This window comes from Pongo abelii, chromosome 10 (genome assembly GCF_028885655.2).
Source record: "Pongo abelii isolate AG06213 chromosome 10, NHGRI_mPonAbe1-v2.0_pri, whole genome shotgun sequence".
Classification (NCBI taxonomy): domain Eukaryota; kingdom Metazoa; phylum Chordata; class Mammalia; order Primates; family Hominidae; genus Pongo; species Pongo abelii.
In genome coordinates this window covers 46,663,915-46,941,520 of record NC_071995.2, presented here as the reverse complement: position 1 = coordinate 46,941,520, position 277,606 = coordinate 46,663,915, and the positions used below count along the sequence as shown (strand labels likewise).

Sequence of the window (277,606 nt, the reverse complement as noted above, 5' to 3'; positions counted from 1 at the left end):
TTTCTCTTGAATATGAAACCAACCTTGCATTCCTGGGATAAACCACAATTGCTTTATAGTTTAAAACAGGGGTTCTTAACTCAGGGCTCAGAAAAGCACAGGTACTTCATAGATAGTTCTCATGGTTTGGGAACTATCCTAAAGTTGTATGCAAAATTCTGTGTGAATATGTTCATGATAAATTGTCTCCAAAGATAGCTACTAACCATTACTAACCATTCCTCTCATCCCTGTAGGTACAGGCTACTTCTCCCATAGAGAGATGGAATCTATTCCCCTTTCCTTAAACCCTAGCTGGCTTGTGATGACTTTGACAAATAGAATGTGCAAAAGTGAAACTGTGCTAGACCCAGGTCAAGCACTTAAGAAGCCTGGCAGTTGTGTTGTTGTTTATATATATATATACACACACACACACACACACACACAGAGATAGGGTCTCACTATGTTAATCAGGCTGGTTTCAAACTCCTGGCCTCAAGTGATCCTCTGCCTCAGCCTCCCAAACTGCTGGGATTGCAGGAGTGAGCCATCATGCCCAGCCACCATTGAAGAAACTTGAGCTAGAGTAACAATGGATGAGAGACCACGTGAAGAGAAAGAGAGGTCGTGTGAAAAACCACCCCACCCCATCCAACAGCCAGCACAAAGGTCCCACATATGTGAGTGAAACTATCTTAGACACTCCAGACCCAGCTGGGCTCCCAGCTGAGCACACCTGCATGAGTGAACCAGATGACATACCACATGGAATCATGAGAAATAATAAATGACTGTTTTAAGTCAATCGTTTTTGAGTGGTTGGTTATATAGCAATACAGAACCAAAACAGGGCTTATAGGCACGGCTAAAGAGAGAATACTGTATACTGTTTTCTTTTTTTCTTCTTTTTTTTTGAGACAGAGTCTTGCTCTGTCGCCCAGGCTGGAGTGCAGTGGCTCTATCTCAGCTCATTGCAAGCTCCGCCTCCCAAGTTCACACCATTCTCCTGCCTCAGCCTCCCTGGTAGCTGGGACTACAGGCACCCGCCACCATGCCTGGCTAACTTTCTGTATTTTTTAGTAGAGGCGGGGTTTAACTGTGTTAGCCAGGATGGTCTTGATCTCCTGACCTCGTGATCTGCCTGCCTCGGCCTCCCAAAGTGCTGGGATTACAGGCATAAGCCACCACGCCTGGCCTACTGTATACTGTTTTCAAGAGATTATCCAAAACAATTATAACCACTAATCTAAATAAATGAAATAATAAAAATTCTTTAGGAAATCCCTCATAAATGTATTTGTTTCAATGTTTTTTTACATTTATTTTTTTAGAGTCAAGGTCTTGCTCTCTTGCCCAGGCTGGACTGCAGTGGCGCAATCATCGCTCAATGTAACTTCAAATTTGGGACTTAAGCAATGCTCTCACTTCAGCCCCCTGAGTAGCTAGGACTACAGGTGCACACACCCACACCTGGCTAATTAAAAAAAAAAAAAACTTTGTAGAGATGGGGTCCAGCTATATTGCTCAGGCTGGTCTCGAATTCCTGGGCTCAAGTGATCCTCCTGCCTTGGCCTCCCAAAGTGCAGGGATTATAGATGTGAGCCACTGTGCCTGGCCTCAGTGTGTTTTTGATAATTATCAGTACTATATTTAAGAGTATATGTAAATTAGCCCAGCACGGTGGTTCACGCCTGTAATCCCAGCACTTTGGCAGGCCAAATGTGGATCACAGGTGGATCATGAGGTCTGGAGTTCAAGACCAGCCTGGTCAAGACAGTGAAACCCTGTCTTTACTGAAAATACAAAAATTAGCTGGGTGTGGTGGCGCATGCCTGTAGTCCCAGCTACATGGAAGGCTGAGGCAAGAAAATCTCTTGAACTGGGGAGATGGAGGCTGCAGTGAGCCAAGATTGCACCACTGCGCTCCAGCCTGGGCAACAGAGCAACACTCTGTCTCAAAAAAAAAAATTTTAAAAAAGAATTATATGTAAATAGAGTGTAGCTTTGATTTGGCAATTGTGAAAGATTATATGCTTTATAGAAATATAATGGAAATGGATGCCTAAGATAAAAAATCGGATAACTTATTGGACCATCTTTCCACTGCTCTGAAGCAAGTAGGTAGTATTTGAGAGCTAGGCCAAAAGTTTTCACTTAAATATGTACATATGAACATGTGAAAATATATACACAAAAATTATATAAAGAAAAGTGAACAAAAGTGGATCCAAAGTTCTATATTTGGTCAAGATACAGTTTTGTACATGAACCAAGTGGACGGATTCACATACCATAAATGGTGCAGCCATTGTGGAAGTGAGTATGATTTGCAGCTGAGTTAGAACATACCTGGTAGAGTGGATCAAAATTGACTGAGGCGGCTGGGCGCGGTCGCTTATGCCTGTAGTCCCAGCACTTTGGGAGGCCAAGGCAGGTGGATCACCTGAGGGCGGGAGTTCAAGACCAGCCTGACCAACATGGAGAAACCCCGTCTCTACTAAAAATACAAAATTAGCCAGGCGTGGTGGCACATGCCTATAATCCCAGCTACTCAGGAGACTGAGGAAGGAGAATCACTTGAACCTGGGAGGCGGAGGTTGCGATGAGCCAAGATCACACCATTGCACTCCAGCCTGGGCAATAAGAGCAAAACTCAGTCTCAAAAAAAAAAATTGACTGAGGCTGGGTGCAGTGGCTCATGCCTGTAATCTCAGCACTTTGGGAGGCCTTGTCTCTAAAAAAAAAAAAAAAAAAACTTTTTGTTTTTCTTTTTGTTTGTTTTTTTAAGACAATCTGTCGCCAGGCTGGAGTGCAGTGGTGCAATCTCGACTCACAGCAACCTCCGCCTGCTGGGTTCAAGCGATTCTCCTGGTTCAGCCTCCCAAGTAGCTGGGACTACAGGCGCATGCCACCATGCCCAGCTAATTTTTGTATTTTTAGTAGAGACGGTGTTTCAGCATGTTGGCCAGGAGGGTCTCGATCTCTTGACCTCGTGATCCACCCACCTTAGTCTCCCAAAGTGCTGGGATTACAGGCATAAGCCACTGAGCCTGGCCTGTAATTTTATTTTAGTAGAAACAGGGTTTCACCATGTTGGCCAGGCTAGTCTCGAACTCCTGGCCTCAAGTGATTCACCTGCCTCGGCCTCTCAAAGTGCCGGTATTACAAGCATGAGCCAATGTGCCCGGTCAAAACAATTTTTTTTAATTAGCTGGGTGTGGTGGCGCAGCCCTGCAGTCCTAGCTACTTAGGTGGCCAAGGCAGGAGGATCCCTTGAGCTCAGGAGTGCAAGGCTGCAGTGAGCCATGATCATATCACTGCACTCCAGCCTAAACGACAGAGCAAGACCCTGTCTCAAAAAAAACCACAAAAAACAAAAACAAAAAAAAACCTGAGACATAGGGCAGGCTTCCATCTGGTAAATGGAGTAAGGAGGTAGGAAACAGCAGTAGAAAGAAAATGACACTTGCCGTGGACAGTAGCACATGCCCGTAATATCAACATTTTGGGAGGCTGAGGCAGGAGTATCACTTGAGGCCAGGAGTTTGAGACCAGCCTGCACAACATAACAAGACCCAGTCTCTCTTAAAAAAAAAGAAAAATTTAATTAGCTGTGTGCAGTGGCAATGCCTGTTGTCCCAGCCACTCAGGAAGCTGAGATAGGAAGATCTCTTGAGCCTGGGAGGTCAAGGTGCAGTGAACTATGATTGGCCACTGTATTCCAGCCTGGGCGACAGAGCAAGACTGTCTCAAAAAAAACAAAAAGAAAAAAAGAAAATGAGAATGACAGTAATATACCACCATTTCCAATCCAGCATCAGAAGTAATGAATCAAAACGTCCAGTATAAGGTTGGGCTCAGTGGCTCACACCTGTAATCCCAGCATTTTGGAAGGCTGAGGTGGGAGTATCACTTGGGGCAGGAGTTTGAGACAAGCCTGGGCAACATGGCAAGACCCTGTCTCTACAAAAAATAAATCAGCTGAGTGTGGTGGCCTACGTCTGTAGTCCCAGCTACTCAGGAGGCTGAGGCAGGAGGATCACTTGAGCCTAGGCGGTCAAGGCTGCAGTGAGCCATGATCACATCATTGCACTTCATCTTGGGTGACAGAGAGGAGACCCTATCTTTAAAAAAAATTAAATGAGGCCAGGCACAGTGGCTTACGCCTGTAATCCTAGCACTTTGGGAGGCCAAGGCGGGCAGATCACAAGGTCAGGAGATCGATACCATCCTGGCTAACATGGTGAAACCCTGTCTCTACTAAAATTACAAAAAATCAGCTGGGCGTTGTGGCACATGCCTGTAGTCCCAGCTACTCAGGAGACTGAGGCAGGAGAATAGCTTGAACCTGGGAGGCGGAGGTTGCAGTAAACTAAGATCGCACCACTGCACTCCAGCCTGGATGACAGAACAAAAATCCGTCTCAAAAAAAAAAAAATTAAATGAATAAAATAAAAATTAAAAGAAAGTCCAATGTAATAAGACGAAGAGGAGCTAACCCTAGAGAAAGGAGCTTAAAGAGATCAGGCCAGGTATCCAAGAAATAACACAAGGGGAAAACATCAGGGACCTGGGCGGAGGCCTGGTAGGCAGACTGACTGGCTCCCATGTTAGGGATTATTTAGGGAAACAACAGCTCAATGCACCTTTGGGTGTTGGGTGTCCAGGATATTGAAGGCCAGATATTTAAGGTCTTTTTGCTTGTTGGTCAGAAACCTCCCACAGTTCCCTGCCGCAAGAGCCTCTCCAAAGAGTAGCAGACAGCAAATGGCTTCCCTCAGGACAAGTGAGCAAGACAGCAAGAGAGAGCTGCCAAGATGAAAGTCACAGTCTTTTTGTAATGTAATATCAGAAGTAACATCTCATCACTTTTGCTGTTGCTAATAAGAAGTGAATCACGCACGGCCGGGTGCGGTGGCTCATGCCTATAATCTCAGCACTTTGGGAGGCCGAGGCAGGGGGATCACCTGAGGTCAGGAGTTCGAGACCAGTCTGGCCAACATAGCGAAACCCTGTCTCTACTAAAATTACAAAAATTAGCCAGGCATGATAGCACAGGCCTGTAATCCCAGCTACTCAGGAGTCTGAGGCAGGAGAATCACTTGAACCCGGGAGGCGGAGGTTGCAGTGAGCCAAGACTGCGCCATTGCACTCCAGCCTGGGCAACAAGAGTGAAACTCTGTCTCAAAAAATAATAATAACAATAATAATAATGATAATTTAACCAATAAGTACATATGATTACATAGATTCTCTAATTCTTAGAAAAATCACAGATCCTGGATCTAGTTTTCTCTTCTCAGGCTTGCAAATTATAAATAAATAAAAGAAGTGCCTCTAAGAGATTCATAACCAAACATAATGCCAAGTCTTGTTTTTCTACAATATATAGTATAAATCTATTTACATAAAATTATATATGTGTATATGCCTAGAGAGATGTCTAATAGGATCTTTACCAAATATTAAGAGTATTGGCCAGGCTTGGTGGCTCACGCCTGAATCCTAGCACTTTAGGATGCCAAAGCAGGTGGATCACTTGAGGCCAGGAGTTTGAGACCAGCCTGGGCAACATAGCGAAACCCTGACTCTATAAAAAATACAAAAATTAGCCAGGCGTGGTGACATGTGCCTGTAGCCCCAGCTACTAAGGAGGCTGAGGTGGGAGGATCTGTTGAGCCAGGAGGTGGAGGCTGTAGTGAGCTGTGATAGTGCCACTGCACTCCAGCTTAGGCAACAGAGAAAGATAAAAAACAAAAAAATTGGAGCTGTTTGCTTAAGAAGTTATTTTTCCCTGAAGTATTGGCATTTAAACAGGGAATTTTTAGAAACTAAAGATTCAACTTTTAAAGAAATCTCCAGGAAGAGAATTTCAAGCACCATCTGAGCAAAATGCTATTTTGGGTCGCTATTTTAAGTATCCTGAGCCGTTAAAATCAGTGCACAGTGATAGGCTAATAGTCACTCTTCCTACCTGAAGGCTAACTCAGTCCCTCACACTTTATCACTTGATTTTTCTTTTCCTAATATAACAGCTTTGTTGAAATATAATTCACATGCTGTCCAATTCACCCATTTAAAGTATACAATTCAAGGCCAGGCGAGGTGGCTCATGCCCGTAATCCTAGCACTTTGGGAGGCCGAGGTGGGTGGATCACCTGAGGTCAGGAGTTTGAGACCAGCCTGGCCAACATAGTGAAACCCCATCTCTACTAATAACACAAAAATTAGCAGGGCGTGGTGGCGCATGCCTGTAATCCCAGCTACTCGGGAAGCTGAGGTGGAAGAATCACTTGAATCCGGGAGGTGGAAGTTGCAGTGAGCCAAGATCACACCACTGCACTCCAGCCTGGGTGACAGAAACTCCATCTCAAAAAAATAAAAATAAAAATAAAAAAGTTAAAAAAATATTTTAAAAAAGTATACAATTCAATGGCTTTTAGTATATTCAGAGGTGTGTGATCACCACAATTTTAGAACATTTTCATCACCCCCCAAAAAAACTCTGTAACCTAGGCAACCACTATCTCCAGGCAACCACTAATCTAGTTTCTGTCTCTGTATATTTCCCTATTCTGGACATTTCATGTAGAAGGAAGCATACAATATGCAGGCATTCATAACTGGCTTCTTTCTTTCTTCTTTTCCTAATCCATTCAAGTACATCTATTTTGGAAATATTTCCATTTCAATTGATCCAAATTGTGATGAGGACCACCACCAGGGCATGAAATTTTAGAATATAGCAACCTCTTTGTATTATTAATTGATATACATGCCATATAATATACACACCACAAAATTCACCCTTTATAATTTTAAAGTTTCTAGTATATTCACCAGCTTGTGCAATATCTGCCCTTTTAAATTTTTATATTTGTCTTTTCACTAATTCCAGAATTTAATTTTGTCATTCATCACAAGCTCAAACTCTGCACTCATTAGCAGTCACTCTCCATTATCTCCTTCCTTGTACTAGCTCATGGCAAACACAGTAATCTACTTTCTGTCCCTATGAATTTGCCTATTCCGGACATTTTATACAAATAGAATCACGTAATATAGGGCTTCGTTATCTTAACACAAAGTTTTCTGGTTTTTTTTTTTTTTTGAGATGGAGTCTTGCTCTGTCACCCAGGCTGGAATGAAATTGCATGATCTCAGCTCACTGCAACCTCTGCCTCCCAGGTTCAAGCAATTCTCCAACCTCAGCCTTCCAAGTAGCTGGGATCACAGGCACGTGTTACCATGCCCTGCTAATTTTTGTATTTTTCGTAGAGATGGAGTTTCATCATGTTGGCCAGGCTGGTCTAGAACTCCTGACCTCAGGTGATCTGCCTACCTCGGCCTCCCATAGTGCTAGGATTATAGGGGCCACTGTGCCAGGCCGAGCACAATGTTTTCAAGGTTCATCTATGTTGTAGAATGTATCAGTATTTCATTTCTTTTTTGGGGGAGTGGGGTGTGGAACGGAGTCTTGCTCTGTCACCCAGGCTGGAGTGCAGTGGCGGAATCTTGGCTCACTGCAACCTCCGCCTCCTGGGTTCAAGCAATTCTTCTGCCTCAGCCACCTGAGTAGCTGGGACTACAGGCATGTGCCACCATACCAGGCTAACTTTTGTATTTTTAGTAGAGACTGGCTTTCACCATATTGGCCAGGCTGGTCTCAAACTCCTGACCTCATGATCCGCCCGCCTCTGCCTCCCAAAGTGTTAGGATTACAGATGTGAGCCACTGTGCCCAGCCAGTACTTCTTTTTATTGCCAAGTAATATTCTATTATAGGGATATACATTTTCTTTATTAATTGATGGGTTGTTTACATTTTTTGGCTATTATGAATAATACTGCCGTTAACTTTTGTGTACATGTTTTTGTGCAGTCATGTTTTCATTTCTCTTGAGGATACACCTAGAAGTGGAATTGCTGGGTCTTACTATAGCTCTGTTTAATATTTCATGGAACTGCCAAGATATTTTCCCAAGTGGTTATATCATTTACATTCCTACTAGTAGTGTAAGAAGGTCCAATTTTTCCACATCCTCACTAAGACTTGTTATTTTCTGTCTTCTTTTATTATAGCCATCTTAGTGGGTGTGAAGTGGTATCTCACTGGGGTTTTGATTTGCATTTTCTGATGGCTAAAGACTTGAGTACCTTCTCATGTGCTTATTGGCCATTTGGGTATCTTCTTTGGAGAAGTCTACATTTAGATCCTTTGCCCATTTAAAATTTTTATTTTATTTTTTAAATAGAGATGGGGTCTTGGCTAGGCGTGGTGGCTCATGTCTGTAATCCCAGCATTTCGAGAGCCCGAGGCGGGCAGATCACCTGAGGTCAGGAGTTCGAGACCAGCCTGGCCAATATGGTGAAACTCCAGTCTCTACTAAAATACAAAAATTAGCTGGGTGTGGCAGTGTGCACTAGTAATCCCAGCTACTCGGGAGGCTGAGGCACGAGAATTGCTTGAGCCCATGACAGGGAAGTTGCAGGTTGCAGTGAGCTGAGATTGCACCACTGCACTCCAGCCTGGGTGACAGAGTGAGACTCTGTCTCAAAAAAAAAAAAAGAAAAAAGAGATGGAGTTTCACTATGTTGCCCAGGATGGCCTCAAACTCCTGGGCTCAAGTGATCCTCCTGCCTCAGCCCCCCAAGTGCTAGGATTACAGACGTGAACCACTGCACCCAGCCTAAAATTTTATTATTTGTCTTTTTATTATTGAGTTGTAAGAGTTCTTTATATGTTCTAGATACAAGTATCTTATATATGTATAGAGAAAAATTCTCTTCAAACTGTTTTTCCTCTACTCTCAAACCACAACAATCATCAAACAGAAGACAACTTCTGTGACCAAATGTGTGGAGGATTTCTCCACACACCAAGCAGCAGATACCAGCTGGGTGTCCTCTAATTCAGTTCCTATATTATCACTCAGAGATAGTGTCAGATCCCACAGGTTGAGGGTTCAGTCCCCAAGACTGCCCCACCCCCCCACTCCAACCCCACACACACCAGTCATAAGTTCAGCCTCCGGAACTTCTGACCAACTGGTTTCAAGTTGAGGCTCCCATGACCCCTTCTTTGGGTTCGATTAGTTTGCTAGAGCAGCTCACAACACTCAGGGAGACACATTTACCAGTTTATTATAAAAGATATTGCAAAGGATACCGATGAAGAGAATAGGTAGGGTGAGGTATGGGGGAAGGGGTGTGGAGCTTCCATCCCCTCCCTGGGCGCACCAGCCTCCAGTAACCTCCATGTGTTCAGCTGTCTGGAAGCTCACTGAGCCCTGTCATCTTGGGTTTTTACAGAAGCTTAAAGACATCAGCATTCCTCCTCCCAGGTTATAGGGTGGGACACTCTTATGGGAGGGTATTAAGACCTACAATCAGAAAGGTCGGGAAAGATTAGGCTGGACTCAGTGGCTCACACCTGTAATCCCAACACTTTGGGAGACTGAGGTGGGCAGATCACCTGAGGCCAGGAGTTCGAGACCAGCCTGGCCAACACAGTGAAACCCCCATCTCTAATTAAAAAACACATACAAAATTAGCCAGGCGTGGTGGCGTGTGCCTGTAATCCCAGCTACTCGGGGGGCTAAGGCAGGAGAATTGCTTGAATCCAGGAGCCAGAAGTTGCAGTGAGCCGAGATCACAACACTGCACTCCAGCCTGGATGACAGAGTGAGACCCTACCTTAAAATAAAAAAGAAAGAAAGAAAGAAAAAAAGGTTGGGGAAGATTAGCATGAACAGAGGGCAGAAGGAGAACATTAGAGGCCTGCCCTGAGGCTCAACACATCCAACATTCTAACAAAAGACTGTAACGAGGGATATGGAGGTTATGAGCCAAGAACCATGGATGAAAACCAATATACAACACCACAGATACATGATTTGCAAATATTTTCTTCATTTTGTGGGTTGTCTTTTTACTTTCTTGATAGTGTGTCTTTTGAAGCAAAGAAGTTTTTAATTGTGATGAAGTCAAATGTATCTGTTTTTTCTTTTGTTACTTATGCTTTTGGTGTCATATCTAAGAAGTCTTTGCCTAACTCAGCGTCATTAAGATTTACTTCTAGGCTGGGCGTGGTGGCTCACGCCTGTAATCCCAGCACTTTGGGAGGCCAAGGCGGGCAGATCACTTGAGGTCAGGAGCTCGAGACCAGTCTGGACAATATGGTGAAACCTCATCACTACTAAAAATACAAAAATAGGCTGGGTGCAGTGGCTCACACCTGTATTGCCAGCACTTTGGGAGGCTGAGGTGGGCAGATCACAAGGTCAGGAATTCAAGACAAGCCTGGTCAACATAGTGAAACCCTGTCTCTACTAAAAATACAAAAATTAGCTGGGCATGGTGGTGCGTGCCTGTAGTCCCAGCTACTCAGGAGGCTGAGGCAGGAAAATCGCTTGAACCCAGGAGGTATAGGTTGCAGTGAGCCGAGATTGTGCCACTGCACTCCAGCTTGGGCAACAGAGTGAGACTTCGTCTCAAAAAAAAAAACTAAAAATATATACAAAAATAAGCCAGGCATGGTGGCATGCGCCTGTAATTCCAGTTACTCAGGAGGCTGAGGCAGGAGAATCGCTTGAACCCGGGAGGCAGAGGTTGCAGTGAGCTGGAGATCACGCCATTGTACTCCAACCTGGGCATCAAGAGCGAAACTCCAGTCTCAAAAAAAAAAAAAAAAAAAAAGGATCACTTTTAAAAAGAGACAGCAAGAATAGAACAGGGAAAGCAGTAAGAAGTAGATTATTTTAGTGTCTGAGAGAAAGATGGCAGACATTCACGTTATGTTTTGTTAAGTACAGCGGACAGGATTTGCTGATGTGTTAGATAATAAATATTAGAGCAGGAGAGTGAGAGAGAGAAGTCAAGGATAACTCAGAGGTCTTTGGGCTAAGCAACTGGGTGAATAAAGGTAACATTTACTCAGATGGAGAACCCTGGGAGAAGAAAGGAGTGGTTTGTATGTGAGTGTGTGGACTGGAGTGGAGTAGAATTCAAGAGTTCTGTGTTGGACATGATAAATTTAGGATGCCTATTAGGCATCCAATCAGAGATGTAGAGTAGGCATGTGGATATGTGTTTCAGAAAACAGGCCTGGGTAGAAGATACAAATTTGGGAGCTACCAGTATATAGATATTTAAAGTCATGAGACTAGATGAGTGTACATATTTTCTTTTTTTTTTTTTTTTGAGATCGAGTTTTGCTCTGTCGCCCAGGCTGGAGTGCAGTGGCACGATCTTGGCTCACTGCAAGCTCCGCCTCCTGGGTTCATGCCATTCTCCTGCCTCAGCCTCCCGAGTAGTTAGGACTACAGGCGTCCGCCACCACACCTGGCTTTTTTTTTTTTTTTTTGTATTTTTAATAGAGACGGGGGTTTCACTGTGTTAGCCAGGATGGTCTCGATCTCCCGACCTCGTGATCCACCCGCCTCGGCCTCCCATAGTGCTGGGATTACAGGTGTGAGCCACCGTGCCCAGCTGAGTGTACATATTTTCTTATTAAATTGGATTATGTGACCATTTCTCTTTTTTTTTTTTAGATGGAGTCTCACTCTGTGGCCCAAGCTGGAGTACACTGGCTCAACCTTGGCTCACTGCAACCTCTGCCTCCCAGGTTAAAGCAATTCTCCTGCCTCAGCCTCCCGAGTAGCTGGCATCTATAGGTGCCTGCCACCATGCCTGGCTAATTTTTGTACTTTTAGTAGAAACAGGTTTTCAGCATGTTGGCCAAGTTGGTCTCAAACTCCTGACCACAAGTGATTCACCCGCCTTGGCCTCCCAAAGTGCTCAGATTACAGGCATGAGCCACCATGTCCGGGCTATGTGACCATTTCTCTGTGTCAGTGTTCTTTATATTTTTGCTTATCACCTAAAAAAAAAATTAAACTATGTAACTCCAGTCATTTTTAAGTTGATATCTAAAATTCTTCAAGTTAAGTTTAAATAGGGTAAAAGCTGAGGCAGGAGGATCACTTGAGGCCAGGAGTTGAAGACCAGCTGAGACTACATCTCTACAAAATGTAAGAAAAAAAGTAGCTTTGCCTGTCTTCCCAGCTACTCAGAAGGCTGAGGTGGGAGGACCTCTTGAGCCCAGGATATATATGTGTATATATATATACACACATGTATATATATGTGTGGAGATATATACATATGTAGTGTAAAATAATGTAATTTTAAGCATATTGTGGCCAGGCATGGTGGCTCCCACCTGTAATCCCAGTACTTTGTGAGGCCAGGGTGGTAGGATTACTTGAGCCCAGGAGCCTGGGCAACATAGCAAGACCCCGTATCTACAAAAAAACTTAAAATTAGCTGGGCATGGTGGCATGCATCTGTAGTCCCAGCTACTCAGGAGACTGAGGTAGGAGGATTGCTTAAGCCCGGAAGGTCAAAACTGAAGTGAGCCATGATTGAATTACTGCACTCAAGCCTGGGCAACAGAGCAAGACCCTACCTCCCCCATCCCCCAAAAGAAGCATGTTGTAAATATTGATGTTTTACAGTAAAACTTACACCATTCTGTTACATCTAATGTAATCTAAACACATAGTAACTTGATGCTTACCATCATGTTTTTAAAAAATGACAGAATTCTGGGTTTTGAATAATATGGTGGGCCAGATATCTTGATATGCCTTCCAATAAAAATTAAAATTGCTGGATAAAATAATTTTCTTAAAAGCATAAAAAGGTGACAAGATAGTAAGGAACCTTTAAACCAGAAGGGAGTGGAACACTAATGCCATCTTCTCTACAACCTTATAGGTGCTGGGGTATTTTATTTGTTTGTTTGTTCATTTATTTATTTATTTTGAGACAGGGTCTCACTCTATCACCCAGGCTGGAGTGCAGTGGCACGATCACAGCTTACTACAGACTTGACCTCCTGTGTTAAAGTGACCCTCCTGCCTCAACCTCCCAAGTAGCTGAGCACCATCACAACTGGCTAATTTTTGTATTTTTTTTTGTAAAGACAGGGTCTCGTTATGTTGTCCAGGCTGGTCTCGAACTCTTGGGTTTAAGGGATCCTCCTGCCTCGGCCTCCTAAAGTGCTGGGATGACAGGTGTGAGCCACCACGCCCAGCCTAGGTGCTAGGTAAAGTCCAGGGTCCACCCCAAGTTATAAATATAATAAGAGGCCTGCCTCATCAAAAAGTTGAGGCTCCAACTAAACCTCACAGACTGGGCAAGGTGGCTCAGGTCTATAATCCCAGCACTTAGGGAGGCAAAGGAAGGATGATTAGTTGAGTGCAGGAGTTAGAGACCAGCCTGGGCAACATAGGGAGACTCTATCTCTACAAAAAATAATTAGCTTGGTGTGGTGGCACACACTTGTAGTCCCAGGTACTGAGGAGGGTCAGGCGAGAGGATCACTTGAGCCCAGGAATTTGAGGCTGTAGTGAGCTTTGTTCACCCCATTGCAATCCAGCCTGGGCCACAGATTGAGACAGTATCTCTAAAAAACAAACAAACAAAAAAGTAGAAAATGGAAAGGCTGGCTGGGTGCGGTGGCTCACGCCTGTAATCCCAGCACTTTGGGAAGGCCGCGGCAGGAGGATCATGAGGTCAGGAGATGGAGACCATCTTGGCTAACAAGGTGAAACTCCGTCTCTACTGAAAATACAAAAACAAAATTAGCCAGGTGTGGTGGCGGGCACCTGTAGTCCAAGCTACCTGGGAGGCTGAGGCAGGAGAATGGCGTGAACCCGGGAGGCGGAGCTTGCAGTGAGCTGAGATCGTGCCACTGCACTTCAGCCTGGGCAACAAAGCGAAACTCCATCTCAAAAAAAAAAGAATACGGAAAGGCTAGACATTAAAGAATTAAGTTTATATTGAATATTGACAATGAATAGGAAAAAATATACATAAAAAAGAACTAATACTCATTTAAGAGGTAAGAAAAAGAACAGTAAAATAAATAAAAAGTTAGGCTGGGCCTTGTGGCATGGTGGTGGCCACCTGTAATCCCAGCTACTCAGGAGGCTGAGGCAGGAGAATCGCTTGAACCCAGGAGGCAGAGGTTGCAGTGAGCTGCGATCACATCATTGCACTCCAGCCTGGGCGAAAAAGCGAGACTCCGTTTCCAAAAAAAAAAAAAAAAATTAGCTGGGCACGGTGGCGTGCCTATAATCTCAGCTACTCGGGAGGCTGAGGCAGGAGAACTGCTTGAACCCAGGAGGTGGAGGTTGCAGTGAGCCAAGATCACGACACTGCACTCCAGCCTGGGCAACAAGAGCTAAACTCCGTCTCAAAAAAAAAAGTCTGACTTACCACTTTTTTTCTTTTGTTGCTTGTGCTTTTGGTGTCATATCTAAGAAAGCATTACCTAATCAAAAGTAATAAAGATTTATCTCTGTTTTCTTCTTCTGAGTTTTATAGTTTTAGCTCTTATATTTAAGTCTTGGATCCATTTTAATTTTTGTGTATGGTGTGAGGTAGGAGTCTGTATTAGTTTCTTAGAGCTGCTTTTAAACCACAAACTGAGTGGCTTAAAACAAAAGAAATGTATTGCCTCATAGTTCTGTAGGCTAGAAGTTTGAAATCAAGGTGTTGGCAAATTTGGTTCCTACCAGAGGCTCTGAGGGAGAATCCGTCCCATGCCTCTCTTCTAGCTTCTGCTGGTGCTGACAATCCTTGGTATTCCTTACTTACCTTGTAGATGCCACTACAATTTCTGCCTGTGTTGCTACCGGGCATTCTTGCTATGTTTCTGTGTCTTCACATGGCCTTCTTATAAGGACAGTCATTAGATTTAGGGCCCACTCTAATCCAGTAATTCCCCATCTTAACTAACTACATTTGCGAAGATTCTATTTCTAAAGAGGGCCACATTCTGAGGTTGTAAGTGGACACTGAATGTTGGATAGGGGGACACTATTCACACAGCAGAGTCCAATTACATTCCTTTGCATGTGAATATCCAGTTGTCCCAGCACCATTTGTAGAAAAGACTATCCTTTGGAGCACCTTGTTACAGCCTAGCAAGGGTGGAAGTCTAGGCTCCCCACTCAGTCTTGGTGATATAGGTAGGGGTAGGGTCACAGTTCTTTCTGTAGCACTTGGCTGGAATAGAGGAGTTGTTATATAAAGTTTGCTGTCTTGCTAGATTGTCCCATTCCTGGTTCTTTGGCTACCGAGAGGTTTTCGTTTTTTGTCTCACCCTTTGGCATTTTTGGATTGTCAGCTTCTTCAGTTCCAAGGCTTCGAGATGTAAGGTAGAAAGAAAACCCAGGAAACTCATCACTGTGTTGTTCCTTGGACCCCCAAGATCCCTAGCTTGTCTGCTGCCTTCTCTCCATCTTTGTCTTTTTTTTTTTTTTTCTTTTTGAGACAGAGTCTCACTCTTTTGCCCAGGCTGGAGTGCAGTGGTGTGATCTTGGTAACCTCCACCTCCTGGGTTCAAGCAATTATTCTGCCTTAGCCTCCCGAGTAGCTGGAATTACAGGCACACGCCACCGTGTATGGCTAATTTTCTATTTTTAGTAGAGATGGGGTTTCATCATATTGGCCAGGCTAGTCTTTAACTACTGACCTCAAGAGATCCACCTGCCTCAGCCTTTCAAAGTGCTGGGATTACAGGTGTGAACCGTCATACCCGGCTTTTCTTTCAGTCTTCTTATGTTTGTTTTATATATAATGTCCAGGGTTTTTAGTTGTATTTAGTGGGAGGAATTTGGGAAGTATGTCTACTCCACCTTCCCAGTGCACTTAATTTATAGGGCAATTTAAATAGAATTAGCATCTTTGTAATCTGATACCTCCAAATAATACATGTGATATACCTCTCAGTACATTAATCATAATATCTTCATAATATCTCCCAATAAAGATACTATTTTCTTGCAGATGTCTTGTTCTTTTGTTGTTATTGTTGTTGGTGTTAGTGTTGAAAGAAAATAGAATCTTGGGACCCCAAACTCACCATGCCAAAGTGACGTTAAGCTTGAGAGCTGAATTACTGCATTCCTTTTGTTGCCAGATAGCTGTAATTTCACAATCCTGTATCACAGCCTCATTTCCTCTACTCCCTCTTTTCACATGTAAAATGTCAATTTACTGAGGCTAATCAGAGCCTCACAAGAATGTAACCATTTGCCTCGCTATCTACCCTACCTCCCGTTTTCCACCTCCTGCTTGCTCTTTCCCCTTTAAATAATGAAGTTCCCTCCCGGGTATGGTGGCTCACACCTGTAATCCCAGCACTTTGGGAAGCCAAGCTGGGCGGATCACCTGAGGTCAGGAGTCTGAGACCAGCCTGGCCAACGTGGTGAAACCCTGTCTAAAGGGGGTTTTGAGAACTCTTAAATTCTAATCGTTTATATGTAAATTTTGCGGACAATTTTTGCATACATGTCATGATGTTACCAGTGGAGGGTGTCCAGGTCCTTGGTGTCTTAAACAAAGATTTGGACAAAATGTACAAAGTAAGGAAAGAATGAAGCAACAAAAGCAGAGATTTGTTGAAAATGAAAGTACACTCCACAGGGTGGGAGCAGGCCGAACATAGGGGCTCAAGAGCTCAGTTACAGAATTTTCCTGGGTTTAGCGTGTGGTGGCACACGCCTGTAATCCCAGCACTTTGGGAGGCCAAGGCGGGCAGATCACCTGAGGTTGGGAATTCAAGGCCAGCCTCATCAACACAGAGAAACCCTGTCTCTACTAAAAAATACAAAAATTAGCCTCCAGGCATGGCCCGTGGTGGGCACCTGTAACCCCGGCTACTCAGGAGGCTGAGGCAGGAGAATCTCTTGAACCCAGGAGGCGGAGGGTGCAGTGAACTGAGATCGCACCATTGCACTCCAGCCTGGGCGTCAGAGTGAGACTCTGTCTCAAAAAAAAAAAAAAAAAAAAAAAAAAAAAGTACGCCCTAATGAAGAGGATATTTTTTGTCATGGCTGAAGTGTTTTCATTTTCATTTGATTTAGTTCTAGGAAGTCCTTAGGTTCCCTGCCTCTAGGCCCTATTCTCCTGCCTCAGTGAGTGGTGCAAGGTTAGAGATAAGCAGGTCCTTGCATGTTTGTGTCTTTACACAGTGTTAGGCTTTTATTGATGCTATTGCAATCACAAAAGCCAGGAGCTACATGGAGTTCCCAAGGAGGCAATCTCCTTAGTACTGTTACAGTAGGTAGGTAGACAGGCATGAGCAGAGCAGGAGAGGGCTCCCTGCACCCACCAGGAATGTCAGGTGACCAATGGTCAGGCAGTTGTCACACTACCTATCTAAAATAATTGGTCACAGCCAGTACCAGGGAGAGGCAGTTTCCCAACAGATAAACACCTGAAACTGGTAATCAGCAGCTTCCGTAAGATCTAAGGAACTGGGCAAGTGGGCTCGAGCATGCACATTAAGAGGCAAAATGGAGGCGTATGACCTTCCAGGGCATTCCACCAAAAAAGGGAAGAAAACCTCAGGTGAATATGTTTACAACTCCAGTAAACACACTGCGCATGCTCACCTGGCAGGCGCTAGTAGGCCACTGTGCATGTGGGCAGCTCACCCTAAGGGAAGAATGAAGGGAAAGGGGCACAAAACACCAGAAGTAGACCAGCCTATGAAATCCTAGGTCTGGACTGGGCCCAGTGGCTCATGCCTATAATCCCAGCACTTTGGGAGGCTGAGGAGGGTGGATCATTTGACGTGAGGAGTTCAAGACCAGCCTGGCCAATATGGTGAAGCCCTGTCTCTATTAAAAATACAAAAATTAGGGCTAGGCACGGTGGCTCACGCCTGTAATCCTAGCACTTTGGGAGGCTGAGGCGGGCAGATCACGAGGTCAGGAGACGGAGACCATCCTGGCTAACATGGTGAAACCCCGTCTCTACTAAAAATACAAAAAATTAGCCAGGCGTGGTGGCAGGTGCCTGTAGTCCCAGCTACTCAGGAGGCTGAGGCAGGAGAAGGGTGTGTACCCGGGAGATGGAGCTTGCAGTGAGCCAAGATGGCACCACTGCACTCCAGCCTGGGCGACAGAGCGAGACTCCATCTCAAAAAAAAAAAAAAAAAAAAAATTAGCCCGAGCACAGTGGCTCACACCTGTAATCCCAGCACTTTGTGAGGCCAAGGCAGGAGGATCACGAGGTCAGGAGATCGAGACCATCCTGGCTAACACGGTGAAACCTCATCTATACTAAAAATACAAAAAAAAATTAGCCAAGCGTGGTGGCGGGTGCCTGTACTCCCAGCTACTTGGGAGGCTGAGGCAGGAGAATGGCATGAACCCCGGAGGCAGAGCTTGCAGTGAGCCAAGATCGTGCCATTGTACTCCAGCCTGGGCAACAGAGCGAGACTCTGTCTCAAAAATAAATAAATAAATAAAATAAAAATACAAAAATTAGCTGGGTGGTAGTGGTGTGTGCCCCGTAATCCCAGCTACTTGCGACGCTGAGGCAGGAGAATCGCTTGAGCCTGGGAGGCAGTGGTTGCAGTGAGCTGAGATCGCTCCACTGCAGTCCAGTCTGGGCGACAGAGTGAGACCCTCTCTCATTAAATAAATAAATAAATAAATAATCCTAGGTCCAAGGTGAAATGGGGCACTTCTTCAAGTTGCCTACTTGGGTCTCTTCCAAGTGTTCTTTCCTTCCTTTTGTTCCCGGTGTAAAGCTTTTTAATAAACTTTTACTCCTGCTTTAAAACTTGCCTCAGTTTCTCCTTCTGCCTTATGCAGAATTCTTTCTTCTGAGGAGGCAAGAATTGAGGTTGCTTCAGGCCTTTATGGATTCACTGCCAATGATCTGCATACCTTCCACGGCTAACAGTACTTCCTGTTCACTCAGTAGTCAGAGCTGTGGGCAAGCAAGCCAGTCAATATTGTAAACCATACATAATAGTATAATTAAATCAATATATAAATGTTACAAGTTAAACATTCCATGACAAAGTTACATTTAACATCAAGAGGAGAAAGAAATAGGAGAAAGGGTTAAAGAACCGGTCCAGGCGGAGCAAAGAAAAAAGGAGTTCTGTTTTGGGCCAGTTGGTCTGTCAGTCTTGCAAGGAAGAGCCTTTGATGTGGCAGAGCCTTCAGAGGCAGATGGCAAGTTCTTATCACCAGTGACTGACTGCAAGACGGTGTCAGTTAAGATGACCATTTTGAGCTGCTGAAGGCCTCATCTTTTTTTTTTTTTTTTTTTGAGAAGGAGTTTTGCTCTTGTTGCCCAGGTTGGAGTGCAATGGCGCAATCTCGGCTCACTGCAACCTCTGCCTCCTGGGTTCAAGCGATTCTCTTGCCTCAGCCTCCCAAGTTGCTGGGATTACTGGCGCCCGCCATCACGCCCGGCTAATTTTTTGGATCTTGAGTAGAGACAGGGTTTCACCATGTTGGCCAGGCTGGTCTCGAACTCCTAACCTCAGGTGATCCACCCGCCTCAGCCTCCCAAAGTGTTGTGATTACAGGCATAAGCCACCGCACCCAGCCTTTTTTTTTTTTTGAGACGGATTTTTTTGAGATGGAGTCTCGCTCTGTTGCCAGGCTGGAGTGCAGCGGTGCAATCTCGACTCACTGCAACCTCTGCCTTCCTGGTTCAAGCGATTCTCCTGCCTCAGCTTCCTGAGTAGCTGGGATTACAGGCACTTGCCACTTCGCCCGCCAAATTTTTTGTATTTTTAGTAGAGATGGGGCTTCACCATGTTGGCCAGGCTGGTCTCAAACTACTGACCTCAGGTGATCCGCCCACCTTGGCCTCCCAAAGTGCTGGGATTACAGGCGTCAGCCACCGCGCCCAGCTGGCCTCATCTTTTTTTTTTTTTTTTTTTTTTGAGACGGAGTCTCGCTCTGTGGCCCAGGCTGGAGTGCGGTGGCACGATCTCGGCTCACTGCAAGCTCCGCCTCCCAGGTTCATGCCATTCTCCTGCCTCAGCCTCCGGAGTAGCTGAGACTACAGGCGCCCGCCACGACACCCGGCTAATTTTTTGTATTTTTAGTAGAGACGGGGTTTCACCGTGTTAGCCAGGATGGTCTCGATCTCCTGACCTCATGATCCACCCGCCTCCTCACGCCTGGCCGGCCTCATCTTTTATAGTCACAGAATCCTCTAGTGAGAACTGATAGTGGAAGAGCATGCTTGTGTCCTTAACTGGTTGGATGCATCTTTTAAAAAACTTTGTTTATTAAGCAAAGCATCTTATCCTTGTTGACAAAGTTCCCTATGAAATATAAAATGGAGGCTGGGCGCGGTGGCTCATGCCTATAATCCCAGCATTTTGGGAGGCTGAGGCGGGTGGATCACCTGAGGTCAGGAGTTTGAGACCAGCCAGGCCAAGATGGTGAAACCCCATCTCTACTAAAAATACAAAAAAAAGTTAGCCAGCCATCATGGCGGGCACCTATAATCCCAGCTACTCAGGAGGCTGAGGCAGGAGAATTGCTTGAACCCGGGAGGCGGAGGTTGCAGAGAGCTGAGATCGCGCCATTGCACTCCAGCCTGGGTGACAAGAGTGAAACTCTGTCTCAAAAAAATAAAAAATAAAAAATAAATGGCCAGGTGCAGTGGCTCATGCCTGTAATCCCAGCACTTTGGGAGGCCGAGGTGGGCAGATCACGAGGTCAGGAGTTTGAGACCAGCCTGACCAACATGGTGAAACCCCATCTCTACTAAAAATACAAAAATTAGCCAGGCATGGTGGCGCGCTGTAATCCCAGCTACTCAAGAGGCTAAGGCAGGAGAATTGCTTGAACCCAGGAGGTGGAGGTTGCAGTGAGCCAAGATCACGCCATTGCACTCCAGCCTGAGTGACAAGAGTGAAACTCCGTCTCAAAAAAATAAATAAATAAATAAAAATAAATGGCCAGGTACAGTGGCTCATGCCTGTGATCCCAGGACTTTGGGAGGCACAGGCGGGCAGATCACAAGGTCAGGAGTTCGAGACCGCCTGACCAACATGGTGAAACCCTATCTCTACTAAAAATACAAAAATTAGCCAGGCATGGTGGCGCGCTGTAATCCCAGCTACTCAAGAGGCTAAGGCAGGAGAATTGCTTGAACCTGAGAGGTGGAGGTTGCAGTGAGCTTAGATCATGCCATTGCACTCCAGCCTGGGCGACAGAGCAAGACTCCGTCTCAAAAAATATAAATAAATAAAAATAAAAATAAAAAAATAAATAAATATAAAATGGAGTCTTTTTCTAAGATTAAGTTAATTATGTCAAGGTTGTACTATACCATACATAACTATTCTGTAAGGTTTTTTTCTGACACCAAACACCAATTCTCCAATTCTCTAACACAAATTGGGTGTCAAACAATTAAATTCAATTCTCTTGGCTCAGTTCCCTAAAATTGCTCCCATTTTAAGTGCCAGTCACAAGTCCCTGTTTGCCACCGAACAGTTGTAAATTCGAGAATACCCGCCAATCTCCCTCAGGTTCAATAATTCGTTAGAATAATTCACAGAATATAGGAAAACACTTTACTTACATTTAGCAATGCATCGTAAAGGATACAACTCAGGAACAGCTAAGTGGAAGAGATGCACTGAGAAAAGTATGCCCTGGGTGGGGGTAGAAGGTGGAGGAAGATATGGAGTTTCCATGCCTTCTGGCTGGCACCCTCCTAACACCAATTTTTTCACCAACTATGAAGCTTTCTATACCCTATTATTTAGGGGGTTTCATGGAGTTTTCTTTTTTCTTTTTTTTTTGAGACGAAGTCTCGCTCTTGTCCCCCAGTCTGGGGGACAAGATCTCAGCTCACTGCAACCTCTGCTTCCCAGGTTCAAGCGATTCTCCTGCCTCAGCCTCCCGACTAGCTGGGATTACAGGCGCCTGCCACCACACCCGGCTAATTTTTGTATTTTTAGTAGAGACGGGGTTTCACCACGTTAGCCAGGCTGGTCTCGAACTCCTGACCTCAGGTGATCCATTGCCTTGGCCTCCCAAAGTGCTGGGACTACAGGTGTGAGCCACCGTGCCTGGCCGGAGTTTTCACTACATAAGCCTAATTAAGGCTTGACCTTTTGGTGATCAAACTCAATCTCCAGTCACCACTCCCTTCCCTGGAGGTCTTGGGGGATAGGGCTGAAAGTTCTAACCCTCTAATCCTGGCTTGGTCTTTTCATTCTGAAGCTACTTAGGCCCTCTCCCTCCATCTCAAGACCCTCAGAAGCCATCTCACGGTTGGGCATGATGGCTCACACCTGTAATCCCAGCACTTTGGGAGGCTGAGGCGGGCAGGTTACTTGAGGCCAGGAGTTTGAGACCAGCCTGTCCAACATGGGGAAACAGCATCTCTACTAAAAATACAAAAATTAGCCAGGCATGGTGGCACGCACCTATAGTCCCAACTACTCAGGAGGCTGTGAGGTACGATAATCGCTTGAATTGGGAAGCAGAGGTTGCAGTGAGCCAAGATCACTCCACTGCACTCCAGCCTGGGCAATGAGTTTCTTTAGGGATGATAAAAAATGTTCTGGAATTAGAGTGTGATGATGGTGGCACAACTCTATAAATGTGTTAAAAATCACGAACTTGGCTGGGCACGGTGGCTCACACTTGTAAACCCAGCACTTTGGGAGGCTGAGGTGGGAGGATTACGTGAGGTCAAGAGTTTGAAACCAGCCTGGCCAACATGGTGAAACTCCATCTCTACTAAAAATACAAAAATTAGCTGGGCATGGTGGCACATGCCTGTAATCCCAGCTACTTGGAGGCTGAGCCAGGAGATTCTCTTGAATCTGGGAGGTGGAGGTTGCTGTGAGCCAAGATTGCACCATTGCACTCCAGCCTGGGCAACAAGAGCGAGTTTCTGTCTCAAATAAACAAACAAAAAACAAAAAAACCACTGAACTTTAGCACTGTCCTGGGTTACAGAAAAAAATTTTAAAAAAACCAAAACAACACTCAACTGTACACTTTAAAGGGGTAAATTTTCTTTTTTTTCCCGAGACGAAGTCTTGCTCTGTCACTCAGGCTGGAATGCAGTGGTGCAATCATGGCTCACTGCAACCTCCGTCTCCTGGGTTCAAGCAATTCTCCTGCCTCAGCCTCCTGAGTAGCTGGGATTACAGGTATGTGCCACCAAACCCGGCTAATTTTTGTATTTTTAGTAGAGATGGGGTTTCACCATGTTTGGCCAGGCTGGTTTCAAACTCCTAACCTTGTGATCTGCCCACCTCGGCTTCCCAAAGTGCTGGGATTACAGGTGTGAGCCATCGCGTCCGGCCTAAAAGGGTAAATTTTATGGAATCTGAATTAAATCTCCATAAAGGTGTTTAAAAATAAAAACCAGTGAGCAAATGGCAAAAATGAATACTCCTATATCCTATATGAGTCTTAATTCACCATTTTACTTTAGATTGACTTTTTAAACATTAATTCTAATTATAAAAGTAATGCAAATAGATTTTAAAAAACTCTTGGCCAGGCACAATGCCTTATGCCTGTAATTCCAGCACTGTGGGAGACCAAGGCAGTAGCCTGAGGCCAGGAATTTGTGGCCAGCCTGGACAACACAGCAAGACCCCTAGCTCTACAAAAAAATAATAATAGTAATTCGGGCATGGTGATGCACACTTGTAGCCCCAGCTGCTCAGGAGGATCGCTTGAGTACAGGAGATCGAGGCTACAGTGAGCTATGGTCACACCACTGCACTCTAGCCTGGGGGACAGAGGGAGACCCTGTATTAAAAGAGAAGAAAGAGAGAGAGAGTGGGATGGGTGGTGGGGAGAGAAAGGAAAGAAAGAGAAAGAAAGAAAGGATGGCAGGAAGGGAGGGATAGAGGGGGAAGAAAAGTATTAAATATAAAAAAGTAGAGAGGGCCAGGTGCAGTGGTTCATGCCTATAATCCCAGCACTTTGGGAGGCTGAGGCAGCTGGATCACCTGAGATCAGGAGTTTCAGACCAGCCTGGCCAACATGGTGAAACCCTGTCTCTACTAAAAAATATAAAAATTAGCCAGGCATGGTGGTGCATGCCTGTAGTCCTGGCAACACGGAAGGCTGAGGCAGGAAAATTGCTTGAACCCAGGAGGTGGAGGTTGCAGTGAGCCAAGATCTCACCATTGCACTCCAGCCTGGGTGACAGAGCGAGACTCTGTCTCAAAAAACAAACAAACAAAAAACCCTTCTCCTTAATCATCTTTAGTTATTATTGACACTTTGTTTTCATTACTTTTTTTTTTTTTTGAGACAAGGTCTCGCTCTGACACCCAGGTTGGGGTATAGTGACCCGATCTTGGCTCACTGCAGACTTGACCTCATGGGCTGAAGTGATCCTCCTGCCTCAGCTTCCCAAAGTGCTGGGATTACAGGCATGAGCCACTATGTCCGGCTGTTTTAATTACTTTCAAAGTGCCTTTTCACCAGTTCTCATTTTATCCAAGGAAAATTGAGCCTTCCTTTCTTCTTTGTATAGAAATTTTAGATACTCAGGTCTCATCTAGAGACCTGAATATCTGTGCAACATGGTAGTTACTATATACATGTGGCTATTTAATTTGTTGTTGTTTTTTTTTTTTTGAGACGGAGTCCCGCTCTGTTGCCGGGCTGGAGTGCAGCGACATGATCTCGGCTCACTGCAACCTCCACCTCCCGGGTTCAAGCGGTTCCCTCACCTCAGCCTCCCAAGTAGCTGGGACTACAGGCGTGTACCACCATACCCGGCTAATTTTGTATATATTTTTATTATTTAATTTTAAATTAATTACAATCTAATAAAGTAAAATATTCAATTTCTTATTCACACTGGACACATCTTTTTTTTTTTTTTTTTTTGAGATGGTGCCTTGCCCTGTTGCCCACTGCACTCCATTCTGGATGACAAAGCAAGACCCTGTCTCAAAAACAAACAAAACAACAAAAAAAACTTCATTGCTAAAAAATGCTAATGATCATCTGAGCCTTCAACTAGTTATAATCTTTTTGCTGGTGGAGGATCTTGCCTTGATGTTAATGGCTGCTGACTGATCAGGGTAGTGATTGCTGAAGGTTAAGGTGTCTGGAGCAATTTCTTTTTTCTTTTTATTTTTTTTTGCAATGGAGTCTCGCTCTTGTCGCCCAGGCTGGAGTGCAATGGTGTAATCTCAGCTCACTGTAATCTCCGCCTCCCAGGTTCAAGCGATTCTCCTGCCTCAGCCTCCCAAGTAGCTGAAAGTGCTGGGATTATAGGTGTAAGCCACTGCACCCAGCCACAACTTCTTTTCTTTCTTTTTGAGATGGAATTTCATTCTTGTTGCCCAGGCTAGAATGCAATGGCGCAATCTCAGCTCATTGCAGCCTCTGCCTCCCAGGTTCAAGCGATTCTTCTGCCTCAGCCTCCCAAGTAGCTGGGATTACAGGCATGTGCTACCACTCCCGGCTAATTTTTTGTATTTAGTAGACATAGGGTTTCACCATGTTGGCCAGGCTGGTCTCGAACTCCTGACCTCAGATGATGCACCTGCCTTGGCCTCCCAAAGTGCTAGGATTACAGGCGTGAGCCACCGCACCTGGCCTGCAGTTTCTTAAAGACAACAGTGACGTCTACAGTGATTGACTTCCTTTCATGAAAGACTTCTCTGTAGCATGTGATGCTATTTGATAGCATTTTACCCACAGTAGAACTTCTTTCAAAATTGGAGTCAATCCTCTCAAACCCTGCTGTTGCTTTATCAACTAAGTTTATGAAATATTTAAAATCCTTTGTTGTCATTTCAATAATGTTCAAGCATCTTCACCGAGTACATTCCATCTCAAGAAACCACCGTGTGAGTGTGGTGGCTCACGCCTGTAATCCCAGCACTTTGGGAGGCCGAGGTGGGTGGATCACCTAAGGTCAGGAGTTTGAGACCAGCCTGGCCAACATAGCGAAACCCCGTCTCTGCTAAAAATACAAAAAATTAGCCGGTGCCTGTAATCCCAGCTACTTGGGAGCCTGAGGCAGAAGAATTGCTTGAACCCGGGAGACGGAGGTTGCAATGAGCCGAGATCGCACCATTGCACTCCAGCCTGGGAGGCAGAGCAAGACTCTGTCTCAGAAAAAAAATAAATAAATAAATAAAAATTACTCTTAGATCCATGTGCTACAGAATGGATGCTGTTAGCAATCATGAAAGTAACATTAATCTCCCTCCCTGTACATGTCACCAGAGCTCCTGGGTGACCAGGTGCATTGTCAATGAGCAGTAACATTTTGAAAGAATATTTCTGAACAGTACGTCTCAACAATGGGCTGAAAATACTCAGTAAACAATGTTGTAAATAGGTATGCTGTCATCCAGGTGTTGTTGTTCCATTTATAGAGCAGGGGCAGAGTAGACTTACCATGATACTTTAGGGTCCTGGGATTTTTGGAATGGTAAATGAGCATTGGCTTCAACTTAAAATCACCAGCTGCATTAGCCTCTGACAGATTGAGGCTGTTCTTTGAAGCTTTGAAGGTAGGAACTGACTTTTCCTTTCCAGCTATGAAAGTCACAGATGACATCTTCTTTCAATGTGAGGTTGTTTTGTCTACATTGAAAATCTTTTTTATTGCTCATTTTTTGTTGTTTTCTTTTGGAGACAGGGTCTTGTTCTGTTGCCCAGGCTGGAATGCAGTGGCATGACCACAGCTCACTGCAGCCTCAAAACCCTGAGCTCAGGAATCCACTCACTTCAGCCTGCCAGGTAGCTAGGACTACAGGAGCATGCCACCACACCTGGTTAATTTTTTTATTTTTGTAGAGATTAAAAAATTGCCTTGCTATGTTGCTCAGGCTGGCCTCAAGCAATGCTCTCACCTCAGCCTCCCAAAGTGCTGGGATTAGACATGAGGCACAGTGCCTGGCCAAAAATCTGTTGTTTAGTATAGCCATCTTCATCAATGATCTTAGCTAGATCTTCTGGATCACTTGCTGCAGCTTCTACATTAGCACTTATTGCTTTGCTTTGCACTTTTATGTTATGGAGACAGCTTCTTTCCTTAAACTTCACGAGCCAACCTCTGCTAGCTTCAAACTTTTCTTCTGCAGTTTCCTCACCTCTCTCAGCCTTCACAGAATTGAAGATAACCGAGGTCTTGCTCTGGATTAGGCTTTGGCTTAAGGGAATGTTGTGGCTGGTTTGATCTTCTATCCAGACTACTAAAACTTTCTCCCTATCAGCAGCAATAAGGCTGTTTTGCTTTTTTTTTTTTTTTTTTTTTTGAGACAGAGTCTCCCTCTGTTACCCAGGCTGGAGTGCAGTGGCACAATCTCAGCTCACTGCAAGTTCACCTCCGGGGTTCAAGTGATTCTCTTGCCTTAGCTTCCCGAGTGGCTGGGATTACAAGTGTGCGCCACCACACTCAGCTAATTTTTGTATTTTTAGTAGAGACAGGGTTTCATTATGTTGGTCAGGCTGGTCTTGAGCTCCTGACCTCAGGTGATCCACCCACCTCAGCCTCCCAAAGTGCTGGGATTACAGGCGTGAGCCACCATGCCCGGACTGTTTCACTTTCTTATCATTCATGTGTTTACTGGAGTAGCACTTTTAATTTCCTTTGAGAACTTTTCCTTTGCATTCACAATTTGGCTGTTTAGCACAAGAGGCTTAGCTGTTAGCCTCTCTCAGAGACCACTGTAGGGTTATTAAATGGTCTGATTTCAATGTTGTTGTGTCTAATTTAACAGGGAGGCATAAGAAGAGGGAGACGGGAAATGGCTGGTCAGTAGAACAATTACAACACATACATTTATATATTAAGGTCACTGTCATGTGATCTTATGTTTGTGGCACTCCAAAACCATTACAATAGTAACATCAAAGATTACTAATCACAGATCACCATAACAAATACAATAATACTAAAAAAGCTTTTTTTTTTTTTTTTGAGACATCGCTTTGTCTCCCAGGCTGGAGTGCAATGGCACGATCTTGGCTCACCGCAACCTCCGCCTTCCGGGGTTCAAGTGATTCTCCTGCCTCAGACTCCCGAGTAGCTGGGATTACAGGCGTGTGTCACCACACCCAGCTAATTTTGTATTTTTAGTAGAGACGGGGTTTCGCCATGTTGGCTAGGCTGGTCTTGAGCTCCTGACCTCAGGAGATCCGCCTGCCTTGGCCTCCCAAAGTGCTGGGATTACAGGTGTGAGCCACCACACCCAGCCTGTAATGAAAAATTTTTATATATTATGAAAATTACCAAAATGTGACACAGGGACATGAAGTGAGCAAATGCTGTTGGAAAAATGGTGCTAACAGACCCGCTTGATGCAGGGTTGCCATAAACCTTCAATACGTTTTAAAAAAAAAAAGAAAGAGAAAACTCTCATCATCTGTGAAGTTCAGTAAAGTGGGCCAGACACAGTGGCTCACACCTGTAATCCCAGCTACTTGGGAGGCTGAGGCAGGAGAATCCTTGAACCAGGGAGACAGAGGTTGCGGTGAGCCAAGATTGCGTCATTGCACTCCAGCCTAGGCAACGAGAGCGAAACTCTGTCTCAAAAAAAAAAAGGGCCGGGCGCGGTGGCTTAAGCCTGTAATTCCAGCACTTTGGGAGGCCGAGGCAGGCGGATCACTTGAGGTCAGGAGTTCGAGACCAGCCTGGCCAATGTGGTGAAACACCGTCTCTACCAAAAATACAAAAATTAGCCGGGCGTGGTGGCAAGTGCCTGTAGTCCCAGCTACTTGGGAGGCTGAGGTAGGAGAATAGATTGAACCCAGGAGGCAGAGGTTGCAGTGAGCCGAGATCACACCACTGTACTCCGGCCTGGGCAACAAGAGCGAAACTGTCTCAAAAGAAAAACAAAACAAAACAAAACAAGTTCAGTAAAGTGAAGTGCAATAAAGTAAGGTATGTCTGTGTATCTTTTTACCTCTTCAATGTTTGAACCATGGGAATTTTACCTATTCAAAAAATATGTGTAAAGTTTTTCTTTCAAGTCTACTGCTTTTATTAATTACATGTTTTTTGTTTGTTTATTTTTTGGAGACAGAGTCTCACTCTGTTGCCCAGGCTGGAATGCAGTGGCACGATCTTGGCTCACTGCAACCTCCGCCTCCCAGGTTCAAGCAATTCTCCTGTCTCAGCCTCCCAAGTAGCTGGGACTAAAGGTGCATGCCACTACGCCCAGCTGATTTTTTGTATTTCAGTAGAGATGGGGTTTCACCATGTTGCCCAGGCTGGTCTCAAACTCCTGAGCTCAGGCAATCCACCGCCTCAGTCTCCCAAAGTGCTAGGATTACAGGCGTGAGCCACCATGCCTGGCCAGCAATTACATGTTTGTATATATTTTTATTTATTTATTTACTTATTTATTTTTGAGACAGTCTCGCTCTGTCGCCCAGGCTGTTGTGCAGTGGAGTGATCCTGGCTCACTGCAAGCTCTGCCTCTCGGGTTCACGTCATTCTCCTGCCTCAGCCTCCCAAGTAGCTGGGACTTACAGGCACCCGCCACCACGCCCGGCTAATTTTTTTTTTTTTTTTTTTTTGTAGAGACGGGGTTTCACCACGTTGGCCAAGATGGTCTCGATCTCCTCACCTCGTGATCTGCCCGCCTCGGCCTCCCAAAGTGCTGGGATTACAGGCGTGAGCCACCGTGCCCGGCTACATGTTTTTATAAATCCATTCAGTCAACTGTCTTCTTAGTGACTCTACAGTATCTTCTTCTGTTTCACAAATGGTGACACAATAGCTTTAGCAAAATATAAATCCTGGTTAAACCCAATTCACTATCAGGTTTATACCTTCTCCTGAGCAGGTAAACCTGACTAGGGAAAAATACAACCCAGATGACTGATCTCATTTTATATTTACAACCACAGATGTCTGAATGACCTACTACATCTCCCTACTTAATTTACTCTACCATTCAGAGATAACTATTTCACACATTCTCTCTCCCCAAACTTCCCACATTGCACACATTCTCTCGCCACAAACCTCCCACACTCCTTCCCCAATCCTTACATTTAGCTAATGATCTCCCCGTCCCTGTTCACTGAAGAAGAAAAAAAAAAGCAAAGCATCAGAAGACAAAACTTACACAGTCCCACTACCACATCAGTTATGACTTACAATCAGCTGTAAATAACAGACACAAACACACACTCAACAAAAGAAAGAGAAAAATGGGAAAAAAGATCAGTGTGGCTTAAACAAATTGCTTCATTTTCTCCCATAATGAGACGTCCAGGGGGAGGCAATCCAGGGCTTGTTTGACAGCTCCATGTTGTTATCAGGCACCTAGACTCTATCTTCCTCCATCCTTAGCATATCATATGGCATAAGGTTGCTTTATTGTCATAAGAAGATTACTAGAACTCCATGGGACTCCGGCCATCTCGTCCATGTTTCAGGCAAAAAAAAAAAAAAAAAAAAGGGCCAATGATACATACTAGCTCAATCAATCTTATCAATCCTGTTTTAGAAACTTTATCAGCAGCACCAAACAACTTCCACTAACATTTCACCAGAACTTAGTCACATGGACCCCATCAGTTGGAACAGAAGCTGGGCACCCTGTTCCCAAAGAAATCAGAGTTCTGTTACTAAGGAAAAGAGGGAGAATTAGGAAAGATTACCTATTTTGTTCTTTTTTAAAGATGAGGTTTTGCGGCTGGGCATGGTAGCTCACATCTGTAATCCCAGCACTTTCGGATGCTGAGGCGGGCAGATCATGAGGTCGGGAGTTCGAGACCAGCCTGACCAACATGGAGAAACCCCGTCTCTACTAAAAATACAAAATTAGCCGGGCGTGGTGGCACATGCCTGTAATCCCAGCTACTCGGGAGGCTGAAGCAGGAGAATCACCTCAACCTGGGAGGTAGAGGTTTCAGTGAGCCGAGATCACGCCATTGCACTCCAGCCTAGGCGATAAGAGCGAAACTCCGTCTCAAAAAAAAAGGATGAGGTTTTGCTATGTTGCCCAGACTGGACTCAAACTCCTGGGCCCAAAGGATCCTCCTGCCTTAGCCTCCCGAGTAGCTGAAAGGCACCACTGTATGCCATCATCCCTGGCTGAAATTACTTATTTTCTGGTTCATTGCAGTGGAGGAGAAAAACAGAAATAATCAGAAGAGAAATTCCACAGATTCCACCACTAAATCTAACTGCCAACCAATTAATCCCTCCTCGAATTCTGGCTTCCTTCTGTGTGTCAGCAGATGAATACTGTGCTCCTTTCCAAGGTGAACCCCTCCATGGTGCACTGGGTGCCTTTCCATTTCACTACTCTAAAGCTTTGTTCCTTTTCCTCACAACATGGATTTTACCTTTTGGTTTTTTTTCTCATTAGCAAACAAATATTCTAAAATAGCTCCCACCTTAGAAACAAAAACAAAAACAAAACCCCTCCTTTTATTGAACATCCCTATCCAGCTCTCCTGGTTATTACTCTTCTTTCTAACCCCTTAAAGCAAAAATCCTCAAAAAAGGTTTTAAATTCTCCTTCCTCCACTTCCCTGTCATGAATTATCTCTTGAACTTACACCAATAAGGCCTTAATTCATCCCTATTGCTCCACTGAAGCCACTCTTGCCCAGGTCACCAGTGAAATCTAACAGCTGATTCTCAGACCCCATGTTACCCAGCCTCCCAGAAAGCACAGTTCAGAAAGCAGAGTTATCACCTGCTCCTGCTTGAAACACTTTCTTTATTTGGTTTCCAGAATACCAAACTCTTCATTATTTTCTTTCTTCTATTTTTTTGGAAACACGGTCTTGCTCTGTTACCCAGGCTGGAATGCAGTGGCGCGATCACGACTTACTGCAGCCTTCACCTCGTGGGCTCCTACGTCAGCCTCCCAAGTAATTGGTACTACAGGTGCACACCACCAAGCCTGGCTAATTTTTGTATTTGTTGTAAAGAAGGGATCTCCCTATGTTGCCAGAGCTGGTCTCTAATTCCTGGGCTCAAGCAATCCTCCCACCTTGGCCTCCCCAAGTGCTGGTATTATAGGTGTGAACCACCGCACCCAGGCCATTATCTTCCAACATCACTGTCTGCTCCTTTTACTTTACACTACTAGATCCTATTCCTAATTTTTATAAGCTAGAGTGCTCTAGGGTTCAGTCCTTGGACCGCTTCCTTTTTTTTTAGACAGTCTTGCTCTGTTGCCCAGGCTGGAGTGCAGTGGCACAATCTCAGCTCACCACAACCTCCGCCTCCCGGGTTCAAGCGATTCTCCTGCCTCAGCCTCTCAAGTCTCAAGTAGCTGGGACTATAGGCGCACACCACCATGCCCAGCTAAATTTTGTAATTTTAGTAGAGATGGGGTTTCACTGTTGGCCAGGCTTGTCTCGAACTCCTGACTTTGTGATCCGCCCGCCTGGTCTTCCCAAAGTGCTGGGATTACAGGCATGAGCCACCGCGCCTGGTTGGATCTCACCTGTTACCCAGGTGATCTTATCCACTTTCTATACCGATGACTTCTAAATTTATCTCCAACATGACCTGCCCTCTGCACTTTTTAACCAACTATTACTGCCTAATCAACATCTCTACTTATATTTAACCCACTGCATCTCAAACTTAACATGTCCAAAACTGAACTTTTGATTCTTTCCATTTCTCTACACCTGTTCTTCCTTTAGTATTCCCCAGTGTTGCTCAGACCAAAAATCTAGGGGTCATGACTGACTCCTCTCTTTCTTTCTCACAGCCAACTCATTAATAAATCCTGTCAGTTCTGTTTTCAAAATATACTCAGAGGGCTGGGCGTGGTGGCTCAAGCCCATAATCCTAGCACTTTGGGAGGCCAAGGCAGGAGGATCATGAGGGCAGGAGATCAAGACTATCCTGGCTAACACGGTGAAACCCCACATCTACTAAAAATACAAAAATAAAATAAAATAAAATAAATTTAGCCAGGTGTGGTGGCACACGCCTGTAGTCCCAGCTACTTGGGAGGCTGAGGCAGGAGAATCACTTGAACCCGGGAGGCAGAGATTGCAGTGAGCCGAGATCACACCACTGCACTCCAGCCTGGGTGACAGAGCAAGACTCCATCTCAAAAACAAAACAAAACAAAACAAAACAACTCACATTTCCACCACTTCTTACCACCTCAATAATATCACCCTGATTCAAGCCACTATCATCTCTTGTTTGCATTACTGCCCATTCCCTTCTAGTTCATCTTCCTTCTTCCACTCTTAACCTCCTGTGGTTTACTCTCACAAAAGCCAGAGCAATGCTCTTAAAATATAAAATAGAACATGTCACACCTTTGCTCAAAACTATCTAATAGCTTCTCATCATTTTTAGAATAAAACACAAAATCTCTCCATGCCTAATAACACTATTACATGAGCTAGACCCTGGCTACCTCTCCAATCTCATTTCATAACGCTCTCCCCCTCACTCACTACTCTGCTCTGGCCTCATTGACCTTCTTGTTACTGTTCTGAAAAGATACACACATCCAGTTTCCAGACCAGCATAAAAGAAGCTTGGAAGTCACCACTCCATGATAACAACAAGTAAAAGCTGAAAAACTAAAAAATCAACAGCTCCTTTTTTTTTTTTTTTTAACTGCTCCATGCAGAGCAGGGCTAAGTCATAGGCAGTGCATCTAGAGCTGCCAACAACTCTTTATAGACCTGTAGGAGAAACTAGGTCAAAAAAGTAAAGGAGGCTGGGCGCGGCGGCTCACGCCTGTAATCCCAGCACTTTGGGAGGCCGAGGCGGGTGGATCACAAGGTCAGGAGATCAAGACCATCCTGGCTAACACGGTGAAACCCCGTCTCTACTAAAAATACAAAAAAATTAGCCGGGCATGGTGGCGGGCACCTGTAGTCCCATCTACTTGGGAGGCTGAGGCAGGAGAATGGCGTGAACCCGGGAGGCAGAGCTTGCAGTGAGCTGAGATTGCGCCACTGCACTCCAGCCTGGGCAACAGAGCGAGACTCCATCTCAAAAAAAAAAAAAAAAAAAAAAAAAAGTAAAGGAGGCTGAGCATAGTGGTTCATGTCTATAATCCCAGGCCTTTGGGAGGCCAAAGTGGGAGGATGACTAGATGCTAAGAGTTCAAGCCCAACCTGGGCAACATGGCAAGACTTCATCTCTACAAAATTAAAATTAATTTTTTTTTTAAAGTGAAGGACCTGGGCAAGGTGGCACACCTATAGTTCCAGTTACTTTACAAGCTGAGTTAGGAGGATCCTTTGAGCCCAGGAGTTCAAGGCTGCAGTATATGATTATCACATCTGTGAATAGCCACTGCACGCCAATCTGGGCAACATAGTGAGGCTTCATCTCTACAAAAAAGTAATAAAAGGCTGGGTGTGGTGGCTCATGCCTGTAATCCCAGCACTTTGGTAGGCTGAGGCAGGTTGGATCACTTGAGGTCAGGAGTTCAGGACCAGCCTGGCCCACATGGTAAAACCGAATCTCTATCAAAAAATACAAAAATTAGCTGGGCATGGTGGCATATGCTGTAGTCCCAGTTACGCGGGAGGCTGAGGCAGAAGCGTTACTTGAACCTGGGAGGAGGAGGTTGCAGTGAGCCGAGATCACACCACTGCACTCCAGCCTGGGTGACAGAGCGAGACTCCGTCTCAAAAAAACAGAAAAAGAAATAAAAGAGAGGACATAATTACAGATTCCATGAACATTAAAGGGAAAATAAAGGAAAACTCTATGCGCACAGATTTGATAACCTAGATGAACTGGACAAATTCCTTGAAAGACACAATCTGCCAAATTCACATAAGAAGAAAGACAATTTGAACAGTTCTATATCTATTAAAGAACTGAATCGGCCAGGCGTGGTGGCTCATGCCTGTAATCCCAGCACTTTGGGAGGCTGAGGCGGGCAGATCACGAGGTCAGGAGATCGAGACCATCCTGGCTAACACGGTGAAACCCCGTCTCTACTAAATATACAAAAAATTAGCTGGGCATGGTGGCACGCGTCTGTAGTCCCAGCTACTTGGGTGGCTGAGGCAGGAGAATCGCTTGAACCCAGGAGGCAGAGGTTGCAGTGAGCTGAGATCGCGCCACTGCACTCCAGCCTGGGTGACAGAGCAAGACTCCGTCTCAAAAAAAAAAAAAGAATTGAATCAATAATTAATAACCTTCCCAAACAGAAAGCACCAGGCCCAGATGGGTTAACTGATGAATTCTACCAAACATTTATTTATTTATTTTGAGATGGAGTCTTGCTCTGTTCCCCAGCCCGGAGTGCAGTGGTGCAATCTTGGCTCACTGCAACCTCTGCCTTCTGGGTTCAAGTGATTCTCCTGCCTCAACCTCCCGAGTAGCTGGGATTACGGGTGTACGCCACCATGCCTAGCTAATTTGAATTCTACCAAACTTTTAGGGGAAACATTATCCCAATTTTATATCATCTCTTTAAGAAGAAAGAAGCAGAGGGATTATTCCCTAACTCATTCTATGAGATCAGTGTTACCGTAATACCAAAACCAGACAGATACTACAAAAAAAAACTACAGACCAATATTTGCATGGACGTAGATGCAAAAATCCTTAATTAAATATCAGAAAATCAAATCCAACACTGGATAAAAAGAATTATATACCAAGACCAAGTGGAATTTATCCCAGGTATACAAGGCTGGTTCAACATTTGAAAATGAATAAGGCCAGGAGCAGTGGCGCATGCCTGTAATCCCAGCACATTGGGAGGCTGAAGTGGGACGATCACTTCAGCTCAGGAGCTCAAGACCAGCCTGAGCAACATGGCAAGACCCCATCTCTACAAAAAATTTAAAAATTAGCAGGGTGTGGTGGCATACACTTGTGGTCCTAGCTACTCAGGAGGCTGAGGTGAGAGGATCGCTGAAGCTCAGGAGACCGAGACTGCAGTGAGCTATGTTCATGCCACTGCACTCTGGCCTGGGTGACAGAGCAAGACCCTGTCTCAAAAAAAAAAAAAAGAAAAAAAAGAAAAGATCAATTAATATAATACATCAGATCAGCAGTCTAAAGAAGAAAAAGGCCAGGTGCAGTGGCTCACACCTGCAATCCCAGGACTTTGGGAGGCCGAGGCAAGCAGATGGCTTAAGGTCAGGAGTTCAAGACCAGCCTCGCCAACAAGGTGAAACCCTGTATCTGCTAAAAATAAAAAAATTTGCCAGGTGTGGTGGCGTGCGTCTATAATCCCAGCTAATCCAGTGGCTGAGGCAAGAGAATTGTTTGAACCTGGGAGGCGGAGGTTGCAGTGAGCCGAGATGGTGCCGCTGCACTCCATTCTGAGCAACAGAGCAAAACTGTTTAAAAAAGAAAAAAGAAAGAAAAATCACATAATCATATCAACAGATGCAGAAGAAGCGTACGACAAAATCCAACATTCATTCATGATAAACTCTCTTGGTAAACTAAGATAGAGGGGAACTTTCTCGTCTTGATCAAGAATGTCTACTAAATCCCTACAGCTAACACTATACTTAAAAGTGAGAAATTAGAAGATTTCTCACTAAGATTAGGAACAGGCAAGCATGTCCCTTCTCACAACTCCAGCAAGACTTATTTTATTCACTGTTATATCAACCCAACACTTATATAATGAGTACCTGCCATGGTACACTCTCAATAAATACTTGTCCAATAAGTAAATAAATAAAAATAGACACCATACTGTTTTCTCTATATCTAATACAACGGACATTTTCTAGTCTTTACCCTATTTAACCTGCAGGATTTGACACTGCAGCATTTGACACTGTACTCGCTTGAAACTCTTTACTTGGATTGTAAAACCCCCAGTTCTTCCTCTTTGATCATTCTTTCTCAGACTCCTTTTATTTATTTGTTTGTTTATTTATTTTTGAGACAGAGTCTTGCTCAGCCGCCTAGGCTGGAGTGCAGTGGTGCGATCTCAGCTCACTGCAACCACCGTCTCCCGGGTTCAAGCGATTCTTCAGTCTCAGCCTCTTGAGTAGCTGGGATTACAGGCACCCGCCATCATGCCCGGCTTTAGTAGAGATGGGGTTTCAGCATGTTGGCCAGACTGGTCTTGAACTCCTGACCTCAGGTGATCCGCCTGCCTTGGCCTCCCAAAGTGCTAGGATTACTGCGCCCGGCCCAGACTCTGTCTCAAAAAAAAAAAAAAAGAGTCTCGCTCTGTTACCCAGGCTGGAGTGCAGTGGCACAATCTCGGCTCACCGCAACCTCCGCCTCCTGGGTTCAAGCAATTCTCCTGCCTCAGCCTCCTGAGTAGCAGGGACTACAAGGGCACGCCACCATGACTGGCTAATTTTTGTATTTTTTTAGTAGAGACGGGGTTTCACATGTTGGTCAGGATGGTCTTGATCTCCTGATCTTGTGATCCACCTGCCTCAGCCTTCCAAAGTGCTGGGATTACAGGCGTGAGCCACCATGCCCAGCCACTTATTTTTATTTATTTATTTTTTTTTGAGATGGAGTCTCACTGTTGTTGACCAGGCTGGAGTGCAATGGCGCAACCTCAGCCTCCTGGGTTCAAGTGCTTCTCCTGCTTCAGCCTCCCAAGTAGCTGGGATTACAAGCATGTGCCACCATGCCCGGCTAATTTTGTATTTTTAGTAGAGATGGGGTTTCTCCATGTTGCTCAGGCTGGTCTCGATCTCCTGACCTCAGATGATCCGCCTGCCTTGGGCTCCCAAAGTGCTGCGATTACAGGCGTGAGCCACCATGCCCAGCCCCAGACTCCTTTTATAAGCTCATTTTTTCCACTTTAAATGTGATCATTCTTTCAATTTCTTACTAAGGCCAGGTTCTCTATCTACTTCAGGGTTCTCTATTAAGACCACCACTTTCAGCCGGGCACGGTATCTCACGCCTGTAATCCCAGCACTTTGGGAGGCCGAGGCGGGTGGATCATTAGGTCAGGAGTTCAAGACCAGCCTGGCCAACATGGTGAAACCTCGTCTCCACTAAAAATTCAAAAATTAGCTGGGCACAATGGCAAGCACCCATAATCCCAGCTACTTGGGAGGCTGAGGCAGGAGAATTGCTTGAACCCAGGTGGCAGAGGTTGCAGTGAGCCGAGATTGTACCACTGCACTCCAGCCTGGGTGACAGAGTGAGACTCCGTATCAAAAAAAAAAAAAAAAAAAAAAAGAAAGAAAGAAAAACACCACTTTCCTAGCTCTACACATTCCCCCTGAGTGGTCTTATCCATTCCCATAGTTTAATTACCATTTTTATACTGAAGGTTCAAAATCTGTATCTCTCTCCCCTCTCCATATCTGCAAGTATGTCTGCCTAATGGACATCTCTAAGCATATGTACTACAGACACTTAAACCTCAAAATGTGTTGAAAACTGACCTTTTCTTACTTCCTGCCCACTTCTTTCTTCAATATTTTGATCTCAGTGAAAAGCACCACGATTCACGCAGTTATTTAAATGAGAAAACTTTGCTGGTCGCAGTGGTTCACATCAGTAATCCCAGCACTTTGGGAGGCGAAGGTAGGCGGATAGCTTCAAGTCAGGAGTTCGAGACCTGCCTGGCCAACATGGTGAAACCTGGTCTCTACTAAAAATACAAAAATTAACCAGGCGTGGTAGCACACATCTGTAATCCCAGCTACTTGGGAGGCTGAGGCAGGAGAATCGCTTGAACCCGGGAGGCAGAGGTTGCAGTGAGCCAAGATCGTTCCACTGCACTCCAGCCTGGGAAACAGAGTGAGACTCTGTCTCAAAAATAAATAAATAAATAGATAAATAGATAAATAAATAAATAAATGAGAAACCTACAAAATAACCTCCATTCCTTACTTTACCTCACATCCCATATCCAATAAATCACAAAGTTCAATATCCAACAAAAATTACATATTAAGCACCTACTATGTGCCAGGTATTGTTCTTGTCTCTAGGGATAAAGCCTGCTTGCATTGGCTTACATTATAAGGACATTTACTGTTTCCTTTATTCATTAATATTTATTTAGTTTCTTTAATTTATTATTTAATTAATAAATGTGGAGATAGGTTGGTTTTAAGGTTGGGTCGATAGCTTCACAATATCAGACCACTGCACTGAACTGGCATCTTTATGATTCTCTTTGCATTAGACCCTCAAGGACTTAAATTGGCTCTAGGCATCATATCTTCAAAGAACATTTCCAAAGGCAGAAAGCAAAGGGAGAGGAGTGAAACAAAAGGGACTTCCTCAACGGGGAAATCTCTTTTTATCAGAGAAGAAAACCATTCCCAGAAACTCCTCAGCTGACTTGCCTCTTTATGTCCCATTGGTCAGAATCGGGTCCAATCATGAAGGAAACTGAAAAAGCAAGTATCTGGCAAAGGGAAACAAGGTTGCATTGATTTGTCCCCAGGGACTGAGCACACAAATACCCTTTAAACAGTGGCAGGTAAAGGAGGTTGTCTCAGCAAGGAGGAATGGAAGAAGGTAGTTTTTGAAAGGGCAACCAAGACTGACTTCCACAAAAAGAGACATGGAGTTTACAGAAAAGAAGAAACTTTAAACAAGTAAATAAATGTACAAACAAGGTAATTTCAGATTCTGTAAGAGCTGTGAAATAAGAGTGGTGTGATAAAAAGTAGTGAGCATATTTTGAAAGTAAATTGCCAACATGAACTAATGGGACTGAATGCATGAGAAAAAGGTGATTCCAAGTTAATACTGATTCCCATTCATAAATGAAGCTTGAGAAAGATAATTAAGGGTCTAAGGTCATACCACTATTAACTGACAAAGCTAGAATTGAATCTAGTCCTATCTGACACCACCAAAGTCAATTTTCTATTTTTCCCCTTTTTCTTTTTCTTTTTTTTTTGTTTGTTTGAGATAGAGTCTCACTCTGTCACCCAGGCTGGAGTGCAGTAGCATGATCTCTGCTCACCGCAACCTTCACCTCCTGGGTTCAAGCGATTCTCGTGCCTCGGCTTCCCAAGTAGCTGGGATTATAGGCACGTGCCACCAGGGCCAACTAATTTTTGCATTTTTAGTAGATGGGGTTTCGCCATGTTGGCCAGGCTGATCTCTAACTACTGGCCTCAAGTGATCCACCTGCCTCGGCCTCCCAAAGTGCTGTGATTATAGGCCTGAGCCACTGCACCCAGCCCAAAGTCAATTTTCTTTCCCCAATACCATCTATCTGTGGAAAAGCAGATGTAAATTTATAATATTGGGATAAATAAGAATGAAGGTCAAATATTTATAAATAGTTAACCCTTGGTAAATTGTTGCCATTTGTTATTTTGTTTTTACTTGTAGAGCTAGTGAAATAAACAAAATATTTTGTAAACTTCTGTGTCTAAACCACAATATGGAAACTATCAAAAACAGTTACCCACTGCTTAGAACAGTAGCAAATGGCCATGATATTATGTAGCAAAAATGAGAGTAACTCTAATAGCATCACAGGGTTTCCCACTACACCAAAGACTCAAAGCAAACAGTTGCAGGCCTGAAAGAGTACAACAAAAGAAAGGCCTATATAATCAATTAAAACGTGCAAACAGACTGGGCACAGTGGCCTGTACTGCAATCTCAGCAGTTTGGGAGGCCAAGGTGGGAGGATCAATTGAGCCCAGGAGTTCAAGACCAGCCTGGGTAACAATGAGACTCCACCTCTACAAAAATAAAAAATTAACCAGGCACAGTGGTGCTTGCCTGTAGTCCCAGCTACTGAGGAGGCTGAGGTGAGAGGATCGCTTGAGCCTGGGAGGTGGAGGCTGCAGTGAGCCATGATCATGCCACTGTAATCCAGCCTAGGCGACACAGTGAGACCCTGTCTTAGGGGAGGAAAAAAAAAAATGTCAAGACAGTAAATACTGCTGTGTTTATGTTCCAGACATAGATAACTACTATTTACTCGTGTGTGTGTGTGTGTGTGTGTGTATAGGTATGTATAATAAATAGAGGCCGAGCATGGTGGCTCATGCCTATAATTAATCCCAGCACTTTGGGAGGCCAAGGCGGGTGGATCACTTGAGGTGAGGAGTTCGAGACCACCCTGGCCAACATCGTGAAACCCCATCTCTACTAAATTACAAAAATTAGCCAGGTGATGGTGGCGCATATCTGTAATTCCAGCTACTAAGGAGGCTGAGGTGGGAGAATCACTTGAACCTGGGAGGCGGAGGCTGCAGTGAGCTGAGATGGCACCACTGCACTCCAGCCTGGGCAATAGAGCAAGACTCTGTCTCAAAAAAAAAAAAAAAAAAAAAAGAGGCCGGGTGTGGTGGTTCACACCTGTACTCCCAGCACTTTGGGAGGCCAAGGCGGGCAGATCACAAGGTCAAGAGTTTGAGACCAGCCTGGCCAATATGGTGAAACCCTATCTCTACTAAAAATATTTTTTAAAAAAACAGGCTGGATGCAGTGGCTCATGCCTTTAATCCCAGCACTTTGGGAGGCTGAGGTGGGCAGATCACCTGAGGTCGGGAGTTCGGGACCAGCCTGACCAACATGGAGAAACCCTGTCTCCACTAAAAATAAAATACAAAAAATTAGCTGGGCATGGTGGCGCATGCCTGTAATCCCAGCTACTTGGGAGGCTGAGGCAGGAGAATCACTTGAACCCAGGAGGTGGAGGCTGCAGTGAGCTGAGATCACGCGCCATTGCACTCCAACCTGGGCAACAAGAGCAAAACCCCGTCTCAAAAAATAGATAGATAGATAGATAAATAGATAGATAGATGTAAAATTAGCTGGGCGCGGTGGCGTGTACCTGTTGTCCCAGTTACTCACTCAGGAGGCTGAGGCAGGAGAATCACTTAAACCTGGGAGGTGGAGGTTGCAGTGAGCCGAGATCATGCCACTGCACTCCAGCCTGGGAGACAGAGCGAGACTCTGTCTCAAACAATCAAAACAAATAGACCTGGCTGGGCGCAGTGGCTCACGCGTGTAATCCCAGCACTTTGGGAGGCCGAGGCGGGCAGATCACGAGGTCAGGAGATCGAGACCATCCTGGCTAACACAGTGAAACCCCGTCTCACTAAAAAAATACAAAAAATTAGCCGGGCATGGTGGCAGGTGCCTGTAGTCCCAGCTATTCGGGAGGCTGAGGCAGGAGAATGGTGTGAACCTGGGAGACAGAGGTTGCAGTGAGCCGAGATCATGCCACTGCACTCCAGCCTGGGCAACAGAGCGAGACTCCGTCTCAAAAAAAAAACAAAAAACAAAAAACAAATATACCTATGTAGGTTAAGTATGGATTTTTTAAAAAGTCAGACTTTCCTGTCACGTACTAAAGAGGAGACAGGCTGGGCATAGTGGCTCATGCCTGTAATCCTAGCACTTTGGGAGGCCGAGGCGGGCAAATCACTTGAGGCCACGAGTTCAAGACCAGCCGGGGCAACACGGCAAAACCCCGTCTCTGCTAAAAGTATAAAAAATAGCCAGGTGTCGTGGCACATGCCTGTAATCCCAGCTACTGGGGAGGCTGAGCCACAAGAAGTGCTTGAACTCACAAGGCAGAGGTTTCGGTGAACTGAGATCGTGCCACTGCACTCCAGCCTGTGCAACAAAGCAAGACCCTGTCTCAAAAAAAAAAAAGGAAAAGGAAAAAGAGGCAAAATACATTTATCATTATTCAATATTATTCTGGCATAAAAATGTGTTACAGTTGGGTGTGGTGGCTCATGCCTGTAATCCCAGCACTTTGGGAGGCCGAGGCAGGCGGATTACATGAGTCCAGGAGTTTGAGACCAGCCTGGGCAACATGGAAAAACCCCATCTCTACAAAAAAAAAAAAAAAAAAAAAAAAAAAATATATATATATATATATATACACTCTATATATATATAAAAATATATATTATATAAAATATATTTATATATATATATATATATATAACTACCCGCGTGTGGTGGCATGCCTATGGTCCCAGCCACTCGAGAGGCTGAGATGGGAAGATCCCTTAAGTTCGGGAGATAGAGGCTACAGTGAGTTCAGTTCCCACCAACACACTCACTCCAGCCTGGGCAACAGAGCAAGAGAGACTCTGCTTCAGACAAAAAAAAAGAAAAAAAGTTAGGGAAACAGAAGTATAGGGGAGCCAGGCCGGGCGTGGTGGCTCAGGCCTGTAATCCCAGCACTTTGGGAGGCCAAGGCAGGTGGATCACGAGCTCAGGAGATCAAGACCATCCTGGCTAACACGATGAAACCCCATCTCTACTAAAAATACAAAAAATTAGTCAGGCGTGGCAGCAGGCGCCTATATTCCCAGCTACTCGGGAGGCTGAGGCAGGAGAATGGCATAAACCCGCAAGGCGGAGCTTGCAGTGAGCTGAGATCGTGCCACTGCACTCCAGCCTGGGCAACAGAGCCAGACTCTGTCTCAAAAAAAAATTAATAATAATCAATTCCATCTTAAAACTAGCAAGGTACATTTCTTGCCAGTCATGATCCATGGTCATAAGATGTTCATAGGTAAGGAAGCAGCTTTTTTTTTTTTGAGACGGAGTTTCACTTTTGTCGCCCAGGCTGGAGTGCAATGGCGCTATCTCGGCTCACGGCAACCTCTGCCTCCAGGGCTCAATTGATTCTCCTGCCTCAGCCTCCCAAGTAGCTGGGATTACAGAAGCCCACCACCACATCGACTAATTACTGTATTTTTAGTAGAGACAGGGTTTCACCATGTTAGCCAGGCTGGTCTTGAACTCCTGACCTCAAGTGATCCACCTGCCTTGGCCTCCAAAGTGCTGGGATTACAGGTATGAGCCACCACGCCCGGCAGGAAGCAGCTTAATAATGCCTGCAAGGAGAGGTTGAGATCAACATGGGAAACATGGCTGTCCTCTACAAAAATACAAAAATTTGCTGGGCACCTGTAGTCCCAGCTACTTGGGAGGCTGAGGTAGGAGGATTGCTTCAGCCAGGAGGTCAAGGCTGCAGTGAGCCGTGATCATACCACTGCTCTCCATCTCCAACCTAGGCTACAGAGCAAGACAGTCTCAAAAAAAGAAAAAAAAAAAGTATAAAAGTAGAGTTTAGACAAGGCTCCGCAGTTCAGGCCTGTAACCTCAGCACTTTGGGAGGCCAAGGCAAGAGAATCGCTTGAGGCCAGGAGTTCAGAAAAGCCTGGCCAACATAGCAAGACCCCATCTGGAAAAAAAAAAAAACACAGAAAAAGGAAAAAAAAAGCACCCTCTGAGTATCAACTGGTTTTTCCTCTTCCTACGACCTTTGATCACTATCTTGTTATTACTAATCTTTTGCCCTTGCTTGTTTAACCTCTTGAAGTTTGTGTCTACTAGATTACAACAATCCAACGTAAAGAACATGCTGACACAAGGCTTCCATCCATACCATCTTCTGACCTAGGAAATAAAGACATCTTGCCTTTAGGCCCCTCAGATCAGGCATCCAAAGATTTTTACTCCTCCAATACTGGGCAAGGCTATGCCCATTGAATCATCAGAACATCGCCAGGTGTGGAGATCACAAGGTCAAGAGAACGAGATCATCTTGGCCAACACGGTGAAACCCCGTCTCTACTAAAAATACCAAAATTAGCTGGGCATGGTGGCACATGCCTACAGTCCCAGCTGCTTGGGAGGCTGAGGCAGGAGAATTGCTTGAACCCGGGAGGCAGAGGTTGCAATGAGCTGAGATTGTGCCACTGCACTCCAGCCTGGTGACAGAGCGAGACTCCGTCTCAAAAAAAAAAAAAAAAAAGAATCGGCTGGGTATGGTGGCTCACACCTGTAATCCTAGCCCTTTGGGAGCCCAAGGTGGGCGGATCACCCGAGGTCAGGAGTTGGAGACCAGCCTGACCAACACGGAGAAAGCCCGTCTCTACTAAAAATACAAAATTAGCTGGGTGTGGTGGCGCATGTCTGTAATCCCAGCTACTCGGGAGGCTGAGGCAGAAGAATCGCTTGAACTTGGGAGGCAGAGGTTGCAGTGAGTCAAAATTGTGCCATTGCACTCCAGCCTGGGCAACAAGAGCAAAACACTCTCTCTCAAAAAAAAAAAAAAAAAAAATCATCAGACAGAACATCATGCAAACATGGACCTCCCCTGGCTCCCTAGAAACCAACTGCAAATTCTTTTTTTTTTTTTTTTTTTTTGAGACGGAGTCTCGCTCTGTTGCCCGGGATGGAGTGCAGCGGCGCAATCTCGGCTCACTGCAAGCTCCGCCTCCCAGGCTCACACCATTCTCCTGCCTCAGCCTCCCGAGTAGCTGGGACTACAGGTGCCTACCACCACGCCTGGCTAATTTTTTGTATTTTTAGTAGAGATGGGGTTTCACCCTGTTAGCCAGGATGGTCTCGATCTCCTGACCTCATAATCCGCCTGCCTCAGCCTCCCAGAGAGCTGGGATTACAGGCGTGAGCCACCGCACCTGGCCCACCAACTGCAAATTCTTATAAGAGAATCCTGTCCCAAAGATCAATGTCCACTGTCAGCAGGAAGAAGTTACAAAAAATGACCTTCACCCTTCATCTCCCCTTAAGATTAGAGGAGTAGAGGAGAAGAGTAAAGGAGGTATTATGTTAGGGAAACAGGAACATAAGAGCTAGGGTAACACGGCCAGGTACGGTGGCTCACGCCTGTAATTCCAGCACTTTGGGAGGCCGAGGCGGGCGGATTACCTGAGGTCAGAAGTTCGAGACTAGTCTGGCCAACATTGTGAAACCCCTTCTCTACTAAAAATACAAAAATAATCTGGGCTTTGTGGCAGGTGCCTGTAATCTCTGCTACTTGGGAGGCTGAGACAGGAGAATCGCTTGAACCCGGGAGGCAGAGGTTGCAGTGCGCTGAGATCACGCCATTGCACCCCTGCCTGGGTGACAAAAACAAAACTGTGTCTCAAAAAAAGAAAAAAGGGCTAGGGTAACACAATTTCAAAATCAATTCCAAATTTAGACTAGCAAAGCATATTCCTTACCAGATACAACCCACGGTCATAAGATGTTTACAGCTAAGGAAGCAGTTTAATAATGCCGGCAAGGACAAACTCCTATGACAACAAAATGTTCAGATGTCCCAATATCGCATAACAATATACTCCCTTTTTTTTTTGGAGATGGAGTTTCAGTCAAAAAAATAAAATGAAATAAAAAAGAAGTTCTCTTTTAGTTTGATTACTCTGTGAAACCTGAGGTATTTATTATCAAGAACCTAAAAAAAAAGCCCTCAAATACTTCCTCATTCACAACAGGGGAATACACAGACAGATAAAAGCTAATAGTTTTAGGAAGGTATCTGGGGAGACATATAGGCCCACGGGAGCAAATCCCTGCAGTGGCAGCTCTGATAATCTGCAGAGAGCTAGAAGGGAGGTTCTCCCCTCCCCCAGAAAAATCTATCCCAAAACCATAAACTACATCGCCAATCCTTAGAAATACATAAGGTGGTTAGGGTTAAAGGGTGGCTTCAAAATGGTTCTAGCAGAAACCTATTACGGTTACTGAACTATTCAAAGTATTTGCCCAGAGATAGCTTTTCTGGATAAAATAGCTTTATTCAGAGCCGACAGCAAAATGGAGTTCAGCAGGGTGGTTCCCTAACATTCATTCTTCCCGTTAAAGCAAGCTAATTATTTTCAGATTCACTTTAGGAATAAGAGTGGGTACCCGATGGTAGTGGGTTATCAGAACTTATTAACATTAGTGTCACTAAAATTGATATGCAACCCCCCACTGCTCAAAATGACAGGCTTAATTTTTTTTTTTTTTTTAAGAATAAGAAGAGGGACAAAATAAGTGAGAACAATATTCAAATATATTCCTGCCTCCTCTATCCAGTTGGAAAAATGTATGCAAATTTGGATTTTGAATCAAATGCCTTTAACAAGACTACCAAAACTATCGGAAATAAACAAGAACCTCTTGGTTTGCAGGTCAGGTTCAGATGGGTGGAGACACACATATATAGATATACACATATATAACTCCTTACAAAATACACTTATTAACCATATAAATTTGTTATTTGTCTGAAATGAAGGATGAAGGCTGTACCAAATCTTAATAGGCTAATAACTGAATATGAACTATGAATTTTTAGTGTTTTAGGTTTAACCTTTTTCTTCCTCATATACTGGGCAGATATTCTGAATAGTAACATCAATATGTTTCTGCTAGGACCATTTTAAAGCCACATTTTAAACCTAACCACCTTCTGCATTTCCAAGGATTAGCAATGTGGTTTATGGTCTTTAAATAGATTTTCCAGGGGCGGGGCGGAGGGAGAACTAGTCTACTCCTATAACGTGGGCCTCCAAGCACTAAGGTATAACCAATTGATGTATCTTGACACAAGACCAAGCCGTCTTATTTACAAAACTCTTAAGTTGCACAAGGAATCCCTACTGCCTAACATCCTTCAGTGTCAAACAATTTATTTCCTCCCTATCCAAGTCCCTCCTCACTTCTTCAACTCAGCTACCACCTCTGCAATGTGTTTTTAAATCTCCTTTTCAAAAAGCCCCTAGGACTGTTCCATAAAGTTGATGGCTTAGATCTAAAATTGGGGCCTACTTTGCCCTTTTAACAGCTTCAATGTTAAATGCTTGGGCACTACTCTTCGAATGACTGAAATACTATTTGCCTCCAGCGTTTGGTACTCTTACTTTGGAGAACAAGTCATTACAGTAAACCATGTACACCTATTCGGTTTTCTAAAGCTCGCGTTTTTCACATTATCAGGTAAGTACCGAATGCACTGCCTTTAAAGGAACTGCGAAAATAAAAAGGCCAAACTCACTGACAAACTGTGGCAACATGAAATTAATCAGCTGAGCTATCCGAACCACAACTTTCTGCATTTCACGATGCTTCGTCTTTCAAATTGTATGGCTTTCTCAAGTCCTGGGTTTCCTCCGAATTAAGGCAAGCCTCGTCGCCCATTCCCTGGTCGGTGTCTTTCCGACTCGCGCCCGCCCCTCGCCAGGCCCTCGCAGCCATGCGCCGCGCACTGCAGTACTGGCGCGCGCGGCCCGCAGGCGCGGCAGACCCCACCCCGCGGCCGCGCGAGGGGAGGGGGCTCGGGGCTCGGAGCCCGCCTCTGCGGCGGCCAGGCCGGGCGCGGAGTGGGCGCGCGGGTCCGGAGGAGGGGCCAGCGGCCGCGGCACCGCCTGTGCCCGCCCGCCCCTCCGCAGCCGCTACTTAAGAGGCTCCAGCGCCGGCCTCGCCCCAGTGCGTTACTTACCTCGACTCTTAGCTTGTCGGGGACGGTAACCGGGACCCGGTGTCTGCTCCTATCGCCTTTGCCTCCTAATCCCTAGCCACTATGGTGAGTAAGCCGCGCGGCTCCCGGCTGCTTTCAAGGAAGCAGGGAAAAGCGAGCCGGCGGGGCGCGGGGGCCTTGTATACAGCCGGGGAGGGCTGGCCTCAGAGCCGTCCGTTTGGAGGGCGGAAAACGAGGCGAGAGGCCAGGGCGGGAGTGATGGGACCTCGGTGTGTGTAAATAGTGGGGGCCCGCAAAGGTCGAGGGGCGCCAGGATTTCTTCTCGGACTCTGGAAGGGATGGGGGGCTCGGGCTGCCCTCCGCCGTATCCGGAGCTCTCTTTTATCGCGTAACTCTGTCCTGGGTGCGGTCCCTCGAGTCCCCGCAGTCCTTTCCAGCGCATGCCCTTACCCCGCCTTGGGTGGACGCGCGCGCGGACTCTTGCAGCCCTCACTTCCTCTTGAGCGCGAAAAGCGGGGGTGGGAAGCAGCTGGAGACAAAAGCGCGCACGCGCGACCGTTACCTTCCCGCCGCTCTTGGGCGGGAAACCGCCACTGCGGTTTGCGCATGCGCTCTGGGTCGCGACACGACTAGGGCTACAGGGCGTGTCTCCTGTGAACTAACCTGAGTTTTCTTTTTTTGATGAAAGCAATAAGAGGACTGGGGAAGAGTTCCCTGTCAATGTACCGCTCTACACCAGTTGTATTAGGACAGTTCGTACACAATAGTCTGTAGAGGCCACCTGTCTCTCCCTGCTGCGTTAGGAATTCAGGGGAGCAGGTGGTGGCAGTAAGGGATTTTGAGGGAACGGAAATCGGATCTTGACCCAGATCTGGGCCGCCGATAATCCCCTACTGCGCTCAGACTGCTGTGGAGGTGTTAGGCTGAGCCCGATGCCGGGAGGCAAGGGAGGATGGGCGGCTTGGGCAGCGCCTTTGCAGACGTGGCCATTTCGTGCCTCTGCAGCGCCGCTGGGGGGCGCAAGAACGCGCTCCCGGAATTGCTCATTCATCCTGTGCCGCAGAGCCCCGCCCCTTGTCCCTGCGGACAGACATTTCTTCTGCGCTGGTCTGGCCACGTGCTTCCTGTGCTAGGAGCTGCCCGGAAATGTGGCCACCTAAAGTGGGATTCTGGGGCCTGAGCGCTGGATGGATGCCCACCTTCCTGTCTTGGTCCTCCAGAGGAGGAAGCTGTGACTGAGCTGTTCTGGTCTGGAAGGAGGCCTTCCCGGTTTAGGATGGGAAGGTAACATTCGTTAAAAGCAACGTAGACTATAGTGTAGCTGTTCTCAAAAGAGTAGTAAATCTTATGTTGCTTTAAAAAAGGAAATTCGATTTCAGGTTACGTGAGTAGCCTAACATCTCCACAAAAAAAATGAAAAAATTAGCCGGGCGTGGTGGCCTGTGCCTGTGGTCCCAGCTGCTCCGGAGGCTGAGGTGGGGGGATGACTGGAGCCCAGGAGGTTTAGGCTGCAATGAGCCTAGATGGCATCACTGCACTCAAGCCTGGGTGACAGACCTTATCTCTAAAAAAATAAAGATTGCATGAGTATTTTGTTCCACTTGACAGTCATCAATAGATTGGTTTAAATTGTGATATTTTTTTTCCTTCCCACAGCGTGAGTGCATCTCCATCCACGTTGGCCAGGCTGGTGTCCAGATTGGCAATGCCTGCTGGGAGCTCTACTGCCTGGAACACGGCATCCAGCCCGATGGCCAGATGCCAAGTGACAAGACCATTGGGGGAGGAGATGACTCCTTCAACACCTTCTTCAGTGAGACGGGCGCTGGCAAGCATGTGCCCCGGGCTGTGTTTGTAGACTTGGAACCCACAGTCATTGGTGAGTTGACCTCAGTAACCTAACTGAGATCCCAGGATGCTGGGACAGGAAGTCTGTCCAGTGGCTTCTCTTGTCACTCACCCATTCCCTCTGTCCTTCTCTCCCTCCTCCAGATGAAGTTCGCACTGGCACCTACCGCCAGCTCTTCCACCCTGAGCAACTCATCACAGGCAAGGAAGATGCTGCCAATAACTATGCCCGAGGGCACTACACCATTGGCAAGGAGATCATTGATCTTGTGTTGGACCGAATTCGCAAGCTGGTAAGCACCACATATAAATATGCATTTAATGCGGTGTGAAAGTTTAAATAGAAATTCTAAGATAATGTGTCCTGGCATTAAAATATTACATTTTTTTATTCCCCTACAGGCTGACCAGTGCACCGGTCTTCAGGGCTTCTTGGTTTTCCACAGCTTTGGTGGGGGAACTGGTTCTGGGTTCACCTCCCTGCTCATGGAACGTCTCTCAGTTGATTATGGCAAGAAGTCCAAGCTGGAGTTCTCCATTTACCCGGCGCCCCAGGTTTCCACAGCTGTAGTTGAGCCCTACAACTCCATCCTCACCACCCACACCACCCTGGAGCACTCTGATTGTGCCTTCATGGTAGACAATGAGGCCATCTATGACATTTGTCGTAGAAACCTCGATATCGAGCGCCCAACCTACACTAACCTTAACCGCCTTATTAGCCAGATTGTGTCCTCCATCACTGCTTCCCTGAGATTTGATGGAGCCCTGAATGTTGACCTGACAGAATTCCAGACCAACCTGGTGCCCTATCCCCGCATCCACTTCCCTCTGGCCACATATGCCCCTGTCATCTCTGCTGAGAAAGCCTACCATGAACAGCTTTCTGTAGCAGAGATCACCAATGCTTGCTTTGAGCCAGCCAACCAGATGGTGAAATGTGACCCTCGGCATGGTAAATACATGGCTTGCTGCCTGTTGTACCGTGGTGATGTGGTTCCCAAAGATGTCAATGCTGCCATTGCCACAATCAAGACCAAGCGCAGCATCCAGTTTGTAGATTGGTGCCCCACTGGCTTCAAGGTTGGCATTAATTACCAGCCTCCCACTGTGGTGCCTGGTGGAGACCTGGCCAAGGTACAGAGAGCTGTGTGCATGCTGAGCAACACCACAGCCATTGCTGAGGCCTGGGCTCGCCTGGACCACAAGTTTGACCTGATGTATGCCAAGCGTGCCTTTGTTCACTGGTACGTGGGTGAGGGAATGGAGGAAGGCGAGTTTTCAGAGGCCCGTGAAGATATGGCTGCCCTTGAGAAGGATTATGAGGAGGTTGGTGTGGATTCTGTTGAAGGAGAGGGTGAGGAAGAAGGAGAGGAATACTAATTATCCATTCCTTTTGGCCCTGCAGCATGTCATGCTCCCAGAATTTCAGCTTCAGCTTAGCTGACGTTAAAGCTTTCTGGTTAGATTGTTTTCACTTGGTGATTATGTCTTTTCCGTGTGTACCTATAATATTTTTCCATCATGTCTCAAAGTAAAGTCATTAACATCAAAAGCTTTGTTTCCTTGTGTTTTTTTCTAAAAGTGCATTGGTTTTTAGATTCATCTATACTTGGAGTATAGAGAGTCTGCAATATGCTGGTGTCAAGGATCCTACTTACTGTGCAGGCACCTCTAGGGAAAAGAGAGCTCAAGGAACTAGAGAGGCGGATCCCTAGATTCTCAGACTAATTTACCACCTCAACCCTTGCATAGAGGGTGGGGAAAGTCATTCTGCTAATCTAAAACTCTTCAGAGTATGACTGGGTAGTTACTAGTGAGTAATGTATAGGAAGTATAAGTTTCGAATATCCGTTAAGATGCTGTTTAAAGTGGCCTGCTAACCTTGTTAGTGTAATTAAGAAATTTCCAAGTGATCTTTGGCTGGTCATGGTGGCTCACACCTCTAATCCCAGCACGAGGACGAGGCAGGTAGATTACTTGAGCCCAGGCATTCAAGACCAGCCTGGGCGACATGATGAAACCCCGTCTACAAAAAAATGCAAAAATTTGGGTGTGGTGGCGTGCGCCTATAAGCCCAGCTACTTGAGAGGCTGACAAGATTGAGGCTGTGGTGAGCTGTGATTGTACCACTGTACTTCAGCCTTAGTGACAGATCCTGTCTTAAGAAAAAACAGTTGACCTGGGAAAACATCTGACTGTAGGAATATTTGAGGGTGGTGAGGTAAAGGCTATTTCCAGCTCTATTGTGATAGGAAAAAGTAGGACCAGAACTCCTGGTGGTCAATAAAAGTCATGCTAGGAAAGAAGGCTAAACAATAAGCCATATGCATTGGTGGGAGAGGACTGCATTACATGAGGATAAAGTGGCAACATTTGTAAAGGTGAGGATAAAAGTTTATAGTATTTGGCATGGTTTACATCCTTTGAAGTATTTTGGCTACATGTAACAGACTTGTAGGCACAGAGAATGTAAATAGAGGATTTAACCTAGGAGAAAATGTAGATTTCAAATCCGGAAAGCACAGGAAAATTATGGAAGCTGAAGACCTTGATGTCTTCTTGGTTCAAGACTGAAAGAATACATGAGGCATTTTTTAAAAAGAGGCCAGGCGCAGTGGCTCATGCCTGTAATCCCAACGCTTTGGGAGGCTCACTTGAGCCACCCTTTGGGTGGATCACTCGAGGTCAGGAGTTTGAGACCAGCCTGGCCAACATGGAGAAACTCCATCTCTACTAAAAATACAAAATTAGCCGGACGTGGTGGTGCATGCCTGTAATCCCAGCTACTCAGGAGGCTGAGGCAGAATTGCTTGAACCTGGCAGGTGGAGGTTGCAGTGAGCAGAGATTGCGCCATTGCACTCCAGCCTGGGCAACAAGAGCAAAACTTCATCTCAAAAAAAAAAAAGTAGGGAAGTCTACAATTTCCCCAGTTTTTTTTTTTTTAGCCCATAAATCCCATAAATTTACAAAATGTTGTCAGCCCTCCCTATCTGTGGGTTCCATATCTAGATTTGACTAACTGGATTGAAAATACTTGGAAGCCATAGTGGTTCATGCCTATAATACCAGCACTTTGGTCAAGGCGGGAGGATCACTTGAGCCCAGGAGTTTGAGACCAGCCTAGGCAACCTAGGGAGACTCTGTCATTACAAAAATAAAACAAAAACAGATTAGCCAGTGTAATTGTGTTGCTGCATTCCTGTCTGGGCGCCAGAGAAAAACCCTATCTCAAAATATGTATTTGGAAAAATGGATAGTTGTGTCTGAACTGAACATGTACTTGTCCCCTTTATTCACTAAATGATACAGTATAACAATTATTTACATAGCATTCACATTGTATTAGGTATTATAAGTAATTTGGAAATGACTTAAAGTATACAGGAAGATGTGTGCAGGTTACATGCAAACACCAGAGTTCTCTATATAAGGAACTTGAGCATTCATGGATTTTGGTGTCCTCCAGGGATACTAAGGGATGACTGCAACTCTCAGCTCCAAAGATAATCTGATTTGGCATGAACAATTCAGAGAAAAAGCTTTGGTGGGGAGCCTACAGGCCTAGCATAGCAACTGAAATGTAGCCATCGCAGGCTCCAAGGGAAAGCAGACATCTTTATTTATTTTTTATTTTATTATTTATTTATTTATTTATTTATTTATTTAGAGACGGAGTCTCACTCTGTCTCCCAGGCTGGAGTGCAGTGGTGCGGTCTTGGCTCACTGCAACCTCCGCCTCCCGGGTTCAAGTGATTCTCCTGCCTCAGCCTCCCGAGTAGCTGGGATTACAGGCACCTGCCACCACGCCTGGCTAATTTTTATATTTTTAGTAGAGATGGGGTTTCACCATGTTGGCCAGGCTGGTCTCGAACTCCTGACCTCGTGATCTTCCCGCCTTGGCCTCCCAAAGTGCTGGGATTACAGGCATGAGTCGCTGGGTGTGCCGAGCTGCAGACACCTTTAAAGAACTGAGAGGCCCGGGCACGTCAGCTCACACCTGTAATCCTATCACTTTGAGAGCCCAAAGTAGGTGGATCACCTGAGGTCAGGAGATTGAGACCAGCCAGGCCAACATGGCGAAACCCCAACTCTACTAAAAATACAAAATTAGTGGCCGGGCGTGGTGGCTCACGCTGAGATTATGCCACTGCACCCCAGCCTGGGTGACAGAGTGAAACTCTCAAAAATATACAATAAAACATTTTAAGCTGGGCACGGTAGTTCACTCCTGTAATCCCAGCACTTTGGGAGGCCAAGATGGGTGGATCACCTGAGGTCAGGAGTTCGAGACCAACCAGGCCAACATGGTGAAAACCCATCTCTACTAAAAATACAAAAATTAGCTGGGCGTGGTTGTGGGCACCTGTAATCCCAGCTACTTGGGAGGCTGAGACAGGAGAATTGCTTGAACCTGGGAGGCAGAGCTTGCAGTGAGCCGAGATCATGCCATTGCACTCCAGCCTTGGTGATAAGAGCGAACTCCATCTCAAAGGAAAAAAAAATTAAAAAATTGTTTTATACATCAAGATGACTACTATTTTTTTTTTTATCGAGATGGAGTCTCGCTCTATTGCCCAGGCTGGAGCGCAGTGGCTCAGTCTTGGCTCACTGCAACCTCTGCCTCCTGGGTTCAAGGGATTCTCCTGCGTCAGCCTCCCGAGTAGCTGGGATTACAGGATTGCACCACCATGCCCAGCTAATTTTTGTATTTTTAGTAGAGACGGGGTTTTGCCATGTTGGCCAGGCTGGTCTCAAACTCCTGACCTCAAGTGATCCTCCCTCCTTGGCTTCCCAAACTGCTGGGATTACAAGGGTGAGCCACCACACCAGGCCAAGATGAATACTAATAATTATAAGTTAATGCCTTGGGTTAAATGATATATTATGTGTGGGCCATGGGGGAGGGGATGGCTAGAATGAAATGGCACTGCAGTCGTCTTATCTATACCTCTGCCCGGGCAGCAAGTACAGTGCCTGGTAATGCCCACAGAATGCTTCTAGGGAGGCCAGGCACGGTGGCTCACGCCTGTAATCCCAGCACTTTGGGAGGCCGAGGCAGGCGAATCACGAGGTCAGGAGATGGAGACCATCCTGGCTAACATGGTGAAACCCCGTCTCCACTAAAAATACAAAAAATTAGCCGGGCCTGGTGGCGGGTGCCTTTAGTTCCAGCTACTTGGGAGGCTGAGGCAGGAGAATGGCGTGAACCCAGGAGGCGGAGCTTGCAGTGAGCCGAGATTGCACCACTGCACTCTAACCTGGGCGACAGAGTGAGGCTTTGTCTCAAAAAAAAAAAAAAAAAAAAAAAATGCTTCTAGGGAACCAAAAATAAATAATGGTAATTTCTCTCTTAGGCCAGATTCTTTTTCTTTTTCTTTTTTTTTTTTGAGACGGAGTCTCACTCTGTCACCTAGGCTGGAGTGCAGTGGCAGCATCTCGGCTCACTGCAAGCTCTCCCTCACGGGTTCAAGTCATTCTCCTGCCTCAGCCTCCCGAGTAGCTGGGACTACAGCTGGCCGCCACTACGCCTGGCTAGTTTTTTGTATTTTTAGTAGAGACGGGTTTTCACCGTGTTAGCCAAGATAGTCTCAATCTCCTGACCTTGTGATCCACCAGCCTTGGCCTCCCAAAGTGCTGGGATTACAGGCACGAGACACCCCGCCCAACCAGCCAGATTCTTTTTTTTTTTTTTTTTTTTTTTTTGAGACGGAGTCTCACTCTGTCGCCCAGGCTACAGTGCAGTGGCGCAATCTCGGCTCACTGCAAGCTCCGCCTCCCGGGCTCACGCAATTCTCCTGCCTCAGCCTCCCGAGTAGCTGGGACTACAGGCACCCGCCACCACACCCGGCTAATTTTTTGTATTTTTAGTAGAGACGAGGTTTCACCATGTTAGCCAGGATGGTCTTGATTTCCTAACCTCGTGATCCATGCGCCTCGGCAATCCGAAGTACTGGGATTACAGGCGTGAGCCACTGCGCCTAGCCCAGCCAGATTCTTAATTGTTCTACTCAATGTAAACTTTAAGCCCTAAGGTTTTGGAACACTCACTCTGTTTCAGGGCCCAGGCTTCTTTGTCAAGTCTCAGGGGAGGGGCCTTGGGAACAGAGACATTTGGTCAGCCTCTTGTTCTGTCACTAATCAGGACCCCTTAATCTTCTGGGACTATTTTCCCTTTTACACTGTAGATTTCCATTCTGCCTTTCTCAGAAGGGGTAGCAGGTAGGGCTTTGGAGTCTGGAAGGACCTGTAAACTTTTTTTTTTTTTTTTTTGAGATGGAGTTTCATTCTATTGCCCAGGCTGGAGTGCAGTGGCGCAATCTCGGCTCACTGCAAGCTCCGCCTCCCGGGTTCACGCCATTCTCCTGCCTCAGCCTCCCAAGTAGCTGGGACTACAGGCGCCCGCCACCGCGCCCGGTTAATTTTTTGTATTTTTAGTAGAGACGGGGTTTCACCGTGTTAGCCAGGATGGTCTCAATCTCCTGACCTCGTGATCCGCCCGTCTCGGCCTCCCAAAGGGCTGGGATTACAGGCGTGAACCACCGCGCCCGGCCTTGGACCTGTAAACTTAGAGATGTGCGTCCAAGTTGGAAGATGAGGGGCAGTGCATCCCAGGTCTTGACATGTCTGCTCAGCCATACTCCAGAGCTGCTACAGAATAGGCCATTTATTCAGAAAATAAGTATAACTTTTTTTTCTTCTTCTTTTTTTTGGAGATGAACTCTAACTCTGACATCCAGCCTGGAGTGCAGTGGTGCGATCTTGGCTCACTGCATCCTCCAACTCCCGGGTTCAAGTGATTCTCCTGCCTCAGCCTCCGGAGTAGCTGGGATTACAGGCACCCGCCACCACGCCCCGGCTAATTTTTTTGTCCGCCACCACGCCCCGGCTAATTTTTTTGTCTTTTTATTAGAGACAGGGTTTCACCACATTGGCCAGGCTGGTCTTGAATTCCTGACCTCAGGTGATCTGCCTGCCTCGGCCTCCCGAAGTGCTGGGATTACAGGGATGAGCCACCGTGCCCGGCCAATGAATATAATTTTTTTTTTTTTTTTTTTTTTAAGACGGAGTCTCGCTCTATCGCCCAGGCCAGACTGCAGTGGCGCAATCTCGGCTCACTGCAAGCTCCGCCTCCCGGGTTCAGGCCATTCTCCTGCCTCAGCCTCCCAAGTAGCTGGGACTACAGGCGCCTGCAACCACGCCCGGCTAATTTTTTGTATTTTTAGTAGAGACGGGGTTTCACTGTGTTAGCCAGGACGGTCTCGATCTCCTGACCTCGTGATCCGCCCGTCTCGGCCTCCCAAAGTGCTGGGATTACAGGCGTGAGCCACCGCGCCCGGCCGAATATAAATTTTTAAAAGCCCAAGAAGGGTTTACTTCGAGATGAAAAGGATGATGATAATAACAATGATAACTAACCTTAACTACATAGATACCTTCTTTTTTTAACAACAGAATGCTTAAATGCCTTCACAACCTACTGTTCATCCCCTCCTTGAGTTCACTGTTAAAATGAAAAGAGCCCAGTGCCTCATTTTAGAGATGACAAATTTAATTGGTAGGGAAGAAGGGGAGAGATACCACAGCCTTGTGTCCTGCCTTGTAGGACTAGAAGACTTAAATATTGCCCGCCACAAGATCAGAAAGACATGAGTCTTTCAGCCTTACCGAGGACCCAGGCTGTGATTTAGGGATGTGCTTAAACTAAGAGGCTTGAGCAAGGGAGGAGAGAAGAGCATTTTATCTGGAGATGCCATATTCCCCTCCCAATCCCATCAAACTCCTGGCAAATTCCTTAACGCCCTGCAGATGGCACCACTGACAAGGAGTTCTCCGTCCAGGAGAGCCAAGCTCAGATTTGTGAACTCTGCCCTTGTCATCTTGGACCTGTGCTGAAAAGATGACCAACAAACCGGAAGTGACTGACCTGCCATCCCTAGCATTCACACGCTTGTCACTTTTTCTTCTGTCCATGACTGGAGGCAGCTGGGCCTCATGCTAGGCCACTGTGAATCAGGAGGCTACAGAAAACACCACACCAAAGGAGTTTCTTGACCTGAGCTCCTTCCTCTAGGGTGCATCCCTGAGGTAGGATGTGTATAAAAACATGGCCTTGGCCAGGCATGGTGGCTCACGCTTGTAATCCCAGCACTTCGGGAGGCTGAGGCGGGCGGATCACCTGAAGTCAGGAGTTCAATACCAGCGTGGCCAATATGGTGAAACCCCGTCTCTACTAAAAATACGAAAATTAGCCAGGCATGTAATCCCAGCTACTCGGGAGGCTGAGACAGGAGAATCGCTTGAAAGTGGGAGGCGGAGGTTGCAGTGAACCCAGATCACGCCATTGCACTTCAGCCTGGGCAACAAAAGCGAAACTCCATCTCAAAAAAAAAAAAAAAAAAAAAAAAACATGGCCTTGGGCCAGGCGTGGTGGCTTACACCTGTAATCTCAGCACTTTGGGAGGCCAAGGAGGGTGGATCACTTGAAGTCAGAAGTTCGAGACCAGCCTGGCCAACATGATGAAACCCTGTCTCTACTAAAAATACAAAAATTAGCCAGGCATGGTGGCAGGCACCTGTAATCCCAGCTACTCAGGAGGCTAAGGCAGGAGAATTGCTTGAACCTGGGAGGTGAAGGTTGCAGTGAGCCAAGTTAGTGTTACTGCACTCCAGCCTGAGCAACAGAGTGAGACTCCGTCTCAAAAAAACAAAACAAAACAAAAAACGCCTTGGGATCAACATGTAGGAAGGGAGGAGCATGTTGTCACATTAATCTAAACTCAATGTTGATGCAAAGTCAATAACCACCTGACAATGTGGGCATCATCATGTAGACATTGATGTCATTGTGTTGCTAAGGCTAGCTTCCACCTCTCTGCTATCTAGTTCATAAGCCAAAACGATACCCAAATGCTCTACCCCACCCACTCCCAACTGACAGCCTGCTGTATGTTATCATGCCCAATTAGACAGAATCAAGCTCATCACCTCATTCATGCCTGAGCCTTTAAACATACTCTTTCCTCTGCCTGTGGTACCTTCTATTGCCATAAGAGCCCCCAACACCTTTGTCCAGTTAATGCATACTCTCCCTTCAAAGAAGAAAGCCCAAATGTCATTTCTTCAAGGACTTGGAGACTAGGTCAGAATAGGCCATATTTTCTACTATATATTTTCATAGAACCTCTACTTTTCTCACATTTGTAATATTTTGTAAATATAAATTTGTACGATTATTTAATTCATATATTTCTTCCCTACCAGAGTTTTTTTTCTGAAGACAGGGTCTAGTTCTTGTGTCCAGGCTGGATTGCAGTGATTCGATCTCAGCTCACTGCTGCCTTGACCTCCTGGACTCAAGGGATCCTCCCAGCTCAGCCTCTTGGGTAGCTGGGACTACAGGCACCGACCATCACCCCCGGCTAATTTTTAAATTTTTTATAGAGATGGAGTCTCACCCTGTTGTCCAGGCTGGTCTCAAAATTCTGAGCTCAAGCAATCCTTTCCTGCTTCGGCCTCTTTTTTTTTTTTTTGAGACAGAGTTTTGCTCTTGTTGCCCAGGCTAGAGTGCAATGGCGCGATCTCGGCTCACCATAACCTCCGCCTTCCGGGTTTAAGCAATTCTCCTGCCTCAGCCTCCTGAGTAGCTAGGATTACAGGCATGCGCCACCACGCCTGGCTAACTTTTGTTTGTTTTGTTTTGTTTTGTTTTTTGGAGACGGAGTCTCACCCTGTCGCCCAGGCTGGAGTGCAGTTGCGCGATCTTGGCTCACTGCAAGCTCCGCCTCCCAGGTTCACGCCATTTTCCTGCCTCAGCCTCCCTAGTAGCTGGGACTTCAGGCGACCGCCACCACGCTCGGCTAATTTTTTGTATTTTTAGTAGAGACGGGTTTCCCCGTGTTAGCCAGGATGGTCTCAATCTCCTGACCTCGTGATTCGCCTGTCTCGGCCTCCCAAAGTCTGGGATTACAGGCGTGAGCCACCATGCCCAGCCTCTACCAGATTAAAAAAAAAATCCAGGCCGGGCGCGGTGGCTCACGCCTGTAATTCCAGCACTTTGGGAGGCCGAGGCGGGTGGATCACGAGGTCAGGAGATCGAGACCATCCTGGCTAACACGGTGAAACCCCATCTCTACTAAAAAAAATACAAAAAATTAGCCGGGTGTGGTGGCGGGCGCAGGTAGTCCCAGCTACTCGGGAGGCTGAGGCAGGAGAATGACGTGAACCCGGGAGGCGGAGCTTGCAGTGAGCCAAGATCGTGTCACTGTACTCCAGCCTGGATGACAGAGCGAGACTCTGTCTCAAAAAAAAAAAAAAAAAAAAAAAAAAAAAATTCCATTAGATAAATGCTCCACAATTATTTGTTTGTTTTTGTTTTTTAAGATTAGTCAAATGGGCCAGGCACAATGGCTCAGACTTGTAGTACCAGCACTTTGGGAGGCCAAGGAGGGAAGATCACTTGAGACCAGGAGTTTGAGACCAACTTGGGCAACTAGTGGGACCCTGTCTCTAAAAAAAATTTTTAAATTAGCCTGGTGGTGGTACATGCCTTTGGTCCCAGCTGCCTGGGAGGCTGAGGTGGGAGGATCACTTGAGCCCAGGAGGTTGAGGATGCGGTGAGCTGAGATTGCTTCATTGCACTGCAGCCTAGGTGCCCGACCAAGACCCCAAGACCCTGTCTCAAAAAAAAAAAAAAAAAAAAACCAACCAAACAAAAAACAAACAAACAAACAAAACATTTTTAACTCTGAAAGCTCGAGATGACTATCCATCTACTTCCTCCCCACTTTCAGACTAAGCCCAGGGCCAAAGCTCTAAGGGGCCTCAGGCAGAGAGTAAAAGGTGGATAGAAACATCAAATGGAGGTGGATAGGAAGGCTTCTTCTGTGTTCTAAAGATTCTTCATCGTAGTGGCTCACGCCTGTAATCCCAACACTTTGGGAGGCTGAGGTGGGAGGATCATTTGAGGTCAGGAGTTCAAGACCAGCCTGGCCAACATGGTGAAACCCTGTTTCTACTGAAAATACAAAAATTAGCCAGGAGCGGAGGCATATGCCTGTAGTCCCAACTCCTCAGGAGTCTGAGCAGAAGAATTGCTTGAACCCAGGAGGTGGAGGCTGCAGTGAGCTGAGATCACACCACTGCACTCCAGCCTATGTGTGGAGTGAGACTCCATTTTAAAAAATAAATAAATAAAATGAAATAATAAAACTTCATCAAGAAGATGTCTCAAACCAAAAAAAGATCCCTCAGCCTCTCTGGCCCTCAGCATCTCATCATACTGGCATGTAGAAACTTCTGCTGCCTCACTATGACCAAATCAATGTGTGCCACGAGCAGGGTTGTGACCCAGCTGCCAGAAAAAGCTGTCACCCTAGATATTCCTTCTATATAACAGTGCTCAAAGCTAGGCAGGTGAGTATTCCCACCATCCTCTTCACTGCTCACCCGGTGTAATCTCTTTGTTGTTGTTGTTGATTTTTTTGTTATTGTCTTTTTTTTTTTTTTTTTTTTTTTGAGACAGAGTCTTGCACTGTTGCCCAGACTCCCAGGCTGGAATGCAGTAGCACAATCTCGGCTCACTGCAGCCTCCACCCTCTGGGTTCAATCGCTCCTCCCAACTCAGTCTCCCACCTCAGTCTCCCGAGTAGCTGGGACTACAGGCATGCTACAATGTCCAGCTAATTTTTGTATTTTTTGTAGAGACAGGGTTTTGCCATGTTGCCCAGGCTGGTCTCCAACTCCTGAGCTCAGGCAATCCACCCACTTTGGCTTCCCAAAGTGCTGAGATTACGGGTATAAGCCACTGCATCTGGCCTCTGTAATATCTTATCCAGTCTGGGTTTTAAGAGGAACATAGACAATGGAGTTTTCTCCAAGGGGTGAGGAGAGTAGTAAGGAGTACTAGGCAGAGTATCTCAGAGAACTGAGGATGTTTAGCTTAGAAAAGAGAAACCCAATGAGGGGCTGCATTCTAGAAATGGCAGTAGATTCATTCCTCAAAACCCCAGAGGGCACAGCAAAAGATGGGGAATAAGACTGCAGTTCACTTTCTAAAAATTAGCCAGCACCAACAACGAACCAGCATGCCATCTATTCAGCGGTCAGTGGTCCCCAACCTTTTTGGTACCAGAGGCCGGTTTTGTGGAAGACAATTTTTCCATGAATGGTGTGTGTGGTGAGGGGTGGTTTCAGGATGAAACTGTTCTACCTCAGATCATCTGACATTAGATTCTCATAAGAAGCACCCAACCTAGATCCACAGTTCACAACACAGTTCTAGCTCCTATGAGAATCTAATGCCTCTGCTGATCTGACAGGAGGTGGAGCTCAGGTGGTAATGCTTGCTTGCCCACCCTTCACCTCCTACTGTGTGGGCCGGTTCCTAACAGGCCATGGTCTGCACCTGGCAGTTGAGGACCCCGGTCTATGTCATGAAGCACAAACAGGTAGACCTGATAACTTCTAATATACCTTTCCATTCCCAGAGTCTATAATTTCACAAATTTTTTCTTGCTGTCTCAAGCCAATCTTTCATTATAATTCTTCTCTCAAATATTTTTGGAGAGGTCAGATAGGTAGGGAGGAAGAATTAGAATTGAATCCCTCAAAGCATGTTTCTTTTCTTTTCTTTTTTTTTTTGAGACAGAGTTTCACTCTTTGTTGCCCAGGCTGGAGTGCAATGGCGTGATCTCGGCTAACTGCAACCTCTGTCTCCCGAGTTAAAGTGATTCTCCTGCCTCAGCCTTCTAAGTAGCTGGGATTACAGGCATGCGTCACCATGCCTGGCTAATTTCATATTTTTAGTGGAGACAGGGTTTCTCCATGTTGGTTAGGCTGGTCTCAAACTCCCTACCTCAGGTCATCCGCCTGCCTCGGCCTGCCAAAGCGCTGGGATTACAGGCGTGAGCCACCGCACTTGGCCAACGTGTTCTAAAATTCTTCTCCTCCTAACTCCCAACGACAACATCAAAAAGTTCTCAGATGCAGGAAGGACTTGCTTAGGAAATTCCTGGTTTTCTGGTTTCCCTGGCACCCTAGACAAGAGGGATATTCCAAAATTTCTAGAAATTTGTCCTATTTTGACCAGAGAGAAGAAAAAAGTTATAGTTCAGAGTCAGATGAGCTCTGGCTGGGTGCGGTGGCTCACGCCTGTAATCCCAGCACTTTGGGAGGCTGAGGCAGGTGGATCACCTGAGATCAGGAGTTCGAGACCAGCCTGACAAACATGGTGAAACCCTGTCTCTACCAAAAATACAAAAATTAGCTGAGCATGGTGGCGGGCGCCTGTAATCCCAGTCACTCGGGAGGCTGAGGCAGGAGAATTGTTTGAACCCAGGAGGCAGAGGTTACAAGAGATCGAGCCACTGCACTCCAGCGTAGGTGACAGGGCCAAAAAAAAAAAAAAAAAAAAAAAGTTAGCTAAATAGCTAAATAAGCTCTTTCCAAAGACCCAGAAAGTCCTGGGAACAAAATCACCCTGAAAATAGTCTTAGAGTAGGCAGGAAGTTTTCTTTCTTCTTTCTTTCTTTCTTTTTTTTTTTTTTACAAAATAAAAACAGGGTTTCACTTTGTTGCCCAGGCTGGAATGGAGTGGTGCCATGATAGCTCACTGTAGCCTGGATTTCCTGGGGTCAAGTGATTCTCCTGCTTCAGTCTCCTGAGTATCTTAGAACTACGGGGACATGCCACCACGCCTTGCTAATTTCATAAATTTTTTGTAGAGATAGGGTCATGTGTTACCCAGGCTGGTTTTTTTTTTTTTTTCTTTTTGAGATGGAGTTTCGCTCCCAGGCTGGAGTGCAATGGCACGATCTTGGCTAACTGCAACCTCTGCCTCCTGGGTTCAAAGTGATTCTCCTGCCTCAGCCTCCCCAGTAGCTGGGATTACAGGCATGCGCCACCACGACCAGCTAATTATGTATTTTTAGTAGAGACGGGGTTCCTCCATGTTGGTCAGACTTATCTCAAACTCCCGACCTCAAGTGATCCGCCTGCCTCAGCTTCCCAAAGTGCTGGGATTACAGGCGTGAACCACAGCGCCCGGCCCTGTTTAAGTGTTTATTATAAGAACTGCACTGGGTTAAGTTTTGGGGAAAAAAAGAAGGGGCTGAATTAGAAGCCAAATATGGGCCTGGCGCGGTGGCTCACGCCTGTAATCCTAGCACTTTGGGAGGCTGAGGCGGGCGGATCACCTGAGGTCAAGAGTTGGAGACCAGCCTGACCAACAAGGAGAAACCCTGTCTCTACTAAAAATACAAAATTAGCCAGTCATAGGGGCGTGCCTGTAATCCCAGCTACTCTGGAGGCTGAGGCAAGAGAATCGCTTGAACCTGGGAGGTGGAGGTTGCGGTAAGCCAAGATCGCACCATTGCACTCCTGCCTGGGCAACAAGAGCAAAACTCCATCTCAAAAAAAAAAAAAAAAAAAAAAAAAGAAGCCAGATATGAGTTTCTAATTCTTGAAGAGGAGAAGAAAGGAGGAAAAGAGGAAAGACATAAATGAAGGTAAAGTTAAACAATACAAAATATTTAAATAACAGCTCAAGAGGACAAATATTATGAAACAATGCATATATGGACAATTTTTTTTTTAGAGACGGAGTTTCGCTCTTGTTGCCCAAGCTGTAGTGCAATGGTGTGATCTCAGCTCACCACAACCTCCAACTCCCAGGTTCAAGTGATTCTCCTGCCTCAGCCTCCCAAGTAGCTGGGATTACAGTACCCACCACCATGCCCAGCTAATTTTTGTATTTTTTAGTAGAGACAGGGTTTCACCATGTTGGCCAGGGTGGTCCTGAACTCCTGACTGTTGGGAACAAGCCCCCCCAAAATCTGGCCATAAACTGGCCCCAGAACTGGCCATAAACAAAATCTCTGCAGCACTGTGACATGTTCACGATGGCCATAATGCCCACGCTGGAAGGTTGTGGGTTTACTGGAATGAGGGCAAGGAACACCTGGCCCACCCAGGGCGGAAAACCGCTTAAAGACGTTCTTAAACCACAAACAATAGCATGAGCGATCTGTGCCTCAAGGACATGCTCCTGCTGCAGATAACTAGCCCAACCCATCCCTTTATCTCTGCCCATCCCTTTGTTTCCCATAAGGGATATTTTCAGTTAAACTAATATCTATAGAAACAATGCTAATGACTGGCTTGCTGTTGGGTAAATCTCTGTTCCGGGCTCTTAGCTCTGAAGGCTGTGAGACCCCTGATTTCCCACTTCACACCTCTATATTTCTGTGAGTGTGTCTTTAATTCCTCTAGCGCCACTGGGTTAGGGTCTCTCCGACCGAGCTGGTCTCGGCACCTGACTTCAGGTAATCCACCCGTCTCGGCCTCCCAAAGTGCTGGGATTACAGGCGTGAGACACTGCGCCCGGCCTCATGGCCAATTTTTTTTTTTTTTTTTTTTTTTGAGATGGAGTCTTGCTCTGTCACCCAGGCTGGAGTGCAGTGGTGTGATCTCGGCTCACTGCAAGCTCCGCCTCCCGGGTTCACGCCATTCTCCTGCTTCAGCCTCCCGAGTAGCTGGGACTACAGGTGCCCGCCACCACGCCCGGCTAATTTTTTATGTTTTAAGTAGAGATGGGGTTTCACCATGTTAGGCAGGATGGTCTCAATCTCCTGACCTCTTGATCCGCCCGCTTCAGCCTCCCAAAGTACTGGGATTACAGGAGTGAGCCACTGCGCACGGCTATGGCCAATTTTTAACTGCCCACTGAACTATGCAGCTGGATGTTGCTTCAAGAATTTAGAGGAGGTCGGGTCTGTTGGCTCACGCCTGTAATCCCTGCACTTTGGGAGGTCAAGGCAGGCCGACAGCTTGAGCCCAGGAGTTCAAGACCAGCCTGAGCAACATGGCAGAATCAGCTAAGTGTGCTGGTGCCCGCCTGTGATCCCAGCTGCTCAAGAGGCTGAGATGGGAAGATCACTTGAGCCTGGAAGTTGGAGGCTACAGTGAGCCGTGATCGCACCACTGCACACCAGCCTGGGTGACAGAGTGAGACTCTGTCTCAAAAATAAATAACTTAAAAAAAAAATCTCCCTTCGTCTAAATCCTGTCTACTTCCAAGACACACACACACACACACGCACAATCTTGGCCGGACGTGGTGGCTCACGCCTGTAATCCCAGCACTTTGGGAGGCCGAGGCGGGCGGATCAACTAAGGTTGGGAGTTCGAGATGAGCCTGACCAACATGGAGAAACCACGTCTCTACTAAAAATACAAAATTAGCCGGGCGTGGTGGCGCATGCCTGTAATCCCAGTTACTCGGGAGGCTGAGGAAGGAGAATGGCTTGAACCCGGGAGGCAGAGGTTGCAGTGAGCCGAAATCACACCATTGCACTGCAGCCTGGGCAATAAGAGCGAAACTCCGTCTTAAAAACAAATAAATAAATAAAAGCTGAATCACAACATCTTCCTCTGAAGGGTTGTTGTGATGTTAAAAATGAGATAATAGGCTGGGTGGGTTACGCCTTGTAATCCCAGCACTTTGGGAGGCCCATCACTTTGACGCTAGGAGTTCGAGATCAGCCTGGGCAACATGGCTGAGATAACGACTATAAAGTGAATGGCACATAGTAAGTGGTTAGCTAATGTTTGACTCAGCCCCACTCTTCCATGATCCTTGTGGGCATTTCTTCACAAGTTGCAGGGTATTTCTGTAGTCCTCTCTCCAGTATTTTTCAGTATTTGTTCTAGCACACACTAGGCCTTCCATAAAAATGATTGAATGAAAACTCCTGGCAGCGGGAAAGCGGGGTGGGGGTGTGGGGAGGGGCACCCCAACACAAACACACAGAAAATGCTACTACAGAACATCGGTTACCGGGCAGCGGTACCTTTCAGAACCCCTAGGGTGCCCTCACATCCTGCCTGGCTGGCCTGCTTCAAACGGTTCATTTAACCAAGGTCAAACTAAAATCTCGTCTGCTACTAAAATCCAGGAACCGTCACTTTTCCCAGATAAGAGAGACAGTTGCTCTATTAGTATGAGCAGCGGTAGGCCCAAAAGATCCCGCCTTCCTCCACAGGGCGAGGCTATCAGCGCTCCTCCAGCGATGAGCGGCAGCTCTCCAGGAGCCAATGAGTTCCTCCCTCTGGAAGGAACCCGCCCATCCCTTGTGTCGTCACTAGATCTCTTAAAAAGATGCAACCTCAGCGGCACTTCCTCGTAGCGGAGCCTAGTGGCGGGTGTTCGCGTTGAAACGTGCGCGCGACCCGACCTTAAAGGGGGGGAGCAAAGGGAGGACAGAGCCCTTTAAAACGAGGCGGGTGGTGCCTGCCCCTTTAAGGGCGGGGCGCCCGGACGACTGTATCTGAACCCCAGACTGCCCCGAGTTTCTGTCGCAGGCTGCGAGGAAAGGCTCCTAGGCTGGGTCCGGGTGCTTGGCGGCGGCGGCTTCCTCCCCGCTCGTCCTCCCCGGGCCCAGAGGCACCCCGGCTCCAGTCATGCTGAGCAGAGTATGGAAGCACCTGACTACGAAGTGCTATCCGTGCGAGAACAGCTATTCCACGAGAGGATCCGCGAGTGTATTGTGAGTGCGGGGCCCCGGCGGGGAGAAGCGGGGGTTGCGGGAGACGGGGAGGTTGGGGTCCGAGCCCGCCTGGTCTCAGAGTGCCGTCAAACCATGCCTGGGCCAGCAGCGGGCGACTGAGGCCTCCGTCCGGGCAGAAGGGCGGGTGGCCGGCTAGCGATCCCTTAGATGGGATCAGCTAGGTCCCTGAGCGATAAACAAAGGCCGTCGTTTCCGTTCCTCCGCCACACGCCCCTCCCCTGCCCCTCCCTCCCACCCCTCACCCAGCGTGTCTTCCTGTTGGGGGTCTCCGGGGTCTGAGAGCCTGCGGAGTCCGCCTTAGTCTGATAATCGGAGAAGGATGGGTTTGCTTCTCAAACTGGGTTGAGGGCAAACTCAGCTGACGCTGGATGAAGGGGAGACATCGTCACACTGAGCTTGATTCCAGAAAAGAGGGGAGGTGTAGGGATGGCAGACGGGAGGAACCTGGGGACTTGGTGGGTCATCTCCTGCTTTGGAAGAAAGGAGTCTTGCTGGGGTGGATCTTAATATGTAGAGATGAGGAACAACCAAGTATTCCCCCGTCTTTTTTCTTTCTCATTAGAGTTTGAAACCCTGTAAGGCTGGGTTCCCAGCCTCTCAGCCATTCCGGGGTTTCCTTAGTGAGTGGTCCTCCCAGGGCTTCAGAGGGTACCTGGCTGCTGTTCCTTACGCCCTCCCTGCCACTTAGAGCCACAGCTGAACCTTGCGCACAGAAGTGGACTACTCAATTCTGGGGTAGGGGTACCCAGTGGAGCTTAGGGAGTCATATCTTTCTCAGCCTTGCTTTAAATTCTCACCTCTCTCCTTTCTCCTGTTTCCTTCCCCAGAGCTCCCCAGGGCAACCCTCATCTCCAGATAGTAAATGGAAAGGGAATGGTTTGGAAAAACAGAAAGAAATGTTATTAAGTGTGGGAATCCATTGTTGGGGTCATTCCCTTTATTTTTCTCAGGCTGGGCTCTAGCCAGCCCTGGGCAGCCTGATTGGAGGAGGGGTAAATTGAGCCAGGACATAATTAGGTCTGCTCTTAACTGTGAGGACAGGAAAGTATATTAGTCTGTGTGTGCAACTCCAGTAGAAGTGTGCTTTCGGCAAGCCTTCCTTGTGTGTTTCTTGGTGGACAGTCCACATGGTGGGTTGGGCATATTGCAGAGGCACACCCAGGCCTTGAGACAGTGTCGGGCCAGAGGCTTACATTCCTAGAGAACAGGGAGGGATGAGACCTTGGACAGAAGCAGCCTCCTGGATGTCTCCCCAGTCCTTTAGTCCCATAAACTGAGAACATCAGTGCTGGCTAAGGGTAGCCTGAAGACTTATGGTGCCTCCCCCACCTGCCTCTCATCTAGAGGCTAGAGAGCAACCTAGCTTCTTGGAACTGCGTGGAACTCCAGCCTGACCTCTTGAGCCCTCCCACCTTCCTGGCTATTGCGCAAGCCCAGGGCAGAACACAGGCTATAAAAATCTTGCAGCTACAATCTGAGTGGCTCCTTCTATTCTGCTTCCCTAATGTCAAAAGCTATGACTTTGTTCTAGATCGATGGCTCTCCTGCGTCTCTGTGGATTCTTCCCTCCTTGTGTAGATAGCTGTATGTGTATTCCCTGTGGGGTCAGCCCTTTCTGGAGACTGGAAGATCCATGAGACTGATCTTGTCTTCTTGGCCTATCTCAAACACAATAACTTCTCTTCTTGAGACCCTCTGGTGTTTTTTTTTTTTTTGACCTAGTCTCACTCTGTCGCCCAGGCTGGAGTGCAGTGGCGTGATCTCTGCTCACTGCAACCTCCGCCTCCCAGGTTCTAGTGATTCTTGTACCTCAGCCTCCCGAGTAGCTGGGATTACAGGCACCTGCCACCACACACGGCGTTTTTTTTTTTTTTTTTTTGGTTTTTTTTTTTTTTTTTTTTTTTGAGACTGAGTCTCGCTCTGTTGCCAGAGCTGGAGTGCAGTGGCACAATCTCGGCTCACTACGGCCTTTGCCTCCTGGGTTCAAGCAATTCTCCTGCCTCAGCCTCTCAAGTAGCTGAGACTACAGGTGCATGCCACCACACCTGGCTAATTTTTGTATTTTTAGTAGAGACGGGGTTTCACCATGTTGGCCAGGATGGTCTCGATCTCTTGACCTCGTGATCCTTCTGCCTCCCAAAATGCTGGGATTATGGGCATGAGCCACTGTGCCCAGCCAATTTTTGTAATTTTTTTTGAGACGGAGTCTTGCTCTGTCACCCAGGCTAGAGTGCAGTGGCACGATCACAGCTCACTGCAACCTCCACCTCCTGAATTCAAGTGATTCTCCTGCCTCAGCCTCTTGAGTAGCTGGGATTACAGGTACGCACCACCACACCTAGTTAATTTTTGTTTTTTTAGTAGAGACGGGGTTCCACCATGTTGGTAAGGCTGGTCTTGAACTCCTGACCTCATGATCCTCCCACCTTGGCCACCCAAAGTGCTGAGATTACAGGTGTGAGCCTCAACGCCCAGCCCAATTCTTGTATTTTTAGTAGAGACGGGGTTTCACCATGTTGGCCAGGCTAGTCTCAAACTCCTGACCTCAAGTGATTAATCTGCCTCGGCCTCCCAAAGTGCTGGGATTACAGGTATGAGCCACAGTGCCTGGCCGAGACTCTCTGTTCTTAATTATAGAGCCAAGCTGGCCAATGGCTCCTCCTCTGGGCAGCAGCAGCTTACTTGGAGTAGAGTAGGAATGAATATGCAGATTAACCTGGCCGAATTCCGCCATCACTGTCACTTGGCAGTCCAGCCAGCTCTAGAAACACTGTAGATATTGGGCCCCAGCTAAAGCCCACTGTTAGGGGTAGAGGATTAAATCAGACTCTGGTTTGGCCCAGAGCAGACCTGATCTTTCAGGCCCCTGAATAAGCATGGAATAGAAATTGTGACTTGGTCTAGAAACATGACACCTACTTTGGGTCAAGGCAGCAGTGTGGGTGGAGGTAGGAGGGTGGGATAGCGATGGGGTGCCAGGACAATGCAGACGTCTTCCTCCCCTCAAACCTGCTTTCATTCCCAATAATGTGCTCGGAGTAAATTCCCTCTGGTTCTGTAGCTGGTTTGAAATGCGTGTGCATGTGCATTTCTAGGAGTTTTCTTTGCCCATTTACCAACCAGAGTTAGGCTGAAGCTGTTTTCTCCCAGTGAAGTCCTTGTAGGGCTGGGCATGGTGCTGTTTCCCCAGGTGCATGGGGCAGCCCCTGTCTGGCCCTTCTTCGAGGCCCCCGGGGCCCTGACTAGAAGGAAGTACCTGGGGGATCAGAACAGAATATACTTCCAGATGGAACCCTTGGAAGTGTGGAGCCTTATCTTGAAGAAGTGATGGCCATGGAATTAACAGAGAGGCCCTTGGGGCTGTGGAGTGTGCTGAAGTTAGAGCTTCTCATCTTAGCTCATATTCTGCTACAGATATCAACACTTCTGTTTGCAACACTGTATATCCTCTGCCACATCTTCCTGACCCGCTTCAAGAAGCCTGCTGAGTTCACCACAGGTACTTTGATTTCCCTCCCTCCTGCCAGAGTCCCTGTTGCCATGGACCAGCCTCAGGGGAATGGGCCTATGGTGCCCACTGGGAAAGGAGCAGTGGCTGTGTGGGGCTGTTCTGGAGCCTTTGCCTCTTCAGCCTCCCTTTCTGCACAGATAGGGGCAAGGGCGGCTAGATGGAAGTGTCTGCTGGGCAAGTCATATAACATTTCTGATCCTCAGTTTCATCCTACAAAATGGGCATAACAATGTCTACCTACTCCATTGTGTGGACCAAAGGAGATGGTTAATGTGAAAGCCCTTTGTGAACCTGAAGTGGGCAACTGCTGGATGAACGTCATTACGGGCACAGGCTCTGTGTCATCTCCTCTCCTAGTGCTCCCACAGCCAGGACCAGAGACCTCCCTGATGACTGGGGAACCTGGTGATGGTGGCCTTTCTCATTATGGGGAGCCTGAGTATGCTCAGATTGCAGCTTTCCTTCCCTAGACATTGTGTAATTGGGGGTGGGGGCACACTTGCCCCAGTTCCTAGCTCCAGCCTTTCCTCCTCAGGATGGCTCAGGATGAGTCCCCACCCAACAAGGCAGCTACCCTAGAGTAATTCCCCTGGGGACTTTCTCTGTGAATCTCCCCTTCCCCCTCCACTCTTTTCCCTTTCCTGGACCCAGCCACTGATGTAACCAACCTCACAGACTAGTTGTTTATTATATTAATAGTTTGAGCACATAAAGAGGAACTTGTGACGGGAGAGATCTAGGGAGGAGGAAAGAAGTATAGGAATGTCTGGCCTGTATTCTTTTCACCTGGAACCACTGATTTTTAAGCTGCTACCTTGGCTGGAGAACAGGCTATGGAGTTCATAATGTGTGGTCTCTTGGAGCCTCCTGTTCAGCTCTGCCTTCTTTGAGGGGGCAGGGATGGGGCAGGGAGCACATTGTAATACTAACAGCCTCAGAGCTGCCCCCTGATGTCCTCCTGCCTCTTCCCCGTGCCTCTGTCTCTTACAGTGGATGATGAAGATGCCACCGTCAACAAGATTGCGTAAGTGTCCCTGCCTCAGCACCTAACATCAGTGGTCTTTAGGAACTGGGATCTAGGGAGGCCTGGAGCTGGAGGGAGAAGGGGGAAGTCTCACACAGTGAAGAGAGAGTTTCTGTTTCCACCCCATTTCTGGCGTCCGGCTTTACCTCACCCTGGGCACGCTCAGAAAAGCTGCTGTTCCTGTCTTCCTGGTTAGGCCAGGAGCTTGTGGGAGCCTCATGGCCAGGAACATCCACTGGGGCCTGAGTCACCGGAAATGGCTCCGGCTTGGCTTCACCTCCCAGCGACCAATAGGGAGGGAGTGGAGTAGGGATGCAGATTGATGGAAAAAGAGCAGGGTGTGGGGAAGGTGGGAACCCCTGAGGGAGGGGCATGCTTGGTTCTGGGAGAAAGGCCCATATTCCAGGCTGCCAGTGTTCACTAGTACATACAGAGAAAGATAGAGATATGACTCTTTTGAGTCAATAGATCAGAAGGCAGCCCTCCACCCTTGATGGACCAACGAGATAGAAGTGCCCATCTTCAGTGTATGCAGCCTGGGGCATAGACCTTGGCTATGAAGCTAGGTTTCAGTTCCCTCTTGTCCTCCTTTGCCCTCCTGCCTTTGTGCAGGGCATAGCCATATGGGATGACCCTGTGCTTTTCTGGACTAAAAGAGGTAAGCTCAGAAATCCATATCCCTGAGCAAAGAAGAGAAGCCAGGTCCCCTAGTTTTGGCATCATACCTGGCATAACTGATAGGCATGTATGGGAGGACCACATTCCTGGGGACAGCCTGGGTATGTGACATGGCAGGTGACCAGGTTCCCATGAATGCCCGAGGCTGTGCCCATCCCATGAGCTGGGGCTTCCCTGGAGGTAAAGAGCTAGGGTGGGGTGGCAGTGGGTAGAACCCCAGCTGGACAGCTCCCTCCTTAGCTCTGTGATTGCTACAGCTGGTTGTGGAAGCCACAGGTGCCCTCAGGACAAATGGGGCTTCTTCAGCACAGGGTAATGAGTGCTGAGCTAAGCAAGGACACTGTCCCCTTCTCTGCCCAGGCTCGAGCTGTGCACCTTTACCCTGGCAATTGCCCTGGGTGCTGTCCTGCTCCTGCCCTTCTCCATCATCAGCAATGAGGTGCTGCTCTCCCTGCCTCGGAACTACTACATCCAGTGGCTCAATGGCTCCCTCATCCATGGTGTGTGGCTCCTGGAAGCTGCTTGGGGTGGGGATAGGGAGCAGAGAGCAGATAGAGTTGGGTGGACTCAGGCAGCCGTGCGCCAATCAGTCAAATGTCGCACCTTCCCACTCTGCTTCTCCTGCAAATGGTCAGTCTCCTGTGGGTTGCCCCTCCCCTTACTGACCACTTCTGCTTTTCCTTTTTTGCTCTAGGCCTCTGGAACCTTGTTTTTCTCTTCTCCAACCTGTCCCTCATCTTCCTCATGCCCTTTGCATATTTCTTCACTGAGTCTGAGGGCTTTGCTGGCTCCAGAAGGGTAAGTGGGGGATATGTATCCAGGCAGGAAACGGAATTCCACACACATGGTTCAACTGAAGAGATTTTAATAAAGAGGCTATTTGCAGAGGTTTAGTTAAAGGAAGTTTGAGGTTCTAGTGACAGTAGGAAGTCATTTCCACCCTTAGGCCTGTAGGGACAAAGGGAGGAAATGGTTTCTAGAACCCACTAATAGCTGAAGCCAGGGATGTGAAGCTGCCCAGAGAGGAGCTGTTGCCTTAGTGTCATAATCACTGCCAAAACCATGGTGGCAGACGTGGGAGGACTCACAGGAAACATACCCTCACCGTTTTTCTACCTTCCATTCTCCTGTTGGATGCGAAACCAGAGGGCAAAGAGCTTGTGGGATGCAGACCTCAGAGGTCAGCCTCCCAGAGCACACAACGACAAGGAATAGGTCTGGAGAAAGGAGATGCAAATGAAGAACACCTGGTATGTGGGGTGACCTTAGACTGGGGAGCGGGAAGACAGAGCAACTTAGCAGAATAAGAGGAAAACCCTCTCTGTTATCTCCTGAATCCAAACCTCTCTGGTTCCCGCAGGCTGGCCGCCATCTCCGATGTTCCCACACTGCCCTGATGTTAACCTTCACCTGTTGCCTCCTCCTGTAGGGTGTCCTGGGCCGGGTCTATGAGACAGTGGTGATGTTGATGCTCCTCACTCTGCTGGTGCTAGGTATGGTGTGGGTGGCGTCAGCCATTTTGGACAACAACAAGGCCAGCAGAGAGTCACTCTATGGTGAGCGGCCCAGCTTCCTCCAGGCTGTGTGGCTTTTCACTTGGCCCATGTCCCCCTGCCTGGAATGACTGTAACCTTCTAAAGTGGAAAATGTTGGCACCTTCTCCCTTAGACTGAAGTTTCAAACTGGTAGACATCTGGCCAAATGCAATCTGCAGAAATGTTTCATTGGGCCCATGCAATGGTTTTTAAAATATATATTATTAAGTTGCTAACATTTTAAATTGGGAGGTTTCACATTAATATCCAGATATCTAACTTTGCTTGACCAGGAGAAGATCTGGCTGCATTAGTCCCTGGTGATGGGGGCCAAATAGCAGTTGTACCCTTTAGTTAGGGGTTAGGATCTCCAGTTTACTATAGGCCCTGCCACTCCCTCTTCTGCTAATGCTGGCCAGCTTCCTTCATTTGTATTAATTGCCTAACCCCTGTGGGGACTGTGCCCTTGTCTAGACTCTGAGGCCTGTCAGCCTGGGGACAGTAAGTAAGGAGAGATGAGCTGACATGCCCCTTTTTTTTATCCTTAGACTTCTGGGAGTACTATCTCCCCTACCTCTACTCATGCATCTCCTTCCTTGGGGTTCTGCTGCTCCTGGGTGAGTGTACAGGGTCTGGGAGGGAATGGGCAGGGTCCTTGGACCAGAGTAACCAGGCTAGAAGGAAAGGGAATGGGGGGAATGTTAGGGAAGGGGTGGACAGCAGGGTCTGGCAGGTGACTGGCTTTTGTCCCTATAGTGTGTACTCCACTGGGTCTCGCCCGCATGTTCTCCGTCACTGGGAAGCTGCTGGTCAAGCCCCGGGTATGTGGTATTCCTTGCTCTTTGATCCTGCAGGGTGAGCTTCCTGCAGAGCTGGAACCAAACAATGAAACAACCCTATGGTTGTGTAGTACACAACTTGCAGAGTGCTGCAGCCTTTGTTGGTTCCTGTATTCTGTGCCCCATCATGCAGAGCTGGTCACCAGACATGCAGGGCAGAATACAGGGCAATTGGGAGAGACTGAGCAAAGCTGTGGGCCACAGGGTGGTGAATGAGGGTCTCGGGGAAGCTTGGGACTACGGAGCCCTGGGAAGAACAGGGTTCTCCTGGAGACAGTTAGTCTCTTCCTTTCCCCTGCCCCTAGCTGCTGGAAGACCTGGAGGAGCAGCTGTACTGCTCAGCCTTTGAGGAGGCAGCCCTGACCCGCAGGATCTGTAGTAAGTTGCAGTTCTTCCCTGCTGGGGTGGTGGGCTTGGCCTGGGCAGAGACTGCAGGACTTGAGAGCAACACCATCTTCTCTGCCCTCAGATCCTACTTCCTGCTGGCTGCCTTTAGACATGGAGCTGCTACACAGACAGGTCCTGGCTCTGCAGACACAGAGGGTCCTGCTGGGTATGTGGCTTGGTAGGGCTTGGGATACCTGGGTTTCTCCAAGGAGAGTAGCCCCTGGTTCCAGGTGCTTGCTGACAGCCTCCCATCCCTGCACAGAGAAGCGGCGGAAGGCTTCAGCCTGGCAACGGAACCTGGGCTACCCCCTGGCTATGCTGTGCTTGCTGGTGCTGACGGTAGGTATACCAGCCCTAGAGGTGGGGAGTGGACCCTCAGTACTTGAGGCCTTCTCAGGGAGAGGGGAGGCAATGCAGGGACCTGGTTATCATCAGTAATAGTGGTTGCTTCTTGCTGAGTGCCTACTTTTATGTCCTGCCTGTGCTGAGCACAAATGTTGAGCACATCAATCCCCATTTTGTAGATGAAGAGACAGAGTTGAGTGACTTGCCCAAGGACACACAGGGCCAGTGAGGAGTTGTGCCGGTTTGCCCTGGCGTGAGAATAATAAACATTGAAATTCAGTCGATTCCCCTATGGACTCAGGTATAGATCTCATCAGTTGGAGGAAGAGATGCCTTTTCCTATTCAGCCTTTTTGCAATCCTTCCACCTAGGGGAGATGTATCTTATAATATCCTCACAGGCACTCTGTTGCTAATAGCAGCCTTGATGAGGTCCCATACAGCTCATTGGAAGCAGAGCTAGTCTTGGAAACTGAAAATGTTGGACCAGAGTCTCTGCCCATTCCTTTAGCTCTGGGTCCAGCTGTGGTCTGGGGTGGGATTGGAGTCTGACCTTGTCTCACACAGGGCCTGTCTGTGCTCATTGTGGCCATCCACATCCTGGAGCTGCTCATCGATGAGGCTGCCATGCCCCGAGGCATGCAGGTACCAGGCTGCCCTCCCACCATATCCTTTGGGGAGGGCCTAAGAACAGCTGGGGAGAGGAGGCAGAAGCTGAGGACAGCGGGAAGGCTGGGTGCCGGGTAGTGCTGATGGTGGGGAATGCTCACAGTGATACTGCCCCACTCCTCAGGATGCCTCCTTAGGCCAGGTCTCCTTCTCCAGGCTGGGCTCCTTTGGTGCCGTCATTCAGGTTGTACTCATCTTGTATCCTTCTGGAAACCCATCATTGCCTCTGTTCAGCAAACCTGTCTCCTGGGACTCTAGACAGAGCACTTCTTGGACTTTGTCTCCTTTGGGACTCTGAGCAACAATGATGGGAAATGGGGCAAATTTTCATCAACCTCAGGTTCAGAAAGAAGGAAAAGACTTAATTTTGAAAGGAGGGCTGGTGGTTCAGTAGAATCTGATCAGAAGAAAATAAAAAGAGGCCGGGTGCAGTGGCTCACACCTGTAATCCTAGCACTTTGGGAGGCTGAGGCGGTGGATTGCTTGAGCTTAGGATTTCAAGACCAGCCTGAGCAACATGGTGAAACCCGGTCTCTATAAAAAGTACAAAAAATTAGCCAGGCGTGGTGGTGCGTGCTTGCATTCCCAGCTACGTGGGAGGCTGACGTGGGAAGATCTCTTGAGCCCAGAAGGTCAAGGCTGCAGTGAGCTAAAATCGCACCACTGCACTCCAGCCTGGGTGACAAAGTGAGACCCTGTCTCAAAAAAAAAAAAAAAAAAAAAAAAAAAAAGAAGTGGGCTGGGAGAGAGCTCTGTTTCCTTTGAGATGAGTTATTAATTCTTAGGAGCCAGCCAGTTCTTCCTTAATGCAGTGGCAGTTACCTAATGGTGTCCTCAGTTGTGGGCTTCTATAGCTCTCCACTCTTCCGGAGCCTGCGGCCCAGATGGCACGACACCGCCATGACGCAGGTAGCTGGGAAGGAGTAAGGGAAGCCTCCCGGGGGGTGTGGATGGGCACTAGGTGCCTGCAGCTCTTCCACCCTCACCTCTCCTTTCCCTGCTTCCACCCAGATAATTGGGAATTGTGTCTGTCTCCTGGTCCTAAGTTCAGCACTTCCTGTCTTCTCTCGAACCCTGGGTAAGTATTGAAAGGAGGAGATAAAGGAGTTGGATTTTTTTGAGTACTTGCGGATGCAAAGCAGGCACTTTATATACGTGCTTTCTCTAATTCCCACAACAGACCCGTGAGTAGGTATTACCCGCATTATACAGATGAGGAAAGCGAGGCTGTAAAGTGCCTGCACTGAGCTTCAGGGTGAAAGTACATACTTTTTACATCTGCTACATCCCACTGCCTCTCATTTACTTCTACTTTTTGGTCAGGGAGCACACTCTTTTCTAAATCTTTCTCCTGGGTGAATAATCTAGCAAATGTTCCTATTTGAAAGATGATAAATAGAGAAGCTACCTGATTAACCCAGATTATACAGCTAGTTTGAGGCAAGGTCAAGTCAGTCTAGGACCCTTGTCTCCTGAACCCCAGGGTAGTGCTTTCTCTATACACTGGGGTGTCAGATAATACACTCACTCCTTCTCCTACCTTTAGAGCTATATCTAGAATTAACTGGTTAAAAAGTTCAAGAGTGGCTGGGTGCAGTGGCTCATGCCTGTAATCCCAGCACTTTGGGAGGCCGAGGCGGGCGGATCACCTGAGGTCAAGATTTCGAGACCAGCCTGACCAACATGGAGAAACCCCGTCTCTACTAAAAATACAAAATTAGCCAGGCGTGGTGGTGCATGCCTGTGGTCCCAGCTACTTGGGAAGCTGAGGCAGGAGAATCACTTGAACCCGGGAGGCAAAGGTTGCGGTGAGCTGAGCTCACGCCATTGCACTCCAGCCTGGGCAACAAGAGCGAATCTTCATCTCAAAAAAAAAAAAAAAGTTCAAGAGTGTAACTAGTTCACCCCAAGGTAGTATGTGAGCTGCAGAGGTAACAGCCGCCCTCCTACCTCCCCCTAAATACCACATCATCCTCTGTATTTTATATGTGATTTCATATTTAAATCAGTTCTGGGGCCAGGCCTGGTGGCTCACGTCTGTAATCTCACACTTTGGGAGGCCAAGGTGGACAGATCAGCTTGAGGCCAGGAGTTCAAGACCGGCCTAGCCAACATGGTGAAACCCCATCTTTGTGAAAAATATAAAAATTAGCCAGGTATGGTGGCACATGCCTGTAATCTCAGCTGAGGCATGAGAATTGCTGAGCTTGGGAGGTGGCTGAGTCATGAGAATTGCTTGAGCTTGGGAGGTGGAGGTTGCAGCAAGCCAAGATGGTACCACTGCACTCCAGCCTGGGTGACAGAGCAAGACTCTGTCTCAGAAAAAAAAAAGAAATCAGCTATGAGCCAGGCACGGTGGTTCACGCCTGTAATCCTAGCACTTTGGGAGGCCAAGGTGGGAGGATCGCTTGAGGCCACGAGTCCTAGACCAGCTTGAGCAATATAGTGAGACCCCATCTCTACCAAAAAAAAAAAAAAAAAAAAAAAAAAAGTTTTTTTAATTGGCACACCTATAGTCCTAGCTATGTGTGAGACTGAGGCAGGAGGATTGCTTGGGCCCAGGAGTTTGAGGCTGCAGTGAGCTAAGATTGTGCCACTGCACTCCAACCTGGGTAACAGAGCAAGACCCTGTCTTAAGACAAAACCAAATTAAACGAAACAAAAAACAGCTCTGTTTCATTCTTAACATTATATTATTTCCACTCTACCATTTGTATTTATGCCAGGAGAATTTGTAAGAAAGTAGACTTGTGGGTCTTCCAGTTAGTTCTTTTAGGTTGGATGCAGGTAAGAATATTTAAAGGTGGGGAGCAGAGTATTTTGATTTATGATAATATTATGAGGGGACCAGTAAATGTTAGAATAGTGCCTGGCACAGACAGTGCTTTATGTGTGTTATCTCATTTAATTCTTAGGAAACTGAGGCAGGCACAGAAAATTTAAGGAAATTGCCCCAGATCACACAGCTAGTTAGGGGTGGAGTTGGTATATGAACCAAAGCAGCCTGATCAGTCTGAGCGCTCAGCAACCACACCGTTCTGTCTACTAAAAAAAACTTGGTGAACTGCTTATTCCAGGCCCAGGAACAAGTAGTAGGCCCTGGGAGTTCCTGGGTACACCAGGAGCCAGAGGAGGCCTCACTGGAGGAGAAGATACCAGACTCTGGAAGCGAAGTTGAAGCAAGCCTAGCTGCTGACACTTTGAACAGTCTGGAACTGCTCTTGAGACAGCTGGGGTGGTAGAATTGGGAGAGGCCAACCTATCAGTTGCAGTGTTGAGATGTGGCCACCAGGAGGCAGCAGAAAGTTGGGCTGGTAGCAGAAAAGGGCCTGGGGAGCCCACCTCTCATCCTGGCCTTTGTACTTCAGGGCTCACTCGCTTTGACCTGCTGGGTGACTTTGGACGCTTCAACTGGCTGGGCAATTTCTACATTGTGTTCCTCTACAACGCAGCCTTTGCAGGCCTTACCACACTCTGTCTGGTGAAGACCTTCACTGCAGCTGTGCGGGCAGAGCTGATCCGGGCCTTCGGTGAGAGGGAGTGAGGGTGCAGGCTAGTGGGGGGTGGTAGTCATTTGGGACACTCTGGATCACGGGTCACCCCAGCAGGGGAGAGGGTGTGCTTCCTGCTTCGTGGGTAACGTACCTCATCCACACATTCTGTGGCTTGGCTGCCTGGTCCCTAACGGACTGGACCTTTGACTTGCTTTTGACTGCCCATCTCCTCCGCTTCTCCAGGGCTGGACAGACTGCCGCTGCCCGTCTCCGGTTTCCCCCGGGCATCTAGGAAGACCCAGCACCAGTGACCTCCAGCTGGGGGTGGGAAGGAAAAAACTGGACACTGCCATCTGCTGCCTAGGCCTGGAGGGAAGCCCAAGGCTAGTTGGACCTCAGGACCTGGAATCTGAGAGGGTGGGTGGCAGAGGGGAGCAGAGCCATCTGCACTGTTGCATAATCTGAGCCAGAGTTTGGGACCAGGACCCCCTGATTTTCCATACTTAACTGTGGCCTCAGCATGGGGTAGGGCTGGGTGACTGGGTCTAGCCCCTGGTCCCAAATCTGTTTACACATCAATCTGCCTCACTGCTGTTCTGGGCCATGCCCATAGCCATGTTTACATGATTTGATGTGCAATAGGGTGGGGTAGGGGCAGGGAAAGGACTGGGCCAGGGCAGGCTTGGGAGATAATCTCCCTTGCCTCTAGCCCAGCAGAGCCTAAGCACTGTGCTATCCTGGAGGGGCTTTGGACCACCTGAAAGACCAAGGAGATAGGGAGGAGGAGGCTTCAGCCATCAGCAATAAAGTTGATCCCAGGGTTTGCTTTGTTTTTTTAAAGCACCTGTCTCTGTGTGTATTTGAACAGCCTTGCTCCTACCAGCCCGGCATCTGCCCAGTAAGAGAAGCAGAGGGATCCTGCCCACCATCCTTTTCCTTCCCCTTCATCTATATTATTATCATCCTTTGGGGACTTGGATCTGGTGTTAGGCCATGCAGTTGGGCAGTGGGAAACTCCTCCATCCTCAGCCTTGCTTAAAGCTGGCTTGTCCCCTGACTCCTCCTTATATCCATGGCCTTGTTTCTGTACCTTGAGTATTGGGGGTAGGACATGGGCATAGGAGTAGGATAACCTCTCCCGATACACTCACACTTTCAGTCCTATCCTCCCTGGCTTAACTATTGGATATAGAGTAAAATAAGTGGCTGGCTGACAAGGATTTTCATTTCCTACCTGAGAGAAGAATCTGGCTTTTTGTTAGAGGCCATCAGTTTCTTGAAGAGCCCATGTGCTATATTGGGAGTAAGCGCAAAACTTAGGCTTATACAGATTGTGTATTGCACAGCTTCCAGGAACACCATTCACCTCATAGTCATTGTGTGGATAGTTACTATGATAGTTTTCTCATAAATGTCAGTCATCTTGAGGAAGGGGTGCTTTTTTTTTCTTTTTTCTTTTTTTTTGTGAGACAAGATCTGGCTCTGTCACCCTGGCTGGAGTGCAGTGGTGCAATCTCAGCTCACTGCAACCTCCGCATTCTGGGCTCAAGCCATTCTTCCAGCTCAGGCTCCAGAATAGCTAGGACAACAGATACATGCTACCATGCCTGGCTAATTTTTGTATTTTTAGTAGAGATGAGGTTTTGCCATGTTGCCTGGGTTGGTTTTGAACTCCTGAGCTCAAGTGATCCACCTGCCTTGGACTCCCAAAATGACGGAATTACAGGGGTGAGCCACGACACCCAGCCATCTTTTTTTTTTGGGGGGGGGGTTTCACTCTGTCACCCAGGTTAGAGTGCAGTGGCATGATCTTAGCTCACTCTACAACCTTGAACTCTTGCACCCAAGTGATCCTCCTTTCTCAGCCTCCTGAGTACCTAAGACTACAGGCATGTACCACTACCTCCCACTAATTAATTTTGTTTTTTTTTTAAATGGGTCTCACTATGTTGACCAGGTTGGTCTTCAACTCATGGCCTCAAGCAGTCCTTGCCTCAGCCTCCCAAAGTTTTGGGATTACAGGAGTGAGCCATTGTGCCTGGCCTGGCTTTTTCTAATGTACACAAAGTTGCTATGAGTACTAGCCATAGAGTGGGGTGAGGGGAGGGTGAATATGAAACACAAAGTGTAGATTCCACAAATACTTGCAAAGCACCGTTCTGTAGAGTAGGCACTTAACCTTGGAGATACATGATAAATATGTGTGTGCTTAAGATTGTCTAGTAAGGTGCCAGATAATTCTAATACTGTTCTACCACTGCAGTTAAGTAATGGTTCTCGAGGGAACACAGGTGGGCAGTGTTAAGGAAGGCTTCTTGGAAGAAGTGACTTCTAAACAAAAGAAATTGGATGTGGTACCTCTGAGATGAGATCTGAGTGGCTGAAAATGGAGCCCCGGGAGTCCAGAGAGGGAGAAAGCTGGAGAGGTGCCTAGATGGACGGTTAAGGGAAGTGATCCTCACCTCTTACAAAGACTTTTGAGTGTCCACTGCCCTTCAGCAGCTTCCAACTGACAAGTTATTCATTCGAAAAGCAGCAGCTATTAGATGCCTGGCAAAGAAGAGAAGGGGGAAAATGTTGGAAGTCCTAAACCAGACAATAAGTACCAAGCTCTGTTCCTGGTTCTGGGGAAGTTCCAAAGGAGACTGTAAAGTTAGTAGAGAAATGGGCCCCTGGTATCCTCACCTCCCAGTCCTGCTTAATGCTGAGTGTGAGGAGAGATAGAAGTCGGGGAGATCTGGGGAGGACCACAGAGAAGGGAGGCTCTGATTGTATGCCCAAAGGGCTTGGCTGGTCTTGGGCAGAAATTGGAACCCATACTTCCTGGATGACAGCGGAGGGCATGGCCTGCCAGGGTAGGCTTTGAGAGAGTAAAAATTGCAATTCAAGTATCAGAGGAGGGTGGTTTGGTTCCAAGTTTAGGCTTGGAGGTAGAAGGATGTTTAGGCAGCCAAGGACTGTAAAGCTACAAGGATTTCCTAGGCAGGTGTCTGCCTGGTTTCCAGGATGGGACACACTTCAGTCACAAAATGGACCAGCAGTGACCGGCTAGATCCCCCGCCCGGGTGGGAGGGGGTGGGATGGTCTTGGGAGAAGGGCGGAGGGCGGGGCCAGGGGCCACTTAAGGCGGAGTCCGGAGTCCGGGCGTTCTGGCAGCACCAGAGTCCTGCAGCAGAGACGGGCTGGGCTGGCACTCACCCACGAACCCCCTTCTCTGCTATGATGGTTTGTCAGTAGCAGGTCCTAGACACCCCCCGCCCGCTCCCGGGGCACGTGGGCAGAGCTAGCAGCAGCCAGGTGCAAGGAGCCACAAGAGCTCTAGGGCACTCTGGGGGCAGCTCTGCCTGCTGCCCTCTCTGGTGCCTGTGGAGATGCCTAACTGACAGGAGAGTTAGTGAGGACAAGAACGCTCCCTTTTGGCCGAGGTCCGCTGTATCCATGGCTCTCCTGACCAATCTACTGCCCCTGTGCTGCTTGGCACTTCTGGCGCTGCCAGCCCAGAGCTGCGGGCCGGGCCGAGGGCCGGTTGGCCGGCGCCGCTATGCGCGCAAGCAGCTCGTACCGCTACTCTACAAGCAATTTGTGCCTGGCGTGCCAGAGCGGACCCTGGGCGCCAGTGGGCCAGCAGAGGGGAGGGTGGCAAGGGGTTCCGAGCGCTTCCGGGACCTCGTGCCCAACTACAACCCCGACATCATCTTCAAGGATGAGGAGAACAGTGGTGCCGACCGCCTGATGACCGAGGTAAGGAGGGCCTCTCCCTACCTGCGCCAGGGCACTGCCAGCTCTTCCGTTTTCCTATGGGCAGCCCAGGAGGGTGAGTCCAGCTTCACCTACAGAGACTTTAGTCTTAGAGATTTCCCTTGTCACCAGCCCCAGGGGGAAAAAAATCCTTGCTGGCTGGACAGAGTGGTCAGGAGGGATCCCGACTAGAATAGTCTGGGATGGGGAGGGGAGGAGGGACTGACTAGTGAGAGTGAAGCTGGGAGAGGCAGCGAGGGCGGGGAAAGGAGGATGGCGGCAGGCGAGACGGGAAATGGCTGAGGCGTGGACCGGGGGTCAGCCACCCAGCCAGGCAGGAAGGGCTGGGGTGAGCTGGGGGCCAGGAGCTGGCTAGGCAGCAGACAGAAGCCTGGCTCCTGACCTGATTGTAGAAAAGCTCTGTGGGCCGAAAAGAAGAGACTGAAAAGGGCTGGGACAGGGGTGGCCAAGGGTCAGGTCACCAGACCATCTACCTGAGGAGGGGCTGGGCAGACATTGCTTTTGGCATGGGAAACGTGTCCTAGAACCAGGACACATCTATTCTAGGGTCTATTCTAGGGCTATCCTAGGGTCTAAAGGATAATCTTGGGGTTAAAAAGTCATTCTCAGTGAGAATAACAGTTGGACCCACCTGAGAATCAGAGGGCTCCTAAGTCTTTCAAGCTCTGCCTATCTCAGGGGCTTTCCTTGGAATTACATAATTAGGATAAATTCAACTACCATTTTTGAGCATTGGAACCACCTAGAGTGAGGTGGACAATGCCTTGGAAGAGAAGGACCACCTCTGGCCAGTGATTTATTTTTTATTTTTTGTAGAGATGGAGTCTTGCCATGTTGCCTAGACTAGTCTTGAACTCCTGAGCTCAAGGGATCCTCCCACCTCGGCCTCCCAAAGTGCTGGATTACAGGTGTGAGCCACTTCATCCAGCCTGGCCAGTGATCTTGAATGTTAGAACTCAAAGAAAACTTGGGAGATCACATTCCTCCAACCCTCCCCACCCCCACTGCCACTCTCATTTTACATCTGAGAGCTGGACTTCCCCCAGGAGGAAAAGCAATTTAAGCTCTCACAATTTAAAGTGGCATGCCTGGGACTAGAATTCAGGACTCTTGATTCTAAGCCCTATATACTTTCCATTACACCACCTAATTGTGTATGGAGTGGGGAGGTGGGGGGAGAGGGAGGGGTACGGATATCCTCTGATTAATTGCCATAGTTTTCCAGGTTACTTTGTTAGGAAAACCTGTCCAGGGGAGAAATAATTCCTTTTGCTTCTTCCCTGAAGCCTTCCTCCTACCTAGAGATGGGAAAAGGGGCATTCCTTCTTTTCTCCTTGGCCGTGGAACATTGTGGCCCTTTCCTCTGGTTGCCACCTGCAGCAGAGTGGGCAGAACAAGGGACAGGCTCAGGAGGGGCTCCGACAGGCCTGGGAGCCCCCTCAGTCTTACTTATCTCCCACACCCTGGCTGCAAAAGGCCTCCATTGAGTTGGCTCTGCACTGGGCTGCTGCCCCCGCAGGTCAGGGCCTCGGGGCCTCCTTAGGGGACGAAACGACAAAGATGGAAGGAGCTACCACTTTTCCTGTTTTCCCCCCACCCATCCCCAACTCTGCGGGGTGGAGGCGACTAGAGAAGGAGAGGGGAAAAGTGTCTTTCTGTTAAGAGAAAACCAAGTCCGAGGTGAGAGGTCGGAGGGGAAAGAAAAAAAGGAAGCTGTCCTTCTGCGCCTCCTCCCGCGGTGTCCCTGCTATGGTGCGCGCCAAGGTCTCCCGCTCCCAGGCTGGAGCGGCCAAGATAACTGTCTCACTCCCCCAGGTGCAGGCTTCCAGCCACAGCTTCTTTTCCTCTTCCCCACTCTCACCCTGCAGGGGGCTCCCCAGATCCGCACAAGGAGACCGTTATTCTCAGGTGCTACTCCCACGCCCTTCTGGGCTGCATCTAGAGCAGAGATGGGAGAGACAGCGGCTCTCCGGACTGGCAGAGCCTTAGCTGGAACTGGGAAGACTGGCTGCGCGGGGGGAGGGGACCTAGCCGGACGGAGCAGGGATGGGGGGCGCGGCTTTCTGCCCTTTCCTCTCCCTGAGCCGGGGCGGCTGAAAAGCGCCTTTGTGGCCGGAGCTGCTGAGTCCGCTTCTCCCAGCGCGTCCCCGGCCTGGGCTCAGGATTCTCGCTCGGTTAAGTCATCCCGGAGAATGGCTATTGTACTTCGCGCAACCCCCGCCACCCCAATCCTTTTTCCAGCAGCCTTGATCCCGCACAGCTCATCTTGGGCACCTCTGTGGGGGGCACCCAGAGCACGAAGGGGTTAATGCTAAGGGCTGAAAGGAGGAGGAGGAAGGAAGGAAGGAAGCGATGCCCGGTGCCAGGGAAGGCAATGAAACAAAAGATGAATCAGGCGGAGGGAGGGGAGCCGGTGCCTGGGGCGGGGGCCAGGCTCAAACCGGGGCTCCCCAGGAGCAACCAGGCCCTGCCTGACCACGCTTCCATTCGCCCTCCAACTCTGGCCTTCTCCCAGGTTGAGCCCCTGACCCTGAACCAATAGGGGTGAGGGACGGGCATTAAAAATGGGGAAGGAGCTAGGTATGGGCACCCCCTCTCAACCTCAGAGGTGACCCCACAGTTCTCCAGCGACGTCCTGGGAACAGAGTGCAGGTTGGCGACTACCATCGACTCAGATTCTCATTTCTCCAGGACACTCAAAAGCTGGGAGGGGGAGGAGTGGGGCCGGAATAACAAAGAATCAACCCTCCTATCCAGGTCCCTTTTGCCCCCACGGTGGTGGTGGGGAGACTGACTCCTTTATTCCCTGCCAGCGTTGCAAGGAGCGGGTGAACGCTTTGGCCATTGCCGTGATGAACATGTGGCCTGGAGTGCGCCTACGAGTGACTGAGGGCTGGGATGAGGACGGCCACCACGCTCAGGATTCACTCCACTACGAAGGCCGTGCTTTGGACATTACTACGTCTGACCGCGACCGCAACAAGTATGGGTTGCTGGCGCGCCTCGCAGTGGAAGCTGGCTTCGACTGGGTCTACTACGAGTCCCGCAACCACGTCCACGTGTCGGTCAAAGCTGGTACAGTAGGAGGAGGGTGGTAAAATCCGCCCAAAGGGGGCTCCCTCCGGGAAACTGAGTATGCAGTAGTCCTGTTGCCACCCTAGGGGAGACCAAGCGGGCTTTAGTGTTGAAAACCACCCGTCCAGGCCGAGGCGGTGCCTCACGCCTCTAATCCCAGCACTTTGGGAGGCCAAGGCGGGCGGATCACTTGAGGTCAGGAGTTCGAGATCAGCCTAGCCAACATGGTGAAATCCCGTCTCTATTATAAATACGAAAATTAGTCGGGGGTGGTGGTGTATGCCTGTAATCCCGGCTACTCGTGAGGCTGAGGTACGAGAATCGCTTGAACCCGGGAGGTAGAAGTTGCAGTGAGCCGAGATGACACCACTGCACTCCATCTACTGGGCGACAGAGCGAGATCCTATCTCAAAATAAATACATACATACATACATACATACATACATAGAAAAGAGAAGAAAAAGGAAAAGAAAAGAAAGAAAAACCACCCTTCCTTTTTTGCCCAGGTTGGGGCCAGTCAGATTAATGGGAAATTGTGTTGTCCATGACTGGCGATATCTGCGCTGGCCTTGAGAATCATTCTGGAACCGCTGGTCTTGATTCAATCCTCCCTGTGGTTGTTCCCTGCAGATAACTCACTGGCGGTCCGGGCGGGCGGCTGCTTTCCGGGAAATGCAACTGTGCGCCTGTGGAGCGGCGAGCGGAAGGGGCTGCGGGAACTGCACCGCGGAGACTGGGTTTTGGCGGCCGATGCGTCAGGCCGGGTGGTGCCCACGCCGGTGCTGCTCTTCCTGGACCGGGACTTGCAGCGCCGGGCTTCATTTGTGGCTGTGGAGACCGAGTGGCCCCCACGCAAACTGTTGCTCACGCCCTGGCACCTGGTGTTTGCCGCTCGAGGGCCGGCGCCCGCGCCGGGCGACTTTGCACCGGTGTTCGCGCGCCGGCTACGCGCTGGGGACTCGGTGCTGGCGCCCGGCGGGGACGCGCTTCGGCCAGCGCGCGTGGCCCGTGTGGCGCGGGAGGAAGCCGTGGGCGTGTTCGCGCCGCTCACCGCGCACGGGACGCTGCTGGTGAACGATGTCCTGGCCTCGTGCTACGCGGTTCTGGAGAGTCACCAGTGGGCGCACCGCGCTTTTGCCCCCTTGCGACTGCTGCACGCGCTAGGCGCGCTGCTCCCCGGCGGGGCCGTCCAGCCGACTGGCATGCATTGGTACTCTCGGCTCCTCTACCGCTTAGCGGAGGAGCTGCTGGGCTGAGCGTCCCAGGCATAGAAACCTCAAAGCGCCCGAGGAAACGAGGGCCTGCTGGCTGAGATATGGGGGTGTGGGCAGCAGACGATGCCGACTGGAAGGGAGGGAGAGGGAGGGGGAGGGAGAAAATGGGGCTATGCCTGGCTTAGGGGCAACCTCGTACTGAGAGGAGGTGATCCCGGGTCCTAGGTAGGTAGGGCTGATGGTGCGCACTCCTTAAAGAGGACTATTTAGCCTCTCCCCCAGTGCCTCAGCCCCACCCGATAATTTTATTTTATTTCTTATTTATAAATTGTAATATAATGATTCCCTTGCCCAGCTTGCCAAGGTGAGGGGCTGGGGCATGGCATTAACACTGTCTGACACAGCCAGCCAGTCTGACATCTGACATTTTCCTACAAGGTGGGCTAATAAAGGGAAGGCTTTCAGGAGCTTACTGGAAAACACTTCCATTCAGAGGGTGATTCACCCCCAGAGAGGGGGAGAAAGGTGGCCAACCTGAGTTAACACCTTACTTCCGGCTCCCCCTCCTTCCTCAGCAGGGTCTTTGGGACCCTCTTCCTCCCTTCAGACGGGGCATCCCAACCCATAAGCAACAGAGCCCACAAGAGTCGTACCCTTTTCCAGGCTGCTGTTTCCGTCTCCCACCCAGAAAGGACCAGCATTTCGCTCCTGCGGCTGAAGGGGCCAGGGTTGTCCCGGGTGGGAAAGACTGTGCACACCTCTTCTCTGTTTATAGGGGCTCCAGCAGGGGCTCAGGCCCCTATGAGTACTGATACTCAAAGCATCTAGTCCCCTATTGTTAGCCAGTAGTCCTGGTCCCCATCCTACCCTGGTGGCAGGGCCTGGATGGGGTGGATGTTTTTTCTGATATGCCACTGGGCCAACTGACGATCCATGGGAAACCTGGCTAGTAATTTGCAATCGTCACATAGTCATGGCCTGAAAAAGGAAGGGGGGCACGGTAAGAGGTGGAATATTTCCTTACTGAAGGGCTGCTCAGAGAGAGAGAATGGGTTCAGCCTGGGTGTATGTGGGGGAAGTAGATTCCCTAAACAAGGGCATATCAGCATTACAACCTGAGCTCCCCTCCTGATCGCTGGCCCTGATTGTTGTTTCTACTGGCTTGGTCTTCAGCGCCTCCTCCTCCCTCTCCCATTATCACCAGCTCTACTTCCCTAGCCTGGGTGTTTTGGGAACCTTTAGGTTCCAACGCAGTAGACACCTGGAATCCAGGCAGGCAGGTGCCCCTGAGTTAGGAATGGAAGCTCTGGAGGAAGCTGGACTGCTCCAGAAGGGAAGTGTCTTGGGTGGAGGTGAGGCGGGGAGGAGGAAATAGTCAGGGGTTTTTGGCACCACCCGGAGCTCGCCCTTGCCAGTAGCCGCTGTGCGCTACCACCGCACAGGGTCCCTGCTATACACCGCCCTCTGGTGGCCTTCAAGAGAATTCTAGGCCTATGCATATGGTTCTCTGAAACGGAACGAAAGTGGTCTCAGACATGGAAGGGTGTACTGGACCTGCGCAAAGGAGCCCGCTCCCAGGAGGGAGAGATGATGGGTGGGCCTTGTTAAGCTGCCAGCGCTGAGTCACACATATCAGGAGCTGTCAAGGAGGCCACCTGCTTCTCCTTGGGAAAGTCCTTCCAAACCATGGCACTTTTACATCACTCCTGCCTAGTTTAGCTCTGTGGTTCCTGGAAGCTGCAGATGCCCTACTAGTTTACCTGTGGTAGTGCAGACTTCCTTATGTATCAAAGTTGCCGCCTCATGTCCCTCACCCTCATGACCCTTGAGTTCAATTGTCAAGGAGGTGAAAGCATAATAGGGTTCCAGGTAGTGCTTGATAAAGGCAATATTTGGAAGCAGGCCAAGTTTACCTTTGGTGTCCTTCCACCCACCGCTGTCCTCAACCCACACTGAGGCTCTGTTGCCACCTTTGTTTTTCCGGGTCTCAGAAACACATCCCAAGCTGTGGACCTTTCCTACTTTCTAAACCTGCCCTTGTCTCTTTTTATCAGATCTGGTGCCTTCCTGTCATGTCACCACAGGTGATGACTAATCCGATAAATGAATTAGTTTTCCTATGTTGATGGGCTCCTTCGTTTTACTGCCCTTCCCAGGTAATCAGGTAATGCATATATATATACATGTATTTTTTAAAGAGACAGGATCTCGCTCTGTTGCCCACGCTGGAGTGCAGTGGTGCGACCTTGGTTCCCTGTAGCTTCAACCTCCTGGGCTCAAGCAATCATCCCAACTCAGCCTCTCAAGTAGCTGGGACTACAGGTGCATGCCGCTATGCCTGGGTAATGTTTGTATTTTCTGTAGAGACAGAGTCTTGCTACGTTGCCCAGGCTGGTCTTGAACTCCTGGGCTCCTGCCTTTGCCCCACAAAGTGCTGGAATTACAGGTGTGAGCCCCTGTGCCCAGCAGTAATACATATATCTTAAAGTTTTAACCTTTAGCCATAAAATCATAATGGTGATGATTCCTAGCACTGTAATAAGTTAGCTAGGGAGATATTTCAGGACAAGGAGAACTCACTGGTTTCCCTTAAACTACATCCTTTAAGTAACTTTCTAGGCTTGAGGCTTACCTCTCAACCCTCACTTCCTCCCTTTATTATCTTTATTCCTTTGAGGCCCCTCCTAGCTCTCAAAAAAAAAAAAAAAATCCATGACTTGCCTTCAAGCAGCAATGTGCACCATCTCGGTGCAGCAGGTGGGCATATTCACTTGGCCATGCAACACCTCCCAATTGCAGCACCTTTCACCATCAACAAAATAGGCGATGATGATTTAGCTTAGAAGCCAGCTAGATCTGGGGATAATGATACCTCCGTGACAGGATGGTTGACAAGGATTGTGCCGGATGTGGAATAGGCACTCAGTAAATGTTTTCTATTCTTTGGCCACTTCTCACTGACTTTGCTGCCTTCCAATCGCTTCTTTCCTCACCACTCCACTAAAAGCATCAGTCGTGCAAACTTTCTGGGGTTGTGTCACAGCACTTTCAGAAGCTGGAGGTATACTAGCAGCATTTCTGTAGTAGTCCAGACTTCCTTACATATAGAAGTTGACTCTTCTGTCCCTCACCTTTGTGACTATTGAGCTCAGTAGTCAAGGAGGTGAAAGCATAATGGAGTTCCAGGTAGTGCCTGAAACTACTTTTCTGAAGAAGTATAATTAAAAGTAATCTTGTTTTGAGAATTTATGAAGCATTTTGTGATCACCCTGGCAATACCTCTCTGCATATTGAGAAATCAGAGTTGAGAACCACTGCCTAAAAGTTTCAGGTGACCTGTTTATCTGCCCAGAATCCAGTCTTTTATTCCTTCTTTCCTTTCTTCAAGCAGGATTTACTGAACATCTGCAGTGTAGCCCTGTATTCCCCACAGAAAAACACAAAAGGTTAAGAAACAGCTTCTTCCCTGGAGAAGTATACATAAACACAGAAAATATTTAACATTGTTACTTAATTTGGATGAGCTGAACCGGTGGTAAATGCCATATTAGTACAGAGAAGGCCTTGTGGAGAAAGGAGGGCCTGACTAGGATGTCGAAGCATGTGTAGGCGGAGGAGACTGGAAAGGGCATTCCAGGCAGAAGGAACATCATGAGCAAGGACTCGGAATCTGAGATGAAGCTGTGCAACTTATTTAGAGCAGAAGACTGGAAGTGTAACAATATGTAGCTAATGGTTACTGAGAATTTAAGATATGCCAGGCCCTGCTCTGATATTTTACCTGCATTTTCTTTTCTTTCTTTCTTTTTTTCTTTTTTTGAGACGGAGTTTCGTTCTTGTTGCCCAGGCTGGAGTGTAGTGGCATGATCTCGGCTCACTGCAACCTCTGCCTTCCGGGTTCAAGTGATTTTCCTGCCTCAGCCTCCTGAGTAGCTGGGATTACAGGCGCCCGCCACCATGTCCGGCTAATTTTTTGTATTTTAGTAGAGACGGGGTTTCGCTGTGTTGGCCAGGCTGGTCTCAAACTCCTGACCTCAGGTGATCCACCCGCCTTGGCCTCCCAAAGTACTGGGATTACAGGCGTGAGCCACCACACCCGGCCTTTACCTGCATTTTCATTTAATCCTCACAATCACCATCTGAGATGGTGTTGCAGAAGAGGAAATTGAGACAAAGAGAGGCTTAAATCAGGTGGCTAAGTTACCACAGCCAGTAAGTGGCAAAATCAAACAGGAGTAACAAGAAATAAGACTTGGGCAGGTGCATGCCAGCACTTTGGGGAGGCCAAAGTGGGAGGATCACTTGAGGTCAGGAGTTCAAGACCAGCCTGGCCAACATGGTGAAACCCTGTCTCTACTAAAAATACAAAATTAGCCAGGCATGGTGACGGGAGCCTGTAATCCCAGCTACACGGGAGGCTGAGGCAGGAGAATCACTTGAACCTGGGAGGCAGGGGTTTCAGTGAGCTGAGATTGTGCCACTGTACTCCAGACTGGGTAACGGAGTGAGACTCCGTCTCAAAAAAAAAAGAAAAAGAAAAAGAAAAAAATCAGGCTGGACAACATAGTGAGACCCTGTCTTTGCAAAAAAATAATTTAAAAAATTAGCCAGGTGTGGTGGTGCATGCCTGTAGTCCAAGCTATTTGGGGGGCTGAGATGGGAGGATCGCATGAGCCCAGGAGTTCAAGGTTGCAGTGAGCTATGATCACACCACTGCACTACAGCCTGGGTGACAGAGCAAGAGCTCCAAATAAATAAACAAATAAATAAATAATTTTTTAAAAAAGAAATAAGACCACCTTGATGAATGGGGCCCCACCTTGTTGGACCTTAAGCTGTTTTTCACTTTTTCTCATTTCCTTCACTGAGTCACTATAAAGTCCTCCCAGCTTTCTGACAGTTATTTCTCTCTCATTTTCATTGGCTCCCTAACTAAAGCTCTCTAGCCATCCAGTTAAGGAAATACATATATTGATAACAGGTTTCTGGCAGGAATCTATGGCAGGCTGGTACGCCAACACAGAAAGCATAAGAAGACCCTTAGCTCTTTTTGGACTAGAGAAGGAGAGGGAAGATTGAACTTTGTTATGGCTGAATGTTTGTGTCTCCTCCCCCCAGCTCAAATTCATATATTGAAGCCTTAACCCCTACTGTGTCTGTATTTGGAGAAGGGGACTCTAAGGAAGTAATTAAGGTTAAATGAGGTCATAAGAGTAGGGCCCTGATCCTACAGGGTTAGTGCCCTTACGAGAAGAGACATCAGAGTGCTCGAGTACTCGCTCTAGCACATGCACTGAGGAAAGGCTATGTGAGGACATAGAGAGAAGGTGGCTGTCTACAAGACAGGAAGAGAGCCCTATCCAGAAAGCACATCAGCTAGAACCTTGATCTTGGACTTCTAGCCTCCAGAACTGTGAGAAAATAAATTTCTGTTATTTAAGCCACCCAGTCTGTGGTATTTTGTTATGTTAGCTCTAGCAAACTAGTTCAAGCTTCCAGAAATATTTGAGGTAGAAAAAGACCAGTGCTGAGACAGGGTCTCTACTTAGTGAAAGTAATCAGCTGTCTTTGAAAAATGAGCATTTCTTTCTTTCTTTCTTTCTTTTTTTTTTCAGATGGAGTTTCGTTCTTGTTACCCAGGCTGGAGTGTGATGGCACAATCTCAGCTCACTGTAACCTCCGCCTCCCAGGTTCAAGCGATTCTCCTACCTCAGCCTCCCAAGTAACTGGGATTACAGGCATCTGCCACCAAGCCCAGCTAATTTTTGTACTTTTAGTAGAGATGGGGTTTCACCATGTTGGCCAGGCTGGTCTCTAACTCTTGACCTCACGTGATCCGCCCACCTCAGCCTCCCAAAGTGCTGGGATTACAGGCATGAGCCACTGCACCCGGCTGAAAAATGAGTATTTCTGACCTAGAAACTTCACATGGTTATTTAATTTAATTAATTATTAATTTATTTTTCAGATGGAGTCTCACTCTATCACCCAGGCTGGAGTGCAGTGGCAAGGTCTAGGCTCACTGCAACCTCAGCCTTCTGGGTTCAAGTGATTCTCCTGCCTCAGCCTCTTAAGTAGATGGGATTACAGGCTGCCACCACCACACCCTGCTAATTTTTTTCTGTATTTTTAGTACAGACTGCATTTCTTTTTTATTTTTTTGAGACGGAGTCTCGCTCTGTCGCCCAGGCTGGAGTGCAGTGGCGTGATCTCCGCTCACTGCAAGTTCCGCCTCCCAGGTTCACGCCATTCTCCTGCCTCAGCCTCCCTAGTAGCTGGGACTACAGGGGCCCGCCACCACGCCTGGCTAATTGTTTGTATTTTCAGTAGAGACAGGGTTTCACCATGTTAGCCAGGATGGTCTGGATCTCCTGACCTCGTGATCCACCCGACTTGGCCTCCCAAAGTGCTGGGATTACAGGCATGAGCCACCGCGTCCGGCCAGTACAGACTGCATTTCACCATGTTGGCCAGGCTGGTCTTGAACTCCTGACCTCAAGTAATGCGCCCACCTCAGCCTCCCAAAGTGCTGGAATTACAGGTATGAGCCACCTTGCTGGGCCTTTTTTTTAAAAAAAAAAAAAAAAAGAAAATATTATTTATTTATTTATTTTGGGACAGGGTCTCATTCCCATCACCCAGGTGGGAGTGCTGTGGCATGATCATGGCTCATTGCAGCCTCAACCTCTCAGGCTCAAGAGATCCTCCCGCCTTATTTTTTGATTTTTTGGTGGAGATGTCTCACTATGTTGTCCAGGCTGGTCTGGAATTCCTGGGCTCAAGCAATCCCCCTGCTTAAGACTCCCAAAGTGCTGGGATTACAGATGTGAGCCACTGCGCCCAGCTATTTATTTGTTGAGAAAGAGTCTCACTATGTTGCCCAGGCTAGAGTTCAGGGGCGCAGTCATGGATCACTGCAGCCTTGACCTCCTGTTCTCAAATGATCCTCCCACCTCAGCCTTCTGAGTAGCTAGGACTATAGGTGCATGCCACCACACCTGGCTAATTTTTGTATTTTTTGTAGAGACAGGGTCTCACTATGTTGTTTATGGTTGGTCTCAGACTCCTGGCCTCAAGTGATTCTCCCACTTTGGCCCGCCAAAGTTCTGGGATTACAGGCATGAGCCACTGCACCTGGCCTACATGTTTATTTTATTTTATTCTATTTTTTTTTTAAAAAAGCATAGGCATGGTGGCTCACGCCTGTAACCCCAGCACTTTGGGAGGTCAAGGCCGGCGGATCACCTGAAGCTGGGAGTTCCAGACTAGCCTGACCAACATGGAGAAACCCTGTCTCTACTAAAGATACAAAATTAGCCAGGCATGGTGGTGCATGCCTGTAATCCCGGCTACTCAGGAAGCTGAGGCAGGAGAATCACCTGAACCCGGGAGGCGGAGGTTGCTGTGAGCCGAGATGGTGCCATTGCACTCCAACCTGGGTAACAAGAGCGAAACTCCATCTCAAAAAAAAAAAAAAAAAGGGATGGGGGTCTTCTTATGTTGCCCAGGCTGGTCTCAAACTCTTGAGCTCAAGTGATCCTCCCACCTTGGCCTCCCAAAGTGTTGGGGTTACAGGCGTGAGCCACCAGGCCTTGCACATGTTTATTTTTGACTGTGCTTTTGTGGTCTGTGTAATATTGGAGGGAGCTTTCCTCTTTGGTTGGAAGACTGAGGCAGCTATCATGGGAAAGAAGGTGGTCAGGGTCTGTTTCCCTGAAAGGAATTTTGTGGCCAATTAGCACATTGTCATTGTTGTTGTCTCTTTATGTGACTTGGTGGATGTATACAAATAAGCATCTCCCTGAGAGGAGGTTATTTTCAGTTCATTAAGATTTCATGAGTGCCTACTATGTGTCTATTATTGTGCTGTGTGATGGAGATAGGACAATAGAGGCAGGAAGGGACACAATCCCTTCTCCCCATGGCTCTTAGTGACATTTAGACTGAGACATTTAGTGACATTTAGACTGAGACCTGAACAAGTGACATTTAGATTGAGACCTGAAAGATGAGTGTGAGTTGTGCAAGAGGGAACAGCATGTGCAAAAGGCTGGATTTGGGGAGCAAGAGTAAGATGAATCTGAGGCGCATCAAAGGAGCATCAGCAAGTTCAATGTAGCTAGAGGGAGATGTGATCTGGGTCTTGTATTTCCCAGGCTGGAGTGCAGTGGTGCCACCATAGCTCACTGAAGCCTGGAATGCCTGAGCTCAAGCCATCCTCCTGCCTCAGCCTGCTGAGTAACTTGTAGCTAGGACTACAGGCATGAACTAACTTTGTTTTTCTTTTTATAGAGATGGGGTCTCTACAAAAGACCAGCCTAAGCTGGTCTTGAATTATTGGACTCAAGCAATCCTCCCACCTTGGCCTCCCAAAGCACTGGGATTACAGGTGTGATCTAGTGCACCCAGCCTGCTATAAGGATTTTGAATATTGTCCTAAAGATGAAAAGCAATTGTAATATTGGAAGCAAAGGAATAATCCTGCTGAGAGGAATAATCAAACTTGCATTTTAAAAGGGAAACTGAGGCCGGGCACGGTGGCTCATGCCTGTAATCCCAGCACTTTGGGAGGCTGAGGTGGGCGGATCACCTGAGGTAGGAAGTTCAAGACCAGCCTGACCAACATGGAGAAACCCCCTCTCTACTAAAAGTACAAAATTCGCCGGGTGCGGTGGCGCATGCCTGTAATCCCAGGTATTCGGGAGGCTGAGGCAGGAGAATTGCTTGAACCCAGAGGCGAAGTTTGCAGTGAGCTGAGATCTTGCCATTGCACTCCAGCCTGAGCAACAAGAGCAAAACTCTGTCTCAAAACAAACAAACAAACAAAACAACAACAACAACGAAAGACAAAAAAACACGGCTGGGTGCGGTGGCTCACTCCTGTAATCCCAACACTTTGGGAAGCTGAGGCAGACGTGTCACGGAGGTCGGGAGTTTGAGACCAGCCTGGCCAACATGGTGAAACCCTGTCTCTACTGAAAAAATACAAAAATTAGCTAGGTGTGTTGGCGAGCACCTATAATCCCAGCTACTTGGGGAAACTGGCAATTGGATAGACCTTATTTATTTATTTATCTACTTATTTATTTATTATTATTTTTTTCGATGGAGTTTTTTTGCCCTTGTTGTCCAGGCTGGAGTGCAATGGCATGATCTCGGCTCACTGCAACCTCTGCCTCCTGGGTTCAAGCAATTCTCCTGCCTCAGCCTCCCAAGTAGCTGGGATTACAGGTGTGTGCCATCACACCCGGCTGATTTTGTATTTTTAGTAGAGACGGGGTTTCACCATGTTGGTCAGGTTGGTCTCAAACTCCTGACCTCAGGTGATCCACCTGCCTCAGCATCCCATAGTGTTGGGATTACAGGTGTGAGCTACCACACTTGGTCGGATAGGACTTTTTAGATGGCCCTTATCCCTGTGTAGATTGGTCCTCGGTTGAGCATTTGAATGTCCTTGCTCTAGTTTCAATCACAAGAAGGAAATGCTGCCACTCCCACACGGAGTGTGTTGTGGGAGCAGATGGTGGGAGCAGTGTAGAGAAATTGGAGCAGGATAGGATAGGATAGGAACGGAACAGAATTGAAGGTGATACCACCAGCCCTGGCTTTGCTTCTCTCAGAAACCTAAACTGTGTCTTAACATCTCTCCTTGGGACTGCAAAACCTAAGAACACAGTTGTCTGATTTCAAACCATATGATGTCCAAACAGAAGTCCTTTGAACTGGGTACTTCTTCTCTGCTATTCTCTTTTGCTTTCCAGCCATCCATTCAGCAGTGCCTTGGCTTAGCTTGGAGCTGAAGGCCACAAGCTGAGATAGAGCTGTCACTCTAAGAACCAGGCCTGGGGTGAACATTGCAGCTGCCCAGGGAACAGCTGGTTAAGCCCCCAGCAGCTGCAGCAGCTGGGATTCCACCCAACATTTGATCTGGGATTAATCCCATTTCCTCCACACACATCCCATCATTGTTCTAGTACCTGGCTAGTCTATAGTATCTTGCAGAATCTTTGAGAATAGATATTGCAGATCTCTTCCTTAAATAGGTTGAAGACAAAGTCACCCACCTTCTCCTTCTCTTGGAAGCAGCTGGCCCAAAGCACCTTAGGACCACTACAGAAAGGAGGATATAGGTTTCTCGCTCTCTCTTGGCCCCCTTTCCTTCTCTATATATTTCAATAAATTGACTAGGATGGAGTAGTCTTTAAATTGTCTGATTTTCAATAACTTAGAATTGTCCAGAGATGAAGGGACTCCTTTGTTGAGACGGGAGGAGTATTTCCTTTATCTTTGAAAGATTGTACGAAGGCCTAGAAACTATTGGTGGGGTGTCTGGGGAGGATCAAACATCATGCCAGTGGTTGTCACTTTTAAACTGATTGCTTCTCACTTAACTGTGATTCTATAGTTCAAAACAATAGGGCTATATATTCTGCTTGGTTCCTATTCACCAGCTGTGTGGTCTTGAGTAAACAGAGGCTACCATTAGGTACTTCCATGAAGTTGGAAATGAAGAGGTGCTCTGAGATTTAAACAAGGCAAATCAACACAGGAAGGTACAAGGCAGTCCAAACCTGACTCTCTCCCTTCCACAAATATTTATTAAGCCCCTGCAAATACTAATAGGCATTGTACCATGTTAAGGATTTTGATATCTTTCTAGAGACATAGGCAGTCATTTTAGTGGAATAAATTAATTTAATTAGGTTTTAACTTGGAGTAGTCTGATCAAATTTAGATTTTATTTTATTTATAGATGGAGTCTCGCTCTGTCACCAGGCTGGAGTGCAGTGGCGCAATCTTGGCTCACTGCAAGCTCCTCCTCCTGGGTTCAAGTGATTCTCGTGCCTCAACCTCCCGAGTAGCTGGGATTACAGGGATGCGCCACCACACCCAGCTAGTTTTTTGTATTTTTAGTAGAGACAGGGGTTTCACCATGTTGGCCAGGCTGGTCTCGATCTCCTGACCTCGTGATCCAGCCACCTTGGCCTCCCAAAGTGCTGGGATTGCAGGCATGAGCCACCGCGCCGGCAAAATTTGCATTTTAAAAAGATCACTCTATTAGCTGGTAATGGTGGTGGGTGCCTATAATCCCAGTTACTCAGGAGGCTGAGGCAGGAGAATCGCTTGAACCTGGGAGGCAGAGGTTGCAGTGAGCCGAGGTCGCGCCACTGCACTCCAGCCTGGGCAACAAGAACGAAACTCCATCTCAAAAAAAAAAAAAAAAGAAGTGGCCCAGCAGAGAGGAAGTAGGGGAATAAACATTCCAACCTTCTCTCCTCTATCTTCCAGTCTGTGGCCAAACTCTTCCTATTAGCTAAAGCTAGCTGGAAGCCAGAGGGCATTACTGCTGTCTATAAAGGTCAGCCTTCCAGGAGCAAATGCAGGATGAAGAAGGGTAAAGGAAGATCTGGAGGGGTAAATGGAAAATGTGAGTTAATAAGAACCAGAACTCTAATGTCTGAGTCTTTAGAGAAGGGTCTTCAGATTAGAAAGAACCTGACCATGACAGGGAGCACCTGAAAGTAACTTATTAGCTAATTTAAATCTAAGAAGCATGGCAGTTTGCATTTTAAATTAAAAAAAAAATTGGCGCTATGACTGAAATTCAAGTTTGCATTTTATCTTAAATCTGTATTTACATTTTTTTTTTTTTGAGATGGAGTCTCACTCTGTTGCCCAGGCTGGAGTGCGGTGGCGTGATCTCGGCTCGCTGCAACCTCCACCTCCCAGGTTAAAACAATTCTCTGCCTCAGGCTCCTGAGTAGCTGGGATTACAGGTGCCCACCACCACGCCCAGCTAATTTTTGTATTTTTAGTAGAGAAGGGGTTTCACCATCTTGGATAGGCTGGTCTTTTTTTTTTTGAGACAGAGTCTCGCTCTGTCACCAAGGCTGGAGTGCAGTGGCACAATCTCAGCTCACTGCAAGCTCTTCCTTCCGGGTTCACGTCATTCTCCTGCCTCAGCCACCTGAGTAGCTGGGACTACAGGCGCCCGCCACCACGCCCGGCTAATTTTTTTTGTATTTTTAGTAGAGACAAGGTTTCACTGTGTTAGCCAGGATGGTCTTGATCTCCTCACCTCGTGATCCGCCCATCTCAGCCTCCCAAAGTGCTGGGATTACAAGTGTGAGCCACCGCGGCCGGCCAGACAGGCTGGTCTTGAACTCCTGACCTCATGATCTACCGGCCTCCGCCTCCCAAAGTTCTGGGATTACAGGCGTGAGCCACCGCGCCCAGCAATTTACATATGATTTTTAACAGTTGATGCCAAAATTAGATAATCATCCATTTTCCTAATTAGAAAATCCAAAACAAAAAGTATTGTTTGGCCAACTTGAGCACACTTTTAGGAATTACATAATTAAATGTCTAATTTATAATATTTTATTTATTAATATATACTGTAAACATTTAAAAGTACATAGCCTATAAAATAATAAATTGATATTATTTAACTGAGTTTCCATTCTTACATTTAAAGAATAGTTTTATTCAAACTTTTATTATTAGTTTTTGAGTTAGAATCTCGCTTTGTCGCCCAGATTGGAGTGCAGTGGTGCAATCCCGGTTCCCTGCAACCTCCGTCTACTAGGTTTGAGCAATTCTCCTGCCTCAGTCTCCTGAGTAGCTTGGATTACAAGTGTGCACCACCATGCCTGGCTAATTTTTGTACTTATAGTAGAGACGGGGTTTCACCATGTTGGTAAGGCTGGTCTCAAACTACTGACCTCAAATGATCTGCCTGCCTCGGCCTCCCAAAGTGCTAGGATTACAGGCATGAGGCACTGCACAGGCCTTCTTTTTGTTTTTGAGAGAGGGTGTCACTTTGTTGCCTAGGCTGGAGTGCAGTGGCACAAACATGGCTCACTGCAGCCTTGATCTCCCGGGCTCAAGCGATCCTCTCACCTCAGCCCCCACAAGCAGCTGGGACTATAGGCACGTACCACTATGCCTGGCTAATTTTTTTCTTTTCTTTTCTTTTCTTTTCTTTTTTTTGAGATGGAGTCTCCCTCTGTCGCCCAGGCTGGAGTGCAGTGGCGCTATCTCGGCTCACTGGAAGCTCTGCCTCCTGGGTTCACGCCATTCTCCTGCCTCAGCCTCCTGAGTAGCTGGGACTACAGGTGCCCGCCACTACACCAGCTATTTTTTTTTTTTTTTTTTTTTTGTATTTTTAGTAGGGACGGGATTTCACCATGTTAGCCAGGATGGTCTCGATCTCATGACCTCATGATCCGCCGCCTCGGCTTCCCAAAATGCTGGAATTACAGGCGTGACCCACCGCACCTGGCTAATTTTTGTATTTTCTGTAGAGATGGCGTTTTGCCTAGGCTGGTCTCGAACTCCTCATCTCAAGTGATCTGCTCGCTTTGGCTTCTCAAAGTGCTGGGATTACAGGTGTGAGCCACTGCTCCTGGCCCCAAACTTGTATATTGATATGAAAATATTCATTTTCTTTTCTTTTCTTTTTTTTTTTTTGAGATGGAGTTTCGCTCTTGTTGCCCAGGCTGGAGTCCAATGGCGTGATTTCAGCTCACTGCAACCTCCGCCTCCTAGGTTCAAGCGAATCTCCTGCCTCAGCCTCCCGAGTAGCTGGGATTACAGGTGTGCGCCACCATGCCTGGCTAATTTTGTATTTTTAGTAGAGACGGGTTTCACCATGTTGGTCAGGTTGGTCTTGAACTCCTGACCTCAGATGATCCGCCCGCCTTGGCCTCCCAAAGTGCTGGGATTACAGGCATGAGCCACCACGCCTGGCTAAAATACTCATTTTCAATATAAGTGCCTTTATGATTACTAGATCCTCTTTTGGAACTTAGATATGATGCCTGAAGGTGAACTCATCTTGTGGCCATGAGGCAACAAGCATAAGGGAACAGTTAAGAGAACTGCAGGTACCAGACCTGGTATCATGGAGCAACTGGACTGATGCTGCTTACCTCTAACTTTGTTACTTGAGAAAAATAAATCCTTATTTGTTTAAGCTATTGCAACTTGGTTTTTCTGTAATTGAAGCCAAATGTGTTCTTAATATTCAAGTGACTACAACAGATTCAATATCAGATAGTTCAGGTTACTGTGGATCAGGCACCCAATATCGAGGTTTCTACGACAGATGTCATAGATGGCCTCACTGTCTATCATGAAGGTGCAATCTGAGTGCTCCAGGGTGATGTTTGTGGTGAGCATAGAGTTATAGGGCTCAACTACAGCTGTGGAAACCTGGGGGACTTGGTAAATGGAGAACTCCAGCTTGGACTTCTTGCCATAATCAATCTGCTCTGTAGTAGACTGAAAAATAGAGCTACAATATTTTCTAGTTTCTCTCATGGAGAAATGGAGCCTGTTTCCCCATGCCTTGAATCTGGGATGGCTTTGTGACTTGCTTAGGCTACTAAAATGTGGCAGAACTTGTGTTGAATGAGTTTCAAAGCCTAAGGCCTCAAGAGGCCATGCACTGTCCTAACTTTGCCCTCTTGGATGCTTCTGCCACCCAAGAAGAAGCTTGGGCTGCCCCAATAAATGATGAGAGACATGTGGAGAGACAGAGGCCTAGCCAAGAGCCAGCACCAAGGCTCCAGACATGAGTGAGGTCATTTTAGACTTTCCATTCCCAGTGGAGCTTCCACTGACTAGCCACGAGAGTGAGTCCAGAGGAGGCAACATAAGAACCATGAATTCAACCCACAGAATCCTGAGAAAAATACATTGTTGTTTTAAGACACCAAATTTTGATGTGGTTTGTTATGCAACAATAGGTAATTGATAACATCAGCAGGGAGGTAAACCCGTAACTGTGGAAAACAAAGAAGCCTTGAATACCTGTGCGATGGAGTCCATTAGAAAAGACATGCTATATAATTTGGATGCAAACAGAGTAGAGACATTTTTCACTTTTCCCAGAGATACTTAAAACAGTTTTCTGGGAACATCTTATCTTTATTTTGTCTCAGTTGTTTGAGACATAGCAATGTATGATGCTGTCCTAGAAATGTTATTTCAGGCCAGGCTCAGTGGCTCATGTCTGTAATCTCAGTGTTTTGGGAGGCTGAGGAGGGATTGCTTGAGGCCGGGAGTTCAAGACTAGCCTGGGAGCGACCCCATCTCTACAAAAAAAAAAAAATTAGCTGGGCGTGGCAGTGCATGCCTGTATAGTCTCAGCTACTCAGGAGGCTGAGGCAAGAGGATCACTTGAGCCCAGGAGTTATGGGCCACAGTGAGCTATGATGGCACCATTGCACGCCAGCTTGGGTGACGGAGTGGTACCCTGTTTCTAAAACACAAAAACAGGCTGGGTGTGGTGGCTCACATCTGTAAACCCAGCACTTTGGGAGGCTGAGGTGGGTGGATTGCTTGAGTCCAGGAGTCTGAGACCAGCCTAAACAACATGGTGAAACCCCATCTCTACTGAAAATACAAAAATTAGCTGGGCATGGTGGTGCATGCCTGTAGTCTCAGCTACTCAGGAAGCTAAGGTAGGAGAATCACCTGAGCCGAGGAGTAGAGGCTGCAGTGAGCCAAAATTATGCCACTGCACTCCAGCCTGGCAATCGGAGTGAGACCGTGTTTCAAAAATAAATAAATAAATAAAATTAAAAATAATAAAAAACAAAAAAAATCTTATTCCAAGCCCATTTATCTAACATTAGGATGAATTGCTTCCTTTATTTATATTATTATTATATAAATAATATATAATAAATATGTTTATTATCTGTTAAATAATATTTATATATCATATATTTCAAAATATATTATTTTTTGACTTATCTCCAAGTTCTATTTTTCCTTTATTTGATCCTATTTTTGTGATCTTTACTAAATAAACCATTTATGCATTTTTTTTTTTTTTTTTTGAGACAGAGTCTCGCTCTGTTACCCAGGCTGGAATGCAGTGGCGCAATCTTGGCTCACTACAACCTCCGTCTCCCAGGTTCAAGTGATTCTCCTGCCTCAGCCTCCCTAGTAGCTGGGATTACAGGTGCCTCCCGTCACGCCCGGCTAAATTTTGTATTTTTAGTAGAGACAGGGTTTCACCATGTTGGTCAGGCTGGTCTCAAACTCCTGACCTGATGATTCACCTGCCTCAGCCTCCCAAAGTGCTGGGATTATATGTGTGAGCCACTGTGCCCGGCCTATGCATTACTTTTTAAAGTGATTGATATTTAATGAACAACTATTTAATCAACCAATATCTTGGTCCTAAAATGTGCAGGTCTTATAGATTGGCTCATGAAACATTTGTTTTTGTTTTTTTGGAGATGGAGTCTTGCTCTGTTGCCCAGGTTGGAGTGCAGTGGCGTGATCTCGGCTCACTGCAACCTCCGCCTCCCGGGTTCAGGTGATTCTCCTGCCTCTGCCTCCCGAGTAGCTGGGACTACAGGCAGGCACCACCATGCCTGGCTAATTTTTCTATTATTAGTAGAGACGGGGTTTCCCCATGTTGGCCAGGCTGGTCTCAAACTCCTGACCTCAGGTGATCCATCTGCCTCAGCCTCCCAAAGTGCTGGGATTACAGGCGTGAGCCACTGTGCCCCGCCCCGGCTAATTTTTTATATTTTAATAGAGACCAGGTTTCACTGTGTTGCTCAGGCTGGTCTCGAAACCCTGAGCTCAGCTCAGGCAATCCACCCGCCTTGGCCTCCCAAAGTGCTAGGATTATAGGCGTGAGCCACCGTGCCTAGCCTCTTTTTTTTTTTGATACAGGATCTTTGTTGTCCAGGATGGAGTGCAGTGGCACAAACATGGCTCACTGCAGCCTCAACCTCCTTGGGCTCAGGTGATCCTTTCACTTCAGCCTTCCAAGTAGCTTGAGACTACAGGCAGGTGCCACCATGCCCGGCTAATTTTTCTTCTTCTTTTTTTTTTTTCTGTATTTTTTGTAGCAACAGAGTTTTGCCATGTTGCCTACCTAGGCTGGTCTTGAACTCCTGAGCTCAAGCAATTCACCTGCCTGGCCTCCCAAAGTCCTGGGATTACAGGCCAGAGCCACCACGTCAGGCCAAAACATTTATTTATAATCACATTGTCTTTTGCCTTCCTTTACTATAGACGTCGGAAAAGAAAATGCTAAAATTTCCAGATTCCCTTACAACTAGAGATGACTATATAAAACAATCTTGTTCAATGAGATGTAGGTGAATATCTGCTGTGAGAGCTTCCCTTGCCAGGTAAAAAGAAAAAGTCACAAGAGGAGAAAGCCCTTTGCCTTGGCTTTTTTGCTTTCTGTCTGATTCAAAACAGGAGAATTCAGATGGTTTAATAAAAAGACTATTTACAAAGATGTGGGCAGGGTATAGGGAGACCACACGGGATAGAGCAATGCCCCAAGGTGAATAACAGAAAAGAGGCTGATACTGCTATAGGCCTGAAGGCTGAGGGGAGTCACTGAAAACCAGAAGAGCTGTGTGTGTGTGTGTTGGAGGAGGCGGCTGCCTTGAGAGGTACTGTGAACTTCAATGGGGGACAGAGCCACTCTCCTCCCTCCATTGAATCTTCTGTGTGTGCTTTCCTTTGGCTGAGCTCCACTGAAAGCCAGGAGACAAGGTCAGCCTCCTGGACACAAATCTGGGTGGAAAAGAATGGAGAGTTCATCTGGACGGGACAAGCAGTGTAAAAGGCATCTGTTATTTATTTCTGTATCCTAGTGTGCAACACATAGTAAGAGTGCCTGGCACAAAGTAGAAGATGAATATATATATATATATATATATATATTTTTTTTTTTTAATTTTATTATTATTTTTTAGATGGAGTCCCACTCTGTGGCCCAGGCTGGAGTGCAGAGTACATTGTACAATGGTGCGATCCCAGCTCACTGCAACCTCTGCCTCCCGTGTTCAAATGATTCTCCTGCCTCAGCCTCCCGAGTAGCTAGAATTACAGGCATGCACCATCACACACGGCTAATTTTTGTATTTTTAATAGAGACGGGGTTTCCCTATGTTGGACAGGCTGGTCTCGAACTCCTGACCTCAAGCAATCCGCCCACCTCAGCCTCCCAAAGTGCTGGGATTACAGGCATGAGCCACCACACCCAGCCTAGGGCTTTTGTGAATATTAAATGAGATAACAATAAAATGCACCTGGCACATAGTATTGTAGAACTCTCTATAAATCTAGGTGATTTCCTTCCTCTCTTTCCTCCTCTACCAATCCTTCCACAAGTCATTTTAACCTTAGCTTCGGAATATCCTGAATTCTCAACTTCATTCAACATGATCACTCTAGTCAAGTGCTCTCATCTCTCACCTGGACTACAGGTAACAGTTTCCTTGCCAATCTCCCTGCTTCCTTTTGCTCCTGTTACCCTCAAACCCCAATCTATTCACCACAGCCAGGGAGATTTTTTAGAAAGACAATTTAGATCATGTCATGCCCCAGCTTAAATATCTTCAAGTACTTAGAATTAGCCCAGACTCCTTTATGTGGCCTGGCCTCTGCCATTCTCTTAGACTTCATCTGCTTTAGGCTAACTGGCTTTCTTTTTTTCTTCCCCTTTTCCTGGAATTTACCGAATTTATTTCCATCTTAACGCCTTAGCATTGGTGGATCCTTCTTTTCAAATCTCCTAGTTGGTTCCTTCAGATCTTAGTTTAAATGGGATTTCCTATGAGAGAAAGTATCACTAATCTAAAGTGGTCATCTCAGCAAGGCTCGGTGGCTCACGTCTGTAATCCCAGCACTTTGGGAGGCCGGGTCAGGTGGATCACTTGAGGCTAGGCGTTCGAGACCAGCCTGGGCAACATAGCAAAACCCCCATCTCTCCCCAAAATACAAAAATTAGCCAGTCTCATAACCTTGTCTCAAAATAAATAAAGAAAAAAATTTAAAATGCTGTATTGTCTTTAAAAAATAAAGTGGTCGGCCGGGCGCGGTGGCTCACGCCTGTAATCCCATCACTTTGGGAGGCCGAGGCGGGCGGATCACGAGGTCAGGAGATCGAGACCATCCTGGCTAACACGGTGAAACCCCGTCTCTACTAAAAATACAAAAAATTAGCCGGGCGCGGTGGCGGGCGCCTGTAGTCCCAGCTACTCCGGAGGCTGAGGCAGGAAAATGGCGTGAACCCGGGAGGCGGAGCTTGCAGTGAGCCGAGATAGCGCCACTGCACTCCGGCCTGGTCGGAAGAGCGAGATTCCGTCTCAAAAAAATAAATAAATAAAATAAAATAAAAAAATAAAAAAATAGAAAGTGGTCATCTTTTATCACACCATCTTCTATAGCACTTAACACTATCTGATATTTCCTTGTTGTATGTTTGTTTCTCCCTTCATAAGAGCAGACACATTGTCTGTCATGTCCATGTTCTGACCCCAAAGCTGGAGCAATGCCTGAAACATGTAGTATATACTCAGTATTTGTTGAAAAATGAATATTTGAGGACCATGATGATGAAGAAGAAACCTCAGACTACTTGATCATAAGTTCTAGCAATTTCCGCAAGAACAAGAATTGCAGTTTGAAATTAGATGCTGGAAGACTGGAAACCTTGATAGGTCTGGGGCTGAAGGCTGGGGGAAGCAGAGGGAATATATTGGAACTTTGGCCTTTTTCTCCCTATCTAAGGACCCCAGAGACCATGCAAAAGGGAGGGCTAGAATCTTATGACCGGAAACCACAAAACGTTTATTTTCCATCCATAATTCTTCGCAGCCACTTCAGCTAGGCTGCAAATGCGCAAACGCCTTTAGGACCCCGGGTTCCTTTCTGTTTCTTTATGAATGAACCGGCTCCAGTCTGCGCACGCGCAGCTCCCAGTTCTCCCGCTCCACGTGAGGCCCACCCTTCCCTCCTGCTGGCGGCACCGCCCTTACCCATTCTAATGGACCAATGGCGAGCGGCCTGGGGGGCGGAGCCCGGAGCGGCGCGGCTCAGTAGTTCCCCGGCGCCCGGCTCCCTCGCGTTAGACGTGCTGTGTTGTGATCACGTGGGCAGCTCCGGGCGCGGCGCTTGTTTTGGTTTCCCTCTAACTTGCCCACGGCAGCTTCGGGGTGAGCGACTTTACTGCACCAGCTGCCGCGCCTGCCCACACCCTGACCTCGTCTTCGGGCTCTTTCAGCCCGCAGTTCCGCAAGCCCCTGGGGCGGGCTCCTGCCATGCCGCTGGTCCGCTACAGGAAGGTGGTCATCCTCGGATACCGCTCTGTAGGTGAGTCTCCGCCCTGCAGAGCTCGGACGCGCAGCAGCTCTGTAGCCAGAAGAGGCGCGCTGCCGTGGGAACGCGACCCAGGGAGGAATGATGACATCGTAAGGATGGGGTTGTAGAGCGAGGATTGGAAGAGTGGAGGAATAAAGGTTGGTGGTGTGTGGAGGCTGCAGGAAGCGGGAGCACTTAAGGGTTAATATGGACCTGGCTGCGGGAATCTCAGAGTGGTCCCAGCGTTACTTTGGGGATAGGGGTGGGGTCACAATTTGAAAACTGGGACGCGGTCTCCGTGGGGACAGATAGTCGCAGGTGTCCTGGGGCGGGGCGGACTTGATCCTAGGGAATCTTGGATCTTCCTACGAGTGGGATGGGGTGGGGAAGGCGGCGGGAAAGGCTTCCTGCTGCGCTTCTGAATGCATCCGGTAGCCAAAGTGCGGAGACCCTGGGCGAAAAGAGGGTGAGGGTAGACACAAAGGATAGCATTGCTTGAGGCACTCACAGACTGTGGTTAATTTGGGGTCTCCTTTGGTCCTGGGCCACAGTCCGAAAGGACAGAGGATGTGAATGTGGATGGATGATTTGGATACAACTGTCACACTGCTCCCCACAGGGAAGACATCTTTGGCACATCAATTTGTGGAAGGCGAGTTCTCGGAAGGCTACGATCCTACAGTGGAGAATAGTGAGTAGACTTCTCCCCTAGTGTGCTGGTGATGCGACCCGGAGGGCTTGGATACCCCATCCAACTCCATAATGTATTTCTCTGGTGCCAAGGGGCTGATTTATTTAGACATTACATCTGATTTCTTCTTTAGCAGTCCTGTTCGATGGATGGCTAGAGTATGGATTTTGCAAGATACTGAGTCTGGGATAGTTTAGATGTAGACATTAAGAACCTTGGCGTGTCTTTCCAGTTACCTGGAGCTGATCTATCTGTGTCACCCCCAAGGTTAAGAATGTAAGGGGAGGCCAGGCGCAGTGGCTCATGCCTGTAATCCCAGCACTTTGGGAAGCTGAGGCGGGTGGATGGATTGAGGTCTGGATTTTGAGACCAGCCTGGCCAACATGGTGAAACCTCATCTCTACTAAAATTTAATACCAAAATTAGCTGGGCATGGTGGCGCACGCCTGTAATCCCAGCTACTAAGGAGACTGAGGTAGGAGAATCGCTTGAACCCAGGAGGCAAAAGTGGCAGTGAGCCAAGGTCGTGCCATTGCACACCAGCCTGGGTGTCAGGGTGAGACTGTCTCAAAAAAAAAAGCTGGGCACCGTGGCTCATGCCTATAATCCCAGTTCTTTGGGAGGCCAAGGCAGGTGGATCACCTGAGGTCAAGAGTTCGAGACCAGCCTGGCCAACATGGTGAAACCCCGTCTCTACTAAAAATACAAAAAATTAACCGGACATGGTGATGGACATCTGTAATCCCATCTACTCGGGAGGCTGAGGCAGGAGAATTGCTTGAACCTGGGAAGTGGAGGTTGCAGTGAGCCGATATCGTGCCACTGCGCTCTAGCCTGGGCAACAAGAGCGAAGCAACGTCTCAAAAAAAAAAAAAAGGAAAAAAAAAAGAATAAAAAGAATGTAAGGGGGAAGGGAGTGGGAGGGATGAAGATAAATTGATCAATGGGTACAAATATATAGTTTGATAGAAGAAATAAGACTTAGTAGATCAGTAGGGTGACTATAGGTTACAATAAGCTATTTTACATTTCAACATAGCTAGAAGAGAAGAATTCAAATGGTTCTAGCATAAAGGAAAGACAAATATTTAAGGTGATGAATATTCCAGATATACTTATTTGATCTTTACAAATTATATAAATGTATTAAATTGTCACATGTACCCTGAAACTTGGTACATCTATTATTCATCAATAAAACAAAAGTAATTATTTTTCTTTTCTTTTCGAGACAGAGTCTCGCACTGTCACCCAGGCTGGAGTGCAGTGCCACAATCTCAGTTCACTGCAACCTCCACCTTCTGGGTTCAAGCAATTCTCACGCTTCAGCCTCCTGAGTAGCTGGGACTACAGGCATGCACCACCATGCCCAGCTAATTTTTTGTATTTTTAGTAGAGACAGGGTTTCACCATGTTGGCCAGGCTGGTCTCAAACTCTTGGTCTTAAGTGATCCGCCTGCCCTGGCTTCCCAAAGTGCTGGGATTACAGGTGTGAGCCACTGCGCCCAACCAAGAATCTACTTTAAAAAATGCTGCCAAAAAAAAAAAAAAAAAAAAGGTAAGGAGACAGCCAGGTACAGAGGTGCACACCTGTAGTTCCAGCTACTTGGGAGGCTGAGGTGACAGGATCGCTTGAGCCCAGGAGTTCCAGGCTATAGGGTGCTAAGAGTGTGCCTGTGAATAGCCACTGCTCTACAGCCTGGGCAACACAGCAAGACCTCATCTCAAAAAAAAAAAAAAAAATGTAATTAGCCGGGTGCGGTGGCAGGCGCCTGTAATCCCAGCTACTTGGGACGCTGAGGCAGGAGAATCCGGGTGGCAGAGGCTGCAGTGAGCTGAGATCGTGCCACTGCACCCCAGCCTGGACAACAGAGTGAGACTCTTGTCTCAAAAAAAAAAAAAAAAAAGTCAGGGGACATACATCGCTGGCCCTATAAGGTACTTCACAGTCAAGTTTTCTTTTCTTTTCAGCTTACAGCAAGATAGTGACTCTTGGCAAAGATGAGTTTCACCTACACCTGGTGGACACAGCAGGGCAGGTACCAGTTGGGGTATGGTATCCAAATGTGGCAGTTCAGCCCTCAGAGATGAAGCCTGGTAGTCTTTGTGCCTCACCTGTAAAGTAGTATTAAAAGCATTTTACCTGCTAACAGTGTGCAGGGCTCATTGGAGCTGTTCCATAAATACGTGTTGAAGTGACTATAGTAGGGCGTGCCCCAGGGAGGGTCACCTGGATGTTGTCCCACCAACCTTTGCCATCTTAGTGGTTTGGATCTAGGTACTGATGTTTCCCATTTCTTGCCAGGATGAGTACAGCATTCTGCCCTATTCATTCATCATTGGGGTCCATGGTTATGTGCTTGTGTATTCTGTCACCTCTCTGCATAGGTAAGTGACCAAGGTTGTAAGTGCGGGACTTGGGAGGACCTGAGGACTGTCCCATTAAGTTATAGCTCCAATTCTTGTGTTTAAAGCTTCCAAGTCATTGAGAGTCTGTACCAAAAGCTACACGAAGGCCATGGGAAAACCCGGTAAGTGGCCCTGGGGGATAGGGACATAGTGTGGGCATGAGGGGGTGGGAGAGAGCAGAGGGGAGAATTGTCAAGTTAGAGAGGAGGCTCAGATATAGATCCTGCCTGGTCTGATAAGGAGTCGTCCCACCTTGATGTAAGGAGTTGGGGAATGCGGGAAATGAGGGGATTCTGAAGTAACTGCTGTTTCCTCACAGGGTGCCAGTGGTTCTAGTGGGGAACAAGGCAGATCTCTCTCCAGAGAGGTATGTAAATCTCTGCTACTCAGAGCAAAAGGAAGTGAAATGGACTGGGAATCAGTCAGGCTCTCATCCTGGCTCTTCCACTGACTCAAACAAGTCATTTCACCTCTCTTTGTCTCTAACTTGAAGCTTAAGGAAGATAATACTTCTATCTTAAAAGCCACAATTTCATATTTCAAGCCTCAGTCCTAGATTCACCCATTGTTCCTTTGTTTACCTATATTTTCTTCCACAGCCCTCCTCCCAAAACTTGGGGAAATGGCATGGGTCAGAGGAAGTGTTTTTCTTCTCTCTGTTTTTTTTTTTTTTTTTTTAGATGGAGTCCTGCTCTGTTGCCCAGGCTAGAGTGCAGTGGTGTGATCTCGGCTTACTGCAACCTCTGCCTCCCAGGTTCAAGCGAGTCTCCTGCCTCAGCTTCCTGAGTAGCTGGGACTACAGGCGTGTGCCACCACGCCCAACTAATTTTTTGTATTTTTAGTAGAGATGGGGTTTCATCGTGTTAGCCAGGATGGTCTCGATCTCCTGACCTTGTGATCCGCCCACCTAGGCCTCCCAAAGTGTTGGGATTACAGGCATGAGCAACCGCGTGTGGCCCATTTTTTTTAATAGAGATGGTGATTCACTGTGTTGTCCAGGCTGGTCTTGAACTCCTGAGCTCAAGTAATCCACCACCTCGGCCTCCCAAAGTGCTGCATTACAGGCATGAACCACTGTGCCTGGCCAGGAAGTCTTGATTCTGAAGATTTTTCAGAGCACTTACCGACATTTCTATCCTCCATCTCTATGTCCCAAATTTGCTTCCAGAGAGGTACAGGCAGTTGAAGGAAAGAAGCTGGCAGAGTCCTGGGGTGCGACATTTATGGAGTCATCTGCTCGAGAGAATCAGGTGCTGGGCCTGAAGACTAGAAGGGTGGTGATGGTAGCCGTGTTTTCCTTATTGTACTGCTTGGTGGTGGGAATGTTGCGGGAATGGGGCTTTCACCCCAGAGCGGGGTGGTATTGGCACTGAACTGACTTTTGCCCTGAATCCTCTCCTCTTATAGCTGACTCAAGGCATCTTCACCAAAGTCATCCAGGAGATTGCCCGTGTGGAGAATTCCTATGGGCAAGAGCGTCGCTGCCATCTCATGTGAGCCCTTGGGTGTGGGGTAACTGCCTTGCTTCTGCCCCTGGCACTTGCCATGTTCCAGTTGGGGGCAGACCCTCAGGACTTCACGGGTATGGTTGCCAGCTGTGTTCCTGGCCCCTGGACACACAGTGTGGCATCCTCATGTTTGCACACTTTCCCCAGGCTCCAGTGGCCTGGATGTCAATGTTTACAAAGGGGCAAGGACCTCTCATGGACACTGGCCTCTAGCTCTCTGTTTTTGCTAGATGAATTCTGTTATAACCTATGGGGTCAGGATATGAGTCCTGGGCATTATTTATCCAGGACCCATCCTCTTGGGTGGGTTTTGGGTGTTGGCTGGGTAAGGGGAGCCGGGGACTTCCGAAATAGAGCTGGCTCCCTGGGGTGACAATGTATATATGCAAATAAACTGACAAATCTTTTGTTGTTGACTTCTTTTTCGTGTGTGTGTGTGAGACGGAGTTTCACTCTGTTGCCCAGGCTGGAGTGGTACAGTGCTGTGATCTTGGCTCGCTGCAACCTCCGCCTCCCAGGTTCAAGCAGTTCTCTTGCCTCAGTCTTCCGCAGGCACCTGCCACCACGCCTGGCTAATTTTTTTATTTTTAGTAGAGATGGGGTTTCACCATGTTGGCCAGGATGGTCTCGAACTCCTGACCTTAAGTGATCCACCCACCTCAGCCTTCCAAAGTGCTGGGATTACAGGTGTGAGCCACTGCCCCTGGCCTTATTTTATTGTTGACTTCTATGTATCTAGGGAGAGCTCAGAGCCAATATCTTTTTCCAAGGAGTGATGGCTGTGGTCTTTGGTGGGAAATCTTTCCTCCTACCTTGTTCCTATTCCTTATTCCTCACTTATTAAGGACCATTATCCTAAGATTTACTACTTGCCTTTCCCACCTTTCTATTCTGCTGGGTTCCTCATATACTAAGTCCAGTTGGCTGCCACTCCCAACCAAGTTTTGTAGCCTTTCAAGATCCCATTAATTACAGAAACACCACCCTCTAGTGGCCAACTGCAACATGCTGACCTAGCTGTCTTCCTGGGGCCTCCGCATTTGCTTGGACTCAAAGACGATGGGGTTTCAGAAGGAAGGAAGCCCCTCATTCCTAATGATGTAAGAATTGAGAAGGAGTGTAGAGGCAGAAACTAAAGTGTTGTGAAGACTCTGACTTCCCAAGAGTGTTGAGTAAAGTAAGAAATAATGCCTCTGGTGCATATCAGTCCCCTGGCCCTCCATGTCCCTAGTATCTTTCATTAAAATGGCCGTTCTTTGCTCTTTTCATACCTTTAATCTTTTTGTACTTTTTACATCTTTGGTGGTGTGCTACTTTTTTTAGGTGTCAAAGGCTATTGGTTCTGCTTTCATGGGCCTACCGCCTCCGTAGGATTGATATTTCAGCCAGGAAAGTTTGGTCCTGTTTGCCTCTGCTTTTCTTGATCCCCACCCTCCCACCAGCCTGATTGCCTAACTAGTCTAATACCTCCTCCAAGGATGTGTAAGGGTTATTTGAATGGTAGATATTCACAGGGAAGGTACAGACCTCTTCTGACAACCGGGGGAGCCCGAGGTACCCTATCAATGTACTTACTTGGGAAGGATTGACGAAACCTAGATGTGATTTTTAGCTGTGACTTTGTCAGTGCCTGGCTCCAGGCTTACAGTTGGGGATATGGCTTGTCATGCTGATTTTCAAAAGTCCTGACAGCTGCTTTTGCTTTTCTGATCCAGAATCTAAAAAGAAATAAGGGCTGCTAGAAGAAACATACTCCAAACAACAATCTCACTGGCTTAGGAGGTTCTTCTAGTAGGTCACCACCCTGTCTCCTTACATTAAGATTAAGTCCTTTTGCACATCTGACCTGGGATACTCATTACAGGGGCCTACCTTTCTGCTGCCATTTTCATGAGGTCTGGGGTAGACTTAGAAACATCTAAAGTTTTCTAGTTTATCAATAATCTCAAGGCCTGGGGACAGTAGTGATAGCGGTTAATAGCTCCTCCACTTAGCTGTGTGGCCTTGGGCGGTCACTTAACTTCTCAGAGCCACCATTTCTCATTTATGAAGAGTGGCTAAGTGTGCTTCATAGAGTTTAGGTGAAAATTAAACGAGGTAATATATGCAAAGCTTACTACAGTTCTTCACACATAGTAAGTCCTTAAGAAATAGTGGGGTGGTGGCTGGGTATAGTGGCTCACGCCTGTAATCCCAGCACTTTGGGAGACCAAAGCGGGTGGATCACCTGAGGTCAGGAGTTTGAGACCAGCCTGGCCAACGTGGTGAAACCCCATCTCTACTAAAAATAGATTAGCTGGGTGTGATGGTGGGTGCCTGTAATCTCAGTTACTAGGGAGGCTGAGGCAGGATAATCGCTTGAACCTGGGAGGCAGATGTTGCAGTGAGCCGAGATCGCGCCATTTCACTCCACCCTGGGCAACAAGAGCGAAACTCCGCCTCAAGAAAAAAAAACCGAAATAGTAGGTGGCTATCTTTGTTATTACTGGAGGTCTTTCTGGTGAGGGTCTGCCTCTCCGCCTCTGGGTGCAAACCTGGGAGGGGCCTTCCATTTTCCAACTTGTTTCTTGGTTAACTTATTCTATTGTAATTAAAACAAGTGTGGGATCACTGCTGGAGTTTTTTTGCTCAAATATGTGTGAATGGTCAGTGCAGAAAACATGATGCCAATGTGTGGCTGGAAGAGGACAAATCTAGTCCTGATCCCTCCTATTACTCTGACCAGTAGGGATTAAGGTCTCCTGCACTGTCGAATATAAAAGCATCACCTTACATGTGACTATTTAATTTCATTAAAATAAAAAGTTCCTTACTTGTACCACCTGCATTTCAAAGTGCTCGAGAGCTACATGTGGTCGATGGCTACCATATTAAATAGTGTAGATTCAGTCCATTTCCATCACTGTAGAAAAGTTCTGTTGGGGCGGGGCGCGGTGGCTCATGCCTGTAATCCCAGCACTTTGGGAGACCAGGGCGAGCGGATCACGAGGTCAGGAGTTCGCCCTGTCTCTACTAAAAATACAAAAAAGTAGCCGGGTCTGGTGGCGTGCGCCTGTAATCCCGGCTACTAGGGAGGCTGAGGCAAGAGAATCGCGTGAACCCGGGAGGCGGAGGTTGCAGTGACCTGAGATCGCACCACTGCACTCCAACCCGGACGACAGTGCGAGACTCCATCTCAAAAAAAAAAAAAAAAAGTTCTGTTGGACAGCATGGTAAACCCTTTCCTCACAAAGCTGGCACTGGATCGAATCTGCCTGCCTCTTTCTCCACATCTTCTTTAAAAAAAAAATGTAGTATTATTATTTGTAATCCTAGGAAAAACGTGGCCTTTGGTTTGAATAATGGCTCAACTTCTCACTAGATGTAGTTCTGTGGGCAATCTTACCTATTGTAGCCTTAATCTTCATCTGTAATATGGAGATAATTCCATGTAACTCATAATGAGGGTGAATAATAACTAAGAATATATAAAGTATCTGGACATAGTTAATTTGTCTCCTTTTGTCCACCCCATGTGTGCGTTGATGCAGAAGAGGCATTCCAATATTTTCTCATCCAGACTTATGGTGGGGGGGGGGGGGGGTGCCTGCAAAGAGTATGTTTTGCGATCTTGTCCAGGACAGTACTCCGGCCAGGTAGCAGCGAGGCCACCTCAGTTTACTAAAAAAGGGACACGGGTACTGAATATCTGGAAGGACTGGAGGTGGGAGTGGGGGCACCCTGAAAACGGAGGCTCTACCTTTATGTTTCGATGGGGAGGTGTGTGTAGTGACTGTGTGGGCACCGACAGTCCTTCCTCACACGGGGGACTGGGAGTCAGGAGGAACGACTAGGGACTCGTCCAGTTTTCTTCGGGTCCCCAAACGTGGCAAGAGTCCACCCTCTGCAGCGCCAGGCGCCGTACCTCACTTTCTCCATTTGCGGACTCCAGTTCCCAGGATGCTGAGCAGCGGCCAATCTCCTGGCTCTTCTTCCATCCCCCTCCCGGGAAAGACTGCCCCTGGCCAAAGCAAGGGGCAGTTGGAATTTCAGGGACCAATGACTGCAAGGGTATGGAATTAGAAAGCGGCCGGAGTCCTAGTTTCGCGGCCTGGGCGGTAAATGAGGCGGCTCGAGGGCTGCGGCGGAGAGGAGGGGGGCTTCGTTCCCACGTGTCTGCCCTGCTACCGGCCCGGCGCGGTCGGGGTTAACCCGGAGCGGAAGGATCCCGCAGCGTGTGCGTAGAACTGCAGAGTCACAGCCTTTCCTCCGAGAGGGCGGGATCCCTCCGCCGCTCCGCTCCAACACAAAATAGGGCCGCCTCTTCTCCTTTCTCCCCCTCTCGAGTGGGGTGCCCCGGGCAAAAGGCCCCCCAGGATCTAGCGCCGAAGGCTTCACGAATCTTCACAACCGCTGCCCAGCTCTTGGGCCAGGAAATAGCCCCTTCGCAGGAACCACCCTACCGGCCGAACAGGAGGCGGAGGGGGGGAGGCGGAGCGGCGCCGCGCTGCACTACTTTCCTCTCCGGTTGCAAATGGCTGCCTCGTTCCCCACTTTCCGCTCAGTTTCCTGACCCCCCGGTGCCGGGAGCCGGGGTTGGGCCATGCACCTCTAGGCCGCCTGCGATCACAGTCAGCCGGGGGTCGAGGGGGTGCCACCGACCAGAGCCGGCCAGGCCGGGGGCGGGGCAGCTCCCGAGGCCAGAGGGGAAGGGAGGCGAGCGCAGGGCCTGGAGCGGCCGGAGGGGAGCGGGCAGAGGGCTCGCACCGCCCGCCCCTTCCTCTTCCTCGCCCACCTAGCCTCCTCCCTTCCCCGGGGGGAGCAGAAGGTGGGGGGCTCGAAGCCGCCGAGGGTGAGCGCTCGGGGTCGAGAAGCCCGGCGCTGGGTGTGTGTCAGGTTCAGCCCCGCGGCCCCGCCGGCCCCGCGTCGCCGTAGCTCGCGCGGCCCCGGGCGCCGGCCGGGGCGGGGAGAGGGGCTCGGCGCTCCTGCGAGGGTCTCACGTTCCATCCGGGCCAGGCGCGGGGCGGCGCGGCATTCCTTCCGGGCTGCTGGGGAGGCGCCTCGACGTTCCATCTGGAGAGCCTCGACGTTCCGCCCGAGCCCGGCGCGGGCGGCCGGGGCGCTGGCCGGGCCCTAGGACTGAGAGGCCGCCCGGCGACGCGGATGCGGAGCCTGCTCGCCCAAGATCAAAGCCACCGGTGCTCTCTTTGTGTCCGCTCGGGATTCGCCGCCCTGGGGCTGTCCATGGAAACCTAAACTGCTGGAACCTGAGGCAGAGAACCCCTCTTTGGCTTCTTGCTGTTTTTTTGTGGGGGGAGGGTGGCCACTCCGACCTGGATTTACCGTTCTTGGCCCCCCTAAGCCCCCCCGTGCGGGGGGCGGCTGTGATCGCTCTGGCGGTTGGAGGTCGGGGAGCGGCCCGGGCTCTGGCCATGTTCTCGGATGAGGATTTCTGGATCGCCCTGTGAAGAGGTGAGTGAAGTCCGCCCGGCCAGGGCCCAGAAAGGGTTGGACTGGGGGCACAGCCAGATGGACTATCTTAGCCGGAGCTGGCCTTTAGGTTGGAGAAGGGGGTGCCAGAGCTGGGGAGCGTTCCTTTGGCAGGGTCTGTCAAGGGAACCTGAGCCAGTCACCAGGGCAGAACTGAGGCCTGGTGTCTTGGGGTGTGCCTCTTTAAAGACTGGGGGTTCAGGGAACCACGGGAGTTTGGGAACCTGGCCAGATAGCCTCTCTGCCTGTTTATTTTTGTGTTGGGGGAGCTCGACTAAACTAGGACCCGGGCCCTGATGCCAGCACCAATCCCAGGCTGCTGCTTCTCCCCTCAGGGTTCCTTGTGGGCCTTGGGACAGAGCAACTTGGGATGGTGGGGGAGGGTGCCACTGCCAGGTCAGACTTATGCCAGTTGGAATTTAAGGTTGTTCCTACCGAGTTGGGCACCCAAAGCAGTCCCTGGAAAACTCAAGGAACCCCAGATCCTTCACCAGGCCTTCTTTCACTGGGCAAAAGGAGAATGTGTGGAAACTGACTAGTTGTGATGAAGGGGGTGGCTGGGGCAAGAAGGAGGCGGGGCTGGGGCAGCTCTGGCCCCGCTGTTCAACTTTAAACTGCCCCTGCCTGGCAAAGTGACCCCAGTGAGGCCTAGTGCTGTCTTAGCCTGCTTTGCCTCCCCTCCTCTTGGGATGGATCTAATCTCCAGAGGATTATAGAGGAGGCCGTTGAGATTTGCTCCCTGCAAATGTAGGCTGCAAAAAATGGCTTTTGTCTTTTGCCTTCTCCCGGCCTGGTATGGAGAGCTGGCTGCCCATGAGTCCCTGGCCAGTCCTGCAAGCCCCTCCCAGACCTCTCCAACCCTTTTTTGACCAGAGATTGTTAACTGGTTTTCTGATCCTGTACCAGCTGTGCAGAATGGGGTGGCCTGTGTCTCTCTGGAGGAGAAATGGCTTGATCAGAGCTCTTTTCTCCTGGAAACCAGTGATTCCACCCCTGGCAGAAGGTATTGGGGAGAAAGGGTGTGTATGTGCCTGCAGCTTGAGCCTCAATCCTGTGGGCCTTGCTTGGGCTGGGACTGCCCCTCTCACACCTGTCATGCTACCCAGCAGGGATTTGGCTGGTGCATTTTGCTCCCTCACTGTATCTGCTCCAACATACATATACTAGATTTCTTTGGGTCTGGTTTTGGAAAGGAGAAAATAGGGGTTTTGCCTTTTAAAGATTTCTGGAAGGTGAGAGGTGGCACAGGGGTAGTGGAGTGAGGTGAGCTGTCAATCCTGCTCTCCACTCCTGCATTCTATGGAGACTCCTTCCTGTTTGTTCCAAAACAACTTCCTTATGTAGTACTGCACCTTGTTAGCTGTGCCTGCTCTCAGGATGAGCCAGAGACAGAGTTCAGAGGGTCTGCAGGGCCAGTGTTCCATTTGAATCCATCTCGGAGGGGTGACCCAAAATGGGGGTGGGAAGAGGTGTGGTTTGAGTCCAGGCTGGGAACCAGGAAGTCCTGAGTCCTACTGAAGAGCTGTTCACTCAAGGGCCTGCTTCAGCCTTACACCTCTCCAAGCGTCCATTTCCCCCTTGTCTGGGAAAATGGAGTGAAAGCTGTTGGTCTGGGAGGGAGGCAGGAAGGAGAGTGGGTTGAGATAAATCCCTGTCCTTTTCTTTGCTGTTTTGGACCTCTTAGGTATAGGACTGAGGGGTGCCAGCACAATTTTACTCCCTAGATCTGTACCTACTGTCTGGGATCTCTAGTTCTGTGGAGGAAGCCTGGTGAGACACTACCCCGGTTTAGATCCAGGGAAAAAATCCTTGGTGTGTATGTGTGTCGGTTTACTGGCTGTGAATGATGGGACTAGGGAACCTGGGGTCTTTGTTTAGATATGTTCAGGGGCCTATTAACTGGGAATCAGCATTGGGATCCCTGTGCTGGACTGCAGGGATGGGGAAATAGGGACTGAGGGCTCAGGCGTTTTGGAGGTGCCCCCTAGATTATTTTTGGTGCAAGTTGTATGACATTCTTCTCTTTGCTTCTTAATCTCTCATCTTCCATGGCCCCATGAATGGGCTCTGGCTTTGGAGGATGTTAGTACTGTCTCAAGGCCAGATGAAGGTGGTTTCTGTACCTTCTTGAGCAGTACCAGCCTTACCAGCCTGAGAGGGCTGAGCTTGGGGGAGGGCTGAGGAATTTGCCCCTCTGGCCTTGTGTGAGGCAGCCCTCCTCCTACCCACTGTATTATCATTGTTGCCTTTTACTTCTTGATGTTTGTGACTCTTTTAGCCTCAACTTTGAGACCAGAGCGGGTAGAGGATCTTTAGGGGTATGTAGTGGTAAGATATAGTAAGATGCAAAGAATTAGAAAACTTTAAGGGCCCCTTGGACCTTCTGGGTGTGGCCAGGCCTTGAATGACTGACTGGCTGCTGCCCTCACCTCCACCTCCCACTTCCCATGGTAGCTTCTAAGGACTCCTTGAAGTTCTGGAGCGGCTTTTGTATGAGCCGGCCAGATGACCCACCCTGCTTTCCTTTCAAGTGTGGTTGTGTGGCAGGTTTGGGAAAGAGAGATGGCTTGGGAATGGAGATGATGTGTATCAGGTGATGCTTTACTTTATCCAGTGAGTTCTGAGAGTGTTAGGGGAAAAAGGAATTTTCTTTCCTGTGACATGTCTCCAGAGGGGCATAGCCAGTATCTGGAAATAAAGGGTGAGTTCAGGGCAGGAGGAGTGATATTGTAGTTCTTAGGGAATTGATTTACTGATTTGGGGCACCTTTGAGGGTTCCCCCTGTCTCATTTGTCCCAGTCATTCAACCATAAGTGGCTGACTGGGGTATTTGCCTTCCAGTTTGGGAGGACGGGCTGTCCTTGCTAAGGGTGGTGTGGTCACTCTGTTAGTCAAGAAGAGTGGAAAAGGCAAGAGATGAATTTCTCAAACTTTATTGTTTAGAGTTCTGTTTTAGGGATTTCCCCCACCTCACCACCACTTTCTCTAGGAAGACTGTATACCTTCTCTGATTAAGAGAAAGGGTCTACACTTCCCACTACGAGCTGCTAACACTTACCACTTTCTCCCTCCTTCTATAGGATCCCTTTCCTATTCTTCGTGTCTGTAATTATTGTTCTTGTTTTTTCCCACTGTGCTTAATTCCCTCTGAGATCTAGGAAAATAATGCCCAAAGGTGTAAGTCTCAACTTTTTTAGGTATAACTTTAGTGTGTTTCATTTGGCTCTGATACAGGCACACATTTCTTAGAAGAAGGGACAAGGGACCGTTATTCCCCACCCCCATGTATGTGTGTGGAAACCCTGCTTGAGGGAAGAGGAAGGAAGCTACTCCGCTGTGCTGTGCTATGTCCTGCCCTGTTTAGAGCTCCTCTGAGTGGCTCTATGCTTCCTGAGACTACAACTCCCAGCATGCTTAGCCTCAGGCCTGGCTACACATGCTCAGTAACTCTCAAGGTCCACTTCTGTTAACTACTAGGGGTATCTGAAGAGGAAGGGCAGTTGGTGTTGCTAAGGGCAATGACCTGAGACCTTCAGGCTGGGTGAGACCCTGAGCTCAGTTAGGGCATGGGCCAGGGGTTGGTCTGAGCTGGATTTGGGTTGGAAGTGGGTGGAAATTAGGGAGTTTCTTCTTTTGTAATGGTAATGTCCTCGTAGAAACAAGTGGCAGTGGGGGAGATCCATCCATAGCTAGGTTGTAGTTCCAGTAGTGTGTTACATCTCTTGCAGTGCCTCAGACTCTGCCTCTGGGAGAGGGATTTTTGCTGGACTCAGGCTTCCTGGGTCATGACTACCGCTGGGTTGGCACAGACTGGCCTCTAGAATGGGAGCTTACTTGAGACTTGAGGGAAAGATGTGGGAATAGGGCTCACCAAAAGCCAAAAACCCAGGGGCGAGCCAAAGAGCAGTATTAGATATAAACGGATATGCTTCTAGTTGGATGCTATGGCCCCAGGAACTCTTACAGAGGAGGCTGGAAGTGGGAAAGTCAAATGGATCCCCTGAGAATCTCTCCAGAGTGTGAGAAGAGGGTATGTATTTATCTGGGGAGGAAGTGACCCTGCAGTCACTTAGGGAGAATGACATTCTTGTCAGTATAGGAGTTTGTAATATGGCTTTGCTCTGATGTCTGGAGGGTCTGGATGCCTTCTTCCCAGGATTCTGGGAAAAGTGCTTCTTGGGAAGACTTAGTAGGCATATAGATCTCTTTCTTGGCACCAACAGGTCTCCCCGAGAGGGCCCTGCCCAGTCGGAGAGAGGGATGGACAGCCAGAAGCTGGCTGGTGAGGATAAAGATTCAGAACCGGCAGGTGAGTAGGACAAATTGTTTGTTTGCTTTTAGATTTCATGGGCAACCTTACATTTCTGGTCCTGGCACAAGGACATGAGCTAAGTCTATGTAGCAGATAAGTAATGGAACAACTTTGTTCTTTGAGACAACAGTTGAAATATCATCACTCTGATCCACTCAGGTTTTGGATAATCTCATGCGTCTGGTGAGTGGACTTTGTGTTAAATAGGGATGATGGCTGACACATGCTGTTTGTTTGTTTATTCAGCTGATGGACCTGCAGCTTCTGAGGACCCAAGTGTCACTGAGTCAGATCTGCCCAACCCACATGTGGGAGAGGTCTCTGTCCTTAGTTCTGGGAGTCCCAGGCTTCAGGAGTCTCCTCAGGACTGCAGGTAGCTTGTTTGAGGGCACACGAGGATTTGATTTGAGAGTCTAGGGCTTTCAAGGAAGAGAATTTAGGAAAATGAGTGTTGGGGAAGCGTGGGCATGCCACATCATGGGGTTGCTGGGGGCCTGGCGTGGTACTGATGCTTGTGTGTCCACAGTGGGGGTCCAGTGCGGCGTTGTGCTCTCTGTAACTGCGGGGAGCCCAGTCTACATGGGCAGCGGGAGCTACGGCGCTTTGAGTTGCCATTTGATTGGCCCCGGTGTCCAGTGGTGTCCCCTGGGGGGAGCCCAGGGCCCAATGAGGCAGTGCTGCCCAGTGAGGACCTATCACAGATTGGTTTCCCTGAGGGCCTTACACCTGCCCACCTAGGAGAACCTGGAGGTGAGTGAGGAGAATGGGGCAGGAAATGGGATAAGGGCTGGGTAGTCCTGAGCCAGCGATCCTCTTTTTGTTAATTCTTTCCTTTCTGTTTACCTCTTCCCACCTGTAAAGGGTCCTGCTGGGCTCACCATTGGTGTGCTGCATGGTCGGCAGGCGTATGGGGGCAGGAGGGCCCAGAACTATGTGGTGTGGACAAGGCCATCTTCTCAGGGATCTCACAGGTGGGGCTGGGCCAGGGGATTGCATAGGTGAAGGGCAGGGCTGGTGGGCTTCTGAGAGTCAGGTTGGAATGAGAAGGACCATGGGTATACTGGGGCAGAGCTAGTGCCTAAACTGTTTGTCTGGGGAGAGCTGGCTGACACTGAGGCTCTTTCTTCACCCTGGCAGCGCTGCTCCCACTGCACCAGGCTCGGTGCCTCCATCCCTTGCCGCTCACCTGGATGTCCACGGCTTTACCACTTCCCCTGCGCGACTGCCAGCGGTTCCTTCCTATCCATGAAAACACTGCAGCTGCTATGCCCAGAGCACAGTGAGGGGGCTGCACATCTGGGTGAGAAGTCCTGATCTTTGGTCATAGGGCAAATGAGAGACCAAGTGTGCCTTGGATTTTTGTACTCTACAGAGCACTGATCGAAGTATAGAATTATTTACTGTTGGTCTGCCCCACTAAAATAGGTGTGAACTTTGTGAGCACCAGGGTTTTGCCTGTCTCATTTATCATTGTCTCCAGTGCCTAGAACAGTAGCTGGCAGACGTTGGGCAGGCACTCAGTAACTTTGTTGTTTGTTCATTCTGTGCCCATGGAGTACCTATTTTGTGTACAGCAATGTGCTGAGGCTTACAAGGAATCCATAGCTGACCTGTGGTGTCTCTACCCCCTGCAGAGGAGGCTCGCTGTGCAGTGTGTGAGGGGCCAGGGGAGTTGTGTGACCTGTTCTTCTGTACCAGCTGTGGGCATCACTATCACGGGGCCTGCCTGGACACTGCTCTGACTGCCCGCAAACGTGCTGGCTGGCAGTGCCCTGAATGCAAAGTGTGCCAAGCCTGCAGGTAGGAATGGAAGGGCCGGAGGGAAGTCTTAGGCAGAACACAGGTTAGGGTTGAAAATGAGGGCAGTCGGAGAAGGCCTGTTAACATGAAAACAACAAAAAAGAAAGGAAACAAGGGCAGAGAGGACACTGTAATGTTCCCTGTGCACCTGCAGGAAACCTGGGAATGACTCTAAGATGTTGGTTTGTGAGACGTGTGACAAAGGATACCATACTTTCTGCCTAAAACCACCCATGGAGGAACTGCCTGCTCACTCTTGGAAGTGCAAGGTGAGTGTACCCTGATTCTGCCCTGTTGTCCCTAACTGTGCCTCCTACAGCATTCTCTGTCTTGGCAAGTTGTGTACTTTCGGTTAGTCTTTGCTGTCTGACCAATGCCTGTTTTGCCCACTCCCTTCCCTTAGGCGTGCCGGGTGTGCCGGGCCTGTGGGGTGGGCTCAGCAGAACTGAATCCCAACTCGGAGTGGTTTGAGAACTACTCTCTCTGTCACCGCTGTCACAAAGCCCAGGGAGGTCAGCCTATCAGCTCCGTTGCTGAGCAGCATACCCCTGTGTGTAGCAGGTAAGTGGTGTGGACTGACTGGGATTGGGCTGGCAGGTTGGAAGGACTGAGATTGGCAAGGGCTTTGTTAAATCGAGCGGACTTTGAGAGGAGAGCCCTAAGGTGGGCAGTGCCATCCACAGCATTCGTGCCTCGCCCCAGTGTGCTCTCTAGGATTTGTTAGTTGGTGAGAGCCACAGCCTGCTCCCCTGTATCCTCTGCAGATTTTCACCCCCAGAGCCTGGCGATACCCCCACTGACGAGCCCGATGCTCTGTACGTTGCATGCCAAGGGCAGCCAAAGGGTGGGCACGTGACCTCTATGCAACCCAAGGAACCAGGGCCCCTGCAATGTGAAGCCAAACCACTAGGTGAGTAGGGTTTGAGGGTCCCTGAAATTCATCCCCTTTTATTCTGTGTCAAGAGACAGTTTGTGCATTGCCCCAGACCCCACACTTTCTGTGGAGTAGATCTGAGCTAGATAGGAGCATCATGTTGTTGTGTCTGCAGGGAGAGCAGGGGTCCAACTTGAGCCCCAGTTGGAGGCCCCCCTAAACGAGGAGATGCCACTGCTGCCCCCACCTGAGGAGTCACCCCTGTCCCCACCACCTGAGGAGTCACCCACATCCCCACCACCTGAGGCATCACGCCTGTCCCCACCACCTGAGGAATCGCCCGCATCCCCACTTCCTGAGGCATTGCACCTGTCCCGGCCGCCGGAGGAATCGCCCCTCTCTCCGCCGCCTGAGGAGTCTCCTCTGTCTCCCCAACCTGAATCATCACCTTTTTCTCCACTGGAGGAGTCGCCCTTCTCTCCACCGGAAGAGTCACCCCCATCTCCTGCACTTGAGACGCCTCTATCCCCACCACCTGAAGCATCGCCCCTGTCCCCCCCATTTGAGGAATCTCCTTTGTCCCCGCCACCTGAGGAATTGCCCACTTCCCCGCCACCTGAAGCATCTCGCCTGTCTCCACCGCCTGAGGAGTCACCCATGTCCCCTCCACCTGAAGAGTCACCCATGTCTCCACCACCGGAGGCATCTCGTCTGTTCCCACCATTTGAAGAGTCTCCTCTGTCCCCTCCACCTGAGGAGTCTCCCCTCTCCCCACCACCTGAGGCATCACGCCTGTCCCCACCACCTGAGGACTCGCCTATGTCCCCACCACCTGAAGAATCACCTATGTCCCCCCCACCTGAGGTATCGCGCCTATCCCCCCTGCCTGTGGTGTCACGCCTGTCTCCACCGCCTGAGGAATCTCCCTTGTCCCCACCGCCTGAGGAGTCTCCTACGTCCCCTCCACCTGAGGCTTCACGCCTCTCCCCACCACCTGAGGACTCCCCCACATCCCCACCACCTGAGGACTCACCTGCTTCCCCACCACCGGAGGACTCGCTCATGTCCCTGCCGCTGGAGGAGTCACCCCTGTCGCCACTACCTGAGGAGCCGCAACTCTGCCCCCCGTCCGAGGAGCTGCACCTGTCACCCCGGCCTGAGGAGCCGCACCTGTCCCCCCGGCCTGAGGAACAGCACCTATCTCCGCAGGCTGAGGAGCCACACCTGTCCACCCAGGCTGAGGAGCCATGCCTGTGCCCTGTGCCTGAGGAGCAACACTTGTCCCCACGGGCTGAGGGACCACATCTGTCCCCTCAGCCTGAGGAATTGCACCTGTCCCCCCAGACTGAGGAGCCGCACCTGTCTCCTGTGCCTGAGGAGCCATGCTTGTCCCCCCAGCCTGAGGAATCACGCCTGTCCCCCCAGTCTGAGGAACCATGCTTGTCCCCCCGGCCTGAGGAATCGCATCTGTCCCCTCAGCTTGAGGAGCCACCCCTGTCCCCTCGGCCTGAAGAGCCCCCTGAGGAGCCAGGCCAATGCCCTGCACCTGAGGAGCTGCCCTTGTTCCCTCCCCCTGGGGAACCATCCTTATCTCTCTTGCTTGGAGAGCCAGCCCTGTCTGAGCCTGGGGAACCACCTCTGTCCCCTCTGCCTGAGGAGCTGCCCTTGTCCCCATCTGGGGAGCCATCCTTGTCGCCTCAGCTGATGCCACCAGGTAAGGGGATGTTAGTACCCTCTTACTCTGGAACAGCTGTAACTCTTCATGGCACATCTAATCTAAGAGCCCCTCTTTTTTCTCTTTCCTTCCAGATCCCCTTCCTCCTCCGCTGTCACCCATTATCACAGCTGCGGCCCCACCGGCCCTGTCTCCTTTGGGGGAGTTAGAGTACCCCTTTGGTGCCAAAGGGGACAGTGACCCTGAGTCACCCTTGGCTGCCCCCATCCTGGAGACACCCATCAGCCCTCCACCAGAAGCTAACTGCACTGACCCTGAGCCTGTCCCGCCTATGATCCTTCCCCCATCTCCAGGCTCCCCAATGGGGCCGGCTTCTCCCATCCTGATGGAGCCCCTTCCTCCTCAGTGTTCGCCACTCCTTCAGCATTCCCTGGCTTCCCAAAACTCCCCTCCTTCCCAGTGCTCCCCTCCTGCCCTACCGCTGTCCGTTCCCTCCCCGTTAAGTCCCATAGGGAAGGTAGTGGGGGTCTCAGATGAGGCTGAGCTGCACGAGATGGAGACTGAGAAAGTTTCAGAACCCGAATGCCCAGCCTTGGAACCCAGTGCCACCAGTCCTCTCCCTTCCCCAATGGGGGACCTTTCCTGCCCCGCCCCCAGCCCTGCCCCGGCCCTGGATGACTTCTCTGGCCTAGGGGAAGACACAGCCCCTCTGGATGGGATTGATGCTCCGGGTTCACAGCCAGAGGCTGGACAGACCCCTGGCAGTTTGGCTAGTGAACTTAAAGGCTCCCCTGTGCTCCTGGACCCCGAGGAGCTGGCCCCCGTGACCCCTATGGAGGTCTACCCTGAATGCAAGCAGACAGCAGGGCAGGGCTCACCATGTGAAGAACAGGAAGAGCCACGTGCACCGGTGGCCCCCACACCACCCACTCTCATCAAATCCGACATCGTTAACGAGATCTCTAATCTGAGCCAGGGCGATGCCAGTGCCAGTTTTCCTGGCTCAGAGCCCCTCCTGGGCTCTCCAGACCCGGAGGGGGGTGGCTCCCTGTCCATGGAGCTGGGGGTCTCTACGGATGTTAGTCCAGCCCGAGATGAGGGCTCCCTACGGCTCTGTACCGACTCACTGCCAGAGACTGATGACTCACTATTGTGCGATGCTGGGACAGCTATCAGCGGAGGCAAAGCTGAGGGGGAGAAGGGGCGGCGGCGCAGCTCCCCAGCCCGTTCCCGCATCAAACAGGTGAGGGGCTATCTAGCTGTGGGATGTGATTAGAGTTAGCCCACTGTCAGAGGTACAGTCCTGTGTCACTGATACTTTCCCACCTTTCTTTGTGAATCCTAGACTTGGAAATCCTTTATTCCAGTTATTAAGGAGAAAATACTAATACATAGAAGGGACAAGTAACTTGCCCAGATTCATGGTTACTCAGTAATAGAATTGGGACCAGAAACTTGGTTCTTTCAAGCCATTGTTTTTTCTCCTTGCCCATGTCAGCCACTCTTGGGAGGGGAAGAATGGGTTTGGGCTAGAGCTATGCGCTTGTTTGTATCTGGGAGTTTGGCCTTTTCCCCTGCCCTGAGTGGGACTCCTGGGCTTATTACCTGTCTTACTCTGTCCATTTGTCACTTCTTCTGTTTAAGTGTGTAAACCCAACACACTAGCGCTTGACATGCTCCTGTCATTGTCCCCTTCTTTCACTCAGGGTCGCAGCAGCAGTTTCCCAGGAAGACGCCGGCCTCGTGGAGGAGCCCATGGAGGACGTGGTAGAGGACGGGCCCGGCTAAAGTCAACTGCTTCTTCCATTGAGACTCTGGTAGTAAGGAGATGCCTCCTATTCCTCCCATCCCTCAACCATGCTTTAGCACCCTCTGAGTCCTGCCAGTCCCTTGCATGCTTGCCTACCTGCCTGCTCGTCTAGGGCCTGTCTGGCTATGTCTGAATTCCTGTCTACTTGGCCCCCAGGTTTTTCTGAAATCTCTGCTATCAGGCTGAGGCTCAGTTTGGGAGCTGGGGTCTTCTGTCTGTTATTCCTGGCTTTTGGCCTTCATCTTAGCCAAGGGTTCACACTTTCTTCCCCCAACACCAAAGAGGAAAGTAGCTTGGTGGGGGCAGATTTATCTGCCTCACTTTCCACAACTCTCTGCCCATCAGGTTGCTGACATTGATAGCTCTCCCAGTAAGGAGGAGGAGGAAGAAGATGACGACACCATGCAGAATACCGTGGTTCTCTTCTCCAACACAGACAAATTTGTCCTAATGCAGGTACCATACAGTGAGACCTGGCACACTGAACATTGTGTATGTGTGTATTTGGTGAGAGGATAGATGGGGAAAACTGGACCTACTTTTGGGGATACCCAGCTAATGAGAAAACAGACCATGAGTTCTAATCATGTTATTCATTGGTTTGTCCATCCATCAAATTTCTCTTGAGTATCTCTTCTGAGCTTGGCACTAAGCTAGGAGCTAGAGAAATAGCAGTGAAAAAGTCTTTGCCTTACTGAAGTTTATAGCTTAGGGAACTTACATGTGTCCTCACTTGAATAATCTTGAAGCTGATAGAATTTTGTCACATATGTGATTCTCACCTGACCAGTCTTTACCCCATCTTATCTTCCTTTAATTTCTTCTTAACTTTACCCATGTCAGGCTTTATAAATTCAAGTGACCTGATTAGGTGAGGGAGGCATCCTAGGAAGGAGCAGGGTCCCTTGGTAGCTTACAGCGTCCTAACGCTGTGGGATGGGGTTCCTGACTCTGGTCGCAAATCAGTGTTGTAGCCTCATAGTAGGCTGGATCTGAGTGGGATGGGGAGATCTAGTTGGACATTTGGGTTTCTTTGTGTTTCCCCAGGACATGTGTGTGGTATGTGGCAGCTTTGGCCGGGGGGCAGAGGGCCACCTCCTTGCCTGTTCGCAGTGCTCTCAGTGCTATCACCCTTACTGTGTCAACAGCAAGGTGAGTTCAGGGCCCAAGAGGTGTAGGCTGGGGAATAGTGTCAGTTATTTCTTACCCTAGTTCCTTGTCCTGGCCATACCACCTCTTAAAGCGGCCATCGGTCATGGTTGTTGTTCATTAGTCACCAGTGGTTATCAACCTTTTCTTGGGGAAAAGTACTTTGGAACTCGCGGTGGACTTGATAGTTTCTTTGTGGTAGGCCCTGACTTGCTGGTATAATTCAGTCCATCGTAAAAAATAACATGGCTGGGTATGGTGGCTCCCACCTGTAATCCCAGTACTTTGGGAGGCCTAGGCGGGTGGATCACCTGAGATTAGGAGTTCAGGACCATCGTGGCCAACATGGTGAAACCCTGTCTCTACTAAAAATACAAAAATTAGCTGAGTGTGGTAGCGTGTGCCTGTAATCTCAGCGACTCGGGAGGCCGAGGCAGGAGAATTGCTTGAACCCAGGAGGCGGAGGTTGCAGTGAGCCGAGATCATGCCACTGCACTCCATTCCAGCCTGGGCAACAGAGTGAGATCCGTCTCAAAAAAAAAAGAAAAGAAAAACTGGGGGACCTAATTCGGCCCACAGTCTCTTTTTAGGGGCTTGGCTAGTGGAAAGATTGCTGTTCCATTCACAATGAGGCAGTGGCTAGTGTAGCTCTTCTCTGATCAGCAGAGATCATTGGGAGCCTAAGTTTAGAGTCACTGTTTTGGGGACAAGGGTGCTCTGCCTAAGTCTCCGTGTGCTCAAATGGAGGCCTAGTCTCTGCATTGGGGTTCCTCCAGCCTTGCCCTTAGAAGTTCCACCTCCTAGGCTGGGCACGGTGGCACACACCTGTAATCCCAGCACTTCACTTCGGGAGGCTGAGGCGGGTGGATCACCTAAGGTCAGGAGTTGGTGACCAGCCTGACTAACATGGTGAAACTCTGTCTCTACTAAATATAAAAAAATTAGCCGGGCGTGGTGGCAGGTGCCTGTAATCCCAGCTACTTGGGAGGCTGAGACAAGAGAATCACTTGTACCTGGGAGGTGGAGGTTGCAGTGAGCCGAGATCACGCCATTGCACTCCAGCCTGGGGAACAAGAGCAAAACTCCGTCTCCAAAAAAAAAAAAAGAAGTTCTACCTCTTTTCCACCTCACACCCTGAGAAGTTCCCATCTTCTGCCCCAGATCACCAAGGTGATGCTGCTCAAGGGCTGGCGTTGTGTGGAGTGTATTGTGTGTGAGGTGTGTGGCCAGGCCTCCGACCCCTCACGCCTGCTGCTCTGTGATGACTGTGATATTAGCTACCACACATACTGCCTGGACCCCCCACTGCTCACCGTCCCCAAGGGCGGCTGGAAGTGCAAGTGGTAAGGAGACTGGGATCTTCAGTGGAGCCCTGGGGCCTTGAGATGTTAAAGTGGATATGATGTTGAGTATGTGACAGAGGCTGGGTTTAGGAGGCCAGGCTGGTGGCTTGGGTTTCCGGTGAGGGGACTTCTGGGTACTTTGGGTAGATTGGGTGCTAAGGCTGTGTTTTCCTGCTCCTACCAGGTGTGTGTCGTGTATGCAGTGTGGGGCTGCTTCCCCTGGCTTCCACTGTGAATGGCAGAATAGTTACACACACTGTGGGCCCTGTGCCAGCCTGGTGACCTGCCCTATCTGTCATGCTCCTTATGTAGAAGAGGACCTACTAATCCAGTGCCGCCACTGTGAACGGTGAGAACATCCCTTTCTCCTCACTTTGGCCCTGTTGCCAGCCTCGCATTGCCTGAGCTTATTTCCTCCAGTCTCTGTTCTCCAGGTGGATGCATGCTGGCTGTGAGAGCCTCTTCACAGAGGACGATGTGGAGCAGGCAGCCGATGAAGGCTTTGACTGTGTCTCCTGCCAGCCCTACGTGGTAAAGCCTGTGGGTGAGTACCAGCTGCTGGGTAGGGGGAGGAGTCAGGGCAGGGTTACCTTGCTTTGGGACAGGACCTCAGCCACCTCCATTTGTCCTTCTCTCCATAGCGCCTATTGCACCTCCAGAGCTGGTGCCCATGAAGGTGAAAGAGCCAGGTGAGTCACAGAAATTTTGAATGCCAAAGCGAGACCAGACGTCAGACATCATCTAGTCTAGCTCTAACCCCCTAGCTTCATCTCCTTATTTTAAGAGGAGGAAACTCAGACCCAGAGAAGTTAAGTGGCCTGCCCAAGGTCACCTAGTAAGTTAGTGGCAAAGTTATGCCTAGAACCAAGGTCTCCAGCTTCCCGGGCAGTGTTCCTTTCATCAGGCACCATGGTCTCTTCACTGCCAGGATTTCATCTTCAGAACTCTTTTTTTTTTTTTTTTTTTTTTTTGAGATGGAGTCTTGCTCTATTGCCCAGGCTGGAGTGCAGTGGCACAAGCTCGGCACACTGCAAGCTTCGCCTCCCGGGTTCACGCCATTCTCATGCCTCAGCCTCCTGAGTAGCTGGGACTACAGGTGCCCGCCACCATGCCCAGCTAATTTTTTGTATTTTTTAGTAGAGACGGGGTTTCACCGTGTTAGCCAGGATGGTCTCGATCTCCTGACCTCATGATCTGCCAGCCCCGGCCTCCCAAAGTGCTGGGATTACAAGCGTGAGCAGTGCGCCCGGCTGAGAACATAACTCTTTTTCCTAAGTGAAAGGGGCCAGGGACATCTCCATCGTGATATGGCACTGCTGCTGGCATCTAGGACACTGTGCTGGCATTCAGCAAGTAGGGGCCCTCATGGCCCCAGACAGCAAGAGAATCTATTTAGTGAACCTAGGGTTAATCATGAGCAAAGGCAGGTTTCTGAGTTACAGTTCCTCTCTGAATCTCCCTGCGTCACTGACAGAGAACTCGGGCCTCAGCCAGTGCCCCTTGGTGGCCTGTTCTCAGCATTTAGACCCTAAGCTGGACTTTTGTCACTGCCTTTGTCTCAGCTAAGGACATAGGTTGAAACTTGCAGTTCTGGTTTCCCTGGGGCTTCCATCCAGGGATCACACACTTTTTCCTCTTATGCAGAGCCCCAGTACTTTCGCTTCGAAGGTGTGTGGCTGACAGAAACTGGCATGGCCTTGCTGCGTAACCTGACCATGTCACCACTGCACAAGCGGCGCCAACGGCGAGGACGGCTTGGCCTCCCAGGCGAGGCAGGATTGGAGGGTTCTGAGCCCTCAGATGCTCTTGGCCCTGATGACAAGAAGGATGGGGACCTGGACACCGATGAGCTGCTCAAGGGTGAAGGTTAGCTTGGGGAATCTTAGGGAGCGGCAGAGTAGGGGGAGCGTGACTCTGGGAGTGGGATGTTGGGTGGGGGCTACATTGCCACTCACAGTTACCCTTAAGCACTGCTCTCTTGTCTAAGTGGCTCTGAGGCAAGGTATTCAGCTCTCTCAGTGGCAGGATGACAAGATTAAAAGGGCCTATAGTTCTGATCTGCCTCCATCTCTTCTGTCACCATACGCAGGTGGTGTGGAGCACATGGAGTGCGAAATTAAACTGGAGGGCCCCGTCAGCCCTGATGTGGAGCCTGGCAAAGAGGAGACCGAGGAAAGCAAAAAACGCAAGCGTAAACCGTATCGGCCTGGTGAGGTCCTGGGATGGGGTCGTGGGGTGGTGGGGTGGTGTGGGGCAGCTCAATAGGTCCCCCAGCGGCTTCTCATCCGCAACTCTGCCTCCTCATAGGCATTGGTGGTTTCATGGTGCGACAGCGGAAATCCCACACACGCACGAAAAAGGGGCCTGCTGCACAGGCGGAGGTGTTGAGTGGGGATGGGCAGCCCGACGAGGGTGAGACGGGTGAGGGCACCAGTGGGGCCTGGGAGAAGGTGGGGGAATGCTAGAGAGACCCAGGGGGTGGACTCATTGAAAGGGCCAAGAGGGTGGTAGACCCAGCTGGTGTTGTGGAAGAGAGTAGGCACAAAGTGCCACCCTGCAAGTTGGGAGCAGCATGCTCTCAACCCGAGTCTGACACTTCCATTCTGTCCACAGTGATACCTGCTGACCTGCCTGCAGAGGGCGCCGTGGAGCAGAGCTTAGCTGAAGGGGATGAGAAGAAGAAGCAACAGCGGCGAGGGCGCAAGAAGAGCAAACTGGAGGACATGTTCCCTGCTTACCTGCAGGTGGGTCTCAGGCTCCAAGCAGTGAGGGAGGTGTCTGTGCCCTGCAGGGCATGAAGAAACCTGTTTCTCCTTGACTGCTCCACAGGAAGCCTTCTTTGGGAAGGAGCTGCTGGACCTGAGTCGTAAGGCCCTTTTTGCAGTTGGGGTGGGCCGGCCAAGCTTTGGACTAGGGACCCCAAAAGCCAAGGGAGATGGAAGCTCAGAAAGGAAGGAACTCCCCACATCGCAGAAAGGTTAGTTATGTGGGAGTGAGTGGTCTGAGAGAATCCAACTCTCTTCTGGCTTAGGAGCTGGCAAGTTATTTGATGGGAAATGGACTGGCCTCCAGGAGTCAAGGGTGGGGTCAAGGGTCCTGGCCTGTAGGGCTGTGGGATTAGAGACCTGTTCTGGGCATCAGATGTAGGACATCTCTGATTGGAGTGGGGACTCTTGCTCATAGGAGATGATGGTCCAGATATTGCAGATGAAGAATCCCGTGGCCTCGAGGGCAAAGCTGATACACCAGGTGAGGGCTGCCGGGGGGACTGTGTCCTGTCTTGGCCTTGCTTGCCTCTATCCCTCTGCTGTGCCCCTGAGCATTGTCAGGGTTGGAGGCTGGAAACTGTCCCATGGCCCTCTGTGGTTCAGAGTGGCCATGACCCATACTGGCCTTGACCCATGGGTTTCTCCTGGCATTTACAGGACCTGAGGATGGGGGCGTGAAGGCATCCCCAGTGCCCAGTGACCCTGAGAAGCCAGGCACCCCAGGTGAAGGGATGCTTAGCTCTGACTTAGACAGGATTTCCACAGAAGGTGAGGCTGACAAAGCAGCTGACAAAGCCCCCTACCCGCACCTCTTTGTGTATAAGGGTTTTCTATGGGAGAAGGAGGAGGTCCTATCTTTGGGACTGTGATCTGTACGGCTTCTCTGGTGGGGAGTCCTGGACACCGTTCCTGGCCATGATCATTTGTAGACCTGTGGTATCACCTGAACTTCCCAGTCTTCCTCAACAGTGTCCTTCATTCCCCCACAGAACTGCCCAAGATGGAATCCAAGGACCTGCAGCAGCTCTTCAAGGATGTTCTGGGCTCTGAACGAGAACAGCATCTGGGTTGTGGAACCCCTGGCCTAGAAGGCAGCCGTACACCACTGCAGAGGCCCTTTCTTCAAGGTAATACAGGTGGGAGTGGTCTGAAGACTGACATAACCAAACTTGCCTCCAGGATGGGCCAGTTGCTCTTTTCTCTGATCCTGTCCGTCTTGTAGGTGGACTCCCTTTGGGCAATCTGCCCTCCAGCAGCCCAATGGACTCCTACCCAGGCCTCTGCCAGTCCCCGTTCCTGGATTCTAGGTTGGTGTCTCTGCATAACCTTCGTGGGCAGTCCCCATTGTCCTTTTCCTCCATCTGAGTTCATGCCTCGCCTCCCTCGGACTCCTGCAGCACTTCCCCTGCTCGGCCCCATTCCCTTGTTTAGTGACCCTCCTCTTTTGGGGCAGGGCAGTGGCCTGGGGCTCTGGGCAGTTTGTCTGGGGTGGGACTTGGCATCCCTGCGCCCTGTGACTCTCTGCCCCTGCGCTCCAGGGAGCGCGGGGGCTTCTTTAGCCCGGAACCCGGTGAGCCCGACAGCCCCTGGACAGGCTCAGGTGGCACCACGCCCTCCACCCCCACAACCCCCACCACGGAGGGTGAGGGCGACGGACTCTCCTATAACCAGCGGAGTCTTCAGCGCTGGGAGAAGGATGAGGAGTTGGGCCAGCTGTCCACCATCTCACCTGTGCTCTATGCCAACATTAATTTTCCTAATCTCAAGCAAGATTACCCAGGTACCTGTGGGATGAGGGCAAGGGAGACAGCCTGGTAACATGGCAGGTGGAGGAGTCGCCTGCCAAGTCTTCTCTGACTCACTCCCTCTGCCCTCCAGACTGGTCAAGCCGTTGCAAACAAATCATGAAGCTCTGGAGAAAGGTTCCAGCAGCTGACAAAGCCCCCTACCTGGTGAGACAGAAAGGAGCATAGATTAGCATGAGAACTGAGAGGGAGGGAGGGATCTTTGGGTAATTTACCTCAGTTCTTTCCGCTCCCCACTCCTAAAGCAGCTGGGCCAGAAGGGATCCGCTTCTGGGTAGGGAGTGTGAAAACACTGTACAGTATGGGGGCGGGGCATGAGACCGAGCACTAGGCCCTAAGGCTGTGTCCCATATCCCTCAGCAAAAGGCCAAAGATAACCGGGCAGCTCACCGCATCAACAAGGTGCAGAAGGTGAGTGGGGCTGGGCTGGGTTGTAGCAGTCCTCTAGTGGGTGGCCTCTCTTGAGGGTGGAGGGCCATGGGGCCTGCCTGCAGCAGCCTGACTGCCCTATGCCTGGTCTCCCCCTGTAGCAGGCTGAGAGCCAGATCAACAAGCAGACCAAGGTGGGCGACATAGCCCGTAAGACTGACCGACCGGCCCTACATCTCCGCATTCCCCCGCAGCCAGGGGCACTGGGCAGCCCGCCCCCCGCTGCTGCCCCCACCATTTTCATTGGCAGCCCCACTACCCCCGCCGGCTTGTCTACCTCTGCGGACGGGTTCCTGAAGCCGCCGGCGGGCTCGGTGCCTGGCCCTGACTCGCCTGGTGAGCTCTTCCTCAAGCTCCCACCCCAGGTGCCCGCCCAAGTGCCTTCGCAGGACCCCTTTGGACTGGCCCCTGCCTATCCCCTGGAGCCCCGCTTCCCCACGGCACCACCCACCTATCCCCCCTATCCTAGTCCTACGGGGGCCCCTGTGCAGCCCCCAATGCTGGGCACCTCATCTCGTCCTGGGACTGGCCAGCCAGGGGAATTCCACACTACCCCACCTGGCACCCCCAGACACCAGCCCTCCACACCTGACCCATTCCTCAAACCCCGCTGCCCCTCGCTGGATAACTTGGCTGTGCCTGAGAGCCCTGGGGTAGGGGGAGGCAAAGCTTCCGAGCCCCTGCTCTCGCCCCCACCTTTTGGGGAGTCCCGGAAGGCCCTAGAGGTGAAGAAGGAAGAGCTTGGGGCATCCTCTCCTAGCTATGGGCCCCCAAACCTGGGCTTTGTTGACTCACCCTCCTCAGGCCCCCACCTGGGTGGCCTGGAGTTAAAGACACCTGATGTCTTCAAAGCCCCCCTGACCCCTCGGGCATCTCAGGTAGAGCCCCAGAGCCCGGGCTTGGGCCTAAGGCCCCAGGAGCCACCCCCTGCCCAGGCTTTGGCACCTTCTCCTCCAAGTCACCCAGACATCTTTCGCCCTGGTTCCTACCCTGACCCATATGCTCAGCCCCCATTGACTCCTCGGCCCCAACCTCCGCCCCCTGAGAGCTGCTGTGCTCTGCCCCCTCGCTCACTGCCCTCCGACCCTTTCTCCCGAGTGCCTGCCAGTCCTCAGTCCCAGTCCAGCTCCCAGTCTCCACTGACACCCCGTCCTCTGTCTGCTGAAGCTTTTTGCCCATCCCCAGTTACCCCTCGCTTCCAGTCCCCTGACCCTTATTCTCGCCCACCCTCACGCCCTCAGTCCCGTGACCCATTTGCCCCATTGCATAAGCCACCCCGACCCCAGCCCCCTGAAGTTGCCTTTAAGGCTGGGTCTCTAGCCCACACTTCGCTGGGGGCTGGGGGTTTCCCAGCAGCCCTGCCCTCGGGGCCAGCAGGTGAGCTCCATGCCAAGGTCCCAAGTGGGCAGCCCCCCAATTTTGTCCGGTCCCCTGGGACGGGTGCATTTGTGGGCACCCCCTCTCCCATGCGTTTCACTTTCCCTCAGGCAGTAGGGGAGCCTTCCCTAAAGCCCCCGGTCCCTCAGCCTGGTCTCCCGCCACCCCATGGGATCAACAGCCATTTTGGGCCCGGCCCCACCTTGGGCAAGCCTCAAAGCACAAACTACACAGTAGCCACAGGGAACTTCCACCCATCGGGCAGCCCCCTGGGGCCCAGCAGCGGGTCCACAGGGGAGAGCTATGGGCTGTCCCCGCTACGCCCTCCGTCGGTTCTGCCACCACCTGCACCCGATGGATCCCTCCCCTACCTGTCCCATGGAGCCTCACAGCGATCAGGCATCACCTCTCCTGTCGAAAAGCGAGAAGACCCAGGGGCTGGAATGGGTAGCTCTTTGGCGACAGCTGAACTCCCAGGTACCCAGGACCCAGGCATGTCCGGCCTTAGCCAAACAGAGCTGGAGAAGCAACGGCAGGTAAGTTGACACCCTGGAGCTAAGCCCCCCATATCGCTGCTGTCTCTGGGGCAGCCCCATGATTGGAGTAGAATGGGCTTATTCCTCTTCTTTTTTTTTTGCATAGCGCCAGCGACTACGAGAGCTGCTGATTCGGCAGCAGATCCAGCGCAACACCCTGCGGCAGGAGAAGGAAACAGCTGCAGCAGCTGCAGGAGCAGTGGGGCCTCCAGGCAGCTGGGGTGCTGAGCCCAGCAGCCCTGCCTTTGAGCAGCTGAGTCGAGGCCAGACCCCCTTTGCTGGGACACAGGTAGGTAGAGTGGCAAGGGATAGTGGGGCCAGGATATTGAAGGTTGCCCTACCTTCATCTACCTTGTCTCTTCTAGGACAAGAGCAGCCTTGTGGGGTTGCCCCCAAGCAAGCTGAGTGGCCCCATCCTGGGGCCAGGGTCCTTCCCTAGCGATGACCGACTCTCCCGGCCACCTCCACCAGCCACGCCTTCCTCTATGGATGTGAACAGCCGGTGAGGCTCCAGGAGGTTCCCTGGGGGTAAACCAAGGGGGATGGATTTTATCACTGTTGCACGCTCTTGTGATTTTCCTGTATCACTAATCCTTTTCCAGTATCACTTTCTCTTCTTCTTCATTCCTTTTCTCCCTCACTGCGTTAATTCTATGCTTCCTCACTGCCCTAATCCCATGTTCTTGCTCCTTTTCATCTGATTTCATCTTACTGACTACTGTATATTCTTCCAGGCAACTGGTAGGAGGCTCCCAAGCTTTCTATCAGCGAGCACCCTATCCTGGGTCCCTGCCCTTACAGCAGCAACAGCAACAACTGTGGCAGCAACAACAGGCAACAGCAGCAACCTCCATGCGATTTGCCATGTCAGCTCGCTTTCCATCAACTCCTGGACCTGAACTTGGCCGCCAAGCCCTAGGTTCCCCGTTGGCGGGAATTCCCACCCGTCTGCCAGGCCCTGGTGAGCCAGTGCCTGGTCCAGCTGGTCCTGCCCAGTTTATTGAGCTGCGGCACAATGTACAGAAAGGACTGGGACCTGGGGGCACTCCGTTTCCTGGTCAGGGCCCACCTCAGAGACCCCGTTTTTACCCTGTAAGTGAGGACCCCCACCGACTGGCTCCTGAAGGGCTTCGGGGCCTGGCAGTATCAGGTCTTCCCCCACAGAAACCCTCAGCTCCACCGGCCCCTGAATTGAACAACAGTCTTCATCCGACACCCCACACCAAGGGTCCTACCCTGCCAACTGGTTTGGAGCTGGTCAACCGGCCCCCCTCGAGCACTGAGCTTGGCCGCCCCACTCCTCTGGCCCTGGAAGCTGGGAAGTTGCCCTGTGAGGATCCCGAGCTGGATGACGATTTTGATGCCCACAAGGCCCTAGAGGACGATGAAGAGCTTGCTCACCTGGGTCTGGGTGTGGATGTGGCCAAGGGTGATGATGAACTTGGCACCTTAGAAAACCTGGAGACCAATGACCCCCACTTGGATGACCTGCTCAATGGAGACGAGTTTGACCTGCTGGCATATACTGATCCTGAGCTGGACACTGGGGACAAGAAGGATATCTTCAATGAGCACCTGAGGCTGGTAGAATCGGCTAATGAGAAGGCTGAACGGGAGGCCCTGCTGCGGGGGGTGGAGCCAGGACCCTTGGGCCCTGAGGAGCGCCCTCCCCCTGCTGCTGATGCCTCTGAGCCCCGCCTGGCATCTGTGCTCCCTGAGGTGAAGCCCAAGGTGGAGGAGGGTGGACGCCACCCTTCCCCTTGCCAGTTCACCATTGCTACCCCCAAGGTAGAGCCCACACCTGCTGCCAATTCCCTTGGCCTGGGGCTAAAGCCGGGACAGAGCATGATGGGCAGCCGGGATACCCGGATGGGCACAGGGCCATTTTCTAGCAGTGGGCACACAGCTGAGAAGGCCTCCTTTGGGGCCACAGGAGGACCACCAGCTCACCTGCTGACCCCCAGCCCACTGAGTGGCCCAGGAGGATCCTCCCTGCTGGAAAAGTTTGAGCTCGAGAGTGGGGCTTTGACCTTGCCTGGTGGACCTGCAGCATCTGGGGATGAGCTAGACAAGATGGAGAGCTCACTGGTAGCCAGCGAGTTACCCCTGCTCATTGAGGACCTGTTGGAGCATGAGAAGAAGGAGCTGCAGAAGAAGCAGCAGCTTTCAGCACAGTTGCAGCCTGCCCAGCAGCAGCCACAACAGCAGCAGCAGCATTCCCTACTGTCTGCACCAGGCCCTGCCCAGGCCATGTCTTTGCCACATGAGGGCTCTTCTCCCAGTTTGGCTGGGTCCCAACAGCAGCTTTCCCTGGGTCTTGCAGGTGCCCGACAGCCAGGCTTGCCCCAACCACTGATGCCCACCCAGCCACCAGCTCATGCCCTCCAGCAACGCCTGGCTCCATCCATGGCTATGGTGTCCAATCAAGGGCATATGCTAAGTGGGCAGCATGGAGGGCAGGCAGGGTTGGTACCCCAGCAGAGCTCACAGCCAGTGCTATCACAGAAGCCCATGGGCACCATGCCACCGTCCATGTGCATGAAGCCGCAGCAACTGGCAATGCAGCAGCAGCTGGCAAACAGCTTCTTCCCAGATACAGGTAACCTCAGCTAGTAACATAGACAAGTTACTCAGGGTGATCATTGTTATCACTAAATGGGCACTGAGGCTAGAGACCTCAAATAATCCCTACTTAAGATGGGACACAAAGAACTTTGGCTAAATATCATACTAGTGGTAGAGGCAGAAACACTGTAGCTTTTAAGAAGAGAGAGAACAGTTCCTGGCATATAGTAGGCATGTAGCAGATGTTTGAATAAATGGAATGAATATATGAATGAAGCCTAATTAGTAGAGCCTTTGTGGCTGTAGTGAAGTTGAAAGCTTAAGACTTGAAGAGAAGTGGTGCAAAAAAAAGCAGTTGAGGCCAGGTACGATGGCTCATGCCTGTAATCCCAGCACTTTGGGAGGCCAAGGCAGGTGGATCACTTAATATCAGGAGTTCAAGACCAGCCTGGCCAAGATGATGAAACCCCGTCTCTACTAAAAATACAAAAATTATCTGGGTGTGAGCCGGGCGTGGTGGTGCATCCCTGTAATCCCAGCTACTCAGGAGGCTGAGGCAGGAGAATTGATTGAACCCAGGAGGCAGAGGTTGTGGTGAGCCGAGATCGCCTCATTGCACTCCAGCCTGGGCAACAAAAGCGAAACTCCATCTCAAAAAAAAAAAAAAAAAATTAGCTGGGTGTGGTGGTGCACGCCTGTAGTTCCAGCTACTCGAGAGGCTGAGGCAGGAGAATTGTTTGAACCCAGGAGGTCGAGGCTGCAGTTAGCTGAGATCGCGCCATTGCACTCCAGCCTGGGCAACAGAGCGAGACTCTGTCTTTAAAAAAAAAAAAAGCAATTGGGATAGGTGAAAAAGTTCATTGAGGCTGTAATGGTGGGAAAACCTATGGGATGTTTCAAGAACAGTGAGTGAATTGGTTAGGCTGGAGTAAACTGTTTCGAGTGAAGTAAGTGGCAAAATTTTGGTGAGGTAAGATGGGGGCCAGATTGAAAAAGACCTCAAATTATAATAGCATTTATTGAGTAATTACTATTTGCCAAAGAGTTTACTGAGCACTTTATACTTTTTGTCCAATTTAATCATTACAGCAGACTCATTAAATAGGTATTGTTATTATCTTTGATTACAGAAGAGGAAACAGAAGTGGAGGTTAAGTAACTTGTCCAAGATTACACAGCAGCTAGCAGAGCTAGATCTGAAGTCTGGTCGGTACTCCTCTTAACTGTTTACTGCCTCAGGATTCCAGGAGAGGGAGTTTGGTTAGTCCTTAAGAAAGTGGGAGCTCTGGCCAGGTGCTGTGGCTCATGCCTTTAATCCCAGCACTTTGGGAGGCTGAGGCGGGTGGATCACCTGAGGTCAGGAGTTCCAGACCAGCCTGGCCAACATGGTGAAACCTCGTTTCTACTAAAAATACAAAAATTAGCTGGGCTTGGTGGTGGGCGCCTGTAATCACAGCTACTCAGCAGGCTGAGGCAGGAGAATCGCTTGAACCCAGGAGGCAGAGGTTGCAGTGAGCCGAAATTGCACCATTGCACTCCAGCCTGCGTGACAAGAGCAAGACTCTTGTCTTAAAAAAAAAAAAAAAAAAAGAAAGAAAAGAAAAGGAAAAAAAGAAAGTGGGCGCTCAGTTAAGTTTTCTGAGCAGTGGAGAAATATACAAAGTGTGGGATTTTAGGAAGATGTAAGTTTTTGGTGGTTGGTTGTTTCTTCTTTTTTGCCCAGCATTCTAGACAGACGGGAGAGTGGACTACAGGTGATGCCCAAAACAGCTCTGGAATCTAGGGCTTTGCAACAGTGCTAGCATCTTGGGTGCTTGGGCTGTGCTAGTTGCACTAAGAACATTACCTTTGAAGAATGCTTTCCGAGTCATAAAGTGTACTTACATTCTTGTCACATTTGATCCTCTTAACACCTCTGTGAGGTAGACGGAGTAGGGATCATCATCTGTATCAAATAAAAGGGTAAACTGAGGTGAAATAACACAGGTTGACTCAACAAATATTTATGGAGCCCCTTTTTCTAGCACGGTGCAAGTAAAAACAGGACCACATGTCCTGTGAATAATAGAGCTGATTCACCCAGGCCGACTGGCTCCTAATTCAGTGGTCTTTCTGCCTTGCCATGCCATTGTTCTGCCTGGCGTGGTTGAAGTCAGGATGTTGAAGGGAATCGCAGATATTCAATGGAGCATTGGCCCCGTAGCCCAGCTCACTTGGGTCTCCCCTCTCTAGACCTGGACAAATTTGCTGCAGAAGATATCATTGATCCCATTGCAAAGGCCAAGATGGTGGCTTTGAAAGGCATCAAGAAAGTGATGGCTCAGGGCAGCATTGGGGTGGCACCTGGTATGAACAGGTAAGACTCAGGGCTGGAATGGGGTTGGCCCTTTTCTTTCCCAGTCACACCCCTTCTTGGCCCCCCTCCCTACTTGTCCCACGTCTCTTTGCTTTCCAACTTTCTTATTGCCAACACTTATCCTCTGTGCTTTGGTGGACTCCAGACAGCAAGTGTCTCTGCTAGCCCAGAGGCTCTCGGGGGGACCTGGCAGTGATCTGCAGAACCATGTGGCAGCTGGGAGTGGCCAGGTAAGTGGTCAGGTGGGAGTAGGAACTTGTGTCTTATGCCACTGGGCCACCCTTCTTAGGGCCTAGCAGGGAACAATGACCCTTTAGCAGCCTCTCTCATTGCAGGAGCGGAGTGCTGGTGATCCCTCCCAGCCTCGTCCCAACCCGCCCACTTTTGCTCAGGGAGTGATCAGTGAGTATGGGGCATGGGAGGAGGGTGCAGGGAAGTGGTTTGGGACATATGGAGGAAGAGGGATTGGGATTACCATTTTGCAGGTCCTGACACCCTGCTTCTTTTCCCAGATGAAGCTGACCAGCGGCAGTATGAGGAGTGGCTGTTCCATACCCAGCAGCTCCTACAGATGCAGCTGAAGGTGTTAGAGGAGCAGATTGGTGTACACCGCAAGTCCCGGAAGGCTCTGTGTGCCAAGCAGCGCACTGCCAAAAAAGCTGGCCGTGAGTTCCCAGAAGCTGATGCTGAGAAGCTCAAGCTGGTTACAGAGCAGCAGAGCAAGATCCAGAAACAACTAGATCAGGTGGGGGAAAGCAAACTTCAGCCTAGCACCCAGAAGGCAGGGAAGAGGGATGGCATGGGGGTAGCATGCCCCAGCCTGACCTCTCCCACCCTCCCATGTTAGGTCCGGAAACAGCAGAAGGAGCACACTAATCTCATGGCAGAATATCGGAACAAGCAGCAGCAACAGCAGCAGCAGCAGCAGCAGCAGCAGCAACAGCAACAACACTCAGCTGTGCTGGCTCTCAGCCCTTCCCAGAGTCCCCGGCTGCTCACCAAGCTCCCTGGTCAGCTGCTCCCTGGCCATGGGCTGCAGCCACCACAGGGGCCTCCGGGTGGGCAAGCCGGAGGTCTTCGCCTGCCCCCTGGGGGTATGGCACTACCTGGACAGCCTGGTGGCCCCTTCCTTAATACAGCTCTGGCCCAACAGCAGCAACAGCAACATTCTGGTGGGGCTGGATCCCTGGCTGGCCCCTCAGGGGGCTTCTTCCCTGGCAACCTTGCTCTTCGAAGCCTCGGACCTGATTCAAGGCTTTTACAGGAAAGGCAGCTGCAGCTGCAGCAGCAACGTATGCAGCTGGCCCAGAAACTGCAGCAGCAGCAGCAACAGCAGCAGCAGCACCTTCTAGGACAGGTGGCAGTCCAGCAGCAACAGCAGCAGGGTCCTGGAGTACAGACAAACCAAGCTCTGGGTCCCAAGCCCCAGGGGCTTCTGCCTCCCGGCAGCCACCAAGGCCTCCTGGTCCAGCAGCTGTCCCCTCAACCACCCCAGGGGCCCCAGGGCATGCTGGGCCCTACCCAGGTGGCTGTGTTGCAGCAGCAGCACCCTGGAGCTTTGGGCCCCCAGGGCCCTCACAGACAGGTGCTTATGACCCAGTCCCGGGTGCTCAGTTCCCCCCAGCTGGCACAGCAGGGTCAGGGCCTTATGGGACACAGGCTGGTCACAGCCCAGCAGCAGCAGCAGCAGCAACAACAGCACCAACAGCAAGGGTCCATGGCAGGGCTGTCCCATCTTCAGCAGAGTCTGATGTCACACAGTGGGCAGCCCAAACTGAGTGCTCAGCCCATGGGCTCTTTACAGCAGCTTCAGCAGCAGCAGCAGCAGCAGCAGCAGCAGCAGCAGCTGCAACAGCAACAGCAACTTCAGCAGCAACAGCTTCAACAGCAGCAACAGCAGCAGCAACAGCTTCAACAGCAGCAACAGCAGCAGCAGCTTCAACAGCAGCAGCAGCAGCTTCAACAGCAGCAGCAACAGCAGCAGCAACTTCAACAGCAACAACAGCAGCTACAACAGCAACAGCAGCAGCAGCTTCAACAGCAGCAACAGCAGCTACAACAGCAACAGCAACAGCTACAACAGCAACAACAACAGCAGCAGTTTCAACAGCAGCAGCAACAGCAGCAGATGGGCCTTTTAAACCAGAGTCGAACTTTACTGTCTCCTCAGCAACAACAGCAGCAGCAAGTGGCACTTGGCCCTGGCATGCCAGCAAAGCCTCTTCAACACTTTTCTAGCCCTGGAGCCCTGGGCCCAACCCTCCTCCTGACGGGCAAGGAACAAAACACCGTAGACCCAGCCGTTTCTTCAGAGGCCACTGAGGGGCCCTCTACACATCAGGGAGGGCCGTTAGCAATAGGAACTACCCCTGAGTCAATGGCCACTGAACCAGGAGAGGTAAAGCCCCCACTCTCTGGGGACTCACAACTCCTGCTTGTCCAACCCCAGCCCCAGCCTCAGCCCAGCTCTCTGCAGCTGCAGCCACCTCTGAGGCTTCCAGGACAACAGCAGCAGCAAGTTAGCCTGCTCCACACAGCAGGTGGAGGAAGCCATGGGCAGCTAGGCACTGGATCATCTTCTGAGGCCTCATCTATGCCCCACCTGCTGGCTCAGCCCTCTGTTTCCTTAGGGGATCAGCCTGGGCCCATGACCCAGAACCTTCTGGGCCCCCAGCAGCCCATGCTAGAGCGGCCCATGCAAAATAATACAGGGCCACAACCTCCCAAACCAGGACCTGTCCTCCAGTCTGGGCAGGGTCTGCCTGGGGTTGGAATCATGCCTACGGTGGGTCAGCTTCGAGCACAGCTCCAAGGAGTCCTGGCCAAAAACCCACAGCTGCGGCACTTAAGTCCTCAGCAGCAGCAGCAGCTACAGGCACTCCTCATGCAGCGGCAGCTGCAGCAGAGTCAGGCAGTACGCCAGACCCCACCCTACCAGGAGCCTGGGACCCAGACCTCTCCCCTCCAGGGCCTCCTGGGCTGCCAACCTCAACTTGGGGGCTTCCCTGGACCACAGACAGGCCCCCTCCAGGAGCTAGGGGCAGGGCCTCGACCTCAGGGCCCACCCCGGCTCCCTGCCCCACCAGGAGCCTTATCTACAGGACCAGTCCTTGGCCCTGTCCATCCCACACCTCCACCATCCAGCCCTCAAGAGCCAAAGAGACCTTCACAATTACCTTCCCCCAGCTCCCAGCTTCCCACTGAGGCCCAGCTCCCTCCCACCCATCCAGGGACCCCCAAACCCCAGGGGCCAACCTTGGAGCTGCCTCCTGGGAGGGTCTCACCTGCTGCTGCCCAGCTTGCAGATACCTTGTTTAGCAAGGGTCTGGGACCTTGGGATCCCCCAGACAACCTAGCAGAAACCCAGAAGCCAGAGCAGAGCAGCCTGGTACCTGGGCATCTGGACCAGGTGAATGGACAGGTGGTGCCTGAGGCATCCCAACTCAGCATCAAGCAGGAACCTCGGGAAGAGCCATGTGCCCTGGGAGCCCAGTCAGTGAAGAGGGAGGCCAATGGGGAGCCAATAGGGGTACCAGGAACCAGCAACCACCTCCTGCTGGCAGGCCCTCGCTCAGAAGCTGGGCATCTGCTCTTGCAGAAGCTTCTCCGGGCAAAGAATGTGCAACTCAGCACTGGGCGGGGGTCCGAGGGGCTGCGAGCTGAGATCAACGGGCACATTGACAGCAAGCTGGCTGGGCTGGAGCAGAAACTACAGGGTACCCCCAGCAACAAGGAGGTGAGTACTCTGGGTAGAGTGGAGCAGGTAGAGTGGGGCCTAGAGCCAGTGGGGGGCAGAGTGAGTGAGCCTGGGTAAGACAGAAGAGATGAGGGCTCTGAGGAGGAGGGTAGCAGCCTTCAATGGGCTTATTTGGCTTAGGATGCAGCAGCAAGGAAGCCTTTGACACCGAAGCCCAAGCGGGTACAGAAGGCAAGCGACAGGTTGGTGAGCTCCCGAAAGAAGCTGCGGAAGGAGGACGGGGTCAGGGCCAGCGAGGCCTTGCTGAAACAGCTGAAACAGGTGACCCCCCAGGAGACAGTCCCCTGGTCCCATCCCAGGATAGGGGGCACCCTGTCCCCCAGCTGTGCAAGACAGCGATGCAAACGCTGCAGGTTTTGAGCTTTGTCATCTTGCCCCTTGTAGGAGCTGTCCCTGCTGCCCCTAACGGAGCCTGCTATCACCGCCAATTTTAGCCTCTTTGCCCCCTTTGGCAGTGGCTGCCCAGTTAATGGGCAGAGCCAGCTGAGGGGTGCCTTTGGAAGTGGGGCACTGCCCACTGGCCCTGACTACTATTCCCAGCTGCTTACCAAGGTCAGAAAAATGGCAATATTTTTTGGGAATAGTGAAGTTCTTGGGAAGGTGAGGGTGGGAATGGAAAACTTGAGGGAATTGCTGACGTAGAGTGGGGCCAGGAGATTGTATCAGTCTCCCTATGCCATCTTGCACACAACACCCCACCCCCCACCCCCCAGAATAACCTGAGTAACCCGCCGACACCACCCTCGTCGCTGCCCCCCACCCCACCCCCATCGGTGCAGCAGAAGATGGTGAATGGCGTCACCCCATCTGAAGAGCTGGGGGAGCACCCCAAGGATGCTGCCTCTGCCCGGGATACTGAAAGGGCACTGAGGGGTAAGTCAAGAGCAGATGCCACCCCTGGTGGGGTTTGGTAGCTGGAGTCCAAACCAGTTAGTATGCTGTATAGTTTAGAAGTGAGTGGGTTGCCTGCTGTCCTGTGTGTTTACATAACAGGGCACCTGAGGTAGGAAGGGCCCCTTCAGGACTGATTTCTTGGGGGCCAGAATGGACATTTGGAGTCTAGAGCAAATGCTATAAGAGAGGTGGGTGGCAGGGAGCATCTTTATGAAGCTTTGTATAGAAGGAACAGTCCAGCTTTAGTGAGTGTGGAGCTAGACTCTGATCTGGATTTGAATTCTGGTTCCTGCGTTCATTCAACTGTGTTACTGTATCCAAGTAACTTGATTGACTTGTGTGAGCCTCAGTTTCCTCACTGTAAAATGGCTATTGTAGTACTCACCTAATGGAGGTGTTAAATGACTAAACAAACTCCAAAGAGTATATCTAAAGCCAGCTGCCACCAGGCATGGTAGCTTATGCCTGTCATCCCAACACTTTGGGAGGCCAAGATGGAAGGATTGCTTGAGGCCAGGAGTTCGAGACCAGCTTGGGCAATATAACAAGACCCCATCTCTACAGAAAAAAAACAAAAACAAAAACAAAAAAACAGTGCCTGGCATGCAGGACAGACTCAATAAATATACCTTGTTTGCCCCAAACTGGTAGGTGGGAGGACAGTTAATCATGATAGCTGAGATCTCATGCTAATTAGGCCTAAAATATTGGGAGAAGGTACCTTCATCCCTGGCCACCCTCACCTGACTTTTCTTCTCCCTACACACCCCTCAGATACTTCAGAGGTGAAGAGTCTAGACCTGCTGGCTGCCTTGCCTACACCCCCTCACAATCAGACTGAGGATGTCAGGTAGGGGCGGGGCCGGAGATGGGGATGAGGAACAAGGGTGGGGTACAGGTTGCCTCATATTTCCTTTGGCCAATGGAGATTTCAAGTAAGACATCTATTCATCTCTAGATTTGGGAGGGGAGTCTGCAGGGCTGTAGCAACAAATGTCTACTTTTGGTCCCCAGGATGGAGAGTGATGAGGATAGCGATTCTCCTGACAGCATTGTGCCAGCTTCATCCCCTGAAAGCATCTTGGGGGAGGAGGCCCCTCGTTTCCCTCATCTGGGTTCAGGCCGGTGGGAGCAAGAGGACCGGGCCCTCTCCCCTGTCATCCCCCTCATTCCTCGGGCCAGCATCCCAGGTATGTGCTACTCTGGATGTGGGCCAGGCCCAGTTCACCTGGGTTGTCCGAAGCTGGGGGAGAGGCGGCCAAGTGTTACACAAATCCCTCTTTCTCATTCAGTCTTCCCAGATACCAAACCTTATGGGGCCCTTGACCTGGAGGTCCCTGGAAAGCTGCCTGCCACAACTTGGGAAAAGGGCAAAGGAAGTGAGGTGTCAGTCATGCTCACAGTCTCTGCTGCTGCAGCCAAGGTGTGTCCTAGGGGTACCTCGAGGCTGAGGGGAACCTGATCAGAGGGCAGTCCCTGGAATTTGTCTGGATAAGAAAAAATGTAGTCGTTCAAAAACATGTACTGAGTACCTATTGTATGTGAAAGCCTGGGCTAGAGGCTGTGGGATTTGGGTAAATGAATCATGGTTCCTGCCCTAATGGGGCTCATAGTCCCATGGTAAAGATAGATAAGTTAACAACTAAGGAGCACCTGTGTGTGTAATGACACAGGTACTACATGACAGCATTGCCCCAGTCATGTTTGGTGGGACTCTGTCAGCTGTTTTGAAAATATTGATGGGCTTTTGTGGTCAAAGAAAGTTGGAAAACACAGTTAAAATGACAATATGGGTTTCTTTACTACAAGAGTCCTCAGGTCCTTTTAGTTTGCTAACGTGTATCATGAGCCTCCAAGTCATGGATAGAGCATGCATCATTTCCTAAACGTAGTTGATGTAGTTCTCTTTTCGTGGAGCTCCCGTCAGTGCCCACAGCAGCTTGGGAAAGGCTGCTGTGAGGGAAGTGTATGAAAAGAGCTGGGTGACATAGGATAGAACTACCCTGGGGAGTGGGTTCTAGGTGTCCTTGTCCCCACCCAGCTGGTAGTAGAGCTCATCTCAGACACTTGGCTGATATGTTTCTCCCATCCCTTCCCCGGCCCTGGCAGAACCTGAATGGCGTGATGGTGGCAGTGGCGGAGCTGCTAAGCATGAAGATCCCCAACTCCTATGAGGTGCTGTTCCCAGAGAGCCCCGCCCGGGCAGGCACTGAGCCTAAGAAGGGGGAAGCTGAGGGTCCTGGTGAGTGTGGCAGGGAAGCCCTTTGGGACTTGAGGGGAGTGATTCTGGTGGGAGGCTCTGATCCACTCCTTTCTGCAGGTGGGAAGGAAAAGGGTCTGGGAGGCAAGAGCCCAGACACTGGCCCTGATTGGCTGAAGCAGTTTGATGCAGTATTGCCTGGCTATACCCTGAAGAGCCAACTAGACATCTTGAGCCTCCTGAAACAGGTAGGTCTGGGGGAGAAAAAGAGGCAGGTGTTAGGAAAAGGGGCTGCCGGCCAGGCGCTGTGGCTCACATCTGTAATCCCAGTGCTTTGGGAGGCAAGGTGAGTGAATCACTTTAGGCCGGGAGTTTGAGACCAGCCTAGCCAACATGGCGAAACCCCGTCTCTACTAAAAACAAAAACAAAACAGTAGCCAGGCGTGATGGTGCATGCCTGTAATCCCAGCTACTCGAAAGGCTGAGGCATGAGAATCCCTTGAACCCAGGAGGCAGAGGTTGCAGTGAGCCAAGATCGTGCCACTAGATCGAGCCTAGGCAACAGAGCAAGACTGTGTCTCAAAAAAAAGAAAAGAAAAAAAGAGGCTGTCTAGGGCAAAGAATGTGGAGGCCTTTTGGGAGGGTGGGATATGGGTGAGGGGAAGGAGGGAGCTAGTTAGATGAGGAGCTGGCACTAATGATACAGGGCACCCTCCTACAGGAGAGCCCCGCCCCAGAGCCACCCACTCAGCACAGCTATACCTACAATGTCTCCAATCTGGATGTGCGACAGCTCTCGGCCCCACCTCCTGAAGAACCCTCCCCGCCCCCTTCCCCCTTGGCACCTTCTCCTGCCAGTCCCCCTACTGAACCCTTGGTTGAACTTCCCGCCGAACCCTTGGCTGAGCCACCCGTCCCCTCACCTCTGCCACTGGCCTCATCCCCTGAATCAGCCCGACCCAAGCCCCGTGCCCGGCCCCCTGAAGAAGGTGAAGATTCCCGTCCTCCTCGCCTCAAGAAATGGAAAGGAGTGCGCTGGAAGCGGCTTCGGCTGCTGCTGACCATCCAGAAGGGCAGTGGGCGGCAGGAGGATGAGCGGGAAGTGGCAGAGTTTATGGAGCAGCTTGGCACAGCCTTGCGACCTGACAAGGTACCGCGAGACATGCGTCGCTGCTGTTTCTGTCATGAGGAGGGTGACGGGGCCACTGATGGGCCTGCCCGCCTGCTGAACCTGGACCTGGACCTGTGGGTGCACCTCAACTGTGCTCTTTGGTCCACGGAGGTGTATGAGACCCAGGGCGGGGCACTGATGAATGTGGAGGTTGCCCTGCACCGAGGACTGCTAACCAAGTGCTCCCTGTGCCAGCGAACTGGTGCCACCAGCAGCTGCAATCGCATGCGTTGCCCCAATGTCTACCATTTTGCTTGTGCCATCCGTGCCAAGTGCATGTTCTTCAAGGACAAGACCATGCTGTGTCCAATGCATAAGATCAAGGGGCCCTGTGAGCAAGAGCTGAGCTCTTTTGCTGTCTTCCGGCGGGTCTACATTGAGCGGGACGAGGTGAAGCAAATCGCCAGCATCATTCAGCGGGGAGAACGGCTGCACATGTTCCGTGTAGGGGGCCTTGTATTCCACGCCATCGGACAGCTGCTGCCTCACCAGATGGCTGACTTTCATAGTGCCACTGCCCTCTATCCCGTGGGCTACGAGGCCACGCGCATCTATTGGAGCCTCCGCACCAACAATCGTCGCTGTTGCTATCGCTGTTCTATTGGTGAGAACAACGGGCGGCCGGAGTTTGTAATCAAAGTCATCGAGCAGGGCCTGGAGGACCTGGTCTTCACTGACGCCTCTCCCCAGGGTGAGCAGTGGGCCCTTGAAATGGATAATATGGAATGGGAAAAGTTTCTCCCAGGGTCACTGTTACAATGTCTATAAGAGGACCTGTAGCTTCTATGTGAGTGATCCTCCTTCCCCCACCTCAGGCAGGCAGGGGGTCTCTTGAAAATTCCCAGTGAAAATGTTTGAGCCTCTCTGTCACCCTAAATTCCCTTGTAGTTGAAAATATTTTGCTTGTCTAATCTCACATATTCTAGTTCTTTTGCTATCCTCAGTGGAACAAAAGGAAACAGTTCTGAGACTATCATCTGCCTCACCCAACCTAATCCTAACCAAGTTCCTTGTGGTTGTTTTTCCCTGGACGAAATCAGAATTATTTTGATTTTAGTTTTAGTGTTAATGATAAAATAACAGTAAGAGCAGGTACCTTTTTTTGAGTGTGTACTGTGAGCCACAAACTAAGCTAAGTGATTTGTGTAGTTTATTTTGTTCATACAACCCTATGAGGTAAGTATTATACTACGATTATGCCCAGTTTATACATAAAGAAACTGAGTCTCAGATTTCAGTACAGTCATGCATTGCTAAATGACAGGGATACATTCTGAGAAATGCATTGTTAGGCGATTTTGTCATTGTGTGAATTTCATAGAGTGTACTACACAAACCTAGATGGTGTAGCATACTACACACCTAGGCTCTGGTATACCCCATTGCTCCTAGGCTACAAATCTGTACAGCATGTAACTGTACTGAATACTGTAGGCAGTTGTAACATATGATAAGTATGTGCATCTAAACATAGAAAAGATACAGTAAAAATACAGTATTATAATCTTACCAGACCACTGTTGTATATATGATTCCTCATTGAATGAAATGTTGTTAAGCTGCACGTGACTGTATTTGGCTCAAGGTCTCATGACCAGTACTAGAACCTGAACCCAAGTCTTTCCAACTCCAAAGCATGCCCGCTCTTTCACTAGGGACCTTCCATGGCCTATGCTGGGTCTCCTGAGCCCTGGGTTTGTATCTCAAAGCTCTGTGATGACCCCTTGGGGTTGGAAACCTCCTGCTTCTTAAGAGTGAGACTAGGAGGGCAAGAGAGGATCTGGAAGACCAACACACCTTCATGATAGGGAGGCTTGAAGGCCTCAGAAAACAACTGCGGTTCTGGATTGGGGTTAGGGACTGGAGGTCAGTGAGCAGAAGTTGCCTCTGAGGACTGCTCTCTTCCCTGCTTCTTAGCCGTGTGGAATCGCATCATTGAGCCTGTGGCTGCCATGAGAAAAGAGGCTGACATGCTGCGACTCTTCCCTGAGTATCTGAAGGGCGAGGAGCTCTTTGGGCTGACGGTGCATGCCGTGCTTCGCATAGCTGAATCAGTAAGGAAGGGGCTGGGAACTGGGGGGGTTTGGCGGGCACTGAGAACTTTGGCCTAACCTCAAAAAAACTCAGGCTAAGGTGAGTATGAACTGTGCCCACAGCTGCCCGGGGTGGAGAGCTGTCAAAACTATTTATTCCGCTATGGGCGCCACCCCCTTATGGAGCTGCCACTCATGATCAACCCCACTGGCTGTGCCCGATCAGAGCCTAAAATCCTCACACACTACAAACGGTGAGCTTGTGATGCTGGAGCCAAGGGATGTGGGTGTGGGTGTTGATAGGGATCCTCTGGTCCCATTATGAGGATTTAGGATACAGATCAGAGTTCCCGTGGAGAAACTGGGGAATCACTCTTAGACTTCCTAATTAGAGGGCACGCAGGTATTAGTAGGGTATCCTTTTCCTCCTCTCCCAACCTGTTCAGATGCACTTGGGATATAGGACAGAATTATCTTGGGCACCCTGGGGAGGTAATGGGTAAACTGGTGAAATTTTATGAACTATATAAGGGACTTGGTCACCTCTTTCTTCTCCTGTTTTACTTCCGGGGGAGGGCCTGTGATTCTCCCAAACCTCAGATACCCCATGGGTGCTAGGGTCACCTTCCCTTCCCCATGAGTGTTGGTGTCAAAAATAAATAGTTAGAGATATAATAGAAAAATAATAAAACCTTACATTTGTATAGCACTTTATACTTTTTTTTTCAAAGCGTTTTCACATCCATTATCTCATTTGATCCTCACAACAACCTTATGAGGTAGGTAGGGCAGGTGGTATGACCCCCATTTTACAGCTGAGAAAACTGAGACCCAGAAAGATTAAATGACTAGGCAAAGGTTACACAGCTGGGACCAGACCCTTACTTCTTCACTGCGGGTCCTTGTTCTTTCTGTGTACCAGGGACCTTAGTCCCTGGGTAGAGGGAGGCAGAATCTGTGGTAGCAGGGCTTTCTTGAAGGTCTTTGGTGGCTCCTAGGCTGTCGTAGAGTGTCAGAGACTCTCTGTCCCTAGCCAGCCTTGTCCTTGATGCCCTGCAATGGTGGTTTTCAAACTGTGAGTGCATGTGTTCCAAAAAGTCCTGGATCACATAAACTGATGGGTTGAACTTGGCCTTCCCATGCATATCTCTTCCTTCCCCAAATTGGATTAAACCAGAAGAGCTCCATTGTCATCTAGTTTATGTATTGGAGTTCCAGTCAACATTTTGTTAAAGAAAAAAGCAAAGATTTCTGCTAAATAAAAAAAGAACCAGAAACGTTTGAAAACCACTGCTCTGGGATGGCAAGAATTTGGCTGGTGCCCTAAGGTGGTAAAAGGCATCCTGCCAGGCAGCCGTCATTCCCCTGCACTGAGCCATCTGCACAGAGCCCAATGTTATGTCAGAGGAGGGGACAGTCCGAAGAAAGGATACCACCTTTAGGCTGTGAGTTCACAGCCAGTTTTAATTCAAATCTAGCCCAGCGTGGTAGGCACAGTCCCCATTTTCAGGGCTTCCAGTATGTGCAGGAGGTAGAATTCAGACATTCAAGCAAACCATCAGCTTAAATTCTAGGCCTGGGCTGCTTGCGGAAAACTTCCCAGAGGAGTGTGGCCTTGCAAATGGTTTGGCAGGAGACTGGTAGGAAGTGGGAGATGGGAGAGCAGGCTCAGTGTAGGGGAATTGGTGCCCCCCATCTCCCTCCACACCCCACCCCTCACCCTGGGCTCTCTGTGCCACCCAGGGTGTCAGAAGGGTCCCTGTAGCTAGTTGCTTCCTCACCAGAGCTGAGACCCAGTTGCCTCTAGTCCTTTCCCAAGGCTGCACTTCCAGTGCTTGCCAGCAGCACACGCCCCTAACTGGTGTGTTGCACATCCCAGGAGGTGGCAGAGGAGGTGGGTGGTGTGTTGCACATCCCAGGAGGTGGCAGAGGAGGTGGGTGGTGTGTACTTGGTCTGAGGGAGAGCTGTCTTGTCATGGATTGTATCACCTCCCAGGCCCCATACCCTGAACAGCACCAGCATGTCTAAGGCATATCAGAGCACCTTCACAGGCGAGACCAACACCCCGTACAGCAAGCAGTTTGTGCACTCCAAGTCATCTCAGTACCGGCGGCTGCGCACTGAATGGAAGAACAACGTGTACCTGGCTCGCTCCCGTATCCAGGGCCTGGGGCTCTATGCAGCCAAGGACCTAGAAAAGCACACAATGGTTATCGAGTACATTGGCACCATCATTCGGAACGAGGTGGCCAACCGGCGGGAGAAAATCTACGAAGAGCAGGTATGAGCTGGCAGAGGGGCCATTGTGGTGCATAGTCCGCACTCAACCAAGGAGCAAGGGGCAGGATTGGTCACAGGAGAGCAGGAGGAAAGGTGTGGTGGGGAAAGGAAGGAGAAATGAAGAACATGCAACACAAGCCAACTGCCTGAGTCTCCTACCTGATCCCACAGCCACTGCTGCCACTCTCTGATACTCTTGTCCCTTCTTCTGCAACCTCTGCCTTTCTAGAATCGAGGCATCTACATGTTCCGAATAAACAATGAACATGTGATTGATGCTACGTTGACCGGCGGCCCTGCCAGGTGAGAGATGACGAGGAAGGAGGGATTTAGTGGTCCCTAAGAGTGGTACTCTGGGGGATAGACGGACAAGGAATCAAAATTGTCCCAAGTTAGTTGCCTGACATCCCTGACTCTGTCCCACTGCCCAGGTACATTAACCATTCCTGTGCCCCTAACTGTGTGGCTGAAGTCGTGACATTTGACAAAGAGGACAAAATCATCATCATCTCCAGCCGGCGTATCCCCAAAGGAGAGGAGGTGAGAGGAAGTATCCTGAGTGAGTGACAAAGCAGCTCCTCCTCCTTTCACCCCTTCTCTGCCATTCCCTAAATGTGGATTCCTAGGCTGGGCACCTCAGATCATATCTTCTCTGCCCTCCCCTCTTCCTGTGGGGGATTAGCATTGATTCTGCCCTCTTCTCTTTTCAGCTAACCTATGACTATCAGTTTGATTTTGAGGACGATCAGCACAAGATCCCCTGCCACTGTGGAGCCTGGAATTGTCGGAAATGGATGAACTAAGAAGCTTTGAGGCTACCAGGCAGGGGAGTCCCCCTACCCACAACCTCTTCCCTGAAAGGGATGAGGGGGAAGAGAGGTAGCAGCCAGAGCCAGGACCCAGGGCTGGGGCTGCCGGCTGACCGGAGCCCCTGGAGCAGGAGGCTGGGGCAGAGGGCCCTAGGCCAAGCCCACCCTGGGCACCAGGGACAACCCTCTTCCCCACCACCGGCCCTCAGGCTGGCATCTCTGCCCCCAGCTCCAGGAGGGGCCAGACAGAAGCAGCCATTGGGCATCTCAGGTTTGAGGGGGATATGGGCCGGGAACTACCCAGAAGCATCTGGGAGGCAGCAGGGTGGGGGAAGAGGATGTGTGGCCGGGCCTCACAGCCCTGCTGCTCCCACTGACCTCTCCGGCCCAACTCACGGCTGCAAAGAGACTTGACTAAGCTTGACAATCCCAAAGGCCGGGTCCCACACCTGGCCCTGCCTGCCGGGTCCTGCCCCCACCCTCACCCCCATCCCCCTCCCTCTTGATCTGTCTCTGTTTCCCTCTTTTCCTCTGTGTTTCTGTCTCTCTATGGGTTGTGTTTCCTTGTTTTCCACTCTGACAAATGCAACATGAACGGGAAAGAGGCGCCCAGCTGCCTAGGAGGGCAAGCTGGGCAAGCCGGGCAAGGAGACCCCGCACCCACACCTACCTCATTTAAGTGTTGGATTTTTTGCTGTTTTGAAATGTGAGACCCTCTCCAAGCCCCCTACTGCCCCAACCCTCTCCCCCACCTCACTGCCCTCTTCTGAGTGGGTGGAAGGGGGGTAGGAGGAGGAAGAAAAACAACAACAAAAAATCCATCTTTGTTTTTAATTATGGGCATGGGATGGTGGTTGAGGCAAATGATGATGAAGATTGGGGATGACTGGCCCCTAGTTGCTCTAGGACTTCCTTCTCCATCTGGACATGGGGGCAGGAGGGAGCTAAACCTAGGACCAGGATATCTCCCTCCTGTTTTCCCAACCCCATCATGAGCCCGTTTGCCCTCCAGCCCCTGGACGGGTTGGGTGGGGGGTAGGGTGAGGGCTATCCCTGAGTGGCATGCCCATACCTAGTGAGGCAGGGTGTGGCCCGGAGCTCCCACTTTCCCTCAGTCACCAAACTGCTGCTGGTCTGGTGGGAAGGGGTGGTGATGTGGGGGTGGGGGAGCTTAGTGTCAGCGCGGGGAGGGTGGGGGGTATTTATCTATTTATACATGGGATTGTACATAGTCTTGTGGGGCATGGGGGAGCCGGCTGGAGGTGAGAACCCTCCCCTCTCCCCCCACCCCCGGGGAGAGCAAATGTAAAACTACTAATTTTTGTGCTTTATATATTCTATATAAATATATCTATTTTCTTTTTACAAAACCAGTTTATAAATGGTAGGGGGGTGTGGGGCGGACACATGGAGCTCCCCTTGTGGGGGGGCCCCCTCCATTACCCAACCTACCGCCCTTTTCCTTACCCCCCACCCCACTCCCCACCCCCTGGCTGTGACTGCTGTAAGATGGGGGTATAGAGGCTGGGCAATTCCCACCCCCTGTTGTATAGTTGGACTATGTTATAACGCACAAAAGAGAGCTGACCCCCGGGGGAGCCAGAGGGTGATGGGTTCCTTGCCTCCCTTTCCTTCCCCTTTCTGCCCAAGCTTGTGCTGCAGTTGAACCTCTTCCTGGGGGTGGGGGTAGGTAAGGGGTGGGTGAGGCACCAAACCCCTCTCTGGTAGGGAACCGTGGGGATGAAGATGAAGCTTATATGCAGTTCTCTTCTAGGGGCTGTGGGCAAAGGGCATTTTGTAATTAATATTTTCAAGAATCAGATGTCTGGAGTGTAGGGGTGGGCTTGGTGGTGGTGGACGGGCGGGCCTGCTGGAGGGGGAGCTTGGTCGCTGTTGTGATTTTAGGTTTGTTTTTGTTTTGTTTTGAATTTGGGGGGTTGTGGATTGTTGGGGGTAGGGAGATTTTTTTTTTTTTTTAAGCTGCTTCCTCAACTGTTTCAAGCTGCAAATGTTTAAGAGAATAACACCCCCCACTCCCACAGGAACCGCTGTAATTAAATCAGACAGTAGGAAGACTGGGCTGCTGCCCTCAAAGCCACAGCCCTTGGATGTTCCTTTTCCGAGAGCAGAAGGTCTAGGCTACAGGGAGGGGGAGATTGGCTCCCATGAGTCAGGCTGTGTTTGGGGCTTGGGCCCTGGGATTGGGAAAAGGGGATGGGGCAGACTTTGTAAGCATATGCTAGGTATCCGATAGTCCTGTAGAATTTAGTGAAGAAACCTTATACAGTTTTTAATTTTTATATAAACTATAACTCAGACCCAAGCTACAAGGTTGGAATTTTGGTTGGTTTTTTTTAAGTACCCTGCCTGTATAATTGCATCAGAATCCCCCACCCCACCCCCCGCCCGTGTTTGTATTTTGGGTTGGTTTACACTCGCACATACTCAATTTTCAGTTTTCCCCTTTACAGTCTTCTCCCCTCACCTCCAGGACCCTCCCCCTTTTTAAAAAATAAATCGCTGACAAGTGTGAATCCCGTGAAGACTTTATTTTGTGTTGTGTGTATCCTGTACAGCAAGGTTGGTCCTTCGTAACAACGGATGAAATGGTTCCCTTTTTTAAAGCGCCCTCTCTCCCTCCACCCTCAGCGCCCCTGTCCTTGGCATGTTTTGTATCAGCGATCATTCTGAACTGTACATAATTTATGTTGCGAGAGGCAAAGGGCAAGTTTTGGATTTTGCTTCTTCCAAGTTTGTTTTTAAACGACAAATAAAAAAAGAACATTTTAAATACAAGCGGCTCCGTCCCGTGACCCTCGCCGTCAGCCGGATCCGTGCGGCCCGTGAGGACGCGGGGGAGGGCGGTTACCGAGGCCCGCCACCGCCGGAAGGGTGGGTTCCTTGCCTTCCGCCCCAGTCTGGCGACTGCCATGACGTGGGCGGAAGTGGCGTCGCCGCACCGGATGTGGGGCGGAGCCTGCCCCAAGAGAGTTTCCTAAAGCGAGGAAACCAAGCTGGCGCCTCTTGCAATGGAGACGGTGAGGAGTGCAGGAGGGCGGTCGGGGGCGCTGTGGAGCCTAAGACCCCCCCCCACCTTAGGAGACCGGGAGGGCCGGGCAGGGGCTGGCGCTGGTGTCTAGCAAACAAAAAGCAGCCGGGTGTCTGCCCTATCCCGTGACCCTGTCCCTCCGCTTCTTCGTTGGGCGCATCTCCTAGAACTGGGCCGCGCCCCCGCCGCCGTTCCGTACGCGGTACCCTTAGCCCAAGCAGGCGGTGACTCCTGGCTCCCTCCTTGGAGCCCACGTATGCCGTGGCAATCTCGGGCCTCCTTTCCTCTTAGCACCTCAAGCCCTTTTAGAGGTTTGAGAGCGCAGGGTTGTGATCCGGCTTTGCTGGGTGAGGCAGGGGGCGTCCAGAGGGATCTCCGCTTGCAGGTAGCTCCTGGACCTCGGTGGTCTTTCTGTGATCCCTGCAGTCCCCGGCAGGAGGACATCTGAAGATCTTTATACTGCGTCCAGTGAAGTCACATTCCCTTAATAAGACCGAGAATTGAGGTTTGCTTGAAAGAGGAAATCTTGCAGTGTTAGAGGCCGATGTGTCCCTGGACAATTTTAGGTCATGGCCAGCTCTGCGACTCTAAGCAGGGGTTTTGGCATAGCTCATTCTTGGCGAGCAGGCATTGACCAATTGTGGCAGGGCCCTGTCACCCTCCCACAGATGCTGCAGGTTGCCTGCTACACGTTTGCACCCACCCTCACTCTCAGGAATCTTTTTCTAGCGCTCTGTAACCCCTCCCATACACTTCCCTCTCCACAGTTTTTAACCATGTGTCTTCTTTCAGGCAGAGTAACTCTTTCCATCTTGGTTTTTATCATCTGCTACTGTAGTTACGAAAGGACTGCAGGTTCACTTTGCTTTGGATTACATGCCCAGAGTAATTCTTTGCCACACCGTTTCTCTGCTCACAGACAGGTTGTTTCTTTCAGGTTTTCAAAAAGAAAACCGACCAAAGTACTAAAACGATTCGCAGTTGGTCTCCCAGGCAAGGGAGCCAATTCTGACTAATCAGGATAATCTTAAACAAAAATAAGGAGTCTAATTCCATTAAATTTAAAATAACATGTCATATTCTACTTACTTGTAAATGTATTATGGTTTACAAGCATTTTTATATAGATTTTCTAATTTAGCCTTCACACTTTAGGTACTGGATTAGGCTCTGGGGTAGAAGTTAAAAAGAGGAAAAAAAAACTCAGCCAGGTGTGGTGGCTCACGCTTGTAATGCCAGTACTTTGGGAGGCCAAGGCAAGTGAATTGCTTGAGCTCAGGAGTTCAGCATCAGCCTGGGCAACATCATGAAACCCTGTCTCGACAAAAACAAAAATACAAAAATTACCCAGGCGTGGTGGTGGTGGTGTGTGCCTGTAGTCCCAGCTACTCGGGAGGCTCAGGTGGGAGGATCGCTTGATCCAAGGAGGTGGAGGCTGGAGTGAGCTGAGATCGTGCCACTGCACTCCAGTCTGAGTGACAGTGAGATCCTGTCTCCAAAAAAAAGAAAAGAAAGAAAACTCCTGCTTTGAAAATGTTCAGCCTAACTGGAGTGAGGGTGAGGGCAAGCCAGCAACAGCTGTTATTTAAAGGTAGACTATAATAAATGCTATCATTAATATGAAAACAAAGGACTGTGACAGAATAGTTGAGAGAAAAAATTACTTTGGACCTAGGAGAGGGCACTGCAAATTGAGAGAACAGTGTGAGCAAGGGCACTGAAATTGGGGTATGTAGAGAATTGGGGGTGAGCCAGCGGCTTGATGTTGCTGGCTTTGGATTTTGGTCACAGTGGGAGAAAAGACTGGAAAAGCAGGCTAAGATCAGGTTGAAGGTATTACACACCATGCTAAATTTGAACTTTGTTTTGTAATAGGGGACCCGTGGAAGATTTATGAGCAAGTCAGTGAATGTCCTTTAGGAATGTTCATAGCAGCTTTCTGTACATGAACTGAGCTACTTCGAAAAGTAAAGTTTCTTGTTAATGGGGATGAAAGTCCCTTCCAAATCTGAGATGCTTTGGTGAACAAACTTGGTGAAAGCATGAAAGATAAATTGAAGAGCAGGTAGATTTGGGCCAAGGACCCCAGTTTAAACAACGTTGCAGAGGTGAGAGGTAAAAGCCTAAATTAAGGCTGTGATATTGGCAATGAGAGAGATGGATCTGAGGCATTTGTAACATACCAGCTTAGTTGATAACTGTTAAGAAGACAGCTGTGCAAAACAAACAAAAAAACAAGATGGGAACCACAGCGAGAATAATAGGATTGGAGGCACAAATGTTTTGTTTCGTATTGAAGCATTTGAGGAGTCTCTGTGACATCTATGGTTGTCAAACAAATAATTGGAAATGTAGATCAGAAGTTTGGAAGAAATTGCGAGTCTATTTGTCAGATGTAGACTGTGTCTCTGTAATATTTTGTACTTACGTGGTGCAGTGGTACTTTCTCAGGTCCCTTATGTTATTAAAAGTAGAAAGGAGGCCAGGCGCGGTGGCTCATGCCTGTAATCCCAGAACTTTGGGAGGCCAAGGTGGTCGGATCGCTTGAGCCCAGGAGCTCAAGACCAGCCTGGTCAACATAGCGAGACCCCATCTCTACAAAAAAATACAAAAAGTAGCTGGGCCTGGTGGTATGTTCCTGTAGTCCCAGCAGCCCGGGAGGCAGAAGTTGGAGAAGCTGGGGAAGTTGAAGACGCAGTGATCTGTGATCGTGCCACTGCACTCCAGCCTGAATGACAGAGTGAGACCCTGTCTCAAAAAAAAGAAAAAAAAAAGTAGAAAGGAGTAGACGTAATTACATAATTCCCCCTCTGATATGGTGAAACAGGCAGAAAGTTAAAAGTCACGGCCAGGCTCGGTGGCGCATACCCGTAATCCCAGCACTTTGGGAGGCCGAGGCGGGTGGATCACGAGGTCAGGAGTTTAAGACCAGCCTGGCCAACACAGTGAAACTCCGTCTCTACTAAAAATACAAAAAAAACTTAGCTGGGCGTGGTGGCAGGCACCTGTAGTCCCAGCTACTTGGGAGGCTGAGGCAGGAGAATCGCTTGAACCGGGGAGGCGGAGATTACAGTGAGCCAAGATCGTGCCACTGCACTCCAGCCTGGGCGACACAGTGAGACTCTGCCCCCCCCGCCCAAAAAAAAAGTCACATATTCAGTTGTGTTTGACTGTCTTATGTTGGTATCTGTATCTCTAGTTAGCTATATGTTTCCTCCCACTGTAACTTAGTCTTTGGCATATCTGTTCATATCAGTGTGCATCATTCTTTGAGAATTAAAAAACAAAACAACTGAATTATATGCAAACCCTGTGCTTGGTGGTATGGGAGATACAAAGCGTAAGATAGTTCTAGGCTTCCAGGAATTTATAATCTGTTTGGATAGATAATGAACAAAATAACTGTAGCACAGTACATATCATATGATGGATAAATTCTACAGAAGTAGCTGTTTTTGTGCCTTTGTGTAGATCTTTGTGAGACTCTGATATATCATGTATCTATCTTTATCACAGCCCTCTCTCCCACTTATAAGTGATGAGGCTGTTATTCTGATAGTCTTGCCAAAATGGCAGGCCAAGCTGACAGTCTTATGCAGTCCAGAGGGAAGAGAGGGAGATTATCCCCCTTACTCCCTGCAGTCTCCCGTAGCCCATTAAGGGAGAAAAGTTTAGGGCTGTCTTAAACTTCACTGGTTTAGGAAGTTTGTCAGCCAACCTCCCAGGTTGAAGTTTTTAATGTCATGTTACTACAGAAGCTATGGGGATGAAGTATGGTTTTATTTTGGAGATATCACCCAGAGAAAATGGAGCCAAGACTGTTGATGCTAGCAGATGAAAATTGTTGTGATCCCTTCTGGGTTCCTAAATAACAATGGCATTTCCAAATGTTCCCACTTGAGGGAGCACAGAAATGGTTCTAAGTTTTGTCTAGTCAAAGCACTCTCTAATCTCAGACTATCTTGGGAAGGGAAACTTGGAAAACCAGCATCTCCTGGCTATAGCAGCCTTTGATTCACAAGGGTGCTGAGTGGACTCAAGTTCCCAGTTTCAGAACATTCATGTTCCTTATCCACCTCTCAGTCATTCAGGTTTTGACTGGCTGACAGTCAGCTACTGGGATCCTCCCCAGTTGTGGCCCTCTCTCTGCCATGGAGGTAGACAATGGTAGAACCAATGTCTGTGGTTCTAGTGCCTACAACTATGCCTAGTGAGTGTCTGTGTTTGGGGGAAGACAATGCTGTCTCTCTGGCTTCCATGTTTTAATAAAGTAGATCTATGAGAATCTTGTAGGGGTTAGCCCTAAGCTCAGATCTTTAGTCTTAGCTTTTAGGACCTAATGTTTCATTAGGCAGTATAGTGTACAAGAACATGAGCTTTGCAGATAATGCTTGTTCAGCTCAGAAGTGGATAGGAGCATTTCTGGAAGGCACAATATTGTAGCAGTATTGGTTTCTTCTCTTCTGTGATTCCAGAGAGGTAGAATTTCATCAGAATGGAGTAAATACATTCAAAAATTTTATAAAAATGGCCGGGTGTGGTGGCTCATGCCTGCAATCCCAGCACTTTGTGAGGCTGAGGCGGGCAGATCAGTTGAGGTCAGGAGTTTGAGACCAGCCTGGCCAACATGGTAAAACCCTGTCTCTGTTATAAATATGAAAATTAGGTGGGTGTGGTGGTGCACGCCTGTAATCCCAGCTCTCAGGAGGCTGAGGCACGAGAATCGCTTGAACCCAGGGGGAGGCAGTTGCAGTGAGCCAAGATCACGCCACTGCAGTGCAGCCTGGGCAACAGAGTGAGACTCTGCCTCAAAACAAAACAAACAAAAAAATTTACAAAAATGAACACTGCCAAGATAAACCCAACCAAACTCTTCATCAGTTATAAGAAATTATTTTGTTAGGTATACGTAGTTTTTTAAAAATTTTCTCAAGTATGTTATTTATTAAAATTTTGATGTAAAAAAAAGCAAACCACAAGCTCTGGAACCAGAGGATAGGTGTTTGAATGCCTACTCCACCCCTTATCAGCCATGTGACCTTGGGCAAGTTGCTTAATGTCTCAGAGACAATCTGTGAAAATAAGGCTAATAATAGTATTTACCTCAGGGTTGTTATGAAGATTAAATGAGATCATATTTCTGAAGAGCCTTATAAGGCTGGGTGCAGTAACTCGTGCCTGTAATTGTAGTGCTTTGAGAGGCCAAGGAGGGCAATCACTTGAGCGCAGGAGTTCAAGACCAGCCTGGGCAACATGGCGAAACTCAGGCTGTTTCTACTAAAAATACAAAAATTAGCTGGGTATAGTGGCTTGCGCCTATAGTCCCAGCTACTCAGGAGGCTGAGGTGAGAGAGGATCACCTGACCCCGAGGAGGTCAAGGCTGAAGTGAGCTGTGATCACACCACTGCACTGCAGCCTGGGTGACAGAGCGAGACCTTGTCTCAAAAACAGAAAAAAAAATGGGTTTGTGGGGGGCAGTGGCTTTATAGTGCTTTAAAGAAAGTCATTATTTGTTCACCAGCCCTTCCCCTAATGTTGCTAGGCTAAAATGGATGGAACCAGGTTAAGCTGAATCTGTTTTCTTGTCTCTCCAGGTCATTTCTTCAGATAGCTCCCCAGCTCTGGAAAATGAGCATCCTCAAGGTAAGTTTACTGAAGAAAGGAAACTGGGCATGAAAACAATAGACTGACCCTAACAATGTCTTCAAAAATGCTTTTGAATCTCTCCCCTGGGAAAATCAAAGCAGGGCCAGATAATGTGCCAAACCACAAAAATCAGTGACAGTAGTTTGGCAAGATCACCCAGGAATAAATCTTGGGCAGAGTGGGGATGATTAATATCTTCAATTATCAAACCACTTGAGAGAAACATCTGAGGTATAGGGAAAACTTCCATAGGCAACTCTGGGCTGGCTAACCATGTTTTAGAAGTCCTGGGTATTTTCTGCATAGTCCAGAAACAGTGCTACCAGGATTTTATCACCCAGCAAGCTCACTAAAGCCACTGAGTGTACACCAAAAATTATGCAAAAGGCTGGGTGCAGTGGCTTACGCCTGTAATCCCAGCACTTTGGGAGGCCGAGGCAGGTGGATCACTTGAGCTCAAGAGTTTGAGACCAGCCTGACCAACCTGGTGAAACCCTGTCTCTACTAAAAATACAAAATCAGCCAGGTGTGGTGGTGCATGCCTGTAATCCCAGCTACTTGGGAGGCTGAGGCAGAATTGCCTGAACCGGGGAGGCAGAAATTGCAGTGAGCCAAGATCGTGCTATTGCACTCCAGCCTGGGCAATAAGAGTGAAACTCTGTCTCAGAAAAAAAAAAAAAAAAAGAAAGAAAAAAATTAGGAAATGGCTCTTAGAACTAATCTAGTAATAGAAGCACTAAACCTCTAAAATCCAGAGCACAGGGAAGACAATTCCAGTGCTGGCCAGTGCCTGTTTTATGTTTCTAAGTACATTTGCATTAGCACCAAGGCAGAAACCAGAAACTCAAATTGCCTACATGGACCAAGCAGTGAAGTGAACTACATATGAAAAGAAGGCGACAGCTGGGCTAGGCATGGTGATTCATGATTGTATTTCCAGCACTTTGGGAGGCCAAGGCGGGTGGATCACCTGAGGTCAGAAGTTGAAGACCAGCCTGGCCAACATGGTGAAACCTTGTCTCTACTAAAAATAAAAAAATTAGCCAGGCGCGGAGCTGCACACCTGTAATCCCAGCTACTCGGGAGGCTGAGGCAGGAGAATTGTTAGAACCTGGGAGGCAGAGGTTGCAGTGAGCCGAGATCGTGCCACTACACCCCAGCCTGGGCGACAGCGCAAGATTCTGTCTCAAAAAAAAATTAAGGCAGCTGGGTGTGGTGGCTTACGCCTGTAATCCCACCACATTGGGAGGCCGAGGCAGGTGGATCACCTGAGGTCACAAGTTACAGACCAGTCTGATCAACATGGTGGAACCCCATCTCTACTAAGTAGAAAAAATTAGCTGGGCTTGATGGTGGGTGCCTATAATCCCAGCTACTTGGGAGGTTGAGGCAGGAGAATCACAGAATCGCTTGAACCTGGGAGGCGGATTTTGTTGCAGTGAGCCGAGATCATGCCATTGCACTCCAGCCTGGGCAACAAAAGCGAAACTCCATCTCAAAAAAAAAAGAAGGCGACAACTATCTAGGTCTGGTCAACTAAGACCTATTTTTGTCAGATCTTCTGATTTTGAAAAGACACTAGAAATTTAGATTTTTATGTAAATTTCTAGATTTAAACATTTTAATTTATTTTAAGTCTGGGCACAGTGTAACACCAGCACTTTGAGAGGCCAAGGCAGGAGGATCACTTGAGCTCAGGAGTTCGAAACCAGCCTGGATAACTTAGTGAGACCCTGTCTCTACAAAAAATTAAAAATTAGCCGGGCATGGTGGTGTGCACCTCTAGTCCCAGCCACTGGGGAGGCTGAGGTGGGAGGATTGCTTGAGCCCAGGAGGTTGAGGCTGCAGTGAGACGTGATTGTGCCACTGCACTCCAGCCTGGGCAGAGAGTGAGATCCTGTCTCAATTATAAACAAACAAACAAACACTGAGAAAGCCAAATCCAATATGTTTGTGGGCCTGTGGCCTGAATGATTGTATTTAACTATCAATGTAGTATATGTATCTTCAACTGGTGTCCAAAGACATGTTCTTGGGAGTCTGAATTCTCAAGTTTGAGTAACAATGGTAGGCTTCCAGTTAAAGACGGTAGATTGGTAGATTGGGCTGCGTGTAGTGGCTCATGCTTGTAATCCCAGCACTTTGGGAGGCTGAGGCAGGTGGATCACTTGAGAACAAGAGTTTGAGACCAGCCTGGCCAACATGGTGAAACCCCGTCTCTACTAAAAATATAAAAATTAGCCAGGCATGGTGACACGTGCCTGTAATCCCAGCTACTTGGGAGGCTGAGGCATGAGAATCGCTTGAACTCAGGAGGAGGAGGTTGCAGTGAGTGGAGATTGACCACTGCACTCCAGCTTGGGTGACAGAGCAAGATTCTGTCTCAAAAAAAAAAAGATGGTACATTGAATATATATTCACAAAAACTCCCCTAAAACCACCATAAAGGAATTTTTTTTAAAGAAAAAGACAAACACACCATAGGGAAAACAGGAGAGGAGATAATAGCGATGAATTTTTGGAAGCTGAAAAGCAGACAAAAGAGTGATGAATGACTTAGACCTGAGAAAACTGAATTATAACTAGCAGTGAGGAAAGCCAAGAAACATTGAAGGTCTAAGAAACAGTCAGATCCCAAGACACCCTACCCCATTGAGTACAGTGGGCAACTCTGCCTCCCAACTGTGGCAGAGACTGGAAATCTGGCAAGGGACTCGGGCAGTTTAGGGCTGAAGTACTGCACTGAAAACAGGAGCATGTAGTGAACTATACTCGATGCTGAGCCTCCAGCCCTTTTCCCCTTTTCAGTTTCCAGAGCACTGGCAGAAAAGACTTCACCCTCCAAGCATGAAATTGAATAATCCTTCTCTCCAGAATCCTCTTGAAGGGAAGTCCTAAAATATATAAGTATTGAATGTTCCCTATCCAAATGACTCACAGTCAGCAAGGCTCACTTATACACTTAGAGCTTCCACTCAGCTTTAAAGCCTCCACTCTTAAGTTACAGTTTAAGTTCTCCTTTAAACTAGGGATTACCAAACATCTAAAGAAAGGATCTGTGAAAAAAAGTGATCCAAACTGCCCCCCACCCCACCCTGGAATGTACCTTTGTTTTACTCTGAAGGCTGTATCTCCCTGGTAAAAAATAAATAAAAATGAAAAAGCAAACTGCCCCTCCCAACCTCATGTACACACAGAAGAAACAAACAGGAAAAAAGCAACTGGAAGGAAAAGGTGAGAAGAAAACTTTAATAACATTAATATAATCTTAGGTAAAGGAACATATTTCTCAATACCTGTGAAAGTAGTATATCTTTAAAGAAAACAACAGCCGGGCACTGTGGCTCACGCCTGTAATCCCAGCACTTTGGGAGGCTGAGGCAGGCAGATCACCTGAGGTCAGGAGTTTGAGACCAGCCTGACCAATATGATGAAACCCTGTCTGTACTAAAAATACAAAAATTATCTGGGCATGGTGGCATGTACCTGTAATCCCAGATACTTGGGAGGCTGAGACAGGAGAATCGCTTGAACCCAGGAGGTGGAGGTTGCTGTGAGCTGAGATTGCACCATTGCACTCCAGCCTGGGCAACAAGAACGAAACTCTGTCTCAAAAAAACAAAAACAACAACAACAAAAAATCTTATTTCCACCATGAAACAAGTATAGGATACAATTTTTTAAAGAAGGAATTTTCAGAAAACAAAAAGGAACTCTTGGAAATTAAAAATATAATAGCAAAAATTTAAACCCAGCTGGAGGTTTCAAAAATCAACATGAGGAAATTTCCCAGAAAGGAGAGTTAAAAATCAACAAAGTAGAAAATAGGAGAGAAGGTGCAGTGGCTCATACCTGTAATCCCAGCACTTTGGGAGACTGAGGCGGGAGGCCAGGAGTTCAAGACCAGCTCAGCAACACAGCAAGACCCTGTCTCTACAAAAAAATAAGAATTAGCCAGGCATAGTGGCATGCACTTGTAGTCCCAGCTACTCAGGAGGCTGAGACAGGAGAACTGCTTGAGCCCAGAAGGTCAAGGCTGCAGGTGAGCCATGATCTTGCCATTGTACTCCAGCCTGGGTGACAGAATGAAAGCATGTCTCTTTAAAAAAAAAAAAAAGGAGAGGAAAGATTTCAACAACCCACAAAACAAACAAACATTTAAAGGATCAGTCTAGGAGGTCCAGTATCTAAATAGGAGTCATAGAAAGAGAAAAATGGCAACACAGGGGGAAGGAAATAATTGAGGAACTAATTCAAGAACATTTACTGGAACTTGAGGACATTAGTTTTCATATTGAAAGCACCCATCGAATATTCAGCACAATGGATGAAAGTGACCCACCCAAAGCACAGTCATCCTGAGATTTCGGAACACTGGAAACAGAGATCCTATGAGTTTTCAGAGAGGAAAAAAAAGTCACATACAAAAAGTCAGAATTGCCTTGGACTCTCAACAACACCAGCAGCTAGCAGGCAGTGGAGCAATGCCTTCAACATTCTGCAGGAAAACACATTCCAAGCTTTCCTGCAGATTCTTTATTCAGCCGAATTATAAATCCAAGGATGAGGGTAGAATAAAGATATCTACAGGCTGCAAGGTCTCAAAAAAACGTACCTCCCATGCACCCTTTCTCAGGAAGCTACTGGAATATGTGTTCCACCAAAATAAGGGAGTAATCAAAAAAGATAAAAACGCGATATAGGATACAGGAGCACCAGTAGAGGAGAGACGTGAAAGGGCTACCCAGAATGGTGATGAAGAAAGATCCCAGGATGACAGCAGTGCACACCAGACAAACAGCCCAGATTTGAGCAGGTCAGAAGGCTCCAGGGAGACCTCTTTGGGTCGTTTAAATTGATAGACTATCTAATGCTTTTGAACCTCTTGAAAGGAGATTTAAACAGTTGGTGAGGCATTTGGGGGTTGGATTAGTTATAAGAATTATACATAGAAAATTAAACAAACAAAAGGACAAGACATTAACTCCAGGGAAAACAAAGTTGTGAAGGAAGAAAAAAAAATCAGAGTTTACTATTTGGCTTATCTCTGAATAATAAATATTCAGTCAAAATGATTTAAATACTGGCCGGGTGCAGTGGCTCATGCCTGTAATCTCAGCACTTTGAGAGGCCAAAGCGGGCAGATCACATGAGGTCAGGAGTTCGAGATCAGCCTGGCCAATGTGGTGAAACCCTGTCTCTACTAAAATACAAAATTTAGCCGGGCTTGGTGGTGGGTGCCTGTAATCCCAGCTACTTGTGAGGCTGAGGCAAGAGAATCGCTTGAACCTGGAAGGCCGAGGTTGTAGTAAGCTGAGATCGTGCCACTGCACTTCAGTCTGGGTGACGGAGCAAGACTCCCTCTCAAAAAAAAAAAAAAGATTGAAATACGGATATAACCAACATTATGGTTTAGCTCCTGGAATAATGAGGAGAATGGGAAGTACATGTTTGTGGTGAAGTCCTAGTAGGAGAGAGAACTAGAAATTCTCATCTTCTTTGGTAGATAGATGATAAATAATGCCCCAAAATGAAAAAAAAAATTGGAAACTAGCAATACAAGCATGTTATTTAAGGACATAGAATTAAGTACCAAAATAATCAACTAAAAGAGGTAGATAGATGTTCTCATCTCTGGGGAAGGGTAGTACAGGGAGGTGGGTTGCAAGGAGTGCATTTTTTTCTTAACAAAATTTGTAAAACTGTTTGTTTAAACTGTGTGTCTGTATAACTTTTGTTAAAAAATTAAATATTAAAAACCAAATTGATTAAAGACTTAAGAGCATGAAGTTTGGAAACATCTGGGTTTGTTTGAGTCTTTCTTGCCACTTATTAATGGTGTGACCTTGAGCAGTTTATTTAACTACACTTAGTTTCTCATCTGAAACATGAGGACAGTACTTACACATTTGTTGTAAGGATTAAATTATGTAATTTTTTTTTTTTGAGATGGAGTCTCACTCTGTCACCCAGGCTGGAGTGCAGAGGCACAATCTCGTCTCACTGCAACCTCCGCCACCTGGGTTCAAGCAATTCTCCTGCCTCAGCCCCCTGAGCAGCTGGGACTACAGGCACGTGCCACCACGCCTGGCTAATTTTTGTATTTTTTTAGTAGAGACGGGGTTTCGCCATGTTGGCCAGGCTGGTCTCAAACTCCTGACCTCAGGTGATCCACCCAGCTTGGCCTCCCAAAGTCCTGGGTTACAGGTGTGAGCCACCACGCCCAGCCAATGTTGTTTGTTTGTTTGTTTATTTATTTGACACGGAGTTTCACTCTTATTGCCCAGGCTGGAGTGCAATGTTGCGATCTCGGCTCACTGCAACCTCTGCCTCCCGGGTTCAAGCGATTCTGCTGCCTCAGCCTCCCGAGTAGCTGGGATTACAGGCATGCACCACCACGCTCGGCTAATTTTGTATTTTTAGTAGAGACGGGGTTTCTCCATGTTGGTCAGGCTGGTCTCGAACTCCCAACCTCAGGTGATCCTCCCACCTTGGCTTCCCAAAGTGCTGGGATTAGAGGCATGAGCCACCACGCCCGGCCTCAATGTAATATTTTTAAGTGCACGTAGTATAGTATGTAGCACATTCAAGCTATTATTTTGGGAGATTACTTCCCTAGTTTAGAGCAAGCAGTTAAAATCACAGGAATAGAAAAAGGTAAACTAGCCAGGATCTCCCATTTGTCTAGAGTAGGTGGGATGATTTCTGATTTACAGGGTGATCCCAGAATGGACTATCAGGGTGTTTTGAGCCAGGTTGATTGAGCACTGGGCTCCAACTTATTGTTAATGAGAAATGGCCCAACTTGGACCATGACTTTCCCATCTGCAGGTCTTAGAATAATTTTTTTTTAAATTGAGACAAGGGTTCGCTGTGTTGCCCAGGCTGGCCTCGAGCTCCTGGGTTCAAGTGATCCTCTGCCTCAACTTCCTCAGTAGCTGGGATTACAGGTGCTTGCCACCATCCCCAGCACAGTCTTGGAAGAATTTTAAGAAGCTTACTTCATTGAAAAAAGAGAAAAGTGAAAATGTGCTAAATATATGAAAGGGGAAGCTTGGATTAAAGATGAGAAACATTTTTAGACTATAACATGTTAAAGAGAGATACTATAGGCTTTATGTTTTAGTCAACTTCTTTTACCTATAGGGACCAATAGATAAAGTCTTAACCTGGAGACAGGGGTTGGATGAAATGGTTTCTAAGAGGTTTATCCAGGTTTTGTGGAAACAATGGGAACAAGACACATAAAATAAGAGGTCTTATAAAAAAATCATACTCTAAATATTTGAGATACTAGAACACTATTTTGTTTTCTGTCTCTTTTGATTGGGAGTTTTTATGTGGAAGGAAGCTACTAACTATCCCACCCTATGCAGAGACCCCAGAATCCAACAATAGCGTGTATACTTCCTTCATGAAGTCTCATCGCTGCTATGACCTGATTCCCACAAGCTCCAAATTGGTTGTATTTGATACGTCCCTGCAGGTGGGTGAAATCCTCTTTTCCCTTCCCCCTTTGGAGCCTGTGGTTTAATACCTCTCATTCTATCTCATCCTAAGGGTAATATCCTTATCCTTTTGTGAAGTTAGTCTCATGTTTTACCCAACATGCCCAAACACTGTTCTTTTTTTACAGTCCTGCCCCTGTGGATTTGCCTTTATGATTATTACTGTCTTGGCTACAGGTGAAGAAAGCTTTTTTTGCTTTGGTGACTAACGGTGTACGAGCTGCCCCTTTATGGGATAGTAAGAAGCAAAGTTTTGTGGGTAAGCAAAAGTTTCTGGAACACAATATTATTGGCATCTTGTGCTGGGCAGGGAGACGAGCTTCGGGCAGTGCTGAGGGCTCTGTCTTGTCCTCTAGGCATGCTGACCATCACTGATTTCATCAATATCCTGCACCGCTACTATAAATCAGCCTTGGTAAGGAACCTTAACCCAATGACCAAAATCACTTTCCCTGCCCTAAGTCCCTCATTCTCATTTCTTTTTCTCTAAGCAAGCCATGAGGGCTTAAGGAAGCAGAGAGATCAGGTCTCAAATTCTGTTGCTTCTGCTTTCAGGTACAGATCTATGAGCTAGAAGAACACAAGATAGAAACTTGGAGAGGTATGTAGAGAATCGGGGTTATAAAAGGATAAAGGGATGGAGGGTTTCTGGGAAACACTTTTCCATGGTGGTATTCTGTGACCCATCCCTTTTTCCTTCAGAGGTGTATCTCCAGGACTCCTTTAAACCACTTGTCTGCATTTCTCCTAATGCCAGGTGAGTTCCAGTTATCCATCTGTCTAAAAAGGGGAAGAGATTTGCCATCAGCCTAGCTAATACACCCAGGGGAAGGGGAAGAAGAGAGAAAAGACACACACACACACACACACACACACACACACACACACACACACCCCCACCCAAGGGAAGGGGAAGAAGAGAGAAAAGACACACACACACACACACACACACACACACACCCCCCCCCAGGGGAAGGGGAAGAAGAGAGAAAAGACACACACACACACACACACCCAGGGGAAGGGGAAGAAGAGAGAAAAGACACACACACACCCACCCACCCAGGGGAAGGGGAAGAAGAGAGAAAAGACACACACACACACACACACACACACACACACACACAGGGGAAGAAGAGAGAAAAGACACACACACACACACCCAGGGGAAGGGGAAGAAGAGAGAAAAGACACACACACACACACAGTCTCTCTCTCTCTCTCTTACACACACACACACACACACACACACACACACAGTCTCTCTCTCTCTTTCTCTTTAAGTCTGGCCTGTACACTGCCCCCCTTCCCTAACCATCAGGTTTCCCTGTTTAGCGATACACTGTACGGACCTGTTTAATCACCCTCAGCCCCAGCACTGTGGAACTTACTATCTCCCACCCTCTCACAGCTTGTTTGATGCTGTCTCTTCATTAATTCGGAACAAGATCCACAGGCTGCCAGTTATTGACCCAGAATCAGGCAATACTTTGTACATCCTCACCCACAAGCGCATTCTGAAGTTCCTCAAATTGTTTGTAAGTGCTTCTCAGCCCAGTTCTTTTTTCTCTTTTTTCATTGATTGATTGATTGACTGAAAAGAGAGATGAGGTCTCACTGTGTTGCCCAGGCTAGTGTCAAACTCCTGAGCTCAAGTGATCCTCCCGCCTAAGCCTCCCAAAGTGCTAGGATTACAGATGTGAGCCACTGCATCCAGCCCCACTTCTTATTTATTTATTAATTTATTTTGAGACAAGTTCTTATTCTGTTGCCCAGGCTGGCGTGCAGAGGCGCTATCACGGCTCACTGCAGCCTCCAACCTCTTGGGCTCAGGTGACCCCTGACCTCAACCCCCAGAAGAGCTGGGACTACAGGTGTGTACCACCACACCTGGCTAATTTTTTGGTATTTTTTATAGAGATGGGGTTTTGCCATGTTGCCCAGGCTGGTCTCGAACTCCTGGGCTCAAGCAATATGCCCCCCCTCAGCCTCCCAAAGTGCTGGGATTATAGGCATAAGCCAGCGCACCCAGCCCTTGTTTCTAATATACTGGGTTGGAGGGGGTATCCAAGGGTGGCTTTGGGTGCCTTGAAAGTTAAGCTGATGGTTCTTTCCTCAGATCACTGAGTTCCCCAAGCCAGAGTTCATGTCCAAGTCTCTGGAAGAGCTACAGATTGGCACCTATGCCAATATTGCTATGGTTCGCACTACCACCCCGGTCTATGTGGCTCTGGGGATTTTTGTACAGCATCGAGTCTCAGCCCTGCCAGTGGTGGATGAGAAGGGTGAGAGATTGGGCAGAAGGAGAGGGAGGGAAGATCCAGGCAAGTCAGGGTGGCTCCGGGAAGATCTGCTTTCCCCTCAGCGTAGCCAGGAGGGTGATTCTATGAGTAGGGGGAGCTTTAGATCCCAGATCCTCCTTACTGAGCTGCCTCTGTCCCCCTAGGGCGTGTGGTGGACATCTACTCCAAGTTTGATGTTATCGTGAGTGATTGTGGAGGGTCTGGGAGGTAGGGAAGTGGTGGGGGGGAACTGTTAAATATGGAGAGGGAGAAGGGAGTCTCTTCTGTGATCTAAGGGTCTTAGAAGCTTCCAGGCTTTCAAATCCTATTTGAAAAGGAATTGAATGAGTTGGGTATGTCTTGGCTTGTGGCTGACAATTGCCCTGAATCCCTCTGGTGAGGTTGGATGGGCTCAGGGTTTGGAGGCTGGCTCTCTTGCTTCCCTGCAAGCTCCTTCCTCTGTCTCCCCAGAATCTGGCAGCAGAAAAGACCTACAACAACCTAGATGTGTCTGTGACTAAAGCCTTGCAACATCGATCACATTACTTTGAGGGTGTTCTCAAGTGCTACCTGCATGAGACTCTGGAGACCATCATCAACAGGCTAGTGGAAGCAGAGGTAGGGAGGCCAGCAACCCTAAGGGAGCTGAGGGGAGCAGCCTTGAGAGTGGGGTTTGGCAAGGAGAGTAGGGGCAGAGGGGCTTCCCCTGAGGCCAGCACTAAACATTCCCTTTCTCCCTTGTTGCTCTGTGCCAGGTTCACCGACTTGTAGTGGTGGATGAAAATGATGTGGTCAAGGGAATTGTATCACTGTCTGACATCCTGCAGGCCCTGGTGCTCACAGGTGGAGAGAAGAAGCCCTGAGCTGGGGGAAGGGGTTAGGCAGCACCAGGGGATATGCCCAACTCACTGTCTGCTGGAAGCTCTGTGGGAATCAGATGAAACTTGAGGGAATTGTGACTCTGTTCCCTGTTCAGGGCCCCCTGCCCTTCTATCTGGGAGCTAGGGAAGGTATAGGGGAGGAAAGAGAATGGATTTATAGCTACCCTTACCCTCACACATACACTTGAAAAAACTTTCAGCCTAGCCAATTCTAGCCGCTGTCCTCTTAGATATAGCCCCCTTTCTGGGTGAACTATAGGCTGTGTGCCTCTCAGACAAATTCTGATCTCTAAGAGATCCCCAGACCTCATTTGCCTCTGCCTCCATCTCGGCCCTGATTCAACCCTAAGATAATAGCACAACAAAATTCTTCATAAAGATATTTTTATTCACCTGTTCCATGCTATATGGAGGAGGCCAAGTCCATTTCTTCCCATAATGTGAGTGGGGAGGATTGTGGGGAGGAGGGGCTTTGGGTTCTTGTGTTTGTGCATATGAAGGGAGATGGGGGTTAGGTGGAGGAGGAGGGCAGCGTGGCTAGCTAAGGTTATTGCTTTTTGTGGCAAATCTAATTAAATGACAGGAATCTCTTCATGGTATTGCAGTGTTTGATTTTTACAGTTGATGGGTACTACCTTCCTACTTTATATGGCTTCTTCAACTGGTCATTAATAACAATAATAATAATGTGTGTACGCACACACACACGTACACACACACGAGTAGACAGACTTGAGGGTCTCCTTTGGGCAGAGAATCCTGCCACCATTATCAGCTTTTCTTAGTTGGGGAAGGTTGGACTGTTTGGCTTTTGCTGAGTAGGCACTATCTTTTTTTTTTTTTTTTTTGAGATGGAATCTCACTCTGTTGCCCAGGTTGGAGTGCAATGGCGCAATCTCAGCTCACTGCAACCTCCGCCTCCCGGGTTCAAGTGATTCTCCTGCCTCAGCCTCCTGAGTAGCTGGGACTACAGGTGCGCGCCACCACACCCAGCTAATTTTTGTATTTTTTAGTAAAGATGGAGTTTCACCCGTATTGGCCAGGCTGGTCTCGAACTCCTGACCTTGTGATCCACCTGCCTCAGCCTCCCAAAGTGCTGGGATTACAGGCGTGAGCCACCGCACCTGGCTGGCACTATCTTTAAACGTACAAATCCCTTGCCTTTCTTCCAAGGTGAGAATGAGCTGGATGGTGGGAGAACAGCAGGGCAGTGGTCACTCCATTAGATCCATTCCCTGTACTGAAACAATGTAGACCCAAACAGCAGTCAGCACCCAACATCAGAAGAACTGCTAGACTGGATTATGAGCTAAATTTGGGTGCCAGCTCACCCCAGCCTTGCAGGTATGATACAGTTTCCCATCCAAGCCAGGAGCAATTTCAGAGTCATTCCTTGCCCCTGCCCCCACAGTGCCTAACCCCTCTGCTAACCCTCCAGCCAGGGCATACTGGGTTCTCCTGATGGAACACAGGGAAAAGCATCAAGGCCCTCATCAGATTCGACCTGAAGAAGCTAATTTTAAAAAAAGAAGGTGGCCCTCATCAGAGCTCAGCTTTCAGTGTTGCATCATGGCTGTGGAGGAGCCCCTGCTTCTGCCTTCACCCCTTTATAGCGCTCACAGCACATTCTCAAGCTTGGGGGAGGAAAGCTTCCAAGTTATTAGAATTAGAGTATGTTTATGTGTCGGGAGGGTAAGCACATGGTGGAAAGGACAGATGGCCCCTTATGTCACATTCCCTCATTAAGGAAGATTTGCCTAGGGAGGAGGCAAGGGCTTTAAAAAGCCTCAGGACTCTAGTGGGACCTAGGGTGGAAGGAAGCACCTTCGAGTCAAGTCATCAGTGCAGCTGGCAGGTGTGTGGAATCAAGGTGGGTAGGGTGGATGGGACAGGGTATGTTTGCATTCTCTCTAAAGGTTTGTGTTAGGGAGCAGAGGCCTGCTTTTGTTGAGTTGTTTCTCAGTCTGTCAGTCTCTGCCCCACAACCTTTCTGGTTGTTCCCCATCCCCTTAAAAGGAAGGGTCTGGACCCAAAAGGCTCCATGTACATTAGTGGAAAACTAATTGGGAACTCTTGCTTCTCCCATTTCCCCCTAAAACTCAACCTATCAGTCTCAGTGTGAGGATGAACTGAGGGAGAGACAAGGGATGAAATCTGGGAGACTCACAAGCTTCTATTCTTACCTATTCCTCTCCAGAGAGGCAAATTATTGCTTCTTCCCGAGGAACCATGCCCCACACACTCTCTTTCCCTTACCCCTCTCTGCACCGCTCCCCTCCACTGAAGCTGCTGCCATGGTTGCCAGGCATGGTTGCTAAGTCTCTGCATGGAAGGGTTGGCGTGGGCTGTGCTGCCACTAACATTACCATGGTGAATCAGGGGACACCTGGTATAAGCTTAGGAGGAGGGATCATGTGGATATAAGCAACAGCCCCCCAGGACAGAGGCAGCCCAAAAGGTGAGCATCTGGAGCACCACTTAAGGCGGGGGCTGAGTGAACTAGGCATTGTGGTAGTGGTGAGGGGGAGTTCTACATTGAAAAAAATAAAGGCCACTTTTATCATTTCAGTTGCTAGGGGATTAGTTTTGCCAAGCAAACACATCATTTCTCCTCCATCCCCCTCTGGAAGGGTGAGAGTGCATAAGCACTTACTCTGTCCTCCATAAAGCTGGGCAGGCTGTGTGGGCACAGAACAATATAACCCCCAAATCCTGGCTTCTGGATTGGAGGTGAAAGCCTGCTGCTGTGGGAGGGCTCCCTGGCTGCCCAAGGACAAGCATGTAGAATGGAACTGGTAGGGCAGCTTGGGTGGCCAAGGCAGACGCCTGTGTCCTGCTGTACCAGTAGTCCTAGGCTGCAGCACTGAGCTGACGAGGAGATACGGGTGTAGGGGTCACCCTTTTTGAGCTTAGGGAAGGCAGCTCTCCCTCAGAGTCGCACAAAAGCTTGGTAAAAGCCACCGCCTCCTCTCTCCACCGCATGGGAGCTGGTTACTCATCTCATCTCTGCACCCGAACAGCCACTGCCGCTAAAAATAGCCCCCCAGCCGTGGGCCAGCCCCTCCTGCACCCCAACCCCATGGAAACCAGCAGAGTGGCAGGCAGAGACCTTGAGTTCCATTCTCATCACTCTATGTTGGGGAAACTGAAATCTGAGGCAGGAAGCCAGGGGCAGAACCCTGGTGGTCAGGCAACCTGACAAGCAGGAGAGTAAAGGGTTAAAACGGCAGGAAGGTTGAAGAAACAGGGGCGGGGGAGGGGGCACTGTCAGCTTCGCAAGAATCATAAGTCCCTCCCCCGCCCACTCGTGCGATCCCATCAGGCTTGGGGGACAACAGCAGTGGGAAGGGGCGTCCAATCCCGGGCCCCAGGGGGCGGCCGTGCACATGGGGGAGGTAGCAGCGCGGAGCAGTCCGCGCGGTGTCACATGCGCGCGCACACACAGAGACAGGCACACACACGTGTGCCCGGGTATATATAGTTCCCAGTCCCCGGGCCCGCGGCTCTGCAGTGGGCGCCGGCTCCCTGGGCTGGGAGGGGGCTCCTGGGGCGGGTGGGAGGGTGGGGGGCCGGGGTGGGGTGGGGCAGGATGCTGGATGGCCCACTGTTCTCCGAGGGGCCTGACAGCCCCCGGGAGCTCCAGGATGAGGAGTCTGGCAGCTGCCTCTGGGTGCAGAAGTCCAAGCTATTGGTGATAGAAGTGAAGACTATTTCCTGTCATTATAGTCGCCGCGCCCCTTCTCGACAGCCCATGGACTTCCAGGCCAGCCACTGGGTTCGCGGGTTCCAGAACCGCACGTGAGTGAAGCAGGGGTGAGGGGAAGAGAGTGGTGGGGCGGGGAGTGGGGTCCGGACCTCCTCGCAGGCACCAGCGAGCACTGCTGGTCCCCCTTCTCTTTCCCACGCCTCCCACCCCTGCCCGCTCCCGAGGGCTGGGGCCTGACTCATCCCGTTGTTTGGGGGAACAGAAGTGGGTGTGAGAAAGGGCAGGAGGTGAGATGGGGCAGACGCTGTTAAAGTGTGCATGGAGAGATGGCGAGGAGTCCCGCTTCGACTTCAGTCCTAACATATACGCACGTGCACACGCGCACACACTCACACACACCCCTTCACATGGCTGCCCCAAGTGGTCTCCAGTGCTCCCAGCTCCCCAGACCTCGGCTCCCTTCCCCCACAAACTGCTCACCTGGGTTCCTGCTCATTGTCCCAGGTGTGGGCCGCGCCCGGGATCCCCACAGCCGCCGCCCCGCCGGCCCTGGGCCTCCAGGGTGCTGCAGGAGGCGACCAACTGGCGGGCGGGGCCCCTGGCCGAGGTCCGAGCTCGGGAGCAAGAGAAAAGGAAAGCGGCGTCGCAGGAGCGGGAGGCCAAGGAGACCGAGCGAAAAAGGCGCAAGGCTGGTGGGGCCCGGCGCAGCCCCCCGGGTCGGCCCCGCCCGGAGCCCCGCAACGCCCCTCGGGCGGCCCAGCTGGCAGGGCTCCCTGCTCCCTTGCGGCCCGAGCGCCTGGCGCCTGTGGGGCGAGCGCCCCGTCCATCCGCGCAGCCGCAGAGCGACCCAGGGTCGGCGTGGGCGGGGCCCTGGGGAGGTCGGCGGCCGGGGCCCCCAAGCTACGAGGCTCACCTGCTGCTGAGAGGTTCTGCCGGGACGGCCCCACGACGCCGCTGGGACCGGCCGCCACCCTACGTGGCTCCACCTTCTTACGAAGGCCCCCATAGGACCTTGGGGACTAAGCGAGGCCCCGGGCACTCTCAGGTGCCCATTTCATCAGCCCCAGCTGCGACTCCGGCCAGGACAGAGGGAGGGCGCACAAAGAAGAGGCTGGATCCTCGCATCTACCGGGACGTCCTCGGGGCTTGGGGTCTCCGACAGGGGCAAGGTCTCTTGGGGGGATCCCCAGGCTGTGGAGCGGCCAGAGCAAGGCCAGAGCCCGGCAAGGGGGTCGTGGAGAAAAGCCTGGGGCTGGCTGCTGCTGACCTGAACAGTGGTAGCCACAGCCATCCCCAAGCCAAAGCTACAGGGAGCGCAGGCACCGAGATAGCTCCTGCGGGGTCTGCAACTGCGGCTCCCTGTGCCCCGCGTCCCGCTCCCAGATCCAGGCACCATCTGAAGGGCTCGAGGGAAGGGAAAGAAGGAAGAGAACAGATCTGGTTTCCCAAATGCTGGATTCCCTCCCCTAAAAAGCAGCCGCCCCGCCATAGCCAGACACTCCCCAGACCCTGGGCTCCCGGAGGCACCGGATGGAGAGAATCTCTGGGTCTTGGAGAGGGGGCAGGACCGGAGACCCTGGAGGGTTGGAAGGCGACCCGCCGTGCCCACACCTTGCCCCGCAGTTCCCAGGGCCCGTCCCGTGGGGAAGGCGTCTTTGTCATTGACGCCACGTGCGTAGTGATACGATCCCAATATGTTCCAACCCCCGGAACCCAGCAGGTGCAGCTTTTGCCCTCTGGGGTGACACGCGTGGTGGGGGATTCCCCCAGCCAATCGAAGCCCGGCAAGGAGGAGGGTGAAGGGGCCACGGTCTTTCCTTCCCCTTGCCAAAAGCGGCTGTCGAGCAGTCTCCTTTTACACCAGCCCGGCGGGGGCCGCGGGGGCGAAGCTGAGGAGGGGAGGCCGGGGGACTCCTCACTGGAGGAGCGCACCTCCCGCATCTTGGGGCTCCCGGCCCCCGAAGTAAACCTGCGGGACGCCCCCACGCAGCCAGGTAGCCCAGAGCACCAAGCCTTAGGCCCAGCAGCTTCGGGAGCCCAGGGCAGAGCCGAGGGCTCGGAAGTGGCGGTGGTCCAGCGGCGCGCCGGCCGGGGCTGGGCGCGGACCCCAGGGCCCTACGCCGGGGCCCTGCGAGAAGCCGTGTCCCGTATCCGCCGCCACACAGCCCCTGACTCGGACACGGACGAAGCTGAGGAGCTCAGCGTCCATAGCGGCTCCTCTGATGGAAGCGACACAGAAGCCCCGGGCGCCTCCTGGCGGAATGAGAGGACCCTGCCCGGGGTTGGAAACAGTTCGCCAGAGGAAGATGGGAAGACAGCGGAACTGAGCGACAGTGTCGGGGAGATCCTAGATGTCATAAGCCAAACCGAGGAGGTCCTCTTCGGGGTGAGGGACATCAGAGGGACCCAACAGGGAAATAGGAAGAGGCAGTGAGAGGCGCCTTCTTGTATTTGTGTCCCCAACACATCCATCCTTGGGTCCACTGGTCCCCATTCTTCCCCACAGACTTCCTTTGCTTCTCTTTTCCTTGTATCTTTACCCATACCTGTTCCCATCCTTGAAATATAAATGAAAGGAAGGGAAGCATATGCCCATTAATGATTTTGTTTCAGGAGAGGTGAGAATGAGCAGATTTAATTAATGTCTGTTATGTTCAGGGCACAAGGGTGAGCTCTTCGCAGGGGCTGATGCACTGGGTGTGGAGCTGAGCAGAGAGGCCTAACCAGGATCAGGCAGGAGGGCAGGGATGGTGGCAGCCATAGGAGGGCAGGGTAGGGCAGGGCCTCTGAGGAGGAGGGAAAAAGTGAAGGAGAGGCTTTGGACCTGGTGAGAGTGATCAGATGACAGAGGGGTTCTTGGCAGAAGAGGCATAGGTCCAGCAACAACCAACAAAGCAGAAGGAGGGCTCACCTTGGTGTCACAAGTCTTGGATTTCAATCCCAACTCTGCCACTGACTTACTGGTTGACTGAGGCCAGTCACTTTCCCTTTCCAGGCCTGCAGGCCTCCTGGTATATAAAATGCTGGTATTCTAAGGTCCATCCTTCCATCTCTGACATTTTGAGATCTTTGGAAAGGACTCTATCTCATCCTTCCCTCGACAAGCCAAGAATGAGAGTCGGGAATAAGTGAACAGAGTTTGAGGGTTTCTGGGCGGCCTGCTTGTCACCCGAAGTCGTGATCAATTCAGGAGACTGCCCAAGGCTTGCAGAAGAGGTAAGGGAGTGAGGCACTCCTATCCCAGTCTCCCAGGTTTAGGTGAGGGCTCCCCAAGGCAGGGCAAGATAGCGGCCCTGTCACTGACCCTGGCCTGTGGTGGTCTGAGCTGGGGAGGGAAGGACACCAATGAATCAGCTTGGGACCTCTTTAGGCCTCCCCCTTTTCCTCCACCCCAATGCTCCTTAGTGATGCTCTGAGGCGTGGCCACGATTTCCCTCCCAGGTGGTATCGCCCACCTGAAAAAATCCTGAGAATTTCTCCCATCTTGGCCTCTTCCAGAAACCGGCCAGGCAAGGAAAGAGGCAGGTCCCCAGAAGCCAGTAGGCGTGGGGTGTGATACTCTCTATAGCCACTACAGGGCGCGCGCAGGTCGCGGATCTCCCCAGTTGCTAATCCCGGCTCTGCCACACAATCCGATCCCTAGTTCCCCAGCGCAGGTCCCCCGCCTTGCAGTCTCCAGCCGTGCGGGGCCGGGAGCAGGCCTCCGGCCTCCCAGACTTCTGGAGCCCGCTGGGCCCATCTTTGTACTCATCCACCCCAGCCGGCTTGGGACTCAGACACCGAAGTCTTTTTTTTTCTCTCCGATCCTTGGACACCTCCTCTGTCTGCCATTTATTAGCCATGTGAACTTGGCCGCATCACTTCACCTCCCTGAGCCTCAGTTTCCTCATCTGTCAAATGGGGGTTTATAAACACCTACCTCGCAGGGTTGTTGTGAGGATTTAATGCGATAATGTATGTAAAGCGCCTTGCACACTGCCTGGCACACAGTAGGCGCTCAATAAATCTAAGCTTCCCTTTATCCAGCCTTGGCATCGTCTTCCTTTCACTGACCCTTTCCCCACAGTGGCCCTCCCCCGGGACTCCTCTGCTACTTCCCGTTCTGTGTGACGGGGAGGGGGCTGCTTTCTTCGTTGGGAGCTCCTGGACCACCTCTTTTCTCCCCCAGCCGGGACTCTCCCTTCCTTGCCCCCAGCCCACCCCTGTCGGCTCTTCCCACTGCCCTGGCGCCCTCCCCCCGCCCCCCATTCCGGGCAAGGGCTGAGTCAGCCGGGGTAAATTTAGCTGCCGGCTCCGCGGGCGCTGGGGCTTCTCCCAGACTCAGTCGCCCGGTCCTGCCCCGGCCCCCGGCCCCCTGACCGCCTCTGCTCCCACTCCAACCGAGACCCCTCAACTCCAAATCCCGCTCAGCGTTCAGGTCCCCAACCCCGCTCTCAAACCACTTATGGCTTTAGTCTCCAATTATCTCGACCTCACTCCCGCCCGCACCCAGAGGAACTCTGAGCAGAACTCGGAATGGGGCAGGACAGCCTGGGGTGGGGGGTGGCGACGGTCTGACAGGAGCTGGGCCTCTGGCCTTGGTTCAGTGGAGGAAGGTCTCCTCTTTGGGTTTCTGAACCGGAGGGAAGACACTGGTCAGAGCTATCCAGGAAGGTTCGTCCCAGAGACTTCCAGGAACCCAGACTGCCAGGTTTCAAGTTAGCTCTAGCTGGAGGAGTCACCTTGGGCAGAGATCAAAGGTTCCTGAGATTTGCCCTTGAGGTCAGGAATTCCAGACCAGCCTCCAACATGGTGAAACTCCGTCTCGTCTCTACCAAAAATACAAAAATTAGCCAGGTGTGGTGGCGCGCACCTGTAATTCTAGCTACTCAGGAGACTGAGGCACAAGAATCGCTGAATCGCTTGAACCTGGGAGGAGGAGGTTGCAATTAGCCAAGACTGGGCCTCTGCACTCCAGCCTGGGCAACAGAGCCAGACCACATCTCAAAAAAAACAAACAAACAAAGGTTCTTGAGATCTGTCTCCCTTTCACCTACAATTCTATCTACCTACTATCAATTCTAACTATGAGCATGTACTGAGCACCTACTGGGAGCAAGAAACTGTGCTGGATCCAGGATAGGGATGAGTAAGGCCTTTCTGACAATAGGGTGAAGGTGAGCAATGTGTTAAGTATTACAATGAGTCAAACAAGGGAGATTGTATGGATTTTGTGAGATAAGGGAAGGCTCCATGGAGGGGAGGAGATGACCTCAGCGGTAGAATTTGGTGAAGAGGCATTTCAAGTAGAGGGATCAGCCAAAATAGAGGCATGGATGCAGGTAAGCAGGGTATGTTTAGGAAATTGCTCAATGGTCTGATCTGCCTGCAGTTGAGAGTACATTTATGGCAGTTGTAGAAGATAAGGCAAGAGTGAAAATTGAGGCCAGATTGGGGTAAGCCTGGTCCAGCTGAGGAGTATGTGCCTTGGACCTTCAGGCTTGGGATGAGGCTGGACTTCAGGTGAAGAGGAAAGTTGAGGACGGGCGGGGTGTGGTGGGTCACACCTGTAATCCCAGCACTTCGGGAAGCTGAGGTGAACAGATCACCTGAGACTGGGACAAGCCTGGCCAACATGGTCCAACCCCACCTCTACTAAAAATACAAAAATTAGCCGAGTGTAGTGGTGCATGCCTGTGATCCCAGCTATTGGGGAGGTTGAGGCACAAGAATCACTTGAACCTGGGAAGCGAAGGTTGCAGCAAGCCGAGATCGCACCACTGCACTCTAGCCTGGGTGACAGAGTGAGACTCTGTCTTAAAACAAAAAAAAAAACAAAAAGAAAGAAAGTTGAGAAAGACCAGGGCAGTGATGAAAGCATCTGCCTAGATTTTTCTACAACCAAAGGGCTCTAGGGCTCTGGGACTGGTAGAGGAGGTGAGCTGTATGCAACAGTGGAAGGGCTGGCCCTATGAGGGTGGGCTTTACCATGCTGCCTGAGCCCCTTTGAGGTTGAACACACAGGAAGCCAGTTTCTAAAATCTCACCCACACTGCTAACATAGTCGAACAACTTGACTAATGTGTTTAGAATATGGTTTCTGGGGCTTCTACCCCATACTAGCTATGTGACCTTGGGCAAGTTACTCAACTTCTCTGTGCCTTGGTGTCCTCAGTTATAAACTGAGGTTATTAAAAGTGCTTTTCATTAGCTGAGTGTGGTGGCACTTTCCTGTAGTCCCAGCTGTTCAGGAGGATGAGGTGGCAGAATTGCTTGAGCCCGGGAGTTTGAGGATGCAGTGAGCTATGATTGCACCACTGTACTCCAGCCTGGGCAACAGAGCAAGACCCTGTCTCTATAAATAAATAAATAAATAAGTAAACAACGTGCTTTTCTCTTAGAGTTGTTGGGAGGAGTAAATAATTCAATATGTAAAACACTTAGAACAATTGGCCAGGCACAGTAGCTCACCCATGTAATACCAGCATTTTGGGAGGTTGAGGTGGGAGGCTTGCTTGAGCCCAGGAGTTAGAGACCAGCCTGGGCAACATAGCAAGACCCTGTCTCTCTCTCTCTCTCTCTCTCTTTTTAAAATTTATTTAATTAAAAAGAAAAAAAATTAAAAGAAAAGAAAAAACAACACCTGGTACATAGTAGGTGATTAAGTGTTCGCTCTGATTATTATTTCTCCCTAGGGCTATTTTATTAGTGTTGGGGTATGAGAACAGGAGGATGGGACACAGAGAATTAGAAGTAAGGGAGGACGGCCGGGTGCGGTGGCTCATGCCTGTAATCCCAGCACTTTGGGAGGCCAAGTTTGGTGGATCATGATGTCAGGAGTTCGAGACCAGCCTGGCCAATATGGTGAAACCCCATCTCTACTAAAAATACAAAAATTAGCCGGGTGTGGTGGCGCATGCCTGTAGTCCCAGCTACTCAGGAGGCTGAGGCAGGAGAATCACTTGAACCCGAGAGGTGGAGGTTGCAGTGAGCCAAGATCAGGCCACTGCACTCCAGCCTGGGTGACAGAGTGAGACTCCGTCTTAAAAAAAAAGGCTGGGTACGCTGGCTCACGCCTGTAATCCCAACACTTTGGGAGGCCGAGGTGGGTGGATCACAAGGTCAGGAGTTCGAGACCAGCCTGACCAACATGGTGAAACCTCGTCTCTGCTAAAAATACAAAAATTAGCTGGGTGTGGTGATGCATGCCTGTAATTCCAGCTATTCGGGAGGCTGAGGCAGGAGAATCGCTTGACTCTGGGAGGCAGAGTTTACAGTGAGCCAAGATCGTACCACTGCACTCCAGCCTGGGCCACAGAGCAAGACTCTGTCCCCCCCCCAAAAAAAAAAAAAAGGGGGAGGAGGAGAATCAGGCAGCAGATGCCAGGGGAGAGGAGGGGGGAAACCTGGGGTGGGTACGGACAGCCCTTTTAATGGGTGAATGGTGCCTGGGTGAATAGTCCCTGGGTGAATGGTGCCCTGGCAGTGCTTGGGCGGTTAGAGTGTCAGTGCAGCACACCCCTTCCCCAGAACTTACTCCATCTTTGCCTAAGGATAGAGTCAGCACCAGCTGCCAAAATTCTGGGGAAAAAAAGGAGAGAGACAAGAAGGGGAGGAGTGACTCCAGGTCTAGGGGCCAGCCCCTGGTGAGCCATATCTCAGACTGACCCTCCAGGGCTCTGTGGGTGGGACACTGGAGGCTCCCTGCTGCGAAAATGACTTCTAAATCTGGCTGTGTCTGCCAGCCAGCCTTGAGACAGAGGCCACAACCACCCCCTACCTTGGGACAGCCTCACTGGTCAGGAGTAGGGACAGCAGACACAGGAGGATGTGGTCAATTTGGGGCAGCAGACCTCAGGTTAGTGCAGGATCCTGCTACCCTCCCAATAGAGAGCTTCTTCCTAGGGAAGCCCCTTTCTGCCCTCCATGGGACCCAGTTAATATGGCTTTAGAGGAGTCAAGAGCCGTCTCTTTCAGACTCTCAGGGGAGGGCTGGGACTTCCCTAGATCAGCCACAAATAGGTAAGGAAACCGAGCCCCAGCATATAACTCTGGAATTTCAGAGTGTCAAGGTCAGGAGTGTGAGTGTGATGTGTGTGAGGAGGAGAGGGCCAGGAGAGATAACTGAACATAAGGACACAGGAAGTGTGTAAAATGTGTCTTTGGGGAAGAGGCAGCACTCACTCAGTTGTTCATTTGTTTACTCACTTATTAAACATATATGCCAGGTGCTAGGGACACAAAAGAGACTCAGGCATGCTTCCTCCCTTCAGGGAGCTCTCAAGCTAGGGTGTGTATGATATAGGGAAAGAGATGTGGAAGAGGAAACCCACAGTCATTGCAGCGCAGGAAGATGGCATAATATATGTTAATGAAAGCATTCCTGAGGGACCAGGGAGGATGAAAATAGGAGCAGCTCCTAGACCATGACTTCTTATGGGGAGTGGAATGTATCTAGGCCTCTGGGAGACAAGTTGCCGAGGGTGCAGAGGTTAGTGAAGGAAAGTTTGGCCTGGATACTGCCTCTGCCTCTGCATATCCTAGCATAGGGTGAGCTCCCTCCCTTGAAGCCTCTGGTGCTACCTAGGCTTTTTTAAAATTTTCTTTTCTTTCCTGCCACCCAGACTGGAGTGCAGTGGTGCGATCTCAGCTCACTGCAACCTCCACCTCCCAGGTTCAAACAACTCTTCTGTCTCAGCCTCCCGAGTGGATGGGATTACAGCCGCGCACCACCATGCCCAGCTAATTTTTGTATTTTTAGTAGAGACAGGGTTTCACCATGTTGGCCAGGCTGGTTTCAAACTCCTGACCTCAAGCGATCTGCCTGCCTCACCCTTCCAAAGATGGGATTACAGGCATGGGCCACTACATCTGGCCATTTTTTTTTCTTTTTTCTTTTTTCTTTTTCTGAGACAGGGTCTTGCTATGTCACCCAGGCTGGAGTGCAGTGGCACGATTACAACTTACTGCAGCCTCAGCCTTCCCAGCAAAAGTGATCCTTCCACCTCAGCCTCCTGAATAGCAGGAATCACAGGCATGTGTCACCATGCCTGGCTAATTTTTTTTTTTTTTGGTGGAGACGGAGTCTCCCTATGTTGCCCAGGCTGATCTCAAACTCCTGGGCTCAAACGATTCTCCCATCCTGGCCTCCCCAAATGTTGGGATTACGGGTGTAAGCCACTGCACTCAGCCTACATAGCCTTTTGTGAGTCCTTTTATGGATAGATTTTCCATTCATCCATCTATTCATCCATCCACCCACCCATCCATCTATACATTCCACATCCACTTATCCACACATCCACCAACCTATTTGTCATCTATCTGGCCATTTATACTTTTTTTTCTTCTTTAAGACAGAGTCTCACTCTGTTGCTCAGGCTGGAGTGCATTGGTGAGATCTCTGCTCACTGCAGCCTCCGCCTCCAGGGTTCTAGCGATTCTTGTGCCTCAGCCTCTTGAGTAGCTGGGAATACAGGCGCCCACCAACATGCCTGGCTAATTTTTGTATTGTTAGTAGAGACAGGGTTTCACCATGTTGGCCAGGCTGGTCTCGAACTCCTGAACTCAGGACATCTGCCTGCCTTGGCCTCCCAAAGTTCTGGGATTACAGGCATGAGCCACCACGCCCGGCTCCATTTATACTTCCATCGATTTGTTCCTCTGTCCATGCATCCATTCATTCATGTATCCATCTATTCACCATTTAACAAAGGCATATGATATGCCCAGGTCAGTGCTGCAAGGGCTAGCCTAGTAGGAGGATGAGTAATATACACAGACAACCACCAATGGGACACCCAGTATGTGCTGCTAATGAAAGCCCTACCAACATGGTGCTTCAGGAGCTGGAACAGGCAAGACCACTCTTGCCTGATTTCCAAGGGAAATCAGAAGAGTCTTCATGGAGGAAGGAACATCTGAGATGGGTTTCAACAGTGGGAGACAGGGAAGGGGGACATTCTAGGATGTGGGAAAATGCAGAGAGGTGGGAAAACACATGGTTTTCACAGGGAACAGAGGCATTAGGGAATGCAGAGGGGCAGAAAAGTGAGTCCTGGCAAGATGTGTGGGAGCCAGAACTTGAAGTATTTCTTGTTTTTTTTTGTTTTTTGGGTTTTTTTTTTGAGATGGAGTCTCACTCTGTCACCCAGACTAGAGTGCAGTGATGTGATCTCTGCTCACCGCAACGTCCACTTCCTGGGTTCAAGCGATTCTCCTGCCTTAGCCTCCAGAATAGCTGGGATTACAGGTGGGCGCCATAACGCTCGGCTAATTTTTTATTTGTATTTTTAGTAGAGACAGAGGTTTCACCATGTTGGCCAGGCTGGTCTCGAACTCCTGATCTCAAGTGATCCACCCGCCTCGGCCTCCCAAAGTGCTGAGATTACAGCTGTGAGCCACCATGCCCCAGACTGTTTCTTGGTAATGAAGATAAACCGTTTGCACTTCGGTGAGAGGAATTGAGGGAGAGGTGAATGATGGAGTTTTTGAGCTGGGAATGTTCTAGTGCCTCCTCAACATCTGGATAATTTTTTTTCCTGCGGCTTGATCGTAACCTCGTTGGTCTTGTTACCTTGTGGAATCCCCTGCTGGACCATGAGCTGTTGGAGGTGATTTAGCTCTGTATACCTGACAAGTTTGGCGTGGAGCAGGCTCTCAGAAAATGCTGGAATAAAGAAGGAACAAATGATAAAACTGTGCTACAGGACCGCTGGCATAACAATGCAGTTCAGACATACAGGAAGAAGGATGGCTGCGGCCTGGGGTGATCCCCTGCTCCTGAGAGATGACCCTGCCTTCTTGGCCAGCGTCTCTCCAGGAGCTCTCCCAAGAGTCACCACAAGGTGGCGCTATCCCAACTACCGCTCTGAGTTCGGCCAGCGTCTGTCGTGTTACAGCTGGTGAAGTGCCCACCCCTGACCGTCCAGGGATGGTCTAGACATCTCCTTCCAGCAAGTCCTGAGAGAATGAGGAGCCTGAGTGCAGCTGTGGAAGAGAATAGCCCACAGATCTCAGTTTTAAAGCGAGTGCCGTCTTCATCTGTATTCATCCATTCACTTGACAGTGCCTTATTACGTGCAAGGTACAATGTTAAGCTCTCATAAAAGCAACAGTGACCAAGACACAAAGACATAGTTCCTGCCCTCAAGGAGTTCACAATCTAGTTCTGCCTGAATCTTCCTTTCTTATCTCTCTCTCTGTCTTTCTTTTACACACACACCTGCTCCCCAGGGCCAATCACCTTGACCCAGAAAGCTGTCTCCATGTGAAATCCGCTCTTTGGAACTCTTGCCCCTCCAAATTCAAGTTTCTCCCTGAAGCTGCTGCATGGCCACATTAGTGTGACCCCTGGGAATGCTGTGACTCTTGACTGCTCCTTCTTGACGTGGCTCCTTTTGCTCTTCCCCTGACAGAACCTTTCCTGCTATCTCTCTCAGCATCTCCCATCACATCCACAGCATTCTGCCAGCGCTGGTAGGTTTAGGGACCTCCCCAGAGTAGGCCTGGTACAGGCTAGAGCCTCCTAACACCCTAGAGGCTATAGGGACATGAGGATGGATCCGCAAAAGCACTTTGTGAGACCCTGGTGTCATGCATGGAGATGAGGAGTTGGAGAGTCCAGAAAACCAAAGTCCTCAGAAACAGGTCCCTCTCTGGCCTGAGGGCTCTGCCAGCCAAATCCATCCCCTGGCAGAGGCTGCCTTCTTTTCTCACCTTCTCTGGGGGTACCAGGAGACAGCTCTGTAGTGATGGCTATGGGAGACTCTGGAGGGGAGGTGAGGCATTGTGGGACACTGTCCACTTTCCCAACATGCTCCAGGGCCCATCGTAGCCCTTGGCGGGTTTGGAAGAGGAGCGGAGGGAGGGCTGGTGCCGAGAGTGGGAGCCAGGCCCATCGAGGTCCCAGGAGTGAATGCCGCATTGTTGGCCAGGCCAGAGTCACAGATAATTACCTCAATTAGTGACAATGGGAGAGTAATAAATACAGGCTTAGTGTCTCCTACCCCACCAGGGCTCCGAAGATTAATCCAGGCTGACGGGCGGGCCCTGAAAGGCGTGATGGACAATTCATTAAACTCCCCAAATGCCGCACAACCTGGGCGTGAAGGCTGAGTTAGCCCCCTGGGGGCTGTGCCTTTGTCCCGATTGTGTGTCTCCGCCACAGCAGAGCCGGGCAGCCCCCAGAGAGCGGGGAGGTGAGTGGGGCTCCCCCAGCCGGGCCAGGCGGCGGGAGGATTAGGCCTCGGTCCGGCCCTGGTTGCCCTGGCACACTGGCCCGGCCTGGCTGGAATGTCCGTGGCGGGGAGCTGGCCGAGCAGAGGGGCGGGGCCGACAAGGTGGGGTAAGGGGGGCACACAAAACCAGGGGCAGGAGGAGTTAATTAGACGCCAGCCGAGGAGGGTGAGGGGCCACAATAGGGCTGAGGGGCCGCCAGGGACGGCCCCTTAACTTCCGAGGATTAATAGGGAGGAGGGAAAAGGGAGGGGTTCAGCCCTGGGGGAGGAGAGCTGGGAGCTTCACAGGGTGGAAGTGCCCTCTCTTGCCCCAGCTTGGCACCTAGTTGGCAAGTGGCTGGGAGGTGGGAGGCTCTGGCGGCCTGGACAGGTACCCTCAGCATCCCAAGAATGGCTCTTTCTTTGTCACATGGCACCTACTTAGGGAGGATGGTTGGGCAGGAAGGGGAGAAAGGGCCCCCTTATTTACAGGGGAAGTAGTGGAAGCAGAAGTGTTTGGGGTCCTGTTATCAGCCACCCCCTGCCCCATGCCCCATAACCTACTCTGAGGCACAACCAGGAGCCTGAAGCTTTGCTTTCCTGATGAGGCTGCCAGGTTGAAGCCAGGAAGTCCTTAGTGGGGGCTGGAGGTGATGTGAGCACATGGAGTAGGGGCAGCTGTGTGTGCTTGCACCTGTGTGTGCAGACACTGTGCTCACAGGTGGGCCTGTGCACAGGGTCTGGCATTCAGCTGGCTTTCAGTTAATGCTTGTTGAATGAATGAATGAACTTCTGTTTTGCTGAGAGCAAATGCATGTGAAGAAGAGAAGTAGCGCCGGGCTGCGCCATGACACAGAGTGCTTTGAGCCCTTTCATTCTGAGCCTCCAGCCATGGCCCAGGGAAGGTAGGGACCCCATCTCTGAAGAGATGAGCAAATGTTCAGGGAAAATGGAGTGGCAGTGGTTCCTTCACCTTGAAAAGGGGGAAAAAATATGGTAGCCTCTAGGAAGCCCCACTTCCTCCTGGGCCTCAGGGAACAGGGCAGCCCTGGCTCCTCCCTGGGAGCCACCCCACCCTGCCCCTCCCAGGGGATGACAAGGGAGCGAGTTGGCGGCAGTTCCCTGGGCATATTTATAACCTGCTGCTCGCTCACCAGCGTCTGCTTTTAGACCAGACGGGGGAGGGGGCAGGGGGGTGGTCTGTCTCATGCTGGGCGCCCCGGCTGGGTGTGGAAAGAGTGAGTAAGGGTGAGTGGTGGGCAGCCCTGCATGGATATTCCTGCTCACACCACAGCCAAACAGCTTATTTTCTCCTCGTTTTGTTATTTTTCTCCCTCTGCGCTGGAGAGGAGGACTGAGCCAGCCTGGGGCAAGGGGGGAGGCTTTGGGGGAGGCTGGACCCTAGGGTATTTGCAGCCCCACTGACAGGGTTTTTCCAGGGTGCGTGTGGCAGGGTGTGTGTGGCGCTGGCTTGCTGACCCCCTGGGGACTGTGCACAGCCTGCCTTTCTTCTCAGCTTTTCCACTCCCCCCAGGATATTTCAGGACTAGTCTTTCCCTTGCTTGCTCAGGCCAACCTGTATCCAGGGTCCTGGCACCTGAAGATCAGAGGTGGTGAGAGGTGGCGCATCAAGAACAGTCCTGTTGACACCATCCTATGGCCACCACCCTGAGCCTACTGTGGCCCCTGAGACCTTTGTGAGTCTTCTTTCTAGGCACAATTGTTCTTCTCCCCAGGATGTACCTGCTCCAGCCCTGTGTGAGGATAGCATAGATGATCACAATAACAAAATGATTAGCTTTTATGTAGTGCTTTGCAGATCCCTCCGCCCTTTTACTTATTTGTGTGTGTGTGTGTGTGTGTGTTTTATTAGTGCCCATTGAGGGCCCAGCCTAATTCTGCACTTCCCAGCACCATCACCTTTGAAATTCCAGTCCTTAGAAGAGAAGAGCCTCCATGCCTAGGGCTTGAGTATGGGAGTCTGCCCTTAAACTTCATTTATGTGCAGAAGGCTTTACGCTTCATTGAGCCTTCATTGCACTCCCTCCACTATACTAACAATATCTGAGGATGTGCTTGATCCCCTGGCCAGACTGTCAACCTCCTCCAAGCAGGCACTGTGGTTTATAAATCATTGTATTGCCAGCATTTGGCAGATGCCTGGTATAGAAGAGATGTCAGTGAGTATTCAAATGACCCAGGCTTTCATGTACATCATCTCATCTGAACCTCATCACCTCTCTGAAAGGTTAAGTAACAATAACCATCCCTGTTTGATAGGCAAGGCAACTGAGTCTGAGAAAGTACGAGATTTGTTGAAAGTCTGGGTAGGGGCAGAAAAGAATTCACCGCTTTCCCTTGTTCTTCCTCCAGCTCCTGTTTGTCAACCTGGTTCAGAGTTCCCCCGGTTCCAAGCCTGAAGGCTGACACTGACTCCAATTCTTGGAGTTTGAATTTAGGCAAAAGTAGTTGGAGACAGCTGCCAATGCTTTGACTCTACCCTGCTGCTTCGTCCCAACTCTGGGCACTGTCCAGCAGGGGCCCAAGCCCCCCCTCCCACCTCTGGCAGCCTATTAACTTCTTATTTGGGGAGTTGAGGGATCTAATAGCTCTTTGGCTTATAGACTGGGCATTCTCTGCAGGGTGCTCTTTATGGAAACCCAAAGCTTTTCAGGTGCCTCTTCCCTAGGATCAATAGGTTTTATTTCTCCCCCTAGGGTGAGGAATCAGAGCTGAGATGGTGCTAGTTTGGCAGGTGGAAAGAAAGGGAAAGGGATGTGGTTGCAGGATTGAGCAGTTCCTGGCTCCATTCCCCTACCTCTACACATATCCCAAAGGCCCACAGCAGGTCACACATCCAGGGAGAGGTGGGAGGCACCAACAGCAGAAGAGGCCTGAATAGGAGAGGTTGGAATAGGGGAGAAGGGGAAATTCTCAAGCTGACTGGGAGCAGTTGTTGCTCTTAGGGGATAGGTGGGGTGTTTCACAGCTCCCCTTGCCCTTCTGATCCTCCCCTGTGGGGAGGGGTTAGGATTAGGGACAGACATTAGAGCTTAGAAGGGGTTAGTGTTTGTCTGAAGTTAGGGTTAAGGCTAAGGTTCAACTTAGACCTAGGGACAGGAAGAGGATTAGAGTTAGAGATAGGTTTAGGGCCGTGGGTAGGATTAGAACTCCCGCTGACTCTGGCGAATGTGCACACAGAGGTATCACATTGGTGGTGTTAGTAACAAAATCCTCATTCTGGTTCTTTATGGGAATGGCTAGCTTAGTAGTCTGGTTATGGACCACATTAGGGTTTCCTTTGGTGACATCGGTTTAAGCCTAGCCTGCATTTGGATTCTAGCCTACCTTCTCCCTTCTCTCCCACCAGCATCTCTGAGCTTCTCAGTCCAGCACCAGGCTCATCACCTATTATCTGGATCCCCCTGAGCCCAAGATTGGGAGTGAGGCTCCTAATAAAGTATTTATTAGATAGATAGATATATACATATATGATACCTAATAGTGTGTATATATATATATATACACATACACACGTACATACACACACACACACACACACATATATGTGTATATATATATTTTTTTTTTGTAGAGGTGGGGTCTGCTTGTGTGGCCCAGGCTGGTCTCAAACTCCTGGGCTGAATCGATTTACCCTCCTCAGTCTCCCAAAGTGTTGGGATTACAGGCATGAGCCACTGCCCCAGGCCAGTATTTACTTTTCTGGTGGTGGAAGGACTTCACCCCTGTCCAATGCCCTGACCACAGCTGAAGAAGCCAAGCTTCAGGGACCAATAGCTCCACATCAGGGGCAGCAGCACGCTGCTTTAGTTTCTCTTCCTACTTTTTGGAAGATGGTCACAGTTATCATTCAATAGTAGCTATTTTCTCAACAGCTGTTCCAGGCAGGAAAAGCAGGCACTGAGGTTGTTTAACCCCCATTCACCGAGTATATGCACCTGTCCATATCACACAGCCAGTTGCTGTTCCACGAGGAAGAAGAACCCTGCAGGGTTGTTTGGCTACCGACCAGGTTCCTCTCTCAGGAGAGCTGGATTCCCAGTGGCCTCGTTAGGGTCATCCAAGGGTCAGAATCTCAGGGTCCTCTGGCAAGGTTAGGAAACCAGTCCCCCAACAGCATATTCTATTTGTTTGAGAGAGGTAAGCTTCCAAGCCTGGGAGTGGTAAAAGGAGAGGACAGGGGACACCACAAACAAGGTTGTGTTCTGGATTCAAGGAAAAGCCACCAAGTCATCGATAAAAATAGAGATTTTATTCTGCAGAGGAAGATGCTACACTGGTGGGGGCGAGGAGCCGCTAATAGCTACAGTGGAAGGAAATACTGATTCCAGGAGGCAAACGCATCTTTGAGAAACGGAGGAGAGAAGAGGGACCAGAAAAGGCTGCAGGGAGAAAGGAGAGAAGAGTGGAGAGGGATTGGGTTGGGTTGGAGATGGTCTTTGCAAACCAGGCTGGGACCCAGCACAATAAATAGTTTTATTTACAACATCCAAACTCGTGGCTCTGTATCCACGTTTCAGTGCAAATTATTTACACACTGATGAGGAGGCAGGACAGGAAGGGGTAGGAGGTGGCCCAGGGAGGCATGGCTCACAGCTGTTCAATGGCTCCAAGACAGAGACTGGGAGAATGGGGGCATTTCTGCTGGTTCCCCCAACCTCATTTCCACATCATCACAGCTGCCCTTTTGCCCTGTAACCTCCTGCTTCAGCTACAGGTGGGGAGGAGAAAGGCCCTGATGCCCAGGTGTGGGTTCAGGGTCTGCACTCATGGCAGGAGAACAGGAAGGGACCTAGGAGGACCCGGAGAAAACGCAGGACAAAGGGAAAGAAGAGAGGCAGAGAGGTCGCTGGCGCGATGGAGCAGGCAGAATGACACCGTCAGGAGCCGACCCCACGGCGGAGGGGACCCATCCTTCTCTCACCTCCTGGCCAAGCAGGGGGCAGTGCAACAAGGGGTCTCCCGCGGAGAGGGAGGGAGGTAGGTCCGGGGCAGGTCCATCAGGATGGCAAGAGGGTTCATGCCGCCCCAGGCAAGTGGTTTGAGGAGTCCCCAGGTAGGAGGAAGTGGGAGAGATGGGTACATATGAACCGCAGGGAGTGTGACTGGAGGTACTCGGGTGGGCGAATAACCGGGTCTTGAGTGCTAGCGAGTCTGTTTGGGGGAGGGCTCGAGGAGAGCGTTCCTGGGGGCGAGTCCGCGCAGAGCCTCACAGACACTCGTGCAGTACGCGCGTGTGCGTGCAGTTGCGGCAGCTGACGTGGCAGCACCAGTGGAAGGTGCAGTTGCAGCGCTCGGTGACGCGCTGCGTGCGCGTGCGGTGGCCCCTGCCGCAGCAGAGCAGCTCGCAGCCGTCCAGCGCGGGCGACGAGCTGTTACAGGCGCGCCCTGCCGTGCCCGCTGTACCCAGGCGTCCGCTGTACGTGCAGAAGTTGGGCGATTTCTCGAAGTAGACGAGGTCGTGGGGGGAGGGCGGTTTGTGGGCCGGGTCTTCCGGCTCCAGGCGCAGCAGCTCCGCCCGCGAAGCGCGGTTGCTGCCGCGGTTGCCGTAGAGGACGCGCGAGGCGCCGTCGAAGCGGTCGCGCAGCACATCGCCCACGGCGCGCAGCGTGGGCAGCCGCATCCAGCACGTGCGCACCGTGCACGAGCCGGACATCCCGTGGCACTTGCACTCCTGGCGCATCTCGGAGAATACGGTCTGCGGGGATAGGGGAAGAAAGAGTGTCCCAGGGCACCGGGCCAGAGTCACCCTCCCAGACACTGCCCTCTCCCGGACGCCACGGGGGCCGGACCTCAGCAAAGGCCCAGGCCTAGCTGAGCCCAGGGGAAGGGAGGCGCGAAATGTTCCGCTGAGATTTGGAAACCCTGCCCAGCCCTGCTCCGCCGCGGCGAGTCAGTCTCGGCCTCTCAGGCTTATTTTTCGAATCTGTACGGCGAAGAGACTGTGCTTGATTTGCAACCTCTTCTACCTGTCCGCGGGCCAGGCATACCTTTGCCCTCAGCCACTGTCTCCTCTATTCTCCGTCTTCGTTCCAAGCCTCCGGCTCTCCCAGGACGCCCTCTCCTGGTGCCCCTTGCCTTATCTCACCGACCGTCACTTCCCCAGCCCGAGGTTGGCCCCTGCTGCTCCGCTTAGGGTGCAGAGCCTCTCAAAGCTCACCGTACGGCCTGCCTCGTTGTTGTGAAGGTTCATGAGGAAGCGCAGGTCCCGCCCCTTCTCCCCGGAGTCCACGAACTCCCGGCCGAAGAGGCGGCCGAAGTCAATGTTGTCGCTGCAGCCCCCCCAGTGCCAGTCGGGGCCCCCGGGGCCGCGCCGCCGGTAGTCACACGTGCAGGATTCGATGGAACCCTCTGAGCAGGAGCGCGCCACCGAATGGGTGACCCCGGCGGAGGTGATAGCGAAGATAAACGCCGTTTCTCGACAGCCTGTGGGAGAAGGGAGCGGGGATCAGCGAGGGGGTACGCGGGGCGCGGCCAGCACCCTCATGAAGGGCTTGGGACCGGAATCCCACCCCCGACTCCGCACTTAGAGTCCTGAGAGCCAGGGCCGACAGTGCTGGAAAGCTGGTCTCTAGGGCTAGTAGAGAAAGCAGGTGCGTGGGCACGCAGCCACGTCCACGGGCGTAATCACACCTTACTGGGAGGTTCCAGGGCGCATTTTGGCTCGATAGCGGAAGTGGAGCAGCCCCAGAGGGACAAACCGAAGAGAGGGGAGCGGAAGAACCATACATCCCCAAGACTTCTTCGCAGCCCAAAACTTTCAGCCCATTCTGGCGATGCAAGCCTTGCTGGGCGAGAGGCCAGACACACGCCTGCAGAGAGCAGCTTCCCAGGAGCTTTTGAGAGAGGCTGGCGGAAAGCGGCGGTCAGCCGGCGTCCGCGACCCGAAACTTTCTTTATCTGGGGCAGTAGCTCAGAAAAGTTAAGCTTCGTTTCCAGGGTGCACGGCTGGAAAACGCCTGGTAGAAGTCTGGCCCTGAGCTGGCGCTGGGCACGAGGCACTTGGCAAGGTTGATTGTGTGACCCTCCAGGCGCCTTGGACACCTTCTCTGAACTCGCCCGCCCGTGCCCTGGGGGTGACCCCGCGTTTCCCCTGCTCCCGGAAGCGTCGCCTTCCTGGGCACCCACCTCGGTTGACGATCTTGCCGAAGAGGTGGGGCCCTGGAGCAGTGGGACAGTTCCAGCGGCGATTCCGGAACTGCCACTTGCACTCGCGCACGGCACTCTGCAGCCCCCCACTCACGCTGTGCAGGATCCCCGGATTTTGGCGTATCAGACGCCGCTGTTTGCGGCTCAACAGCTGCAGACTGGGCTCAAGTACCAGTTGCAGACTCTTGGAGTCCGTCAGCAGGTTCGTGGAGGAGGCTACGTTCACAATACCCCTGGTGGGACGTATGATAGCTCAGGCTCAGGAAGGGGATCCGCACCCTAACCATAAAAACTGTGCCACCCGGTCCTCTTCCTGGGGGTATGTGGCTGGAGAGAGTGGCGGGAGATTAATAATACGCTAATGACCCCGCTCTCCTAGGCTCACTAATTTGAAAGAACTGGGCGTCCAGACTTGTGTGTGCCCAGTAGTCCCAGGGCTGCTCGCCTGAGCCCTAGGTCCGGAGACTGGACAGAGGAGGTACCCGGAGACCGAGTGTCTACCTTGGATCTCCGAGCCTCTTCCGGTCAGCCTGAGCGAGATATCATGGCCTGCAGTTCTTGCCCACCCAAGGCGTGAAATGCTTAGGAGTCCCACCCTCTTCTCCCCTCCTTTCTAGGCGAGCTCCTGGCCCTTCACTTCCCGAGGTGGGGAAACCTGTGGTGAGGCCACCGCCGTGAGGCTGGAGTTGGCGCTCAAAGGGGAAGGACGGTGCTAGATGAGAGTGGGCTCCCTGCCTGGGGTATCTTGGGCCTCCGCGGGCGGATCATTCGCCCCACTTGTACAGAGCTGGAGTCTGGGGCAGCTCCATGCCAGATCGCCCTTCGGTGTCGCAGAGGGAAGTCAGAGCGGGGAGGGAGCCTGTCGGCAGACGGATCCCAGAGCGTGGGAGCTGGGTAGGGTTGGCCCCTGGCTCTGTGCCGCGGGACAAGTGGCGACCCCGCACCAGCTCACTTACCACCATCGGCCACTGCTGTTGGCAGCCAGGGCTGCGGGCAGAGCGGCCAGCGCTAGCAGCAGCGTAGCAGAAACCCAGCCAGGCAACTGCGCCCAGAGCCCCATGGCCTGCCTGGCTTTGCCCGCTCTGTGCTGCAGTTGCGGCGACTTTGGCTGTTGCCCGCGACGGTGGGACGGGACGCGGCGGTGGCGGCAGTGGCGAGAGTTCGCAGTCTGGCTTTAACAACGCTGGGGGCGGGCGGCGGACAGCATGGCTCGCGGTCCCGGCTGGTGGGCTGAGGCGGCCACGGCGGGCGGCACCGCCTCTTATAGTTGCGGCGCTGGCTGAAGTGACGGGAGGAGGCTGCCCCTCCGGGTCGCACTGTGGCACCAGGGCGCACCGGTTAGGGGCGCAGACAATGGGCAGCGAGCGGGGCTGTGGTTCCCGCCCGTCTGAGCCGAGAGCTGACGGGTTGGCCGTCGGGGCTCACCCCCGCCCCCTGCCCAGTGGCCCCCGCCTCCTGGCCTGCACTGGCCGCGGACCCCTCCCCTTGGGACACCCTCCCACGCGCGCCCGCCTCACTCAGCTGAACGTCCGGAGCCCGTCGAGGACTAGCATCCGCCAGGGGGCGCGGCGAGAGTGTGCTGCGGGGAGAGCCCGCCAGGGGCCCAGCCCGCCTCGACGTCACCTCGGGCCCCTCCGACGTCCCCTCTCTCCCCCATCCTGAGTGTCGGAAGGAAAGCTGTGGTTCTGGGCAGCGACTCCGGGGAGATGCTTAACCGCCCAGGAACCCCCGATGGCTGGACAGAGAAGGAAAAAGGGGAGACGGGGGCGTGAGTGCGGCTGTGGTCAGGGAAATCCCGGGGATGAGTTGTGGGGATGAACTAACCAAAAGGAGCCTAGCGGTGGAGAGAAACCTAAAGCAACAGGCAGTTTGCTCATGTGGGCCAGAAGAAGCGCACAAGTGGCTGTGTGTGTGTGTGTGTGTGTGTGTGTGTGTGTGTGAAGTGGGACAACGTGAATATGGGTGAGAGTGAGAATGTGCTGTGTTCTGAGGGTGCATCCTCCTGTGTGTTGGTACGTGCAGAAACTCCTTGTTCTGACGAAGGATGTTAGGAAACTTTCCAAAGAATTTTGGAATTTAGCTCAAGTCAGAAAGGGTCATGGAGTCACCTTGTCACAGTCACCGCCTGGGGCAGTGTGTCAGGAAGGAGGTGGCGACTGTCGACAGGAGACTCAGAAGCATGATTGAGGGATGCAGAGTGTCTGGACTGTGTGTGGAGTGGGTGGATGAGCATGTGCATGGGAAGATTAAATATGTGTGTATGCGTCATTCTGTTGCCCTTTGTACCTCGTGGCATCCTATGGTGTGTCACACTGTGGTATGTGTCAACCAGTGCATGTCATTGGTGGAGAGAGCTGAGCCTACAACCAAGATGGTATTGAGGTGAACCCAGCCTGGAGTGGCTAAGTTTCTGAGGCCTAGGCTCAGAAAGGATGGGAAGTGGTGCGGATGTCCAATGTATGTATGGTGATGGAGAGGACTGGGAAGACAAGGGTTGCTGGCTGCATTGAACCTAGATTAGGAAACTTGTGCCTCCATGTGTTTGCTTCTCTTTGGATGTTTCTGCCAAGTTTCTGTCTTCCCCCAAAGCTCTAGTTCCCACCACACTGGGATACCCAGAGTGCCTGTGACCATCTCATCCATTGTACACTTTTCTCTTCTCTCCCAGGGACTCCTACTCAGCTTCAAGGCCACTTAGGCCTCCTATTGAAGAAGTGACAGGCTGGGCGCGGTGGCTCACACCTGTAATCCCCGCACTTTGGGAGGCCGGGGCAGGTGGATCACAAGGTCAGGAGATCGAGACCATCCTAGCCAACATAGTGAAATCCCATCTCTAATAAAAATACAAAAATTAGCTGGGTGTGGTGGCACACACCTGTAGTCCCAGCTACTCGGGAGGCTGAGGCAGGAGAACGGCTTGAACCTGGGAGGTGGAGATTGCAGTGAGCCGAGATCACGCCATTGCACTCCAGTCTGGGCTACAGAGCAACACTCCATCTCAAAAAAAAAAAAAAAAAAAAAAAGTGGCTGCTTTTCCCTATATGGGGAATAGGGGGCACTGCCAGCCTGGTTATCATGCCCCACCACCACACACATGGCCCCTGGAAGCAGGGAAGATCTCTTCTCTCTCCCCATTTTGCAGAATTAAAAATAGATCAGGCAGTTGTCCAAGGTCCATGTCTAATAAATGAATCAATGGTAGAGCCAGATTAAAACCCAGACCAATTTGATTCAAAGCCCATGCTCTTTCGACCTTACCAGCTGCTTGCCAGTGTGCAGCAATTACAGGCTGGGAACCCTTCTCAAAATTGATGGGTAAAAATAATTTTTAGGGCCGTCCTGCCTCCCTTTTTGAGTTCTAGCTCTCATTTTTTTTCATCTCCCTTAGGATGCCTTCTGACTGAGAAATTTCCCCAGGCCTGAACCTAAAGTCTCAAGTCCCAGAAATGACTAGGATTCCCTTCTAAGGCAGGGAAATCACTCTAAGGAATAAATGCCAGGTAAGTTTCATTAATATTCCTGGGCACTTGTGTTTTAAATGAGATGTATATTAACCCAAATGAAACCTGATGGAAGTTATTTTAGAAAGAAATGTCCTTCTTTCCCTTTTTTCTTCTCTTTTGCCCAGCGTAGTATATCTGGCCCTTCCAAGGATCCACCCCGGAGGGAAAAGGTGTAGTGGTCCAGCATCCTCCATAGATCCAAAAGCCAGTAGTCCCTGCAGAGAGCACCCAGCATAGATGGCTCAAGTAAATGGACAATGTACCATGGGGAGCCTGTCCTTTATCCCTTATGAGTTTCTTCCCACTGGGGCCTGGGTCACATCTTTTGGCCTGGTGGATTGATACAACACCGTGAGGGTCGGAGGCTGGCTGGAAAATATGGAAGCCCTGTCTTTGACCACTGTTGTCAAGCAGAGGTGGGAAGAGAGGAAAGGAGCCACTGTGCTTTGTTCCAACATTCCACCCACCAGGAGTAGGGGGGAAGAGGGTAAGGCCCCTAGATCTGGGTCACATTGTTTATGACCTGGCTCACATTTCTTTTTCTTTTCTTTTTTAAAATATGAAATGCTTCACAAATTTGCATGTCATCCTTGTGCAGGGGCCATGCTAATCTCTGTATCATTCCAATTTTAGTAATGTGCTGCCAAAACAAGCACCCAAATTTCTATTTAGATCAAATAATCATGATATCAACTGTCCCCTCTTTCTTTCCTGCATCATCCACTTATCTCTCTCCTGAAACATACACATAAGCATGCAGACATGCTGCAATAGTACCCATCTGAAAAACCCAAAAACTTCATTATACCCCACGTTACTGCCCAAGATTGCTCCATTTCAGTGCTCCATTTTACTGCAAAAATCAAAAGGGTTGATTTAATTACTAGAGCCAATTTCTTTCTTTCTTTCTTTTTTTTTTTTTTTTTTTTTGAGACGGAGTTTTGCTCTTGTTGTGCAGACTGGAGTGCAGTGGTATGATCTTGGCTCACTGTAACCTCCACCTTCCGATTTCAAGCGATTCTCCTGCCTCAGCATACCGAGTAGCTGGGATTACAGGCGCCCACCAACACTCCCAGCTAATTTTTGTATTTTTAGTAGAGGCGGGGTTTCACCATGTTGGCCAGGCTGATCTCGAACTCCTGACCTCGTGATCCACCCACCTCGGCCTCCCAAAGTGCTGGGATTACAGGCATGAGCTACTGCGCCCAGCCCAGAGCCATCTTTCCTAAAACAGAAGTCTGATTAGTTCATTTCTCTGCTCAAAATTTTCCAGTGAGTCCCCATCTCACTCAAAGTAAAGGCCAAAATCTTTACAGGGGCCTCCTTCCTAGCCCTCCAGCTTCACTGCCTACCACTCTCTTCCTTGTGAATTTCTCCCCACCAGCCCCGCTGGCCTTTTTTCTAATCCTTTGAACGAAGCATGCTCCTTTCTAAGGGTCTGTGCACCTGCTTTTCTGTCTTCTAAAATGCTCTTCCTCAGATCTCTCCATGTATTTGTTCCCTCAGTTTGTTTTCCCTCCCCCTTTATAAAATAGAATCCCACTACTAATCTCCTTTACCCTGCTTCATTTTTCTCTGTATCAATTTTGACCGTGGATGACTTTAAAGGCTTGAAGTTGAAAATCAGTAGCAAACCACCCCCCTGGAATAGGGTTAGAGGTGAGATGTTAGAGGGGGGAGGGGCTTTGCCTTGACTTTGGGATCTGGGGAGGAAGCAGGGCACCAGGGTTTAGAGTTTGTGGGCAGAGGAGCCTACCCTCCTTTGAAGCACCCGCAGGCAGCACTGCCCCCTTGGGCTGGGAAGGCACAGCCCATCCATTAGGCCTGAGTTGAGAAGGGGGCAAAATTCTGTCTAAGGTAATCCCACGGATTTGTTGGGGTGGACTGCTGAAAGTGGGGCCTTCCTGAAAGTCCAGTATACAGTCGGCCCGCAGACCCTTTGGTGCCTCCAGGTGGTGGCCTACGGTGCTGCAGCAGAAGGCGCATTAAGCGGAGGGTGGGCAGTGCAGCTGAGCTCACCGCCACGGGCGCATCCATCCCTCCTGGGCCTATAATTTGGGTTCCCCGGGTCTGGCCGCCCCTATCAGCGGCTCAGCAACAGATGAGTCACCCGGGACCCCGGGCCAAGGCAAACATGGGGGGAGGAGGAGGAGGAGGCTTCTGAGGCTTTAGCCACCGCCTCAGTTGCTCGACATCCCCCAATCTCCAGGGGCCCCCACTCTTTTCTTTGACCCCCGCCCTCCAGGGCCCCAGTGTTCTTCCCACATTGCTCTCATTACACCCTCCATCCCTAGGATGGGAAGGGCAGCCCTCCACTCTTCTCATTGAGGGGAAGGGGAACCAGCTTGCTCCTAGTCCCTCCCTGCCGTGATGAAAGCCCCCCACTTTCCCCCTCCTGTCATTGGCCCCGACCCACGTCAAGGTCTCTCTGGTTCCCGTCCCTCCCCTTTCTTGGAGCTGGCCGCGTGCTTGGGGTATTAGGCAATGGGTGTGCACCCACAGCCCTCTCCAGGCCCCGCCTGTCCCACCGCCCTCTAGCCGCCTGCGGGTCAGTGCTCAGGCCAGCCGGTCGGGCTGAGGGCACTGCGGGCCAGCTCAGGCCACCCAGTCTGCCGGCCTGTGGCCTCTTGTCCCAGAGTTGGACTTCAGTAGAGAGAAGGAGCAGGACTCTGGGTCCTTGGATTTGGGACAGTCCTGCTTGGGGAGATCTAGGGTCACCAAGAAGTTGAAACCTATTGTAGTAGTTCTGCCCCTTGCCCCTTCTTGGCACCTGGCTGTATGCCGGAGCCTGACAAGGGTAGAATCAGAAGGCAAAAAATAATCCCAAACCTAAGGGGGACCCAGAGACACATGGAGAAATACAAATGTCCATGAGGTCCCCATGGAGAAGAGAGGCTTAGGCAACCTCATTCCCCTCTTCCAAGGACCTGGCAGGAATCCCAGGCTGACTGCGAGAAAAAGGATAAGGACACTGGCGGGGATCATGAATCCAGGTGTAAGGATGAAAACTATGAGATGGGGCTTGCAGATTCTGGTGACCTCCAAAACCACACATGGTTTGGCTCTTGTCCTCTAAACGCGAAGGAGGGTCAGGAACTCTAGTGCTCCCTCTTCCCCATCCCAGAGGTAGGGAATCAGAGAAAAGCAGCCTGGTCCAGGCTGTCCAGTGTCAGGGACCATGGCACTTTCACCTCCCCAGAGTGCTCACAGCCTGGCACATAAAGGTGATCTGTAAATATCCCAACAGATGTAAGTTCGCTTGATCTCCTGTCTCAGACTGCTGTGCCCGCTATCCAACAGTGACCCCTGCAGCACGGGCAGGACCTCCAGCAGCACAGACTGGAGGCTGGCTGCCCAGCAGAGCTGCAACGCCACCACCAAGGAAGAGGTGACTGTGGTTGTGGGTATCATCCCTGTGCCTCTGCTTGCTTGGGGGCAGTCTGAGTCAATGTGCCTGGGGCGCGTGGGGCCAGCCGTGCCTTGGGCTGCGGTCTGGCAGGGGCGGGGGGCGGCTGGAAAGCCTGGGGCCCCTCTCTGGCAAAAATAGCCCGCAGTGGTTAGAGCTTCGAGGGTGAGTCAGGCGGGAGCACGGTGGCGCCTAACCCGTTCGCTGCCACTGGATCTCCCTAAGGCGGTTTGCCTTTGCCTGTGCACCCCAAGACCAGGCTCTTTCCCGGCTGCCCTTGGGCTTGGCTCAATTTTGGATCCCAAGGCCCTCCTCATCCCATAAGAAGCAAGTCTACAGCTTGGAGCAGGAATCCAGGCCACCCAAAGTGCAGACCAGGGGAATCCCGAGAAGGGTAGGATACCTCTGTTGGCAAGCATCCCTGCCAGGCAAGGAAGCATCGGGGCAGGCTGATGATCTTTGGTGCTACCTGAACCTCTGCTAGGGCCAAACTCTGAGGCCAAAGCTGACCCCTCCAAAGGGGCAGGTGCCGGGCTTGGAGGAGGGTGGGAACCAAGCTGCCCAGACGTGTGCTTCTCTTGCCCGCTCTGAGTACCCCGGGTGCACTCAGGTTGTGGGTGCCACATGTGACTGTCCCACACCGAGAAGCCCAAAGACTGTCCGGCTCCATCCTCGTCTTGTCAAAGGCGCCTTCCAGCCACCCTGATCTTGGTGGAGAAACTGACGCAAAGAGAAATGATGAAAGATGTGGCCACTTGGGTCCCATTCTGGCTCCCTAGGAAGGTTACTACACCCTCCCTGCAGCCTTGGCGACCCCAGATCAGGTGAGAGGAACTCTGGCCACCTCCTTCTTCAGTGGGGCCAAGCCTGAACCCAGGCGTCGGGGGAGAGGGTGTGTGAGAGAGAGAGAGAGAGAGAGAGACAGAGAGACAGAGAGAGAGAGAGAGTGTGTGTGTGTGTGTGTGTGTGTGCGCGCGCGGGCGCGCGCGCGCTGGGAGGAGGGGGAGGCTGCATTCGCCTGGTCAAGGCTGGGAGTGGAGGGTAGGGTGGGGAAGCCCCAGGCTCGGGGAGGGGCTGCAGCTCCGTCAGCCCGGCAGAGCCACCCTGAGCTCGGTGAGAGCAAAGCCAGAGCCCCCAGTCCTTTGCTCGCCGGCTTGCTAGCTCTCTCGATCACTCCCTCCCTTCCTCCCTCCCTTCCTCCCGGCGGCCGCGGCGGCGCTGGGGAAGCGGTGAAGAGGAGTGGCCCGGCCCTGGAAGAATGCGGCTCTGACAAGGGGACAGAACCCAACGCAGTCTCCCCACGGTTTAAGCAGCACTAGTGAAGCCCAGGCAACCCAACCGTGCCCGTCTCGGACCCCGCACCCAAACCACTGGAGGTAATTAGACCTGGGAAAGCAGGGAGGGCAGGGACGTGCACACGGGGAAGAGACAGGCACGTGTGTAGTCAGACAGACAGACACGCATCCACCCACAGAAGCACAGAGACGCATAGAGAGCCAGAGATATTGCTAGAGATAAAGACACAGAGAATAAAGGAGTGCCCCCAGATTTAGAAAGCAATGAATGTGAGACCCAAGGGGTGAGGACCAGAGGGGCGACTATGGAGGAGGGGAGCTTGTAGTTAGGCAAGGTGGGGGATAGGGAAGAGGACTCAGTCTGTGCCACGGTCCCTTTTAGGAGGGAGCCAGGCTCTCCTCCCCATCTTTCCTGCACCTGGAGCCTCTCCTCTTTCCTTGCTGCTCAGGGAGGGGGCAGTGTGAGTGGGGAACTCATTCTTAGACCTTTCTCATGGAGCCTACTTGCCCTTGATGACACCTGGAGGTGACACCCCCTTAGGTGGTGGGGAACCTCCTCCCTATCCCTCTCCCTAGCCCTGTGAGGGCGGGGAAGCTAGTCGTGGGGCCCTGGAAAAGGGAGCAGTAGGCGAGGTTGTGGAGCAAGTGTTTGTGAGTCTGTGTGTCTGAGTTTGCAAGTGAGTGTGTGTCTGTGTGCCGGGCGTTGTGTCTGATTGGGCAGGGTTCCAGGGGTGCTTGCTTGAGTCCTGAGCTGGGACAACGCCTTGACTCTTCTTCTTTAAGACCTCCAAGCTTCAGGGACTCTGGGAATCAAGGGGTGATTCTTCTTGTTTTGTTTGAGGAGGAATGAGAAGGGTCAGTAGGGTGGCACCAGTGGGTTAGGAGCCCGAAGAAGGGCATCACTTGGTTCCCTAGGCGAGCCGCCCTATTCCTGAACCCGCATCAAGTCTCCCGTCCCGCAGGTCCTGATCGATCTGCCCACCGGAGCCTCCGGGCTTCGACATGCTGGAGGAGCCCCGGCCGCGGCCTCCGCCCTCGGGCCTCGCGGGTCTCCTGTTCCTGGCCTTGTGCAGTCGGTGAGCAGTTCCCCTTGTCTCCCCGGCCATAGAAACATCGACCCGGGGTGGGGAGAGTTGGAGGGGTCTGGACCGCAGATCCCAGACTCCTTCTTGGTTCCCAGGGCTCTAAGCAATGAGATTCTGGGCCTGAAGTTGCCTGGCGAGCCGCCGCTGACGGCCAACACCGTGTGCTTGACGCTGTCCGGCCTAAGCAAGCGGCAGCTAGGCCTGTGCCTGCGCAACCCCGACGTGACGGCGTCCGCGCTTCAGGGTCTGCACATCGCGGTCCACGAGTGTCAGCACCAGCTGCGCGACCAGCGCTGGAACTGCTCCGCGCTTGAGGGCGGCGGCCGCCTGCCGCACCACAGCGCCATCCTCAAGCGCGGTGAGCCTGGCTGGGCGGGTCGGCGCTGCCGCCGAAGCTAGGGGATGGGGGGCAGGGCGAGACGCGCGGAGGCGGGAAGGGATGATTTCGCGGCTCCGGGAGGGGCCGCTCCTGGAATTCCCCGCCCCCTCCCCCGGAGCCGCTCTGAGCCAGGTCTGGCCACTCGTCTGGGCCCCAGCGCGCCTAACTTCCACCTGCGTGCTGCCGGCGAGGCAGCTGGGTCCCTGCTCTCCTACCCTAGGGCCCCCCTTTCCTGCCTCCACTCAGCTTAATCTGGGTTGCACCTGTGAACAAGAGATGCCCCCAGTCCTGGAAGCTTCAAACGCCCCCCATTCCCTCCCCCATTTTCTCTCCCCCCATCTTGGCTGGACAAGCCCAGGCTGGTGTCCCCAGTGTCTCAGCGAGGGTGGGGTGACGCCCCCAACCGTTTAAGGGTTAAATCTGCTCCCCTAATTGCTGGGGTTCCCAGGAGCCAAAGCTGGGAACAAAGACCCTGATGACTTTGAAGCTGGGGAGCCAGTCCCCTCCTCTGTGCTGTGGGGGCTCCAGGTGTTGCTCACCTGAGCAGGTGAAGAACGGCTGGAGAGGCAGAGAACAGGTCACTGCTGGCCTGGTCTGGAAGGCATGGCTGCCTCTCCCCGTTCCCTGCTGGAGTTCACTCCCTGAGGTGTAAAGACCCATGGGGGCTCAGCCCAGAGATGGGGGCAGTGCTCTGGGGACTATGGGGTTAATAGGCAGCTGCCATCTGCAGGGGAATTCCCAAGACTTGTGCAAACAGCTTCACCCCTGGAGGGTTGGAGTTGGGGGGATCAGAGGGCTGGCCCAGGAGCCCTGGATCCTGGGGTAGGAGAGGCCTGGTCTCTAAGGGGGTGCTGTCTCTCATCTTCTCAGGGCTCCGGAGAGCCCCTGCCTAAAATGAAGTGAGGGTCCCCCTCCTTCCCCACAGGGCCTGGTGTAGGGGAAGGCTTGGACACCCAAATGGTGAGCATGTTTATTTAAGTCTGGGAAAGGCTTGGCATCCTGAGCTTCTGTGACCCCCAAAACGTAACAAAGAAGCCAACCTTTTAAGAGGGCCTTAGGGAAAATCACTCCCCCACCTCTCTCCTCCTCTCTGTTTTATAGGGTAATAGCAGGTTAGGATAAACATAAAAAGGGCAGTCTTGAAGGGCAAATATAAAACTACATCCTGGGAAGCGGAAGGGCAGCTCCATAGCTCCAGTGCTTTGGGGGTGCTAGGATGGTGGAAGGTAGGTTGGTTAAAAGACTGATTAACCCTGAAGTGAATTAAAAAAAAAAACAGAACCACAAAGGCTCTGCTCCCACCTCACCCACCCAAGCTCCCTGCAGGGTTGAGGGAATTTCTAAGGCTTTCAGGTGTAGAACTCGGTTGTACACATCTTCAAAGACCTCAGGGACTCCCTCTTAGTCATCTCCCGACTCCAGGGGTCTCTCCCTCTGGGCTAGCTCTTTCATCTACACCTGAAAATCACAGACTTACAGAATGAGAATGGGCCTCAGAGATCATCTTGACCCATCGTCTCCTGCCTCCCTTTAGAAATGAAGAATCTGAGGCTCTGTGCTTTTTGTACCCTTCCTTGTCCCATGACTTTCCTCCAAATCACTCAGCTGGTGAATGGCAGGGTCAGGATTCAGTTAGGAATTTCTGGAGTTGGAGGGGGGCTGTTTATTTCTTTCTGCCTCCACACTCTCAGCTGCCTGTCAACCTTACCTCCACCATCACACCCTTCTCATCCCCAGGTTTCCGAGAAAGTGCTTTTTCCTTCTCCATGCTGGCTGCTGGGGTCATGCACGCAGTAGCCACGGCCTGCAGCCTGGGCAAGCTGGTGAGCTGTGGCTGTGGCTGGAAGGGCAGTGGTGAGCAGGATCGGCTGAGGGCCAAACTGCTGCAGCTGCAGGCACTGTCCCGAGGCAAGAGTTTCCCCCACTCTCTGCCCAGCCCTGGCCCTGGCTCAAGCCCCAGCCCTGGCCCCCAGGACACATGGGAATGGGGTGGCTGTAACCATGACATGGACTTTGGAGAGAAGTTCTCTCGGGATTTCTTGGATTCCAGGGAAGCTCCCCGGGACATCCAGGCACGAATGCGAATCCACAACAACAGGGTGGGGCGCCAGGTATGTGTGTACATCTTGTCCTGGGTCTCCCCAGCTTTTGAGGCCTGGTTAGAGTTTGAGAGGCACAGGGAAATGATAGGATAAAGTGTGATAAGTGACTGACACTCACCATCAGCAAGTCACCCAGCCTCAGTTTTGTATCTGTAAAGAACCTAATGATACTTATCTTACAATGTTATTAAGACTGAGCTAGCAGGCCAGTGTGGTGGCTCACGCCTATCATTTCAGCACTTTTGGAGGCTGAGGGGGGAGGATTGCTTGAGGCCAGGAGTTCAAGAACAGCCTGAGCAACGTTGTGAGACCCCATCTCTATATTTAAAAAAATTATATATATAAAAACAGACTGGGCTGGGCGCGGTGGCTCATGCCTGTAATCCCAGCACTTTGGGAGGCTGAGGCAGGCAGATCACCTGAGGTCAACAGTTCGAGACCACCTTGGCCAAGGTGGAGAAACCCTATCTCTATTAAAAGTACAAAAATTAGGCCGGGTGCAGTGGCTCACACCTGTAATCCCAGCACTTTGGGAGGCCGAGGCAGGTGGATCAAGAGGTCAGGAGATTGAGACCATCCTGGCTAACATGGGAAACCCCGTCTCTATTAAAAATACAAAAAATTAGCCAGGCATGGTGGCATGTGCCTGTAGTCCCAGCTACTGGGGAGACTGAGGCAGGAGAATTGCTTGAACCTGGGAGGCAGAGGTTGCAGTAAGCCTAGATCATGCCACTGCACTCCAGCCTGGGCGACAGAGCGAGACTCCCTCTCAAAAAAAAAAAAAAAAAAAAAAAGACAAAAATTAGCCAAGCGTGGTGGCATGCGCCTGTAATCCCAGCTACTCAGGAGGCTGAGGCAGGAGAATCACTTGAACCTGGGAGGCGGAGGTTGCAGTGAGCCGAGATGGCGCCACTGCACTCCAGCCTGGGCGACAAGAGCAGGGCTCCGTCTCAAAAAACAAAAACAAACAAAAAAACAGACTGAACTAGCAAATAGTATACCCAGCATAGTGCCTCATCGTTGGCTGACTGCATAGTAGCTCTTATTACAGCTACCTTCCCTACAGAATTTAGGCGTGCTGTGGGCCAGACTCCCAATTTTATAAGTGCTTACAATGGAAAGAGCACTGGATTGGGAGTCAGGACAACTAGAGTTGAGTCTTGGCTCTATTACCAGCTGTTGATGGAAGATGGACAAATCACACTGCTCTGTCTTCAATTCTGCCATCACAAAATGAGGAAGTTGGCTATTAGCTAACTGCAATGTCCTTTCTGTTCTGATATGCCATGTTATTCTTGCCTCCATTTGTCCCTCCCTGTGTTCTCTGTTCCCTTCCCTCTCCTGTGCCTCTGTATTCTGTCTATTTGCTGCCCTCCGCTTCACCTCTTCTCCCCCTGATGCTCTAGGTGGTAACTGAAAACCTGAAGCGGAAATGCAAGTGTCATGGCACGTCAGGCAGCTGCCAGTTCAAGACATGCTGGAGGGCGGCCCCAGAGTTCCGGGCAGTGGGGGCGGCGTTGAGGGAGCGGCTGGGCCGGGCCATCTTCATTGATACCCACAACCGCAATTCTGGAGCCTTCCAGCCCCGTCTGCGTCCCCGTCGCCTCTCAGGAGAGCTGGTCTACTTTGAGAAGTCTCCTGACTTCTGTGAGCGAGACCCCACTATGGGCTCCCCAGGGACAAGGGGCCGGGCCTGCAACAAGACCAGCCTCCTGCTGGATGGCTGTGGCAGCCTGTGCTGTGGCCGTGGGCACAATGTGCTCCGGCAGACACGAGTTGAGCGCTGCCATTGCCGCTTCCACTGGTGCTGCTATGTGCTGTGTGATGAGTGCAAGGTTACAGAGTGGGTGAATGTGTGTAAGTGAAGGTCAGCCTCACCTTGGGGCTGGGGAAGAGGACTGTGTGAGAGGGGCGCCTTTTCAGCCCTTTGCTCTGATTTCCTTCCAAGGTCACTCTTGGTCCCTGGAAGCTTAAAGTATCTACCTGGAAACAGCTTTAGGGGTGGTGGGGGTCAGGTGGACTCTGGGATGTGTAGCCTTCTCCCCAACAATTGGAGGGTCTTGAGGGGAAGCTGCCACCCCTCTTCTGCTCCTTAGACACCTGAATGGACTAAGATGAAATGCACTGTATTGCTCCTCCCACTTCTCAACTCCAGAGCCCCTTTAACCCTGATTCATGCTCCTTTTGGCTGGGGAGTCCCTATAGTTTCACCACTCCCCTCCCTTGAGGGATAACCCCAGGCACTGTTTGGAGTCATAAGATCTGTATCTAGAAAGAGATCACCCACTCCTATGTACTATCCCCAAACTCCTCTACTGCAGCCTGGGCTCCCTCTTGTGGGATAATGGGAGACAGTGGTAGAGAGGTTTTTCTTGGGAAAGGGACAGAGTGCTGAGGGGCACTCTCCCCTGAATCCTCAGAGAGTTGTCTGTCCAGGCCCTTAGGGAAGTTGTCTCCTTCCATTCAGATGTTAATGGGGACCCTCCAAAGGAAGGGGTTTTCCCATGACTCTTGGAGCCTCTTTTTCCTTCTTCAGCAGGAAGGGTGGGAATGGATAATTTATCGTACTGAGACTTGTTCTTGGTTCTTGTTTGAAACTAAAATAAATTAAGTTACTGGACTGGTGGATGCAGATGGTGATGTATGTACCCACACTTGGGATCCCAGTCCATAGCTTCTTTTCTAGGTGAATTCTCCTACCTTCCTACACTCAATGACTTTATGTATATCCTGCTGAGTTCCGCAAAGGATTTGAAATTAATCTCAGTGACTTTGTTGGCAACTTTTCCTTTGAAAAACCAGGAAGGACTCCTAGGTGGAAAGGGCTAGAGTGCCAGATGTAGGCCCTATTGACTCTCTATGTGCCTCAACTCCAGATTTCACCTTGATCACTAGCCTTAGAACAAGGGCTGGCAATTTTTTTTTTTGTTTTTTTTTTTTTCTGTAAAGGGCTAGATAGTAAATACATTACACTTGTGGTCTGTGTGCCAACTATTAAACTCTGCCACAATTACTCAACTCTGCTGTTATAGATCAACAGCAGCCATAGACCACACATAAACGAATGAGCGTGGCCGTGTCCAGTAAAACTTCATTCACAGAAATGGGCTGCAAGACCAAATTTGGTCCCCTAGCTGCAGTTTGTTGACCCTCGTTCTAGACCACGAGGTTGCCTTTGTTCTGGAGTTTTTCAGTCCTAAATGTATCTCAACACTGAACTTGGACCCAAAAGAACAGGTACTTTTTTCTCTGGTTCCAAAGGAGTGAACTTGGGATGTAGATGCAAGACTGATGGGAAATGTATAAAAGAGATTCATATGCTTGAAATGGAAGTTTTTCCCTCTGGAAACCAGCAAAACCAGCATGTTCTCTCATGGAATTATTTGCATGTTTTTTGTCCTTATTTATTTGATTGAGACAGGGTCTCACTTTGTCACCCAGGCTGGAGTGCAATGGTGAGATCTTGGCTCATTGCAACCTCCTCCTCCTGGGTTCAAGCAATCCTTGTGCCTTAGTCTCCCGAGTAGCTGGGATTACAGGTATGCATTACCATACCTGGCTAAGTTTTGTATTTTTAGTAGAGATGGGTTTTCGCCATGTTGGTTGGCTAGGCTGGTCTCGAACTCCTTGCCTCAAGTGATCCACACGCCTTGGTCTCCCAAAGTGCTGGGATTACAGGCGTGAGCCACTGTGCCCAGCCTATTTATTATTATTATTTTTGAGACAGGATCTCGCTCTGTTGCCTTGGCTGGAGTGCAGTGACGTGATCTTGGCTCACTGCAAACTCCACTTCTTGGGCTCAAGTCTGGGCCCAAGAGTAGCTGGGACTATAGACACATGCCACCACACCTGGCTAATTTTTTTTTGTGTGTGTATTTTTTTGTAGAGATAGGGTTTCACCATGTTGCCCGGGCTAGTCTTGAACTCCTGACCTTAAGCGATATGCCTGTCTTAGCCTCCCATGACCTTCCTCATTTAGAGCTCTTTTGTATGTCATCTTAGTAAAATAATTCCTTTATCTTTTAAGAGATAACGTCAACTAAACAGAACAGGATTTATTTTTATTTATTTATTTATTTTTGAGATGGAGTTTCACTCTTGTTGCCCAGGCTGGAGTGCAATGGCGTGATCTTGGCTCACTGCAACCTCCACCTCTCTGATTCAAGCAATTCTCCTGCCTCAGCCTCCCAAGTAGCTGGGACTACAGGTGTGTGCCACCACGCCTGGCTAATTTTTGTGTTTTTAGTAGAGATGGGGTTTCACCATGCTGGCCAGGCTGGTCTCAAACTCCTGACCTCAGGTGATCCACCTGCCTCAGTCTCCCAAAGTTCTAGGATTACAGGCATGAGCCACTGTGCCTGGCCCTAGCCCAATATCTTTGAAAATAAACTGTTATTGGGCTGGGCGCGGTGGCTCACGCTTGAAATCCCAGCACTTTGGGAGGCCGAGATGGGCAGATCACGAGGTGAGGAGATCAAGACCATCCTGGTTAACACGGTGAAACCCCATCTCTACTAAATATACAAAAAAAAAAAAATTAGCCGGGCTTGGTAGCGGGCGCCTGTGGTCCCAGCTACTTGGGAGCCTGAGGCAGGAGAATGGCGTGAACCCGGCAGGCAGAGCTTGTAGTGAGCCAAGGTCGTGCCACTGCACTCCAGCCTGGGTGACAGAGAGACTCTGTCTCAATAAGTAAATAAATACATACATACATAAACTGTTTTCTTCCTTTCTTTTTCTTTTCTTTTCTCCTTTCCTTTCTTTCTTCTTTCTTTCTTTCTTTCCTTCTTTCTTTCTTTCTTTTTTTTTTTATACAGTGTCTTGCTCTGTCTTCCAGGCTGAGTGCAATGGCTCAATCTTGGCTCACTGCAACTTCTGCCTCCCAGGTTCAGGCGATTCTCCTGCCTCAGCCTCCCAAGTAGCTGGGATTACAGGTGCTGGCCACCACACCCAGCTAATTTTTGTATTTTTTAGTAGAGATAGGGTTTCGCCATGTTGGCCAGGCTGGTCTCGAACTCCTGACCTCAGGTGATCCATCCGCCTTGGCCTCCCAAAGTGCTGGGATTACAGGCGTCAGCCACCAAGCCCGGCCTAAGCTGTTATCTTTCTAAGATTCAATGCAGAAAAGGAATATGCATCACACATTTAGAACTTCATGAAGACTGCACACTTATGCAGCTGCCAGATGCTGACTCTAACAGGTTATTTCTTTGGCCAGAGAATGTAGAAATAGTTCTCTCCACTTCTCTAGACAATAGACACTTCTGCTACCCTCAAAATCAGATGAAATGAGAGTAGTACCAAGGTAGCGAGGACATTTTGAGGAGTATTAGGTTAGGGCAGTACTTTTTTTTTTTTTTTTTTGAGACAGGGTCTTAGGGTAATCTCTCTGTCACCCAGGCTGGAGTGCAGTAGCGTGATCTCGGCTTACTGCAACCTCCACCTCCTGGGCTCAACCGATCCTCCTGCCTCAACCTCCTGAGTAGCTGGGAATACAGGTGTGCACCACCAGGCCCGGATAATTTTTGTATTTTTAGTAGAGATGGGGTTTCGCTATGTCGTTCAGGCTGGTCTCAAACTCCTGGACTCAAGCTATCCGTCCTCCTCTGCCTCCTAAAGTGCTAGGATTACAGGCGTGAGCCACTGTGCCTGGCCATAGGACAGTTTTGTTTGTTTGTTTTTTGTCTTATTTTTAAGAGAGAGTCTTGCTATGCTGCCCAGGCTGGTCTCAAGCTCTTGGACCCAAGCAATTCTCTTGCCTTGGTCTCCCAAAGTATTGGGATTACAGGTGTGAGCCACTGTGTTCAGCCAGTACTTTTTTTTTTTTTTTTTTTTAAATTTAGAGTCAATGTCTTGCTCTGTCACTCAGGCTGGAGTGCAGTGGCAAGATCACTGCAGCCCTGAACTCCTTGACTCAAGTGATCTTCCAGCCTCAGCCTCTCAGAGTGTTGGGATTTACAGGTTTGAGTCACCACACTGGGCTCTAGGGCAGAACTTTATGGCCAAATTTTATGTCCTGGATTTCCACTTGAGCATTGAGAATTCTGGGTTTGGAAATTTGATGGAGACAGGAGAAATCCCATCCTTACTTCAGGCACTTACTGAACCTAGTGTGTGTGGAAGGAAGAGGGGATGCATTTAGAATGGGCATAGGATATAAGAGAATAATGATAAAGAATATTTATAATCAGAATTTCTCACACTCAGGACGAGAAAGGAGAATCTCTAACAGAGTCACAGCATGATTATTTCAGCTTTTTCCTGTTTCCTTCCTCTGTACTTTGGGTCTGTCTTTCCTTTCTAGCGTTCCCTCTTCTTTCATCAGACACACTCTGTGGCAAACTTAAGCCCCAAACCACAACCTTGACAAATTCCAAATGGATTTTGTCAGCAAGGCCAACACACCCCTTCGCCACTCCCTATCCCTGCTCCTAGCACATGCGCTGGGGTCAGTAACAGGGTTGGAGTATGCAACCCACAGAGCTGGTGGCTACAATTTCAGCTTTTACTAGGCTCCAATGGCAGCCAGAGGGAGGGAGAAAGGCTGATGAACTGTAAGGCGGGCCTCTTGTCCCTCTTCAGCTCCAGATGAGTTCTACTCCTGCTGGCCTTTACCAAGTGGCTGGGAAGTTAGGGAGGGGCAGTGGCCAGCTAATTGCCAGCTGGGCAGCACTCCTCCTATCTCTGCTCCTTTTGCTCCATGGGCAGCCCACTCTGATGGTGCAACAGACGTTTTCTTCTTCAGACTCCAGACAGGTAAAGGACAGAAGCACCGGGAGATTCTCTAGTCCCATTAATCAGTCCTGACTAACATACCATGGTACCTGCTGCTTACTACATTAGACTGTCACCATTTCCATTCTTCTATTGCACTGGGGATACAACCTTGAGAAGATCTGAAGCACTGGGCAGGAATATCAACAGGTTCCACCTCCTTGTCCGAGTTCCACAAGGCATGTGCACGTGGTAAGGGCACTAGGGAGGTTTTATAAATCATAGTTTTGGTGGACAGCGTGGTGGGATAACCTGGTGGAGTGTTACTAGAAATTTCTAGAGAAAGAAATGAAAGAGTAATCACATGGAAATATCAAAAAACCCACTCTAGGAGTAATAATACTGGAGGAAGATCCTTCTGTAGTTCATAAGCATAATGACTGGGTGTTTACACACATGTGAGATGTGCCACCCTCAAACCTTGTTACATTGGCACACTATCCATTTGACATGAACAACAACAACAAAATATGGAGGTGTCTTTTGCCCTTAAAAACACAGAGCTGGGCTAGGCGCGGTGGCTCATGCCTGTAATCCCAACACTTTGGGAGGCCTAGATGGGAGGACTGCTTGAGCTTACGGGTTTGGCCTGGGCAACATGGCAAAACCCTGTCTCTACAAATAGCATAAAAATTGGCTGGGTGACTGGGCATGGTGGCTCATGCCTGTAATCCCAGCACTTTGGGAGGCCGAGGCAGGTGGATCACCTGAGGTCAGGAGTTCAAGACCAGCCTGACCAACATAGTCAAACCCTGTCTCTACTAAAAATATAAAAATTAGCCGGGCGTGGTGGCACATGCCTATAATCCCAGCTACTTGGGAGGCTAAGACAGGAGAGTCACCTGAACGCAGGAGGCAGAGGTTGCAGCGAGCGGAGTTTGTGCCATTGCACTCCAGCCTGGGCAACAAGAGCGAAACTGTCTCAAAAAAAAAAAAAAAATTAGCCAGGCATGGTGGCGTGCACCTGTAGTCTCAGCTACTTGGGAGGCTGAGGTGGTAAGGATCACTTGAACTCAGGAGGTTGAGGCTGCAGTGAGCCGACTGCGCCACTGCACTCCAGCCTCAGCAACACAACAAGACCCAGTTTCTTTTTTTTTCTTTTTTTTTTTTTGAGACGGAGTCTCGCTCTATCACCCCGGCTGGAGTGCAGTGGCGCGATCTTGGCTCACTGCAAGCTCCACCTCCTGGGTTCACGCCATTCTCCTGACTCAGCCTCCGGAGTAGCTGGGACTATAGGCGCCTGCCACCACACCTGCCTAGTTTTTTTTATTTTTAGTAGAGACGGGGTTTCACCGTGTTAGCCAGGATGGTCTTGATCTCCTGACCTCGTGACTCGTGATCCGCCTGCCTCGGCCTCCCAAAGTGCTAGGATTACAGGCTTGAGCCACTGCGCCCGGCCAAGACCCAGTTTCAAAAACAGAAAAAAAAAAGCAACAAACAAACAAAACCACCAACAGAAACACACCTGACAGAACTACCCAGCACAGTGGCACACGTCTATAATCCCAGCTATTCAGGAAGCTGAGACAGGAGGATCACTTGAACCCAGGAATTCAAGACTGAAGTGTGCTATGATCACTCCTGTGAATAGCCACTGCACTCCAGCCTGGGCAACATAGTGAGACCCCGTATCTTAAAAAAACACAGAGACGTGGCTCACGCCTGTAATCCCAGCACTTTGGGAGGCTGAGGCGGGCGGATCACGAGGTCAGGAGATTGAGACCATCCTGGCTAACACAGTGAAACCCTGTCTCTACTAAAAATACAAAAAATTGGCTGGGCATGGTGGCACACGCCTGTAGTCCCAGCTAGTCGGGAGGCTGAGGCAGGAGAATCGCTTGAACCTGGGAGGCGGAGGTTGCAGTGAGCTGGGATTGCACCACTGCACTCCAGCCTGGGTGACAGAGCGAGACTCCATCTCAAAAACAAACAAACAAACAAAAAACACACACGAAAACAAAAAACAACCCACAGAGATTAGCAGGGCAGCAGCCCTTAATAGCAGTGCCCAGGACAGATATAATTCCTTGTTATAAACAGGTTTCTTGTCATCCATCTCATCCCTTACCATCTTAAATTAAGGTCCCCTTAGCTTGACATTCTAGGGTCATGTTATCAGGTTAACATAAGAGAGAAAACAGACTGGGTTAAGGGACTGGTAAGTGCATACACCAGGGATTGATGAGGATAAGGAGATCGACATATATGGCATCTACCAGCTTTTCTTTTTTTTTTTTTTCTCTTTGAGACAGAGTCTTGCTCTGTCGCCCAGGCTGGAGTGCAGTGGTACGATCTTGGCTAACTGCAACCTCTGCCTCCCAGGTTCAAGCGATTCTCTGGCCTCAGTTCAAGTAGCTGGGATTACAGGTGTGTGCCACCATGCCCAGCTAATTTTTGTATTTTCTGGTAGAGACAGGGTTTCACCATATTGGCCAGGATGGTCTCAAACTCCTGACCTTAAGTGATCTGCCCACTTCAGCCTGCCAAAGTGCTGGGATTACAAGTGTGAACACAGGGCCTGGCCCCAGTTTAGTTCTCCTTGGAAGCAAGAAAACAAACAAACAAAACCAACCAAGGCAATAAATTCATAAGAGCAACAATTTTGACTCAAGCCTTAGGGAAGAGCCATGTGTTCGTTCCCTTATACTGCTGTAAATGAGGAGAGAGGGCACTTAGAGAACCTTCTGTTGGCCGGGCACGGTGGCTCACGCCTGTAATCCCAGCTACTCAGGGGGCTGAGGCAGGAGAATCGCTTGAACCCGGGAGGCAGAGGTTGCAGTGAGCCAAGATGGTGCCATTGCACTCCAGCCTGGGCGACAGAGTGAGACTCCGTCTCAAAAAAAAAAAAAAAGGAACCTTCTGTTCTTAGCATTACTAGTGCCCTTCTATCACAGCTATTTTTGTTTCAAGGCAGTTCTGCATGTCTAGACCAGGTGCAAAACGGAGTGTGAGGGAAGTAGGAGTGGGTAGGAAGCAAGAAATATGGGTGCAGAGTCCTTCACCTTTCCTTGGGATACTAAAATCCCCACTCATCTAGGCACACTTCCTCAAACCACACTTCTGAATATTAGGTTTCCACTCTCCGTCTTTCAAGTTCCAACTTAACTGGCTAAGAGTCCAGCTGTTTTCCTTTAGCCTCTTAAGTTCATCACTCTCTTTCCTCTTCCTTACGGGAAAGGATCTCTTGATTCAGACCCCACAGTAATCTAGTCTCAGGAATAGTGAGCAACAACAATGGTGCAGTGAGGGCTCTCAGGGGATTGCAGCTAGCCCAGATTAAGAAATAAAGATGAAGTCTGGCTGGGTAAGGCATGCCACAGCAACGACTATTCACCCATATCCCGATGCTGGCTTTGCCCAAAGAGCCCCGGGGCCCCTCAGCCCAGCCCGTCTCCTACGCAGCCAACTTGCCGCCTCAGTCCTTAAATTCCAGGCACAGCCCTGGAGCTTGGGATTCTCATCTCAGTCCTCACTGTCTCATCCCCGTTCCCGGCTCCCGCCTCCGCCGCCCACAGCCCCCACACCTGCCCCCGCCCTGACTCCTGCTCCAGCGCCCGGCTGCCGGTGCTGCAGCCGCTGCCATGGTGATGGGCCTCGCGAGAACTGCTGCTAGCTACCGCGCAGCTCTCGCGCGATCGGGGAGGTGGGAAGTATCCCGGGCTGGGGGTGGGGGTACGCCGCACAGCTCCAGTCGCCGTCGCGGCTTCCGGTGCTAGGTGGAGGGAAGGAAGGAGGGAGCAGGGGAGTGGGCCAGGGCAGCAGCCGGGCTGAAGTCGGCTTGGGGAGCCAGAGGGAGCGGAGCGGAACCTGCAGGGCGGAGGCGGCGGCCGCAGCGGCGCAGCTGATAGCAGGAACAGGTGAGAGGCTGGGAAGGGAAGGCGGGTCCCGGTAGAGAAGAGGCTCGGTCAGGGTGAGGGCTGAGGAGATAGAGCGCCTCCCGGGCCCCGCCCGGCACTGCTTGGCGTGGGGCGGTGGGATCCTTCCCACCCGAGAGCTCAGAGAGGGGGCGTCGGGCCAGCTTCACGCCTGCCCCCGCATTTGAAGGACGCAGAGCTGGGGTGGGGGTGGGGGGCGCACACGAATTTGTTCTCCGCCTCGCTCAAGGGGGCGACCTGGGCTGCAGTTAGGTTGTCGCCTGCAGGAGGTGGGCTGTTGAGGGGGAGGAAAACCGTCCGAGGAGAGGCGATGCGGGGGCGGTGATGGCTGTTTGTATCTTTTCTGTTAAAGGGCTAGGGAATGCTGCTTTCTTCTACTCCCTCTCCCTCCCCCACCTTAGCAATAGGAGACCGGAGAGAAGCCTTGCTGTGGTTACACCCCCTCCCCCATCATAGGGCAGGGGTGCGTAGGGGGGTTGGGGGTTAGCCAACAGGGCAGGCTGCTGGGGCACCACATGGGCGCTAGCTATTCTGGTAGAGGTTGCGCTTTCGAGTCTAGGGAACCGCAGGTTGGGAAGAGGGCAGCAGGTGGGGAGAGGGTGGAGAGGAGGCAGGAGAAGGGGGAGGGGGATCTGATCTTCCTGGGAGAAGAGAGGTGGGGCCTTCCTCCCCAGGCGGAGCGGGGGCGGTCTCACAGGAGGAGGGAGCATCTTGTCACTGGCCCTCAGTTTGTGTCTTCCAATCCGCTTTCTTTCTTTAGGAAGTACCAGGATTCCCGGAACAGAAAATGGAGCCATTGCTTACGCGAATCGTTTGAGGGGAGGGGCGGGAGTTGGGGAGGTGGAGTTCCCTGTTAAAACGGGCCACTTGATTAGCAAAGTGGTAGCTGTTATTTTTGGGGAATTCCCGCCTTGATTGCATTAAGGCGGGTCTCGGTCTTTCCAGGCCAGGAGGAATGTGGTGGTGGAGGTGGAGGATTGTGGTATGTAGTCAGGAGTGAGAAGAAATAGTAAGGCCATCCCGGTGAGGGAGAAATGTAACCTAAACCTGTCTCTGCTGTTGTTGGATTGGGTCACCCCTGGTCTATGGCATGAAAGTTTTATTGGGAGGAGATCTGCTGCAAGAGTCTGATTGCTTGGGTCAGTGCAACAGGACAGAATCTAGTCGCTGCATACCTCCTTCCCTGTCCTCAATCAGGTAGGTAGTAACAGTCTTTGCTGCCATTTTGTCTTGGGCTTGTTGGGGTAGGTGTCTCCACTTGCCATGACTTGGGACATGGGACAGTGTTATGGGACAGTGGATTATCATAGCCCATTGGACTTGAGTTTGAAAAACATGTCTGTAAAAGTTCATTCTAAGAAAGAAACTAATCCATTAAGGTTCAGCTTTTCACAGAATGAGTGATTGACCTTGGATTCAGCCAGGAAGGGCTCCCACGTATCACATATTCACATGCGTCCTGTTTCCCAGGATAGAATTATTACCTTGCACAGTTAGAATTTTTATAGTTGTCTATCTTGCTTTTCCAAAGAGACTAGACGCTTTTTGACTGCAGGAACTGGATTTTATCTCCTCTTCCACAATGCCCATGCAAACAATAGGTACCCATGATGAATTTAGAATGTAAATGGATAGAACTCAATAAGCTTTCTAACTGTAGTTTAAGGAAAGGGCAAGAGATGGCTTGGCTGTCAGCAAAAGTGCCTGGAGATAGCTTAGCAAGGGTACAAAGACCCTTAGCCTTTGTAATTAAGAAGTTTTGGTGTCTCTGCCTTCCTAAGAGGCACAGAATAGGCATAGATAATGGAAACTTAAGACCCAAAAAGAAAAATATTACTAGAACACAGAGTCATTATCTGCAGTCCCAGATTTCCTGCTTCCCCATTGTGGGCAAAGGGGTCTCTCCATCAGACCTAAGTCTTTCAAAGTGTTATATATGAATTGGGATCCTGGAGAGTTTGGAGGAGGGACCAATATATGTATATGTGTGGTGTCAGGCACAGAATTGGTACCAGTGAATGGTAGCTGCTATTATTATACTGAATGCAAGTATAAAGGAGAGCAGACTGGAAAGAGTGGAAGTGAGTGAAATACTAAGTGCACAAAGAGTCATATTGTAGTGTGTGTTCATCCACCCTACTCTTTTACACTAGAGTCATAATAAGAGGAAGTGGACTCAGGATAGAGGGTGGGATTTATTGGTTAGAAGGAAGAACTTCTTTAAAACCAGGTTGGTTAAAGCTGAGTATGTAACCGAAAGAAATAGTAGAATCTGCTTCCCTGTATACCTTTATTTTTATCCACCCAGGCTGGAGGGCAATGGTGTGATCATAACTCACTGCAGCCTCAAGCTGGGCTCAAGCCATCCTGTACTTCAGCTTCCTAAGTAGCTGGGACCACATGCGTGTGCCACCATGCCCAGCGAATTTTTTTTTACTTTTTGTAGAGATCTCACTGTGTTGCTAGGGCTGGTCTCAAACTCCTGGCTCCAATATATCCTCCCACCTTGGCCTCCCAAAGTGCTGAGATTACAGGCATGAACCACCATGTCTGAACTCTCCTCACCATTTTTGTTGAGGTAAATTTAGAGGCGGAATGGTATAGTAATTAAGAGTGGCTCTTGGAATCAGACAAAATTAGATTCAAATCCTGCTAATTACCAGTTGCATGTTTCTTGTAAAATTGCTTGTCCTCTCTATTTTCTTCATCTGTAAAGAAGGTAATGATATATGGTTTTCAAGAGAATTATTATTTTTTTGGTTGTCAGTAGAATTAAATGAGATAAATGTAAAGCACCTGGTATTGTACAAAGCATATAGTAAGTACCAAATAACTGTTAGCTGCTATTAATAATCCATTATCATAGTACTAATAATATGAACACTCAGGGCTGCCTTAGAGGAAAAGAGGTTTACAGAAGAACAACTTGCTGCCTGAGGTGCTTGTGTAGAGGGATGATTGTTACCATGAGTTTCTATGCTGGTCGTAGGCTTATGAGCAGCAAAATCTTTTTTCAGCTTCAGCATCAGCATTGCAGAGACAGCTCCTGCTGCCTGAGTGGGAGGTGAAGCTGGAGCAAGGTGGGTGGCACTGAACCATCTATTTGGATGTAGGGTGAAGACATGGGGGCACAAGAATAGTATTCATATTAGAAAAGTCAGTGTGACTCTGAGATAATGGTTCACTCTTCCAGAAAAGAGCACCCTGATGACCTAGGTCAGGGATTTAGATTCCTAGGTCCCCTTATTTTAGGTCTCAGTCAGTATTCGGGGATCTTCATTTAGTCCACTCTTTTCATTTAGTCCAATCTTAATAAAAAATATCTGCTTTTGAGTATCTGTTTCAGAATATCATGGCCTAGAAATTGTGATATCTGTATAATTATCTGTCTACCGTACCTTCTTCACTCCAACATCTGTTGCAAATATAGATAGAGTGCTAATAAAACTATTTGATAATGAAAAGACATGGGGAGCGTTTGGAAAGAGTCCCACAGATGTTTGAAGGCTTCATACTATAGTCTGGTAAAGAACTGACTAAAGTAGAGATTTCATGAATGTGTTAGAGCTTTACCATGGACTTATACAAAGGATCTGCCACACCATGTGGACCAGAAAGGAAATGGCTCAGAATGTTAGAGATCCACCATTATTACCATATTCCTGAAGAAAGTTGAGATGACTGGGTGTGGCAGGTCTCTTAGTACCTTTTAGTTCTCCCATTACTGCTGAAAGCCTGGCATAATCCTTCCTTTATTAGCTTATGCACAGGAGTGTCAAGCATGAATGTTTAAACTTCAGCATGAGCTTAAGATGTAGGAGAGCATTTGCTCTTTGTTGCAATGGTTTATGTCCTTTTTTTTTTTAAAAAAAAGCAGTCAAACCTTGACTTGAATTCTAATACATAAAATGGACAAAAGTGGAGTTACTCTCTACTGGTGGTGGAAAATGGGGGTGGGGTATAATTACAGCCCCTCGCATGATCTCTCCCCTTTTCAAGCAGAACCCGTGGGCTCTGAGGACATGGAAACCGTTTCTTCAGTTTGTCACATACAGGGAAAAGGATCAGAGACCACCTGTAGAATATGGTCTTCCTCAACCCCACAAGTGTTTTGCCACCCTCAGTAGAACCGTTCTCAACACGCATGTCAGTCACTAGCTATAGGTCAGTCATTGGTGCTGGATGCTGGAGACGTGAAATATGAATAAAGCATAGTCTGTGCTGGCAAAGAGCTCACAGTCTAGTGAGGTACTTTCCAGCCTTTTTCCCATCATGGTATACACAAAAAATGGTAATAGTAAGACTTGAAATCTGAGATGGCTGGCCAAAGGGCTGTAGCCACCCCAAGCCCTGCCCAGCCATCCAGTGGCTGATAGGATCAGTATCTCCAGCTGACCTGTAATGCACTAGAGGCACATTGGGCAGTTCCAGCTCTGGAAAGCAAAACAGGCAAACGTGAATACTGCAGCAAGTCCTAGAGTAGAAGTGTGTTTGGGATGCCGAGGGATCGCAGGTAACTCTTATTCCCCAAGTAGGCAGTTCTCTGTTCCTCTGTGTCCTTAGGCTGCTCTGTATAATGGTTGGCCTTGTCCACATCATGTCTTCCTGTTTAAGTAGTTTACTGTCAGCTCCATCTTGACTTGCACAGTGGGACCAGATTAGGGGCAGAAGATTATTAGGAGTCTAGGCTATTGATGGACTTTCAGTGATTTTGTAATTAGGAATTTATAGTGTTCTGGATATCCAAGACTGTAGAGGTGGGCATTGGATTGGTACAGCCATAGAATATCAGGAGCTGTAGTTAGTGGTTGTAAGCTGGTCAGATTCTAAGAACAAGGCAAGCTGAAATTTTTGGGCAGAGGGCAGTACCACAGAATGTTCCAAAGAAACAAATGAGTCTAGTTTTTATCTTGTCACTGTTTTATCTGGCTAGGATTCTAAAACAGACCTTGTCATCTGTTCTGACTCACTTGCTGAGGGTTGTCCATGGTAAAAGCCAGACCCTTCCCAGGCGTTTTGGGTCTCCATCAGACAGGGTGGTTCGGGATCCTTCTTCACTTCACAGCTGTGGCGTCCTTCAGGTTTGTGTGTTCTGGAGTCTTTTCCAGGATTGTTCTTTGCCTAGATGGGAAGCTGGCATAACAGTTCTGGCCTGAGCCTAAACACCACTAATTGAGCTAATAGGAACTTATTTAGTTAGATATGTTTTAGTTTATACCAAAACTCTAGCTTTGGATCCTCCCTCTTTTCTTTTGTATATTCTATCCCCATTGGTGTCTGTGATGTCTTGCTCTCTTGATTTCCCTTCTGCCCCTCTGGTTGCTTCTTATTCTTTCCTGGCTTGCTTTTCTGCCCACTATTTTATTTATTTATTTATTTATTTAAATTATTTTTTTTTGAGACGGAGTTTCGCTCTTGTTGCCCAGGCTGGAGTGCAATGGCGTGATCTTGGCTCACAGCAACCTCCACCTTGCAGGTTCAAATCATTCTCCTGCCTCAGCTTATGGAGTAGCTGGGATTACAGGCATGCGTGACCACGCCTGGCTAATTTAGTGCTTTTAGTAGAGACAGGGTTTCTCCGTGTTGGTTAGGCTGGTCTCGAACTCCCGACCTCAGGTGACCCGCCCACCTTGGCCTTCCAAAGTGCTGGGATTACAGGCATGAGTCACCGCGCCAGGCCTATTTATTTTTTATTTATTTGTGTTTTTTTTTTTTTTGAGATGGAGTTGCGTTCTTGTCACCCAGGCTGGAGTGCAATGGTGCAGTCTCAGCTCGCTGCAACCTTTGTCCACCACCTGGCTTCAAGCAATCCTCCAGTCTTGCCTCCTGAGTAGCCAGGATTACAGGAATGCCCCACCATGCCCAGCTAATTTTGTATTTTTAGTAGAGATGGGGGGGGGGGGTCTCACCATGTTGGCCAGGCTGGTCTTGAACTCCTGACCTCAGGTGACCCACCCACCTTGGCCTCCCTAAGTGCTGGGATTATAGCTGTGAGCCACTGCGCCTGGCTCCCACTACTTTAAATATTGATATGTCAGGCAGGTTTCTGCCTTTGCCCTTTTCTTCTATCCCACTGTGTATACTATCCCTAGATATATCAGTTAGGATGTATTAGTTGCAAAAATAGAAAACACACGTGTCTAAAAGGCTGAGAGGATTTATTAAATCATATAGCAAGACATCTAGTAGAAAGGCAGACATAGGCTGGGTGTAGTGGCTCACGCCTGTAATCCCAGCACTTTGAGAGGCTGAGGCAGGTGGATCACTTGAGGTTAGGAGTTCGAGACCAGCCTGACCAACATGGTGAGACCCTGTCTCTACTAAATACAAAAAATTAGCCGGGCGTGGTGGCAGGCGCCTGTAATCCCCCAGCTACTTGGGAGGCTGAGGCAGGAGAATCGCTTGAACCCAGGAGGTGGAGGTTGCAGTGAGCTGAGATTGCGCCATTGCACTCTTGCCTGGGCAACAAGAGCAAAAACTCTGTCTCAAAAAAAAAAAAAAAGGCAGACACAGAAGAACACATATTGTACAATTCTACTTCTATGAAGTACCTAGAGTAACAAATTCATAGAGACAGGAGAATGGTGGTTGCCAGGGGCTGGAGGGACAGGGGGATTGGGGATCCTCTGTTTAACAGGTACAGTTTCAGTTTGGGAAGATTAAAAAGTTCAGGTGATGAATAGTTGTGATAGTTACACTACAGTGTGAATGTACTTAATGCTACTGAATTGTATACTTAAAAAAATGGTTAGAATGGTAAGTTTTGTGTATATTTTACTATGATTTGAAAAAAAAGAAGCCAGTCAGGTACAGTGGCTCATGCCTGTAATTCCAGAACTTTGGGAGGCCGAGGTGGGTGGATCACTTGAGCCCAGGAGTTCGAGACTAGCCTGGGCAACGTGACGAAACTTCAGTTAAACAAAAATTAGCCAGGTGTGGTGGTGCACGCCTGTAGTCCTAGCTACTCCAGAGGCTGAAGTGGGAGGATTGCTCGAGCCTGGGAGGTGGAGGCTGCAGTGAGCCACGATCACGCCACTGCACTCCAGCTTGGGTGACAGAGCAAGACCCATCTCAGAAAACGAAAGAAGCCAGGCATGGTGGTGCATGACTATAGTCCCAGTTACTCAGGATTGCGTGAGCCCAAGAATTTGAGGCTGTAGCGCACCATGAGGGCACCTGTGAATAGCCATTGTACTTCATCCTGGGCAACATAGTGGGACCCCATCTCTAAAAAAGAAAAAGTTTAATTTACCAGCTTCATACTGTAATTAAGGACCCAACTGAATTTTTCCCATTTTTCTGCTCTGACATCCTGGAGTTTTTAATGTCTGTCTCCCTCTCTTTATGGTCTCCAGATTATTCTAGCTTCTCATCCTTCTACATCATCAACATCCAAAGGCTGGACAAGAGAACATTGCCATAGGTCCTTTTCTAAGATTGAGGGGCCAGGCACAGTGGCTCATGCCTGTAATCTCAGTACTTTGGGAGGCTGAGGTGGGAGGATTGCTTGAGGTCAGGAGTTCGAGACCAGCCTGGGTAACATAGCGAGATCTTGTCTCTACAGAAAAACTTTAAAAATTAGCCAGGCATGGTGATACACACCTGTAGTTCTAGCTACTTGGGAGGTTGAGGTGGGAGGATCTCTTGAGCCCAGGAGATGGAGGCTGCAGTGAGCCACGATCATGCCACTATACTCTAGTCTGAGTGGTAGAGTGAGACTCTTGTTTCTAAAAACAACAGTCATAATAAAAACAAACATGTTCGGGCCAGGTGCGGTGGCTCATGACTGTAATCCCAGCACTTTGGGAGGCCGAGGCGGGTGGATCACGAGGTCAAGAGATCGAGACCATCCTGGCCGACATGGTGAAACCCCATCTCTACTAAAAATACAAAAAATTAGCTGGGCGTAGTGACGGGTGCCTGTAGTCCCAGCTACTCAGGAGGCTGAGGCAGGAGAATGGCGTGAACCCGGGAGGCAGAGCTTACAGTGAGCCGAGATGGCGCCACTGCACTCCAGCCCGGGCGACAGAGGGAGACTCCGTCTCAAACAACAACAACAAACAAACAAACAACCATACATGTTCACCCTCAGATCTGTTCCTCTTGTATTTTCTTTCTGAAGAAATGCCACCCAGTCCCTAGGCCAGAAACCTGGGAATCATCTTTGATTATTCTACTCTTCTGCCTACATTTAAGCACTCATTAAATCCTGTGGATTCTACCATTTTGATGTTTCAAATCTGTCCTCTCCTCTCTAGCTCCACCTCTAGTTGAGAACTTGTGATTTCTCACCTGTATTACTATACCTCCTAAGCAGTCTCTGTGCCTCCAGTCTTTCCCCTTTCTAATTTACTCCTGAAACTTCTGCCAGAATGGTCTTTCTAAAGCACATACCTGATCACGTTACTCAGCATGGCCTTTAAAGCCCTTCATGATCCAGTCCCTGCTTATCTCTCCAGCACCATCCCTCATCATTTTCTTTCTTTTTTTTTTGAGACCGAGTCTCACTCTGTCACGTAAGCTAGAGTGCAGTGATGTGATCTTGGCTCACTGCAACCCCTGCTTCCTGGGTTCAAGCAATTCTCCTGCCTCAGCACCCTGAGTAGCTGGGATTACAGGCCCACACCATCATACCTGGCTAATTTTTCTATTTTTAGTAGAGACGGGGTTTTACCATGTTGGCCAGGCTGATCTTGATCTTCTGACCTCATGATCCGCCCACCTCGGCCTCCCAAAGTGCTGGGATTACAGGCGTGAGCCACCACACCTTGCCCGTAATCTTCACTTTAGGAGGCTGAGACTGGAGGATCGTTTGAAGTCAGAAGTTCGAGACCAGCCTGGTCAACAAAGTGAGACTCTATCTCTACCAAAAATAAAAATAAAAATAAAAAAAAAGTTAGCTGCGTCACGATGATTTGGGCCCGTAGATCTTAGCTACTGGGGAAGCTGAGGCAGTAGGATTGCTTGAGCCCAGGATTTGGATGCTGCAGTGAGCCTGGGTGACAGAGTGAGACCTCATCTCTTTAAAAAAAAAAAAAAAAGATTATATAAATTTTTTTAAAGTGCTATCTGAAACTTAGGTCTTTTTTTCTTTTTCTTTTTTTGAGACATATTCTCTCACTCTGTCACCTGGGCTGGAGTGCAGTGGCGTGATCATGGCTCACTGTGATTCTCTTGTCTCAGCCTCCTGAGTAGTTGGGACTACAGGCGCACACCACCACACCCAGCTTTTTTTTTTTTTTGGTAGCGATGGGCTTTTGCCATGTTGCCCAGGCTGGCCTTGAACTCCTGGGCTCAGGCAATCTTCTTGCATCAGCCTCCCAAAGTGCTGGGATTACAGGTGTGTCCTGCTGTGCCTGGCTCAGTCTTTATGCCTTTGCACACACTTCCCCTGCCCAACTCCCTCTTTATTGTCTGATTACTTCCTCTTCTTCCTTTAGGAGCCAGCTCAGGTATGACCTGAGAATTATGTTTCGGAATCACCCTTTACCCTTCAGTGTTGATTTACTGCTCCAGCTTTCTGGAGCACATAATACTATGTGCTTTACTCTTACTCTCACACTGTTTTGTAGTCCTGTCTTTACTAGTCTTTTCCATTAAAGACTGAGTTTCATGAAGGCAGAAACTGTCTCCCTCTCTGTATCCCTAGTTCAGTATGCCCAATAAATGTTTGATGAATGAGGCCGGGCACGGTGGCCCACGCCTGTAATCCCAGCACTTTGGGAGGCAGAGGCGGGCAGATCACAAGGTCAGGAGATCAAGACCATCCTGGCTAACACGGTGAAATCCTGTCTCTACTAAAAATGCAAAAAATTAGGCAGGTATGGTAGCATGCGCCTGTATTCCCAGCTACTCGGGAGGCTGAGGCAGGAGAATGGCTTGAACCTGGGAGGCAGAGGTTGCAGTGAGCCGAGATTGCGCCACTGCACCCCAGCCCGGACGACAGAGCGAGACTGTCTCAAAAAAAAAAAAAAAAAAGTTTGATGAATGGATGAAAACTGGTATCAGAAGCTATTTCTTAACTTTGGGAAATCTTTAAGTCTAGTAGAAATAGTTAAGATATAACTAGGAGTTCTTGTGTTCTGATTTCAGTGCTCTTGAGACAAAAACTTGGAGTTTACACAGGTCACAAGCCAGCTGCACCAAGAAAACTCAGTACAGGCATACTCTGCTTTTGTTTTCTTAAATTGTATTGGTCTATTTGGTTAGCTGTGCTAAAAATAGCATCTCTTCGTGATATTTCAACTTGAAAATTATCTAAGAACAAAGCTGTTTTTACTGCACTCTACCTGGCAGCAGAGGGTTTGGGAGACCCTGGTCTTCCTTCCCCTGGACGCTGAAGAGGAGGAGGTAGTGCCAGATCAGGAGTCCCCTCAGAGGTGTCTCATAGCACGTTCTTGGATCATTCACTGGAATCAGGTAGAGGGAGTATGTGTGGCCGACTGGGATGTGTGACTCTCAAAAGCACCTGGAGATTGAGGCAGGCACATTCCTGCAACATATGTAAGGAAAGATGGCTGAGTAGCCAGTTACAGCAACAGCCTGCTTCTCCTGGGGGATGAGGTGGGAGCAGTGAGTTGTCCTCAAGTGAGGATATCGTTAGATGAGGCTTAAATCAACTGATGTGCTTAACTGAATTCCTACAGTGTCCCACACAGATTGTACTAGAGCACATATTTGGGTTCCTATTGTTATTTTTACCAGTGATAATAAAGTTTCTGACTGTAAAACAGAACCTGGAGATATCTTCTTTTTAACAGAGATGTTAGTATATTCCATTTTTCATCTTGAGCCACTCACTTTCAGTCTTAACTGCTGAGTCTTGGTATCCAGCAGCCAATGGAACCCTGGCATTTTGCCCTGTCAACACAAGAGTACCATCTGTGGTGAAAGAGAGTAACTATAGGCTATATAATACGTGGAGAAACAATTCACGGTTTGTTTGCTTTGCCATTCTGCTTCCTAGTGCTTTTCTAGGAACGTATTGTGAAAGTGAGAGAGAATGGGCTGTATAGCCAAAGATTTGTATTCATGGCACAAAGCTGAAAGCTGCTCCCATCTTGGTGGTAGGGCAGCATGCTCTCTGGTATTAGCAAGGGACAGGGAAAACCAAGACAAGAAAGCCAGCATCCCCTTTGAAATGCTCATTTAAGTTAAGCTCCAGATTATACTTAAAGAAAAGTCATGGCCAGACGTGGTGGGTCATGCCTGTAATCCCAGCACTTTAGGAGGCCGAGGCAGGTGGATTGCTTGAGGCCAGGAGTTTGAGACCAGCCTGGCCAACATGGCAAAACCCCGTCTCTACTAAAAATATAAAAATTAGCAAGGCGTGGTGGCACATGCCTGTAATCCCAGCTACTCGGGAGGCTGAGACACAAGAATCGCTTGAACTTGGGAGGCAGAAGTTGCAGTGAGCAACCTCTGCCTCTGCACTTCAGCCTGGGTGACAGAGTGAGACTCTGTCTCAAAAAAAAAAAAAAAAAAAAAGAGGAGGAGTCATAACATCCATTAGTTTCAAGGCCCTAGGCTGTGCCAAGGAGACACATGATAGCTACTGGATATTTATTTTTTGAGACGGAGTCTCACTGTTGCACAGGCTGGAGTGCAGTGGCGTGATCTTGGCTCACTGCAACCTCTGCTTCCTGGGTTCAAGCGATTCTCCTGCCTGAGCCTCTGGAGTAGCTGGGACTACAAGCATGTACCACCACGCCCAGCTAATTTTTTTTTTTTGAGACAGAGTCTTGCTGTTGTCTGTCCGGGCTGGAGTGTGATGGCGCCCGCCACCACACCTGGCTAATTTTTTTGTGTTTTTAGCAGAGACAGGATTTCACTGTATTAGCCAGGATGCTCTCGATCTCCTGACCTCGTGATCCGCCCGCCTCGGCCTCGGCTGGAGTGCCAACGGCGTGATCTCAGCTCACTGTAACCTCTGCCTCCTGGATTCAAGCGGTTCTCCTGCCTCGGCTTCCTGAGTACAGGCGCGCACTACCATGCCCAGCTAATTTTTATATTTTTAATAGAGATGGGGCTTCACCATGTTGGCCAGGCTGTTGTCAAACTCCCAACCTCAGGTGATACGCCCACCTCAGCCTCCCAAAGTGCTGGGATTACAGGCATGAGCCACCATGCCCGGCCAGCTATTTAGATATTTTATCAGTTATTCATCAGTCCCACTGTATATTAAATGGCAAGAGAGAATCCCACCAATTCTAGTCTTCTAGTCCTTTTATGTTGTTCCCAAACCAGTCCTGGGTCAAATATGTGTGGAAAATGGCTGAGAATGAACAGGATAGCTAAGCAACTTTCTGTGCATTACATAGAGATACCAAATCCTACTGGACAGAAGAAATAATATAAGGACATCCTCAGATGAGGCTTAAATCAGCCAGTGTGCTTAATTGAACTCCCACAGTCGACTTGGCACTAGAGGGAGGACAGATTCAAAATAAGTAGACATAGTCTTTGCACATAGGGAATACACAGTTTAACGGGGGAGACAGTAAATACACAGACTTATAAAAGAAGAAAAGCTCCACAAGGTAGTAAGTGCCACATTGAGTGGTTAAGGTCATTCAAAGTAAGGCCTTGATGTGGCATGCCAGGAAATAATAGGTGTAACACTGGGATCAGCTTTTGAACCAGGACTTCAGCATGACAGCCGAGCAAAGAAGCAAATCAAAGGACAGTGTACCTGTGTTCTGGGGCAAGGCATATTGGCTACTTATATGTTTTTCAGCCACCACTATACTCACAGTTGGTAAGCATTTAATCAGCAATAGTTTCAGTCATAAAGGACAGCAAGATAAATGTGTGGCATAAATTTAATTCAGAATCTGGGCCAAAGCCTGATACCAAACCTTTAAAGCAAAGTGTCATCTGGAGCTGAAGGAAAAGGCTGCCTGAGCAAGAGGCAGAATAAAGGCTAGAAGACTAGGAAGACTTGGGAAAGGTTTAAATTTCATGAGGTGTTAGTAGTATGACCAAAAATCACTACTACAAATTGCCAAGGTTGGTGAGAGCTGTTCTTAGCTGGGTAGGTCGGTTAGGGGTCCTCAGGAGTCTGTCCACCTGGGTGGGTTGAGGCAGGAAGAGTAGGGAGGAAGTCTAGCGGGTGGCTTGGCTGAAGTTGAACCCTAAGGTTGAGCTAGCCCTTCTTCCTGGTGTGTGAACCCTCTAGGTCAGGGGTAGGGCTCATCTGGGGAACCTACTGAGAGTGCCACGCCTGGCTCATTAGTGGCTGTCTGGGGAGGCCTTTTGAAGATGAAACACTTCATAAGCACTCATTGTTTCTGTTTTTTCGGACAAACTAGTACTTTGGTCTTCAGGGACTGTTGATCTGGCTCAGTTGCACTAGACTGGAATTTGCTGCAAACTGAGAAGGCTGGTGGGGGAAATGTCAGAAGTTTTTGTAAAAACAACCAAACTCCCACCAAACCCCCATGCTTTAGCTTGTAAATAGGATTCCTCCCCGTCCACCTCTCACATTCTTGGGTTTGGGTGCACTTTGTCTTGACCTGTCCCTTTGGCTGCTGAGTTTGGGGTGTGTGTATGTCTCTGGTTCCCAGACTCTAGAGAATGCCAGCAGCTGGCCTATGGTGATTGCTGAATAAGCTGCCGGCTGACACATGCCTCCTGCAGGCACAGAGAACTGGCTTGTATGGATGATTCTGAATCCTCATTTTATTATTGTTTCAAAGATGCATTTCTGTGGCTATCCTGTGCCATAGAGAAGAGAGGGAAGAAGAAAGGGAATGAATGAATGAATCTGATTCTGTCTGTTGGGGCAATGGCTGGGGTGAGCAGATAGACATTTTATACCTTCATAATGATTCTTTTGGTCCTGTTCATCCTTTCAGCAGGTATTTGTTGTTGTTGTTGTTATTATTATTATTATTATTTTGAGATGGATTCTCGCCCTGTCACCCAGGCTGGAGTGCAGTGGCGTGATCTCGGCTCACTGCAACCTCCACCTCCCAGGTTCAAGCGATTCTCCTGCCTCAACGTTCGAGTAGCTGGGACTACAGGAGTGTGCCACCATGCCCGGGTAGTTTTTGTATTTTTAGTAGAGATGGGGTTTTACCATGTTGGCCAGGCTGTTCTCAAACTCCTGACCTCAGGTGATCCACCCGCCTGGGCCTCCCAGAGTGCTGGGATTACAGGCGTGAGCCACTGCGCTCGGCCTCAGCAGGTATTTGTTACGTGCCTACCATATACCAGGCATAGCATCCAGTCTGAGTGAGCTTTCAGTAAAGTCAGTAGAGACCCTGGGGATTAGTTCAGTTTTTCAAGTACTGTGTGCTAGGCACTATTCTTGATACTGGAGACAGAGCAGTGAACAAAACACATAAGGAGCTGATATCTTAGGCAGAATAAAACAATCAGCAAGAAATAAATATATAATGTATCAGATGGTGATAAATGTTACGAAGAAAAGTAAAGTGGGATAAATGGGGTAGGGAGTGGTGTGTGTCTGTGTGTGTGTGTTATACATGTGGTTGTGGGAGGCCTCTTTGGTAGGTGACATTGAAACAGACAACTAACTGAAGGGGGTGAAGGAGTAATCTATGATGGTTATCTGGGAGAGAAGCATTCCAGGCAGAAGTGATAGCAAATATGAAAGCTTTGGGCCAGGCATGGTGGCTCATGCTTGTAATCCCAGTGCCCTGGGAGGCTAAGGCAGGAGGATTGCTTGAACCCAGGAGTTTGAGACCAGCCTGGGCAACATGGTAAGACCCCGCCTCTTTAAAAAAAAAAAAAAAAAAAAGCTTTGAGGCAGGAAAGGAAAGTGTTGGGGAATTGGAGTGGAGTAAGCAAAGAGAGAGTAGTAGATCTCATGAGAGAAGTAGGGGAGTGTAGGTCATGTAGGACCTTGTAAGCCATGGTTTGGGCCTTGGGTTTTACTGAAAAGGAGCTATGAAGCCACGAGAGGGTTTTGAACAGAGGACTCATATGACCTGAGTTTGGTTTTAAAACCACCCTAGATGCTATATGGAGAATAGGCCGAAAGGCTTAGGGAAGAAGCAGAGAACCAATGAGATGACTGCCCCATTGCAGCGACCATGTGGGACAGCTCCCTCCTTGGATGGGCCACAGTAAGCTAAGGATGCACCTAGCTGAGGAGTAAAGGGGTAGCCCCGCCATACCCCACCTCTCTACTCCCAGTGCACTGTTGTTTGAACAGGGCACAACATTAGCAGCTGGCATTCCACAGAGTGTAAAGGATCAGCCTCTTTTAAGAGTGCAGCTTTGTTATTCCTCATTTATTTTGGGGTGGAAGAAAGATGGACTTGCAAAAATATAGGAAGGGAAGAGGCAGAGTCTCTTGATTAGAGGAGAGAGCATAAACCTTGGGAAACTGGCAAGCCTGAACCTTGTCAGGAGTCACAGAGAGCCACTCCTCATTCCACTCCCTCCTCTCCCACCCTTGCCAGAAGTCTCAGGGTAAGTAAGGTTAGGGGAGGGAGGGGCATTAATGATCTTGCAATGCCTTGGGGTATAGGGTAGAATGTTAGAACTGAAAGGACTTCAAAAATCATCTAGTTCAATCCCCCTTCCATTTACAGGTGCAGATATGGAAAAGTGAAGTAACTTGCCCAGAGTCACATGGTTAGATTACTGGTAGAGCAGGGATCCTTAGTGTTTACTGCTTTGTCTCTGTTCCCAAAGACTCAGTATGTATCTCAGTGGGCCTTGGTATTTATAGTCCCTTCAGGCTCTCGGTTTGTCATGAATGAACTCTAGCCATGACCTTGGGAAATTCTATTTACTTGGAAGTCCTGACAAGCAAATGATGGTACGATTTTACATTTCCTTTGTCTAGGATCAAGTCTTCCATACCAGGGACCAGGCCAAAACCAGACTGCCACTGCCCCTACTTGGGCCCCACTGTCCCCAGAAAGCAGCTGCTGTGATCATGGGCAATATCTTTGGAAACCTTCTCAAGAGCCTGATTGGGAAGAAGGAGATGCGCATCCTGATGGTGGGCCTGGATGCTGCAGGGAAGACCACCATCCTATACAAGCTGAAACTGGGGGAGATCGTCACGACCATCCCTACCATTGGTAAGAGCACAGCTTGGATGTGGGCTTTCATGCCGGCACCTGAGGCAGGGCAGGGACCTATTCGTGGTTCCCCAACCTGGCCTCTTCTTCCCAGGCAAGTCCATACAATTTGTGGGGTTCAGAAAAGAGGGCGGTGTTGTTTAGCTTACTACCAGGTGCTGAGGCTGCTGTTTGCCCACCTAACCTGGCTCTCCCTGATGCGGGAACTTCCATGGCCTGGCACTCAACAGTTGCCCTCAGGCACGGAGTTGGTTTGTTCTCTGTGTTGTTTGGAAAGCAGGTAAAAGGCTTTGATGTTCCTGCCAAAGGCTTGGAATTACTTGGGTTTAGATCTTTGGTGGCCAATCTTGGTTACAGTTTGCTGAAGGGAGGGAGAACATTCGCCATGTAGATGGGGTCTCCAGTCAGCATTGTCAGCTGGCTCTGCCTTTGGGGCTCCAGGATGCCAGCTTACTTCCCTTTCTTCACTCTGCCTCTCAGGCCCCACATCTTAGTTGAGGCCGACTCTGGTGGCCAAAGTACCAGAGTAAGGCTGAGTCATTTTGTAGGAGGGAGCACCAAAGACTGAGTGTAAAAGTCAGGAAAGTTGGCCCAGGCAACTGTGAACCTCTCAACCAACCTTACTCACCCTCTTCGATGATGACTTCTCTTAGGTTTTCATTTTGGCCTTCAGGCTGCTAGGTTAACGATTATCAGGACTGAGGAAGCCTTAGCTTTTGTTCCATTGTTGGTGTCATGGCCACCACTGGGGGAAAGCAGAACCAAACTCATTGTGGTGGTGTTTGCGGGGCTAGTGTTTGAGGCCAAGTGGCCATTGCCTGTTTTTTTTCCAAAGGGTTCAATGTGGAGACAGTGGAATATAAGAACATCAGCTTCACAGTGTGGGATGTGGGTGGCCAGGACAAGATTCGACCCCTCTGGAGACACTACTTCCAGAACACCCAAGGTATGTCCAGGCCTAGCATGGGTTGGTTGGGTATGAGCAGAGAGTGTGGCTGTCTTTCTTGTTTATGGGTGGCCATAACAGCAGGCTGTTACCCTGCTGCAGCTCCTGGGGGCAGAAGAAAGGGAGGAAAGGGAGCAAATATTTGGAGGGTGTCAGGCAGGTGTGGTCTTTTGGTTGGGGGGCGGGGGTTACCTGTCATCTTAGTGCAGCCCATGCTCTGCCTTCCTAGGATTGATATTTGTGGTCGACAGCAATGATCGGGAGCGAGTAAATGAGGCCCGGGAAGAGCTGATGAGAATGCTGGCGGAGGACGAGCTCCGGGATGCTGTACTCCTTGTCTTTGCAAACAAACAGGTGAGACTTCTTCTCACCCCTGAATTTGGGAGACAGCAAACTGGCTGTGGAAATTGTTGGCTCTTGGGCCTGTTATATGGTGAACCCTTTTAGTATGCTCTCAATGTTAGAAGTGTGGGAAACTGAGCACTTGGCTTCTTTATGTCCCTCTTCTTGTGCCCCACCCCAAGCTTTATTTAGCAACATTTCAGTCCTCAGGAATTGTCTCAAATCTTTCTTTCATCTTGCCTGTTATCTACTTTAGGAGAATTGGCCTCACTCCTGCTGTCAGACAGACCTGATTCTTTGGTCAGTCTGGGAATCACGTCTCTTGCTTCCCCACCAGCCTCGTATTTGGTTTCCAATTCTTCAGTACAGTGACCTCTAGTGCTTTGGATCTTGAGTTCTAGGTGACTAAATCCAAAGTAGCTCCTTAGGATCTTGTTCTGGGTTTCCTAAAATAAAGGAGGAGGGGAAGGTGCTGGTACACATTTCTTTGGTAGATGGGTGTTCTAGAAGCCTTTAAAAAATCCTGAGGCTTCTTTTTATGTGTCTCCCACGTGCTCCAGGATCTGCCTAATGCTATGAACGCTGCTGAGATCACAGACAAGCTGGGCCTGCATTCCCTTCGTCACCGTAACTGGTACATTCAGGCCACCTGTGCCACCAGCGGGGACGGGCTGTACGAAGGCCTGGACTGGCTGGCCAATCAGCTCAAAAACAAGAAGTGAGAGCCAGACAGCCCTAACCAAGCGCCCCACCCACCCCTGACATACCTACTGTCACCCTGCCCCAGTCCTACCCCTTCCTCTCCATTGCAAGTGTGGCCAGGGCCCTGGGTATCATGTCCGCATGCCCAGCAAGAGCCTTGCCTCCCCTGCCTCCCCTCCTTTTTCCTGTCCACCTATATGACCAATCCCTAATTGCTGTCCTGATGATGAGTCATTCCAATTTACTGGATTTAAAACAAAAACAAAGTTGTTACGGTTTCATGGGGTGGCCCCTCTCTTTCTCACCCTCTGGGTTTCGGGAGGTCGAGTGGGGTATTCTCTTTGTTTGGCAGTGGTTGCTGTCCTCTTGGCATCTGAGTCCTTTCTCTGTCCCCACAAGCCCTTCTACTCCCTGTTTGCCTTTCCTTCGCCACCCTCTCCCTGTTCTACATGGAAATTGCACGGGCCTCTCTGTGTTTGCGTGCATGTGTGCGCCTGTATATACATGTATAGAGAGATATATTTGTGGGGGCCGGGGGGAGCGGGGAGGGGGTGGAGTGAAGCTCAGGGCTTGCAGCCAGGACACTGCCCACTGGAGCCTGTCATCTGCCCATTCCGTGTTGGTGAGATTAAGGGAAGAAGGTAGGAGGGCATTAGTCAAGCCGGACTGCCCCAGTCTTTGACTGGTTACCCTCCTCTCTGCAGGTAGGTTTTTCTGGATGATAGGACAGATGATGGATTCTCCACCACCATTTTCCTTGTACTCTTCTCTCCACCCTTCTTAGGGCTGGAGGGTGGCATTTATCTCTAGATGACTGTTCCCAAGGAGATGCCACTCTGCTCTGCCTTACTGTTGGGAAGGAGAGAGGAACCCACTCACTCTTATCAGCTTAGAGTGTTCAACTGATCCTCCCCCCACCATCTTCAGATCTGTTCCTCTGGAGCTTGACTGGGGGGTGGGGATGGCAAGTCCGTGGTGTGTGTTAGGGACCCAGGGCATTGGGGGAAGGGAGGCGAAGGCCTCAGGTTTTCCATCTTCATTCTCTTTTGTTATTAGGAAAAGGTGAGGCATGGACCAATCCCATTCCTGCCTTCCAGTGCCCCACCACTCTTCTGATCTTGGGGGTTGGATGTTTCATCTGTCCTTGGTCAGAATTTTCTCACCCTAGTACTCCTACTGGCCTGACCAGGGCTGACTGGGTGTTCTAATGAGGAGCTTGGAAGTGGGGTGACATAGCTGACCTTAGTATCAACCCCCCTCTTCTCCAACTCTTGTTTTCTAGTCCAGGATATGCTAAAGGACGAAGATTTTCTATTGTTTCCAGGTCCTCAGACCATCCTTGCTGTCCCTTCACCCTCCATGCCCCTGTCCTCCTCACCCACTTCTCATAAATGGATCTGGGGGTTAGAGTGGAGGAAATAAAATCCTGAAGTGGTTGTCAGTGCTTGTGGGATGCAGTGGTCTTCAGGGTTCTCCCCACATTATTATGTAGTTGTTCAGAAGCTGTTGCTACTGCGTCTCTCTGTCTGCAGGGGGCACTTGTCCCTGAGGTCCTGGCCTGGGTCCTGACTTCTGTAGTTTCTGTGAAGACGTGGCTGTCCTGTGGGCTCCTGTGTGTGCTGGCTGCGCCCTGAGCTCCGAGACAGCTGCCCATAACCTGCTAAGGTCAGGGCCAGGGCCCCCCACAGCATGGCTGAGGGACCCCTTCCCAGTAGGGCTGTCCCCAGCCCCACTCCATGGGGCCAGGTTTCCTGGCCACTTTTGTTGATAGCAGGTGGATCAATATTAGTAACCCCATCCAAGATTGAACTGTGAAAGAGAGGTTCCAGGGGTATCTCCCTCAGTGCCAGTTACTTAGTGATGTGTTACCCGGGATGCAGCAGGTGTGTACAGGTATCTTGCTCTCTAGGCCTGTGTGTGTGTGTGTGTGTGTGTGTATGTGTGTGGGTGTGGGTGTGGGTGTGTTTGTGTGTGGTGGTTGTGGGGGGGGTTGTTGGAGGTTCTATTTCATTTAAAAATGTATTCATTTCCCTGGCCCCACAGATGCTTCCCTCCATACTTTTTATTTGTTCTGTTTCCTCAGATTTATTTTGTCCTGCCCCATTGCCTCTCCTTCCTTGAACTCTTGTTTTCAATCTCAACTCATTCACTGCTGTTGCTCATTTGCCCTTTTCCATGTATTTTTTCCTACTTAGGATTTTCCACTCTGTCTTTGTGGTTCATGAGGACTTTGCCTCTTCTCCTGCCTCATTCCCTGACTTTCTGTAGTTAGATGCCAGTCCTAAATAGGTTTTCCTCACTTCAGGCCTCACCCCTCACCCTGTTTTTTTGGGGGTTCCAGGGACCAATCTGGGGCTGAAAATGTTAGGAGGTTGCCTTGGTGCTGCCCCAGATCTGTCCAGCAGGGGGCAGTAAGTGATCTTGGTAGTATCCCTGGCTGCTAAGCCCTTGGCAGGGGTGGTCCTTTCTACATTCCCATTCACTTAACAGCTCTTTTGGGATTGGGTGTTTCATTCCATTTTTGCCCACTCCCTCTCCTCTCCTCTGGTAGGTTTAATTTTATGCTTTCCCTGATTCCAGCTTTCTGCTTCCTGAGGACTCCCCGCTCCCACCACCCCAAAGTTTGTCTGTGGTGTTATAGTGGTAACTGCAGTTCCTCCTCTGGAATGTAGACTGTATATGTTTAATAACTCACCTTCTCTATCCTTGCTCAAAATGTGGGATAACGCGATGACTGTGACCCTGGTTGGAAATTAAACTTGTTTTATGCAGCTTTGGAGCAGACCTTCATCTTTGCTGTGCAGCAGCCGTGGGACAGTAGTTTCATGGTGAGGGCAGTCCTGTTTCTGGTCCCTCTCTCCATAGTGCTCCTTCTTTCAGCAAAGGGGTAAAAGGCACACTTGATTGATAGAGAGTAAGGTTATGGAGGAACTTAGTCCCACTCCACACTGGTTATTTCTTCCCATCATACCCTGCAGGGGGGAGCCCAAATGAATTGGGCACCAGAGTGTGAGGGCTTTGTGACTTTCCTCCTGTAGTTCTAAAGGGTTTAAACCTGAAATCAGCCGTATTTCTCACCTGTTGGTAGACTGTATGGACTTCACTGGCTGAAGGGCCCTGAACTTGGAGGGCCTCATGTGCCTCTACTCTCAGATCTCCTCAGCCTTGCACATGAGGTGCTTCTAGTTTGAACAGAGACCCCCTCACTAATCTAGTTCTGGACTTTGGCAGTGAATAAACATGAAGGATAAACGTCTGGGCAGTGTAATGACCTTAATCCTTCTTACAACTGATGGCCCTGCATCAGCTCTACTTCAGGCATGTGGTTTTTCATTGTCAGGATGCCAAGCCTCATCCAGAGATCCTACAAATGTCTTGAGGAATAGACCTTTTCCATAAAGCCTCCATCCTCCCATCGCACTCCCATCACTATTCTGTTCCTCACCTGCTACCAGTGTCTGGCTCCAGGCAAAGAAAGGGATGGTGCTACCTTTAGGGTGGGTGAGGTCTGGGTGAGCCAGGCAAGCCTTCCCCAATCTTAATATTTTCTTAAGCTTTGAGGACAGAGGTCTTCCCAGCCTGCTGTTGTGGGAAAGGGATAGGATTTAGGCATATAATAAGTTTGAGAGCCCCAAGTACCAGTGTGAAGCATATAATTTGTATTCAGTTACTTCCCTGCTGCCTCCCCTGCCAATTTTCCTTTTCAGCACTTCTGTTATTAATAGGCCATCACCCTCAAGGACCAGTGCTTCCACCCATATATAACTCTCAAACACTCCAACCAGACATGTCTTATCAATCCTAGTGACTTTGAACATTACCCACCTACTCCTCAAGATCAGATGACACTTTCCTCCTTCCAGGCTTCTCCAAAGTTCTGCTTGGTGACAGGGTGCTGATAAGAGTATCTTTCCCAAGTATTTTCTTTCTTCTTCTTTTTTTTTTTTTTTTTTTTTGAGATGGAGTTTTGCTCTTGTTGCCCAGGCTGGAGGGCAATGGCACGATCTCGGCTCACCACAACCTCCGCCTCCTGGGTTGAAGCAATTCTCCTGCTTCAGCCTCCTGAGGAGCTGGGATTACCGGCATGCACCACCACACTCAGTTAATTTTGTATTTTTAGTAGAGATGGGTTCTCCATGTTAGTGAGACTGGTCTTGAACTCCCAACCTCAGGGGATCTGCCCACCTCAGCCTCCCAAAGTGCTAGGATTACAGGTGTGAGCCACCACGCCCGGCTAGGTGTTTTATTTCTATATTAGCAAATAGATATCTTTCAGAGCTACAACCTCTCATGATAATGGAGAGGACTTTAGCTGAATGGTGGGCCAGTGGGGGGGTCTTTGGACCCCTGAACAACTTGGGGAAGAGGATGACCTATTCCCATCTGTCCCTTAGTACTCAATTTAGAATGCCAGGAAGGAAGTAGAGGGGAGCCCTCTTGTGGCAGTTGCTGAAACCTTCCAGTTCTTTTGAGGGGACGGGATGAAGAGGAGACTGAACCTGGGAGGTAAATGCTTAGCACCCAGCTCTTAGGACAAACAGCAATCCCATCTTCCAGAACATGCATAGCATCAGTCATGGACTGGCAGAAGACTTGGACCCAGGGTCCACTTCAGGATAATCTGGGCAAGGGAGCTTCCCAAATGAGCCTGTAGAAAGCCAGTGGAAGGGCTTAGGTTGGCTAAGGTGGGATGGAGGGCAAAACCCTCCCCTTCATTGCAGAGTACAGGGGCAGTGGCAGAGAATGAATGTATGTGTGGGTTTCTCAGCCTTGAGGTATAAGGTCTGAAGGCTCTGGGGATTCACTGCATACACCACTTCCAGTTTAAGCGCCTAGGTTGGTTACAGCAGGAAGTTGACAAGTATGTATTTAGTATATTCAGTGTTTTTAGGCATCTGCTAAAAGTAGATCAAACCACTGAACTCAGGGAGGGGCCTGGGGATCCATTTCTGGGATGCTGTGGAATCCTTTTGGGATATCTGTAGTGTACCACGTTGGGTAGCGAGAGTTGGGGGACACCCCTTCCATTGCTGCTGCTTAGTGTAGAGAGTGGTGTCTTTGGGCAGCAGTAATATTATTAAGAAAAGCTTTTTTTTTTTTTTTTTTTTTTTTGAGACACAGTCTCTGTCATCCAGGCCGGAATGCAGTGGCGTGATCTCACCTAACTGTAACCTCTGTCTCCCAGGTTCAAGCGATTCTTGTGCCTCAGCCTTTTCCGAGTTGCTGGGATTATGAATGCACACCACAACTCCCTGCTAATTTTTTTTTTTTTTTTTTTTTGAGACGGAGTCTCACTTTTGCCCAAGCTGGAGTGCAGTGGCGTGATCTCAGCTCAGTGCAGCCTCTGCCTCTCAGGTTCAAGCAATTCTCCTGCCTCAGCCTCCGAGTAGCTGGGACTACAGGTATGCGCCACCATGCCCAGCTGATTTTTCTATTTTTAGTAGAGATGGGGTTTCACCATGTTGGCCAGGCTGGTCTTGAACTTGTGACCTCAAGTGATTCACCCACATTGGCCTCCCAAAGTGCTGGGATTACAGGTATGAGCCACCGTGCCTGGCAGAAAAACTTCTTTTCCAGTTCTGAAGAGTGTGAAGGTAGGAGAGCCAGAATTCAGTTCTCTCACTTTCCAACCCAGTAGCTGGAGAGAGAGTGTCATGCTGGTCACTGGGGAGTGATAGAATCCGGATGCCTGCCTTCCTCTTCAAGTTTTTCTTTCTGATTGGGTTTCCTGACCCTGATTGCTGGTATGGGTAAGAATGACTCTGAATTCCTGAGAAAAGGGAAGAGGGTTAGGACGGAGGAAATGGAATCATTTAGTCGGGTAAAGGGAGCAAAGCCACCGAAGGCAGTGGTTGGAGGTGTAGACATGAGGAAGTTGGGTTGGGACCATTCACCATCAAGACTTGAAGATGAGTGTCTGTCTGTGTGTGTCATGTTGGCTGTGAGTTGCAGAAGAGAGTATCTGGCCTCTAGTTGAGGAGCACTTCTGGCTTCTGAGCTGAACATGGTGGAGTAGAGAAAATACTCAATCCAAAACCCTGGCTATCTATGCAGAGGGCTAACCAGTTCTACCCATGTACCCTTCCTTCCCCCACCCTTCCTCACAAGCCAGGCATATTGAGAGCTGTCTGGCAGTCAATCCAGGTGAGGCAGCAGGTTTGAGAATGGGCTTGTCCGCCTGGCACCTGCTTCCTCCCACCTCCACCTTCACCCCTCCATCCCATACATCGTTCAGGGTCCTCCCAGCACAGAATTGAGTACAAGGACTTTTAAGGCTTGGAGGGCTTAGCTTGGGGCTCTAACCCACAGGAATTCTTTCTGAGTTCTGAATATAGTAATAAAGGGCACTCTTGGCTTTAGGTTATAGATAGGAGATGGGGAATCTGTTCTTGTCTTTGCCAAATCTTGCATTGATGGGATGATACCTCTTTGGTTAGAACAGCCATAGGGGAAGAGTGGAGGAAGTAAGTGCTTCGTTCTTGGATGAATATATATATGCATAAACATACCTGAAAGAAAACATCTAGTCAGCTGGGGGTATGCATACCCTTGAAAATACAACACGAGGCCAGGCATGGTGGCTCAATTCTATAATCTCAACACTTTGGGAGGCTGAGGTGGGAGGATAGCTTGAGCCCAGGAGTTTGAGATCAACCTGGGCAACATGGTGAGGCCCCATCTCTATAAGAAAATAAAATATATATTATATATATAATTATATGTTTATATGATATATATATAATTATATATATATTATATATATTTTTTATATATATATATATATTTTACTTTTATTTAAAAAAATAGAGATGGGATTTCACTGTGTTGCCCAGGCTGGTTTCAAACTCCTGGGCTCAAGCAGTCCTCCCACCCCAGCCTCCCAAAGTGCTGGAATTACAGGCATGAGCCATTGTGCCCAGCCAAAAAAATGTTTTTAATTAGTTGGGCATGGTGGCACGTGCTTGTGGTCCCAGCTACTCAGGAGGCTGAGGCAGGAGGATTGCTTGAGCCTGAGAGGTTGAGGCTGCAGTGAGCTGTGTTTGTGCCACCGCACTGGTGACACAGCAAGACCCTGTCTCAACAAAAATCAAATTTTAAACCCAGATTTGTATATGCCAACTCAGGCTTTTACTTTATTAACAACCTGTTAAACACTTAAGAACATTTAAAGAGCAGTGTTCTGCTTATTCTTTGGCACATAATAGTCATGCAACCTTGATGAACAAATGGATGAATTAACACCATTGTCTTTAATCAAGCTGGGCATGGTGGGTGCCCCATGAGTCTTGGAAGCCCAGGTACTGTGGTAGGGTTTCTCCTACACACTGACAGAGATACCTTTGAGTGTGGAGGCTTTTCTAGCGATGGTTCTGTGATTAAGTTGTGTCTCCAGCCAGGGGTGGGCTAACTCTCCTATCTCTCCAAGAATCATCTCACCTTTCTCTGTTGTTTGGATTTCTTCTAACTTGATCCAAGGAAAAAGCTCCTTCTCTGGTCCCTCCAGGGTGCAGATGGGCTTGTGCTGCCTGTGGGTGGATATTGTGTTTAATAGTTTTGCCCTTTCCATTTCTGCTACCACCATCTCCTACTCTACTCCTCTTCCCCTTCAGGTTCCTGAACAGAGCCTCAGACCTGGATAAGACAATAGCCTTCCACCTTCACCACACTGTTCGAGTCTGCTGATACATCAGTGCAGTATGCTGTGTCATCCTTTTGCTTAGAAACTTCCAATGTGTTCCCACTGCCTTAGCCTGACATTCAAGGTTCTTCACAACTAGCCTTTTTTTTGTTTTGTTTTGTTTTTTGAGCTGGAGTCTCGCTCTGTTGCCCAGGCTGGAGTGCAGTGGCGCGATCTTGGCTCACTGCAAACTCCGCCTCCTGGGTTCATGCCATTCTCCTGCCTCAGCCTCCCGAGTAGCTGGGACTACAGGCGCCTGCCACCATGCCTGGCTAATTTTTTGTAATTTTAGTAGAGATGGGGTTTCACCGTGTTAGCCAGCATGGGTCTCGATATCCTGACCTCGTGATCTGCCCGCCTCAGCCTCCCAAAGTGCTGGGATTACAGGCGTGAGTCACTGCACCCGGCCTACAACTAGCCCTTAATTCCCTCTCCAGCCACCTCTCTCTAGTCTCTGGCCAAATCCCTTACTTTAGCCAAATTAGTCCATTCATTTTTCCTAAACATCTGGCCCTCTGCCTTTACCTCCTTTCTCACTTGTTTAAAAATCCCACTCCAAGATCTAGCTCAAGTTTCACCTCCTCCACAAAGCTGCCTGTGCCCTCTGCAACCACAAGGACTTTTATAGTTTTTCCCCACGTTGGCTCCTTTAGCTCTGTTAGCACAACTCATTTAACACCTCCCACTCATTACCTTGTATTGCTATATATCTTGTTTATTTGTGTAATATTTAATATTAAAAATTATTTTTATAACCTGAGAAGTAACATCTGAGCAGGAAAAAAATTATTTTTATAACCAAAGTAATTTTTATTGTAAAAGATCCAAACAATACAAAAATATACAGAGCAACATGTGGGACATTCCCCTTTACCCTTCTCTCTCCCATGCCCAAACGTAACCATCCTCAGCTATTTGATGTGCATCCTTCTAGTTCTTTTTCTAAATGTATGTGCTGACACATGTTTGTGGAGGGGTTAAAATATAAATGGGCTCATATCACATCTGTTATTCTGCTACTTGCTTTTCTACTTAGTGTATATATACATTTGTCTTAGAGATTTTCTATATTAGTATAATTAGATCTCCATTTAATGGCTTCTCAGTATTTCATAGTATAATTTCTTCAAAATAAAACATACTGTCTAGAATCTATTATTTGGAGGGTATCATGTAGCTAGTACTTAGCTCCAGACATGATTGCAACCTTGACCTTGCCATCAGTTAGCTGGCTCTTTGGGGGAGATAGGAAGGGAGGAATGGGGCATACACAAATAACTGCAACAAAAGGAAAAATATAATAATGCCCACAAGTGTATGCCTGGAGCTCCTAGCTAAGAGAATCAGGACTTCACAGAGGAAATGATATTTGAGCTTAGCCTGGAGGGAGCTTGACAGGTAAAAGAAGTGTAAGAGTTCAGGCACAGAGATGGAAACAGAAGATGTAGGTTTGTCTGATGCCAGACCACAGTCCATGAGCAGAAAGGGAATTTGGCTCAATTCACAAACATTTACTGAGTATTGATGTGTCAGACACTATACTAGCAATGAAGATTTAGAAATGAGAAACATGAGGTTCCTGTCTCTAAAAGGGATTCAGTTTAATAGAATAAAAGCCAAGTTTGGAAAAGCAGATTAGGGCTGGATGACAGGCTTTCAGTTGTCATGTCAAGGAGTTGGAATTTTATTCACGTGGGCAATGTGAAGCCATGGTAGGCTTTTTAGTGGGCAGATGATGGGACTGAAACTGTAGATAGCAGCAGCGTACACAGTGGTCCAAAGTAGGGAGAGGCTAGGGATGAGGGGCTTATTATTTTTTGAGACAAGGTCTCTGTCACCTAGGCTGGAGTGCAGTGGTGTGATCATGGCTTACTGCAGCCTTGACCTCCTGGACGCAAGTGATCCTCCCACCTTAGCCTCCTGAGTAGCTAAGACCACAGGAGTAGCTAAGAGACCACAGGTGTACACCACCATACCTAGCTAATTGTTAAATTATTTGTAGAGATAGGGTCTTGCCATGTTGCCCAGGCTGGTCTTGAACTCCTGGCCTCAAGCAATCCTCCTGCCTCAGCCTCCCAAAAATGTTGGGATTACAGGTGTGAGCCACCACACCAAGACTTTTTTTTTCTTTTCTTAAACAAGATAGAAGTTTAAAGGCCGGGCGCGGTGGCTCATGCCTGTAATCCCAGCACTTTGGGAGGCCGAGGCAGGTGGATTTTGAGGTCAGGAGATCGAGACCATCCTGGCTAACAGTGAAACCCCATCTCCGCTAAAAAAAAAATACAAAAAATTAGCTGGGTGTGATGGCGGGCACCTGTAGTCCCAGCTACTTGGGAGGCTGAGGCAGGAGAATGGCGTGAACCCGGGAGGCGGAGCTTGCAGTGAGCCGAGATCGTGCCACTGCACTCCAGCCTGGGCAACAGAGTGAGACTCTGTCTCAAAAAAAAAAAAAAAAAAAAACAACAAGATAGAAGTTTATTTCTGCCTCAGTTAAAAGGTGTCTGGGGGCCGTGCATGGTGGCTTACACCTGTGATCCCAGCACTTTGGGAGGCCGAGGCAGGTGGATCACCTGAGGTCAGGAGTTCAACACCGGCCTGGTCGACACGGTGAAACCCCATCTTTACTAAAAATACAAAATTAGCCTGGTGTGGTGGCACACACCTGTAGTCCCAGCTACTCTGGAGGCTGAAACAGAATTGCCTGAACCTGGGAGGCGGAGGCTGCAGTGAGCCAAGATCGCAGCATTACACTGCAGCCTGGGCAAGACAGAGTGAGACTTTGTCTCAGATAAATAAATAATAAATAAACAAAAATTAGCCAGATATGCTCGCTTGAACTCAGGAGGCGGAGGTTGCAGTGAGCCAAGATCACACCACTGCACTCCAGCCTAGGCAACAGAGCGAGACTCGGTCAAAAGAAAAAAAAATGGTGAGCTGGGCGTGGTGACTGACGCCTGTAATCCCAGCACTTTAAGAAGCTGAAGGGGGCAGATCACTTGAGTCCAGGAGTTCGAGACCAGTCTGGGCAATATGGCAAAACCCCATCTCTACAAAAAATTTAAAAATTAGCCGGGTGTGGTGGCATGCCCCTGTGGTCCCAGCTACTTGGGAGGCTGAGGCAGGAGAATCACTTGAGCCCAGGAGGCAGAGGTTGCAGTGAGCCAAGATTACACAACTGTACTCCAGCCTGGATGACAGAGACCCCCATCTCAAAAAAAAAAAAAAGGTATCTGTTGGCTGGTCTGAAGATAGGTGTCTCAATTGTTCACAGCCAGTTACAGATCAAACTACTCTTTCCCCCTTCTCACTACTGCACTTGTCTTTTTTTTTCCCCCCACAAAGAATGGGGCTTCAGATACAACTGAAAAATAAAAGTGTCTGGTAGTAGGCAATCCAGAGCTGGCATGGTGGCTCTGCAATTAACAAGGACTTATGCTTCTTTTTGCTTCACCATCCTAGTGTGCAGCTTCCATCCTCATGGTCATCTCATGGTCTAATATGGCTTCTAGAGCTTAATTCATCTCATCTACATTCCAGATAGCAGACAGAAGGAAGGAAAGATGATTAGGGGGAGAGAGAGGAGCACAGAAGGACGCTTTCTAGTTAACTCTTTAAAGGGCCTTCTTGGAAGTCCAAGACAATACTTCCAACACTTCTGTTTATGTTCTCTTGGCCAGAACTTAGTCAGTTGGCCATATCCAGCTTTAAGGGAGACTTGGAGATGAGTTTTGTGGGTTTTTTTGTGTAACTTAAAAAATATCTTGATACGTAATTCGCAAACAGTGAAATGTACAGATCGTAAGTATACAGTTTGATAAGTTCTGACAAATGCATACACCCATGTAACCCACATCCCTCTGAAAATATAGAGCATTTCATCACCCCTAGAAATTCCCTCCTGCTGAGAGGACTTTTTTTTTTTTAAACAATACAAATGAGAGATAATGAAGGCTTCTTATCCTGAGGTGGGAGGGTTGTAGCTATGGGAATGGAAGGGAAGAGCTGGAGAGACTGTGGAAGGAGAATCCAGAGTAGACCCGTTGGATATGGGAGATGAGAGAAGAATGAATGCTGGTAGCAGAGCCACTAACAGAAACAAGAGATAGGGAGGAAGTCTAGGTTGTTACAGATGGATTGGAAGAATGAGTACAGTTAAGACTGTTGGCTGGGCGCATTGGCTCACGCCTGTAATCCCAACACTTTGGGATGCTGAGGCTGGCGGATCACGAGGTCAGCAGTTTGAGAGCAGTCTGGCCAACATGGCGAAACTCCATCTCTACTAAAAATACAAAAATTAGCCAGGTGTGGTGGTGGGTGCCTATAATCCCAGCTACTCGGGAGGCTGAGAGAGGAGAATCGCTTGAACCTGGGAGGTGGAGGTTGCAGTGAGCCAAGATCGTGCCATTGCACTCCAGCCTGGGCGACAAGAGTGAAACTCCGTCTCAGCAAACAACAACAACAACAACAAAAACTGTTTTAAAAAGTGGGCCGGGCGTGGTGGCTCATACCTGTAATCCCAGCACTTTGGAAGGCCGAGGTGGGTGGATCACCTGAGGTTGGGAATTCGAGACCAGCCTGACAGACATGGAGAAACCCTGTCTTTACTAAAAATACAAAATCAGCCAGGCATGGTGGCGCATGCCTGTAATCCCAGCTACTCGGGAGGCTGATGCAGGAGAATCACTTGAACTCGGGAGGCAGAGGTTGCGGTGAGCCGAGATCGCGCCATTGCACTCCAGCCTGGGCAATGAGCGAAACTCCTCAGAAAAAAAAAAAAAAAAAAAAAAAAGTCTGGTGGCTCACGCCTGTAATCCCAGCACTTTGAGAGACCGAGGCAGGCGGATCACCTGACATCAGGAGTTTGAGACCAGCCTGGCCAACGTGGTGAAACCCCTTATCTACTAAAAATACAAAAATTAGCCGGGCGTGGTGGCGGGCGTAATCCCAGCTACTTGGGAGGCTGAGGCAGGAGAATTGCTTGAACCTGGGAGGCGGAGGTTGCAGTGAGTGGAGATCGCACCACTGCACTCCAGCCTGGGCTGCAGAGTGCAGTGAGACTCTGTCTCAAAAAAAAAAAAAAAAAAGTGAAGTCTTTACACAAACATAAATGGATTATGTGTGCTGCCCTTTGAGAAGTTTGTTGATGAAAGGAGAAAGGAAACAGTAGCACCAGAGGAAAAGATCAGGGATTTACCCTGTTCTTACAGGATAACAGCTCCTTGCTCTTTTCAGCTAGCTTTTCAAAGGACAGGGATAGGACAGCCCCCTGCCTTCTTTCGGATACTTGGATCTATAACCTCCAGAAATTCAAGCTGAAGTAGTTGGAGGTCGGAGAGGAATGAGAACTGCCTGGGTGGGGTCTGCCAGCCAGACACTGCCAGGATAGCCACAAGGAGACAACTTAGAGGGAAGAACAGACAGCAACCACGTTGGACTCAGGCAGTCCTGGGTTTGAATCCTGTCTCTGTCACCACCTAGTCTGATGACCTTGGGCACATCCTGAGCACCCTGTGCCTTATCTGTAAAATGGAAACAATTATGCCGACCTTTCAGGGTGGTTTTGAGGATTAGAGACTAGCTCCTGACACACAGTAGGTAATCGTAAATGGGTGCTATTATTTGGCCCGACCCACGTTATAGGACAGAACGTCTAACGGATGTGTCAGAACGTGCGCCCTCCGGATCTTGGAGGGTACAGAGGGCGCCCCTCGGCCTCCTCCCTTTCGGAGGTGGGGACAAGGTGGAGGAAGGGCTGCAGGAGGAGGAGCTCTAGCATCGCGACCCGCCCCGTCCCGTCCAGTCTGGCCTGGGCGCCGCGGGAACGCTGTCCTAGCTGCCGCCACTCGAACAGCCTGTCCTGGTGCCCCGGCTCCCTGCCCCGCGCCCAGTCATGACCCTGCGCCCCTCACTCCTCCCGCTCCATCTGCTGCTGCTGCTGCTGCTCAGTGCGGCGGTGTGCCGGGCTGAGGCTGGGCTCGAAACCGAAAGTCCCGTCCGGACCCTCCAAGTGGAGACCCTGGTGAGGAGATAGTCCCGACCCTCAGCCCCCGTGGGCCGAGCCTTGTGGGGTGGTAATACTGGGGTCTCAACGAACCTGGGAGCCGGGAGGAGAGGAAGTGCGGGAACTGAGTTGGGGGTGGTGCCGGGTCTAGGGGCGAGAACGGGATCTTTGGAAGAGCATCCGTGACCCTTGTAGTCCGATCGTAGGTGGAGCCCCCAGAACCATGTGCCGAGCCCGCTGCTTTCGGAGACACGCTTCACATACACTATACGGTGAGGGGTCTGGGGGGCCGGGGCGGGGCCTGGGAGGGGGCGGGGCCCTGCTGAAACACGTCAGCTTTGGCTTGGACACGTGGCAAGCGGTTCGGGAGAAGAAACTCGGGGCTCTGGGGTCGTCGAGCACGTGGCGAGGGGAGAGACGTTGCTCTTCCGTGCCTCTTTTCCCTCCTTGCTTTTCTGCCAGTTCCTACCTGGCACGGAGAAGTGCACGGTGGAGAGATCTCTGAGAAGCGCCAGCCTTCTGGGGCTTCCTGTTCCTTACAGCGGTAAGGGGAACGCTAGGCTGCCGCTCTAAGGGGGCTGCCGCCGCCCAGCGGTCCAGGTGTGTGTTGCGCGCCTGCTGGGAGGGAGAGGGTGCTAGGTGTATATGCTCTTGATGCTCTCTCCCCCCAGGGAAGCTTGGTAGATGGACGTATTATTGACACCTCCCTGACTAGAGACCCTCTGGTTATAGAACTTGGCCAAAAGCAGGTGATTCCAGGTATGTGACCTGTGCCTCCCATTCCACCTCTTCCCAACCTGAGCCCTTTCTTAGCCTCTTCAGCTCCAAAGCTGCCCTGGAAATCCCCCCTGAAATGAGTAAGACCCTAGGGCTCTACCAGTTACCTCCTGAGGTTCAAACCTCACTTCTAGTACTCCACTTGTCCCATACCCTATTGGAAGCCAGAGATTTAAGAAGTGAGGGAAAGGTCAATTGAGGATGGAGGAGGAAGACTTTGATCTTCATGTCATGGGATTTGGGGAAGGTGGATAGCTTCCAGTTCAGTTGTGTCTTCTTCTTCAAGGTCTGGAGCAGAGTCTTCTAGACATGTGTGTGGGGTGAGTATCTGGGCAGGGGTGGGCCTGGGTACTCCCTTTGCATGGGTAGAGGCTTTCTCTGCCATCCTCTCTCCTTAAGCAGGAGAATGTGGAATAAAGGACCCTGCTTCCCACTGGACAGGTCCAGGTCATTGGGACCCCTGAGGACATTCAAAGCCTCTGTGCCTCTTGTGCTGTTGCTTTTGTTGGGGGAGTTGAGGCACATGGGGAGATGGACACCTTTGCTGGCCAGCCTGTTTGGTGTTCAGGTGGAAAAGTTCGTGTTTGGGGTGTGAAGATCCAGGGGGTTTTGCTGGAGGAGCTTCAGCTGGACTGAGGCTGCTAGCCTACCTCTCCTGCCTCTGGCTGTGACTGACATTCCTTCCCTCAGAGAGAAGCGAAGGGCAATCATTCCTTCTCACTTGGCCTATGGAAAACGGGGATTTCCACCATCTGTCCCAGGTAATCTGACTAGGACTCTCTCTCAGGCCATCAAAATACCCAGTCCCTAAAAGCTATAAGGAGCTATACTTTGTCTGATGCTTGAGAAGGTCCAGACCAAGTTTGTTTAGACAGATAGGAGTGGATGGGGCCTCCATCTACAGGGCCACTTTTCTCCTCCTCATATCACCAACGGGGACTAAAGACAAATAACCTGATGAGGCCACCTGGCATGACCTCCAGCAGCCAGTAACTTGTTAGGGAAGAGACCTGTTTGGGCCACATGGGTCTGCTGCCTGTGCGACCACCTTTCCCAGAACACTGGACTTCTTTCCTGCCCTTTTCTACAACTCTACGCTGTGTCAGCTGTACAGCCACCGCCCCCCCCCCCACCCCCCGCTTCCTTTCAGCCTCTTCAGGGAAGAGACAGTAAAAATAATCACAGTCAAGTAATTCAAAACAAAACAAAAAGCAACTGTTAAAGCCAAGTCTACCCCATAACTTTAAAAGCCATCATTGGTCACTGCCGACGTCTATTTTTGAAAGGTTGAGATGGACAGATTTCCCAAGATGCATATCTTTTGCTTTCAGTTCTAACAAATGTTCTATTAGCTAAAATGTGTTGTACTCCACAGAGTATTGGGCTCGTAATTCTTCTTCTTCTTTTTTTTTTTTTTTTGAGACGGAGTTTCACTCGTTGCCCAGGCTGGAGTGCAATGGTGCAATCTTCGCTCACCACAACCTCCGCCACCCGGGTTCAAGCGATTCTCCTGCCTCAGCCTCCCGAGTAGCTGGGATTACAGGCATGCGCCACCACGCCCGGCTAATTTTATATTTTTAGTAGAGATGGGGCTTCTCCATGTTGGTCAGGCTGGTCTCAAACTCCCAGCCTCAGGTGATCCGCCTGCCTTGGCTTCCCAAAGTGCTGGGATTACAGGCATGAGCCACCGCGCATGGCTGGGCTCATAATTCTTATCCTAGTTCCAGCTTAGAGGAAGGCCTGGAAGGAGGGTAGGGGGCCCAAGGAGAAACTTTTACCCAAAGCCCTATTACCTCCCCATTCCCAGTGCTGCTTATTTGCACCTCTTCTGCCGACTCATTTCTGTTCCACCTGCCCTTTTACTTCTTAAGCAGCGTCCTCATCCTTCTTCCTCTTCAGCTCTTATGTTGAAGCTCCTGTTATCTCATAATCACGTTGAATGTGCTCATTGGTTGGTTGATTTTTAAAAGTCTAGTTTAAATCCATTTAATTTCAGCCCTGCAAAGACTCTATCTGTGTGGTTATTTGGAAATACGATAAATTAGTAGTTAGTATAGAGGGTTCTCCCACTTACAAATGGAGAAGAGCCTGTACATTTCATATTCACAGAAAGTTTTCCTGCATTCAAAGACTTGTCACTGGACCCAAGCCACATGTGTAGTTGGGGTCAACATGATTATCACTGGACTCTGCTCGTAATCCTCCTCTACTCTTGTCTAAAGGAATTCAACCTCACATTTAAATCTTGTCAGCTTCATAGTTGTTGGCTTTGCTGTGGCCTACCCTCCCTATTTTCATTCAGATTCTGAGCCCTGGATAAAATGCAGAGTCTAACCCTCTCCACCCCTCTGCCTCTCCAGCGGATGCAGTGGTGCAGTATGACGTGGAGCTGATTGCACTAATCCGAGCCAACTACTGGCTAAAGCTGGTGAAGGGCATTTTGCCTCTGGTAGGGATGGCCATGGTGCCAGCCCTCCTGGGCCTCATTGGGTATCACCTATACAGAAAGGCCAATAGACCCAAAGTCTCCAAAAAGAAGCTCAAGGAAGAGAAACGAAACAAGAGCAAAAAGAAATAATAAATAATAAATTTTAAAAAACTTCTTTGCATTCTTCATCTGATACTTTCTGAGACTGCCTTTGAAAGTGGGAATGAGGTAAAGGGCTGAGGAAAAAAGCGTTGTGAGTTGCATCTTGCCTGGCATGGGGATGGTTGTAGGCCCTGGATCACCTCTTCCCCTGGCCTCCTCTTGCTGTCCTAACTGACTTTAAGGACCTGGTCTTGAGTCTTCCCATAGGATCTCTAGGTCCTTAAGGTATGGATTTTGGCTCTCATGGTGCCCTGATTCTGAGGAGGGATGCTTAATTGAGCAGTGAGCCTCCTGGTAGTTGCCTAGCTGTTCTCTCTATTCCCTGGGACCACAGTGTTCCTAGTGTCCTCAAAGAGAACTGCTCTGTCCAATATGGAAAAGATATAAGGAGCTCATAAACTCCGTGGAAATTTTTAATAGCAACATCCCTACATTTCTGAAAAAAAAAAAAATCTCTAGGAGTTGAAAGATTTTTTTTCCTTAGATCACAGGTTGTGGAAGATCATGTGGGCTGCTTCAATTATATTTTAAGTGGTTGGATGTTGTTTATCACCTGGATGGCCTATATGTATGGACAAGGGCTGGGGTAAGTTGCTTTGATAGTTGACTATAAAGAGTGGGTTGAGCTGGCTCAGCACTTCGTCACTCACTGAGATGCCATCCAAGTACTGCTTCAGCATCTCCCGCAGCTTCCCATTGATATCTAGCAGCTGGGCTCGTCTGTGTTGGAGGCTCAGTTGCTCCAGTTTCACTTTGTTGTACCTTTTCCAGAAATTCTCCATTCCTATGTAGTCCACCATCACCTGGGAGTGTAGTTACAGGGAGAAGGTGTGCAGCGAGACCCATTAGCAAATGCTGCCCAATGCCCCGCCATCCCCCAGGCTTTACCTTGGTGAGCTCCTCAGTAAGCTCTTCTAGATTATTCTCCTGAATCCCCTCCTGCTCCTTAGGAGTCAATACTGATGAATAAAAAGGCAGTACTTTTTCTTCCTCGGTTTCAAATTTCCTACATATTTCAGCAAGTTTAAGGATCTTTTCACCCTATTTGAAGCAGGAAGAGAGTTTATATTAGGAAAGGGAGTGGAGAGGGAAGCTAGTGGAGTTGGTTCCCCTGTTTGAACCCAGGGAAGCTACTCATCCGAGTGGGAAACAATAGCAATAAATACATATAGCAAATGGAGGTTACCATGTAACACACACTATTCCAAGTATTTTCTTATTGTAAAATTAATTCATAGCCTGGGAAACATAGGAAGACCCCATCTCTACAAAAATTATTTAAAAGCCAGGCATGGTGGCACATGCCTACAGTCTCAGCTACTGGGGAGGCTGAGATGGAAGGATCACTTGAGCCCAGGAGGCAGAGGCTGGAGTGAGACAAGATGGTGCCACCACACTCCAGCCTGGGCAACTGAGCGAGACCCTGTCTCAAAAAAAAAAAAAAATCATTATTAATAATTCATTCCTTAAAAAAAAAAAACTCATTCTCTCATTCTTTTTTTTTTTTTTTTTTTTTTAAAGATGGAGTTTCGCTCTTGTTGCCCAGGCTGGAGTGCAGTGGCGCGATCTCGGCTCACCGCAATCTCTGCCTCCAGGGTTCAAGCGATTCTCCTGCCTCAGCTTCCCAAGTAGCTGGGATTACAGGCATGCACCACCATGCCTGACTAATTTTGTATTTTTAGTAGAGACGGAGTTTCTCCATGTTGGTCAGGCTGGTCTCGAACTCCCAACCTCAGGTGATCCACCTGCCTTGGCCTCCCAAAGTGTTGGGATTACAGGTGTGAGCCACTGTACCCAGCCAAAACTCATTCATTATTAATTATTATTATTTTTTTTAGACAGGGTCTTACTCTGTCACCCAGGCTGGGGTGCAGTGGTGCAATCCTGGCTCACTGCAGCCTCGATGTCCCAGGCTCAAGTGGTCCTCCCATCTCAGCTTCCCAAGTATCTGGGCTCACAGGCATGTGCCACTATGCCCAGCTTTTTTTTTTTTTTTTTGTAGAGATGGGCTCTTCCTATGTTGCTCAGGGTGGTCTCAAACTCTTGGGCTCAAGCAGTCCTCCCACCTTGGCCTCCCAAAGTGTTGTTATTACAGGCATGAGCCACCATGCCTGGCCAATTCATTTCAATTTAAAATGTAGACCGGACGCGGTGGCTCACACCTGTAATCCCAGCACTTGGGAGGCCAAGGTGGGTGGATCGCTGAGGTCAGGAGTTCGAGAACATCCTGGCCAACATGGTGAAACCCTGTCCACACTAAAAATACAAAAATTAGCCAGGTGTGGTGGTACGCACCTGTAATTCCAGCTACTCAGGAAGCTGAGGCAGGAGAATTGCTTGAACTGGGGAGGTAAAGGTTGCAGCGAGCCAAGATCATGCCACTGCACTCCAGCCGGGGCAACAGAGTGAATAAAACTTCATCTCAAAAAAAAAATTAATTAAAATGTAAGAGGGGGCTCGACGCAGTGGCTCATGCCTGTAATCCCAGCATTTTAGAAAGCCAGGGTGGGAAGATCGTCTGAGGCCAGGGGTTTGACCCAGCCTGGGCAACATGGCGAAACCCCATCTCTACAAAAAATACAAAAGTTAGCTGTGCACTGGGGAGGCTGAGGTGGTAGGAATGCTTGAGCCCAGGAGGCAGAGGTTGCAGTGAGCCAAGATGGCGCCACTGCACTCCAGCCTGAGAGACAGAGTGAGACCCTGTCTCACCAAAAAGAAAAAAAAAAAAAGTAGGAAGGGGCTCACCAGGGTGGCTCACGCCTCTAATCCCAGCACTTTGGCAGGCCAAGGCAAGAGGACTGCTTGAGGCCAGGAGTTCATAACCATCCTGGGCAACACAGTGAGACCCCATCTGTAGAAATACATAAATAAATAAATTAATTTAATTTAAGAGGGGAGGAAACATGGAATAAAAAAGGTATTCCAAGTGTCCACTCAGCCAGGAAGCAGGAAGAAGCTCCCGCTATCCTTTCCAAATCCCTTTCACTTTGCAGGGAGGCAGGTTCCTTGACTTTATTCTGTGTTACCTTATCAACAATCTCTCCCTGTGTTACCTTATCAACAATCTTTCTCAGGGCCTTGAGGGTGGCATTACTTTCCAGAGTAAGTTTGACTAAGTTCTTCTGGGATGCTGCCCGGGCCTGAGTCCTTTGGGCCTTAAGTTTTCGCAGTTGTACAAGGACCAATTCCTTGTCATTACGGATATACCGGTTCTCATCTTCACTCTCACGGCTGTGTATCATGATCTTGTCTTTTGAAATAGTTATGGCATCCTAGAGGAACAGAGTAGATTAGGGGAAACACTTGACCAACTGAGGGTCTTCAGTGAGACAGGTAAAAGGGCTGTCTGGGGACTGAAATCAGAGCATATCATCTTTTCCCAACCAATGATCAGTGATGAGCCCCAGGGGAAACAAGGGGAAGCAAAAGAGGGGATAATAGAGCAGTTAAAGCAGTGAGTATTTCCAGGTGGCTACACTAACCTGTAGTTTCTGTATTTTTTTCATCTGTACTTCAATCTCTTTGGAGCTCTTCTCATCCTTCACCTGCAGGGTCTCAAAGGCAGCCTTTCGATCCTCTGTGGCATCAGTGTAATTCTTGAGTACATCCTGGAACTTTCTCCACAGATCTTCTACTATGCTCTCCAGGTGCAGTCTTAGAAAGTGCTTCTCTTCTAAATTCTAGCAAGTGACCCCAAAATAGCAAATGTTTGGAATTACCTTATTAGTGCCCTTTCACTCCTACCAGCAATCTCACCCTCTTGAACTGTTTGTAGCATAGTTTAGTACAGTGGTCTCCAATGAAAATGCCTACACAAGACCAGGCAGATGATATAAATATGTTTCGTGGGCCGGGTGGGGCCTGTGGTGAACTGGAGAGGAAATGCTGCATTTGGGAGGAGGAGGGGCAGCCACTGTGCTCCACGTGAGCCTTGCCATTTGGAAATGTGGCCCAGTGTTGCCAGATCTTTAAATTTTTCAAGGGAAGCTGAAAATTTGGATGTTTTTGTGAAATCTCCAATTTTTAAGTGTAGGATGCTTATTCAAAAAATTTTATAAAACACTGTGGGGTAAATAAAAACAAAGAACTCCATACCCAAACCTAGGTCTGCGGGCTGGCTAAGATTGCAACCTCGAGGACAGTGGAAAGCACTTTGGATCAACGGGCAGGAGACCTAGATTCTCCTGGTTCTACCACAAACCAGCAGCATGACTTTGGCAGGTCATTTTACTTACTTGTGCCTTACTTTCTTCATCTGAAAATCACAGGGGTGAAGCCAGATGATCTCCTTGGTGCTTTTTAGCTCTAAAATGCATTCCCTTGACATTTTAGAATGTCCTCCCTCCCAACCAATTTTCACAAAATTACAAAAAGCAGTAGGGATACCTACAGGGGCAATAGATGTTTTATTGACTGTGTTGGCTAAAGGGGTCTCTTCTACCTCTAGTAGCCTTGAGCATTTTTCTTTTTTTCTTTTTTCTTTTTTTATTTTTTTGAGACAGGGTCTCGCTCTGTCACCCAGGCTGGAGGGCAGTGTTGCTATCACAGTTCACTACAGCCTCCATCTTCTGGGCTCAAGCGATCATCCTACCTCAGCCTCCTAGGTAGCTTGGACCATAGGCGCACACTACCACACCTGGCTATTTTCTTTCTTTTTTGGGGGGGGCCGGTAGAGATGGGGGGGGGTCTCCCTATGTTGCCCAGGCTGGTCTTGAACTCCCAGTCTCAAGTGATCCTCCTGCCTTGGCCTCCCAAGGTGCTGGGATTACAGGTGTGAGCCACTGTGCTCAGCCTCCTTGAGCATTTTTCTATCACCTCCTCCCACTTCTTGCCTATCTACTCTCCCTCCGTACCATGTTTTTGAGATCATTCCACATGCTCTGGAACTCCAGCTTGCTTTCATACTCAGAATCTATATAGTTCTGTTCCATGGCCATGAAGATATCTTGTAGATAGTGAATCTCTTTCTCATGTTGGTCAATAATTGTCTTCCTGTAGGAGACAAGACACTGTTCCTGCTCTGAGGGATACAGGATATTGACCAATAATGACAATTCAAAGCAGTATGTAATAAATCTATGTGAATGGTACAAACTCTTAGGTACTGATGGAGAAAAGAGAGAGGGAAGGCTCTATTCTTTTTAGGGCTAGAAAGAATGAGTAAGGTTATTTTATTTTGATTTCTGAATGGGTAATACATTCACGTGATACAAAAAAAGTACAAAAGATTACAGTGAGAAGTCTCTCTCCCATCCCTGTTCCCTGCCACATGGGTAGGATTTTGAGAGCTGAAAGTGGGTAGTTGGTAAAAGGAATTTGAGGAGTTAAATTTTAAAAGAAGAAAAAAAAAGTTATTTAAAAAAGTAAAACAATAACTTAGCCAGGTGTGGTGGCATGCACCTGTAATCCCAGCTACTGGGGACGCTGAGGCAGGAAAATTGCTTGAACCCGGGAGGCACAGGTTGCAGTGAGCTGAGATCGTGCCACTGCATGCCAGCCTGGACAACAGAGCGACACTCCGTCTTGAAAAAACAGAACAAAATAAAAAAATAAAACAATAAAGAAAAAAATAGTGAAAGAAAAAAAAGAAGAAAGTGGGTGGTGAAGGCACACAGACAGGGGCCTGATGTGAATAAAGGGAAGCTAGAGCTGCAAACTTAAGCCCGAGTTTGTTTAAAAGGAACCAAGTTATTCTCTGCTGGGGGTCCTGTGATAATCAATGTGGGATGCTCCAAGATACTAGCCACTTGCTTACAGGCAACTCCTTGACACAGACTCTGGGCACTCCCCTGGATTCAATTCCCCATCTTCTCTTAGGCCCCCATACCTTTCTGTCTCAAACTCCTTGGTTAGGGCTTCCAGCTCCATGTTGTAACTTTCCTCCAGGAGACTGAGCCGGCGCCTCTGCAGGGCCAAGAGCTGGTCAACATTGTGCAAGTGGCTGCGCAGGGCACGGGCGTACTGCTCCTCGGCTTCGGACAGGTCTTTAGCTAAAGACTAAGCCAGAAAGAGAGAGTTACCATTCCAGCTGAATAGCATCTCTGTGAGAAAATAAAAATATATTCAGCTGGCAGTTTTTTCTTTGTTCCTAATGCCAATTCTTTGGCTTTAAGAATGCTGGCTGTCCTCCTCACTCTTGGGTAAAGCAAGAGTGATGGCAAGGGCTGAGCAAGGTGGCTCGCATTTGTAATCCCAACACTTTGGGTAGCCAAGGTGGGAGGATTACATGAGCCTGGGAGCTCAAGACTAGCCTGGGCAACATAGTGAGACCCCCCCCCCCCCACATCTCTACAAAAACAAACAAACAAAAAAACTCAAACATTACCCAGGCCGTAGTCCCAGCTACTCACAAGGCCTGGGCAGGAGGATTGCTTAAGCCCAGGAGTTCAAAGTTGCAGTGAGCTGTGATCATGCCACTACACTCCAGCCTGGGTGACAGAACAAGACCGTGTCTCAAAAAAAAAAAAAAAAAAAAAAAAAAAAGACCAGGCACGGTGGCTCACACCTGTAATCCCAGCACTTTGGGAGGCTGAGGTGGGCAGATCACGAGGTCAGGAGTTCAAGACCAGCCTGACCAACATGGTGAAGCCCTGTCTCTACTAAAAATACAAAAATGCCGGGCGCGGTGGCACAAGCCTGTAATCCCAGCACTTTGGGAGGCCAAGGCGGGTGGATCATGAGGTCAGGAGTTCAAGACCAGCCTGGCCAACATAGTGAAACCCCATCTCTACTAAAAATTTAAAAAAAAAAATCCGGCCATGGTGGCAGGCGCCTGTAATCCCAGCTACTTAGGAGGCTGAGGCAAGAAGAATTGCTTGAACCTGGGAGGCAGAGGTTGCAGTGAGCTGAGATTGCGTCACTGCACTCCAGCCTGGGTGACAGTGCGAGACTCTGTCTCAAAATAAATAAATAAATAAATAATAAAAATACAAAAATTAGCTGGTGTGGTGATGCATACCTGTAATCCCAGCTACTCAGGAGGCTGAGGCAGGAAAATCGCTTGAACCCGGGAGGCCAAGTTTGCAGTGAGCTGAGATCACGCCACTGCACTCCAGCATGGGCGACAGAGTGAGACCCCCATCTCAAAAAAGAAAAAAAGAAGTGATAGCAAAGAGCCCCATGAAGCCAGCCAGTGTCCTGTGGATGACTAATATTTACAGTGATGTAGCTACCACTGAAATGAATCGGGGATTCTTAGAGAAATGGGTGCTTTGAGGTCTGATGCAGAAATTAAGTTGAACCTGGGGTATCTTTTTTTTTTTTTTTTTTGAGACGGAGTCTTGCTCTGTCACCAGGCTGGAGTGCAGTGGCACGATCTTGGCTCACTGCAACCTTGGCCTCCCAGGTTCAAACGATTCCTGCCTCAGCTTCCCGAGTAGGTGGGACTACAGATGCATGCCACCACGACCAGCTAATTTTTTACATTTTTAGTAGAGACAGGGTTTCACCATGTTGGCTAGAATGGTCTCGATCTCTTGACCTTGTGATCCGCCTGGCCTGGCCTCCCAAAGTGCTGGGATTATGGGCGTGAGCCACCGCGCCCGGCAGAACCTGGGGTATCTTATCATAAAAGACAGCAAAGAAACTATAAAAGACCAAAAGGGTCATGTCAGAAGGACCCAGGAACCAACATGAAGTGCCTCACTGAGGCAGATTTTCCAAAGAAAATCACAGCAATATCTCCCATCCTACAATTCTCTGCTATGTGACCTTGCCACTCCCCCATCAAAAGGTGGTGTCTCTTCTTCCAGCTCCTTGAATTTGGGCAGACCCTATGACTACGTGGGTCAATAGAATATGGTGGAAGTGACACTATGCCAGTCCCAGGCATAACCCTTGGCTGGCCTGGCAGTTTCTGCTTCCCGCCCCTTAGAATGCTTGTTCTTAGTATGGTCCCTCCAGGAGCCTAACAGTCATGCTGTGAGAAGCCAAGTGCACATGAATTTATTTATTTATTTATTTATTTATTTATTTATTTGAGATGGCGTCTCGCTCTGTCACCCAGGCTGGAGTGCTGGAGTGCAGTGGCGCGATCTTGGCTCACTGCAAGCTCTGCCTCCTGGGTTCACGCCATTCTCCTGCCTCAGCCTCCTGAGTAGCTGGGACTACAGGAGCCCGCCACTATGCCCAGCTAATTTTTTGTATTTTTTAGTAGAGAGATGGCGTCTCCGTCGCCCAGGCCGGAGTGCAGTGGTGGGATCTCGGCTCATTGCAACCTCCTCCCCACAGGTTCAAGTGATTCTCCTGCCTCAGCCTCCCAGAGTAGCTGGGATTACAGGCATACACCACCACACCTGGCTAATTTTTTGTATTTTTTAGTAGAGATGGGATTTTACCATGTTGGTCAGGCTGGTCTCAAACTCCTGACCTCGTGATCCGCCAGCCTCAGCCTCCTAAAGTGCTGGGATTACAGGTGTGAGCCACCATGCCCAGCCAGAAGTTTTTTTTTTTTTAATCAGTTATCACTGGAGGATATCAGATAACCAATTTTTTTAAAAAACTGGCAAATAAAGGCAAGAGAAAGAATCAAGCATTTATCTTGCCTTTCCTATATAAACTATAGCTCTGAGTAATTGAATAGAAAATGAGGGGAAGTATCTCTTTTCAGAAATACTCAAGCTAATGAACAAAAAATGAATAATACTATTAGAAAATCAGGCCAGGCACAGTGGCTCACACCTGTAATCCCAGATCTTTGGGAGGCTGAGGCAGGAAGATCATTTGAAGCAAAGGTTTGAGGCCAAGAGTTTGAGACTAACCTGGGCAACAGAGTGAGGCCCCCATCTCTATTTCTTTTTCTCTTTTTTTTTTTTCTTACTGGATCACTACATCCAGCCCCCATCTCTATTTCTTTTTCTCTTTTTTTTTTTCTTACTGGATCACTACATCCAGACCCCATCTCTATTTCTATTTCTTTTTCTTTTGAGTCAGGGTCTTGTCCTGTCACCCAGGCTGGGGTCAGGTGACATGATCACAGCTCACTGCAGCCTCAACCTCCCAGGCTCAATTGATCCTTCACCTCAGCCCCCTGAGTAGCTGGGACTACAGGCACACATCACCATGCCCAGCTAATTTTTAAGTTTTTTTGTAGACAGGTTTTTGCCATGTTGCCCAGGCTGGTCTCGAACTCCTGGGCTCAAAGGATCTGCCTGCCTCAGCCTCCCAAAGTGTTGGGATTACAAGCATGAACCACTGTGCCTGGCCCCATCTCTATTTCTAAAATAAAATTTAAACATTTTAAAAATAAGCATTTTTGCATCTCCCAATGATTTAATGGATCAACAGCTGCTAACATCACAAAAAGAGAGCTAGACAATATGTGCCTCTTGATACAACATCGCTAAGCATCTAAATCCAATTACCAAAATAAAAATACAGAGGACAAAGTAATGTGTTAAACTGCAATACAGAATACTATGCAGTTGTAAAATAAGAAGCTCTTTATGGGAAAATATGGAACAATCTCATATATATATGAGCACAATCTCGGCTCACTGCAACCTCTGCTTCCCAGGCTCAGGTGATCCTCCTACCTCAGCCTCCCCAGTAGCTGGGACTATAGGCACATACCACCACACCCGGCTAATTTGCATATTCTTAGTAGAGACAGGGTTTTACCATGTTGCCCAGGCCGATCTCGAACTCCTAGGCTCAAGCGATCCGCCTGCATTGGCCTCCCAAAGTGCTGGGATTTCAGGCATGAGCCACTGTGCCCGGCCTCCAAGATATATTATTAAGTGAAAAAAGCAAGGGGCAGAATAGTATATAATATGATCATTTATGTAAAAAAAGAAAAAAGTTTCCTTATGAAACTAGAATTATTGGAAGGAACACTGGGTACCTGGAAGGCACTGGTGGGGAGGAACTTTTCTCTATATAACGTTTTTTTCTTTTGAATTTTGAATAATGTGAGTGTATTACCTTCAAAAAAGTAAAACAAGATTAAACAGAAAAGCATTTACGGAATTGCCCACGTGATCCAGGCACCTTGAGTCCACTCACTGTAAACTACCATGACCTCTACACAGAGACAGCTTTTACCTTATATGTTTACAATGATAAAAGGATCTTATGAAATAGGTTCTGATAATGGAAGACTATTCACTCACTCAACAAATGTTTACCTAACCCCTGCTATGTACCAGCACTGTGCTGGATGTTGAGGATTCAGAGATAAAAAGATATGCCCACTGCTCCCAAAGGAGCTTAGAGTCTAGTAGGAAGAGTTACATAAATAGAAAATCACAACATAACATGGAAATTGCTCTAAGGTTGCTGATTTATTGAGTGACAATGAGATATAAAGGATTGAGTGCCTACATCTGACTAAGCACTGGGAAAGGCTTCATAAGAGATGTTATTTGTATCAACTCTTGAAGGAGGAATGAAAGTTTGCCAGGATGGTCGGGCATGGTGGCTCACTCCTGTAATCTCAGCACTTTGGGAGGCTGAGGCAGGTGGATCACCTGAGGTCAGGAGTTCCAGACCAACCTGGCCAACATGATGAAGCCCCGTCTCTACTAAAAATACAAAAATTAGCTAGCATGGTGGCGCACACCTGTAGTCCCAGCTATGCAGGAGGCTGAGGCAGGAGGATCACTTGAACCTGGGAGGTGGAGATTGCAGTGAGCAGAGATTGCACCACTGCACTCCACCCTGGGCAACAGAGTGAGACTCCGTCTCAGAAAAAAAAAAAAAAAAAAGCGTGGGGCTGGGCGCGGTGGCTCACGCCTGTAATCCCAGCATTTTGGGAGGCTGAAGTGGGCAAATCACTTGAGGTCAGGAGTTCGAGACCAGCTGGCCAACATGGCGAAACCCCGTATCTACTAAAAATACAAAGATTAGCTGAGTGTCGTGGCGCACACCTGTAATCCCAGCTACTTGGGTGGCTGAGGCAGCAGAATCGCTTGAACCCGAGAGGCGAAGGTTACAGTGAGCCGAGATCGCTCCACTGCACTCCAGCCTGGGAGACAGAATGAGACTCCGTCTCAAAAAAATAAATAAATAAAAATAAAAATAATAATAAGAAGAAAGTTTGCCAGGACGACTGGAGAAGAAATGGAGATGAGAATTCCAGATACGGGGAATAGCATGTGCAAAGGCACAGGTAAGAAACAAGGCTGGCTGTATGAAAAGTACAGGTAGGCAGAGGCCAGGTGTGGTGGCTCATGCCTGTAATACCCAGCACTTTGGGAGGCCAAGGCAGGCAGATCGCCTGAGGTGGGGAGTTCGAGATCAGCCTGACTAACATGGAGAAACTGCGTCTCTAAAAATACGAAATTAGCTGGGCGTGGTGGCACATGCCTGTAATCCCAGCTACTTGGGAGGCTGAGGCAGAAGAATCGCTTGAACCCAGGAGGTGGAGGTTGCGGTGAGCCGAGATCACACCATTGCACTCCAGCCTGTGCAACAAGAGCAAAACTCCATCTCAAAAAAAAAAAAAAAAAAAAAGGAAAAGAAAAGAAAAGTACAGGTAGGAACCAGATCATGAGGGCTTTGATGTTTTTACTATGGAGTTTGGATTTTTTCCTGTAGATGGGGGAACCACTAAGATTTAAGCAGTGGAGTGACAGGATTAGATTTCTGCTTTAGAAAGATAATCCTGGAACTCACGCCTATAATCCCGGTACTCACGCCTATAATCCCAGCACTTTAGGAGGCCAAGGCAGGTGGATCACCTGAGGCCAGGAGTTAGAGACCAGCCTGGCCAACATGGTGAGACCCCGTCTGTACTAAAAATGCAGAAATTAGCTGGACGTGGTGGCGTGCACCTGTAATCTCATCTACTCAGGAGGCTGAGGCAGGAGAATCACTTGAACCCGGGGGGCAGAGGTTGCAGTGAGCCAAGATTGTGCCACTGCACTCCTGCCTGGGTGACTCTGTCTAAAAATAAAATAAAATAAATAATAATAATCCTGGTAGTTCTGCAGAGAATCTAGAGGCAGTTCAATGTGAAGGGTGGAAAACAGGAAACTATTACTAATAGGTTAGGTTAGAGATGATGCCCAGGTCTCAACTGCAGGAGGACAGTGGAAAAAGACAGTAGGGTATAGCTTTGAAAACTATTTTAAAGTAGACGACTTATACAACACTTAGTAACAGAGGTCAGGGATAGATGCAAAATCTAGGATGGACTGGACCCAGTGGCTCATGCCTGTAATACTAGCACTTTGGGAGGCCGAAGTGGGAGGACTGCTTGAGGCCAGGAGTTCAAGACCAGCATGGGCAACATAACAAGACTGCATCTCTATAAAAAATTTAAAAATTTGTTAGGTGAGGTGGTATGCACCTGTGGTCCCAGCTACTCCAGAGGGTGAGGTGGGAGGATCAGCCTGGGCAACACAGCGAGACCTTGTCTCTACTAAAAATTTAAAAAATAATTTAAAAATTTAGCCAGTCGCTGAGTGCGGTGGCTCACGCCTGTAATCCCAGCACTTTGGGAGGCCAAGGCAGGCGGATCACGAGGTCAGGAGATCGAGACCATCCTGGCTAACACAGTGAAACCCCGTCTCTACTAAAAATACAAAAATTAGCCGGGCGTAGTGGCGGGCGCCTGTAGTCCCAGCTACTCGGGAGGCTGAGGCAGGAGAATGGCATGAACCCGGGACTCAGAGCTTGCAGTGAGCCAAGATCGCGCCACTGCACTCCATCTAGCCTGGGCAACAGAGCCAGACTCTGTCTCAAAATAATAATAATAATAATAATAATTAAAAAAAATAAAAATTTAGCCAGTCGTGGTGAGAGCCTGTAGTCCCAACTGCTCAGGTGGGAGGATCACTTGAGCCCAGGAGCTTGAGTGTAGTGAGCTATGATCGTGCTACTGCACTTCAGCCTGGACAACAAAGTGAGACTCTGTCTCAAAAAATAAAATAAAATAAAGCCAGGGTAATGTGTAAGATTGGCCCTAGAAAACTGGTTAAAGGGTGAGATGGCCAGACTCAGAAATCCAGGGAATGCTGAAGTTCAGAGGATGGAGAGAGGAAGATAAACTCACTGGAGTGAATGATTTATGTCCCAGAGGTAGGAAAAATGACAGAATGGTGTCATGCAAGCCAAAGGAGAATTTCAAGACCCAGGCATGACCAAGAATGTCAGTGCCATAGAGAGGTTAGGTTAGATAAAGACTAAATGATGAAAAGTAGCCACAATTCTGAACCAGTGGCCTTTACCTGAGCAGTTTCCTAGAGAAGGGTAGAAATCAGATGTTGTGGGATACAGGGTAAAATGGAAGTGAAGAAGTAGAGATAGTGAGGATCACTAACATTTCCACATTTAATATGTGTTGTCTTATTCAGGAATGACCCTGAAGGTGGTTAATATTAACAGTGTGTGATTTACCTAAGCAAGAACTGTTATAAGCTGCGAGGCTGCTGTGTAGGAAGAAGTTAATTGTCTCAGGGTGAACCTGGCCAACTACTCAGCTTCCCTTCACCCATTCATGCCTGAGGTTGCAAATATTTTTTGTGAAAAATCAGATCTTGGCGGTGACCTTGAACAGTACGAGATACGTAACTCCCACAAACTTAGCATTCCAATAATGGAACACTAGGCAATGAACACTGCTGTTCTTATCAAGTGTTTTTTTAGTTTTTTTTTGAGACAGAGTCTCGCTCTGTCGCCCAGGCTGGAGTGCAGTGGCACAATCTCTGCTCACTGTAAGCTCCACCTCCCAGGTTCACGCCATTCTCCCGCCTCAGCCTCCCAAGTAGCTGGGACTACAGGCGCCCGCCACCACGCCCGGCTAATTTTTTGTATTTTTAGTGGAGACAGGGTTTCACCATGTTAGCCAGGATGGTCTCGATCTCCTGACCTCGTGATCCGCCCGCCTCGGCCTCCCAAAGTGCTGGGATTACAGGCTTGAGCCACCGTGCCTGGCCCTCTTATCAAGGGTTTGATAACTTCCAATAAGTGTCTGAAAAAGCCTCTTAAAAATCCATAAAGTATGGGCTGGGCGCGGTGGCTAACGTCTGTAATCCCAGCACTTTGGGAGGCTGAGGTGGGTGGATCACCTAATGCAGGAGTTCCAGACCAGCCTGGCCAACATGGTGAAATCCTGTCTCTACTAAAAATACAAAATTACCTGGGCGTGGTGGCGGGCGCCTGTAATCCCAGCTATTCAGGAGGTTGAGGCAGGAGAATCGCTTGAACCCAGGAGGTGGAGGTTGCAGTGAGCCGAGATCGCGCCACTGTACTCCAGCCTGGTGACAAGGGTGAAACTCCTCAGTGGCTGGGCGTGGTGGCTCATGCCTGTAATCCCAGCACTTTGGGAGACTGAAGCAGGCGGATCACCTGAGGTCGGGAGTTTAAGACCAGCCTGACCAACATGGAGAAACCCCATGTCTACTAAAAATACAAAATTAGTGGGCGTGGTGGCACATGCCTGTAATCCCAGCTACTCAGGAGGCTGAACCTGGGAGGCAGAGGTTGCAGTGAGCCAAGACCGCACCATTGCACTCCAGCCTGGGCAACAAGAGTGAAACTCCGCCTCAAAAAAAAAAAAAAAAAAATTCCATAAGGTATAACTGGTGGGGTGTGGACTTCTAATGAATAATGGTTATTGCAAATTTGAGGACTCTTGATATTTATCTCTGGAAGCTGCCCAGGGTCTGCTGAGCTTTTTCCCCAGGGGTTAGGCTATGAAAGAGAAATGTGTGTTTTCTAGAGGGGGAATACCATGTTGGCAATGTATATTTTGCTGCTACTGTGGGCTTTGTTTTGTTTAAAATGGAAAAGACTCTGGCTGGGCGCAGTGGCTCACGCCTGTAATCCCAGCACTTTGGGAGGCCAAGGCGGGTCACAAGGTCAGGAGATCGAGACCATCCTGGCCAACATGGTGAAACCCCCATCTCAACTAAAAATACAAAAATTAGCCAGGCGTGGTGGCACACGCCTGTAGTCACAGCTACTCGGGAGGCTGAGGCAGAAGAATCACTTGAACCTGGGAGGCGGAGGTTGCACTGAGCCGAGATTGCGCCACTGCACTCCAGCCTGGCAACAGAGCGAGACTGTCTCAAATAAATAAATAAATAAATAATGGAAAAGACTAAGGAGAAGGCAGTAAATGGAGGCAGAATATTAAAAGACAAAAGAAGGGGTACAGAAAATCCCTTAGAAGAAAAGATAGGATGGAATCAAGAACTCAAGAACCTCCCAAGAGCATAAGGATGGCTGATTGAATTTCTTAGAAATCCAGAACTGCTCTTACCCATGGAGATCTTCTCAACCTTATCCAGGGCCACTGAAGTTGAATCAAGAGGCCAAACAATTTACTTGAATGGAGCACTGCAGTGGGAATCAATAAACACATGCCAGAGTCCTGGTTCTCTCACTGACTATGTGACCTTGGGCAAGTCAGTTCCCCTCTGGAACTGAGCCTTCTGACACTGAAATGAAGGTGTGGGACTCATTTCAAGTCACTGGGTGATGTCTACTGTGCCTTATGACTCTACTATTGGATAGTACTGGTTTTGGGCAATAGATGACAAGGAGAGTGGGTCCTCTAAGGGAGAGAGGGATGAAAGACAGCCCAATATTCTATTTTTTATTTCTGTGAAAACCGTTTTTACCAATAGCCTGGCTTTCTCACAGCCTGTGTCTTATGAAGGCTTTAAGACGGATTAATTCACTAGGCTCATTCTATTAAGAGGTCAGGAAGCCATACTCAAGGTTTCCTTGGAAAGAGTGCCTACCTTGATGACATTGTCCTTACAGTCCACCACTCGTTCAAATGTTTGGCTGAGGATCTCAATGTCCTTATGAAGTTCTCTGGTCTTGACTTCCCGAAGGACAGTTCTCCACTGTGTGTTAATCTTATTAAGGTTTAGAGCACTGTTGTGTTCCTCCTTGGCCAGCTTGTCCTGTGTGAAGGAATAAATATACCTCCAGGAAGTCAGGGCCTTTCAGTACAACAAACAAGATCACTCTTAATTTGTCAGCTGACACCTTACCCCTTTTCGATGGGAACGGCCTGATGGCATTTAGGGAGGGCAAGGGTGAATTTCCTTCAGGGTGGGAGCATCAGAGTAGGATGTTGTTTGTAATGACCCATCTCCAGGGAGAATATCAGCATTCCAGACAGCTGGGACAGCTGACAGGACCTACGGTCCCAGTTCTGGGATTCAATAGAGATTGCCAAGCTGTATACCACCCATCCCCTCCATGCTTTGCAGAGAACACCCCCGCCTCCCAAACAATGTTGCCTGAAATCTAAGTATATCTGGGTCTCAGGATTTCCGGAGGAGGGGAGGTCAGGATGAAAATGAGGTTTCCTCAGTGACAGGGCCAGGGCAGGGGGTGGATGGGGTTGAGCAGGACATAATGCAAAAGGCCATCACCTTCAAGAACTGGCTGAGGAGCCTCTCCTTCTTTTTGGCCATCTCCTCCTCTGCCAGCAACTTCTGCTGAAACAGAAGCAGCTGCTCCTCATCGGACAGGTGCGCCTTGGCCATTTTTTCTTTCTTAGGCATGGCGGGCAGGGGATTTGATCCGGGAAAGAAGCCTCGGCCTGCCTCGGCCCGCGTTACAGAGCGTAGAAGAAAAATGTCCCTAGAAAGGAGCCTTCCAGAAGTGCCCCTGGTTGTGGGCGGTTGTGGGACCGGAGATCTCAGCCCTCGAACAGGAGAGACCCCCGGCTATCAGTGAGGCTGAGCTCTCCCACGGTAAGACGCGTCTAGTCTCCTAGCAACGAGGATCTCGCTAATATGGAGAGGCAACGGGCTAGAAGAGTCCCTGTCTTGGAGCGCCCCCTACCCAGTGGAGGACCGCGGTCGGTTTTTGAGAGGGTCCTTTTAACTCTCAAAAACTTGTCTCCTCGGTGCATTTTATTTATTTATTTATTTATTTATTTATTTATTTATTTATTTATTTATGACATAGAGTCTCTCTCTGTCGCCTAGGCTGGGCACGATCTCGGCTCACTGCAACCTCCGCCTCCCGGGTTCAAGCAATTCTCCTATCTCAGCTTCCCTTCAGTGCACTTTTATAAACCTTCCTCAGACCCCTTGCGAAGCCCAAGATCGTCAAAAAGAGAACCAAGAAGTTTATCCGGCACCAGTCTGACCGATATGTCAAAATTAAGCGTAACTGGAGGAAACCCAGAGGTATTGACAACAGGGTTCGTAGAAGGTTCAAGGGTTAGATCTTGATGCCCAACATTGGTTATGGGAGCAACAAGAAAACAAAGCACATGCTGCCCAGTGGCTTCCGGAAGTTCCTGGTCCACAACGTCAAGGAGCTGGAAGTGCTGCTGTTGTGCAACAAATCTTACTTTACTGAGATCGCTCACAATGTTTCCTCCAAGAACCGCAAAGCCATCGTGGAAAAGAGCTGCCCAGCTGGCCGTCAGAGTCACCAACCCCAATCCGAGGCTGCGCAGCAAAGAAAATGAGTAGACGGCTCATGTGCATGTTTTGTGTTTAAACAGCTCATGTGCATGTTTTGTTGCAAACAACAACAACAAAAACCTTTTTTAAAAAGATAAGTGTTGGAGAGAATGTGGAGAAACGAGAACCCTCATATATTGGTGGTAGAAATGTAAAATGGTGTAGCCACTTTGGAAAACAGTTTGGCAATTTTTTTAAATGTTAAACATAAATTTACCATGTGACCCAATAATTTCACTCTTAGGGATCTGCCTAAGAGAAATGAAAGCATGTATACACACAAAAACTTGCACAGGAATTTTCTTATCTGTCTCACTCATAATAGCCCAATCGGAAAAATTGGAGACAACCTAAATGTCCATTAACATGTGAATGAGTAGACAAAATATGCTATGTCCATACAATGGAATATTATTTAGAACAAACTATGGATGCCAGCTACAATGTGGATGAACCTCGAAAAGAATATGCAGGCTGGGCACTGTGCCTCACACCTGTAATCCCAGCACTTTGGGAGGCCGAGGCGGGAGGATCGTTTTAGCCCAGGAGATCGAGACCAGCTTGAGCAATGTGGCGAAATCCCTTCTCTACAAAAAATACAAAAGAAGTTAGCTGGGCGTAGTGGTGCGTACCTGTTGTCCCAGCTACCCCAGGAGGCTGAGGTGAGAGGATCACCTGAGCCCCAGAGTTCAAGCCATAATCAAGCCACTGCACTCCAGTTGGGTGACAGAGCAGCCCTGTCTCAAAAAGAAACAACAACAAAAACTAAACAAACAAACCCTTTTTTTTTTTTTAAGACGGGAGTCTCACTCTGTCACCCAGGCTGGAGTGCAGTGCGTGATCTCGGCTCACTGCAACCTCCACCGCCCGGGTTCAAGAAATTCCCCTGCCTCAGCCTCCCGAGTAGCTGGGACTACAGGTGTGCACCACCATGCCTGCCTAATTTTTGTATTTTTAGTAGAGACGGGGTTTCATCATCTTGGCCAGGTTGGTCTCAAACTCCTGACCTCAAATGATCCACCCACCTCGGCCTCCCAAAGTGCTGGGATTACAGGCGTGAGCCACCATGCCCAGCCAAAAAAACCCTATGCTCAGTGAAATAAGCCAGACACAAGTGATTACATATTGTATGGTTCCATTTATATGAAATATCTGGAAAAGGCCAAGCTATAAAGACAGAAAGTAGATTACTTTCTTTTCTTCTCCCTTCCCTTCCCTTCCTTTCTTTCTTTCTCTCTCTCTCTGTCTCTCCCTCTCTCTCCCTCTCCATCTCTCTCCCTCTCCCTCTCCCTTTCTCTCTCTCTCTTTCTCTTTTTTTGACTGAGTCTTTCTCTGTTGCCCAGGCTGGAGTGAGGTGGCACAGTCTCGGCTCACTGCAACCTGCACCTCCCAGGTTCAAGCGATTCTCCTGCCTCAGCTTCCCAAGTAGCTGGGATTACAGGCACCCGCTACCACACCCGGCTAATTTTTTGTACTTTTAGTAGAGATGGGGTTTCACCATGTTGGATCACCTAAGGTCGGGAGTTTGGGACCAGCCTGACCAACATGAAGAAACTCCATCGCTACTAAAAATACAAAATTAGCTGGGTGTGGTGGCACATGCCTGTAATCCCAGCTACTCAGGAGGCTGAGGCAGGAGAATCGCTTGGACCCAGGAGGCGGAGGTTGCGGTGAGCCGAGATCGTGCCATTGCACTCCAACCTGGGCAACAAGAGCGAAATTCCGTCTAAAAAAAAAAAAAAGCGAATTATGTGATATGCAACATGTGCCCCAATAAAGTTGTTTTAAATGTGAAATATAATACATTACTCAGAACTCTCCAGAAAAACAGAACCAATAGGATGTGTGTATTTATTTATTATAAGCAATCGGTGTTATTATGGAGGCTCAGAAGTCCCAAGATCTGCAATTAGCAAGCTGGAGATTTAGGAGAACCGATGTGTAGTTTTAGACTAAAAGCCAGCCAGCTCAAGGTCCAAGAAGAGTCAATGTTTCAGTCTGAGTCAGAAGGCCAGAAAAGACTGCCTCAGCTTAGGCAGTTAGTCAGGAGGAGCTGCTTTTACTCAGCCTTTTTGTTTTATTCATGTCTTCAGTGATTGGATGAGGCTCACCCATGTTACAAGGGCGATCTGCTTTACTCAATCTACCACTAATTAATTCTCAATCTAATTCAAATGTTAATCTCATCTGGAAACACCCTCACAGACACAACCAGAATAAATTTTTTTGTTTATTTTTCTTTAGACAGAAAACTCATTTTGTCACCCAGGCTGGAGTACAGTGATGCAATTGTAGCTCAGTGCAACCTCAGACTCCTGGACTCTAGGGATCCTCCCACCTCAGCCTTCTGAGTAGCTGGGACTACAGGTGTGCACCACCATACTCTTTTTTTTTTTTTTTTTTTTTTTTAGACATAGTCTTGCTGTTGCTGTTGTCAGCCTGGGCTGGAGTGCAATGGCACAATCTTGGCTCACTGCAACCTCCGTCTCGCAGGTTTCAGCAATTCTCCTGACTCAGCGTCCGGAGTAGCTGAGATTACAGGCACCCACCACCACGCCTAGCTAATTTTTGTGTTTTTAGTAGAGACGGGGTTTCACCATGTTGGCCAGGCTGGTCTCGAACTCCTGGAACTCCTAACCTCAGGTGATCCACCCATCTTGGCCTCCCAAAGTGCTGGGATTACAGGTGTGAGCCACCGTGCCCAGCCAACTATTTTTTTTATTTTAATTTTTTGTAGAGACTGGGTCTTGCTATGATGCCCTGGCCGGTCTTAAATTCCTGGCTTCCAGTGATCCTCCCACCTCAGCCACCCAAAGCGCTGGGATTACAGGCACAAGCTACTGTTACCGACCTCCAGATTAATGTTTGACCAAATGTCTGGGCCCTCCATGGCTCAGTGAGGTTGACACATAAAATTAACCATTACAGGCCGGGCACAGTGACTCACGCCTATAATCCCAGCACTTTGGGAGGCCGAGGCGGGCGGATCACGAGATCAAGAGATCGAGACCATTCTGGCAAATATGGTGAAACTCCTCATAAAAATATAAAAATTAGCTGGGCATGGTGGCACACGCCTGTAGTCCCAGCTACTCAGGAGGCTAAGGCAGGAGAATTGCTGGAACCTGGGATGCAGAGGTTGCAGTGAGCTGGGGATCGCGCCACTGCACTCCAGCTTGGCAACAGAGCAAGAATCTGTCTCAAAAAAAAAAAAAAAAATTAGCTGGGCATGGTGGCACACACCTGTAGTCCCAGCTACTCAGGAGGCTGGGGTGGGAGGATCACTTGAGCCTGCATTTCGAAGCTTTGCATTGATGCTGCACCCCAGCCTGGGTGACAGAGCAAGACCCTGTCTCAGAGAGAAAAATAAAACACTAACCCCTTCCTCAGAAGAGGGGGTAAAGTCCTTGAGTGATGTTTACTCTTCTTCATATCCCATAACTCAAATATTATGATGTAAAATTAATAATACTTAAAACTATGACATAAAGTTAATGCATCTTATGTTACATTATGAGGGAATAAAAGAGAAAAGAAAACAAAGATATTTGCTTGATCTACACACACATAAACATATAAATAACAAAATGAGGAAATACTCATGACAATCAAGTCCTAGGTTCCATAACTGGTCACGTGGTCATAGCTGGTATTAATAGCTATCGTTTTCTACTACTATCCTATATTACCTTTGCCTTCAGCAAGCACCATAACAGTTGTTTACCTGTTTCTTTACCTGATGGACTCACTCAAAGCTTCATTTCTGAAGGGTCTGGGCTATTAGTAGTCCTGGATTGTTTTGTTCTAGTTTTCCATTGACCTTAATGACAGGTCACAGTAATACTGAGATGACCTAAGGAATCTTAGTATATCAAGGAATCTCCTTGATATGCTCATACTTACCTCCATTGTGAAGTAATATTCCAATTTTTCTTTTTCTTTTTTTTTCTTTTTTTGATGGAGTCTTACTCTATCATCCAGGCTGAAGTGCAATGGTGCAATCTCAGCTCACTGCAACCTTGGTCTCCTGGGTGCAAGCGATTCTCCTGCTTCAGCCTCCCGAGTAGCTGGAAATAGAGGTGTGCACCACCATGCCTGGCTAATTTTTCTATTTTTATTTATTTATTTATTTTTGTTGTTGTTGTTTGTTTTTTTTGAGATGGAGTCTTGCTCTGTCGCCCAGGCTGGAGTGCAGTGGTGCGATCTTGGCTCACTGCAACCTCCGCCTCCCCAGTTCAAGCGAT

At 49.4% G+C, this 277,606-nt stretch overlaps 12 protein-coding genes, 3 long non-coding RNA genes, 2 other non-coding genes and 1 pseudogene across 41 annotated transcripts; 12 read left to right on the top strand and 6 right to left on the bottom strand.

Moving 5' to 3' along the window:
- The first annotated feature begins 47,823 nt into the window (after positions 1-47,823).
- On the top strand, positions 47,824-51,328 carry TUBA1B (tubulin alpha 1b). Its single transcript, XM_002823184.5, has 4 exons — positions 47,824-48,030; positions 49,582-49,804; positions 49,918-50,066; positions 50,176-51,328. The coding sequence occupies exons 1-4, from the start codon at positions 48,028-48,030 to the stop codon at positions 51,154-51,156; spliced, it is 1,356 nt and encodes a 451-aa protein (XP_002823230.1). The 5' UTR covers positions 47,824-48,027; the 3' UTR covers positions 51,157-51,328.
- A 13,871-nt stretch (positions 51,329-65,199) lies between these two features.
- LMBR1L (limb development membrane protein 1 like) lies at positions 65,200-80,662 on the top strand. Of its 10 annotated transcripts, XR_008511731.1 has the most exons (18): positions 65,200-67,320; positions 70,756-70,840; positions 71,843-71,876; positions 72,915-73,054; positions 73,249-73,352; positions 73,984-74,110; positions 74,638-74,706; positions 74,846-74,910; positions 75,234-75,306; positions 75,398-75,481; positions 75,578-75,654; positions 76,227-76,304; positions 76,453-76,526; positions 77,147-77,237; positions 77,340-77,406; positions 79,697-79,858; positions 80,066-80,239; positions 80,532-80,662. XR_008511731.1 is itself a non-coding variant. In XM_054526349.1 (17 exons), exons 1-17 carry the CDS (start codon positions 67,249-67,251, stop codon positions 80,131-80,133), a joined length of 1,491 nt encoding a protein of 496 aa, XP_054382324.1. In that variant the 5' UTR covers positions 65,200-67,248; the 3' UTR covers positions 80,134-80,662.
- A 2,261-nt stretch (positions 80,663-82,923) lies between these two features.
- Positions 82,924-88,277, top strand: DHH (desert hedgehog signaling molecule). The gene is made up of 3 exons (XM_002823183.6): positions 82,924-83,563; positions 86,395-86,656; positions 87,288-88,277. The coding sequence occupies exons 1-3, from the start codon at positions 83,261-83,263 to the stop codon at positions 87,911-87,913; spliced, it is 1,191 nt and encodes a 396-aa protein (XP_002823229.1). The 5' UTR covers positions 82,924-83,260; the 3' UTR covers positions 87,914-88,277.
- Positions 88,278-107,477: 19,200 nt separating this feature from the next.
- Positions 107,478-117,546, bottom strand: LOC129049127 (uncharacterized). Its single transcript, XR_008511947.2, has 3 exons — positions 116,520-117,546; positions 114,191-114,333; positions 107,478-108,458 (listed from the first exon to the last, which is right to left on the bottom strand). It is a non-coding gene; the product is annotated as an uncharacterized LOC129049127 (long non-coding RNA).
- RHEBL1 (RHEB like 1) lies at positions 107,889-113,058 on the top strand. Of its 3 annotated transcripts, none has more exons than XM_002823182.6 (8): positions 107,889-108,019; positions 108,627-108,698; positions 110,670-110,737; positions 111,004-111,086; positions 111,173-111,229; positions 111,427-111,474; positions 112,276-112,357; positions 112,515-113,054. In XM_002823182.6, exons 1-8 carry the CDS (start codon positions 107,968-107,970, stop codon positions 112,602-112,604), a joined length of 552 nt encoding a protein of 183 aa, XP_002823228.1. In that variant the 5' UTR covers positions 107,889-107,967; the 3' UTR covers positions 112,605-113,054. The 3 variants fall into 3 exon arrangements, with proteins under 3 accessions (XP_002823228.1, XP_003778058.1, XP_009245954.1); XM_003778010.5 differs by having other exon boundaries at positions 107,939-108,019; positions 108,559-108,698; positions 112,515-113,056; XM_009247679.3 differs by lacking the exon at positions 107,889-108,019 and adding an exon at positions 108,077-108,165 and having other exon boundaries at positions 108,559-108,698; positions 112,515-113,058.
- On the top strand, positions 117,531-158,821 carry KMT2D (lysine methyltransferase 2D). 6 transcript variants are annotated; one of them, XM_054527204.2, is made up of 56 exons: positions 117,531-118,066; positions 122,308-122,393; positions 122,643-122,769; positions 122,923-123,146; positions 123,258-123,367; positions 123,534-123,696; positions 124,031-124,196; positions 124,351-124,465; positions 124,600-124,757; positions 124,961-125,106; positions 125,246-126,784; positions 126,880-127,988; positions 128,452-128,562; positions 128,901-129,011; positions 129,603-129,707; positions 130,866-131,047; positions 131,232-131,396; positions 131,482-131,591; positions 131,689-131,736; positions 132,692-132,913; positions 133,137-133,256; positions 133,355-133,468; positions 133,661-133,791; positions 133,877-134,024; positions 134,231-134,296; positions 134,473-134,583; positions 134,805-134,942; positions 135,038-135,122; positions 135,354-135,595; positions 135,694-135,767; positions 135,981-136,031; positions 136,151-137,962; positions 138,069-138,251; positions 138,328-138,464; positions 138,697-140,561; positions 142,760-142,883; positions 143,029-143,113; positions 143,219-143,285; positions 143,396-143,628; positions 143,731-146,619; positions 146,761-146,901; positions 147,025-147,192; positions 147,354-147,513; positions 148,309-148,384; positions 148,549-148,724; positions 148,827-148,957; positions 149,644-149,776; positions 149,855-149,982; positions 150,456-151,596; positions 152,823-152,959; positions 153,062-153,192; positions 153,670-153,717; positions 154,935-155,220; positions 155,449-155,522; positions 155,651-155,759; positions 155,930-158,821. In XM_054527204.2, exons 2-56 carry the CDS (start codon positions 122,345-122,347, stop codon positions 156,020-156,022), a joined length of 16,767 nt encoding a protein of 5,588 aa, XP_054383179.1. In that variant the 5' UTR covers positions 117,531-118,066; positions 122,308-122,344; the 3' UTR covers positions 156,023-158,821. The 6 variants fall into 6 exon arrangements, with proteins under 6 accessions (XP_054383179.1, XP_054383180.1, XP_054383181.1 ...); XM_054527205.2 differs by having other exon boundaries at positions 128,452-128,565; positions 133,355-133,459; XM_054527206.2 differs by having other exon boundaries at positions 128,452-128,565; positions 135,375-135,595.
- LOC112135731 (uncharacterized) lies at positions 158,658-179,712 on the bottom strand. Its single transcript, XR_002916958.3, has 3 exons — positions 179,582-179,712; positions 168,577-168,657; positions 158,658-159,560 (listed from the first exon to the last, which is right to left on the bottom strand). It is a non-coding gene; the product is annotated as an uncharacterized LOC112135731 (long non-coding RNA).
- PRKAG1 (protein kinase AMP-activated non-catalytic subunit gamma 1) lies at positions 158,948-175,989 on the top strand. Its single transcript, XM_002823177.4, has 12 exons — positions 158,948-159,066; positions 164,673-164,721; positions 172,101-172,210; positions 172,410-172,491; positions 172,589-172,647; positions 172,788-172,833; positions 172,935-172,989; positions 173,644-173,770; positions 174,352-174,517; positions 174,679-174,716; positions 174,986-175,132; positions 175,270-175,989. Exons 1-12 carry the CDS (start codon positions 159,058-159,060, stop codon positions 175,375-175,377), a joined length of 996 nt encoding a protein of 331 aa, XP_002823223.1. The 5' UTR covers positions 158,948-159,057; the 3' UTR covers positions 175,378-175,989.
- DDN (dendrin) lies at positions 176,080-183,175 on the top strand. Its single transcript, XM_002823176.5, has 2 exons — positions 176,080-179,193; positions 179,606-183,175. The coding sequence occupies exons 1-2, from the start codon at positions 178,985-178,987 to the stop codon at positions 181,533-181,535; spliced, it is 2,139 nt and encodes a 712-aa protein (XP_002823222.2). The 5' UTR covers positions 176,080-178,984; the 3' UTR covers positions 181,536-183,175.
- A 12,120-nt stretch (positions 183,176-195,295) lies between these two features.
- Positions 195,296-200,155, bottom strand: WNT1 (Wnt family member 1). The gene is made up of 4 exons (XM_002823172.4): positions 199,425-200,155; positions 198,448-198,701; positions 197,480-197,745; positions 195,296-197,017 (listed from the first exon to the last, which is right to left on the bottom strand). The coding sequence occupies exons 1-4, from the start codon at positions 199,526-199,528 to the stop codon at positions 196,529-196,531; spliced, it is 1,113 nt and encodes a 370-aa protein (XP_002823218.1). The 5' UTR covers positions 199,529-200,155; the 3' UTR covers positions 195,296-196,528.
- Positions 196,895-217,680, top strand: WNT10B (Wnt family member 10B). Of its 5 annotated transcripts, none has more exons than XM_054527200.2 (9): positions 196,895-198,670; positions 201,137-201,255; positions 201,857-201,968; positions 205,219-205,359; positions 205,988-206,753; positions 207,635-207,748; positions 207,853-208,115; positions 209,874-210,247; positions 211,645-217,680. In XM_054527200.2, the coding sequence occupies exons 6-9, from the start codon at positions 207,675-207,677 to the stop codon at positions 212,101-212,103; spliced, it is 1,170 nt and encodes a 389-aa protein (XP_054383175.1). In that variant the 5' UTR covers positions 196,895-198,670; positions 201,137-201,255; positions 201,857-201,968; positions 205,219-205,359; positions 205,988-206,753; positions 207,635-207,674; the 3' UTR covers positions 212,104-217,680. The 5 variants fall into 5 exon arrangements, with proteins under 5 accessions (XP_054383175.1, XP_054383177.1, XP_054383174.1 ...); XM_054527202.2 differs by having other exon boundaries at positions 205,219-205,371; XM_054527199.2 differs by having other exon boundaries at positions 205,219-206,753.
- LOC112135884 (U6 spliceosomal RNA) lies at positions 202,525-202,626 on the bottom strand. Its single transcript, XR_002917118.1, has one exon. It is a non-coding gene; the product is annotated as a U6 spliceosomal RNA (small nuclear RNA).
- LOC112136006 (small nucleolar RNA U13) lies at positions 217,362-217,460 on the top strand. The gene has a single exon (XR_002917218.1). It is a non-coding gene; the product is annotated as a small nucleolar RNA U13 (small nucleolar RNA).
- A 3,008-nt stretch (positions 217,681-220,688) lies between the features above and the next one.
- On the top strand, positions 220,689-241,706 carry ARF3 (ADP ribosylation factor 3; the record flags this gene model as incomplete). Its single annotated transcript, NM_001133245.1, is given in 5 exon segments — positions 220,689-220,866; positions 236,705-236,945; positions 237,781-237,891; positions 238,121-238,245; positions 238,794-241,706. Coding segments are annotated over 4 exon segments (546 nt in total). The 3' UTR covers positions 238,956-241,706.
- LOC129049126 (uncharacterized) lies at positions 225,423-252,939 on the bottom strand. Of its 4 annotated transcripts, none has more exons than XR_008511945.2 (7): positions 252,708-252,939; positions 246,373-246,461; positions 242,381-242,517; positions 241,631-241,808; positions 238,523-238,679; positions 231,174-231,376; positions 225,423-226,017 (listed from the first exon to the last, which is right to left on the bottom strand). It is a non-coding gene; the product is annotated as an uncharacterized LOC129049126 (long non-coding RNA). The 4 variants fall into 4 exon arrangements; XR_008511944.2 differs by having other exon boundaries at positions 225,426-226,017; positions 238,084-238,679; positions 252,708-252,908; XR_008511943.2 differs by having other exon boundaries at positions 225,427-226,017; positions 237,574-238,679; positions 252,708-252,908.
- On the top strand, positions 246,458-255,994 carry FKBP11 (FKBP prolyl isomerase 11). Its single transcript, XM_002823169.6, has 6 exons — positions 246,458-252,632; positions 252,821-252,886; positions 253,286-253,373; positions 253,678-253,711; positions 254,082-254,152; positions 255,752-255,994. The coding sequence occupies exons 1-6, from the start codon at positions 252,504-252,506 to the stop codon at positions 255,967-255,969; spliced, it is 606 nt and encodes a 201-aa protein (XP_002823215.1). The 5' UTR covers positions 246,458-252,503; the 3' UTR covers positions 255,970-255,994.
- Positions 254,769-272,669, bottom strand: CCDC65 (coiled-coil domain containing 65). 2 transcript variants are annotated; one of them, XM_002823168.5, is made up of 8 exons: positions 272,316-272,669; positions 271,671-271,838; positions 261,809-261,978; positions 260,835-260,973; positions 259,464-259,661; positions 259,035-259,253; positions 256,870-257,022; positions 254,769-256,784 (listed from the first exon to the last, which is right to left on the bottom strand). In XM_002823168.5, exons 1-8 carry the CDS (start codon positions 272,445-272,447, stop codon positions 256,509-256,511), a joined length of 1,455 nt encoding a protein of 484 aa, XP_002823214.2. In that variant the 5' UTR covers positions 272,448-272,669; the 3' UTR covers positions 254,769-256,508. The 2 variants fall into 2 exon arrangements, with proteins under 2 accessions (XP_002823214.2, XP_054383173.1); XM_054527198.1 differs by lacking the exons at positions 271,671-271,838; positions 272,316-272,669 and adding an exon at positions 262,940-262,956 and having other exon boundaries at positions 256,379-256,784.
- A 305-nt stretch (positions 272,670-272,974) lies between these two features.
- Positions 272,975-275,115, top strand: LOC103892033 (large ribosomal subunit protein eL32-like; annotated as a pseudogene).
- The last annotated feature ends 2,491 nt before the right edge of the window (positions 275,116-277,606 follow it).

What these genes read in the sequence shown, in the direction of transcription:
- PRKAG1 (XM_002823177.4), top strand. An exon ending in TGAAGTTCCTCAAATTGTTT is followed by an intron (nt 173,771 to 174,351) that starts GTAAGTGCTTCT and finishes TTCTTTCCTCAG; the next exon opens with ATCACTGAGTTCCCCAAGCC. An exon ending in GCCAGTGGTGGATGAGAAGG is followed by an intron (nt 174,518 to 174,678) that starts GTGAGAGATTGG and finishes CTGTCCCCCTAG; the next exon opens with GGCGTGTGGTGGACATCTAC.
- DDN (XM_002823176.5), top strand. Translation starts at nt 178,985, where the DNA reads ATGCTGGATGGCCCACTGTTCTCCGAGGGGCCTGACAGCCCCCGGGAG. An exon ending in CGCGGGTTCCAGAACCGCAC is followed by an intron (nt 179,194 to 179,605) that starts GTGAGTGAAGCA and finishes TCATTGTCCCAG; the next exon opens with GTGTGGGCCGCGCCCGGGAT.
- DHH (XM_002823183.6), top strand. Translation starts at nt 83,261, where the DNA reads ATGGCTCTCCTGACCAATCTACTGCCCCTGTGCTGCTTGGCACTTCTG. An exon ending in CCGACCGCCTGATGACCGAG is followed by an intron (nt 83,564 to 86,394) that starts GTAAGGAGGGCC and finishes ATTCCCTGCCAG; the next exon opens with CGTTGCAAGGAGCGGGTGAA. An exon ending in CCACGTGTCGGTCAAAGCTG is followed by an intron (nt 86,657 to 87,287) that starts GTACAGTAGGAG and finishes TGTTCCCTGCAG; the next exon opens with ATAACTCACTGGCGGTCCGG.
- WNT1 (XM_002823172.4), bottom strand. Translation starts at nt 199,528, where the DNA reads ATGGGGCTCTGGGCGCAGTTGCCTGGCTGGGTTTCTGCTACGCTGCTG. An exon ending in AACAGCAGTGGCCGATGGTG is followed by an intron (nt 198,702 to 199,424) that starts GTAAGTGAGCTG and finishes ACGTCCCACCAG; the next exon opens with GGGTATTGTGAACGTAGCCT. An exon ending in ACAACGAGGCAGGCCGTACG is followed by an intron (nt 197,018 to 197,479) that starts GTGAGCTTTGAG and finishes CTATCCCCGCAG; the next exon opens with ACCGTATTCTCCGAGATGCG.
- RHEBL1 (XM_002823182.6), top strand. Translation starts at nt 107,968, where the DNA reads ATGCCGCTGGTCCGCTACAGGAAGGTGGTCATCCTCGGATACCGCTCT. An exon ending in TGGTGGACACAGCAGGGCAG is followed by an intron (nt 110,738 to 111,003) that starts GTACCAGTTGGG and finishes ATTTCTTGCCAG; the next exon opens with GATGAGTACAGCATTCTGCC. An exon ending in CATCTGCTCGAGAGAATCAG is followed by an intron (nt 112,358 to 112,514) that starts GTGCTGGGCCTG and finishes CTCCTCTTATAG; the next exon opens with CTGACTCAAGGCATCTTCAC.
- WNT10B (XM_002823171.6), top strand. Translation starts at nt 207,675, where the DNA reads ATGCTGGAGGAGCCCCGGCCGCGGCCTCCGCCCTCGGGCCTCGCGGGT. An exon ending in CAGCGCCATCCTCAAGCGCG is followed by an intron (nt 208,116 to 209,873) that starts GTGAGCCTGGCT and finishes TCTCATCCCCAG; the next exon opens with GTTTCCGAGAAAGTGCTTTT. An exon ending in ACAACAGGGTGGGGCGCCAG is followed by an intron (nt 210,248 to 211,644) that starts GTATGTGTGTAC and finishes CTGATGCTCTAG; the next exon opens with GTGGTAACTGAAAACCTGAA.
- LMBR1L (XM_054526349.1), top strand. Translation starts at nt 67,249, where the DNA reads ATGGAAGCACCTGACTACGAAGTGCTATCCGTGCGAGAACAGCTATTC. An exon ending in CAGCAGAGAGTCACTCTATG is followed by an intron (nt 74,111 to 74,637) that starts GTGAGCGGCCCA and finishes TTTTATCCTTAG; the next exon opens with ACTTCTGGGAGTACTATCTC. An exon ending in CCATGCCCCGAGGCATGCAG is followed by an intron (nt 76,305 to 76,512) that starts GTACCAGGCTGC and finishes GCCGTCATTCAG; the next exon opens with GTTGTACTCATCTTGTATCC.
- CCDC65 (XM_002823168.5), bottom strand. Translation starts at nt 272,447, where the DNA reads ATGCCTAAGAAAGAAAAAATGGCCAAGGCGCACCTGTCCGATGAGGAG. An exon ending in AAAAAATACAGAAACTACAG is followed by an intron (nt 259,254 to 259,463) that starts GTTAGTGTAGCC and finishes CTGTTCCTCTAG; the next exon opens with GATGCCATAACTATTTCAAA. An exon ending in TGAGAAAGATTGTTGATAAG is followed by an intron (nt 257,023 to 259,034) that starts GTAACACAGGGA and finishes TGCTTCAAATAG; the next exon opens with GGTGAAAAGATCCTTAAACT.
- KMT2D (XM_054527203.2), top strand. Translation starts at nt 122,345, where the DNA reads ATGGACAGCCAGAAGCTGGCTGGTGAGGATAAAGATTCAGAACCGGCA. An exon ending in TGAGCTGCTCAAGGGTGAAG is followed by an intron (nt 132,914 to 133,136) that starts GTTAGCTTGGGG and finishes CACCATACGCAG; the next exon opens with GTGGTGTGGAGCACATGGAG. An exon ending in TCTATGGATGTGAACAGCCG is followed by an intron (nt 138,465 to 138,696) that starts GTGAGGCTCCAG and finishes ATATTCTTCCAG; the next exon opens with GCAACTGGTAGGAGGCTCCC.
- TUBA1B (XM_002823184.5), top strand. An exon ending in CTTGGAACCCACAGTCATTG is followed by an intron (nt 49,805 to 49,917) that starts GTGAGTTGACCT and finishes TCCCTCCTCCAG; the next exon opens with ATGAAGTTCGCACTGGCACC. An exon ending in TGGACCGAATTCGCAAGCTG is followed by an intron (nt 50,067 to 50,175) that starts GTAAGCACCACA and finishes ATTCCCCTACAG; the next exon opens with GCTGACCAGTGCACCGGTCT.
- FKBP11 (XM_002823169.6), top strand. Translation starts at nt 252,504, where the DNA reads ATGACCCTGCGCCCCTCACTCCTCCCGCTCCATCTGCTGCTGCTGCTG. An exon ending in CCAAAAGCAGGTGATTCCAG is followed by an intron (nt 253,374 to 253,677) that starts GTATGTGACCTG and finishes TTCTTCTTCAAG; the next exon opens with GTCTGGAGCAGAGTCTTCTA. An exon ending in ATTTCCACCATCTGTCCCAG is followed by an intron (nt 254,153 to 255,751) that starts GTAATCTGACTA and finishes CTGCCTCTCCAG; the next exon opens with CGGATGCAGTGGTGCAGTAT.